General features: G+C 34.7%; 3 protein-coding genes, 5 long non-coding RNA genes and 2 other non-coding genes across 10 annotated transcripts; 5 read left to right on the forward strand and 5 right to left on the reverse strand.

Moving 5' to 3' along the window:
• Nucleotides 1-3,788: 3,788 nt before the first annotated feature.
• On the reverse strand, nucleotides 3,789-9,044 carry LOC149415878 (serine protease snk-like). Its single transcript, XM_089641760.1, has 6 exons — nucleotides 9,037-9,044; nucleotides 7,033-7,218; nucleotides 6,171-6,265; nucleotides 5,498-5,655; nucleotides 4,933-5,106; nucleotides 3,789-4,066 (listed from the first exon to the last, which is right to left on the reverse strand). Exons 1-5 carry the CDS (start codon nucleotides 9,042-9,044, stop codon nucleotides 4,933-4,935), a joined length of 621 nt encoding a protein of 206 aa, XP_089497886.1. The 3' UTR covers nucleotides 3,789-4,066.
• Nucleotides 9,045-13,117: 4,073 nt separating this feature from the next.
• LOC149415879 (uncharacterized) lies at nucleotides 13,118-14,787 on the reverse strand. The gene is made up of 3 exons (XR_016303596.1): nucleotides 14,697-14,787; nucleotides 14,197-14,307; nucleotides 13,118-13,162 (listed from the first exon to the last, which is right to left on the reverse strand). It is a non-coding gene; the product is annotated as an uncharacterized LOC149415879 (long non-coding RNA).
• Nucleotides 14,788-81,377: 66,590 nt separating this feature from the next.
• On the reverse strand, nucleotides 81,378-215,477 carry LOC149415880 (uncharacterized). Its single transcript, XM_089641811.1, has 4 exons — nucleotides 215,415-215,477; nucleotides 214,349-214,450; nucleotides 213,739-213,921; nucleotides 81,378-81,788 (listed from the first exon to the last, which is right to left on the reverse strand). Exons 3-4 carry the CDS (start codon nucleotides 213,854-213,856, stop codon nucleotides 81,586-81,588), a joined length of 321 nt encoding a protein of 106 aa, XP_089497937.1. The 5' UTR covers nucleotides 213,857-213,921; nucleotides 214,349-214,450; nucleotides 215,415-215,477; the 3' UTR covers nucleotides 81,378-81,585.
• On the forward strand, nucleotides 114,229-116,690 carry LOC149415881 (uncharacterized). Its single transcript, XR_016303591.1, has 3 exons — nucleotides 114,229-114,586; nucleotides 114,683-114,896; nucleotides 116,320-116,690. It is a non-coding gene; the product is annotated as an uncharacterized LOC149415881 (long non-coding RNA).
• LOC149415882 (uncharacterized) lies at nucleotides 115,122-116,903 on the reverse strand. Its single transcript, XR_016303590.1, has 2 exons — nucleotides 116,687-116,903; nucleotides 115,122-116,262 (listed from the first exon to the last, which is right to left on the reverse strand). It is a non-coding gene; the product is annotated as an uncharacterized LOC149415882 (long non-coding RNA).
• LOC149415883 (5S ribosomal RNA) lies at nucleotides 149,146-149,264 on the forward strand. The gene has a single exon (XR_016303750.1). It is a non-coding gene; the product is annotated as a 5S ribosomal RNA (ribosomal RNA).
• On the forward strand, nucleotides 149,587-149,705 carry LOC149415884 (5S ribosomal RNA). Its single transcript, XR_016303737.1, has one exon. It is a non-coding gene; the product is annotated as a 5S ribosomal RNA (ribosomal RNA).
• Nucleotides 215,478-227,687: 12,210 nt separating the features above from the next.
• On the forward strand, nucleotides 227,688-228,566 carry LOC149415885 (uncharacterized). The gene has a single exon (XM_089641761.1). It carries the CDS (start codon nucleotides 227,688-227,690, stop codon nucleotides 228,564-228,566), a length of 879 nt encoding a protein of 292 aa, XP_089497887.1.
• A 41,880-nt stretch (nucleotides 228,567-270,446) lies between these two features.
• Nucleotides 270,447-273,847, forward strand: LOC149415886 (uncharacterized). The gene is made up of 4 exons (XR_016303592.1): nucleotides 270,447-270,544; nucleotides 270,920-271,124; nucleotides 271,595-271,747; nucleotides 271,902-273,847. It is a non-coding gene; the product is annotated as an uncharacterized LOC149415886 (long non-coding RNA).
• An 8,592-nt stretch (nucleotides 273,848-282,439) lies between these two features.
• On the reverse strand, nucleotides 282,440-284,190 carry LOC149415887 (uncharacterized). The gene is made up of 3 exons (XR_016303515.1): nucleotides 284,056-284,190; nucleotides 283,082-283,286; nucleotides 282,440-282,558 (listed from the first exon to the last, which is right to left on the reverse strand). It is a non-coding gene; the product is annotated as an uncharacterized LOC149415887 (long non-coding RNA).
• Between the last annotated feature and the right edge of the window lie 4,168 nt (nucleotides 284,191-288,358).

A 288,358-nucleotide genomic window follows, 5' to 3' on the forward strand; every position in this document is an offset into this window, starting at 1 on the left:
CAGAGATACAAGAAAAGGACGGAGGAGGATTATCGCATGCAGATATAGGAATGAATCACACAGATGTTAAAAAGGAATTCTCGGAGCATTCTGAAAGAATTCACCAAGCGACGGCGGGTAAAACCTATTTTCCTAGATGTGTTTTTTTAATTATGAACTCACGTAACCCGTTTTTTATCGAAAACGTTATTGTAGCTTTAAAATATTAGCGTATTTGGTGTACACAGTCCTAACATGTATCCATTTATTTTAGTAGATATAATATTTTACAAAGCTCTTTCTAACAATACAGTAGCATACCGGCTACAAATTCTCTTCGTATTAAATTAATATTATCTATGTCTGCATTCATTTAAAAAAATGTTGTTTCTCTTCTAGGAGCAGCAAAGCCAATTTATAATATAAATTCAGTTCAACAAAAAAGCAAAGCACAAGGGACAAAAAATTCAAAATCTTTCCCATGCACTGAATGTGACCGAAAACTTACTTCCAAGTCAAACTTAATAACGCACATGCGTACACATACTAAAGAAAAACCATTTTCATGTCCTTACTGTAATTATGCGTGTTCACAGAAGACAAGCTTAATAACACACATGCGTACTCATACTAAAGAAAAACCATTTTCATGTTCCTTCTGTGATTATTCATGTCCAGGGAAGTCAAACTTAATAACACACATTCGAACTCATACAAAAGAAAAACCATTTTCATGTTCTTATTGTAGCTATGTATGTTCACAGAAGTCAAGCTTAATAACACACAATATGTCTACTCATACTAAAGAAAAACCATTTTCATGTTCGTACTGCCCTTATGCTTTTTCACAGAAGTCAAACTTAATAAAACACATGCGTACTCATACAAAGAAAAAATCATTAGTGACTGACTGAAAGTAAATTTAAAGCCGATACTGAATTTTATCTTCTATTCTAGTGTCGACGCAAACTTAAATCAAAACTTGAACCTATAACACTCAATCATTATGTACTCATATTAAAGAAAAAACATTTTCATGTACTTACTGTTTTCTTATTATTATTTTACGTGTTTCCATTTAAGTTAAGTTTGTACAAGATTACGACTTAAATGGTAATTACAGTTATTTAAATATTGTAAAAATATATTATTAAAGAATGCGTAAAAAAATAACGGCACAGTTTTAAATAATAAAACTAAGTTTAACAATAATATTAATGACGAGTTTTGATTTCTTCGTATGCGGCCCTCCTTTTTAAAAGCCTGTGCACTCCTGCTGTACTGCGTTTCTTTGGCAACGGTTGTCGCGCTGCATTCGTTCGTCAAATTACGGAAACTGCCGAAATTGCTCCCCGCGCATCCCTCTGTGTTTAAGTGAAACGTGAATCTAACACAATCACCACGAACAAGATACATGGAGATGAATGATGGACTTGCCGAACGTCTCAGCGGTGCTGCAAAGGTGCCAAGGTCTGTTATCTATGTGAGGATACTGTGTCAACGCGGTGCACTCTCTCGCTGCAGCAGTTAGCTGGAAGCAGGAAGCTGCTGGTCCAGTTTCCTCACCACCTAGGATTCTTGCTGCAGAGTCTTCATCTTCGTGTCACCTGTTTCTGTAATTCATCATCTGTTCCTGTACTTCATTTTATTTAACTTAATTTCACTTTATTTTTGTATCCTGTTTTTTATTCCTGTTCTGAGGCGGCCTGTAGTTTTAAACTTTTTCATTTAGTTTCAAATTGTTCTTAGATCGTCTTCATAATGTTTGTAAGTTGAATATCACTTTGTTCTATCAGCCATGTTTTTACTTTTGTTTTAAGTATGATCATTTCCGTTATTTTTTTGTTAGATTTAGTAGAGTATTATATAATTTCATATCAAATAATTTAATATTTCTCTGTCCAAAAGATGTATTCAAACTGGGAGAAACCAGTATATTTTGGCTTGTTGCTCTGGTTGAGTATTTATGTTGGGCATAGGAGTTTTTAGATATCATTTTTTTTTTCATTTCAAACGAAATATTTTTTGAATAAAGTTCTTGTTCATTGTAGACTTTAAATATTTCTTCTATCGGAGTTCCAACTAGAACTTTTAGAATTATCTTTAGTACTGCTTTTGGGGCTATGTTGAGCCGCTCTTTGTGAGTGCTCAAGGCAGAACCCAACTAGTTATCATTTATTAGGTTTACACATCATTAACGAAGGAGATAAACAGTGTAGGGCCAAGGACAGTTCCTTGGGGAATTCCGAAAATGGTTTGGAGATTAGCGATTAATTTATTCACAGCGTTTCAGGATAATTCATCTATTAAAGGATGGCACAAAGCGTAGTACACTTTTTTTGTCATTTGTGTTGAGGATATTACGGATCATATGTACCTGGCGATTTTATTTGTAATTTCAATGTTTATCTTTACTACCAGTATTTATTCACTTGCTTACTGACAGGGAAAAATCAATTAGATTTGTTCCAAAAATCAAAGTAATGGTTTGAGTTGACCAGTCTGGGTACGTATTCTGGAAAAATATGAATTTATTTTATTTATTTATTATTGTACATTTATGTTATTGGACAAATAATGTGAACACGGGTATTGTATAGATTATGCACATTGATATGTAATAATACAAGTACAAACTACAAGTACAGGTCAAAGTACGTCGAGGATAAGCTGTAATGCAGGCCTGAATACATTATGTCCCAGTCCACAATACTTTCTAACTAGGCAGTGCCTTTTCTAAGAAACTAATCATGACATCAATTTCTTTGGTTATTTAAGTTGTTTCGTAAGTATTAATTATTTCGTATGTAATATTAATTGTACGTAATATCAAATTGTAAAGATTTATAAAAGTAGGTATATTACATAAATTTATTTGGATAAGTAATATTCTAAAGGCCAATTGAAGAAAAACCACGTAAAAAAATATTTTTTGAGTGAGAAGAATTAAAAACAAACATACAACTAAGTACTCGCATTAACTTATTATTTCCAAATCTGTCCTGCTGAAATCTGATAACTATTTTGCTATTTTTGGTAAGGATTACTATTCCCACAGTTTCAGTTGTGAAGGGGTTTTATTATATACTAGCTGTACCCCGCCACGCGTTGCTGTGGCTCAGGCTGTGTGTGCAGATAGAGAAACAATAGCGCGTTTTGGTTTTACGTTCAACAGAAGTCACTGTTTTTTAAAAAAAAGTTTTTTTATACGTTTTACTGGTAACATCTATATAATATAGGTATATATAAAAACGCATGCGTATTCGAATGCAAAGTTGTGACAAAATTTCAAAGCAATCGGTGAAGAACTGTCGGGGATTTAAGATTTTGAACAAACGAACATTTTTATTTATATATATAATTTATATAGATAATAGATCCATAATTATTTTATTATAATATATGTATCCATAATTAGTAGAGTGTTGACTAAGGAAGAGGGAAGAGCAGGTTATTATTTCCTAGTCTACGAGAGGGGATATTCATTGAAAGGCAATCGTAGTAAAGTAGACAAATCAATAATACAATTAATTATTTTGATGAAACATATGAGATTAAATTAGTTCCTACGGTTCTTCCAAAGGAGAAAGAGAAAGTCTCTTCCTTATTCTAGCCTCCCAATAATTATTAGACAAATAATTCAAATGAATACTTACATCGTTTTTAACTGCAAAAGACATATTTTTCTATATTCCGTCTCGATTACCTAACCCAAGTTACAATAAGAAAATAGCAGAGAAAGCAGTCATTTTTTCTAAGATAATATTGAGATTAACAAAGGCTTTTTATTTATTTATCCCTTAGGCACAAATGTTGTTCATTACATATGTCGATAGAAAGGACTATGTTCTGCCAGATATTTAATGTAATTATATAACGATAATAAACAAACTTGGTTTAGCTGCTAGTTTGAACAGAGATTCAACGCCTTTGAAGTCAATTTTAAAGTTTCTCTTGAGATAAATGTGCATGTCCAGAGTCATGTGGCCTATGCTAGTCAGGTGACAGCATTCTGATTACTGGATCGAAGTTTGTGTCCAATTTTGAGTTCCATTATTATCCAAATTTTTCCAAATTGATGATATTTCTGAAATAGAGAGATTGAACTAATTTTAAGTACAGGTCGCTAACGTCAGGTTCTCTGCTATGAGGGGCAATTGGCGCTATGAGATAAGTAATTAAGCATACTATATTCACTAACTCTATTTTATGACTAGATTTTTCTGTTTCAAATTTTCATTTAGGAATCGCTAATATTGTCTTCTTTAATTAAATATTACGGTTTGAGGTTTTAATCTTTAATTTATTAAAAAATAAATAAAACTATTAATATTGTTGAAATTTCTAGTAAACCCAGCTATTAATCCCAACATGATTAACAAATGAAATATTTGATTGAAAAGTGATGCCCAAGTCTTAAAGTTGTAAGTCTCAAGAGCATTGTTATCAATATTGTCAGTAAAGATCATTGGATTTTTATTCGAGAAATCTGACAATTTAAAATTTTGATATATTTAAGTGAAGTCTGTTTAACAGTATCAAATCAACAATTTGTTGGGAGAATATTACAATGATAAATATTTGAAATAATTCTAAAAAGTTGGATGCATTAAAAGAAGTAAGATAAATCCATCATGAAATAATAAGATTTATAATATAATGTATAAACAAGATTGAACCAAGGTATGAACCCTGTGGTACTCCACTAGTTGAATTTTTTTTTTCTGACAGTAAACATTATGCTGTGTAGTAATCAACCTGTCTTTTTCTTTAACAGCATTTATTTTTGTTATAATTTTAAGAACACCTATTGTTTTAAAAATTTCATTTCATAATACAATTCCTCTTGTAATGCCATGCTATGCCAGAACATTTGTTTTGCCATGTGGTATCTTGAACAAGTCGTAGCAACGTTATGTTTGGTTATGTTAGGTTAGTTTGGGTCGAACTTACTTATGGCCACACGATCTTCTCAATCCAGTCTAGATATTGACTGACTCTAGTGTACACGGCGGGAATGGTGGAACCACATCCAATCCCAAAGGAGGTGATTCCAACCTGGTGATGGATACAGTCCTTCAGCCTATTGGTTGGCAGGTTAATAGTGAGAGGTCCACCACTCTCTCCCTGAAAGATAAACAAATTACTTTACGGTAAAACGCTACTATATTAAGGACCTCTTGCACCACAAATACTGAACTCACACCGGCCACAGTAGGTACACCTCTAATGCCATTAGACGAAAAAATCACACTTTGATTAAATATAACACCAATAAATTTGTGTGTTTTCATTTATAAAGTATTCAAAAAGTTAAATCCTTTTCTATCGTAAAAAAACAAAAATAAAAATAAAATTGTAAAAAAAATTTCAATTTTTAAAAATATTAAAAATTTATAAAATTTCAATTTTTATAAAAATATTTTTTTTTGCAATTTTCAAATAGGTAGATAGGTCCCTTAAATAGTCCACAAAATAAATAGTAAGTATGTAAAAATGAAAACAAAATTAGACTAACGCTGCACGTGTCTTTCCCGCCATCAGAATTGCCGGCGCAGAGCTGCTGCGGGATGACACCCTGCTTCATGGTCCTCGTCACTCCGAAGCTCTGACGGCACTGCTGGTTGCTGAAGAAAGACAACTCCACCTCCTGCAAGGTGACCGAGCCACTGCCAGCTGAAATAAGGAAAATCGTTTTCTCCTTTCTACCGACAGTGGCGAAAGCAGCGCTACTGCACTATTTTTATATATTTTTAAATTTTGGGATGCTGAGCGGGAGGAGAGGAAGTTCTGGGAAATAAAACAGTTGGACGTTTTGAAAAGGGGAGCCAAAATATGACTCGCGCCAGTTGCCATTTGGTTCAGGGCCGGATCTGATGTGGACACCCACACTTACATCCTTACCTTCTTTTCCCCAAGCCATCTCCTTTATCCTCACTACGTACACCTATTGGGGTTGCCATAAACCTGGCTACAGACGGTTGGGAGCAGTTGGTACTATTGTGCTTTATTCACATTAAAAAACGTAAACTTAAGGAGTTTTAAATTAAAGAATTTTAGTAAAGTCTATTATTAATACGTGAAGGTTAACTATTCAAAAAACGTGTGTAAATTGTTGTAAAGATTTTAATAAATGTTTCTTTAGTGCACTTCTGTTTAGAGTTGTAAAACATTAACAATATATAATATACCTAGGCTAGTTCTACCCCATCCAATGGCCTTAGCAATTGTCTGCTCCATTGTCTCGTTTTGCCACAAACAGACGGGCCGAACGAAATCTGTCAACCTGTTGAAAAACATACCAAATCAATGTGTGTTGAAAATACTAATCACCAAGGAAGATTGGTGAAAGAAGTTGCATGTTCCATTAAATCAGATGAAAGATAATGAAAAATGCTGACAAAAATCAATATTTATAATGCAATATCAAAATATATAAATAAATTAAAGTCAGTTGTTTCACAGAATTTGAAGATTTCATCAAATTTCAAAGTAAAAATGAAAGTTCTGTGAAAATTCCATCCAAATTCTTATTTTGCCCTAGCCCGGCTGTTTTATACTACATTGATAATAACAACTAGAATTAATGGGACATTCACAGAGCTTGAATATTACATTTGTCATTTAATATATATTGTTAAAATTCTGCGAAACAATCCGTTCGGTCCTAAGAAAGAATAACGTAAATTTAATAATATGAACTACTAACGGTAACATAAGTTATAATCAACGAATATTTAAAAATTGATAATAAACTTCCTTTCGACATAATAAAAACATTAAGCGTCCCAATGAAAATTGGTATGGATTTAATTATTTAAAATCTAATGGAAAATTTCAACAATTCTTCAAATTATAAGTAAATTGTCATGTTCTGTGAAAGATATTTTCAAGTTCTGTTATTATTTCAGTTATGTCAAGCAGCTAGTCTATAATGATATAATAACAGAACTGGAATGGGACTTTCATAGAACCTTAAAATGAACGTTGAAATTTGAAGAATAGTTCAATTTGTCCGAAACAACCCGTATGAAAATGGTAATGAACCCTTACTTGGCTGGTGTGGCTAATCTCAGCAGTGCTATGTCGTGATACTTGCTAGGCGACTTGTACTCAGGGTGAACAATAATGGACTGGATCTGGATATCCTGTAGTTCCGTGTCGTCCTTGGTAAAGTCCAACTCACCGAGGCGGACTATTTCTGGTCTACCGCTGGAAAATATTATAGCAAACAAACTTCTGCAAAGTTATTTTACAATTTATTTAAGAAATAATAAATACTTAAAAAAATGAAACGATCTCGCCTCTTTATGGTGAGAAGAGGCTACTTTAATTTCTATTGTTTTATATCTTGTAAATCCTGTATTTATCTATGTAAAAAAATATTTTTTTTTCAAATATTAAATTTAAAAAAAAAATTTAAAAAAATGAAATAAAAAATATTAAGCCTACTGTGTGGAAAACCAATATAACTGATCACTACGCGTGTCTTATATTACATGATACAAATAGAAAACTAAACACAAAACCCAAATTAAATCTTCCATATTTCCAAATAGACTACAAATTATTAGAAAAATCATTAAAAACTGAAAAATGGGAAGAAATTTAAAAAAATAAATGTCCAACCAAAGTGCCTTACTGTTTGAAAACACTTTAAATAAACACGTTTTAAAAGCAATAAAAATAAGACAGATCGTCCGCAACTCAAAAACAAGGAAAATTAAACCTTGGATTACTCTAGGATTAATAAAAGCCATAAGGCAAAAAAATAAAGTTTATAAAATAACACAAAGGCCACTAGTTAACAGTAAAATTGTATTATACTATAAAAAAGTATAAAAAGTTATTAACTACACTAATAAGAAAAACGAAAAACGACTATTACTCAAAAATTATGACAGAAGCTAAAGACAATAATAAAAAATATGGTCAACAATAAATGAAATAATAAATAAAAAGAAAAAATATAAGCACATACCAGAAATCTCAGATGGGGAAATAATATATAACGTACAAAATGACACAAAAAAATGTTGTAATATTTTAAATAACTATTTTAATAACGTGGGAAAAAATCTAGCAAAATCCATAAATAAGACTAATATATCTAATCCACAACAAATAACACAATGTCAAATTAATAAATTTCACCTAGTCACAGAAATCGATATTGACAGAACTATTTCGGAACTAAAAGGAGATTCTGCCCCCGGCTTTGATAACATAGATACTAAAACAATAAAATCGATGAAAGAATACTTAACTCTTCCCATAACAAATATAATAAACCCAAGTCATACGACCACAAAATTAACGCCTGATTTCACTTCTATCGAATATATCAAAAATACATGAAAAAATTGTAAAAAAACAAATTTGGACATTCTTAGAAGAAAATAAAATAATTAATTAAAACCAATTCGGATTAAAAAAATACAAGTACTCACGACGCGATAGCAAAAATAACCAACTATTTTTATACGGCCCTAGATTCCGATAAAAAATGTCTCGGCATATTTATAGACCTTAAAAAAGCTTTCGACAGCATATCACATAAAAATATAATAAGTAAATTAAAATCAGTAGGGATTAGTGGAAAAGTCTGAGCATGGATAACTAGTTATTTACATAAAAGACCTCAATAAGTAAAATTACTCAATCAAGTCAGCAATTCAAAATATAGCGACTTTTCAATACCCCAAGGCACGGTTTTGGGACCATTGTTATTTATTATATATGTCAATGATATATTCAATATTTCCAAATATGGAGACATTGTCTCTTACGCTGACGATACAGTCCTACTACTAAAAGCAAACACCTGGTCTGAATTAAATAACATGGCAAATACAGATATCAATGAACTAAAATTATGGTTTGATGAAAAACTGTTGAATTTAAATGCTAAAAAAACTTATTATTTACCATTTTTTCATTGAAAAACAAGAAACACCTAAAGAAATAAACATCATTATCCACTCTGTGAAAAATACAGGAAACCACAAATGCAATATGTTATGTACAAACATAGAAAGCAAGACCGATATTACGTACCTTGGCATAACAATAGACCAGCGTTTAAAATGGTCCCCACATATAAATATTCTGAACGACAGAATAAGGAAACTAACTTATATATTTAGATGTTTAAGAGATATTTTATACGAAAAATTACTTAGAACCACATACTACGCTTTCTGTCGATCAATTATACAATACGGCATTATAGGCTGGGGCGGTACATATAAAAATCAAACACAAACAATGTACATATCACAAAAACTAATAATAAAAACCATATTAAAAAAACCCTATTCATATTCGTCTGAACTTTTATTCAAACAATTTAAGGTCAAAAATTAAGTGCATTATACTTCTACCGTGCAACATTACAAATTTATTAAAACAATTTTTTGATGTGTGATTGTTATAGTGTTAGTAGCCTATTCCAAGTACTCAGATAGAGGTGTATATATTGTTTATATGCGTGAGGATGCGTCATATGGGTGTATGTATACATTTGCTGTTATATGTATATAGGTATGTCTGCTGCTATATACACATGTGTGCTTGCATGCACACATATTAAAAATTATATATATAATTATGTACATTTTTACAATCTAATGCTAATTTACTTCTTTCTCCTTTCTAATTTCTATCTTCTACTTTTTATTACAATTTTTCCAAAATTTTAGCTTCATCTATAGTTACTAATTTCATATGTTTACACTAGATTTCATATTTCATACAAATTAATTACACACAATTGGTCACCATGAAACAGGCAGCCGCCTAGTATGGTGATTCATTATATCTACTATATGTAAATTTCATAATAATGTAACATGTATTAAATAAATAATATAAAAAAAAAAAAAAATATCTAAAATAAAATTGCAACCTTTAAAAATAACAGAAATCTTAGACAAACGTCAATACTTCCTACATCTAAATGTAAAAAAACAATAGGACAGTTCAACCATGAATATCTCGGAGTTAAAGTTATTAACTCATTACCAGAAAAAATTAGAAACATGAATGCAAATATAAACGAATTCAAAAGCCACCTTAAAAATATTCCAAACAGTTGAACTGAATCATATCAAATATAAACCAATATAACAACACAAGCCCTGCTTATTTATGGGGGTACATCAAATACTTATATTATATAATATTATGTAATTAATAACTTAATTTATCTAATTGTGTAATATAATTCGTGTATCTTTTTTTACTAATAAATTTTTTTTTAGTCTATTCACCATCTTTCTTCATTGTGGAGAGTTTGCATATTTCGCCGTTCTATCCTAGTCCTAAAGACCATTTTTTGATAAACGGAGAGTTTTATATTTGATAATTGCAGTGTTTAGCGTATAAAACCGTTGTGAAGGATTGAAACACTTTTTACACTATTATTTTTACCAATTGCCATATCTAATCTACGAAAGCAATGTTGGCATACTGAGTGTGTTGCAAGCAGCACTGATTCTCTCCGCACCTGTGAAAGTATGCAAAACTCTATACAAAACTGTTCACAGATGATATTGGCTTCATCAGAACGTTTCTTTCTATGAATCATTTTTGTGTAAGTCGGCTCGCATGGGGAGAAAGCTACCGATATCTTTTTTAATGCCTTCAAATGTGTTTTTACTGCGGTAAAAAAATTGTGTAATAAAATATGTATAGTATCAATTTATAGTGCGTAAAAACAGACATCTCCGCATCTCAGAATCTTTTTATTTCTTTTATTTTATTTTTTTTTATAGTAATAATAAGTAAAATTAATATTCTTAAAAGTGTAAAAGATAGATAAACTCTTAGCAAAATAATTACTATTCACTATGAATTCACATGTATTTCTATAAATCTCTCCCTTTTATGATCATGAATAGTTGCACACGGAATAATTAAACGTTATTCTCCACTGTAAGTTAGCATATACTGCTTCAGCCGCTTTTTTGAGAAAAATAATAGATGTAGAGGGAACATGAAAAAATTATTCTCCTTTGTGAATCAGAATGTGTCTCTTCAAATTTCCTTTTTGGGAAGATGAATAGTGGCACTCAGTACAAGAAAAATATTGTTCTCCAGTGTGAGTCAGAATGTGTCTAATTAAATTGAACTTTTGAGAAAAAGAATGATTGCACTCAGAACATAAAAACAGTTTTTGTCCACTGTGAATCAGCATGTGTCGGTTAAGGTGGCTTATTTTATAACATGCATAGTTGCACAAGGCACATGAAAAAAATTTTCTCCACTGTGAGTCAGAATGTGCATTTTAAGGTGGCTTTTTTGTTACATGCGTGGTTGCACACGGAACATGAAAAAGGTTTTTCTCCACTGTGAATCAGCATGTTTCCGTTTAGGTTGCTTTTTTGATAACATGCATAGTTGCACAAGGAATATGAAAAGGGTTTTTTCCCACTGTGAGTCAGCATGTGGCTCTTTAAAGTGCCCCTTCGAGAAAATGAATAACCGCACTAAGAACATGAAAAACGATTAACTCCAATGTGAGTCAGTATGTGTTTCTTTAAAATGCTCTTTTGAGAAAATGAATGGTTGCACTCAGAACAAGAAAAAGGTTTTTCTCCACTGTGAGTCAGCAGGTGTCTCTTCAGGTCATCCTGATGAAAACTTGCATAGTAGCACTCCAAACATGAAAAAGGTTTTTCTCGACTGTGAGTCTGCATGTGCCTCTTCAGTTGATCCTTTCGACAACACACATAGTTGCACACGGAACATAAAAAAGGTTTTTCTCCACTGTGAGTCAGCATGTGTCGGTTTAGGTTGCTTTTTTTATAACATGCATAGTTGCACAAGGCACATGAAAAAAAAAATTCTCCACTGTGAGTCAGCATGTGGCTCTTTAATTAAAGTGCCTCTTCGAGAAAATGAATAATCGCACTCAGAACATGGAAAACGATTTACTCCAATGTGAGTCAATATGTGTCTCTTTAAAATGCTCTTTTGAGAAAATGAATGGTTGCACTCAGAACAAGAAAAAGGTTTTTCTCCACTGTGAGTCAGCAGGTGTCTCTTCAGGTCATCCTGATGAAAACTTGCATAGTTGCACTCCAAACATGAAATAGGTTTTTCTCGACTGTGAGTCTGCATGTGCCTCTTCAGTTGATCCTTTCGACAACACACATAGTTGCACACGGAACATAAAAAAGGTTTTTCTCCACTGTGAGTCAGCATGTGGTTCGTTAGGGCGCTCTTTTGATAACATGCATAGTTGCACAAGGAACATGAAAAAGGTTTTTCTCCACTGTGAATCCGCATGTGCCTTTTAAGGTGGCTTTTTTTGTTACACGCATGGTTGCATACAGAACATGAAAAAGGTTTTTCTCCACTGTGAATCAGCATGTGTCCGTTTAGGTTGCTTTTTTGATAACATGCATAGTTGCACAAGGAACATGAAAAAGGTTTTTTTCCACTGTGAGTCAGCATGTGGCTCTTAAATTGACCCTTCTGATAAGACGCATAGTTGCAAGCGGAACATGAAAAAGGTTTTTCTCCACTGTGAGTCAGCATGTGGTTCTTCAGTTGACCCTTCTGATTACACGCATAGTTGCAAGCGGAACATGGAAAAAGTTTTTCTCCACTGTGAGTCAGCATGTGTCTCTTTAAATTTCGCTTTTGAGCATTTGAATAGTTGCACTTAGAACAAAAAAAAGGTTTTTCTCCACTGTGAGTCAGCATGTGTCTCTTTAAATTTCGCTTTTGACCATTTGAATAGTTGCACTTAGAACAAGAAAAAGGTTTTTCTTTTTCATGGGGGCTAACGTTCATTTCAAAATTTGACTTAGGAGAGAAGGAGTAGATACGATGTGGAGGAGTGTATCCCTTTTCCACAAAATGCGTCTGAAGATCTGTCGACAAATGTGAAAAATAACATGGATGAAAATGACTCGGTTAAACTTATTTCCTAAACTTAGAGAAAATATGCGAAGTTAGTTCTTAGAAACGTTAAGAAAATAAGAGTGGCCGAATTGTTCAAGTTTACAATCAAAATTGGTTTTACCTGCTGCCTTGGTAATTCTCCCAAAGCGTTCCAAGCATTCCTCTTTAATATCCGGCAGGTCTATGTCAATTTTCATATAAGTAAGCCCCGTTTCAACTTGTCGGGGTCCGAGATCCGCGTTTATGGTAACTGTCTTCACATTAATGCTTCCTGGAATAAAAACGGACAATAAATAGTATGTATCTTTGCATGGCCAGCCCTGAACAAAACGGCGCCTGGCGCGAGTTTAATTTTAACTACCAGGACGCTAACCTAACCTAACAGTTTAAATTAGTACACGCCAAGGCAGGATATCACTGTCATCATTAAAATGATGATTTATTTTTTTTGTAGCGCGGTATTTATCAAAAATAATATAAAGGGCCATGTGTAAGGTGAAATATTCGACGCCCGGAGCAAACAGCTCTAATTGCAGCCACATAGGGCCAGCCCTGGATCTTCGTACCATTGATATAAAACGAAAAAAAAATTAAATTGAAAAAAATTAACATTTTTTTATCAATAAAACCATTGATCAACAATGTAGATGCGGAAATTTGGATGGAAGTTTTAAATGTCAATACAAGAAAAAAATGACCTCAGACGTCCGCTTGAGGGAACTTTTCAAGAAATAAAAACCCTGCTATAGATCACCGTAAGTAGAGAGTTTTAAATCAATGGGATAGTGTTTTCTCAATCAATATTTATAAATTTGTAGCGATCGATACTGCCAGAGTTTTCAAGAAAGCCGAACGGTTTAAAACGAAGGGGCTGAGAATGTACGAGACATTTTACACAACAAATTTCATCGCGTAATGTAAATAGGTACCAGGTACCTGTCTAAGAGCTACCTACGAAAATACTTTGCGAGTTGGACTATGCACATTACGCGCATCCGTTAGAAGGTTCTAACGGCATAATTCCAGCTGCATCGAAACTACCAGAAGAATCTCGCTGAAGCGAGTGACCCGTAGTTTACCAGCGGACTCGCGTACTTAGTACCGCCGCCGGCTGGGCTATATAAGTAGGTCCAACGCAGCGAGTAGTTAGTCACTTTTACCCAGTTTCCGAATTTAAGGTTCTATATTTTACACGTATGCAATGCAACTAACTGACTGTTTGAGTACTCTCCGCATATTGCAAGCATTCCTTCTTTACAGCTGGGAGGACGAAATCTAAATCCGAAAATGCAATTTCATCTCCACCTTCTTCCTGGAGCCCTGGTTCCGTCTTGATGGATATAGTATCTGGATTCAGTAGATCCATGGTCTGCTTTGGTAGAGTTTGGTATTTTGTTTAACCCCATACATATATATCTGAAACAGAACCAAGTTGTAACGGAATTCTAATATAAATCAGTTTATATAATTTGGCTTCTCAAGTCTTAGCAAAAATACACATTAGAAAACCTTGAAGTTTTGACAAAGGCTGAGAGAGACCTCGTTTATCTTGGGTAAATTCTTTATTTATTAACTGTTATGTCTACCGCCATTCCGTTGTAATCCAACTGTAATAAAACATCTGTAATACGTATATATGTTGTAATTTTTAAAAATGCATTTGAAATTGTTATCTAATAATAGGTAGATGTCAAATTGACAGTTTAAACATTCTGCTGTGACAAAACGCCCAATGATTCCCTAACTAAACTGGAAGAACGGCCGCTACCAAAATGAATACGATGAATTAAAGTATTATTACTTACCAATAACCATCACATGCATGGGATAATAAGTTTAACAGGGCGGGATAAACAAAGTTTAGAAACAGGAAGAAAGACTGTCCGAGAAGAAAGCACATGTCAAAAAATATATAGGTTATGCATAGACAAGAATGAAGTCATAGACAATTAATATAATTTCACGAACCTGGCCTTTTAAGAACATTACAATTTCTTTCGACTTGGGTCTTGTAAATATTATAGCGCTAGCAGATCTTTAATCTATTAACTGTGAGAAATCCGCGACCATTAAAAAAAAACAGAACAAGAAAAACGAAATAAAATCGTTTTTAATCGTTTTTAATTTAGGTCAACCGATTCTGATTTTGTCCATTTTACACATGTTATTTTTTTTACACATGTGGGTCAAAATTCCTTAAAAATTCATCATATTACTCACTTCAGGCGAGTTAGAAAAGGGGTTTCCATAAAAGTTTTCTGTGAAAGGTAATTCCCCACAAGAATTTCCGATATTTGCTTTCCAACAGAAATTTGTCAAATCCTTGTAGGGGCAGTTATTAGGAAATTTCTGAAGGAAGTAATTCCCCACAATATTTATTCAACTCCATGGGAAGGGAGATTGTAAAATAACTCATAAGTATTTAATTTTTGGTCCCAGTATAAACTACTTATGAGTTTTGTTTAACAAGGTATTTTGTGGATTTGTCCAAAGTACAAAGTACCACATGAAAATACTCGGTTCTTTTACTGGCTACGATAAAAACGCCTCTCCTAGTAGTAGTTCAATATATATTTATCATTTTCCAAGAAAAAAAGAAGATTAATAAATTTATATTTTATGCAAAACATAAAAGAATCAAGACTCCCTTTTTATCAGGACAAAGAAATTCTCTTATCCGATAATGAATTCATGACCAATTATGATCTTGAATTTAATTTCTTAATATAAAATGTAACTCTAAGTAAAGGAAATAAAAAATTCTGTGTTCTTCAATTTTCTGTTAAAAGCAGAGAAATTACAAAATTCGATTATGTCTTAAAAAGCACGTCTTCATATTTCATATTTCATAATCTAAAATTTAGATTTAATTTAATGACGAGTTGTTTAGAAGAATTCTAATAATTCTACAAATTCAAAATTAATATTCATGTTCAGTAAAAGATTTTTTTCAAGTTCTGTTATTATTTCAGTTCTGTAAAGCTACTAGCCTAATAATACATTCTAACAGAATTTGAATAGGACTTTCACAAAACCCGCAAAATGAACGTTCAAATTCTCCGTAACAACCCTTTCCGATAAATGATTTTAAATCAAATCCTTTATTTAAAGAGTTTCAAATTTCAAGTCATTGTAGATTATTTTTTTAACAGATTAATTGTTTATCTTGGAGCAAGATTTTATATTACTTGCGCTGTCCTGAAAAAATGAGCAGTAAAGAAAGATACTTTAAGCTCGTTTTTGGAGGACAGCACTGTGTCTTAAAAATCTTTCTTGTTGTGATGGAATATTTCGATATTTTAAACTTTATTATTTTTTAAATAATATTTTAGTCCGATGAATGGAGTAGGCTTCGAATAAATATTTTATTGTCTACGGTCGCGCCGTTTTTAGTTTCCTCTATCCTCGTCGATGGTGTATGACGTACTTAAGAGTCGCAATTTTTCGATAGTGTAAATGTGTCCTGCCCATCACCAAAAGGGTAGACACAATCTTCCTTCAAATTTACTTCAGTCCTGCTTTTCTTTATCCTATACCTATACCCCTCATCCCTCCCACACTCCTCAACATATCTTGTAATAAAATGACAACACTAATATTGTCGCACTGGAATAACTAAGAATGTTAACATTTGGCAAAGATTATATTCTTAGTATGGCCCGTACATCAGTCAATCCCTATCATCGCTATGAGAGAATATTCTGTACTCTAATATTCTATATTTCTCCATGGCGGAAGCACTTCTTGCAAGTAGTGATGGGAATGATCGAAATATTTATATATTCGAATGAATCGCTCGGAGTGCGGGAGCAATAGCTACGGACAGGGGCAACAAATTTTCCGTTGGGGGGGGGGGGGGGGGTAGGATTCGAAAATAGAAACTCGAATATCGAGACTATTCCTATAGTAAAAAAATTGTTTGCATATTCCGGTTGTAATTTATTTTCATTAGTATGGCAATATTTTTGGTAAGCAGGTACTAGCGAAATTTCAATCACTAATTTTCATTCCTGGCAAAGATTCCCTTGTTGTCTGCTAGCAACATTAGTATTATTCCTGTTAGCCACGAATTTCAAATATGTATGCATTTAACATTTTTATAAATAATTAATAAGATTCGAATATCTACATAGTACAATTAAAATAAATTATTAAACAAGTTTTTTAAGTACAAAGTTTACTTATAGTATTAGTTACTACAGAAAGCGTTTCATTTTAATTACTAACTAAGAGACACCGATGTTAATTTCATTCATGTTAATTTCAAATAAATTAAATATATTTGTTCGTAGCATAGGTAGCAGATAAATTATGTTTATATGAACGAACACATGTCACTCGATGAATTTAATATATACTGTGTTGCGGCGTGAATGGACTGTAATTTGCAATTTTTGTGATATTGTTTGATTGACTTACCAATATCTCCAACTGTCGGCACCTTCCACTTTGCTCTGCTTTAATCACAGGTGGGGGGTAATTGTTAGTATTGGAGGAGGTCAAGGAAAAGGAATAGTGATATTAGAATTGCGAAATGGTTCAATGCGTTATATATTGCTATTTTTATGCACTCTTCACGGCGTTCTTTGCGGTTTAACATTTGCCGTATACAGCGCGGCGCGGTGGGTTTAATAACTCAATATAGGTTATGCGGAAAGCGGTTGCACTTGCAGCGCGGTTACTTAAACAACTGACTTGATGTAGGTAAACGCGCGGAACGCGGGCGGGAAACAACTCGAACCAAATACTATGCAACAATAACTGGCCCGAGCATGCCCCCCGCCTTGACCAATGGTCAAAGTAACTAATACAACAAAGAAAAAAAAATGAAAAACAAAAACACGTTATGAAAGGATTCAATAAACAATACTGAACCCGCGGTAGAACTAAATTCTAAATTAACTAAATCTAAGATAACGTTAAAGTTATTGTGTAGGCAGGGGACAGAGTTTAACGACTGCCCTGCGATATGTTCCGGAGTTAGTCTTAACGTCCGCAACGCGGATCACCCCATCTACGCCGGGGTGGACGTTTACCACTACGCCAATAGGCCATTGTAGTGGTGCGATATTGTCACTCTTAATTATTACCACGGTGCCTTTCGTTATTGGATTCGAATTTGTATTCCATTTCTGACGCGATTGCAGCGTGTTCAGATACTCCATTCGCCATCGATTCCAGAAAGTCTGGACGAGACGATCGACAAGATGTTTTCGTTGCAGCAAATTTACTGGCGCATCTGACAAATCAGCAGCGGGTAAAGATTGTAATGGAGTGAGCATTAAAAAATGCGCGGGTGTCAAAGGCAATGGAGCCGAAACATCGGTAACGCTGAGCACTGATAATGGGCGTGAATTTAGAATAGCTTCAATCTGATGAAGAACCGTTTGCATCTCTTCGTATGTGAGAAGAGATATTCCCACAACTTTATTTAAGTAACATTTAATGCACTTAATCTTACTCTCCCAGATCCCACCGAAGTGGGGTGCTTGTGGAGGATTCATCTTCCACTCGATACGGTTTTCCAACAAATTTTCTGAGAATTCTTTCTTGTAGTCCGGTGACTAAGGGCGAGTTGTTTCGGAAAAGCTGAACAATTATTCAGATTCCCGAGTTCTATTCAAATGTAAAAAAATCTTCACGTCGATTTTATTCAAATACAAATTGGGTTGTTTCAACTCCGAAAAAGCTTCCGTTATATTTGAATAATCCGTTCCAGTGTTCCCCGCCGAATCGGGCAATTATTGCAGAGAATAATTTTTTTGCGAGACAGGAATTATTTTTACGCTGGCAACACCTCGTATTTTTATCAATCTGTCAAAACTTTTTCCCGCCGCGCCGTCACTTCGTTGGATTGCTTGTTTTGTGTGATTTTTTGTTGTTCATTTAGGCATCTCAATTTTTGACAACTTATAATGGATCCCAACTTACTGTAAGTATTGTAAATTATACCTTATTGCCATAATAAATATGAACCTTATTAATAAATAATACACGTTTGGAACCGTATAGATACGTAAGTGAGCATTTTATTTTCGTAAAACCATTATGTAAAGCTTGATAATATTTTGTGGAATTTCGTCTTCTAAACGAGATAAACGATCATTATGAAAACATTTGCGATACGTGTATATACTTATCGTTAGTAAAATTACTTGAACTTTGTGAGAATGAACTTTCTAAAAGCATTGCGTTTTATTTTTTGAATGTTCTGCCATGGAATGGTGGCAAATCTTTTTGTTTATTTTTATATATTATTTTGAATTCTGCCACACTTTAATAATGCTTTACCGAGGAATATTATAGTGCTTTCATGTGTAATAAAATATCTATAAGAAACTATAAAATATCTATATATATTTTGAACCTAATAAATATAATATTTGCCGTGCATATTTAATTTTATATCAGCAATTCCTTGTACGATCTTGTTACTTATAAATATGAAATGTGTTTTCAGGAAACGATGCCATGTTGGTGAGGAAGTATAGCCATATTCTCACCAATAAAAAGACCGACGCAGTCATCTTCAAACAACGAGAGGCGACATGGCTTACTCTTATATCCGATTTCAATGGCGATGGATTCTGTCAAACAGCTCCGAGCTCGGTTTGAAAATATGAAGCGTCGGGCAAGGCAGGTTGGAATATATTTCTTAATTGGTATTAATCTTAACGCCATAATGCTGTTAAATGAACTGTTATATTTAGTAATTGGTTGCCCTGATGCTTTGTTTAATTCATGCAGGTATATATGTTTATTAATTGACTTTTAATAATGCTTCAAGGACGGTAGCAGAGAAATTCAGGAGAGGACTGGCGGTGGACACAAATTTTATGCGGAACATAGTGGCTACTTCGATTGACGGACTCCCTAGCGTGTTTGACGATGACATCAGCACTTTGGTGCTGCAGGAGCTATCTGGTGGTGGAAGAAGGTGGGAGTTTGGTTAGCGCCACAGCTGAGGTTTATTATGGTGTTGACGGCAGTTTACTAACTACTTGTAAGAACTTGTGTTTCAAACAATGTTTCCTAGTTTTATATCAGTTCTTCATTTAAGATAATCTGGTTAATGTATTCTAATGTTGTTAATGCATCCAAATCCAACCGTTTAGATAGCAGCGCCCCAGAAACCTCAATCCTAAAAGCAATTTCATCTCATTTATTTATTTATTTATTTATTTATTTATTTATTTATATATAATTTGTACATTTATTTATAACAATTACAGGTAATAAAGCCTAAGACGTTATAATTGTACCATTTATGCAGTGTATATGCAATGCCAAAAATCTCGCAAATGCGCTATAGGACACAAAAAAAAAATCTAATTTTTTATCTACCGCATTCAAAAAGTACGTAGCTCTCCCTACAGGTGAGTTCATTAATAAATTAGTGCGGCTTGCTCTACTATATAGAATATTGTGATGACGTCCTCGAGAGTGAGACTCTGGTACAAAAAAATTTAATTGGGCCAGTATCTCATTATTAGATAAGTGACCGTTTATTAGTTGGAAAAAATATTTAAGCAAAGCAATACCTCTACGTGTCTCTAGGGAGTGGTAATTGGTCATGCCTAATATATAAATCGATGGGTAAAGCCAAGGGTAACGTCCATAGAGCCGCGAGAATAAAAACCTTAAAAATTTTTTATGGACTCTTTCAATGCGTAAAGTGTATGTTAATTCATGTGGAGCCCAGATGATCGAGTTTGATTCAAGTACACTTAGGACTAGTGTGTTATATAATAACGTCAGTGTTTTTGTGTTACGAAACGGATATGAGTTTCTAATTACGAAGCCGAGAAGCCTGTATGCTCTGCTTATTAAATCATCGATGTGTTGGTGAAAAGTTAGTTTGCTGTCGTAAATAACTCCTAGGTCTTTGATTTGGTTTAGGTGTTGGAGAATAATTTCATTGATTGTATATTCAAATACATGCGGTTTCTTTGATCTTGTATACGAGACGATATTGCACTTGGGTGTAAACGAATTTGTTGACTGACTTAATACAAGTTTTCAAACAAACTGTTAGTAGATTTGAGTACAAAATATTTGTATTTCACTATCGTTGCTTTACTTAAGATAATAATCTTATTAGTTAATGTATTCTCATGTTGTTGAAGCATCCAAATCCAACCCTTTTGACAGGAGTGCCCCCTATTATACATACCGATTTCCGGTTTAAAAAAAATTGGATTATTGAGACAAGAACGAGTAATATCGGAGTCATGCTAAAACTAAACTGAGATGAAAGCAGTTTATTCCCCTCTGTTCACTATCTACTGGGTGAATTCTTTAATATACTAATATTAATTTTAATAATTTTTCTCTTTTTTATGTACACAATTCTTAAGAAGTATTTTCTGGCTTCACAATTACCTACATTATATTACATGATAATACTAACAAATGTACATTGTGTACTTACGACGGGGTACTCCAGTAAGACCGCATTTTTCTTTTCTTTCCTTTTAAAACTGTAAATTAAAAAAAATGCATTTTATGCAATACTATGCATGGCATGTCCAGGTTTTTATATTATGCATATTTTTAATGCTGTGTGACCTTTACTTTATGGGCCGTATAATCTTTTGTGTTCTTTTTAATGTTTGTCAATTATTGTTAGAACAAGATGAATGAATGCATTCGCACACAATTAACTAGTCCATTATATTATGTTCTTAAATGTTTCTTTCCCATTGTATAAGTATGTATTTTTGCTGTAAATTATTCTTTCTTCCGAGAGAGTATTCTGGTATAATTTTACTTTTTTCAGGGCATTAATAAAAAATAAATAATCACAATCGCTAATCAATCGCTAATCAAGTCGCTACAGCGACCTTGATGTGATTTACTATGTAATACATTTCTAGAATGATCTATGTTATTACTAACTATATATGGAGATAATATACAGTACCATAGTTACCTGGTAGATAAGTATGGTACTGTAGACGGTATGGTACGGTACACTTAAGATTAATACTTAATTAACATTAACTAATTGTTAATACAGGATTTAGGACATAATTGGAAAATACCATAAACATTATTTTAAACCTTTATTTTATTATTTTTAACTGAATTTATATAAACAAATTATTATAATCAATAAATATAAGTCTGAAACACCCATACATATTTAAAAATAAATAAACTCTGAGAAAAAATAAATGCCGCTGATGGAAATTGAACCCGCAACCTTCCGATTTATTCATTTTTTTTCTATTTGTCCATTTATCTTTTTTTTTTCAATTTCTACAGTGTAGGTACCTAGGTGCCTTACTTATTTTCTCTTTTATTTTAATTTGTTATATTATTTTGATATATTTTGTTCCTCACTTATGTAAAATACAAATAAAAGAATATACTACATCTTGGTACTCTATTTATTTTATGAAATTAGGTAGGAGTATGCAGTTACACTTAAGTTATTCACATTCAATAATGATCCAATGCATATTACATAATATATGTATATGTGAGATAGTTGTTCAAAACATTTCTAATAGTATGTATTCTCTATTATTAAACAAAGTAATTTACTAAGTTTATAAACATTAAAGTATAAAATAAATAGAAGATTTATCGTTACATTAATTATTTTGTACATGTTAACTATCTATCTCTGAATATATGTAAATGGTCGTTTGTTGAAAAGTTCTTCACTGATTGCTTTGAAATTTAGACACAATGTTGCATTCAAATATGCGTGTGTTTTTATATACATACCTACATTATTTAGATGACACCTGTGACAGGTAAAACAGACTGAGCCACAGCAACACGTGGCGGGGTACAGCTATTTTTGAATAAAGACATTATTGTTTTGAAATTCAAAAGACTTTTATTATCTTCGCTCATGTACCAAGAGATTGTACACATGTGTTCGAGTCTCCAGGCGGAAGATGTTACAGAAAGTGTTGCCCCATGGGTTGGTAAAGAATCAATATAAACCGAGTTCTGCACAGAGAAGTAAAGTAAGAAAACAGTTTATAAGGCGGTCTACTGTGGAACCTCTCTTGCATTGCAGGGTTTTACAGCACTCGGCTTATGTGGATTCCTTACCGACACGTGGGACGATAGGCCTAATGGTACAGAAGGAGGTAAGATAGGGCTTTTTGTGCTGGGTAGTATTTTACTATCTATTAGTCCATCAATCTGGCAAAATATGAGTTAATGAGGGTTTGACGAACGTGGTCATCTCCCCTGTTAAAGATTGGTGCTTGCACCAGTACATCGTTAACCTCGTCCAAGGGGTCTATGAATACAGGTGGTTGATCTTGTTACAATGATCCCTTGTACCTACCTGCATTTTAATTTATGAAGAAAGGACTGGAAGCCATCTTTTAACAACTCCAAAAGTTCTTTCAACAACATTTCTGGTCCTGATCTGACTTTCTTTATATAAATGTTGTTCTCGAGAAACGAAATTCCTTAAGGGTGTTAGTAAATATGGCTTTATTCCATAACCACCATCTCCAACAATCACTTCATCTCCAAACTCACCGCATTCCAACCTTACTTTGATGCTGCTACTATTAAAAAGATGGGTATCTCCAGGCCACCTGGCTACTATGTTGGTCGACAAAAGAAACAAACTTGTAGTTTTTCAATAGTTTTACCAGTTTTTTCGTCATTTTAAATCACGGAAACCAACGATATAAAAACGAATTTCGACAATGTTTTATGTAGAAAAGGTATCTAAACTTCTTCCCACAAAACCTTCAACTTCATAAATTTTAATCGTTGGGTTTTCTTTGCGTTATTTGCCAAAATAGTGAGGGTCGTTATCACCAGTAATTGGCACATACGATATGTCAGACCGCAATTGTGACGTTCGCGCATGCGTCAATCTTTTTCAAAATGGCGGATCGCGTTAACCGGCCGATTTCGGCTGATCACATTTTCATGAATATTTCGTTGAATTTTCTCTTGACGGACGATGAAACAACCCAATTTATGGAAAATTGAGTGGATTGACGTTGTGATGACTTTCTCACACGTGATTTTTTCCGAAACAACTCGCCCTAAAAGTTCGAATAAAGCCTTCAAATGCGATTTAGCTCCTACGAAATTTGTCCCATTATCAGAATACATTACATTTACAGGCCCTCGACGGGATAGAAAACGTTTGAACGCGTTGAGAAAGACTTCGGTCGAGAGGTCTGAAGCGAGTTCAATGTGAACCGCGCGGGTCACCAGACAGATAAATAAGCAAATGTATGCCTTTTGGCTTCTAACACCCCGACGTCTATGCGGGATTATTTTAAGCGGCCCAGCGTAGTCGACCCCCGTGTGCAGAAAGGCCTTAGCTTCGCGGACGCGGCAAGCGGGTAAATCTCCCATTATTGGGAATTGCGGTTTGGGATTGACTCTAAAGCATGTATTGCACTGATGCACGCGTTTCCGAATCAAATTGCGCGAAGAAAGTATCCAAAACCTTTGCCTCAACAGAGACATAAGTAAGGTGGGTCCCGTATGCAAGTTCTTAGTGTGGTAATAATCTACTATTAAATCAACTATATGATCATGAGCGGGTAATAAAATAGGATGACGACTATCAAATTCGAGTTCGGCGTTTCTCAATCTGCCTCCTACTCTTAGGAGACCGTCCTGAATAAATGGATTTAATTTAGCAAGAACTTGCCGTACTTTCTTGCCATCGTTCACTGACTTCATATCATCGGAAAAATGTACTTGCTGAACTGCCTTTATAATAGCGGTTTCTGCAATGTCAATATGGCTTAACTCAAATTTACGCGGCAATTTCCTAATGAAGCGAAACACGTAAATGACAATTCGAATCAATTTCGACCACGAATGAATGCGAGAAGCCAATGTGCATAATAAAGGTGACACGATTGTCTTGAGGCGATTATCGGTTTTAGGTTTCATTTCGGGTGGATCAGCTACACGAGAGCACAAGCCAAAAGTGGTTGGCTGTTCATACTGATTGGGTTTCAATTCCGGTAACTGTTCTGAATTTGCGTGCTTAAATGGTGAAATAGGCCACTCGAAATGCGGCTGGCAAAGCCATTTTGGACCATTCCACCAAATGTCATTTGCTATCAATTGCGATGGTAGCATACCTCTTGACAGGCAGTCGCTAGGGTTATCAGCACCTGCGACATGATAAAAATGACTACTGTTTAAATTTTCGTGTATTTTTGCTACGCGATTGGCAACAAAGGTTTGCCAGCGGTGAGGTGATGAATGAATCCAACTTAAAGTTACAGTCGAATCAGAAAAGGCAAATGTTGAATGAATAGTAAACCTCGCGGAGTAATTATCAATTACCTTTTTTAACAGGTGCGATAACAATAATGCAGCGCATAATTCTAGGCGTGCTAAGGAGACGATTTTTAGCGGTGCTACCTTTGATTTTGCGCAAACTAATTGAACCTTAATTCGGTTATCAGGAGTGGTCACATGAGCGTATACCACTCCTCCATATGCCTTTTCGCTTGCATCCGCAAATCCAACAAGTATTAACGTGCATCCTTCCGTGACTCCTATATGACGTGGAATACGAATCGACGATATTGACGGCAATTCCGCGTTGAACTGCTGCCACTGTTGTGATATCCTTGCGGGTGGGATTTCGTCCCAATCGATTTTCAAATTCCACAGCTCCTTTATTAGAAGCTTGGCTTGTACAATTATAGGTGCTACCAGACCCATCACGTCAAAGAGTCTAGCGACAGATGATAAAATATTGCGTTTCGTACAAGTTCGATTGTCTGGAGTAACTTCAAATGCGAAAATGTCATCCGAAGGATGCCATCGTAGCCCAAGGATTTTTAGCGATGCATCATTATCGAAAGTTACACTTTGCGACAGGCGAAGTTCCAATGGAACGTTTTCTAAAACTGTGCTGGAATTGGATGCCCACTTAGCGAGTTGAAAACCTCCTGACTGGAAGAGCTCAATCAACTCTTCAGCCGCGCGGATAGCTTCTTGCTCATTTAAAGCAGAGCTAGCGATGTCGTCTACATAAACATCTCTATTAATAATATCCCTTGCAAGAGGGAAGCGAGCGCCTTCATCTAACATTAATTGTTTGATTGCTCGAAGGGCTAAGAACGGACTACATTTAAGACCGAATGTTACGCGATTGTATTGGTAAGCCTGAAGCGGCTTTTGCGGATCGAATCTATATAAAATTCGTTGATAACGACGATCTTCTTTGCGAACATTTATACATAAATACATTTGACGAACGTCTGCGGATATTGCGATAGGAAAAAGGCGTAAATTCAGAAGAATGCAAAATAAATCATTCTGTAGGCTTGGTCCCGTGTGTAAAATATCGTTCAAAGATAAACCAGTTTTTGTCTTTGCGCTTGCGTCCAGAACCACTCTCACCTTTGTTGTCAATTTATCTTCACGCCTAACTGCGTGATGCGGGATGTAGTATGCGTTTTCTGACGGTAAGGCTTCCACCTGGGACAGATAACCTTTATGAATATGTTCTCTTATTACTTCATCATAAAGCGGTTTTAGTTCTGGCAGATGATTAAATTTTCTTTCTAGTGCGTAAAACCGATTTTGCGCAGCTTGCAATGAATCACCTAAGTCACAAGGGTTGCTTTTGAATGGCAAAGCCACTTCATAAGAACCGTCCTCGAGGCGAGTTGTGGTGCCTTTAAAAATGTCTTCAGCTTCTTTTTCTTCGAGGCTGTGAACTGGTTCCGAACCAATATCTTCGATTTCCCAGAATTTTTGCATTAAGTTCTCAATTTCGTGCGTAGCGCAGAAAGTGAATGCGGTGTTTGGTTGAGAATTGACTGGAGCGTCACCTATAAAAACATAACCTAATGTGGTTTGAATCGCGACTGAAAAACCGGGGGTGATTATCTTATTTGGTAGCAACAGTTGAGAGAACAGACTGACGCCAATTAGCAAATCGATTGGGCCTGGCATTGCCAAGGTATCGTCTGCCAGCGGAATATTTATTAATTTATATGACGTCAAGTCCACCTTGCAAGTAGGTAAATGAGCGGTAATTTTTTCTAAAACTATAGCGGTCATGGAGTATTTGAAGTAGGGATCAATCCTAGATTGAATTGTCAATGTGACACTTCCTCTTATTGATTGCGTTTTGCCACCTTAACCCTGGACTGCGAAGCGCGTTCCTGAGCTGACTGCCAGGCCAAATTTTTCACAACATTGTGAAGTTATATAATGCTTTTGTGAGCCTGGGTCTAGAAGACAGCGGACGGTATTGTCTTCACCGTTTCGATCAACAGTGTGAACTTTGGCGGTAGCAAGAACTTCAGTGGTTGCCCATTGTCGTGTGGTTGCTGACAGTACATATCGGCGGTTCTGCATCGTTAGGTTGAGTTTCTCCATTGAATGTGGAGGCGTTTGCTTGACTGGGTTTATCAAAATGAAGGAAAGTATGGTGCTTGCCATGACACTTATGACAAGTGCCTTTTGATTTACATTTTGTAGATGTATGTTGCGGGCTCAAGCAATTAAAACACAAAGATTTTTCCTTTGCGAAGGAAAACCTTTCCTTTGGTGATAATTTTAAAAATTGTGTACAATTGTACAGTTGCGTGTGGCTCTCATTTTGACAATAAAGGCATTTTGATTGCGTACTCGTGTAAGTATGATGTGTGCGGGGTTGAGCTGTGCGTCCAGTTCCACCGGAACTGGTTGAATGTGTGTTGGCGGTGTTAGGTCCACGAGTTGTTGAAGTTCGTTGCAGAATGTTGACCTGATCTTGCACAAACGTCACCAATTGCTTGCAGGTGGGAATCTCAATTTCTCGAACTGAGAGCTCAAATGCTTGTGCAGTTTGCGATTTGCGACTCTAACTTCTGCAAAGCGCATTGTAGTAATATAAAATCTGAAAGGTCTTCTATTCCCAATTCTTTTAGTGCGGCGATAGATGCTGAATATTTTTCTATAAAAACTGTCAGATTGTTTGCGTTGTGAGCTACGGTTTTTGAATGAAATATGTTGTTCAGGTAATAAGTGGCAAGGGATCGCTTATCTTGATATTTATTGACTAGCGTATCCCAGATTATTTTGTATGTGTCTCCAGTTGGCACTTAACCTGACGTAACAATCAAATATTGTACGCGTTGCGAATCAGATAGATGTGAATTTAAATGAACATTTGTTTTGAATGTTTCATAAAATAGGTGCCAATTTTCCATCCGTCCATCAAACGTAGGTAATTATATAGCGGGTAACTTAATAAAATTATTATTATTACTCGTAGCAGCACACGCAGATGTAGATGTTTACGGTTCCGTAGCTAAATTTGGTTTTAAATTATTTCGTGCGCGAATAATACGTGTGTATAATTCTTCAAACTGTTCCCAGCTTGAATAATCTGGTTCAGAATTCGGGTCTGACGTAAGAATATTCTCGTTAATTTGATCAATAATTAATTCAAATTTATTTTTAATTTCTAAAATACTTTCAGATTCGGACATAAACGCTTCACCTGAGCGTGACGCTTCGAAATTGATTGGCAAATTATTTGCAAGCGAAACTAAATTTTGGACCCTTTTTAGAATAATATCTCTTTTACCTTTTAGTAAAACTAATTGTCTTTTTTGTTTGTCTTCCATTTTTAGAATTATTTGCAAACTAAAAGTTTAATTATTTATAAAATAATGCACAAGAACCACAAGTGTACTGGGCGACAATTTGTAGCGACGAATTATAGTGGAGAAGTAATTTATCAAATAATTAAATATATTGGCCGATACCTCAAAGCGATGTTTACGTACGTACTTAGGTTGGCATTAATACACATAGACGAATATATATTACGCTGTAATATCTTTGCGATTTGCACTGAATAAATTTGCTACAACAACATCGATAAATAATTTAATTACCCAAAATATCAAAGAGTACCTATACCTAGGCATGTAATTTCAAATAGCGGACGAGTGTTGCTAACTGAATCCTTGCATAAATGAATGCGATTGAATAGGAACAAAACTACATTTAAATAATGCGGCTCGAAGTGACCAAATGTTGCGGCGTGAATGGACTGTAATTTGCAATTTTTGTGATATTGTTTGATTGACTTACCAATATCTCCAACTGTCGGCACCTTCCACTTTGCTCTGCTTTAATCACAGGTGGGGGGTAATTGTTAGTATTGGAGGAGGTCAAGGAAAAGGAATAGTGATATTAGAATTGCGAAATGGTTCAATGCGTTATATATTGCTATTTTTATGCACTCTTCACGGCGTTCTTTGCGGTTTAACATTTGCCGTATACAGCGCGGCGCGGTGGGTTTAATAACTCAATATAGGTTATGCGGAAAGCGGTTGCACTTGCGGCGCGGTTACTTAAACAACTGACTTGATGTAGGTAAACGCGCGGAACGCGGGCGGGAAACAACTCGAACCAAATACTATGCAACAATAACTGGCCCGAGCATACTGAATATTCTATACTGCCCGAAGAAGCTACGGTTGTAGTGAAACCCGATCAGCATTAAATATAAAAATGGTGTTTGCTAAGTTATTGGTTTATTTTATTTTAAATATACACTACCCGAATGCCCCGAATAGATGATACATAACCTAAAAATAACATAGGTAGGTATTAAACCTTCAATTGTGAAAAACTGTCACCATGAAAATCTTTTACACATAAACTATACCTACTGGAAACGTAAATCGTTACCTAAAAGTATTAATTCATAATTTACAATTCACACACGAGGTTGTTTATAACATCAACATGCTTCAGTAGGCAGCCAACAATGTACTTATAAAATATTTCGTTTGTCAAGCAATCCGAGATATTTTGACATCTCGAAATATAACCTCTTGAATGTGAGAATTGATTTGCGTTTTCGAACGAATTCTGACAGTTTGAAAACGATTGTCTCGGACTGACAATTCGAATGATTTCTGACATTTCAGAGCGATTGTCTCGATTCCACTTTCGATGACATTTGAAAACGATTATTTAGGACCTTGCATTCGAACTAATTCTGACCAATCACAACGCTTGGCTGGCATCGATTATTTCTAACCAATTACAGCGACGACTTTCGATGACGTTTCAAAACGATTGTCTCGGAGTTGCATTCGAATTAATTCTGACAATGAATCGAGATATTTCGAATGGTAAAAAAGATCGAGTAAACCATCGATGATTCATCGATTCCGCCCAGGGGGGGTCGACTCCGACCTAAATTTTGGTCCTAGAATGGTGGTGCTTTTGTGACGTCATAGCAATATTTAAAATGCCAATATCCAATAGGAACACTTTGAACGCCATAGAAGAACTGAGTTGTGTAAAATGGGATATCTGTGGTAACAAAAGTCAAAACACCACATGTTTATGGTTGTTTATTTATGTTCATGGTTCTTCGCCGACGTAAATATTTGTGAAAAGTGAAAGTAGATTTGTTAAAATGCCTCGCTAATTTAAAAACGACTTGTGGCTCGTTGAAAAAAGATGCTTTGCCGACCCTTAATCTTCCAGATATCGGAATAAATCGGGATTTACCTGGTGCACAAGGGACCCGGGATGTTAACCAAAATGCAGGTGCGAATCTCCCTCTGTTTGTTCAATGTTTCTAATGTAACTTATCATTAACTTGAATCACCTTAGAATTGAATCTATTTTCTTTTTTAGACCGTATTCGTGTTCCACGTGTACCCCCAGTGTACTACTGCACAAATTGTGGTGCCCTCCGAGATCACAATGACAGTTTTAAAGGTATAAATCTCTATCGACTTATCTTAATATTATTCATATGATTGTGAGTGTTGGTAGAGAGATAGAATGAAAGAATAGACGTTGATTTGAGTCGTTATTATGATAAAGATATTCATTCAATAGAATTATTATTTCTTCAAACCCAGCAACTGAATTACAGATATAATATTCTATGTTTTGTTTGAGTAATGTGATGATGTGATGTTTATTTATTTCAGATGCTAATGTCTTCCCTGAACCCAGCAGCGGGCCCATTGCTGCCAAAATGGACGTAGAAGCGTATACCTTCATACGCTTCTATGTACAACTGTTTTATTTTTCTCTAAAGGAAATAATATTCTAATATTCTGTTTTGGTGTGTTAACATTTTATTGTCATTTAAAATGTGTTTTGTGTTTGCACAAGCTTGTATGTCCCTTTTTGTGTTATCTGTGTTTGAGTAATAAAATAATTCATGCAATTACGAGTTTTTCATTTTCAAATAATATTTTAGGCTAATAAATTGGGACCGTATTTATATTGTCTATGGTAGTACCGTTTTTTTTTTTTACTTTCCTCTATCTTTGGTCGATGGTTTGTGACGTCGTGACAACATATTCCCTTCTCTTTCTTTTTCTCTTAGTTCCAAAAAAATCCGTCGGACGAAATATGTTCAGTACTAAAAGCACGAAGATGACGATCTAGGTGTAGGTTCATTTATGATTCCGCCCATCGCTACTTGCAAGTGATATTACTACAAAAAAATTCAAAGATACTGGGCTTATATGTTAATTAATTTGAAAGATTTATTGTCAACTTTACGAATAAAAATTGTCTATGACTTCATTACTGTTCATTATTGTTGACACATGCTTTCTCAGCATTTTTCACCTTCAGGCATTTCTTCCTGTTTCCAAACTCCGTTTTACCCACGTTGTTTAATTTGTTATCTCATTCTTGTGATAGTTATTGGTGAGTTCTAATGCTTTAGAAAAGGAATCCATTTGGGGTTTTTAAGAAACATTTAGACAATCAAGACGTCATATTTCCTATTTGTATTATATAATTTTAAAGACATTGATAAAAATTATACCGGATTATAAAATTATGGACTTCTCGACTTATTATTTGGATAAAAACGGAACGATAATACCGATGGATCTTTATATATGGAGTCATCTGATCATTGACAACGATTTTGACAGAATATTCCAAGTGAAACAAAATATTCAAAGCTCATACAAATAAGAATTCCGTAACAACATTGTTCTGTTTCAGGTATATTTGTTTGGGCTTAACTAATAACCAAACGCTACCACAGCAGTGACATGGAATTATTAAAGTCAGATACTGTTTCCATCAATACGGAACCAGGGCCCAAGGAAGAAGGTGGATGTGAAATGCCGCATACTGATATAATTTTTGACCTCCCAGATGTAAAGGAAGAATGTTTGCACAATTTAGAGAGTACTCGGACAGCCAGTTAGTTGCATTGCATATTTTATGAAAAATATTTAGATATTCGGAATACGAATCGGATTTGAATTGTCAGGCAGACGAGACATGTGCTTGTTCACAACGTCCTCTCTTTCCATAAATACGCCTATTTGGTATTTACTGTAAATGAATCTTTGCCGGAAACAGCCAAACTACAACACTCTTTGAACATATTTTTTTCTTCTTAATACCGCGCAAGAGTCCCAACTGCTCCCAGCCTCGTGGAGCAATTGGGTATTTTGTAAGGCTGAAGGTAGTAGGAAGGAGATAGGCAAGTGGAAGGTGGGAAGATCCTGGCTATTCAGATCTTGTCACCAAACCCGGCCCAAACCATTTCAATCGATGTTTTAGGTGTTAATGTAAATATTCTAATAATAAGTTAACTTTTTTTTGTAAATCTTATTTGAAAATCGATGATCTATGTACGTACTGATTTCTAGGTAGCATTAATGTGGAGACAGTTCCCATAAATACGGAACTTGGACCCCGAGAAGTAGATAAAGGGGGATTTCCTCATATAGAAATTGATATAGACCTTCCCGATGTTAATAAGGAATGCTTACAACGCTTTGAAAGAATTACACAGACAGCAGGTAAAATCAGTTTTTTTCTTAAATTAACTAATTTGTGCCATCCTATTTTGTATGCATTTTCGGTACTGTTTAATAAATGTATAATTTTTTAAATTTACCAACAGATCTGAAGACACATCCTGTGGAAAAACGATTCTCTTGTCCCCATTGTAACAATTCTTATTCTCACAAGTCAAATTTCAAAAGGCACTTACGCACTCATACTGGGGAAAAACCCTTTTCATGTTCTGAATGCAACTATTCCTATTCTCGAAAGGAACATCTGATGAACCACATGCTAACTCATAGCGGAGATAAACCTTTTTCATGTTCCGACTGCAATTACTCATGTTCTCGAAAGGAAAATTTGACGAGACACATGCTAACTCACAGTGGAGAAAAACCCTATTCGTGTTCCCATTGCAGCAATTTATATTCTCAAAAGTCTCATCTGACCAGCCATATGCTGACTCACAGTGGAGGAAAACCTTTTTCATGTTCCAACTGTAATTATACATGTTCTCAAAAGGGAAATTTGACGAGACATATTCAGACTCACAGTGCACAAAAACCTTATTCATGTTGATTACAACTACCCATATTCTCAAATGGACATTTTAGGAAACAATTGCCTACCCACAGAGGAGAAAAACCTTCTTCTTGTGCCTGTATGGACCATCTAACGAGCCATATATTGGAGAAAAACCTTTTTCATGTTCTGACTGCAATTATTCGTATTCTCAAATGGAGATTTGAGGAACCACGTTTGGACATAATCTTTTTCATGTGCCGAATGCAATTGTTCACTTCTCATAGAGTAAGGTATCTGGAGGTCAGTTTGTCTACGAGTGACGGATGTTCAATTCAATTCAATTTATTTATTAATTTCAAAAACATTACAAAATTGTTAATTAATTAATTTCAATGCGTTTTTAAAATATTTTTATAATAAGAATTCTTAGATTAATATAAACAGTGTGTATATCAACTATACCAGCGATAATAGAGCTTGCCTTTAAAATGAAGCTTCATTGATGCAAAAAATGACGATATCCGAATTGATTCTGTTCAACAGCAAGATTGTTCTCCCCACAGGCATGACCATTGGCAAGTTAGTTCTGCAGGCCGGGAGATAAAATAGTCTATGTTGTCGGTGACGTAGATAACCATCGGGCACATAGAAATGAATGCTCTCCATGATGACCGAGTTTGCAAACCATCCACGAATCAGTCTAAAGAAATGTGTAGCAATGAGCACATCTCTCCTGACCCGTAGACAGTTCATTCCGAGCATACCCAAAAGAAAGTCAGTGGGATAGAGCCACAGGTAGTAGGCATACTCCCTCGTGTAGAGAAATCTCAAGAATTTCTTCTGAACTCTCTCCAACACGAGAGAATACTTTACCTGGTGTGGACTCCAAATCACCGACCCACTTTTCAGTCTACTCCTTACTAAGGAATTAAATAAAACTATAAGCACCCGGTTATCTCTAAAATTCCTTGCAGTGCGTAAAACAAAGTCCAGAATTCTAAGTGAAGTGCTACATGCCACCTCAATATGAGCATGAAATGTCAGCCTACTATCAAACATGATTCCAAGATCCTTCATTGTCGAGACACGTTTTAAACTTCGGGCGTCCATTTTATACCGGTAATACCAGATATTACTCGCCCTATTGAATAACAAAATTAAACATTTAGAAACATTAAACTCAATCCGATTTATTTTACTCCATTCAACAATTCTATCAATGTCTGACTGGAGTTGATTGCAGTCTTCTAAAGTTAGTATTTCTAAGAAAAGTTTTAATTCATCAGCAAAGAGAAGAAACCTAGAATGCAGAATTACTTCTGAAATATCGTTTATAAATATGGAAAAGAGGAGTGGGCCTAAATTACTGCCTTGGGGTACCCCCGATCGTACAAAGAAATGATTAGATTGGAATAGTCCGTGAGACACAAACTGTTTCCTGTCAAAATGTAAGTAGTCTTATGGAGAATCCTATTGTAGCCAGTTTACTGAGTAAAACGTCGTGATTTACAGTATCGAAGGCCTTTGAAAAATCATTGTATGAACAATCTACTTGATGGCCTTTGTCTAATGATTTAGATACGAAATCCGTAAACACCAATAGGTTGGCTTCTGTTGATCGACCTTTTCTAAACCCATGCTGTTCAGAAATTAGAAACGGTTCAACTTGTGGTAGTGTAAATTTATGAAGAATCGATTCTAAAAATTTAGAGGGTGCAGATAGTATTGCCACCGGTCTGAAATTTTCCCCAGAAATCTTTATGCCACTTTTATAAATCGGACAAATTTTTGATATTTTCCACAAAGCAGGAAATACACCAGTTTTTAGGGAAAGGATAAATAAGAAGCTAAGTGGCAGTTTTAAAAACTCGGCACAACCTTTTAAGAAGAATACCGTAAGAAAATCTGGACCAAGTGAACGTGTATTTTTCAGTTTCCGAATGGAAGATTCTATATCCGATTCATCAATTTGACCAATATCGATATTTTGGGCTCCCTTTACATTCGACTTTGCAGCAGTATTAATATTTAGAATTGGAGACTCATTACTATACACGGATCGGAAGTGTGTTGCAAATGCGTTAGCTACATCCACTCCTCGAACTTCCCGATCACGATGCATCATGGTGTCTTGAATACCACCATCTTTACTTGGCGATTTGACGTAGTCCCAGAACATCTTAGGATCATGTTTGATATCGTGTTCAATGGAATTTATATATGATTAGAAAGCAGTGCGAATGTTGCGTCTGACCACGGCTCTATGCGCACTGAACAGATCATAGTCACCTCGACAGCCAGAAGCCTTCCATTTCTTATGGAGAGCATGTTTCACCCTAATGCTCGCGATGGTATCTCGACAGAACCATTTCAGACCACTTCTACTGGGAGCTTTTCTGGGAAAACAGGCATCAAAAATACTACAAATACTAGCATAAAATGGTGCACCGCCTCATTTATAGTGCAATAATTATAAAGTTCTTGCCAATCTAATTAGCTAATCATATTATATAACTTATCAACATCACCCTGCTCAAAATTCAGAATTCTTGTAGCCTTGATGTTTTTTTTGCATGAAAAAATAAATTCTAATCGGGATGATGTTGATCTTCGGTTAAAAGAGAAGTGCTATGAATAACATGCATGGCTGTATTGCAATAAATTTCATCTTACACTCTTGAATTTATATTAAGAATGTTATTGAATTGGGAGAGACCGAAAACGGCGCATAAAAAAATCAGGTCGTTTTCAATATCCCCGCTACCTCTTGATGAGTGTAGGTTGAAATCTCCGAGCACAATTACATTTTTTCCACCAATAACATCTACATTTTGATGTATTTTGTTGAAAAACAACTGATATGTGTCAAAGTTTGACGCAGGTGGAAAGTACACAATACATACATAAGTTACACACGAATTAAATGTAATATTAACCCATAATTCCTCGTTGACAGTTTCTAGAGCAGGTAAGTGCTCTGCCTTAATAAGGCCATTCACGGCTAATAGACAGCCTCCTCCCTGCCTATGGCCACTACCAGAGTCTCTATCTTTTCTAAATACTACGAAACTGTCATCGAAGAGCTCTGGGTTGAACACACTTGAGTTTAGCCACGTCTCAGTGAGTCCAATTACGTCAGAATTGTTTGCCAAAACAAGAGAAAAAAAGCCCATTTACTCTTCATACCTCGAACGTTTCGGTAAAAGTAATGTAAATTATTTGTATGTCAACTGGGTTTGAAACCAGGAAGCCGCGGGGTATTCACATTATTTTCCCATTCTTTCAAATAGGAATATTTGGGCCAATTTTCCGGTTTGAGTACCTCACTTTTAATGGAAATAGGAATGCCTATCTTAAATGAGGCGTATTCTCCTTTAGATTTTTATTTTATTCACTTTAACCCATATTTCGCTGACGTTGCAAAAACGCAACAGTTTGGTTGCTGGGTCATATTTTGCGAACTTGATAAGGATTCACCATTATTCTTTCAGTTACTTATAGAAAAAGTTTGACTTTACCATTTTAAATTAAACAAATTAAAACTGAATGTCAACAAAACAAAATATATGGAAATAGGCAACAAAACGCATAACACAGAGTTAAAATTGACAATTAATGACGAAAAAATTGAAAAAGTAAATGAAATTAAGTACCTGGGTGTGATACTAGATTCAAAACTAACTTTCGCAGCAAATTTTGAATATGTGCTAAAGAAGGTATCTAAAAAAGTCAATTTTCTTAGAAGATTAAGTAATAAACTAAGTGGAAACACTACAGAGCTGATTTATAAAACTATAGTTGCTCCACATTTAGATTATTGCTCTACTATGTTGAAGGAAACTTGAACAAGCTAGATGTTATACAGAATAGAGCTATGAGATGTATACTAGGAAAAGGAAAATACGCAAGCATAGATCAAATGAGAGAACAGCTAAATTGGATTTCTATAAAAAAGAGACTATTATTTAATGTGTTAATTTTTGTACATAAAGTCATGAACAACCAAATGCCAAAATATTTTAAGGATGAAATTGTTTTTAATAGAGATGTTCATAATTACGAAACCCGAAATGTTAATAGGATTAGATTGCCACATATGAAAAAAACAAAATCACAGAACTGCCTAATGTACAAAGGACTAAAAATGTATGATGAAATGTCTGAAAGTCTGAAGAATGAAGGAAGAATGAATGTATTTAAAAAGAAATGTTATATTTATTGTAAAAATATGTAAAATTACAAAATGAAATATGATCTTGTTTATATTAGTTTATATTCAAATGTATAAACTAACTCAATAAATAAAAAATTAGAATTCAATAGATAGAAACATATTTGCTTCAGTGACTAAGTAGACGCCCCCAAAGTCGGACGAAATACGACACTCAGATAAGCAATTTTTAAATAATTATTACCGTTGACATATGATCAAAATTCTTAATATATTTTAGCCTTTTTTAATACAGAATCGATTCCTATTTAATAATATGTACACTTAAAAAAAAAAATTCCATAGGTACTCATTTTACACAGTTTATTTAAGTGATGCGTTAACGCAACGTCAGCGAAATACGGGGGTAAAAACTTGAGAATTATTTTTTTCATAATAACCAGCAAAAATCGCTATTATTGTATTTTTTTTAATAAGATGAATCCAAAGGACTTTTTTACCACACAATAGGCTGCCGACTTTATCGCAAAGAATTGGAATATCGATGATGAAGATGACGAAGAAGATATTCCAGATGTGGTGGTTTTACCCCCTAAAGTCGCCGAAGTTACTGATAAAGAGGATTTTGATGACAATGACTTACACGAAGACGCTGCATTTAGCCATACGCTCGGGGATACGGCAGGAACTTTGGAAGTCCACTCCAAGAGGCTAATGAGTGAACCTTCAACAACACCATCCCAACCCCAACCATCAACAACTTCGTCGTCAGTGCCAAGGGAAATGCGTTGGAAGTAATCGAAACCTAGTTATTCGCGAGTGCCAAATAACGTTGAGAACAGAAGAGTTGAATATGTGAGAAAAAAAAATTGTGGGTTAATCTTATACCGAGTTCTTTGAAATATTTTTAATGGTGATCTCATTAACTTAATTGTACAACAATCAGCCTTCGTTCTCTCCCTACTCGGATGATTGGCATCCTGGTGATGATGGCTCACCAGGAGTCGTGTATAGGTGTGATCACCGTCCACTATAATGGGTGTCCACACTTCTTGGGGCACTTTACTGAGGGCTCGTAAACGTGAGTCCATCCTCAGTAGGCCGTCGGGTCCAAGGAAGGGGTTCAATGCTTTGAGCCGACTGTCACTTGGTAATTTAGCTCCTTTCTGGAGCTTATTTATCTCGATGGCTAATATTATACATCGGTCCTCTTCTTCTTATCTCATCGTTTCTTATATGCTTATCAGGTTGTTCATGGGTTTGGCCACGACACCTTTTGATAAAACGATGAACCCAGCTGCTGGTAGTCCGGGTTGGGCGGCGCCATGACGAAAATCGTTTGATTTCGGGCAGTGTCTCTGCCATAGTTGTAGTGAGACCAACGTGTTGGGGCCTTATTTCTGATGTGCTGTCATCAGGCTTTATTCATTAAAAAACAATATGAACACACCATTGACTATCAATAATATAAATAAAATTTACAGGATTTTTATTGTATACTGGATATCTAAGGTTACCTCGTAAGGAAATGTAATGGTCTCTAGATGAGGACATTACAAATCTTTTTGTAAGGTCATGCATGACCGGACAAACTATCGTGATGTCAAGAGCAATTTACATTTGGATGACAATTAAAATATTGATTCTACCGACAAACTTTATAAAGTTAGACCATGACCACATTGTTATAACATTTTTAAACAGCTCTGAATTATACGGCATGCGCTGTCAATAGACGAACCAATGATCCCTTATAGAGGAAAGCATTCGTGTAAAATGTATATTCATGGCAAGCCTATCAAATTTGGATATAAGTCTTGGATTAGTCGTAGATTTGCGACAGCATCGACGTCAAGTAAAACAGGGAGTAGTTATTTTTAAAATAAAGGAGAAAATAGAAATAGATGTCGTATATATCATTCACAAACATATTATATGTGTTCAGAGTGTAATGTGGCATTGCGCCATAAATGTAACGAAATTTACCATACCGGAAAATAATGTTTATTGTAATTTTTATGTATGCTAATTTCTTATTATGTCTTTTGGAAAGGTGCACTTTCCTACTTATTCCTACAATATTTTAAATTTTTGTTACTGTTAGTAATATGATTTATAAATTAATACAATTAAATCCACTTTAAAAAAAACTTATTTTGTTACATATATTTACTTTTTACCCCCCTATTTCGCTGACGTTGCGAAAACGCAACATCTCATATTTTTGTTAGTATAAGTATTTATATTTTTTTAATTTTCTTAATTGGGTGTTTATATGCAACATATCCAAATTTAATCAAAATCTGACTACTAAGTGATAGCGGCGAAATATGGGTTAAACCGCAGTAAGCAGTATTATATGTTAAAATATTAGTTTTTCTTATACATTATTAATTATTTTTTAAATAATATGGTAAATGTACCTATATATTTCACAAATCACTCGAATATTAATTTAATGCAACGGTAAAAAACTGTTTTTACGCATTCAACCAGAAATATGTAAAAAATAATCATTCATTCGACATTAAAATATTATGTTTAACTAGCTGTACCCCGCCACGCGTAGCTGTGGCTCAATCTGTCTGTGCAGATAGAGAAACAATAGCGTGTGTTGCTTTTACGTCCAACAGATGGCATACATGTTTTTGTGGAATGCTAATGCTTTTAATTTTGCAATCAGATTTCATTGTTATAACAAGAGAAGCATTGAAAATTGAAAAGATACAAAAATACGTAATACTTTCAATACTGTAATTAAAACTCAAACCACGATAAAAATTATCGGAATAATAAATATATTATACTTTTTAATTAAAGCAAATTATACCCCATGAACCCGGGCATCCCTGCTAAGTCTCCAAACGTAGCGATCCACGTAAGGTGGTAAGGGTTATCCCATAAATTAATCCCGGGGCGGCGATAACAGTACCCGCCTCCGAAATTAAATAATTACAGTACACAATGCCTATCAGAAAATCAAAAATGTTGCTTTGAAATTCACTCCAATCAACAATAAAGAGAAAAAAATAAAATCAACTTGCCTGGATTAGCAATATAACCACGAATTATTCAGGCTTTTAAATAAAAATCATTTCTCCCTAATCCTTTTATAATAAGTATTGCAATAAAAACGTTTTCACAGATAACCATATAGCACTAACATGTGAGCAAACCCGGGCTGATGAATCCAAAAAATGGCACTAATAAATATAATATATTACACAAGAAAGTGTACAATGTGCGTGGGGCCAAAAGTCAGAACGAGTCCCGGTACGATCAAGGTAGTTATATGATGTGGTAACTCTCTATCCCCCATCCATGAAGAAAGTTCCCGTATTACCTGAAGGGCGGGCTTTTAAATATATAAGGGCTGGAAGTTTCGCCCTGTAGATATATCTATAACAGTCCAGAACAGTATTCGAGAGCATTCCACAACATTTCAAAACATTCCAGAATGTTCTGGAATGATATGTCCCAGATCATAAAGAACTGAAAACGGGATTACAGGCCGTTTCCTGATAAAGATTTAGTAAATTTATAATCGTGACAACACATTGGTATCTCTGGTTCCATGATAAATAGTCAAATGACAATTCAACATAATAAGTGATGAAACAAAAACTAGATTAAAAAGTTAATAGAAATATTCAGTGTGTGATGAATATTTCTATAGCGGAATAACTTAATTAGGAAACTGTATACAGGGTGCGTGACGCTGAAGACGAAAGACGTTCTCGAACGGTCGGAGCGCGTCGCGACGGGTGAGCTAGTTCTTCTTAACAGACTGAGTTTGCTAGACTGACTGTATTTAAGAACTAGATTGCGTGGTGCGGCAAGTGCATTTTTTATGTTTGAGAATGTTTTTTCGGACGAGCGTTCTCGTACCACGATAGCAGAAACAGTAGCAGTTGGAACAATAAACAGATTTTTCATCAAATGTACCCTTTGAGAACACGAATTGTAATATTCGCATAATGAAAAAGCTTTTTATCCACTATGGATCAGCTTGCGTATCGTCTACTGTCATTTTCGAGAAAATAAATATTTGAAGTGGGAACATTGAAAAGGTTTCCACAATAATTCAACGTCTCTTGTCGTATGTCGAACAAAAGAAGGTTTTTCTCCACTGGGAGTCAACGTGGTTCTTTAAATATCTTTTTGGAAAAAATGAATAGGTGCAGTCGGAAAATGAAAAAGGTTTTTCGTCAAATTGCCCTTATGAAAACTTAAAAACTACAATCGGTAAATGAAAAAGGTTTTTCTCTACAGTAAATAATCATATATCGGTTCAAATGAATCTTTTGAGAACATGAATAGTTGCAGTAGGGACATGAAAAAAGGTTTTTCCACAAAAAGTCGTCAGCAAACGTCTTCTCATACGTCCCCTTTGAGAACTTGAATAGTTGCAGTACGAACATAAAAAGGTTTTCGTCTATGTGTGTTTCTTCAAATCTCCGTTTCCATAGCATAAATAGTTGCGTGCGGACAATGAACAAGTCCTTACTCCACTGTGAGTCAACATATGTGTCGTCAAAGATCTTTTTCGAGAACATGAATAGTTACAATCGGAGCATACTACAGGTTTTCTCCACAATGCGTTAGCATGTGTGAGGTTAAAGCTCTTTGGTGAGAAAATGAAAATTTACAGACCGAACATGATAAAGGTTTTGCTCCACTGTGAGTCATCGTGTGTTTCGTCAAATTGCTCTTAAGAGAACATGAATAACTGCAGTCAGTACATGAAAAAGGTTTTTCTCCACTGTGAGTCATCATGTGTTCCTTCAAATGACCCTTTTGAAAACATGAATAGTTGCAGTCGGGACATGAAAAAGGTTTTTTTCCACCATGCCTCAGCATGTGTATAGTCAAGTGTCCTTTTCGAGTACATGAATAATTACAGTTGGAACATGAAAAAGGTTTTATTCCACTATGAGTCAACATGTGTGTCGTCAACTGTCCTTTTCGAGAGCATGAATAGTGGCAGTCGGAACATGAAAAAGGTTTTTCTCCACAATGAGTCAGCATGTGGGACGTCAAAGAACTCTTTTGAGAACATGAATAGTCACAGTCAGAACATGAAAAAGGTTTTTCACCACTGTGAGTCATCATGTGTTTCGACAAATTGCCCTTATGAGAACATGAATAACTGCAGTCGGTACATGAAAAAGGTTTTTCTCCCCTGTGAGTCATCATGTGTGTCTTCAAATCTACCTTTCGATAACATGAATAGTTACAGTCGGTACATGAAAAAGTTTTAGTTCCACTATGTTTCAGCATGTGTATCGTCAACTGTCTTTTTCGTGAACATGAATAGTTACAGACGGAACACGAAAAAGGTTTTACTCCACTGTGAGTCACCATATGTTTCGTGAAATCACCCTTATGAGAACATGAATAACTGCAGTCGGTGCATGAAAACGGTTTTGTTCGCTTGTGAGTCATCACGTGTGTCTTCAAATATACCTGCCGAGAACACGAATAGTTGCAATCTGGACATGAAAAAAGTTTTTCTCCACTGTGCTTCAGCATGTGCATCGTCAACTGTCCTTTTCGAGAACATGAATAATTACAGTCAGAAAATGAAAAATGTTTTTCTTCAGCGTGGGTGCGCAAGTGAAGTTCTAGCCGTGACTTACAAGAGCACGGGTAATTGCAAGGTGGACAAGAAGGTTTTTCCAAAGTGCGCTTCTTCAGATCTGTCAATACTGAAAATGAAAACGGAAAAAGCTGAGCACAGTTATTTTAAGAAAAAATAAAGAAAGATTAGGTTTTTATGAATCGTTAAATAAAATAAAGTAAATCAGTTTAACCTGCTGTCCGGGTAATTCTTTCCAGGCGTTCAAAGCACTCCCTTTTAACAGCCGGCACTTCTACGTCAATTTCCATACCAGGAATTCCCCTTTCATACATTTCTCGGGTTCCTGGTTTCTCCTTGATGGTATCAGTCTCCACATTAGTACTACCTGGAAAAACAAAACAACAAAAGGAACATTGATCAATCATATGCCAACACGAAAAGCAAAATTCATTTCAAATTACGATCACCCCTTTCTAAGAGTTCTCAGTTTCAGTACCGGCAACCCGGAAGTTTATTTTATTTAGATTTTTTATTATAAGGTTTACTATCCGCCTGACTAGACAAGTCCGTTCGAAGGCATAAATCCTGCTAAGATCGTATTAACGTCAAACAAATTCATTTCATAGACTCATGTCATACATACATCATGTCGAATCACAATAATACCACTGGACTCAGCCTAAAAAAGCCCCCAACCTCCACAAAATAAATTCGTTTTTAAAATAAACTACTGTGGCTTAAATATGATTTAAGATTTTCACGGCCAAAAGTATTTTTGTTATTTGTTTTTGGGGTGTTATGCCGTGTTGCGCTAACTCCTTCTTTAGCCAACGTTTCGAACAGGATTGCAGTGTCCATCATCAGGGCAGATGGGTTATTGTGTGTTACTGTGGCTTACTCGAAGACTTGCGTTCAGAAAATTGGCAAAATGTACTATATCAGATTGACATTGACCAAGCAATGAACGAATATGTATTGGAAGTACAAAACTACATTTCTAATCACACTTTTAACAAGTGTGTACTAAACAAACAATCCAAACTCATGCCATGGATCTCTCCTGGCTTTGTCAAATCAATTCATAAGAGAAATCAGTACCATATAAAGGATGAAATGCACCCAGAAAATATATTACTACAAAATAATTACAAAGACTATATCTGGTGGTAGTAGAAGATTTTAAAATATTGTCAGGATATTCGTTAAACGGGAAGTCGTCTTTCTTTAATTAATATTGAGACAAACCACTGCTGCCTCTTCGAAATCCATTGCCGGAATGAAGGGGACAGGAGACAGTTGCTCACCGTCTGCGTGCTAATACGAAGACAGCGAGGCAACTGTTGCCCGTAACTAAAGTAGCTCGTGTGCGCCTTGAGATACAAGAATGTAGTTCCAGCGCCTTTAACCCTGTCACACAAATTTGTAATTGAAACGGGACGATTTTAACAGTCAATTGGTTATCTTTTTTAGCAAGCCTAAACCTAAGACTGGATATGCAAGTATATAAAAATATAATCAGGGAAATTTGGTTTACCCGTTGGTTGGTGAATTTTTTTAGAAGGTTCAAAGTTTTCTTTTTTAATACCAGGAACCTCGAGATCAGTATATGAAATTCCACTTGCTTTGCTGGTGACCCCCTCTAGATTTGAAGGTTCCGTTAAAGTCATTTCACCTGTTAATTAAAAAATACTAATAAAATGGAACAGATGATAGATACAGGTCAGTATACCGGTCAGTTTTAACAGTCCGGTTGATTATCCTTTCAATTAAGCCGTTACCTTGTACTGGATATGGAAGTATATAAAAATTTTATCAAGGAAAGTTGGCTTACCCGTCGGTTGGTGAATTCTTTCAGAAGGTTCAAAATTTTCCTTTTTAATACCAGGAACCTCGACATCAATTTCATTATATGAAATTCCACTTGCTTCGCTGGTGACTCCCTCTAAATTGGAAGGTTCCGTAAAACCATACGTCAAACTCATTTCACCTGTAAAGAGATAATTCTAACATTATAAAATGGAACAGATTATAAATACAGTCGCAAAATATTATCTTAACTAAACGTTTTTTGCCTTGTCACTATTGCATTGTGTATGTCAATTTTATGCCCTGTGGGCTATAAGGCGCGGGGTTTAAGCGCGTGGTTGTTGTTCTTCAGTTTTTATTTTTACTATTTATACCGGCCATAAATTCAAAATTCAATTTTGAAAATATCGACGAATAATTTACCAACATCCATAGAACAGGACGTTTCACCGAATCGCATTTAAAAAAAACGGCTCGGATGTGTAACACCTACCGACATTTACCTTTTCTACAACATTTAATACAGACCTTTTCAAGGACCGAATTACAGATGTCCCTGTCAATGCCCTCGTCCCAGATTACCCTTACAACGTTGCCCAACCCAGAGGTGATATTATAGTTCCCACATCTTCAGGTGTAACCCTCTCCTGAGGTGTCAGGTATCTCATAAGAATATCCAAGTAGAATAGCGTAAGTAGGATCGATATATTTAGGTATGTATGAGCATGTTGATATAGCCTAGCAAAAAACCTGCAGTTTTGTTTTCGATTGTATTTTGCGTCTATATAACAGTTATGCACCAATAACAGGCAACAAAATACCTGAATTAATTTCAGAAATGGATTCCGAACTTTCTTTTTTGACAAAAGGATATTCCATATCGATTTCCGTAAAAATCACCGCAACACTCTCTTCCGCACTTGTGCCTGGTTCTAACTTGATAGCGGCGGAATCTATGCTTTTACGTAAGGATCTGATAGTTCTGACTGACTACAACTTTATAACAAGGATTTCCTGAGAGAAGTTTTCGTCCAATGTGTGCAATTAAAAGAATTAGTATAACCAAATAATATAACAAACAAAAAAGTGACAGCAAGCATTTGTGTGAAGTATATACGTAGATACCATAGTAGATACTACAGAAAAGAAAATTATTTACGAGTTTATGATGAAATCTAAGTGTTGCCATTTTAAATCTAACGTTTGTATAAAGTACCTAATTATGTTCATTTCTTATTTGTCCTGAAAATTTATTACTTAGAAGTATCTACATTACAAAAGAAGCATGATAATTAATTTTATTGTTACAAATGATTTTTTTAAACTGATCTATTTTATTTTGTAACCATCAGAATAATAAGTATTTTAAAATTATTGACGATTTCAATAGACGTTTCCCGCAACGTGGTAAAAATATTTTTTTTTTACCAAGATATAGATAATGATGTGGACTCAGCAGCTCGCTATCAAGAAAAGTCAACACTTAGGAACCGTAAGTTAAAAAACTAAATAACTAACCACCAAATCCACCATACCATTTCCCCGCAGGGGTAGGCAGAAATTATGGACCCCTACACAACTCCGTTTTGGCAGACATACTCTTGGCTTTATTCACATGCATACATCGTCTCATACATACACTAATGTTATTCTAAACCTTGACATTGCCCGCCTTAAGTATTTGATTCGTTTGATCGTGCTATTAGTTTATTTTTTAAACGTCGTACCAGAGGCGGTCCGTAATTGAAATACAGACCCATTAAATTAATTTGTGATTTCTGTTGTTTCAGAAACGGACATGGTGAATAGCCGCACAAGCGACGTGGACGATGAAGCGAGCGACGTCGACCACGGAGTGAGCAACGAGGATACTTTATGCATGTTACCAGAACCATCTCAACTTTTTAGCAATACACTTCACCCCGCTTTGGCCATAGAACTTAAGAGACAAGACCAGGATGATAGGCAGGCAATGCGATCGATTCTGCCGCCTGAGGTTTTTTTTGTGTGATAGCATCCCCAATTGGGGTAATGTTGTGAGACTGAAGTTATGGAAGGAGATGGGGAAGAGGAAGGTGGTGAAGTACTTGGCTATTCACTTGTGTTTGGTGACCAGAACATTCCGCATTCTTTCCAGGTTCTTTCCGCGTATTTACATCTCATTAAAATGTTGTTACGACAAAGCTCTCAAAGGTTCGATTTTGGGGTCCTTTTGGAGAAGGTTTGGTGGACGTTTAATATGTATATTTCAATTCTGATCATTGAAATATGCATATTTCAATGATGGTATTTTCAGGTATAATTTCAGGTATTTTCGTTTTTCCCTGTATATCGTACACATTACTTGTTTTGTTTTTGTCTTTTTATATATGTTTTTTCAATTTATCTATATCTACTAAAGTGGCTATTTTAGATCTAGTCACTATACATAATGAAACCATTTCAAGCAATGTTCAATTTTGAATGGCAGTCTGTCACCAGGGCGATACTAAGAGTATAACTCTGGAACGAGGCATAATGATACCATATATTGATTTGTTTAAATTATATGACACCAATAAAAAATTTAATTATTTTTATTGTAAGTAATAAATAAATAAATTGTTTGTTCTATAATTTATTTCCCTCCCAACTATTTTTTTTTCAAAACCCAACTTTAAAGTATAAAAATCATAAAGATTTTAATAAAATAAAATACTTTTTTGTTTTAAATAATTTTTACAAACGACCGGTTTCGCTTTACTCAAGCATCTTCAGGGTATAAATTATTACTACTTGTTGATTTAAAACTAAAAGTATTTTATTAAATATGTCAAACCAAATAGTGATTACTTTCTACAATAATATAAAGATTTTAATTACCGTTCTAAGCTCCTACAAGTTTGACATGAAAGGTTTCATCACCACCATCAACTTTGCAAGGTGGTGTGTATTGAGCTTAAACGCTGTCAGATCACGTATTCTTGAGGAAAAAATGTCAAAATAACACGGAATTTAAGCAATTCACAAAGTATTTTCTGAAAGATTAGTAATATGTATTGCTTTGATATATATCTTTTTAAAAACCTTGTTTCTTGTTTTACTATCCAAATTAAAAACATGGTCATAAATATCCAGTATTAGATCTCAATTATATAAAAAAACGGCGCTTCGATTTTGACATTGTAAAATAGACTGTCTGTATTATACTTTCCAATTAGTTAAAAAAGGCAAAAATTATAATAATTGTTATTGGTAATTGTAGACAATGAAATTATCTTTCTAATTTAATACAATTTCAGTGTGTTAAATGTACTAAACATAGTAATTTAGTTCTTGACATTTGGACAGTCCGTGATCAAATTCTTTAAAATATTTTTTCACCCACGATCTCTGAAAGGTTGTTTACGGTTAAAATCAAGTCTTTTTTCCATAGACATGTATCATTTTTTATCAAGTAATCCACACTGTGGATATTGTACATTAAATATAATCTTAAATACTCAGATGTTGTAACGTTAAAAACTTACAATTTGGCGTGAAATAAAGTGATTGGTGATGTTATGGTTGTTAATTTTTTAAATATAATTTGATCTTTTTTTAAATGATACCAAATCTGTTATTTTTTTTTATTTTTTCGGTAAGACTATATAATCATTTTATGCCTTTGTAAAAATAATTATTGTGCATTTGTTGTATTGAAAATAGAGGAATTTGGATGAAATGCTTATGCCTTAATGATGAGTTAAGTTTAATGTTTTTTATTACATTTTCATTGAAAATTTGTAATATTGAATCTTTTTTATAAAGGTTTTCAATTTTTATAAATATTGAACAATGTTGGTTGTTTTTTCAAAATTACTTTAATAACACAGGCCTGCGACCAAATTGCTTTCTTTAAAATAATGGGTGATTCTTATGTATTTTAGTGCGCTGAGTTCAGAAATGCCCCCAGTTTTTTTCCAGCACGTAAGCATTTTCCGCAAAATGCATTTTTCTGCGGGATTGCCTACCTTAAGGCGTATATTTATGAATATGCCGAAAAAAGTTATTTTTCCTATTTGGCTTTATAGTTTTATATCAGAAACTATGAAATATGATAAAAAATTAGTATATTTAACAGTATTAGTTGAGATTTGGAACTTCATTCTCTTGGTATAGAAGCAGAGAAAAACAATTTGAGCCAAATTTTTCTCAAAATGAGGAACTTGTATATTGTTCTGATGTTCCCAAGTTGATGTCAATGTTTAACATTCAACATGTATCAGATGATTGGAGGCTTTTTATTGACTCATCAAAAAGAAGTTTAAAAGCAGTTTTGCTACACAACGGCAATAAATACTCTTCTGTACCCGTGGGGCACTCTGTGCATCTAAAAGAAAAGTATGACAACATGGCTTTTATACTTGATAGATTGAAATATAAGGAGTTTGGATGGCCTATCTGTGGTGATCTCAAAGTCATCTCTATGGTGCTTGGACAACAAGGTGGCTATACGAAATTCCCCTGTTTCCTATGTGAGTGGAATAGCCGGGCAAAAGCACAGCACTGGAGCCAAAAAGTGTGGCCAACGAGAACTTTGAAGGTTGGAGAAAAAAATGTTCACATTGAGTCTTTGGTTGATTCCAAAAAAGTGCTTTTACCCCCACTTCACATCAAGCTTGGACTGATGAAGCAGTTTGTCAAGGCATTGCCAAAAGATGGCCAAACGTTCAAGTATCTTGAAAAGAAATTCCCGGGACTGTCTGAGGCAAAGTTAAAGGAGGGTGTTTTTGTTGGTCCGGACATTCGGAAACTAATGAAAGACAATCAGTTTGAAAAGGTTATGAAAAAATCTGAGAAAGAGGCGTGGATATCATTTAAAGAAGTTGTGACTAAGTTTTTGGGGAACAATAAGGACCCGGATTATGAATAAATTGTAAATAAAATGTTGAAATGTTTTAAAACCTTGGAGTGCTCCATGAGCTTGAAACTTCACTTTTTGAACTCCCATATGAATTATTTCCCAGAAAACCTTGGTGCCGTAAGTGAAGAACAGGGCGAGAGGTTCCACCAAGACATCAAGGAAATGGAACGGAGGTACCAAGGACGATGGGATGTAAATATGATGGGAAACTACTGTTGGATGCTCCATAGAGAACTTCCAGACATCCCACACAAACGGAAAAGCTCAAAACCGAGTTTTGAGGGAAAAAGATGTAGGTATTATAAAGAATTATAAAACCTTATTGTATATACATATTATTTTTATCAAATTGTATTTTAAAATGTTAATAAACTACTAGTAATATATATTTATTTTTCATTTCAAAATGCATTTTTACTTATATGTACTGCGGGTTTTGCATAACTTTCATATTCATTTTGCGGAAAATCTCTACGTGCTGGAGAAAAACTGAGGTCGTATTTGGACTCAGCGCACCAAAATACATACGATTCACCCATTACGGTGAAAAAAACTTTCAAAAAGTGTCAATTTGCAGGCCTGTGTAATTAGTTTTTGTACCACCTTTACAGGACATACAATTTTTTCATATGCACCTCCCCATCCAATGATTCCATACTGAATTAATGATTGGACTAGTGCATAATAGACTTTTTTTAGATTATTTAACTTGAGGATATTTCTTAATCTAATAAATATATAGATACATATCCTTATGAGCTTAAAAATTTCACAAATGTGTATGTTCCATTTCATATAGTCCAAGCGATGACCGTAAAAATCCCATCCCATTGGCCACATGAACCAAATTAGTACTGGGCTTTAACCCCATATAAGATTAGTTAAAAAAGCGTATTCATCCAGATTTCGGCCCGGGAGGAGTCCTGGAAAGCGACGACTTCCGGTGACATTTTTGGGATGAAAATATCCGACGTGCCACACGAATGAAATTGATGTCAGAATTTAGATAAAAATTCCCTGTTTACGAATATGTCGTTCGGCCGAATGTCGGCCGATTAGAACCTTGTGGTCTACGCGATTATTCAATCGAAAAATACCTTTCTTCTAGCGACATTTTTAAATTACCCGCGTAAGGATCACCAGCAGATGGCCGCGACCGTCCCTTGTCAGCACCAGCACTCACCGCTTACCAAGCTGATTTTGTTGGGAAGTTGAACAATGATAACCAAAAAATTTTCGACTTGAATCATGAATGTAAATTGATGGAATATTGATTCTGCTACTCACTCAGAATTTTTAGGCGTTTGCAGGACATGAGGTATGAGGGGACTGAGGGCGGGTGTTTCAAACTAGTTCGAAAAACTTTTCAAAATATGGGAGTGCACAAATCATTATTTTAAAACCACTTGCTTGTAGATCTCTCAGTTTCGCCCCGTTGAAAGACTACCACCCATAATCGAAATATTGTTTAAAAGTGCTCTAGCTATGTTTAGTGACCAGGTTTGAATAGAGAACCACCTCCCAATCGTAGTTTTTTCCCATTTCCTTCGCTACCTTAATTTTTTTAACCTTTCAATAACAGTAAAACATAATACAAAAAATATGTTTTATTTTATTCCAGCTGGTTGGGACTCTTGGGCAGTAATCTCATAAAAAAATTTTCAGTGCAATTTATTTTATAATGCTATTTTTACGAAAAATATTAAAAGCCGAATAATGGGTGCAGTAGATTCTAATTTACGATTTTGCTTATCCATCACTATTGAAACATTTTTGTATGTATTGCAATGATATATAACACCCATAGTGGACTAGATCGCCAACCTGGCGGCCATTGCCGTAGGAATTTGAAGCCATCTTGAAAGAGTCAGATTACGGCGGGAATCCAAATTCATGCATTCTATCGTACATTAAGAACATATTTTTATGTAGTATATTATCAGTTATAATATACTACATTATATTATTATTACTATATTATTATATTAATGTAGTATATTATCAGTTATAATATACTACATGAATAATATTAAATAATATTAAATTAATACCAGTATCACATATTCGTGACTTGGGTGTAATATTCGATGAAAACTTGTCATTCATTGAACACATCAACTATACCTATATCTAATAAGACTTTAAAGATGCTTGGCTTCCTTTGCAGAACTTTAACTAATATTAACTTAATTTTAAGTCCATAGAATGTATGAGAACCCTCTATATTTCATTAGTCAGAAGTCAATTGGAGTATAATTCACCTATTTGGTCCCCTTTATATAAAGTTCACTCCAATAATGTAGAAAGAGTTCAGCACAAATTTCTTAAGTACGTAAATTTTAAGCTCGGAATTCCTATTGATTACATTAATTATGTCAGTTTGATGAATCAATTGAATCTAATAACACTGTCTGACAGGAGAATTATTTCAGACCTGGTTGTGTTACACAGAGTCATTAACAGCTTAATTGATAGTCCTGCCATCCTTGCCACTATTAAACTACATGTGCCGACTAGGAATACAAGACAAAATATAACATTTTTCTGTAATACATACTCGACCAACTATCAGACACACTCACTGACCAATAGGATGCATGATCTGGGCAACAAGTATGGGGGCGCTATTGATTTATTTATTGACTCCATATATAGAACTAAGCATAATCTACAGTATCTACACCAACACTTTGTTGAATCCTACAAATTAGAGTAGCGTTGGTAAATTAGTTTTAATGTTTTGTCTTATATGTAGTGTTGTTGTAATTTCTTTTTTTTACTTTATGTTACTCTTACGTTTTACTAATATTGCTTTATATTTTCTTATTATACTTGTAATCACAATTTTACAAGTGTGTATTTTGTACCTTCTTTAAAATGGATTATATCTATTTACTGTCAATATCTCCGGTATAATACATATTCTCCTATGTACACTGCATCATGTATCACTATCTATGTAAAAGCCTTTTTAGGCGTATATATATATAAATAAATAATTATTTTTATAAGCAATAATTTTTCGCCTGAAACACTCATCCACATTGAAAAAATTTCCTGATAAAAAATACATGACGCCAACGGGACTCGAACCCGTGTTTTTTTTTGTGTTTTTGTGTTTTTTTTTTTTTTTAATTTTTTCAATGTGGATGAGTGTTTCAGGCGAACAATTATTGCTTATAAAAATAATTGTTATCCTTTGTGCTATGCATAAATAAAATCTTGTCTTAAAAACATTAATTTATCAATAAATAATAATAAATAAATAAATAAATATTTGTTTAAACATCTTTTTATGAAATGTATACTATATTTCTAATTAAATTCTAATTTTCTCTTCTTGTCGCGTCTGTTGGTGCAACCCCATGCTGCACACGCCACAACCATGGTTCAAACAATCTAAAATATTTAATTAAACTTGATAAACTTGCAATCAATTCTCCACTGTACACAAGCAGGCAAATCACGGCTGACCTTTTCAAGATGGCGGATCGGCTCTTCAAATCACTACGGGCACTGCTATACGAGAGGAAGGGTGATTGGCGATCTAGTCTACTATGGGTGTTATATATCTATGATGTATTGCAACTTTCTATGGTTATGTTATTGACAGTAGTGATGGGAATGATCGAAATATTTATATAATCGATTTTTTTTAACCGAAACATCATAGATGGATTGATAATGGGAGACCGCACAATGGTCCCATCGCGGACGATAGAAGGACAAAGCGTGCCGCCTTCAAAACAGCTCTAAAACAATGCCAAAAGAATTCGACACAACTCCAGATGGATAAAATAGCAGCGGACTTAGATAATCGGGACTTCAAATCATTTTGGAATAAGTCTAATAAAATGTTGAACATGCGTTCCAAAGTCTCGTGTAACATAAACGGAGAAACAAATCCTGAAGTAATTGCCACTATTTTCAAAAAACATTTCGCGACTACCACGCCGACCATCTCCTCAAACGTAACGCATTTGAACGCCTATGATGACATTGACCCCATAGTTACTGCAAACATGGTGAAAATCGCCATCAAAAACATGAAATCCGGAACATCAGCAGGACATGACGGCTTAAGCACCGAACACGTCAAACATGCAGGGGTAGCGATTCTAAAACTACTGGCAACATTATTCACCGACATCATAAAGAGTGGTTATCTACCCAAAGACATGACAAAGACAATCATAATACCGATAGTAAAATCTAAACTGACAGACATAACTTTACAGGAAAATTACAGACCGATATCCATCGCCACCGTCACCGCCAGAATATTTGAACGAGTTCTCTTAGATCAAGTCGGACCCCAATTGAAAACGAAAGATAATCAGATGGGTTTCAAAACTGAATGCTCCACAGACTCAGCCATATTCTGCGTAAAACGGACGCTGGAATACTACAGGAAGAGAAAAACTACAACTTACGCATGCTTTCTGGACCTTAGTAAGGCCTTCGACAGAGTCTACCATCCATTATTATGGACCAAACTAAAAGAAAGAGGCCTACCATGGAAAGTAGTACGAATTCTCGACACATGGCACCGTCAACAAGAAAACCTAGTTAAATGGAAAGATGGTTTCTCAGAACCCTTTTTCTTAAAGAGTGGGGTCAGACAAGGAGGTTGTTTGTCCCCAGTACTGTTCAACATATATATGGATGAATTAACTCACAGGTTAAATAACGCTGGAGTAGGCTGCCATATTGGAGGACAATTCATCAACAACGTGAGCTACGCAGACGATATGGTGCTGATGGCACCGTCAATAAGGGGACTCAGAATTCTCTTGAAGATCTGCGAAGAATATGCACTCGAAACAAACATGTTATATAACGCGAAAAAAACAGCACTGCTGGTCGTCAAATACAGAGAAGGACCAAAAAATATTCCCACAGCATTTTTGAATGGAGAACCTCTCATAATAGTAGAAACAACGAAATATTTAGGGCATATCATCACCAACAACTTAACGGATGACGACGACATCGACAGGCAGAGGCGAGCACTGAGCATAAAAAGTAACATGCTTAGTAGAAGATTGAGACTCTGCAGCCCGAAGGTGAAAAGGACGCTATTATTAGCTTTCTGCACTACCTTGTATACGTGCGAGCTGTGGGCCAATTTCACAAATCGTACCATGGAAAGGCTTCGGATTCAATATAATAATGCTTACCGCATAATGTTCGGACTTCCAAGGTACTTCAGTGCCTCCTCGATGTTCATGGAGGGGAGAGTTCCCGGCTTTGCAGCCCTAATGAGAACCAGGATAGCAGGAACGAGAGGAAGGATCAACAACTCCAGAAACGTCCTCATCATCGAAACCCGCCAGACCTCAGGATCGAGCATCGAAAAACATTGGAGAAAAATATTGGCCCCCATAATTATCGCTCCGATATACCAATAAGCTTCCAAGAAATATAAATGTTTTATGTTACCACTCTCCACTCTATATATTTCCTTTTACTTTTTATTATGTTTTATTTGTTTTATCATACTTACATTTCATATTTTATTTTATTTGTACCTACTTATCTCTGTATATAACATTGTAGTTATATTTTATGGAATGTGTGGGATTGCACTCACCTCCCCACATTCTGGAATAAACAATTATTATTTTTTTTTATGCTTCCGATTTTGTTGTCCGGGTTAAATCTTCCCCACAGGAAAAACTAAACCCTTCCACTCACTTTTCCACAAATGATCAGCTAGTCAATCAACACTATGCAAGTGCATTATATAAGTAAAATAAATACAAAACAATACAAGAACAACAACACGTCAACTCACCAGAGATCAAATGGGAAAAAAAAATTCACCGACTCCAGATATTTTCATATCAGAGGGTTCGGCTCGGTAGTACTTCTAACAGGGCCTATAAATCCTACTGATCCCTCAACATAAATATTTAAAAAATCTTTCGTTATCCTACATGTATTCAAAATGACCGACTTTTGCATCTTTATATATAAATTTTTTGATAGATCTAATACGCCTAAATTTTTAATGAGAGAGCTAGGTATAATGCCAGTAGCCGAAATAACGAATGGTAATATTTTTATTATTATTATAACTCTTTTTCTGATTTTCTCTACTAACTAATATTTTACTCTTTACTTTATCCGACAAATACCTCTCCCCCCTCCTTTCCGCAATCGCTGGAGAAATGAAATCAAACACGGACCTTAATCGTCGTCCTAACATAGCCACCGCTGGCTCTACACCAGTCGTGATATTTGGGGTATTCCTATAATCCATTAGGAATTTGGCTAACCTATCATCGACGTCTCTCGGTAACGCCCCATTATGTAAAATCTTTTTAAAAACATTTTTACACGTTTTAACTCCGTTTTCAGCTAACCCATTACTTTGCGGATGATTCACAGGAGAAGAGATGTGCTGGATTTTTCTATCTTTACAAAAACGCTTAAATTCTTCTGAACAGAAAACAGACCCGTTATCCGATACAATAGTTTCTACAGTACCAAATTGAGCAAATATCCTTTTTAATTCCCTTAAAGTATTATCCGTTTTAGCTTGTTTTAAATTATTGCATTCTATCCACTTGGTACTTGCATCTAATATAATTTTAAAAAATGGTATTAGCCATGGGACCAAAAAAATCAATATGTATTCTTGTCCACGGCTTTTCCTCAATCGGCCAATGTTGTAAAGGTGTTTTTGGTGGATTCGCCTGATTTTCCAGACACTCTTTACACGATCTAACTAAATTTTCTATATCTTTGCTCATTTTTGGCCACCAGAAATACCCTCTTGCTAACCCTTTAGTTTTAGCTATACCTAAATGTGAACGATGTAACAAATTTAACAAATCCCCTCTCATAGCATTTGGAATGATTGCTTTATGTCCCCAAAAATCACAATCTTCTACTAAAGACAACGAAGCTCTAATTTTCCAAAAAGCCCATAACTCTTTTGGAATTTTCCTTGGCCAACCCTGCCGTAAATATTGTTTTACCAATAATAATACGTCATCTTTAATAGTGGTTTCCTTTAAATTATCAACATTTAATGGAACCTGAGAGTTATCACCAACATGAAATAACAACTCTTTTTCAACATCCTGAAAATTAATAGAACTCAGCTTCTCAATATATAAATCCTCCGATTTATTTGTCTCTTCTATTGGTAATCTTGATAAAAAAATCTGAACAATTTTTTTCTGATGTTACGTATTCAATTTCATAGTTAAACCCCGCCAAAATTCAACTGTAACGTTGCAATCTATTAGCACTCAACACAGGAATGCCCATCTTTTCTGACAAAATTCGTACTAAAGCTTGATTGTCGCATTCTAATTTGAGTTTCCTACCGTATACAAAGAATTTTTTAATGCAAACACTATCGCTGTTGCTTCTAAATCTAAAATGCTATATTTACTCTCTGTGTCTGTCGATTTCCTTGATGCAAACGCTATAGGTCTACTACTACCATTTGAATAAGTATGTAAAATTGTCGCACCCAATCCCTCTAAGGATGCATCCGTTACTAATTTTACTGGTATAGGTGGATCAAAATGTACTAACACGCAATCAGAAGAAATTTCTTTAAGTTCTAAAACTGCATTTTCACAGTCCTTTGACCAAATCCACTCCGAATCGTTTTTTAATAATTTATATAGAGGTCCTAACAAACTAGATATATTTGGAATAAAATTTCTATAATAGTTAACTAAACCTAAGAAACTTCTCAACTGTTTAACTCTTAAACCCTACCACTCTGGGAATGTAATTATTCCTATCACGGGGTACTGAAGTACCCCGCGCAAAAAAATTGAATAAAATAAACCTTTGATATTTTTAAAAAATATTATTTTATTATGGCAAAGTAATAAGTAAAGACAATAAAATTTATTAATAAAAAGTAATACAAATTTTTGTCGTTACATTGAGGACAAATTTTGAATTGATGGTCAACACAAATATGGTGGCGACAATTGTTACAGACAGATCGAGATTTTCTGTCCTTTGTGCGCGGACAAAGGCAGCAGCGACCAGGTTTGGGATTATCAGGAACCGGCCTATGATCTTCACTATGAATATTCAAGACTGCACGTATAGTTTCTCTGATATCCCGGGGTAAACTTGGTTATTGTAATTTTGCTCTCATATGAGGCTTTATGAGTGCCATTGACAAACTCTTAAGAAATTCACGCCGCTTGGTTATTTTCTCTTTATCAATGTTAGTTGGCAACTTGAATAAGACCCAAGAGTTGACACCAACGGCATTTAGCAACCCGTAGAAGAGACACATGGGCCACCTTTTGATCTTCCTGGACGTCGAGTACTTCTTACAAAGTTGGTCGAACACATCCACCCCACATTTGGTTTTATTATAGAAATGTATTATTTCTGGAAGGTACACTTCATTATCCTTATCAGGGCTGTCATGCATGGTGGACAGCATGGCAACAACTTTATTCTTAGCTGACTTAGAGGACAATACGACAAAAGTGTGATGTGCATCTCTCTCGATTTTTAGTGTCCATGAAAACATGAGGAATTTGTCGTTTATTCTTCTTTACAGTTCCAACTAATGTTATACACTTTTCCAGTAACTTCTTGGCTGTGGGTATAGACGTGAACCAATTGTCACATTTCAGGTTTCTGTTAAAACGTTACCAGTTGGGTGCAACAAAATATTGCGGCGAGGCATTCTTGAGCGAGAAGGCTTAACACCAGTCCACTTATGTCGATTATTATGACCTTTTCCGTACAGAACTAATGGAGAATCTAGCACACGAACCAAGCACCTACCTAAATACTCTTCATCTCCTTTCACACTATCTTGATCGCCGTCTTCGTGAGATGCGACTTCAGAATGGTCCCGGAAATCCTCGATTTCACACTAACACTATTCCTACCACGGGGTACTGGGGTACCCCGGAACACCTGTGGACGCGACTGCACTTGCCGGGCGGTCACGGCCATAAATATACCACTCTCTAGATCGATACCTTCGGGCTTTTTGTATGTAACGGAATTATACAGTACTTAACCACAGATATACAAGCAGCATACAAGCAGTACCTACCGTGCGGAGCAGAGCAGTAGACAAGGTAGAGGAAACTCAAGGCCATTTAAAAAAAGATGCGACCATAGACAACATAATTGCTCTCAGCCTACTCTGTTCATTCAATAACCCAAAAAAACTATTATAAAAATAAAAATGTCCTTGAAGCAGAAAAATGTCGAAATGTTTTCCAAGGGCAAGGTTCATCTGACTAAGAAAATAAACTTTTACAGTGCATTTCCTTAAGATGAAACTTGTTAATCTGAGAAGAAGAAACCCAAAATGACAAGAAATTTGCAAAAACACTGAAGAAAATTTCCAAAACATGATTGTCCGACAGTAGGACGAAGAATTCCGACATTTTTCAGCCTCATGAACTCATGGTTACATATGTTTAAAAATCTTTAATTTCACCAAAACAATAAGATAATACAGGATAACACTAATCAATAACATGAATAAGTTTATCGATATAATAAATAACATTTATACGTTGTGGAGGAAGACATATGCCAAGTATGAAGCATTGTTCAAAAAACCGAACGAATAACCTAAAAATTGTCAATTCACTTTAACTTACGTAAGTAGGTTGAATATATGTTTGTAACTCGCTAACACTATACTGGTTTATATTGTATTTTTATCACGAACAACTTTAACACGCAATATTTTCGACGGAAATGATAGTATTTCGGCAGCAAATGACAACCCGCGTATATAAATAAACCACACTAATTTTGTTTGAATGATTTGAAACTGTCAAACGGCAAAATTCCGTCATCTCTTTCTGTTACACGAGTCATTATGGTAGAGAGCGAGAGATCAAACCAATCCTTCTTTTCCTCACCAATGAGATCTGAGCTTTTAGCCATATTATTCGTTTTCTATAAGAATTTTGAGGTGGGCGTGGCGGTTTGAAATGAGTTTCAAGGCCAAAGCTTAGTTAAATGCCCCTGGTCACGGCTTACTGATGTACTTACGCGCCAAATATCGAGAGTAGATTAGCTAGAGCAATTTTTGCAACAGTGCAATATTGTTAAACTTGTTGATATTTTAAACACCAGGGGGGTACTCCAGTACCCCAGGTAGGGTTTAAGAGTTTATATCACAAGGACTACTAGACTCCATTATTGCTTTAACTTTACTTTCTAATGGTCTAAGGCTCAGTTGCATCGAAAATAGTTAAAGTTACTTTTTAGTTAAGGTTAAATAAAAGTAACTTTTTTATCATTTCTTGCTTAAATGGGTTGTTTCAACTTCGTTTAAATAAAAGTTAACTAAATTGTTACAAAATAGTTACTTTTGTTTAACCCAGCGATGTTGAGAGTTTAAAGTTAGATTTTGGTCAATTTTAGTTCAGCTGTCATCCGTCACCATCTTTCAAGGAACGAAATATTGTTTGAAGAGAAAATAGTTGAAAAAATGTCCGACAATCCGGGTTTTGATAATCGATTGATTTTAGAATATGTGGGAAAGAGAAAAAAGAAACAATTTAAACCACGAACCGATCATTTTCTGTGGGAAGAGTTGGATTTTATCGCCAGATTTCGGATGTCGAAAAGTATGGTTAGGCAATTAACATCACTCATTGCTAATGACATCACAACGTCTACAAACAAGTAGGTTTATTTAAACTAATGTATCTAATAAGTTCTATTGATAATATACTAGCATAGTTATATTGTTTGTAACTGACAAAATACATTTTTTTGTCATTTCAGAAATCATGCTGTTTGTGCTGTGGACCAGGTTCTAATAACATTGCATTTTTATGCAACAGGAACGATGCAAAGATGCACAGGAGACATCTCTGGGGTGCATAAAAGTACTGTCTCGCGTGTAGTAGACAGGGTTAGCAGAGCAATAGCCCGCCTTCGGTCACAATATATTGTATTTCCTCAAACAGAGAATGAAATTCAGCAGTGTGCCAATGAGTTCTACAGCATTGCTCGATTTCCCAACACAATTGGTGCCATCGACTGCACCCATATAGGAATTCTCTCTCCTGGAGGGAACAATGCTGAGTATTACCGTAATCGAAAAGATTACTTTTCATACAACGTGCAAGCAATAGTGGATGCCAACTGCAAAATAACCAACATTGTGGCAAGATGGCCAGGTTCTACACATGACAGCACCATTTTTAACAATTCCAGAATTAAAGGAAAACTGGAAGATGGGCTCTATGGAGCCAGACACCTAGTTGGCGATCGTGGTTATGCGGTAAAACCGTATTTATTAACCCCACTGGCAAATCCTGTTTCTGACGCTGAACTTTTGTACAATGAAAGCCAAATCAGGACAAGAAATGTTGTAGAAAGGACTTTCGGGATATGGAAAAGGCGTTTTCCTGCAGTAGGAATGAAATTGAGAATCGATGCCACAAGAGTGGAAGCCGTGATTGTAGCCACAGCGGTGTTGCACAACATATGCACTAACAACAATGTCACAGAGCCACCAGACTTTGTCACCATTCTCCAAGAAATTGACGGAGGACATTTTCCTGAAAATGTTGGACAGGGTAATAATGACATACGACAAAATCTTGTCAACAGTTATTTTGCTCATTTATTGTAATTTTTTGTATAAATGTATTAATTAACTTAAAAATAAAAAAGATTTACAAATAATAATAGAAAGAAAGAAAATAAATGTTTTAAATTATAACGAGGAAATCATTCTCCTTTCGGTTTTCCTCTTTGAATTTTTTTACTTCTAACTCGTGTATATGTTTCATGTGTTTAATTTTTAATTCAAAAATAGCTTCACGATGCCTGTATTCCTGTTCGTGAAGAATTTTTTTGTGCTCGAGGTCTAAATCTGTAGACAAATCTACAGATTTTTTTTGTGCATCCGCCAACTCCATGAAATTTCTGCGGACATCGTTTGGCGTGGATAATTTTCTTTTTCTTGATAGGCCTAAAAAAATATTACATTACATTAAAAACGTTAGATAGTAAGTACCTACTACCTTTCTAAATTATGGTAGACTAGGTAGTTTAGACAAATTTACTGAAACATTTAGTGAGATGCTGTTAAGATAATAAGATTCTATAATACTTAAGGCACAACTAAACTCACTTTTCAGGGATGGTGTTATTGGTAAGCGTTTAGTCGCTACACCTTGATACTCCGATGCACAAGGGAGTGGGGGATCTTCCACTGCCACCTATAAAGACATCATTATTCCATGTTATTGTGGGAAGAATAATTGGCTAACAGTTGGGGGACAAGTTCCATACTCATAGCGGGTAAATGAGTTCTCCCTTTTCAACACGTATTGTGCTTATGGAAAAGTTTTACCAGACGAGAGATCTGGGTTCGAGTCCCAGTTGCAACCGCTATCTTTTATTTTTTCTGTGTCATGTACATTTTCATATTTTAATTTAGATTATTATTATTATCTTCTTCAATGATATATTACATTGATGAGAATAACCTTCAAAAATTAAAAAGAGAGTTTTCTTATAAAAAAAGTAGAATCAATTTTATTTGTACTTTTGTATGTAATTGTGGTGTCATTTCTCAATCAAATGCCACAATTAACTGTTATACTCTATTTTTTTTTATTATTTCTTAATTAACAATGATTTTATGATATTTAATCAGTGTTTAGGGTATATTTATACCGTTGATATTAAATAAATAAATAAATTGTAAAAAATATTAACGTCTTTCTTACAAATTCCATCAAAAATGGTGTCTGAACATCCGCTTCTTCCACAGTTGGGTCTTCCGGTGTCTTGGGTCTTATGTGCAGGATCGGGGCGCACGGCAGAATTTCAGCAGCTTAAAACAGAATGTTGGATTTGGTTTTATAACATATTTTGTCATAAATAAATGATTATTCGCAATCCATAACTGTGAATGAAAGTAAAGATGTTTGGAATGCTAATCATACAGTGGATAGTATATAGAACTTACTTATAGAAGCATCGTCATCAAATTCAGAGTTGATCCCTTCCATGGATATTTGCATGGCACCTTGCATCCACGTTGCATTATCGCTGAGCTTGGATGGTGGTGGACCACCCCCAGTCTTTCGGCGTTCTTTTGTGAATTGTGAAGATTCCTGGAAAAAACATTAACTCATCATTTCAATTTTGAAACAATCCATGACTTCAGAAAACAATGTGTGACAATCTACAAACCTTTCTGGCAGACTTTTTCAAGTTTTCAAACTTGTTTCTAAGCTGTTTAGTGGATCTATAACGGTTTGCGGGACAGGAGGCATTATATTTGGTTGTCAATAGTTCCCATGTCTGGTCCTTCTCTTTGACATGCACAGCATCGCTTTTTTTATTCAAAAGAATATTCTTGTGGGCCTCCACGAGCTCTCTCAGCAAAATGACATCTTCGGCGCTAAAGTTTGAAGATCTCTCTCTGAAAGTAAAGTTCGTCGTATTGAGAAGAAAATAATATAACAAGTCAAATAAAATACACATACGACAATAATAAAACCTACTTACTTTGTGATTGTTTCCATTTTTATTATGTTTAACTGAGCTGCGAAATAACCTCAAAACTTCGTAAACGTCAAAGATGCGTCAAAGACAATGATAAAGCGCGTTGAACTGCAGTGTTGACATGCATAAAAATAATTATGTGTTTATTTTTATTAACAAACATCAAATACAAGGAAAATTCGAAGCCATTTCGATGGCAACACTGGTAACTTTAAACTAACTATTTTAATGTTGGTGCAACTCAATTTTGTTGAATTTTAGCTTAACTTTAGTTAGGGCTTAAACTCAGTTTAAATATTTAACTTTAAACCTTACTTTAATTATTTTCGATGCAATTGGCCCTAAAACAGTCATACTCAACCTGCGGCCCGCCAAGTTATTTTGTGCGGCCCTCAATACATTTATTATCAGGAACATGGTTTACAAAATCTGGCATTCTATATCACGTTAATTTGAGATTAATTGCGATTTTGACGTACAGACATTGAAACCGAAGAGGATAGTCGTTGTCGTGTCAACATCAGATCTGGTATAAGAGTGTTGCTATTGCATACGCTAGATCTATCTCCAAAATCAAAGATATGACAGACAAACATGCGCGCAAATAATTTTGCTCGTGGCAACACATACATTTTTGACAGCTTCAAAGTTAAATGCGTCACATTCACAGTGTTTCCAAAAAAACGGGGGTGGTGGGTTTCATGATATTTGTTGTCACCATTATTAGTGTTGCCAATGAAAAAATCTAAAATCGAAATGTAATTCCGTAACTACCCCCCCCCCATGGATTTCGAAAAATTGGGAAATCACATATGATGTTTTTGACTGTGCGGATTTTTTTTCAGCGAAGTTCTGTAACAACCCCCCCCCCTTTAGGCCGTTGGTAACAATGACCAGTATAGTGTTGCGGCCCGCGTAGCTTTACAAACATATGAATGTGGCCCGCAGAAGAAAAAGGTTGAGTATCATTGGTCTAAAACCTTCCTTCGAAATAAAGTACCCCAAGTATTCAATACTTGTTTTGAAAAATTCACATTTTTCTTCATTTACCGTGAGACCATCTATATAAACCTATGTTTGTAGCTATGGTAGTTATATCTCTACTACCCTCACTTAACTGTTATTGTGAATATGCCATTTTTAAATCTTATATAAAACCTTACCGCTCCACTGATTTGTGTCAATAAATCCGTAATTACGGGTACTGGAAATTTATTTACAACCAAACCTGGATTAACTGTTAATTTATAATCTCCACAGATCCGAACTGATCCATCTTTCTTAATTATTGGAACAATGGGAGATGCATATCTACTCGTTTCTGCTGCTTGTAATATTCCCTCTGAAACAAGTCTATTAATTTCATGTTCGACTTTATCTTTAACAGCTAAAGGTATTTGCCTTGCATTTAGGGTTGCCAGACGTCCTTTATTTTAAAGGAGTCCTCTATTTCAGACCAAAAAATTGATCTTGTCCTCTAATTTAAAATCTCCAATAGACGACAATACTTTGTCGTTTAATTTGGAAAAAATAAATGAATCAGCGAGATTTCGCGCGATGTGCTGCGAGGCGGCGGGCGGCGGCGCGGCGCGGTCATCAAAAAACATCCTTTCCTTTAAGACATATTTTGGTATTTTATCACCTCAAAAAAGGAAAGTTATTTATTTAACATTAACTTTTCATTGCAATGGCGATGCCATCAGTGAACGGCAAACAACGCCAAATGCGGTTGGTAAAGTTAGACGAAAAGTAACGAAGTGTATGATTGCATGAAGGCATTTCGACAACAAGTTTCAATAAGTAAAAAAATATAAAACGTAAATTTTGTCGGTTCTGTTGTGTACGGAGAAAATAGTTAAATTTTAAAATATCTGAGAGACAAATCGTCATCAGTCAAATCAATGGAAGTTTTTCCTGTCTACCCAGGTAGTACGTTCTCGAGCGGTTGAAGTACCTAGCGGCTGTGTTTACCAAATAATTCTCTTAGGTACAAGGTGCGATCTCCGCAAGGTAAACAAAAGAGAAAATTTTCTAGAACGCACTAGTAGCTGCTGCTACAATTCTATAGTTTTGACAGTCAATTTAGAAGTGTAATTATATTATTTGAATAAATAATTAAATTCATTACTGTACACATATTCACACATATTTTGATATTCGTGTTAGTAGTATGACATAATTATCTTTTTTACATTTAAGTTTAAAAGAAATCAAATCTTTTACGATGCGATTCAGAACAAATTTAAAGAAATCGAAAGGTAATAAATATTTTGACCATAACAAATGATACATCTTTTATTTACTGGAAACTCTCTGGTGAAACATCATGTCTATAACTAAAATTTATTTTGTAAATAGTTTTAGTGAAGAATGTTAACACAAGGAACAAAGAAAGTATCCAGTCTAAGAGTAAGTGTTTTTTCAAATCTCTCTTTTGAGAACATGAATAATTGCAGCCAGAAAACGAAAAAGTTTTTTCTTAGCTGTAAGTAAGCAAGTATCTCTTCAAGGTACACTGTTGATAACTTGCATAGTTGCACTCGGAACAATAAAAAATATTTTTCTCCCCTGTGGGTCAGCATGTGATCCATCAAATGTCCAATATTTCCAATAAGAGGTGTTATTTTTAATAGCCCGCTATTTCGGTAGATCTTACTTTTGAAGCTGTCATTTTTTGACATTTGACAGGTAGAAACTAAGCCATTAATAAAAATGGAATGACACACGCTTCAACAACGGGTCCTTGAAATGCGTGAAAATGATCCGGAATTCCATCGAAAAATCATCTTGAGTGATGAGGCCCGATTCCACCTCGGTGGCTTCGTCAACAAGCAAAATTGTCGCATCTGGGGCTCGGAAAATCCAAGAGTATTTTTTGAAAAGGCTTTCTATCTCTATCCTCAACGTGTGACTGTTTGATGCGGTTAATGGTCCGGAGGAGTCAGTGGACCTTACTTTTTGAAAATGAGGCTGGAGCAACAGTTACGGTGAATGGATGCGCTATCGAAAGATGATTAATGTTTTTTTATGGCCGGAATCGGATGGTATTGAACTGGACAACGTTTACTTTCAACAAGACGGCGCTACGTGCCACACAAGCAACGAAACCATTGATCTTTTACGATTAAATATCAAAATAACAACTTTTATTGGAAAACCCGTTATATCTTACACAGGGGTAAGATTTCCTTTCCTAGAAACTGAATATGTGCACTTGGAACATTAAAAAGGTGTGTCGCCACAGTGAGTCAGCAAGTGGGCCTTAAGATGGGCGTTTTGAGCATGAAAAATGTTTTCCTCCACTGTGAGTCAGCATGTGGCTCGTTAGGTCGCACTTTCGATAACATGCATAGTTGCACACGGAACACGAAAAAGGTTTTTCTCCACTGTGAGTCAGCATGTGTGTCTTCAGGTTACCATGATGATAACTTGTAAAGTCGCACTCCAAACATGAAAGAGGTTTTGTTCCACTGTGAGTCAGCATGTGCCTCTTTAGCTGACCCTTACGACAGCACGCATATTTGCACACGGAACATGAAAAAGGTTTTTCTTCACTGTGAGTCAGCATGTGGCTCAATAGGTTGCACTTTTGATAACATGCATAGTTGCACACGGAACATGAAAAAGGTTTTTCTTCACTGTGAGTCAGCATGTGCCTCTTTAGCTGACCCTTACGACAGCACGCATATTTGCACACGGAACATGAAAAAGGTTTTTCTTCACTGTGAGTCAGCATGTGGCTCAATAGGTTGCACTTTTGATAACATGCATAGTTGCACACGGAACATGAAAAAGGTTTTTCTTCACTGTGAGTCAGCATGTGGCGCGTTAGGTTGCACTTTTGATAACATGCATAGTTGCACACGGAACATGAAAAAGGTTTTTCTCCACTGTGAGTCAGCATGTGGCTCGTTAGGTCGCTCTTTCGATAACATGCATATTTACACACGGGACATGAAAAAAGTTTTTCTCCACTGTGAATCAGCATGTGGCTCGTTAGGTCGCTCTTTCGATAACATGCATAGTTGCACACGGAACATGAAAAAGGTTTTTCTCCACTGTGAGTGAGCATGTGAATCTTTAGTTGATCCTTTCGACAGCACGCATATTTGCACCAGGAACATGAAAAAGGTTTTTCTTCACTGTGAGTCAGCATGTGTCCCGTTAATTTGCTTTTTTGATAACATGCATAGTTGCACACGGAACATGAAAAAGGTTTTTCTCCACTGTGTGTCAGCATGTGGCTCGTTAGGTTGCTCTTTCGATAACATGCATATTTACACACGGGACATGAAAAAGGTTTTTCTCCACTGTGAATCAGCATGTGGCTCGTTAGGTCACTCTTTCGATAACATGCATAGTTGCACACGGAACATGAAAAAGGTTTTTCTCCACTGTGAGTGAGCATGTGAATCTTTAGTTGATCCTTTCGACAGCACGCATATTTGCACACGGAACATGAAAAAGGTTTTTCTTCACTGTGAGTCAGCATGTGGCTCAATAGGTTGCACTTTTGATAACATGCATAGTTGCACAAGGAACATAAAAAAGGTTTTACTCCACTGTGAGTCAGCATGTGGCTCGTTAGGTTGCACTTTTGATAACATGCATAGTTGCACACGGAACATGAAAAAGGTTTTTCTCCACTGTGAGTCAGCATGTGGCTCGTTAGGTCGCTCTTTCGATAACATGCATAGTTACACACGGGACATGAAAAAGGTTTTTCTCCACTGTGAATCAGCATGTGGCTCGTTAGGTCGCTCTTTCGATAACATGCATAGTTGCACACGGAACATGAAAAAGGTTTTTCTCCACTGTGAGTGAGCATGTGAATCTTTAGTTGATCCTTTCGACAGCACGCATATTTGCACAAGGAACATGAAAAAGGTTTTACTCCACTGTGAGTCAGCATGTGGTTCTTCAGATGACCCTTTCGACGACACGCATAGTTGCACACGGAACAAGAAAAAGGTTTTTCTCCACTGTGAATCAGCATGTGTCTCTTTAGTTTATCCTGTTGATTACATGCATAGTCACACTCCAAACATGAAAGTGCTTTTTCTCCACTGTGAGTCAGCGTATGCCTCTTCAGCTGACCCTTTTGACGACACGCATAGTTGCACACGGAACATGAAAAAGGTTTTTCTCAACTGTGAATCTGCATGTGTACGTTTGAATTTCGCTTTTGAAAATTCATGGCAAAATTTGACTTAGGAGAGAAGGAGTAGTTGCGGTTGAGAGGAGTGAATCCTTTTTCCACAAAATGCGTCCGAAGATCTGTCAACAAATTTGAAAAATAACATGGATGAAAATGATTCAGTTAAACTTAGAGTAAATAAGCGAAGTAAGTTCGTAGAAACGTTAAAAAATAGGAAATGCCCAATTTTTCAAGTTTACGATGAATATTGGTTTTACCTGCTTCCTTGGTAATTCTTCCAAAGCGTTCCAAGCATTCCTCTTTAACATCCGGCAGGTCTATGTCAATTTTCATATAAGTAAGCCCCGCTTCATCTTGTGGCGATCCAAGATCCGCGTTTATGGTAACTGATTCCACATTAGTGCTTCCTGGAATAAAAAAGGAGAATAAATAGAATGTATCTTTGAATGGCCAGCCCTGAACCAAACGGCGCCAGGCGCGAGTTTAATTTTGGCTGCCCTTAAAGTCTTAATTAGTATACACGGGTCATTCCGCCGTTTCGTTCAAATCGCATGTTCTTGCAAAAAAGTCATATGAAAAATAATGTTTTTCAAGAAAGTTATATTGGAAAATGTAGTTATTTAAAAAAGGAAAAAGTAGTATTTACCGGATTAGGCATTTGTTACTTAATAACTTTATGGTATACAAAAAACATGCTAAAATCTCATTACCTTCCCCGTGTAAATGAGGGACCGGTAAATTGATCAATAAATAAGAACATTTTACACTAGTAAAATCACTACATTCATTAATCGACCTGAATGTACAACTAATTTTGCATATTTATTGGTGTTTAATTTATTTTTAAAGTTACTGTATCATAGAAAGAATTGAGATTTTGTTTTTGTCCAGAAACAATCGCTGTCGTCTTCCGCCAAAGCGGTAATTAAAATTGTGACCGTGTTTGTCACTGTTCGTCAGCTGTACCCCACCCCGCGCCTCCGTTACTAATCAGTGTACCGCTATATCTGGACGGGGGAGGATGTGCGTCGCTGAATAAAGAAATATCTGCGATCTCCGTGCTCGAAAACGACTTTGTCACCGACCAGGCATCATTACCTTCCAGCAGTTTTTAAAGTAAGTACATGTTTTAAAAATTCGAATCATGAACCTATAAACTATAATAAAGATTTGTAATATCATTATTAAGCGAGTTATTAAGGAAAGATTGTCAAAACCTCATTACCCTCCGTCTCATTACCTTCCGTATCGTAAAATTTTTTGCCGGATGGTAATTTAGAGGTGTGGAGGGTAATGATAAATTTGTAAGGGTTATTTTTACGTGCATCTGGGACCATGTTTGGGGGTTCATAAAAGTTAATATTATCAATAAAAGCAGTTTCTTGCGTTCTAGCGTCGGACAATTTCAGTTTTGGTGAAATACATATAAATATGAAATACGGATTTGGTTCCATCGCTTGCAACGATTCACTTCTTATCTGATTCGCCATCTAGTCAATATAGGAACCGCTACATTTTCTATATGATAACGAAGTTAATAGATCAAGTTCCTAATATCGAGAGGGTCACATGGAACTACCAAGAGGCGGGACATGGTAAGAGGGCCCCAGATGGCATCGGAGCGGTTGTGAAGAGATCTGCAGACAACTACGTGAAATTTGGCGGAGACATCGGTTCCTTTGAAGAGTTTGCTGAAGTTGTCCGTCAAAATGTTCAAAACGTCGAATTGACTGTCATTGCAGAAGACGAAATATATCGGAATAAATTTCCAGAAAAACTTCCCGGATTTAAAGGAACAATCAAAGTACATCAGGTGATTTGGTCTTCGTCGTTGCCATACAGTGTTGTTTTAAGAAGCCTCAGCTGTTTCAGTTGCCAACACAGCAATCTGTTATGTAAGCACAGCAAACATCTGGGAGTACTGAATGTAGAAAATGACGAAGCCTGTATAGATGTCACAGTTGACATGAATATTGAAAACTTAAGCCTACAAATTGACTCGCCTACTATTTTCAATAATATTGATGACAATATGCTATTGAGCGAATTCGACGGCTCCATGTTTTTGGACGATACTATTGCTTCAACGCCAGAGCCTGCTAAAACTATAGAAAAGAAATTTAAAGTGAAAATACTCTCAAACGTCCCGTTCGACTATCAGCATTATTCCCTTTATAGAAATAGTACGCAAGAATTCAATCCTTTCGATCAATGTGAGTTCGAGAAGTTCATCTGATCCCTAAGAGTAGAATATCCTGATTTCGATGAATCAAAACAGCAGTCCCCCAAAACTGTGGAACTCCCACACATGGACATTGACGAGGAAACCAACAAAGAGGATAAGGAGGCGCCATTCAAATACTACTTAGATGACTGGATAATGGTTCAATATAAAATAACTAACACGACACATCATTTCATTGGGAAAATTATTGGAAAACATGAGTACACACTAGAGTACAAAGTAATTTTTTTGAAAAAAGCTCAAGGGAATTCCAAAAAATTTGTCTCGCCAACAATTAGTGACGACGATTTCATTTTGGAATCACAAATTCTTCAGCGCTTGCAAGATCCCGATGAGAATGAAAGAGGACAATTCACTTTCAAAAATTTGCCGAACTTTGATTTGAAATAGTTTTCCAGCAAAAACTTTCACAAGAATGATCTCAAGTTCCTTAAATATTATGTTCCTATTTAGATGTAAGACCTTTATCTTGTACTTATTAGTTACATATGTTGTGTTTGTTTTAAGTATCTCTGATTTTATTTTAAACTGCATTTCAATTGACTTCTGATTTTTTCTTATTTTTAATTATTATTTTTATTATTTCTATTTTTCAAATATTACAATGTTTGCTTAGGAATGTGAAAATTTTGTATTTCTTGTGTACAAACCTACTTATAAAACGTAATTATAAAGAATTTGACTATTCCTTATAATTTCTGGGTAAGTAGTATAATAGGAAAATTTTAGTTGTGTTGGGTTTGATGTTCCAGCTGCCTTTTCTTAATTTGTATTTTGATATTTTTTTCCATTATTTTTTAACAATTCATACAGATATTGCAAAAGCATAAGTAAGCAGAACTGATTACGTATGAAAAAATGTATTTCTTGTCTCCAATGTTCAAAAGTCTGAATAAAGCATTTAGTTTTTCACTATAACAGGTTTTTCTTCTTTTTCCTAATCCGCTCACCACGTCAAATGATACTTAGCATGATTTGAAATCTATTTTATTATTCAATTTCTATTCAAATTTCATTATTCACAGACATTTTAAGAACCTTAAACATGTTCACTACCATCTATTAATATTTCATTACCAAACTTCATTACCATCCAAATGTTTAAATGACCATCCAACAGTTTTTCATTACCATCCACACCTTCATTACCTTCCATCAATTTTCTTCGAATCCAAGTGTCGCACAAAGGTGCCCTTTTCACTTTTATACATCTGATAGGTACGGGAACCCATTTCTATAAAAATATATAGTAAAAAGGCAAAAAAAAAAAAAATCCGCGGAAACAGGCAAATTTGAACGAAACGGCGGAATGACCCTTATATGTACACGATTTTTATTTCTTATATTATGGCTTACGTATTATGATTTAAATTACACCATGTAAAAGTCAAAAGGCGTTACTGTTACTTGACATAATGAATATCTTTCAACACGTTGAATATGTATTTTGTGTATATATTCTTGTATTTTTGTGCAAGGTCAAATTAAATCCTATTAAGTTGTTGCAGTAAAACTGGGTTCGATTCCTAGTTGAGACCGTTACTTTTTATTTTTCTGTGTCTTGTTCTGTTTCATTTTTTGTATAGATATATTAGTATTATCTTCTACTTCAATAATAAATCAATGCTCAATACATCGGTTGTACTGACCCTGTTTTGTATTACTGTCCATTGTCTTTTTGAAAATAAAAAAAAATATTTTGATGTGTGCATAGCTGTGGGTTTTTTTTTATTTTCCGTTTCCTGCATTCCAATATTTTTATTTTTGAAATATTTTTTTTTTGGGCTAGTGAATGAATGATGTTAGATGGGTGCAGTTATATTGTCTATGTTTGCACTTTTTTCAAATGGCCTTGAGATTTCCTCATGGTCCACGATATTTTTACCTGTCTGGACCAAACGACCGTTTTATCTGTGGTCGTCTGTGGTTAAGGGGTGACAAAATGGGACCATACAAAAAGTCCGAAGATATCGATCTAGAGAGTGGTTTATTTATGAATGACACTCCCGTTCTATGCTCGTTCTCTTGTGGTCCTGTCGGCATGAGTGAGTTATTGCGTCGTGAGTGGTACCTATATCTATCCGTGCGTCACCTGCCAATCGTTTCATCCTCTTCACAAACTCTAATTCTACATAACATCCCTTACATTGTTAAAACACGCAGTTAAATATATTATCCGATGCTTTGATAGTTATTGGTAAGTTCTAATACTGATATTTTCTACACGCGTATTTTGTAGACTCAAATACAGAACTGCGCTGCTTAACTTTTTCAAGTTAGTGAATACTTATCAATTTTAATTGATCAACTCAACGCTTGAAAGCATATTGACAATTGTCGCAATAGGAATTTATTTATCAATTCCAACCTGTATATTTTCTGGCCCACCAAACGGTTTAGGTAGGATACCTCTGATATAGAGTCAGATAACTGTAGTCTAACTATTGATGACGATTCTGTCAACCGTTTTTAATTGTCTCTTAAAGGCCTATTAAATCAACATTATATTCCTGTTCTCAAATATTTGTTTTGCATACACTTCATTGTTTTACAGACTATTCCAACCCATTTAAAAAATTCTAAGCTCATCGAAATTAGAGTTGCCTTGTTGATACACTATGCAGTTTCAGGTATATTTAATTGGATTGAACCTATTCTAAAACCCTACTACAATCTTGCCATGGATCCTTTAAATCCAGAGAATGTTTCCATCAAGATGGAACCAGGGCCACAGGAAGAATGTGGAGGTAAAACGCAATATGTGGATATGGACTTTGATCTCCCAGATGTAAAGAAGGAATGTTTGCAGTATGCGGAGAATACCAGAAAAGCCAGTAAGTGACATTGCAAATGTAAAAAATTTAGAATGTAAACTTTGAATGTTTCTGACTCCATGTCCGTTTTGAATTGTTACTGAATCATGAAGTGTTCCCAACGTCCGTACTTTTGTATTGACCTTATTATGGCATTTACAGGAGACGATCAAACCACAGCAACACCTTTTTTCAGTCTTATTTTGGGATATAATATAAGTTGCACTAAAAATAATATTGATTATTTGACAAAAACTTTACTTAAAAAACTCTGTACGGAATATGCTCAAGAGTAAATAGTATTTCCTCCTTGAAGCATCGTTCATGTGGCGGACATTTGGTGATTTCCAAAATAAACCTTAAATCCAGTTATTTAAATACCCGTGTCTACGTGGTTAATAAGCGATATCTTCATTCGTACATTTTTTAATTAAACATTTTTGTAGGTACATAAAAAAAAGTATTTTGAAGCATTCTCTCGGAGAAAGACAACTGTAATTTTAAATGTAAAATTCTCTACATCTGGGCATATCAATGTGTTGTTTGGTTTTTGTAGGTAGCATTGAAGTGGAGACTGTTAGCTTCAAGATAGAACCAGGACCCCGAGAAGAAGACGGAGGGGGAATTCCTTATACGGAAATTGACGTAGAGCTGTCGGATGTTAAAAAGGAATGCCTAAAACGTTTTCATTTGACGAGACACATGCGTATACACAGTGAAGAAAAAACTTTTTCATGTTCCTACTGCAACTATTCATTTTCTCGAAGTGGAGATTTGAAGAAACACATGCTGAACCACAGTGGAGAAAAACCTTTTTCCTGCTCCGAGTGCAACTATTCATGTTTTCAAAAGGGTAATCTGTCGAGCCACATGCGAACCCACAGTGGAGAAAAACCTTTTTCATGTCCCAAGTGTAAATATTCATGTTCTCACAAGGGTAATCTGTCGAGCCACATGCTAACCCACAGTGGAGAAAAACCTTTTTCCTGTTCCGACTGCAACTATTCATTTTCTCGAAGTGGAGATTTGAAGAAACACATGCTGACCCACAGTGGAGAAAAACCTTTTTCCTGCTCCGAGTGCAAATATTCATGTTCTCGCAAGGGTAATCTGTCGAGCCACATGCTAACCCACAGTGGAGAAAAACCTTTTTCATGTTCCGAGTGTAAATATTCATGTTCTCAAAAGGGAGCTTTAAAGAGACACACGATGACCCACAGTGGAGAAAAACCTTTTTCATGTTCACACTGCAACTATTCATGTTCACGAAAGGCATATTTGACGACTCACATGGTGTCTCACGGTGCAGAAAAACTTTTTTCGTGTTCTGAGTGCAACTATTCATGTTATCGAAAGAGAGCTTTGACAAGTCACATGCTGACCCACAGTGGAGAAAAACCTTTATCATGTTCCCAGTGTAACTATTCATGTTCTTTTGAGAGTAATTTTATAACACACATGCTTATCCACAGTGGAGAAAAACCTTTTTCATGTTCCGTCTGCAATTATTCATGTACTGAAAGGGGACATTTGACGGTACACATGCTGATTCACAGTGGAGAAAAACGTTTTTCCTGTTCCAAGTGCAACTATTCATGTTCTAACAAGGGTAATCTGTCGAGCCACATGCTAACCCACAGTGGGGAAAAATCTTTTTCATGTTCCGAGTGTAAATATTCATGTTCTCAAAAGGGAGCTTTAAAGAGTCACATGATGACCCACAGTGGAGAAAAACCTTTTTCCTGCTCCGAGTGCAACTATTCATGTTCTCGCAAGAGTAATCTGTCGAGCCACATGCTTACCCACAGTGGAGAAAAATCTTTTTCATGTTCCGAGTGTAAATATTCATGCTCTCGAAAGGCAGCTTTAAAGAGTCACATGATGACCCACAGTGGAGAAAAACCTTTTTCCTGCTCCGAGTGCAACTATTCATGTTCTCGCAAGGGTAATCTGTCGAGCCACATGCTAACCCACACTGGAGAAAAACCTTTTTCATGTTCCGAGTGTAAATATTCATGTTCTCAAAAGGAAGCTTTAAAGAGTCACATGATGACCCACAGTGGAGAAAAACCTTTTTCATGTTCACACTGCAACTATTCATGTTCACGAAAGGCATATTTGACGACTCACATGGTGTCTCACGGTGCAGAAAAACTTTTTTCATGTACTGAGTGCAACTATTCATTTTCTCAAAGGGGCACTTTAAAGAGCCACTTGCTGACTCACACGGGAGTAAAACCTATTTCATGTTCTGAGTGCAACTATTCATGTTATCGAAAGAGAGCTTTGACATGTCACATGCTGACCCACAGTGGAGAAAAACCTTTTTCATGTTCCCAGTGCAACTATTCATGTTCTCTAAAGAGTAATTTGATAAGACACATGCTTATCCACAGTGGAGAAAAACCTTTTTCATGTTCCGTCTGCAATTATTCATGTTCTCAAAAGGGATCCTTAAGTAGACACATGCTTATACACAGTAGAGAAAAACCTTTTTCATGTTCCGTCTGCAATTATTCATGTTCTCAAAAGGGACTTTTAAGGAGTCACATGATGACCCACAGTAAAGAAAAACCTTTCTCATGTTCCGAGTGCAACTATTCATGTTATCGAAAGAGAGCTTTGACAAGTCACATGCTAACCCACAGTGAAGAAAAACCTTTTTAAAATGAATTAAAATACTTTTTGTTTGTAAACCACGAGTTTTTAATAATTTTTTGAGCCGACCGGTTTCGCTTTACTCAAGCATCTTTAGGGTACTTATTACTACAGTAGGTAATAATTTGTACCCTGAAGATGCTCGAGTAAATCGAAACCGGTCGGCTCAAAAAATTATTAAAAACTCGTGGTTTTAAAACAAGAAGTATTTTATTTTATTTTAAATATGTCAAACCACAAATTGATTGCTTTCTACAATCATAAAAACCTTTTTCATGTTCCTAGTGCAACTATTCATGTTTTATAAGAATAATTTGACCAGACACATGCTTATCCACAGTGGAGAAAAACCTTTTCCATGTTCCGAGTGCAACTATTCTAGTTCTCGAAAGCAAAATTTGACAAGACACATGCGGACTCACAGTGGAGAAAAATCTTTTTCATGTTCCTGCTGCAGTTTTTCAAGTTTTAAAAGGGGACATTTAACGGTACACATGCCGACTCACAGTGGAGAAAAACCTTTTTCTTGTTCCAATTGCAACTAATCTAGTTCTCTAAAGCAACATTTGACAAAACATATGCGGCATCACAGTGCAGAAAAACCCTTTTCATGTTCCGACTGCAACTTTTCTTGTTCTCAAAAGCAACATTTGACGAGACACATGCGGACTCACAGTGGAGAAAACCTTTTTTATGTTCCTGTTGCAGTTATTCATGTACTAAAAGGGGACATTGGACAAGGAAAAATATTTGATTTGTTTTCCTTGAAAACTAAAGAAAAGATTTTAATAAATTATTTTTAACAACAGAATTGTTTGAGTCCAGGGGCTAAAATAATCATATGTGAAAAACTGTGAAAGAAACCGTTCTCGCATTTTGTGCAGAAAGTTCTCGCGGGCTGCAGGATCACCACCCCTAATCTAAGGACGGGATATTTCATAGAATTCGAACAATTCATCAAATTTCAACGTTAATTTAGTTGTACTTAAGCATACACCTGTATTAATTTCAACCAAAGATACTCTTGGAAAATTGGAAAATTCTTTTCTTAAACTTGCTGACCAATATGAGCATTTTTTCCTCTCAATAACCTTTTCCTTGCCGCGATAAAAATTCTTCATCATGTCGTCTTGTAACGCTGCAATACTGTATGAGTTTTGAATGTTATTATGCATTTTTTGTTGAAAAATAGTTGTGAAATTTTTCACGGGTAATTCTATAAATATGGGACATTTGAAGATTGCATAATTATTTGAGGATTGAATACTTGTCTTATACTTTTCTGAAAGTACCTGTATGAACTAGCACTGACGAAATCCTTAACATACTTAATATCATGTCACTTAAACAACTCTTTTCTAAAACAATACTTCCTTACATTCATAAATACAAAACACAATAAATAGCAACTAACACATGTTTATAAACCACTAGATCTCAAGGTCCAAATATATCCAACAAGCAACTAACAACATACAACATTTGGGCAAAAAACCTTCCTATATTATGTTACTAAACCTTACAGTAAAATCGCACTCGCATTTAAAACTCACAACAATATTTTAACATTTAAATATCAAATAAAAAGCTGAATAAAAAACATAGGGAGATCAGAAATAGATAAATACAGACTGAAACTGAAACCACTCAACTGAACATAAAAAACCATAATAATAATAATTAGATGATTTGTATAACACTGTTTTTATGCAAAAACACCTCAATCACCAAGTAATATATCTGTAATATATCTGTAATATATCTATAATATATCTGTAATATTGCTATGGTGGAATTTTGCTACACAATCTTTACTATTGTGGGGTAGGTAATATACCCGTTGTAGGTAATATAGATGGAATCAATTTGCACAGTGAACAGCTTCATTTCCTTTGACGGAAACTTGGACGCCAAACTATGCCAGTAAGGACAAAGTATGCTGAACAGTGTGGTAGAGTCTGAGAATCATCATCAGGGATGGGCACTGTTTTTTTTTAATTAATTAGAGCTTTGGAATCATACTAAATAAAATAGATGTGGATTGATATTAAAGATTTATTAATTAATATACCTGGGTTTAAACACATACCTGTGGACCAATTGTACACCTGAGCTATCTATCTAGAACCTAAGATCACTCGATGCGACGATTCGGGTTCCTAGAACGGGATGGAGACTCCACGGGCCTGAGGAGCCCTCCAACTCCCTCCTCATGGCATCAGCGTCTGGTCTTTCCTCCCTTTGGCTGGTGTGCACGTGGACCCTCGACATGAGGTCGGTGGAATCCCCAAATTCCACAAATAAGCGGACACGAAGATACGGTAGTGCGATATGTCGTCTATTCAGCCGCTGTGCAGCTCGAACGTAGTCGGATGATTTAAATATCCAGCGGATATGAATGTTACATGGACGGTATCACCGCCCGTCATTATAACCGGAGTTCCTAACTTGAGTTTCCCGATAAGACAATTCAATCAGCGCGGTCGCTCTTCGACCGGCTGTAAACTTAACGATCACATGATACTGTTAAATAGCACACCGATCCGTTACAATTTATTAATGAATAATCCACATTTTGGTGACCAGTCGGTAACGTGCCGTGGCCTGTCGGCGCGTTCCAAAAAAGTGACCCGAACGACCAATAACCCTCTGTAGTTCAAATCTTAAAGTATTCCCGGAGAAAAGATGAAACTGTAGATAGCCAATCGATTATAATGAACTGACTGCAATTTACCCGGGGTAATATGAAACATTAATAATTTTAGTTAGGAAAATAATTATTTTTAAACAAAAGTTATAATTATTATTTTCATAACAATATATCTGTAATATATATGTAATACATCTTTAATTATTTCGAAAAAAACGTATTCATAATAAGATTAATTTATAATGTCCATACAACTAAATTTTAATCATATTTAAATGAAATCCTCAGCACGGGAGATCCCAGTGAGAATAGCATTAAATATTTGTCACAAAAAAGTAGATAATAAAAACATATATTACCTATTTATGATTTTCACGACCAAAAAAGTATTATTATTGCGTTTTTAGGGTGTTATGGCGTGTTGCGCTTACCTTTTATTTAGCCAACGTTTCGGACAACGTTACAGTGTCCATCATCAGGGCAGAATATGTCACTCATCTGCGAGTGCCCTTGTATAGAGCGCACTCCACAGATGAAGTACCTCGGCCACACCATTGACCCGTACCTCAAATGGAATATACATACTCAGATCATTGCAAATAAAATTAGGAAAACAAAACATTTCTTCAGATCCGTAAGGAACTTCCTTAACTTACAAATTCTTAAAACGATTTATTTTGCAATAACCCAATCGTATTGAGTATGGTATCATTGCGTGGGGAGGAGGTACTTCATCTGCTCTAGATCCTGTTGAAAAGGCGCAGAAAACAATTATGAAAATTATCCTCAAACTGCAAACAGTATCTTAATTTTCAACATAATGAGGGTATTTGATGTTCGACAGATCTATGTAAAAACTATCCTCGTGCATCTCTTTAAAAACAAACACGTGCTTTACGAAAAAAAAACTAACTTAAGATTTACTCGTAATTCGAACAAAGACATATTGCAAGTTCCAGCACTTTCTTACACCTTCGGTCAACGTAGCTTTAGATACTTTGCCACAAAAATATTCAACATGCTCCCAGAAAATATTAAACTGAGTCAAACACAGAAAGAGTTTAAAAAAAATGTAAAAATTTGGATTTATTCAAATGATCGAGCATATACTGGTGCCCTCACCCAAACGCCTTTTCACTGACAGTTATTGTAGTACCTATGTATGGTGATAAAACTTGATGTATTTGTATTGTGTAAATGCAAACAATAATGAAAACTAACCAAATGCTTTGTCACTTTAAGTTATTATAGTATGTATTGTGCTTAAACTTGATGTATTTGTATTTTCTATATGTAAACAATAATGTAACCCAAAATAATGGATTGCTCTATTGGAACCCATATTAAACATTTATAAGCAAACCATAGACAAAATTCGAGAAAAAATTAACTAAAAATTCTGCAACAATACAGGTTCGCCTAGTGAGGCAGGTTATGCACAACCTAAAATATAGTATATTATGCTATTTCTATATAACACTCTTACATTAATATTTACTTTTTTCTTATATTAGAAACTGCTGTATTAATGTAACATTATTCTTTCAACAATTTCATTGTTTCTAACTGAAATATAATTATACAACTTACTAATGACAAATTATATATTCTGTAATTTTTTGATGAAATAAATAAATAAAAAAAATAAAACAAAAAATAAATAGAAAGATTTGTGTAAAAATTTTCGATCATTTTAGCAAAAAAAAAATTGTTTTCGCAGGCGTACCACAAGGGTCCATACTAGGCCCTACCTTCTAAATAATATATTTTAGGGAAATGAAATTTATTTTTTCTCATGTAAAACATTACGTTTATGCTGACGACACTACATTAGTTATTTCACATGAGGATTTATTAATGGCGAGTACTTTACTGCAAATTGACTTTGTCACTCTTCAAAAATGGTCACATGATGTAGGTTTAATAATCAATGCTAAAAAAACGATGCTTATGCACATCAGATCTCCTCATAATAACATCACCATAACTCCTAAAATTATTTCTCGTTATTTTATCTGCATGTAAAACTTTGTAATACAACCATGCTTATGTAAAAATATTGAACTCGTTTAAAAATACGTAGAAATAGTGAGTGGATATTGGCACTCGAAAAATGCTGTAAATGTGACTTAAAAACAAAAAAAAAACATGTTTTTTAGCTTCATTAATGCGCAATAGGCTAATTAACATATTGGCATTCATATCTCAGTTTTGCAAATAAAGGTCTATTGAACATACAAGAACTAGGACAGCGTAAGGTATTATAAAATATAGATTAAAGGCTTACAGTAGACAGTGCAGTAGTCTATGGTAGACAGTAGGTATGATAAAATATAGAGGCTTTCAGTAGACAGTGTAGTAGTTTATAGTGGACTGGCGTCCTTCATTTGAGAAATATTTTAAGATTTGGAAATGGGAAGTGAAAGAGATCGTACAGAAGCGACATAGTTTGAGTTTGAAGAACTTCCTAACGTAATTGTTTTACAGATCAGGTTGGAACTTTACTCTAGCTCTTTGCTGAGTCACTCCTGCTCTGATGACGGATGATGTAGAACTCAGGTTTGTCGTCCCAGGTGGAACTGTGTTACCAAATTATTATTAGGAATTTCAGGATGAGAATTTGGAACAATACAACAAAATCAGCACAAACATAAATAAAACTAAACCCGAAAAAACACAGCAATAATGTTATAATTTTTATTTACTAAATCTTGCCATTTCAATAACAGAAATATGTACTGAAATATAGGTTTCAACAAATAATGAGTATGTTTACTCTATCAATTTTTTTGACGATAATGGGGAAAATATCGTTTTTAAATTTCCAAAAGGTAGTTTCAAACATGCTGTACCTATGCAATCAGCGCATCTGTTTGAGTGGCTACTATATTATACAAGTAATATTCAAGGTTATTTAACATATTATTTAGTAGCTGGTGGCCTTTTTAGGACAATTCTTGCGGGCCACACAGCTGGCATCCGCAGCACTCTTCTTCAGGAAGCCGGCCTTGCAGCGGCACCCCTTTGCTGGCACCTTGTCCTTGCATTGGGCCACCGTGGGGCACTCACACGTGCCACTGTCGCAGGGACTCGGAGAGGCCACCAGTTCGGAGTTGGGGTCAGTGCAGCCTGGAATCAGAGTGTTTATTTGTTACAATGTTGAACATGTGGGCTTGGGTGCGAAAATGAACAATCTGAATTGATATTGTTTATTCAATATGCGGTGCTAACAGTATGGAAGATTGACACCATCTACAGTTTCTTGTGTTTAGAATGAACAAATGCTTGTGTAGTTAGATACAATGCAGAATGAGTTAATGATACGTATCAATAATTCCACAGTTATGTTTTTACAAAAGAGAGTATGAAAGCAGTACGAATTCTTGTCGTGAATAATGAACACTTGTAACTGGTGGACGAGTTTGTGTATTGAGAGATGGAAATGTTGAAAGAAGGATAAATGTAGTACTGACAGCGGTAGTGGCTAATGAAAAGTTGTCAAGAGAAGCAAGGCTAACAGTCCACAATGGAGTGTTGGTACGCACCCTGGTGTATGGCAGTGAGGCATGAGACTGGTACAGGAATGATGTAATCGGAATGCTTATTGGAAAGATTGTATCAGTTGATGCCGCTATGCCATCAAATCGATTCCTTTTAGTCACAATCAGACACTAAAAATGAGGTTCGTACCAAAAGAAAACCCTTTTGATATAACTGTGCATTCTCTGGGTCAACGCCCTCTGAACCTTTGAAGTTTCTGTGCCTTTTGGTGGTGCAACAAATAAAAAACTATTATTTAAATATTGAAGACAATATTAGTGATTTCTAAACGAAAATCTGAAACAGAAAAATCAGAAAAGGAAACGGTCACATCTGGGACTCGAACCCAGGACCCTTGTCTTTCCGGGACAGTGCTCTACCGACTGAGCTAATGGGACCCTATTCCCCTCGGTCACTTTTTAACTGTATCATACTTCGAATAAGAACTACTAACATTGTCTTCATTTTTTCACCGCACATTTTTATTGGCAACTATCTTTATGTATGATCGCAAGATTCAACCCGAACTAAATGCAATCCAGACAGCGTCTTTTTAGATAAACCTATCTTATTTTTTTTTATTTTTAATGTGCGACATCTGTTGACTTTTCTACAAGTCTAGAATGAATATTAATTTTTCGGAATAACTTAATTGAGTAAAACCTCAAATTGTAATATTTAAATATTGAAGACAATATTAGTGATTTCTAAACGAAAATCTGAAACAGAAAAATCAGAAAAGGAAACGGTCACATCTGGGACTCGAACCCAGGACCCTTGTCTTTCCGGGACAGTGCTCTACCGACTGAGCTAATGGGACCCTATTCCCCTCGGTCACTTTTTAACTGTATCATACTTCGAATAAGAAGTTAAAAAGTGACCGAGGGGAATAGGGTCCCATTAGCTCAGTCGGTAGAGCACTGTCCCGGAAAGACAAGGGTCCTGGGTTCGAGTCCCAGATGTGACCGTTTCCTTTTCTGATTTTTCTGTTTCAGATTTTCGTTTAGAAATCACTAATATTGTCTTCAATATTTAAATATTACAATTTGAGGTTTTACTCAATTAAGTTATTCCGAAAAATTAAAAAACTATTACTTCTATAGGAAACACACAAGAGGTACTGCAAGGATTAGTATTGGGTCCAACATTGTTTGTAATTTTCATAAAAGTTACCGGCCGTAGCTTGCCACTGGGTTGACCTATAGCACAGGTTATTCGTTGAATTGTTCTCGGGGCGGTGGTATCCAAAATGAGAATATTTGTAATTCATCAATCAATGTGTTCTTACATTTTTCTGGTTTGACGCACTGATTGGCCAGGCCTCTCACGAATCCAGGTAGACAGCGACACGCGACAGGGCAACCGGGCGGCTTGGTATATTTGGCTGCTTCACCTGAAAACACCATTGCGGAAGTCCGGTCCGCGCACAGCGCGCAGGTGTCCACTATTTCATTCGCACCACATTGGGGGGCTGGAAATATTAATAAATTCGTAATAATATGCAAATTCAAATCAGAAGGGGCTGCAATGCATGAGATATGTGTCCACGTTCAATAGTAAAACACCATAAAAATAGCATTTGAAAAAAAAGTAATTTTTCAATTCTTAAGTGAATAATGGGAATTTCTCGCTTTTCAATGAAATAAGACGACATTGTGATATTTTAAAATAATATATTTGGTAATAATATTGATATTTGAATTGTGAGTATTAGTTTGATGAAAATAATAGTAATTACTTATTGGTGTAAATTGTGTAATTATGTATGTATCAAAGGACCATTGATTGTATATAATGTTAAATATGTTGAGTGATCTCATTTGATTCAGAGTTATTGAAAATATAGTAAACATTATCTCACTCGACCTTGGAGGATATTATTCCTCCAAGCCCTTGATCTAGTTTATAAACATTTATTTAAGAAGAAAGTCATCTAAAAGAACTAACTTGGCCGCGCAATACACTTCCCGCCCTTGTCCTTGACAAATCCACTCTTGCATTTGCAGCCATCGGATGGGTTTGCGTTCAAGTCTCCCTGGCATGGTTTAGCTGCAAAAAGAGCAAAGGCATCGATAAGAAATTTTTACATACCTATGTAAAAATGTATGACGCTTAAAATACAATGTAATCGAATGGCGTTTTTTGTTGGGTAAAAGAGAAATATTTGACGGCCTCTGTTGTCGAGGGGTAAGACTGTCAATTAAGAATCTGTAGTTCGCTGGTTCGCATTTTATCCTATTCCGCAAAAGTAAAGATAATTTGAAATTTTTACAATTATTTCATCAAATAAAATGTATATTTGCGGTACGTACCAGAGTGTAAGATACTCTCAATATCGCCCTGGTGTAGGACCAACATTCAGAATGGAAATGTTGCTTGAAATGAATTTATATGGTGTGCGGTGACAAGATCTGAATACTCAAGTATTCCTCCACCTTCCTCTTACCTATCTCCTTAACGACCCCACTATATCCAGCTTCACAACACATCTCACTGGCTCTAGGCTGTTGAAATTCTTGTGTGGTAATCCAATTATGCGACTGTCATGATACCGGGAGGAACCTAATATGGTGGTAGCTAGTCGCTAGTACCCAAAAAGCTATGTAACAAGTGCAAAAAATTAAATGAGCAATGAAAACTTTTTAAAAATCACAAAAAGTGCAGAAAATCTGATGATGGTTGGTGGTTTTTAGGAATGAACTGTATACTGCTGGCCCTAACGCCTTGCAGAAGCATTTATTGTTGCAGATCTTGTTGATGATGGTGAGACACTAGCAAGTGATCACACAGTAAGACACTTAGGTTTGGTAGTTGTTTGGATGTTGTTTGGACTGGTCTAAACACTGCTCGACTGAAATGCAGACATTGTTGCCGTCCCTGGAGAAGCCCACCTTGCAGTAACACGTCTTGTCGAAAGTCTTGTTGATGATAGTGGAACCCTTGTAAGGATATTACAGTAAGGCACACAGATCTGATAGTTGATGGTTGTTGTTTAGACTAACCTGGACACTGCTTGACTGGAATGCAGACGTTCTTGGCGTTTCTGGCGAAGCCTGCTTTGCAGTAGCAATTTTTGCTGCAGTTCTTGTTGATAGTAGTACAAGGATCCCCAGGGGTGGCGCAAGTTGTGTCGCAAGCGGAGCAGCAGGCGAAGAACTCGTTTTCACTCCGAATTTCTCTGGAGGCAAATACAAAATGGGCGGTGAATTTCCAAGAGTGATAATTCCTAAACTAACACACCACCCGTAAGATTATCTTTCATAAAAACCACGCTACTCATACATACAAATCATCAAAATATAATTGATTACCTACAGTGATCGCCTATCTTTTTCCTAGGGCCTAGGCATCTATTGGTTTTGACAAGGAGCGCTAAAATTTTACTTGCGCCATGCGCCATTTGGCTCAGGACCAGCCCTGACTAGACAAACAACAATAGTAACGCCTTTTGACTTTTACATGGTATAATTTAAATCATAATACATAAACCATAATATAAGAAATAAAAATCGTGTACATAATAAAAGCTTGTAAAGAAATATAGCTTGTAAAACAACAAAATATATTATGAAATAGAAGTTAAGAACATGTAATTAAATGCAATCTTCAAATAGATGCCAAAATTGTAAGTTTCGCTGATGATACGATTCTCTTCAAATCAAGAAATTGGAATGATGTATACATAAAAGCTAACAGGGGCATAACTGTGGTTAAAGATGGTTAAACAATAATACACTAACAATGAATGTGACCAAAACTAAATACATTGAATTTAGTATTAATCCTTCCTTGAAACCCAGAAAATCAAATTAAAATATGTGCTTGCAACCTGACAAATACGATAATATGTGATTGCCCTTATTTAGAACAGGTAACTAAAATTAAATATAGGTATTAGGTATTATTTTTGACAGCAATTTAAAGTGGAAACAACATATAACCTCTACAGCAAACAAACTTAGAAAATTCATTTACTTTTTTAGACAAACTCGCAACTTTCTCAACCTAAGCCAGCTCAAAACAATCTACTCTGCACTTTGTCAATGTTTAATAGAGTATGGTATCATAGCATGGGGAGGAGCAAAAGCTGCCTCCATTGATCCAATATCTAAAGCTCAGAAACTTATAATAAAGATTATCCTCAAACTACCAATCACAAGCAGTTCGGATGAAATCTTTAGGAAAATCTGTGTTATGGACATAAGGCAACTTTATGCCAAAAACATACTAACATACCTCTTCAAACACAAAAATATTTTGACAATATCTAAACTGTTCGTGATACTAGAACCAAAGGACATAATTTCTTACAAATCCCTTTTGCTAAAACAACTTTTGGCCAGAGAAATTTTAGATATTTTGCAACAAGGCTATATAATGCTCTCCCACTAGCCATTAGACTGAACGAATTTTTTCTGAAATATAAAACAGACATCAAGTCTTGGATCATCAGCCAAGACAGATCCATGATCAAAAATTTTATAAAAATCCCTACATAAGTATGTACTCCAACTAGATGCTGATTAACAAATTTATCATTTATTATTATTATTATTTATTATTTTTTATATTTTTCACAATGTTTAATGTAATGAAATATTTTATGTATCAAAAAAAAATATGTAAAAATTAATTCATGTATCAAATACGTCTGTCTCGACACAGGGTTATCCTAGTGAGGCAGACATCGAAAAAAAACCTGAAAAAAAACATTATATTGATAATAAAAAATTTAAAAAAGTAAAATAATAATTTTTCTGTTTTGGATACTGACAATTCGTGGTGGAATCCATTATCTATAAATAGTATAAAATAAAGTGACATTCGCGTCTGTCTGTTTGTGCGCTTAGTTTTTCTTAACTATGCGAATGATTTCGATAAGTTTTTCAGCATCATTTAGAGAATTTCTTCCGGAAGGTTTAGATAAAATAAATAACACATGCATTGACACATATTGATAAAAAGCAGAGAAAAGTCGATAAAAATATTATTTTTGGCCGCTTACATTGCTAACGCTGGCGAGACCTTATGAGAATATCTAAATAATGTACTACGGAATTGTATACCTTAAAAAGGCCTACAGAAAAGTCTGTTATATATATATATATATATATACAAATGTTACACATATCGTAGTTGCCGTCTGGTACCCAAAACCTCCAAGTGCGTCTTCTGTTTCCTGGGAGAAAGGGCTGCCGGCGCAGCGGACCAATGCAGCTCAAAATGCCCTTCGTCTCTTATCTAGAAAAAGACAAAATTTGAGACCAATGACTACACTGTTCTAGTATTGTAAACATATTTAATAAATTTCATGGATAAAATTAATAAAAAATATTTTAAGAAAAAGGGGACATTAATGGTGATGGATTAATTCACTGTTGAACTTTTTGTATGGGAAAAAATCGCGTTTTATGCAGTTTCTGCAGAATTTGTAGGGAGCGAAAACAAAACTACTTGAGCGAGTTTCACTGCAATATAAATTAGGTGTATACCTTCAGAATATTCCTTCAAATGAGGATTCCACATATTTATTGTAGGTGACTTACATTTTATAAATATTAGTTAAAGAGTATTATTATTTTTTATTATTCTTTATTTTGGCTTTCACCCATTAGGGGTGATCTTGGCCTTACAATTAACATTTTTCTTATTAACAATATCATCATAAACATAACATAATGTAACATAAATAAACCAACTACAACATAAACATAACATACTTAACAGAGAGTAACAAATCGGCCCCTTAGGGTAAAAAAAACGTATCTCATTTTTCTCTACTTTACAGGAGAGCAAGAAAACATAGTTCTCAATTAATCAATGTTGTACACTTTTAAACAAACGAAACATACTAATAATTTCTTCTCATTTAGTTAAAGGATGGTATTTTGTGCTTCTGAACCATCTTTTAAATATAAAATAGTAATTTATTTTCATGTGTTTTTTTTTACTTTTAGTTCAGCTATATCTCAGTTACGTAAAAATTGCAAACACTGAACTCAAGTTACGAAAAACTTGCATCGGTATTTGACATTCTTTTACGTCCGAACGTTAGTATAGATGATGAATAGGAGTTATGATAGTGGTGGAACAGTAATACAAATAATTCATTTCTAGAAATATTTATTTAAAACAGAAAAAACATAGAAAATATTTAGGTAACTATTACCAACTGATACTATCGTCAAAATAAAACTTAATATGCTAAAAAATATTTGTTACTTGCTTAAAAACTGGAATCTTGTACCTAAATTATGAATATCGAATACCTGCCTCGTTATAAATACTTAACTCGTACCAAAACACTTCGGTTATTTAGGCAAATCTTATAAATGAATCATATAATATAATAATCACATTTGAAAGTGAATTTTTATACAAAATGAATATAAAAGGATTAAGTACCTTTTTTAAAATCATTGGAGATTACAATGATAATATTATAATTTAAAAACAGATGCGGCAAAAAATTACAACATTGTGTGAGTTAGAAGCCTCGATAATATACATGATATTAAATCATATATTCATTTTATAATCATTCATCAACAAACTGTTCAATGATGTCTTCCTCAACTCGATTATCAGTAATGATAATTCCTTCTTTTAAAGAGTTGTAAAATGTGTGATATTGAGAGGGTATAATACCTTTATTACACAAATCTTGTAAGTCTTGCAACTTTTCAGTAGCAATTTTCATTGGGGCGTTGTAAGCTCTTTGTAATTTTGGAAGTCCAGCTGATAGCCTTGTTTTAGGAACTTGTCGAATTACTTTGAGTTTACGATATTCTTGTTCATCTTTGTTATATTTGAAATAAATATGGTCAGGATCTTCTTTTTGATATTGCATCAATGTGATTTTTAACCAGTTTACATCCCCGCCATTTGTATCTGTCTTTTTGTTTTTTATTAATTGTTTCCTCAAATTGATGAAACTGAAGAAATACTCTTGTCCCATCTCAATGACATCATATTTGGATTTTCTGGAAGCTAATCTAACTGCCGTGTACCACGATGAACGGTCAAATACATTTCTTTTCTTCGTAGACGTTTCAATATGGGCGTGAACCGAGTTGCATTTTATCATAGAATGCCCAGGTTCAAAAAAAGCATGCTCTATGTACGGAATATCCAAAGACTGAACGGCATACAGAAGCATGGCAGAGAAATTTACATATCTATTTTGACCACCACAAGTATCATTCATCAAAATGAACTTCTTTCCGTTAGCATTAGCTGCCAAATACTTGTACATACATGAAGCGATTTTGTCTGAGCCACGACCAGCTACTCCTTCATGCCACATGTAATTTCCAGCTTCATTGTTTCGAACATTAAAAATAGTTAAATTGTAAACTGCCAGGCGTCGTTTATAAAAAATTACTTTTCGAGTGGACTTTTGGACAATATCGAACGGCTTCTAAATCAAACTCGATGAAGTTTACAGTGGATTCTGAAGAAAGGGTTTTCGATTGGATTTTATAATTCTGTGCAGCAATTTTGCGTTTTATATGGAGATCATACTATTCCGAAAGAGATATTTTGTCTTGCGTATTAGCATTATCGTATTTAACACACGAGTCGCACATATTTTTGCGTGGTTGATGGAACTTAAGGTTACATGTGTTAAATATGTTTCCATACAACCACATTTTTTCAGGTGATTATTTTTTTTCCTTACACAAGTCAACATACAAAGTGTACATTAGGTGTAATGTTAAATCGGCTGCTAAATATTTAAATGAAGTCTTCGCCCTACAGTAGTGTGACGGTACTGTGGGAAAAGACATAATATGATCCCTGATTATTTTTTTGGACTCTTCTGGTCTTTTGACTCCAGGTGGGTGTTTTCCCATTTTGCTTTGGACAACGATTCGATTTTCCAATCTATTATTAATTATATTTCTAACAAAAGTTTCAGTAACATCCAATGTAGCCAAGAAAAATCCTTGGCATACTTAGATTTTCGAATCGCCCTTGTAGAAGAAGAACTGTCTTGATTTTGGCGTCGTGACTCTTGATTTTCTTGATGGAAACTAAAGATGCGTTTCTTTGACTCACAAGCAAATATCTTTTTATTAAAGTATAAAAAACGCAAGTAAAGATACATCCTACTGATATTAACAACAAATGATTTTCTGCAGATACGTATCGATGTATATTTTTATCCGTTCAACCTATTGATACGTGTCTTTGTCAATTAACGTAATGTGTTATTTTGTGACTAGTACCATCCATAACTCAAAATCGATAAAAATTAAGTTACGTTTTTTTGACTCTAAGAGGCCGAAATTTAAGTGTTAATTATTATTGCCACAGCACTAGAAGTTATTCAAATTCTCCTGCAAGGGTTTCATATAATTTCCACAGCTTTGTCGTCAGCAAACATTATGGAAAATTCTGGTTAAATCTGAATAAGGTACTTACATGATGCAATTCTGGAGAGGTTTAAATGACCTTGTTTGATGTAATCGTGGCTTTGTTTAGCAGTTTTAGCATCCTAATACGTGGTATAGTATCACGTCGGAATACGGATAGGTCTGAAAAGGAAAATTATATTAAATTATTAGCCGATGAAGTACATTCAGGAATCAGGAACATTGTATCAAAGAACGAGAGGTTAGTACCTGTATTTAACGGGTTCGGGTCCTTCTTTCAAATGGTGGAGATAGACAGGATTACATACTTTAACACAACACGACATTAATTTATCACCTTGAAGAATTCTAGCACGCAACATTATTTTTAGATGGGTGAAAGAAAATTCAAAATATTTACGCAAAAAACTTCAACTGACTTCAACTTCCGAAATGGCGTCTTGGAAATTACCGTTAATTTTTATCGCAGCATAACCCATGCTTAGCTTCTCTTTCTGTTACACAAGTCGCTATGGTAGAGAGCGAGAGATCAAACTACAATTTTTGCTCTGAGCCAATGAGATCTGAGCTTTCAGCCACAACAGCTTTGTCTATAAGAATTTGGGTTGGGAATAACTCCTCCCATCAGGATTACAAGGTCAGACGGGAGTTGTACGCCCCTGCTTCTGACTAATGAAATATAGAGGGTTCTCATACAATCTATGGACTTAAAATCAGTTAAAGTTCTGCAAAGGAAGCCAAGCATCTTTAAAGCCTTATTAGTTATATAGTTGATGTGTTCAATGAATGACAAGTTTTCATAGAATATTACACCCAAGTCACGAATATGTGATACTGGTATTAATTTAATATTATTTAATGTATATTCATGAAATATTATAACGAGTTTTGGAAAATCGTATTACTTGACATTTCTGAATGTTCAAAACTAAAGCATTTTGTTCACATCATTGATGATGTGATGATGAACATAATCGATTAGCCATGAATATTCATATTTTTCCGATATGAAATCGCTAATTTTGAGATGTGTATTGACTACACATCACAGTTTACACAGCAGGGTTAAAAAAAACAGTGTGGAAAACCGACCCATATCTTTTTTATGACACTAGCGACTCGTTCACTATAAAATTGATCCATGGTACAAAACATAATAAATCTTATTTATTTTCATTTAAGTTCAAGATCCTTGAAAATATATTTAGATATACTAAATTTTATTACTTTAATTCCTTGAAGCACTTCGAAACTCCAACTTTAGTACTATGCGATACATCTATTCATTTATTATTTGGAGATATAATTCTAAATGGGCTTATTCATCAAAATAATATCAAAATATCATATGAAAAGCTGGTAAGTATAGGGTTTTCCAATAAGAGTTGTTATTTTGAATAGCCCGCTATTTCGGTAGATGTTACTTTTGAAGCTGTCCTTTTTTAACATTTGACAAGTAGAAACTACGGCGTTGATAAAAAATTATCGCATCTGGGGATCGGAAAACCCAAGAGTTAGTGTTGAAAAGCTTCTCTATCCTCAACGTGTGACTGTATGGTGCGGTTTATGGTCCGGCGGAGTCATTGGACCTTACTTTTTCGAAAATGAGGCTTATCGCTAGAGATGATTAATATTTTTTATGGCCGGAATTGGATGGTATTGATCTGCACAACGTTTACTTTCAACAAGCCGGTGCTACGTGCCACACAAGCAACGAAACCATTGATCTTTGATTGAATATCAAAATAACACCTCTTATTGGATAATCCTGTAGTAGACAGTAATGAAGTCATAGGCAATATTTTTTTTCGTAAAGTTGACAGTAACTCTTTCAAATTAATTTACAAATAGTATGTTAGTATTTTTTTGTAATCATATCACTTGCAAGGGCTCCCGCCATGGAGTAACTTGATGGAAGTATAAAGTATCTCTCATAGCGATGATAGGGACTGACTGATTTACGGGTCATATCAAGAAGAATATAATCATTAGAAAATATTAACATTCTGCTAATATTAATTATGCAAATGCGACAATATAAGTGATGTCAGTTTATTACAAGATACCTATGTTGAGGGGTGTGGGAGGGATGGGAGATATAGGTATAGGATAAAGAGGCGTAGGACGGGAGTAGATGGGAAGTAAGATTGTGTGGTCCCTTTTGATGATGGGCAGGACACATTTACACTATCGAAAAATTGCTACTTATTCGTTAAAACGAATAATAAATTATTATTTTTTTTTATTTAAAATGAACAGTTACTGATTTGAGTCGCCTGAACTAGTATCGCTGATAAATTATCATGTTCCTAGTCGACCAACTAGAATCATATTATACTCATATTATTGTATTAATACTGCCACTAATCCAAATCAAAATTTTCTAATATATCGCCTGCGTAGATAAAAAATAGTTATTTTGAAATCAATGATGAATTTAGTCTGTTATCATATAAAAGATGCATAAAAAATATGTTTTACGTAGGCAAGAATCAAAAAATAATGATTAAGCATACTTTATTCTTTATATGAATTTTATAATATTGTTGATAAAATCACCGTTACCTTTTTAATTTGAAAAACAACAGCTTATAATATTAATTTATATGTGTAATTTACTTGAGAAATTGATGATTTCTTACATTACTACACTAACACATTACATATTTAATAATTATGCAGAACAGCTACTACATTTTATTTAAAATTACAACAAGAATTACCCCATTATGCATGTACACTGGTTTATTTAGAAAAATAATAAATTTGAACACATTTTTAATTTATTTAAAGGTGAACTTACGTAGGTAGTACATCAAGTTGATTATATGTTTGTAACTCACTAACACTACACTGGCTATATATTTTTATCACAAAGAAGTTTGACAAGCAATATTTTAGACACGAAATTATATGATTTCTAATTTTGGCGACCGTGACATTTTCCGTGGCCTCGAGCGAAATGTCAAACTCTAAGCCAATGAGATTTGTTATTTTTTCTAAAAGAAAACGGAGTTTAGCGCATCGGTTTCAGATGGGTTTCAAAGCGAGACCCATAAATAAACCACTCACTAGATCGAAATCTTCGGGCTTTTTGTAAGTAGCAAATTGGTCCTCTATTTAATCATAAATATGTGAAGAAAAAAATTTGAGTGAAAAAAATAAAAAAGGGCCACTATAGACAATATAATTCTCATTCGTAGCCTACCCCATTCATTAGCCTTAAACATTATAAAAAAAAAAAAAAAAATTAAAATATTCTATCACAACAAGAAAGATCCATAGGACAAAATGTTGTCCTGCAAAAATGAGCTAAAGTGTCTTTTAATTTGAATAATTTGAAATCCTTTAAATAAAGGATTAGAATTGAAATAAAATTATAAGGAAGGATTATTATGGAGAATTCGAATAATTGATCAAATGTCAACGTTCATTTTAAGGTTCTGTGAAAGTCCTATTCAAATTCTGTTATTATATCTTTATAGGCTAGTAGCTTGATAGAACTGAAAAATAACAGAAATTGAAAATATCTTTCTCAGAACAAGAAATTTAACTTTCACTTTTTAAGAATTATTAAAATTCTTTGAAACAACCCATTCTTAGATTATGAAGATGGGCTTTTTACGACAATATCGAATTTTGAAATTTCTTTGCTTTTAACAAGAAAATGGAACACTCAGTATTTTTATTTTGTTTAATAAGAGTTAAATGTATACATATATGTTAATATATTAAATTTAAGATCATTATTGGTGATGTATTCTTTATCACGAAAAAAGTTTTTTTGGTCCAGATAAGAAGGGAGCCACGATTCTTCTATGTTTTGCACAAAATATAATTTTATTAACGCATTTTTTGTTAGAAAATGATTAATATATACTGTACTTCTACTAGGAGAGGCATATTTATCGTACCCAGAAAAATTAAAGTAGAAATTATCATGTTCAAAATGCCAGGTTCAAGAAAATTATATTAATTGTCTATGACTTCATTCTTGTCTATGCATAACCTATATATTTTTTGACAAGTGCTTTCTTCTCCGACAATCTTTCTTCCTGTTTCCACACTCTGTTTATCCCGCCCTGTTAAACTTATTATACAATGCATGTGATGGTTATTGGTAAGAAATAATACTTAAATTCTTTGCTATTAATTTTCGTAGAAGCTGTTCTTCCAGTTTAGTTAGTGTATCATCGGGTGTTTTGTCACATCAGAATGTTTTAAACTGTCAATATGACATTAACCTATTAAAATATTAGTATTTCAAATTCATTTATTAAAATTATAACAAATATACGGATAACAGTTGTTTAATCACAGGTGGATTAAAACGGAATGGCGGAAGGCGGAAGACATAGACAGTAAATAAATAAATAGTTTTCCCAAGATAAACGACGTTTCTCTCAACCTTTCTCAAGGTTTTATATTGTCTATTTTTGCTACGACTTGAGAAGCCAAATTTTAAAAACTGAGTTCCGTTACAACTTTGTTCTGTTTCAGGATTAAACTAATTACCAAACCCTACCAAAGCAGACCATGGATCTACTGAAGCCAAATACTATATCCATCAAGACGGAACCAGGGCTCCAGGAAGAACGTGGAGGTGAAATTGCATTTTCCGATTTAGATTTCGACCTCCCAGCTGTAACGAAGGAATTCTTGCAATACGCGGAGAGTACTCATACAGCCAGTTGCATTGCATACGTGTAAAATATAGAAATTTAAAAACGGATGTCCGGAATCATATCTGTTTTCAAATGTCGTGCAAACAGGACATAAACTTGTTTCATCCTCTCTTATAATGAGATTTTTTGGGTATTTACCCTCAAATGCGTCCTTGCCGGAAACTTCCAAAATACAGCACTATTTTAACATAATTATACTGTTCACAATAAGTTGTCGGTTCATCTATTTTCCACTAATTTTATTGGAACATGATGTAAATTACACGTATTTTTAATACGTTAAAAAATCATAAATATTGATTGCGAAAAAACTATCCCATTGACTTACAACTTCATACTTAAGGTGTTTGTTGGTACCTATTATTGTTGCCCATCGACCCAACTCCTACTTCTCCTATGCCGACTTAGTGAACTTTAGTTGAGTTGAAAAAATCGTCCTGTCAACAACGTTTGATTACGGAGCCCCCTTTATCGACCGTGTCGAAACTTAAACCCTATCGTGAGCTCGCGCATTTTTGGGAAATTTAGTGATTTGTGTATGAACCAGCGCAAAAGATAGAAAACGTGGAAGAATAGAAAAGATTAGTCGGCATATCCGAACGTTCCATTCCTATTCTAATCCGTACCCAACATTGGTCATTCGAGCCTGAATAATTTTTATTAATTGAAAAAATTGTTGTTAATTTAATTATTTCAATTTTAAATTTTTCATTAAAGTTGATCTATGTGTGAAATTCGCGTCAGCCGTGCTGTTAGCAAAAATTGCCTGTAGGTAGTAAAAAATAGTTAACTGGTTACAAATTTGTTAATGTTTAAAATAAATTGTTGTATTCACTCGGCATTGTTTGTGCAAATTAATTTCTCAATACAATGGCTGAGAAAAAAGTACTTTTGTTGCAAGCCCGACGTGAGCGAATAGTATCACGTACTCGTATCACGCAAGAGCTTATAGCGAGCATTTATGATGATAGTAAGAAAAAATATACGTTTCTTGCTAGACGTGAAAAGATAAAAGATTGGGTACAATAATTTTTAACAGTTCATAACGAGATTGAGGAACAATTAATGTCGTAAGACAAGATTACAGAAATGTCAGAACTAGGAATCATTGCGAATAATGTTGATTCAATGTATTTCGAGATCATTCAAATGAAAAGCGTTATCACTAATAATAATGAAAATTCAATTCCTAAAACGACAAGTAATTCGGTGATTCGTGCACCAGTGATAAAGCCACCCACTTTTGATAGTGACATTAAAAGTTGATGCTCATTTCATTCCTTATTTAAAAGTCTTATACATGACAGCAATGCATATATACTAATGTAGAAAAATACCACTATCTTTTATCATTTATTACAGGGTCGGCACTGGCACTTATAAAATCATTGCCTCTTATTGAAGAAAATTATGACATTGCATGGAATATTCTGGTAAATCAATACCAAAATTCTAGAATTCTTTTCACGCATTATGTTGATGAAATTCTTAATTTAAAAATTTTACAAAACGAGTCAGCGTCAGGTATAGCGCGGTTACTCAGTACGTTTCAAGAGAATTGCGCCGCTATAAAGGCGATGAAGATAGAAAATATCTTTGATAAATTTGTTGGTCATATTATGATACGATCGATGGATCTGACAATTTGAATCCAAATTGCCCGGTGAAGAGATTCCAGGGTTGGATTCAATTTTCGAGTTTTCTAAGAAATCAAACGCGTATTTTAGAAATGTTATCTCCACATACTACAAAAGAGAAAAAATGTTCGATAATAACCTTCATTGTCCATTATGTAAAGGTGCACATTTTCTTTCCAAATCTCCATCTTTTACATCTTTAAGTTCCCATCAAAGGAGGGACGAAATTAAAACTTTAAACCGTTGTTTCAATTGTTTGAAACAGCACCATGTAAAAGATTGTGTATCAAAATTAACATTTCCAGGCTTGTAATAAAAAACACCATTCAATGTTGCACATTACCGCCGAACCATCGGGCGAAAATGAACCTTGTAATTCAAGTGCAACCAACCCTGGCCGCAACAACGATTCCGAGCGTTTCTACCGTTTTGTTAGGAACTGTACAACTTGAGGTCCGAAATCCATATAATGATTTTATTCCTATTCGCGCCGTCATGGATTGTGGGAGTCAAGTCTCTTTGATTACGGAAAGATGTGCTAAGCTCTTGGGTTTGTCTAAAGGCACATCGTATTTCACTGAATGGCTTAGGCAATTCTAGTATAAATTCTTGTCATGGAAAAACAAAATGTTTTATAAAACCTCGAATTAAAAAAGGGCTTATTCTTCAATATTAAACTATCGTGATTACGGAAATCACTTCTACTCATCCGTCATATGATTTACCATTGAGTGTGACGTCACAATTAAAAAATTTAAAATTAGCTGATTAATCATATTACATGTCGGGCAAAATAGACCTTTTGTTAGGAGCTGACGTGTACTTGGATATATTTAATAGTGGCCATGAAATAATTCACGGCTATCCATGTGCTGTAAATAGTGTATTCGGTTACATTATAATGGGGAAGATGGAAAATTTGTCATTGCAAACGCCTTCGTCTTTGTTGAAACAAATTCGTTAAGAAATACTCTTAGAAAATTTTGGGAAATTGAAGAAACACCTTCAATTATGACGAGTAATCCGGACGACGAATTAGCCGAAAGAATCTACGCTTTGAATCACTATCGAGAATGTGATGGTAGATATAATGTGCCATTATTAACAAAATCTGAAATTATGCCTTCTCAAAATTCGTTCAAACTTGCGGAATCGCGATTGATCAAACTAGAAATTCGTTTTAAAAGGGATCCCATGTTAGCAATTAATTACGGAAATTTTATTTAAGAATATGAGTGTCTGGGACACATGACACGGGTACTTCGGAATTAAAATGCATTTTTCATGTATTTACCTCATCATTGTGTTTTGAATTCTGACAGTAAAACTACAAAACTACGTGTGGTCTTTGATGGGACGGCAAAAACCCAACCAAATTACTTATCTCTAAATTACCTAGTAATGAACGGTCCAAAATTGCAAACTGAAATTCCACGTATGATTTTAAATTTTCATAAATATGTATTTACAGCTGATATTCGTAAGATGTATAGGCAACTATTAATTATTCCATCTCAGCGTAAATTCCAAAATATTTTGTGGAGAGAATCTCAGAGTGAACCGTTAATTGATTTCGAGTTACAAACTGTAATGTACGGGTTGTCTAGTTCACCATTCTTGGCCATTCGTACCCTTCGCCAGATAGCACAAGATGAAGGATCAAAGTATCCTGACGTTGCCAAGGTTCTATGCGATGATTTTTGTGTAGATGATATGGTAACGAGGACAGAAACGATTAGCACAGCCCTAGAAATCAAACAATATATCATTGGATTGATAAATCTTGGGAAATTAAAACTTAGTAAATGACAATCTAATACACCTTCACTTTTGGATCATGTTTCACAAGAGCACCAGCAGGATGGTCATTCTTTTGATAACTGATCAAATTCTTAAAATATTAGGCATTCAGTGGAATCCAACGACTGATAATTTTACCTACAAGGTCGATCTACCTTCAAATGAGATATACACAAAAAGAACAATTTTACCAACGGTAGCTCGTTTATTCGACCCACTTGGGATCATCACCCCAGTGACATTTTTTGCAAAATGTCTATTACAGGAACAATGGAAATTAAGTGTCGATTGAGACGATCGTGATGTTCCACCACATATTCATAATACGTGGAGTAAATTTGTGAGTCAGCTTTCATTACTTCGAACATTGAATATCCCTAGATATTATTACACGGTGATCACAAGTCTTCTTTTCCTCGTAGGATTCTGTGACGTTTCACAATTAGGTTATGCTGAAGAAGTATATTTATTAGAGCGTAATAGCAATACCACTCACATTTTAATGGGGAAATCGAAGGTCGCTCCTTTGAAAACCCTGTCAATTCCACGACTAGAATTATGTGGGGCCGTTCTCCTCAAGAAACTTGTAAAGTATATTATGTCATCTGTAAAATTTTCCGAACAAATAGAAAACGTTTTTTATTTACAGATTCGACTATTGTACTAGCGTGGTTAAAAAAACGCCGCCATATTTATTGAAAACATTTGTCGCTAATAGGGTTGTACAAATACTGGAAAATACACCAAATGCTGTTTGGAAGCAAGTTGTCTCGGAGGAAAATTGTGCCGATTCCGGTTCAAAAGGGCTTTTCCTAGCTCACATTATATCACACCCTTTGTGGTTTACGGGACCAAAATGGCTTCATCAACCAATAGCACTCTGGCCTTGTTCAGCTGTGTACAACAATCTGACGGAGAAATACCAGAAATCAAAACATGCAACCTTAAAACGTTTTTATCATCTCAAATAGTACCTAATTCGACTATTAGTAAATATTCTTCATTTTATAAACTACAACGCGTTGTCGCTTGGATAATGCGTTTCGTAAATAATTGTCAGAAACGTCCTGGTAGTGGAAATTCAAACTCGACTTATCTTAGTTCTCGTGAATTAGATCACGATTCGCTTATGAAAATCGTACGCATCGAACAGGAAACTTATTTTTCTGTTGAAATACGTAATATGCGAAATGGCAGTCCATGTTCAACGCAAATTCAAAACCTGAAACCGTTTCTTGATAATCACGGTATTATCAGGGTGTGAGGTCGACTCAAGTATTCAAATTTTTAATACGAAAATAAATTTCCGATCTTACTTCCGAAAATCGGTCATTTAGCTTATTTAATTATAGATTATTATCATAAAACATATCTTCATGTTAAGCCACGAAGCCTTGAATTCACTATTCAGCGTAAATTTTGGAAAGTGGCTGCACGGAATAAAATTCGCTCACAACTGTCGAAATGCATTGTCTGCCATAAAATGAAATCTTCGGCGCTTCCTCCCCTAATGGGTGATTTACCTCCCTCTCGAGTGCAGGAAAGCCGTGCTATCGTGCTATCTCGAGTCGGTGTTGATTTCGGAGGTCCTTACACTTTAAAAGATCACAAACGTAGGGGAGCAAAAACGTCAAAGGGTTATTTATGTCTATTTGTATGTATGGCGACGAAAGCAGTTCATTTAGAGATCGTGTCCGATTTATCTTCTGAAGCATTTATTGCAGCCCTAAGCCGGTTTACAGATCGTCGAGGGTTATGTTCTGAAATCATAAGCGGAACCAATTTCGTCGGTGCAAATTGGTACCTACTCGGTATAAATAAATTCTTGGCATCACAGCGTGATGTTATATCTAATCATCTAACCCTCCAGCAAGTCCTTATTTCGGAGGGTTATTTGAGGCAGGGATAAAATCTGTAAAATACCATTTAAAACGGGTGATATGTGAGACCATTCTAACTCATGAAGAATTTGCGACAGTTCTCACTAGAATTGAGGCCATCCTCAACTCCCGCCCTTTGTTTTCAATGAGCTCAGACCCCGAGGATGTGAATGGACTCACCCCAGGCCACTTAAACAAAATGTTTGTTATGGTCCAGGAACCATTCTTCGAAATGTTATACTTAATTTAGTAAAAAGTTTTTTTCAAATGGTTTTCTGCCAAGCCTCAGGGATTCAACTTGAATGAACAATTTACCTATGTATTTTGAAATTTAGCTATTATTAAATTTTGTATCATAATTTTTAATTGGGCGGAAATCTTGGTACCTAGCATCGTGTTACCTACACCTTTCCTTTTTATCTCCTTTATGAATATTGTTGTTGCCCATCGACCCAACTCCTACCTCTCCTATGCCGACTAAGTGAATTTGGTTCAAGGCTGGCCATGCAAAGATCCATTCTATTTTTACCCCTTTTTATTTCAGGAAGCACTAATGTGGAAACAGTTACCATAAACGCTGATCTTGGACTCCGACAAGATGAAGCGGGGCTTACTTATATGAAAATTGACATAGACCTGCCGGATGTTAAAGAGGAATGCTTGGAACGCTTTGGAAGAATTACTAAGGCAGCAGGTAAAACCAATTTTCATTGTAAACTTGAAAACTTCGGCCCCTCCTATATTTTATAACGTTTCTACGAACTTACTTCGATTATTTTCTCAAAGTTTAACTGAATAATTTTCATCCATGTTATTTTTCAAATTTGTTGACAGATCTTCGGACGCATTTTGTGGAAAAGGGGTTCACTCCTCCCCATCGCAACTACTCCTTCTCTCCTAAGTCAAATTTCGCAACGAACTTTCTCACCCATGTAAGAGAAAAACCTTTTTCTTGTTCCAAGTGCAACTATTCAAATGCTCAAAAGCGAAATTTAAAGAGACACATGCTGACTCACAGTGGAAAAAAACCTTTTTCATGTTCCGTATGCATCTATGCGTGTTGTCGAAAGGGTCAGCTAAAAAGGCACATGCTGACTCACAGTGGAGAAAAAGCTTTTTCATGTTCCGTGTGCAAATATGCGTGTTGTAAAAAGGGTCAGCTGGAGAGACACATGCTGATTCACAGTGGAGAAAAACCTCTTTCATGTTTGGAGTGCGATTATACAAGTTATAACCAGGGTAACCTGAAGAGACACTTGCTGACTCACAGTGGAGAAAAACCTTTTTCATGTTCCCTGTGCAACTATGCGTGCTATCAAAAGGGTCAACTTATGATCCACATGCTGACTCACAGTGGAGAAAAACCTTTTTCATGTTCCGTATGCAACTATGCATGTTATCGAAAGAACAACCTAACGAACCACATGCTGACTCACAATGCAGAAAAACCTTTTTCATGTTCCGTGTGCAAATATGCGTGTTGTCAAAAGGGTCAACTGAAGAGCCACATACTGACTCACAGTGGAGAAAAACCCTTTTCATGTTCCGTGTGCAGCTATGCATGTTATCGAACGAGCGACCTAACGAGCCACATGCTGACTCACAGTGGAGAAAAACCTTTTTCATGTTCCGTGTGCAAATATACGTGTTGTAAAAAGGGTCAGCTGAAGAGACACATGCTGATTCACAGTGGAGAAAAATCTCTTTCATGTTCGGAGTGCGATTATACAAGTTATAACCAGGGTAACCTGAAGGCACACATGCTGAATCACAGTGGAGAAAAACCTTTTTCATGTTCCCTGTGCAACTATGCGTGCTATCGAAAGGGTCAACTAAAGATCCACATGTTGACTCACAGTGGAGAAAAACCTTTTTCATGTTCCGTATGCAACTATGCATGTTATCGAAAGAGCAACCTAACGAACCACATGCTGACTCAAAATGCAGAAAAACCTTTTTCATGTTCCGTGTGCAAATATGCGTGTTGTCAAAAGGGTCAACTGAAAAGCCACATGCTGACTCACAGTGGAGAAAAACCTTTTTCATGTTCCGTGTGCAGCTATGCATGTTATCGAAAGAGCGACCTAACGAGCCACATGCTGACTCACAGTGGAGAAAAACCTTTTTCATGTTCCGTATGCAACTATGCATGTTATCGAAAGAACAACCTAACGAACCACATGCTGACTCACAATGCAGAAAAACCTTTTTCATGTTCCGTGTGCAAATATGCGTGTTGTCAAAAGGGTCAACTGAAGAGCCACATGCTGACTCACAGTGGAGAAAAACCTTTTTCATGTTCCGTGTGCAGCTATGCATGTTATCGAAAGAGCGACCTAACGAGCCACATGCTGACTCACAGTGGAGAAAAACCTTTTTCATGTTCCGTGTGCAAATATACGTGTTGTAAAAAGGGTCAGCTGAAGAGACACATGCTGATTCACAGTGGAGAAAAATCTCTTTCATGTTTGGAGTGCGATTATACAAGTTATAACCAGGGTAACCTGAAGGCACACATGCTGAATCACAGTGGAGAAAAACCTTTTTCATGTTCCTTGTGAAACTATGCATTTTATGAAAAAACCGACCTTCACGGAGACATGCGGATTCACAGTGGAGAAATACCTTCTTCATGTTCCAAAAGTCACATATTAATGTTTTTTATTTATGTATTCATTTTTGGGAAATCGACAGTTTACATTTAATCAGTTTGTACATAAGTGTAATTTAGTAAAATAAAATCAATTATGGATTTCCTCCTCGTGACTTTAACTGAGACAACATAATTTAAATTTGTGAGAAAGGAACCTGAATTTAAAAATTATACAAATTTAATATTTAAATTTGTATAATTTTAATTACAAATTTAATATTTACCAAAAGATTACATAAAGCGAGGACTTCTGCCTGTCAGAACGCTCCAATAAAGAGAGCGACTCAACTGCTTAACGATTCTGCATTAGCCATCGCCATTTTCAATGTCACTTACAGACAATTCAGTAACTATCTTATAACATATGTCACAAAATAGTAAAACTGCCTGTGTAAACCTTTAATTTGTATTCTTCTCCTTAATATATTGGTGTATAACCGTTTTAAGGAGAACATGAAAAAATAAATAAATAAAAAAAACGAAAAATTTACGAAACAATACATTTATAGCCATGGAGATTGTAGATATAAATCAAATCAAAATAGAGATATAAACAATAAAGACATAAACACTATGCACAAACCATCAGAGAAATATTTTTTTATGGACCTCTTGTATTTGGTTAGTTCGCAACTGAATATATCAACCTTGGTTAATACGCTATTATAATTATTGCATAGTCTGTTCAGGCAAGAATTCTGCTTAGAGTTGGTTTTGCTATGATCAACCTGAATAGGATACAAGAGCGTGTTGAACGCGCAGGTTCATTGAATGGAATCTTGTTTAGCACCTCTGGGCATTAAATATTATTGTTAACTACTTTATACAGGAATAGTGCCTAACAATTATGATGCCTCCGTACACACAGTGAATCAATTTAAAGTATGAAGCTGCTTCTGCATAATTATTAAATCTTACAAATGACTTGTAACAAATATATTTAAGGAATTTGTTTTGGATTGCTTCGATGTTGTTTATTTGGTTTTTGTAAATTGGAGACCAAACAACTGAGGCACACTTAGGGCTGCCACCTTTCAAAAACAGGTTTCTTCAAAAACTTCAAAAAATTTTGGCAATTCATATTGTAATTAATCTTCAAAATTATCTCTGCCTTCACCATGTCCACTGACAAGTAATTTTGCTCGTCTGTCTACAAATTTCCCATCAAAGAAATCACGCGTTCAACAAAAGCATTGTTTATAGGGATTGAATAAAATATCCAATTATTTTTTGCAGTTCGGTGAAGGTTCAGGTGACTTTGAATAACTGAACCCATCGTTAATCAACAGGCAATAAATATTGAATCACTAGATTGTACGAACTGAGGAAATACTTGATTTAATTTTCGGGTCTCGTCATAAAGTTTATCTTCGTCGACATTTTTCAAACCAAGTGATTCGACAGCTTCCACAGTATCTTTGTAACTTACTGCACTTGTTAGATCGAATTTGGAAAAGATTTTGAATACAGAATCCTCAAAATTACAATATTTCTGTAAACCTCATTGGCTTCTTTTTTTTAATTGATCCTGATCAGAAGGCCTTAAAAACTCTCATTATTTTGGCACCGTAAAATTCATCATGCAGTCGGCTTTCAACCTTGTCTTTTATGTTTCTCATAATTGGGTGCAACTCAGCAGCTGTCACGGAGCAATAGTATAGCTTCTGTCAGCATATTCATGTAATGATGAATGAAATATAAATAACATTCCTGTAGTGTGATCCTTATAGATAAACTTCCAGCGTCATTGGATTCGCCTTCGCCACACTCTTTTGCAAATTCCCGTATTATTTTATGGCATGCTGCTTCACCACGTCTTTTAAAATACGCTGATACAGCAGGCCACGACAATATCAATCGGTCAACAGCTCTCCCCAAACTTAACCCTTAGAAGACTAGCAGATTTTGCATGAATTGCCCGCCTGAAACGGCTAGATTTTCGTAAATTACATTTTATACTCACTCCAGGTTTGAAATATTATTTAGCTGTGCCTAAAGATTTTACAATGTTTTTATTTATTTTACGGTATTCTTTAATATTGTAAAATTAGTTTGGTTCACTTAATATTATATTTTTACTGGGTTATTTTGTGTTAGATGGAATGTAAATAAAAAATATTACCTTCAAATGACAAAATCCCGGAATGGAACACTCACAGATTGTTTATTTATTGTCAAGTCGTAAAAATTCATTTTTTCACACAAAAAATGAACCTTTGGCAATCAAGTTATTAAATTTTATGATGAGTTTTATATACACAGTAATTATAATAAATGTTTTCGTACAATGCAGAAAAATATTTGGCCAACACACATACACTTGCGCAAGGCCACTTGTCGGCATTAGAAAGGGTGGCCACAAGATTGTACAGTGCGACGGGCTCTTTTAATTATTAAAACTTTTCTACAGTGTGATATATACGAAAACATGTAGTGGGGCACAAGGCAACTTGACAACAGTAACACCAATAACGTGTCTGAACACGACGTTTAGGATTTAGCGACGAATTTTTGCATACGTGACACTCCCGATAAACTGATTTTCTCTTAGAATTTGAAGATGGTGGAACGTCCGAAGGAAAATGTCTGGCAGTTAGCCTCAGCGGATAATCGCCTACTCGATTTACCTTTTTTACTGACCCAGGAGCATGGTGTTTAGTAATAAGTTGCCTAATTACTTCCAAATGAAAATCAGTTAAGCTTACTTCTTTTTTTGTCTGTAACTTGTACATTGCGTGAGCATTTATTAAAATTACGTCAATTGCCCGAAAAGCAATTTTTTTGTACCACTTGATAGTTTTTCGAACACTTTGCACAAAAGTAATTAACATGTCCGACCTGTCAACACCTCCCATATTCTTATTATAATTTATTATACAATTGGGTTTCATTATCGGAACTTTGGTTTTCCAGCTGTTTTTGCCTGTTTCTTTCATTGACGCATTGTGCGATGTAGTCAGCATATGCACTTCCCTCTTGTCGTGCCATTTGATTGCCAGTAAGCACCCAGTTGTTTTGCATTCTACGTCGCCTTTTTTTACATTTCCAAATGTCGGCATATTTTTTCGGGTCTTTTTAACAGTACCACAGGCATTAGTTTTTTTGCTGTGCAAATAGCTGAATAGATAGGGGCTTGAATACCAGTTGTCTGTGTAAACTGTATGACCTTTCTGTAAGTAATCCGCTAGTAAAGAAACAACCACTTTCCCAGAAGTCAGTAGTTGCCGGGATATTTGTTCGTCTATATTCGGTATTTCAATGTAAGTTTTAGCACCACAATAAATAACAAATTGTAAAACAAACCCAGTTTTACAATCACAAATAACAAAAAGTTTTATGCCGAATTTGTGCCTTTTCGCCGGAAGGTACTGCTTAATGCACAATCTGCCTTTGAATAAAACCAAGGACACATCAATGCACAAATTCTCATACGGATAAAAATATTTTTTGAATTGAATGCATATCAAATCCACAAAATCTCTAACTTTATGGGTAGTATCACCTTTCTGTTGCTTTTTATTGTCTGAAAAATGGAGCATGCTTAGGATAGATAAATATCCATCTCTTGGCATTGTTTCTCCAAATATCGGTGATGAAATTAACCTGTCTACCGACCAATATTGATGGATTTTGCCTTTTTTACTTCTCGCCATAAGCATGGTCAAGGCAATGAAAACGTACATTTCATCAACATCAACATTTTTCCATCTGTGCAACTTAGAATTTGGAGCAAATGTTTTTTGAGATTTCACAGTATCAAAATATCGGTTTGTTTCGATTACAACACTGCTCACGACATCTGAATTAAAAAAATAGCTCAAAATAATCAGCCTCACAACTCTCTTGGTTAAGTTCACAATCTCTTAATCCTGATTGTTGATTAAAACTATGCACATCTGTCTGAAAGTTAATGTCACATCCCCACGTTGGAGAGAAATTTGTAAAATTTATATTATTGGAGGGATCTTCATCTAAGCGTTCAAAATCTCCAACTTCACTATCTCCATTTTGTTCTGAAGCTTCCTCTAAGCTCTCCAAATGTTCAGGAATATAATCTTCATCATCACTCATCGAAAAATCAGAATCGCAATCTATCACAAAGTTTTCAATGACGTCTGTCGTAGTTACAACAAACACTCAAATATACAAAACAATAAAATGATCTTATATTCACAAATAATACGCACAATATAATAATAAATACGAACGAAACACTTCATAAAAGTAAATATTAACACAGAAACACTCCAAGAGTTATAAAAAACGGTCACCCTAATATAACAATAAACAGTGTCCAGCAGAACGGCCAGAAACGCGACACTCACACGGCGAAAGGACAATTAAGACTGTATGCGTGCGCTGAAGATAAGAATCAAGTGAAGAGGGATACAACGTACTTAAAAGTTCTGTTAAAAAAAAACTATACGTAAAAAGGAGAATCTGTTAAAAGGATGTGGTAGAAAATAAACAACTCAATGCAAAACATTTTTTACCTCAAAGTTTTACTGTTAAATTTACTAAATATTTAGCGATGAACATGACAAATGCTCAAAACTACACTTGTAGTGAGCCGTTCTCTAGGAGAACTTTTCTTCCACTACGATTGTAGTTGGCCGTCTCCTTGGGGTTAACCATCTAGTTGGCCCATGTCGTAAAACTTTTCTGTATTTAATTTCAAAAAATTATTGTAATTCTCTCGTCCGTTTTGCACTGTTCGAAAATTCCGCATACACTTTGATAAAGCTTTGATGGCGTTTCTTCCAGCTTTGTGAAGATGGTGACAATTACAATTTGCTTTAACGACTTTGGTGTCAGAATATTTGTCATTCATTTTTTGGTACACCGAATTGTTAGCACCATAATTCACAGATGAATTGTCTGCAGCGAATGCAGACAACAAAGTTGTGTCTAAGCCGTGTTGAAGCATGACATTTTCAATGTTCTCAAAAATCTTTTGAAATGTTTCGTTGATAAAAATAATTTTAATTAATTATTTTTAATTAATTTTAATAATTTTAATTTAATTAATTTTCCTGATAAAAATCCATTATTTATTTTGAATACCTTTTTCTTGGTCAAAGTAAATTTCACGTTCCAAAATACACATTTCGCGTTTTTTTCATCTAATTTTCTCACCCATTTTCTTTACGTCTCATTTTCTGGCCACGATTGTTGTAAATTAGATTCGTACTTTTTTTCTTCGATTTTGATTCTCCGTCTTCTATTATGCTAATTATAAATCAAAACACTTCAAAACTAGGGACTTTTAATAGAAAAACGATCGAAAATAATCTATGATTGAAATTTAAAAAAAGAAAGCATAAAACACTGCTGTTTGTGCTGACTGAGCTGTGCTATTGTTTCCATTCTAATGTTTGTCCCGCAGATGTTCCCCGCCCCGCCCCTGCCCCTGCCGACCGGGGCGCGATGCACTCAGTCAGACAGTCACGGGTATAACTCCGCTTAAAAACGTCAACACAAACTGAAGCCATTTTGAAAATCTATGTTTGTTACGTCAACGATGTTTTTTTTGTTTCTCGCTCACTTTACCATAAGACTCGTGTGCCAGAAAGAGAGTTCGCAAACCGTGTAATGCGTGTTCTCGCCGCTAGGTGGCCGACTCATGCTTCCCGCCATTTCACTTCCTCGAAAAAACTGTAAACAAAGTTTGACGGACGCCATTGTTTGTCATCATAACATTGCTAAACATTTTTTAATATCTGGTTGTGTGAAACAGTAAAGTTGATTTATGTGTGAAAATGCCTACCGATAAAGTCCTTAAAACGTGTTGTGTGAAAGGATGTACGGACAGAGACTATTCGACACAAGTTTCCAACCATAACCTCTGAGAGTCCATTTCGAGAATGGTGTTCAGCACGTATCATGACTACATCCTAAAAGGTATTCTATACTGCATCAGCCTATAATAATAATAATATGTTTTGTTAATTCGGTTTATGTAATAATTATATTTATTTCAGAGCGTAAAATCTCAACCAGCAGCGTACCCGTTGCTGCACAGGGGATGCTAGTAAAAAATGAAGGTACATATCTGTTTTATATTACTTAAAAGGGAATAGTTTTGTTCCTATAATATTTCAATCTTTTCTTCAATAACTATGATATATTTTTTTCCAGAAATAAGTGCAGGACCCAGTCATGTCTTCTCTGCAACCAGCAGCGTTGCTCTTGCTGCACAGGGGATGGCAGAACATAGATGTAAAATATCTTGTATAGGTGACCCATATGATCCCATAAATTCATCAATCCTAGCAAGCGAGTACCGTCCCACAGAGAGGTTTTGCTTAAATTATCCCACTAAGAAATTTGCTATCAACGCTCTTGAAATTCATTATGTCGTCGAGTATGTACTAAATCATAATTGCGAAAATTTATATATTGTGCCCATTATTAAAGAAACCATTGCCAAATATATATGTTTTGATTGGCTTAATTGTAACGAACATAAAAAAATTTGATTTAATTCATTATCTTAATGACTGTACCATTTATAATCAATGCATGCTGTACCGATGTCAATAGAAAATGAATTGGCAAAGATACACGACCATACAATGGACCTGACTCCATAAAGAAAATGGCGGTACTGCGACATTTAAAATATGCTAAATATAGGAAGAAATGGTTGTCATAACTAATTTCTTTATAAGTTAAAACCAATTAGGACCACAATTTTTTCCTATAAGCGTCTTTTAAATATCGTAGTACTGCCATGCTCCTCATTAAATTAGGTCCATTGTATGGTTGTGGTGTATCCTTGCCAATTCATTTTCTATTGACATCGGTACAGCATGCATTGATTATAAATGGTACAGTCATTAAGATAATGAATTAAATCAAATTTTTTTATGTTCGTTACAATTAAGCCAATCAAAACATATATATTTGGCAATGGTTTCTTTAATTATGGGTAGTATCACCTTTCTGTTGCTTTTTATTGTCTGAAAAATGGAGCATGCTTAGGATAGATAAATATCCATCTCTTGGCATTGTTTCTCCAAATATCGGTGATGAAATTAACCTGTCTACCGACCAATATTGATGGATTTTGCCTTTTTTACTTCTCGCCATAAGCATGGTCAAGGCAATGAAAACGTACATTTCATCAACATCAACATTTTTCCATCTGTGCAACTTAGAATTTGGAGCAAATGTTTTTTGAGATTTCACAGTATCAAAATATCGGTTTGTTTCGATTACAACACTGCTCACGACATCTGAATTAAAAAAATAGCTCAAAATAATCAGCCTCACAACTCTCTTGGTTAAGTTCACAATCTCTTAATCCTGATTGTTGATTAAAACTATGCACATCTGTCTGAAAGTTAATGTCACATCCCCACGTTGGAGAGAAATTTGTAAAATTTATATTATTGGAGGGATCTTCATCTAAGCGTTCAAAATCTCCAACTTCACTATCTCCATTTTGTTCTGAAGCTTCCTCTAAGCTCTCCAAATGTTCAGGAATATAATCTTCATCATCACTCATCGAAAAATCAGAATCGCAATCTATCACAAAGTTTTCAATGACGTCTGTCGTAGTTACAACAAACACTCAAATATACAAAACAATAAAATGATCTTATATTCACAAATAATACGCACAATATAATAATAAATACGAACGAAACACTTCATAAAAGTAAATATTAACACAGAAACACTCCAAGAGTTATAAAAAACGGTCACCCTAATATAACAATAAACAGTGTCCAGCAGAACGGCCAGAAACGCGACACTCACACGGCGAAAGGACAATTAAGACTGTATGCGTGCGCTGAAGATAAGAATCAAGTGAAGAGGGATACAACGTACTTAAAAGTTCTGTTAAAAAAAAACTATACGTAAAAAGGAGAATCTGTTAAAAGGATGTGGTAGAAAATAAACAACTCAATGCAAAACATTTTTTACCTCAAAGTTTTACTGTTAAATTTACTAAATATTTAGCGATGAACATGACAAATGCTCAAAACTACACTTGTAGTGAGCCGTTCTCTAGGAGAACTTTTCTTCCACTACGATTGTAGTTGGCCGTCTCCTTGGGGTTAACCATCTAGTTGGCCCATGTCGTAAAACTTTTCTGTATTTAATTTCAAAAAATTATTGTAATTCTCTCGTCCGTTTTGCACTGTTCGAAAATTCCGCATACACTTTGATAAAGCTTTGATGGCGTTTCTTCCAGCTTTGTGAAGATGGTGACAATTACAATTTGCTTTAACGACTTTGGTGTCAGAATATTTGTCATTCATTTTTTGGTACACCGAATTGTTAGCACCATAATTCACAGATGAATTGTCTGCAGCGAATGCAGACAACAAAGTTGTGTCTAAGCCGTGTTGAAGCATGACATTTTCAATGTTCTCAAAAATCTTTTGAAATGTTTCGTTGATAAAAATAATTTTAATTAATTATTTTTAATTAATTTTAATAATTTTAATTTAATTAATTTTCCTGATAAAAATCCATTATTTATTTTGAATACCTTTTTCTTGGTCAAAGTAAATTTCACGTTCCAAAATACACATTTCGCGTTTTTTTCATCTAATTTTCTCACCCATTTTCTTTACGTCTCATTTTCTGGCCACGATTGTTGTAAATTAGATTCGTACTTTTTTTCTTCGATTTTGATTCTCCGTCTTCTATTATGCTAATTATAAATCAAAACACTTCAAAACTAGGGACTTTTAATAGAAAAACGATCGAAAATAATCTATGATTGAAATTTAAAAAAAGAAAGCATAAAACACTGCTGTTTGTGCTGACTGAGCTGTGCTATTGTTTCCATTCTAATGTTTGTCCCGCAGATGTTCCCCGCCCCGCCCCTGCCCCTGCCGACCGGGGCGCGATGCACTCAGTCAGACAGTCACGGGTATAACTCCGCTTAAAAACGTCAACACAAACTGAAGCCATTTTGAAAATCTATGTTTGTTACGTCAACGATGTTTTTTTTGTTTCTCGCTCACTTTACCATAAGACTCGTGTGCCAGAAAGAGAGTTCGCAAACCGTGTAATGCGTGTTCTCGCCGCTAGGTGGCCGACTCATGCTTCCCGCCATTTCACTTCCTCGAAAAAACTGTAAACAAAGTTTGACGGACGCCATTGTTTGTCATCATAACATTGCTAAACATTTTTTAATATCTGGTTGTGTGAAACAGTAAAGTTGATTTATGTGTGAAAATGCCTACCGATAAAGTCCTTAAAACGTGTTGTGTGAAAGGATGTACGGACAGAGACTATTCGACACAAGTTTCCAACCATAACCTCTGAGAGTCCATTTCGAGAATGGTGTTCAGCACGTATCATGACTACATCCTAAAAGGTATTCTATACTGCATCAGCCTATAATAATAATAATATGTTTTGTTAATTCGGTTTATGTAATAATTATATTTATTTCAGAGCGTAAAATCTCAACCAGCAGCGTACCCGTTGCTGCACAGGGGATGCTAGTAAAAAATGAAGGTACATATCTGTTTTATATTACTTAAAAGGGAATAGTTTTGTTCCTATAATATTTCAATCTTTTCTTCAATAACTATGATATATTTTTTTCCAGAAATAAGTGCAGGACCCAGTCATGTCTTCTCTGCAACCAGCAGCGTTGCTCTTGCTGCACAGGGGATGGCAGAACATAGATGTAAAATATCTTGTATAGGTGACCCATATGATCCCATAAATTCATCAATCCTAGCAAGCGAGTACCGTCCCACAGAGAGGTTTTGCTTAAATTATCCCACTAAGAAATTTGCTATCAACGCTCTTGAAATTCATTATGTCGTCGAGTATGTACTAAATCATAATTGCGAAAATTTATATCTTGTGCCCATTATTAAAGAAACCATTGCCAAATATATATGTTTTGATTGGCTTAATTGTAACGAACATAAAAAAATTTGATTTAATTCATTATCTTAATGACTGTACCATTTATAATCAATGCATGCTGTACCGATGTCAATAGAAAATGAATTGGCAAAGATACACGACCATACAATGGACCTGACTCCATAAAGAAAATGGCGGTACTGCGACATTTAAAATATGCTAAATATAGGAAGAAATGGTTGTCATAACTAATTTCTTTATAAGTTAAAACCAATTAGGACCACAATTTTTTCCTATAAGCGTCTTTTAAATATCGTAGTACTGCCATGCTCCTCATTAAATTAGGTCCATTGTATGGTTGTGGTGTATCCTTGCCAATTCATTTTCTATTGACATCTCTATAGGTATGAGTAGTAGAATAATAACGAAAAAATAAATATATAAGTCAAATATTGTTATCGTTTGTAATGTTAAGCCAAATATTCTCTGATGCGGCGTTTACATTTTTCAGTTTGGCCGTATTAGTCTGCAGCCCAATTTCAGTCTACGACTAGTGTTAATATAAAAATAGTCAAATTAGTGCAGTGCAGCACTGCAATGCTGTCCACCACAACAACAAAACATAAAAAAACTTTTGTTCTGCATAAATATTTGAATTCATATTCCTTTCTTACAAAATTTAATTTACTTACGGCCGTTGTGGCCAATCTAATCTGAGCCGAATACTCGACTCAACCCTGCTGAAATGCCCAAATCCGTTTTGCCCAAAGCATTTGATCGCCACACCACTCAAATTTAAGGAAGCTAACCTCGTGGATTAAAGACGCTTAAGGAAGACCTACTTACAAAAACCGACAACAGAGCGAAATACGCGAAAGCAATCGATCTGTCATCGCTGTCATCTGTCATCAGTTCACGCTCTTGTCGGTTTTTTAATTCGAATTATGAACATTTTGAATATAGTAGATGCGGTGGAATGGGCCGATATGCTTGATAATAATATTGGATTATATAGGCGGCGACAAGACGGCGATATAAATTTTATACATATATTAAAAACGTGTTTTTTATACATTTTGAGCCAAATAGAGGATAACTTGACTTACGCAAGCGAAAGGGAAAATTTTGACTTAGGTATTCGAGTGTCATTGAATATATTTAGCACTTATCAGGTCTGAAAACCTTTTATCTAATGTTATCATGCTTTGTTTATTTCTTTTTTAGAAACTGCCCAGTTTTACCATGCAATCAATTGCTTGTTGCTTTGCGTTTCTACGCAACTGGAAGTTTCCACATAACAAATGGAGACTTTTTTAAAATTTCCCCATCTACGACCAGCAAAATCGTAAAAAATGTTTCTCGTGCCTTGGCAAGTTTAAGGCCTGTCCACATTAAATTACCAATAGGGGAAGAGGTGGAAGTAGTAAAAAGGGAGTTCCACGAAATAGCCGGATTCCCCAACGTAATAGGTGCAATTGATTGCACTCATGTCAAAATTCAATCCGTGGGTAAGTGCCAGACAAGCATGTGTTTTAGTTTTGTCTGCATGTTTTTCTGTACGGTACCAATTAAGTATTGTGTTGACCATCTGATTTCTCCGAAAGGTGGACCAGAAGCTGAAACGTTCAGAAATAGGAAGGGCTACTTTTCCATTAACGTGCAGACCATTTCAGATGCCAGAATGAGAATAAGAGACATTGTAGCAAGATGGCCAGGATCTACACATGACTCTTTCAAGGCTGCCGAGCCAGAGCAATGTTCGAGACAGGGCAGTACCCAAATGGAGCACTCGTAGGAGATAGTGGATATCCATTCAAAGTATATTTATTGTTTAAATATTCAAATACCTTTTTTATAACTTAACTTTAAAATGAATGTGTATGATTAATGGGTACTTTATATTTAATAGGTAAATGAGAGTGTATTTGGGAAGCATGTTTATGAGAATTGACAAGGTTGTAGAGATATTGAAAGAAGGGATAAATGCAGATAACTCGATTAATGGTGGACTGACATGCTTCGCTCTAAGTCTCTTAACGTTCCAAACTCTTCTCCCATTAGCTTATTCGGAGAGTCATTTGTCATGTTTTCAGTTGGTTGTTGGTCATTCACTGACCCATAAGGGTTGGGAAATGGAAGGTTAGGTACATTTATAAATTAAACAATCTCTTCTTGCTATACAAATGTCTCATATATTGCAATAAATGAATCCACGCTACTAGAAAAAGCTTTATTCTCTTTGTGGATGGATTTGGCAGTTAATTTACTGATTTTAAATCTATTTTTGCTGTCATGTCTCTCTAAACTGTCGGCCAATGAAAATACATGCAGTTTTGTTAGGTTTTGATGAGCAAATATTAAATATTCAGCACTCGACGTAAAATGTGTTACGAGGTTGAACTTTCAGGAAATTAAAAAAAAAAAACAAAGAAAAAACTGTTTTGTTAATGAAGGTTTTTTTAATCTAAACTCTTAACTGTAACCTTTGATAAAACTACAGAAAAAACATCATCCACATAAAGATTCAGCATTAAAAAACTAGGCAGAAAGTTACAAGTTTTACATAAATAATAGAATAGTTTACAGTTTATAGGAACATAGTATGTATAATTGATCATAACAGTAAGTAGCAACACCAATAAACCGGAGTGACCAATCACAGGCATCCGGAACGTTGGTGTTGGCAGCTCTCTATGCCGTGAAGGAGCGCATTTAGTGGAGTATCCTTGTTCATCAGAGCGTTTGGAGTGGGAGTCGTAACCCTCGGCAACAGAGACTCGAAGATGTGGGCAACATGAAAGCAAACCAAAGAAAGATTAAAAAGTACACATAAAAGGCATTATTATTGATATTGGTCTGCGAAGCTAATGAACGATGACCAATAAACAAGAATCATAAATCATAAAGAAAATAGTTCCCACAGAGCAAAACTAGCAATTAACAGAATATAGGGAGAATTTAATATTGTTTACTGTGACATACATATATATGCACATTATGAGAATATTGGAAACAACTGAAAATAACTTAAGAAAATTGTGACATACATATATACGCACATTATGAAAATATAGGAAATAATAAAAAAAACAAGAAAAAAATCCTTTAGTGCGGGAATACTTAGCGCGTGCACCATTCTCGAGTGCTCCAGCCGAACGTGGATTTACTTGATTTTAAGGACATTCTGCAAAAGAAAACAGTATAACATTATTACAAATGTATGTTTTATTTCATATTTTAGACATATCTGCTGACACCATATCGAAATCCGGAAACACCCAACCAGAACAACTACAACACAAAACATATAAAAACAAGGAACGTGGTAGAAAGACAATATGGATTGTGGAAAAGACGATTTCCGGTCTTATCCAATGGCCTACGACTAAACATCGACACCACGATGGCAGTTATAGTTGCATGTGGAGTTCTTCACAACATATGCATCAATCGTGGGGAGGAATATCCACAAGATTGGATCCACGGTGTTGGTGATGAACCCAACAATGTGGCATTCAGGAACAATGCAGGGAACAACATCGCCCATTTAAATAGAGACGTTATTGCAAATAATATGTATGTACAAGCATTATAATATTAACAATTACCACTTTCTAATTTCTTTGTAATTGCCTCCTGAGCTCTCCTCTCCAACTTCAATATATCCAGTTGGATTTCCCATCGGATTTCTGCTCGGGCTGCCTCTGCGACCTTCTGCTTCCTGGCATCACTAAGGATTTGCAGTTGTATATCCGATTGGGCTTCTTTTGAGACCCTCGCCGCATCGAGCATTTCCAGTTGGACTTTCAAGTGGGCAGTCTGCATACTCAGGAGGTCGCATTGCAAAAGAGACTGGACCTGTTTATTGTTATTAGTTAATTTTGTAGAACTCCATTTCAATTTTTATTTATTTTATATATTCAATAATTTGTTATCTAATGTATAAAAACAGTTTGATAATGCCTTCAGAGGGCGAAACAGCTGTAACGCATAATAATAATTACAAAGCAGAACTTGTTTATAATAAACTGTTTTTATACATTAGACTGGACCTTTTGCATTTGAAAGTTTTCAGTCTGGGTCTCAAAATAGAATACAAATATGTATGTCACGTTAAATTATATTAAATTCTCTCTATATTCTGTTAATTGCTAGTTTTGCACTGTGGGAACTATTTTCTTTATGATTTATGATTCTTGTTTATTGGTCATCGTTCATTAGCTTCGCAGACCAATATAAATAATAATGCCTTTTATGTGTACTTTTTAATCTTTCTTTGGTTTGCTTTCATGTTGCCCACATCTTCGAGTCTCTGTTGCCGAGGGTTACGACTCCCACTCCAAACGCTCTGATGAACAAGGATACTCCACTAGATGCGCTCCTTCACGGCATAGAGAGCTGCCAACACCAACGTTCCGGATGCCTGTGATTGGTCACTCCGGTTTATTGGTGTTGCTACTTACTGTTATGATCAATTATACATACTATGTTCCTATAAACTGTAAACTATTCTATTATTTATGTAAAACTTGTAACTTTCTGCCTAGTTTTTTAATGCTGAATCTTTATGTGGATGATGTTTTTTTCTGTAGTTTTATCAAAGGTTACAGTTAAGAGTTTAGATTCAAAAAAACCTTCATTAACAAAACAGTTTTTTCTTTGTATTTTTTTTTTAATTTCCTGAAAATTCAACCTCGTAAGACATTTTACGTCGAGTACTGAATATTTAATATTTGCTCATCAAAACCTAACAAAACTGCATGTATTTTCATTGGTCGATAGTTTAGAGAGACATGACAGCAAAAATAGATTTAAAATCAGTAAATTAACTGCCAAATCCATCCACAAAGAGAATAAAGCTTTTTCTAGTAGCGTGGATTCATTTATTGCAATATATGAGACATTTGTATAGCAAGAAGAGATTGTTTAATTTATAAATGTACCTAACCTTCCATTTCCCAACCCTTATGGGTCAGTGAATGACCAACAACCAACTGAAAACATGAACAAGTCATAAGTAATGTGCGCTTTCCAGCTATTGTTGAACTACAATGACAATGCATTGACAAGCTTTTGGATTCCACTACGTAATGGTAGTACTAAAAGTGAGGGTTTATTTGAGTGCGCCAATTCTGGGTCTACTGCCATATACCGTAAACATAATGTATTCCTAATTGCTCCGGGTACTAATGCTGACTCAGTGGACATGTTCAGTCATCACCAAATACCAATTTAATTAAAAACAAGATATTTTAACTTACGAATTTACCATCCCGGAGGAACTTAATCCAATTGCTGCCTCAACCTTCAGCAGCACTGGATCTTCTATGTCTTGACTGGGCCCTCCACCAATTCCAAATATTTGGCAACGAACACTTGCCCTCTGTGTTCGGGCATCTCGTTTCAAGTTGTCCCACGCCTTTTTTAGAGCTGCTAGGGGTCTGCAATCATATATAAAATATTACGAGAAATCAATTGGGATGTATACAAATTCTAATTAACCAAACATTGCACCCTTCCTAGAAAGGTTACGCAGAGAGGACAGTCTGTCAAACCACTTGCCTCGCCCACAATCACACCATATATCATACATACTCTTCTGTTATTCGGACTATTAACATAGCCCTACTCAAATATCAGTTTTTTTTTTATCTTGCCGTGTCTTCCTCGGGCGTCCCCGACTTCTTCCACCATCCAAATTCGCGTAATAATATACTCTCCTTACACTCCTTAGTTCGTTCATTCTACGTGCCCAAACCATATTTCTTAATCGAGCTTTTAATCTTTCTTTGGTTTGCTTTCATGTTGCCCACATCTTCGAGTCTCTGTTGCCGAGGGTTACGACTCCCACTCCAAACGCTCTGATGAACAAGGATACTCCACTAAATGCGCTCCTTCACGGCATAGAGAGCTGCCAACACCAACGTTCCGGATGCCTGTGATTGGTCACTCCGGTTTATTGGTGTTGCTTCCATACTATGTTCCTATAACATTCCATACTAACACATTCCATACTATGTTCCTATAAACTGTAAACTATTCTATTATTTATGTAAAACTTGTAACTTTCTGCCTAGTTTTTTAATGCTGAATCTTTATGTGGATGATGTTTTTTTCTGTAGTTTTATCAAAGGTTACAGTTAAGAGTTTAGATTCAAAAAAACCTTCATTAACAAAACAGTTTTTTCTTTGTTTTTTTTTTTTAATTTCCTGAAAATTCAACCTCGTAAGACATTTTACGTCGAGTACTGAATATTTAATATTTGCTCATCAAAACCTAACAAAACTGCATGTATTTTCATTGGTCGATAGTTTAGAGAGACATGACAGCAAAAATAGATTTAAAATCAGTAAATTAACTGCCAAATCCATCCACAAAGAGAATAAAGCTTTTTCTAGTAGCGTGGATTCATTTATTGCAATATATGAGACATTTGTATAGCAAGAAGAGATTGTTTAATTTATAAATGTACCTAACCTTCCATTTCCCAACCCTTATGGGTCAGTGAATGACCAACAACCAACTGAAAACATGAACAAGTCATAAGTAATGTGCGCTTTCCAGCTATTGTTGAACTACAATGACAATGCATTGACAAGCTTTTGGATTCCACTACGTAATGGTAGTACTAAAAGTGAGGGTTTATTTGAGTGCGCCAATTCTGGGTCTACTGCCATATACCGTAAACATAATGTATTCCTAATTGCTCCGGGTACTAATGCTGACTCAGTGGACATGTTCAGTCATCACCAAATACCAATTTAATTAAAAACAAGATATTTTAACTTACGAATTTACCATCCCGGAGGAACTTAATCCAATTGCTGCCTCAACCTTCAGCAGCACTGGATCTTCTATGTCTTGACTGGGCCCTCCACCAATTCCAAATATTTGGCAACGAACACTTGCCCTCTGTGTTCGGGCATCTCGTTTCAAGTTGTCCCACGCCTTTTTTAGAGCTGCTAGGGGTCTGCAATCATATATAAAATATTACGAGAAATCAATTGGGATGTATACAAATTCTAATTAACCAAACATTGCACCCTTCCTAGAAAGGTTACGCAGAGAGGACAGTCTGTCAAACCACTTGCCTCGCCCACAATCACACCATATATCATACATACTCTTCTGTTATTCGGACTATTAACATAGCCCTACTCAAATATCAGTTTTTTTTTATCTTGCCGTGTCTTCCTCGGGCGTCCCCGACTTCTTCCACCATCCAAATTCGCGTAATAATATACTCTCCTTACACTCCTTAGTTCGTTCATTCTACGTGCCCAAACCATATTTCTTAATCGAGCTTCAATGGCATTTGAAGAACACATTATTATATGAGATAATCAGTATGTAACTTACCGGTTAATTGAGTTGCTGCTATTAAAACCGAGAACCACTTCGTTCCAAGCAGTTTCTTTAGATTTCAAAAGTGTGGCGTAATTTGGGCCGCCTGTAGACCTAGACAAAATGACCCGCGACGAGGTAACTAAATCGACAAGTCGCATTTTCTCATTTGGGGTGAAATTTTTTGAGCGTTTTGCTTTGTCCATTTTGTATATTTATGATTTTGAATCTAAAGTTTCAACTGCATAAAACGTCAAACTTGACGTAAACAAAAAAGTTAAGTCAATTAACACCTTATTTTTTACATATTAAATACGTTTGTTTTAAAAATATGAAATGTCGGTTTATGTATTACACTATTTAAAGTAAATTATCTGTATAAATAATAAATACAATTAATTAATGCTTCGGTATTAATTTGAAATGTAAAGTTTCTAATTTGACGTCATTTTTTTGTCTATGTAAATAAACAGTGCTACACACGAGGTGTTATGATCAAAATGTTAGCCTCAGGCGAAATGGAGCAAATCACTACGATCACTTAACTGAGCAGCGCCTGGCTCAGGCTCAGAATTCCTTTGATAATCCATCGAAATTGTAGGCCACAACGGCCGTAAGTGTCGATAAGGTAAGTGTCACCTGTTTTGAAATATAACGAACGCGTGAGTCAAAATTACGCATGATTATCTATTACGTTACTTTGATGATATGTGCCAAAGCTGTTTGTAACTGATTTTTATATAACCATATACATAATATGTTTCTAATATAAATAAGATATCATGCTAATTGTTGCTTTTGTACTAAAAAGGCTGATTATTGTAGTAAAAAATAAGTTTCGTATGAATGAGTAAGTGTTCAAAAATTTCGTTGATTTATAGAAGTATAAAGTTTTTTTTTTCTTTTTTAATAAATAAAGGAGTATAAGTAAACTATATTTAATATAAATATTCTTAAATATGTGTTAATAAATAATCACATAAAATTTATTGAAATAAATAAATAAACCTCGACCTGCAGCTGCATAAAACATATGCGTCAATTTTACGCATGAGTTTCTTTTCCGTACTACACAATATGATTATCTTTTTAGGGTTAAAACAAAGTGCTGTCCTGCAAAAACGAGCTTAAAGTATCTTTCTTTAGTGCTTATTTTTTCAGGACAGCGCAAGTAATGTAAAATCTTGCTCCAAGATGAACAATCAATCTGTCTAAAAAAATAATTTTTTTTTTTTTTTTTTTAAATAATCTACGATGACTTGAAATTTGAAACTCTTTAAATAAAGGATTTGATTTATCATTCATCGGAAAGGGTTGTTATTGAGAAATCATTTTCAGCGTTCATGTTCGGGTTCTGTGAAAGTCCTATTCAAATTCTGTAAGTATATATTAATAGTTTAGTATCTTGACAGAACTGAAATAATAACAGAACTTGAAAAAAATCTTTCATAGAACATGAAAATTAATTTTGAAATTTGTAGAATACTAAAAATTCTTCTAAGCAACCCGTCATTTAGATTATCAAATATGAAATATGAAGACGTGCTTTTTACGACGTAATCGAATTATGTAATTTCTTTACTTTTAACAGAAAATTGAAGAACACAAAATTTTTTATTTCGTTTACTTAGAATTACATTTATACATTTATATTAAGAAATTAAATTCAAGATAAGTCATGAATTCTTTATCGGAAAATAGAATTTCTTTGTCCTGCTAAAAAGGAAGTCACGATTCTTTTATGTTTTGATTAAAATATAATTTTATTCATTCATTTTTTTTCTTGGAAAATGATTAACATATATTGAACTACTACTAGGAGAGGAGTTTTTATCGTAGCCAGTAAAAGAACCGGGCATTTTCATGTGGTACTTTGTACTTTGGACAAATCAACATAATACCTTGTTCCAAAAAACTCAAAAGTTGTTTATACTGGGACCAAGAATTAAATACTTATGAGCTATTTACAACCCCCCCATGGAGTCGAATAAATATTGGCGTAAATTACTTCCTTCAGAATTTTTTTTTTCTAAATAACTGCCCCTACATGGATTTGAAAAATTACTGTGGGGAAGCAAATATCGGAAATTTTTGTGGGGAATTACTTTTCACAGAAAACTTCTATGGAAACCCCTTATCTAACTTGACTCAATTGAGTGTTTTGATGAATTTTAAAGGAATTTTGACCCATATGTGTAAAAGAAATGTACAATGGACAAAATCAGAATTGCTTGACCTAAATACCTATTCGATTAGAAACGATTTGATTTCGTTTTTCTTGTTGTGTTTTGTTTTAGGGTCACGGATTTCTCACTGTTAATAGATTGAAGATATGCTAGCGCTATAATATTTACAAGACGCAAGTCGAAAGAAGTTGTAATGTTCTTAAAAGGCCAGGTTCATGAAAATTATATTAATTGTCTATGACTTCATTCTTGTCTATGCATAACCTATATATTTTTTGACATGTGGTTTCTTCTCCGACAGTCTTTCTTCCTGTTTCTAAACTTTGTTTATCCCGCCCTGTTAAACTTATTATCCCATGCATGTGATTGTTATTGGTAAGTAATAATACTTTAATTCATTGTATTAATTTTGGTAGCGGCTGTTCTTCCAGTTTAGTTAGGGAATCATTGGGCGTTTTGTCACAGCAGAATGTTTAAACTGTCAATTTGACATCTACATATTATTAGATTAGGGTTGCCATCTCTAAAATTTGGCAACCAGGACAAGAGGCGTGAAAACCCCGGATTTTAGAGCCCATAACCCGGACATGTCAACAGATTTTTTTAAACACAATCAGTGTAATAAAAACAGTTTAAAATGTCATAAATCACCTTTTTATTTATTTTCAGACCTTAAAATTGAATTTTGTCATCTTTTATCATCATTTTAAATGTACCTAACAAAACAGAATCTTATTACAGTTTGTTACACATTGTTTTCATAATCAGTTAGATTTTTTTCATTCTTAAAATAAAACAAAAATTATTAATATACTGTTATGAAAACTAAGCCTTATTAAAATATTAAACTTAACAAAATTCAATTAAATTTTTAAACAAAAATCATAAAAATACTGAAACCATTTTAGTATTCAGTCTTACAATTTTTGAGGTAACTCTTTTAAATGAATAATAATTATCTTCTTTAAATTTGTATCAGCAGCCATTTACACAACAAAATACCTCTTAACATAATATGAACTAAATTCAGTCTTCTTAAATCTTAAAGTAAAAAACTGACCCTTTTTAAAGTTTAGACTTACTGGAATGTAAGTTACATTATTAATTTTTAAAACATATAATATCCAAAACTATTCTCATTTATATCACCTTAAATTTTAATCAACAGCCATATTACCTTAACACGGGCATTAGCCTAGTATGGTTGTAAAAAAACATAACAATTGTAATTTCAAGAAATCTATGAAATAATAAAAAAATAAAATTAAAATTCTACATTTCTTTTACGGAATAAAAACAATCATTACTTTAACTACAAAAATGAATAGAAATTATAGCACTTGTAAGTACATTATTTGATTATCTAGCTATTAAAGATTTTTCCTCAGCCTCTTGTCTTTTTGTATTTATCTTTCCGAGAGCTTTTAGAATATCTTCCTTTTTTAAAAGGAATTTGTAAAAATCAATGCAGCTGTATTCTTGGAAATTGAATTTAATTTTAATTACTGACGAGATTGTTTCTAAGTTTAGTAAATTTCTTTCTTTTGTCCATTGTTGTGAAATCAATGAGAATATTCTCTCCACGTTGGCGAACCATTGACAAACCCGGACTACAAATGAAACCCCGCCCGGACGCTCCCCGGACGCCTTCTAAACTAGGACAAATCCGGGGAAACCCGGACGGATGGCAACCCTATATTAGATTATAATAACAAATGCATTTTTTTAAAATTACAACAAATATACGTATTACAGATGTTTTATTACAGATGGATTACAACGGAATGGCGGTAGACATAACAGTTAATAAATAAAAGATTTACCAAAATAAAACGACGTCTTTCTCAACCATTGTCAAAACTTCAAGGTTTTTTAATGTGTACTTTTGCTAAGACTTAAGAAGCCAAATTTTAAAAACTGATTTATATTAGAATTCCGTTACAACTTTTATCTGTTTCAGATATATTTGTTTGGGGTTAAACAAAATACCAAACTCTACCAAAGCAGACCATGGATCTACTGAAGCCAGATACTATATCCATCAAGACGGAACCAGGGCTCCAGGAAGAAGGTGGAGGTGAAATTCCATTTTCGAATTTAGATTTCGACCTCCCAGCTGTAAAGAAGGAATGCTTGCAATATGCTGATAGTTCTCAAACAGCCAGTTAGTTGTATTGCATAGTGTAAAATATAGAACCTTAATTTCGGGAACTAGGTAAAAATGACTAACTACTCGCTGCGTTGGGCCTACTTATATAGCCCAGCCGGCGGCGGTACTAAATACACGAGACCGCTGGTAAACTACGGGTCACTCGCTTCAGCGAGATTCTTCTGGTAGTTTCGATGGCGCTGGAATTATGCCTAGGCAATAGGCTAGAACCTTCTAGAGAATGCGCGAAATATACATAGTCCAACTCGCAAATTATTGTCGTAGGTAGCTCGCTTGGACGTCGCGAATAGGTAGCTCTTAGACAGGTAGTTGGAACCTATTACGCGATGAAATTTGTTGCATAAAAAGTCTCGTACATTCTCATCCCATGCGTTTTAAGCCGGTCGGCTTTCTCGAATACTCTAGCAGTATCGATCGCTACAAATTCATAAATATTGATTGAGAAAACACTATCTCATTGACTTAAAACTCTCTACTTACGGTGCTCTAGAGCAAGGTTTTTATTTCTTGAAGAAGTTCCCTCAAGCGGACGTCTGAGGTCATTTTTATCTGATATTGGCCTTTAAAACTTCCATCCAAATTCCCATTTCTACATTGTTGATCAATGGTATCTTTATTCGTGAAAAATTAGTTTATTTTTTTTCAATTAAAAAAAATGTTTCGTTTAATATCAATGGTACGAAGATACATGGCTGCCCCCATGTGGGTACAATTGGAGCAGTTTGATCCAGGCGTCTAATATTTTACCTAACACATGGCCCTTTATATTATTTTTTTAGCGTTACAAAAAAACACAAATCATCATTTTACCGATTACAGTGATATCCTGCCTTCGCGTGTGCTAATTTAGACTGTTAGGGCAGCCAAAATAAACTCGCGCCAAGCGCCGTTTGGATCGGGGCTGGCCATGCAAAGATATATTCTATTAATTGTCCTTTTTTATTCCAGGAAGCATAAATGTGGAGACAGTTACCATAAACGCGGATCTCGGACCCCGACAAGTTGAAACGGGGCTTACTTATATGAAAATTGACATAGATCTGCCGGATGTTAAAGAGGAATGCTTAGAACGCTTTGGGAGAATTACCAAGGCAGCAGGTAAAACCAATTTTCATTGTAAACTTGAACGATTCGGCCACTCCTATTTTTTTTAACGTTTCTAGGAACTTACTTCGCTTATTTACTCTAAGTTTAGGTAATAAGTTTAACCGAGTCATTTTCATCCATGTTATTTATCAAATTTGTCGACAGATCTTCAGACGCATTTTGTGGAAAAAGGATACATTCCTCCCGTTCGCAACGACTCCTTCTCTCCTAAGTCAAATTTTGCTATGAACGTACGCACCCATGTAACAGAAAATCCTTTTTCTTGTTCCAAGTGCAACTATTCATATGCTCAAAAGCGAAATTTAAAGAGACACATACTGACTCACAGTGGAGAAAAACCTTTTTCATGTTCCATTTGCAATTATGCATGTTATCAAAAGGATCAACTGAAGAGCCACATGCTGACTCACAGTGGAGAAAAACTTTTTTCATGTTCCGCTTGCAACTATGCGTGTTATCAGAAGGGTCAACTGAAGAGCCACAAGCTGACTCACAGTGGAAAAAAACATTTTTCATGTTCCCTGTGCAACTATGCAGGTTATCGAAAGCATCATCTGAAGAGCCACATGCTGACTCACAGTGGAGAAAAACCTTTTTCATGTTCCGTGTGCAGCTATGCGTGTTGTCATAAGGGTCAGCTGAATAGGCACATGCAGACTCACAGTGGAGAAAAACCTCTTTCATGTTCGGAGTGCAACTTTGCGTGTTATCAGAGGGGTCAACTGAAGAGCCACATGCTGACTCACAGCGGAGAAAAACCTTTTTCATGTTCCTTGTGCATTTATGCATGTTATAGAAAGTATTGTCTAAAGAACCACATGCTGACTCACAGTGGCAAAAAACCTTTTTCATGTTCCGCTTGAAACTATACGTGTAATCAGAAGGGTCAACTGAAGAGCCACATGCTGACTCACAGTGGAGAAAAACCTTTTTCATGTTCCTTGTGCAACTATGCATTTTATTCAAAAAGCAACCTAAACGGACACATGTTGATTCACAGTGGAGAAAAACCTTTTTCATGTTCCGTGTGCAACTATGCATCGAACCAAAAAAGCCACCTTAACAGACACATTCGGATTCACAGTGGAGAAAAACCTTTTTCATGTTCTGTGTGCAACTATGCATGTTATCATAAGAGTAATTTAAAGAGCCACATGCTGACTCACAGTGGAGAAAAACCTTTTTCATGTTCCGTGTGCAAATATGCGTGTTGTCGAAAGTGTCAGCTGAAGAGGCACACGTTGACTCACAGTGGAGAAAAACCTCTGTGATGGTCGGAATGCAACTATGCAAGTTATCAACAGGGTATCCTGAAGAGACACTTGCTGACTCGCTGTGGAGAAAAACCTTTTTCATGTTTTTTGTGCAACTATGCTTGTTATCAAAAGGGCCAACTGAAGAGCCATATGCTCTCTCACTTCGTAGGAAAACCTCTTTAATGTTCCTTGTGCAACTATACATGTTATCTGAAGTGTAACATGCTTACTCACGGTGGGGAAAACCATTTTTCATGTTCCGTTTAAACATTTCATTTTATCAAAACGCCCATCTAAAGACCCACGTGCTGACTTATAGTGGCGGAAAACCTGTCTTATGTTCCAAGTGCACATATTAATATTATTTTAAAGGCAATCTGAAGCGCATGTTGACTCACTACGAAAAAAACTTTTCTTGTTCCTTGTTCATCTATGGATATTCTCAAAACGCATATCTAAAAAACCACATGTTGACCCACAGTGGCGAAAAACCTTTTTCATTTTCCAAGTGCACATATTCAGTTTCTAGGAGAGGCCACCTTACCCCCCATATAGGACATTTGTTCGAACGTATGCCGAATCAGAGCGGAGAAAAACCCCCTTTTCTTGTTCCGAGTGCAACTATGCAAGTTATCAACAGTGTACCTTGAAGAAAAAAAACTAACTGACAGCTGAGAAAAAACTTCTTCGTTTTCTGGCTGAAGAGAGATTTTAAAAAACGCGTGCGCACTCGCAGTTTTTTTCATATGCGTTTTCTCGAAAAGACTCTTTGCCTGGACACTTTTCCTGTTCCTTGCGTTAACATTCACTTTCACGAAAACTATTTACAGAATAAATTTTAGTAAAAGATATTATATGTTTCACCAGAGAGTTTCCATTAAATAAAATTAGTATAATTTTATTATGGTCAAAATATATATAACCTTGCAATTTCTTTGAAATTGTTCTGAATCGCTTTGTGTTATGTCTGTATGAATGTGTGTAAGTGCGAGCGAGATAGCATGCTTGCGAGAGCTATATAAAGCGATGCATACAAGGATTGTCCTGTTTTGTTGCAAGCAGCTCCCTAATAAATATCAGTACATAGATCAAGTATCATTATTGAGTACGACCTTCACCTGCTTCAATACACCATACATTACACATTGTAAAAGATTTGATTTTTTTTAAACTTAAATTTATGGATAAAAAAATTATTATGTCATACTACTAACACGAATATCAAAATATATATATGATTATGTGTACAGTAATGTATTTAATTATTTCTTCAAATAATATTTTTACACTTCTAAATTCACTCTCAAAACAGTAGAACTGTAGCAGCAGCTACTAGTGCGTTCTAGAATATTTTCTTTTCTGTTTACCCTGTGGAGATCGCACCTTGTACCTACTAGAATTATTTAGTTAACACATGTGCTAGGTACTTCAACCGCTCGAGAACGTACTACCTAGGCAGACAGAAAAAAGTTTTATTGATTTGACTGATTTGACGATTTTCCTATCAGATATATCAAAATGTAATTATTTTTCTCTGTACAAAACAGAACCGACAAATTTTAACCTTAATTTTTTTTTTTTTTTAAGTGGGGTTTGTAAAGGCTCCAATGCCAATATAATATATTTTTTATTCGAAAAATACGGAAACTCTTTCATTAAAAAAAAAGTTGAAATGTTCTTGTTTTTGAAATTATTAGTAGTAAATTCAGATAACTACTTATTGGCTACAATTTTTCATTAAAATCTGACTTTACCAAACGCATTTAGCGTTGTTTACCGTAGTTAACATTTCAATTCTGATATTACTGAATATTTAAAAACATATCTTAATGCTATTTTTTTCAAGACCTCTTTTAGACCCACAATCCTTATAACACGGTCTAACTATTAAATTATTTTTTATTGAATATACAAACACATTACAATAATTTACAAATGTAGATATTTTGAGGCTGATTGCGAAAAAATTAGAAATTTTTAACAAAAAATTGCCCAACTCAATTGAGAAATTATTTCTCGTGTTTGAGTTGAGGAGTGTTGTGAGTCATTATGGTTTATAGGTTGTAAAATTTCACTAGTTGATGTAGCTGAAAATTAAAAAAATAGCTATAAAACTAGATGATAAATTTGATAACACTATATAATTAAGAAAATAAGAAATTTAATTACAAACTAAAAAATAAAAAATATAATAGTTATTAAACTTAGAAAAAATAAGATATAAAAATAATAATGTACTTATTAGGTACGAAATAATAGTAGGTAGGTACAGCACTGGTAGTAAATTGTTCAAAGACCGAGCTGGCAATCTTGTATGAAATGGGTACTTAATAAAATGCAACAACATTTGTGTATACATGTATGCATGTAGGTGCATACATGTACATTATTCTTTACTTATAGTTTTGTGTTCATCAATGTTGTGTTTGTCTGTAATTAGTGATAGTATCAACCAAGTTTAATTAGTGTAATTGAATTTCGAGAGCTTTGATATGAATCAAAAAAAAAAAAACAACAACAATAAACGCATATTAGCACATACCTATTAGGAAGCGGATAATATAACTTTAGAGGATATGTATTTTTTTTAAATATAAAATTTTGTTTATATATATTTTTTTTTATTAATCATTAATCAATTTTCCTAAATTCATAACGTGAATTTTGGAAAATTTAATCAATAAAAATTACAAATGAGTTCATATAAACAATTATTTGAAAAATGTATCCAATGAAATTAAAACTTGTGATTACCGTTGGGTTTATCTAAAAGTTGTTTGATTTGTGATTTGAAAGTTTTGTAATTTTTTTCAGTTTTAATTTTATCCGGAAGGGCATTAAACAATTTTATACCTTGATAAGTATAATGGTGTTGACCAGCACTAGTTTTACATTTATGAATTTCTAAGTTACCACGTGATCTAGATCGGTTACTTATTTTTGTAGAAATTGTTGAATTGAAATGGTCTTTATGAATTTGTAACAGTGCATTCTTTTTAAAATTTTTGTTTAAGCTAAGAACCCTAAACGAGTCAAACAGTTCCGTGGTTGGAAATATCGATGGTTTTCTTAGGATGACTTTTAAAATTAACCTCTGAACCTTTTCTACCGGTGAAAGGTTAGTTTTGAAAGTCCCTCCCCAACCGATTATACCATATTGTAATATGGATTGGGCAAGAGAAAAATATATAATTTTAATCATATTATATGAAAGGATGTTTCTCAATCTAATGAATAAGTAAATAAGTTTTCTTAATCTGGTTGCCGTATTTTGGACTTGTTCGTTCCATTTTAAGTGTCCATCTACTATGATACCCAGATACTTTATACTATTTTTGCATGTTATTGGTAAACAATTTACATAACCGCATTCTTTTTTATTTTCACATTGTGATGAATGGATTTTAATGGTTATATTGTTTTCAAAAAATTTATCCTGCAAAGAGAATGGGATGAAATATGTTTTCTCGGTATTTAGTGAGAGACAATTTAGGTCGAACCATGTTTTGAATGTGTATTTATTGATATTGGCTATACTCATTGTTTCCTCCCATGATTTTCCTTTTGTGATAACTACAGTGTCGTCTGCGTAAGATATGATATCTCCAACAATGGGAAGAGTGAACAATTCATTTACATATATAATAAAAAGGATTGGACCGATGACAGTTCCTTGCGGTATGCCAAAAGATGAGGTTTTGGGTTCACTAAGGGTATTATTGATTTTGACATATTGGAATCTCTCTTTTAGGTAACTTTGGAACCATGATAGTACTATTCCGTCCAATCTAATTTGTTTTAGTTTCTCAGTGAGTTTTGAGTGTGATATGCTATCAAATGCTTTGCGGAGATCAATGAAGATTCCAAGACACTTTTCTCCATTATCTAATTTTTTCATTATTGTTGATGTCAATTTAGCAATCGCATCCTGTGTACTGAGATTGTCCCTAAATCAGAACTGGTTGGGGCTCATTATCTTCTTATCTTTTATGTAGTTGTTGAGTTGTTTTTTAACAATTTTTTCATAGATTTTATCTATATTTGATGTGAGTGCTATGGGACGGTAGTTAGAAGTGTTTTTTTCGTCACCAGTTTTAAAAACAGGGGTCACAATAGTCTTCTTATAGTTGTTCGGGAATATGCCCTTCTTCAGACTAACATTTATTATATGAGCAATTGGTTTGCTGATTATCTCACGTACAGTTTTTAATGTTTTTACAGTTTATTTTTATTTTTTTATTATCAATATAAAGTTTTTTTTTACAGGTTTTTTTTCGATGTCTGTCTCACTAGGATAAACCTGAGTCGAGACAGACTTATTTGTTACATGAATTATTTTTTACTTTTTTTTGATACATAAAATATTTCAATACATTGAATGACATTGTGAAAAAGATAAAAAAAAAAAGTTATGTTGTCGTAGCCAGGGCTCGCTGATCCTCGTAGACTTATTATAGCGTTTTCAACTTCTTTATCAGTTACTGAAGCCTATGTGTGGAAACCTTCTTCAAAAGTTGGGTTTAGCTCTGGTTGTTGAGTTTGTTTTTTGTCTAGGATAATATTACTAGCAAGATTAGCGCCGACATTAACAAAATAATCGTTAAAGATATCACCACAAAGTTTTGGGTTTTTTTCTGTGTCAGTATTGATTCCTTGATGAGTAACTTCTTTTGGAAATTTTTGTTTTGTGCTTTTGTTGGTTATTGTTTTGATAATTTTCCAGAATTTTTCATTTTTGATATCCTTGCCTCGTTTAGGGTTAGCAAATAATAGGATAGTTATGTGTTTGCCCTTAGTTTTGAAAGAGATTTTAAGCCTTATGTATACAGAAACTGTATAAAGGTCAGTTTCCAAATAGCTTGCAATAAATTTTATTTTAGAAACAATGTTTTTTAATTTTGTAAACATATTTTATTGTGATTTGTGTTCAAGGTTCCGGATTTCCCACAGCCAACAGGTTGAAGATCTGTTGGCCCGAATATTTATAAATAAAGAACGTTAAATTATATGATTCCCAGTTGTTATTTCCTGCTGAAATTAAAAACTGTGCCCAAAACAAACAATTGGTGAACTTATTGAAGACTTTGCTTACTGAAAATATTCGCATACAATGATATATTATTCTAAAGACTTTTAAAATTTCATATTTATGTTTTTCATAATTTTACTTTTGCTATATTTCTGTATTTTTTTGTTTTATACATATAATGTTAAAAATGTAACTGTAAATTCAATATAAAAAGATTTTATTTTTATTAATGTATATTTTATTTAGTTATAAAATTTTACATCTTTTACCTAATATATTATTTACTATGACTACTAAAATATTATTTACTACTTACATACTAAAATTTGGACTTCACAACATTGATACATAATCCACAAAAAACTACAAGACTTTTAGCTTCCTTAACAATTACCGGGAGTTCATTAAACATTTTAAAACCTTTATAATAAATATTGTTTCGTGTTCCGGATAAATGTGTTTTACGAAGCCTAAAATCGTTGCAGTTTCTCTTAGGATATAAATGAACTGTACTATTAATTCTAACATTCTTTTACATATAGTCAGGTAACATTTTATTTTGTTAACTTATAAATAAACACTAAGGTATTATAAACTAATCGTTCCCACACACAAGAATGAGTTGAAGTTGCATGGTTTTTATTCTGGTGTACCTGCTACAACACAGTATTGACCTCATGCCTCTGTTCTGGATTACTTCCATTCTCTTAATTTGGGTTTTGTTACTTAGAAATATTACACTTGTAAAATAATTCAGATGGGATGCTACAGTGGTATTGTTCGAAAAACGAACAAGGGTTGGGATAGCCGTACTTTAAAGGGCTATTCCATACAGGACATGTGTTTTGTATTTATGTTACAGGTGTTTGGAGGGAAATCTATCATGCCGCGAAGCAAAGAAGGAAAGAAAAGAGCTCCGGTAGATGAAGTTTATTTAAAAAAGGCTATTCAGGCTGTAATCTCAAATGACCCAGAAAAGAAAATGTCCTACAGGTAGGCTACAAAAGTGTTTGGAATAAGTAAAACTACCCTACTGAGATATGTAACTAAATTTAAAAGTGCGGATAATCCCAATGAATCAGCGTACTGTTCACCTAAGTACGCGGTAAAGCAGGTATTTACAGAAGAAGAAGAAAATGGCCTAGTGACCTATATTAAAAATGTCGCCCGCATGCAGTAAGGAATGACGATAAAGGGTGTGAGACTCTTAGCTTTTGAATATGCTAGGGCTAATAAGAAAAAAATGCCTGACAATTGGAGTGAGGAAGAAATTGCCGGTGAAAAATGGATGAGGGGGTTTTTAAAGAGGCACACAGACTTGTCAGTTCGAAAACCAGAGGCGACAAGCTTGAGTCGCATGACAAGCTTCAACAGAACCAATGTCGAGCTTTTTTTAAACAATATAAAATACGTCCATAGAAAGTATGGACCTATTACACATGACAAAATTTGGAATTTGGACGAAACGGGCCTCAGCACAGTCCAACAGCAATCTAAAATAATTGCCCCAAAGGGGGTAAAACAGATAGGCAGTGCTACGTCGGCAGAACGAGGGTCCAGTTGTATTTAAAGATACACTGTGATTTTTTTATGCATATAACATATTAAATAACAGAACAAAACGTGTTTTTTAATAATTTCGGAGCTCTCTTTGCGAATTTTTTATATCGAGCGAATTTCATATAGTTAACGTTTCGGCATAACTAAGGTAAATATATTATCTTGAAAACTTAAAAGAGTTAAAGAGAAACTTGTTATAAATGAATTTACTATGGGCACCATCGAAGCCGGAGTCAAATAATTAGCAGAAGCTGGGCGTATTATACAGGGCCCGCTTATACTGCAGATAGTAGACAATTGTTCATCCTGAACAGATCGCAAGCTCTCACCACTGGTCTGGTGCCTCAGAAACTGGCGGTCTGTCTTACTTACTATGGGCACCATCGAAGCCGGAGACAAATAATTAGCAGAAGCTGGGCGTATTATACAGGGCCCGCTTATACTGCAGATAGTAGACAATTGTTCATCCTGAACAGATCGCAAGCTCTCACCACTGGTCTGGAGCCTCAGAAACAGGCGGTCTGTCTTATTTACTATTGGCACCATCGAAGCCGGAGTCAAATTAGCAGAAGCTGGGCGTATTATACAGGGCCCGCTTATACTGCAGATAGTAGACAATTGTTCATCCTGAACAGATCGCAAGCTCTCACCACTGGTCTGGAGCCTGAGAAACAGGCGGTCTGTCTTATTTACTATTGGCACCATCGAAGCCGGAGTCAAATTAGCAGAAGCTGGGCGTATTATACAGGGCCCGCTTATACTGCAGATAGTAGACAATTGTTCATCCTGAACAGATCGCAAGCTCTCACCACTGGTCTGGAGCCTCAGAAACAGGCGGTCTGTCTTATTTACTATTGGCACCATCGAAGCCGGAGTCAAATTAGCAGAAGCTGGGCGTATTATACAGGGCCCGCTTATACTGCAGATAGTAGACAATTGTTCATCTTGAACAGATCGCAAGCTCTCACCACTGGTCTGGAGCCTCACAAACAGGCGGTCTGTCGATAAGATGTACCTTGACAAACAGATTGCATTATTTGGATCACAGACGTCACTCCTTCCTTTCCTCAAAGCCAGACCCTCCACACAGCATAGCCAAAGTTGACTCAGGAAAATGGAGTTATTTATTTTAAACGATTGGTAAGTATACAATATTTCAGACTAGAAACAAAGGACAAATGATAAAAATACATGAAAATGTAGCATGTTCAAAATGGAGAACTGCAGCTAACAGAGCACTGAACGCGCTACACCACGCTGGGAACCAGTAGATATGGACAATTCGGCCACCAACCCATGAATGGTAAACATCATAAAATGACTGTGAAATAAAATCCCAGTACACTTTTATAATAATAGTTGTATAACATAGTTCATAAACATAAATCAATATTGACATATATCTCATTTGGGCCTCTGAAGGTAACTAAACGTGAATTTTTAAGCCTTCGGGCCTTGGACAGATCTGACCGGGGCGTCAATACATTATTAAAGTATTTTTACTTTTTTTTCTATAATGCGTAGATATGTGATATGTTCGTCATTAGGAAGATAAATAATTATTCTTCACAGTTTGGAATTCCAAAAATTTCTTGACTTGTTGGTAAAAATATTTAAAAACTTGAAGGGAAAATAGATTTAATTTTCACAAATACCTTTTTACTTATACCATGTAGAATCAACTCTCGAAGTTAGTGCACTTTACCCCCGGACACATATAGGCTATTAAAAAGGGTATTTTAAGTAAGAAATCTTTCGTTTAGTAAAAATATGGGCTATAATATTTTTATATAATTTGGGATTTCATAATGTTTTGCTCTTACCTATCTAGTATACAATTTCTCCTTGTTGGACTTAATTATTTATGTATTCATGCCTTGAAAGCTTTTACATGTGTACATTGTTGTTTAAATGTATACATTGTACATGGTAAGTTGTTCAGGAGGACATAACTAACTAACTAACCATCACGCCGTTTTCCCGCAGGGGTAGGCAGAGAGGACGGACCGCCAAACAACTCGGTCTTGGCACACACTTCTTGCCTCATTCACATTCATACATCGTCTCATATATACTCTTCTATTGTTCTGACTTCTGACATGGCCCGACTCAAGTATCTGATTCACTTGGTTGTGTAATAATAATATTTAGGTTTTTTTCATGAAAATGTATATGTTTTTTTAATTATTGTAATAACTGCTATAGAAGGATTAGGGAGATATAATTTTACTTAAGGCGACATTAGGCTCTAATAACAGAGGTTTGCTCGAAGATAACATTTTAATTATTTTTGATGAACGTATTACTAAAATCTCAAATGCTTCTAGAGGGATCCTTATGTTATATTAGTTATTTATATTTAAGATTAATAAAACAGTACCATGCCACTAAATAATTTGATATATACCGCTTTAAACATTTTATAAAACCCTTTTCAGCTGTAAAATTAGCGGTGAGCACCAGATTTTATTTTTCTAGACGATGAATTAGTAACTTCCCGAGGGATCCCTCTAGAAAAAATGAGATTTTAGTAATACGTTCATCAGAAATAATTGAAATAAACCCTGACGGAACGATCGATTTTCCAGCACTGCTAGGGCAAAGTCGACCGTAGGTCCGTCAATAACGCCGGGCCGAGCGCCGGATATTGTTTTTACACGACTTCATCACTTATGAGAATCATACTTAATTTTAGAGATTTGATAGGGCAAATTCGCCCTATCAATTCGAATTTTGTTTCATCACTTTCCATGACTTTATATCACTTTTAAAATGTTTGTTGAATAGTCAAAGTGTTGATTTATCCGGTCACCTCTGCTGCCATAGGTAGGAGAGGGGGTCACATAATTTTCAAATACAGACCACAGCGTATTTTTAAGTGTCACGGGTTTGTATGGCGAGCAATATAGAGTTACACAAAACTTATAGCATAATCTGTCACCCCCTTAAAAATAATATGATGTTATTCTTTGTAATTTACATAAAAAAATCTTGTCTTTTAAACACCATTAATCATTAAAAATAACTTAGCATAAGATTATTTTATCTTTTAAATCTGGTATTGCATAAGATTAGCATTCGGTAATTTTGTAATGTTTATGCTGCTCTTGATGTAATAATGAAATCTGCACATTAGTGCATCAATAATAATTATAAAAATGTAAGTTTTGTCTACTAAAAAGAAATGTTTTTATAATTTTTTCAAAATTTTCAATAATTTTCAAGATTACAAAATAATAAAGATAATTTTTTTTTTTACAATTAAGACTTTTGTTAAAAACATGCATTTAAAAAATTGGGTTCCATGATAACTCAACACAGTGACAATTCAACACACCTTTAAAAAGTGATATTAAGTCATTAGAAACGATGAAATTTTTTTTAACATAACCTAACCTAACCTACTTAACCCAGTTAATAAAGATTTTGTTTCATCACTTTCCATGACTTTATATAACTTTTTAAGATGTGATGAATTATCCGGTCACCAAAAAATTGTGTTACCGAAGTTGAAGATTTAAAATGGCAATACTTGGATTTCATCATAAACTTTCTAAAATTATCTTCTTTTCTGAAGTCTCTATGGATAAACTGTTAGCTGTCACTTTTGTTGGTTATGTTATTTTGCTTTACCCTTTTTGTCAATTTCTACACCTTGGACGAAAGAAATCCTTCAACCTCATTATAAAGTTGTAGTTTAACAGAACTACCAAATCCTTACGTAAAAGCATGGATTCCGCCGCTATCAAGTTAGAACCAGGCACAAGTGCGGAAGAGAGTGTTGCGGTGATATTTACGGAAATCCATATGGAATATCCTTTTGTCAAAAAAGAAAGTCCGGAATCCATTTCCGAAGATAATTCAGGTATTTTGTTGTCTGTTATTGGTGCATATCTGTTATACAGATGCAAAATACAATCGAAAATGTAACTGCAGATTTCTTGCTTGGCTATATCAACATGCTCATTCATACCTATATATCGATCTTACATACGCTATTCTGCTTGGTTATTCTTATGAGGTACCTAACACCTCAGGAGAGGGTTACACATGAAGATGTAGGTACTATAATATCACCTCTAGGTCGGGCAACGTTGTAAGAGTGATCTGGGACAAGAGCATTGGCAGGGACATCTGTAATTGGTTCCTAGAAGAGGCCTTTATTAAATGTTTTAATTTTTTTATTGGTAGGGCATTCCACATCCGTGCCATTTTTACAAACACCATCCGGTGAAACGATCAAATCGACAAACAGTAACTAAAAAAATAATAACAAAGAACAATGACCTCGAGCTATAAAACCTTTAGTTATATTTTCGATTATATTTTTCGACTGTATCTATCATCTGTTCCATTTTATTAGTATTTTTTAATTAACAGGTGAAATGACTTTAACGGAACCTTCATATCTATAGGGGGTCAACAGCAAAGCAAGTGGAATTTCATATACTGAAATTGATCTCGAGGTTCCTGATATTAAAAAAGAAAACTTTGAACCTTTTGAAAAAATTCACCAACCAACGGGTAAACCAAATTTCCCTCATTATATTTTTATATACTCGCATATCCAGTATTAGGTTTAGGCTTGCTAAAAAAGATAACCAATTGACTGTTAAAATCGTCCCGTAAAGGCGCTGGAACTACATTCTTGTATCTCACGGTTCGGTAATATTTCTGATTTGAAACTTAAATTACAAATGAACCCAATCGGATTTTCTACAACTAAATTCAGTAATTTCAGCAGATTAGCCGAAACAGTATCTGGCCCACAAGTATTTGATGTCTTGAGGTCATCCATCATTTTTGTGGCTTCTTTAGGCATTGTATCTTGTCAATTTGATGTTTTTCCAGGTAGCATTAATGTGGAGACTGTTACCGTCAAGTCAGAAGCAGGACCCCGAGATGAAGATGAAGGTGGCATTCCTTATATGGAAATTAATATAGACCTGCCGAATGTTAAAGAGAAACGCTTAGAAAGCTTTGAAATAATTACTCAGAAAACAGGTAAAACCGATATCTTTTCTTCGTGCCATCCTAATTTTTACCTCTTAGAATTAGCTGTACTTGCTTATAAACTTTCGTTATCCGTAATTATTTCAGAATTGTTTACAGATCTGAAGAACTATCCTCCGGAAAAACGATTCTCGTGCCCCCATTGCAATTTCTCTTTCTCTAATACGACATTGTTAAACATACACTTGCGCACTCATACTGGAGAAAATCCTTTTTCATGTTCCAACTGCAACTATTCATGTTCTCGAAAGGAACAATTTACGATACATATGCTTACTCACAAGGAAGAAAAACCTTTCTCATGTTCCGACTGCATCTATTCGTGTTATCATAAGGGAGATTTAAATAAACACATGCGGACCCATAGTGGAGAAAAACCTTTTTCATGTCCCGACTGCAACTATTCGTGTTCTCAAAATGGACATTTGAAGAAACACATGCGGATTCATGGTGGAGATAAACTGTTTTCATGTTCTGACTGTAAGTTTTCTTGTCGCCAAAGGGGAGATTTGAAGACGCACATGTGGACTCACATTGGAGAAAAACCTTTTTCATGTTCCGAATGCAGCTATTCTTGTTCTCGAAAGGGAAAATTAACGAGACACATGACGACCCATGGTGGAGAAAAACCCTTCTCATGTTCCGACTGTCAGTTTTCATGTTATCAAAAGGAATATTTGACGAAACACATGCTTACTCACAGTGGAGAAAAACCTTTTTCGTGTTCCGACTGCAACTATGTGTGTTACAGAAAGGGAAATTTGACGAGACACGTGCTGACTCACAGTGGAAAAAAACCCTTTACATGTTCCTACTGTAACTATTCATGTTCTCGAAAGGGAAATTTGACGAGACACATGCTGATTCACAGTCGATAAAAACCTTTTTTTTTTAATTTGTGTTTAGATAATTATTTTTAACAATGTCTTCCACACTGGGATTTCCCGTGCTAGGAAATACATTTTGTTGTATTTTATTCAATTAACCTTTTTATATAATACAATTCCTACTACACTGGTTAAAATGTGTGCTTCCTTTTTTGAAATATTTTAATTTCTTAAAACTTAGAGTTTACAATGTAGATCTTTAATATTAGTCCAGTCAGTGGGGGATAAAAAAGGGCTCCACCTTGCAAAAGGTTAGGTAGTAGCGATTTTCACATATGTTGTTATGATTGGGACTCTAAAGAAAAAAAAGTTTTCGACCTTGGGGGGGTCGAGCTCGACCCGCCATCTTGGATTGAAGGTGCCAAAATTTGGTTTTTTCAAAATAATTATGAAGTGGTCATTTTTACAACCAAATTGTTGGAAGCAAACTTAAAGACAACTAAATTACCTACATTTTTTGTAGAAAGTTTTTTTTTGTACGTCTAATAGGTAACGAGTTACAGCGGTTAAAAGAAGAAAATTTTGACAAAAAATTGTAAAACTCCAATTTTCTTGATAAATTTTGTTGATAAAAAGCTGTTGGATTGGTTTTCTCAGCATTGTCCCTTCCCCAAAACCAATTCACTTCTTTCTATCAGTACTGGAATTGTCGGGGATGAAAAGATTAATTGTCATTTATCCAGAGAAATAGGTACCGAGAGGATGTCGAACATGGTTACCACGTCTGAAAATTTTGAATCTATAAAATTTAAACGTAAGGACAAAGTTATTCTTTTAGTAGCAGTCAACAGCAGCAAAGGTCGGCGAAACAACTATTCCCATCAACCCGCAAATGTTGTTACAGAGAATGCGTATTGTGAAGAAATCCGACGAAGAATTGAAGGATTTCCTTAAATTCGAACTCGCCCCATTTCCTTTGTCGCTGAAAAAGGAATGCACAAAGGTACGAAATCATCATTTTATGGTGTTTTCGAACAACTTCCAGAAGGCGTGCAACTTGAAGGTAGCAAAAATAATGTTGTGGATGGAGGATATCTTTTACATAAAGTTGTATGGAATCGGAATGATTATTTTGGGTCAATTTGCGACAAGTACGTTCACTATGTAAGAAATCACTATGGATCACATACAGTCATTGTTTTCGATGGATATCCGCTTGATGATGGTGAAAAAAATACGAAAACCGCAAAAAGACTTCGCCGATTGAAGAAGCACGTGCCTGCAGATGTTTTTTTCGATGAAACAATGCCAGTTAAAGTTTCAAAAGAACGATTTTTAGCCAATGAAAATAACAAAGTCCGTCTGATTTCGATGCTTACAAAGCAATTTATACAGGATGATTTTACAGCTAAGCAGGCTGAAGAAGACGCTGATGAGTTGATTGTCAATACTGGGATTTCCTTGTGTTCATCATATGACGCTGTTTTCATTATTGGCGAAGATGTTGATCTCCTAGTTCTGCTGACAGCATTATCACCACCCAAAAGTAGTATATATCTTCGCAAACCCGGGAGAGGCAAAACTTTTGAAATACTGTATTCCGCGAATAGTGTGAAATACAAAGAGGCGGCTGAGAATATTCTGTTTCTTCATGCCTTTAGCGGCTGCGATACAACATCGTCCTTCTTCAACCAAGGAAATACAAAATTTTGTTCAAATATTGAAGACAATATTAGTGATTTCTGAACGAAAATCTGAAACAGAAAAATCAGAATCAGTCCCAGATGTGACCGTTTTCTTTTCTGATTTTTCTGTTTCAGATTTTCGTTTAGAAATCACTAATATTTTCTTCAATATTTAAATATTACAATTTGAGGTTTTACTCAATAAAGTTATTCCGAAAAATAAAAATTTTGTTCGCTTGTGCAAAACGACACAAGACTCAATGCCATGATAGGAATCTTCAAACAACATGATGCAACACCAGAAGACATAGCAGTTGCAGGAACACGCTTTCTTGTTGCTTTGTACGGGGGTGTCATGGATAAGGAAACCTTGGAAGAAGTCCGCTACAAACGTTTCGCAAAGTCGACACCAAAAAGCAAATTCAATCTTGCCTCTTTGCCACCAACGAACGACGCTGCATGGTACCATGCATTTAGAACGTACTATCAAGTCCAAAAATGGTATGGAATCCAAAAAAATCCAGAAAACTGGGGCTGGAAACGTGACACCAACGGGCTTGTTTCAGTAAGAATGACAAATAAACCAGCACCCGAGACTTATTTTTTTCATGCAATTGTAAAAAAGGATGCGGCGTTGCATGTAGCTGCAGGAAAGCTGGATTGAAGTGTTCTATTGTATGTGGGTGCTGTAATGGTCAAACATGCCGAAATTCGCCAGAGGTTCACATCGATGTCGAGGACGAAGAAGAAGAGATTTTGTCAATGGAAGCCCAGAATCTCAGTATCACAGGCAATGAGTTAGATCAGTGTTCCGCAAAGTGTGCTCCGCGGCACACTAGTGTGCCGTGGCCATTTGTAAGTGTGCCGCGAGTCCCGCGTCACTTCTCACAAAGTGCTCTGTAAATCGGTCTTTACTTTTCTGTGCGGCGCGGCGGCCGGAGGTGGCGTGGGTGGGACTCGATCGCTGCGAAGTGGCCGTGTGCTACGCCGCTACGCTACATTATCACGTGTGCTACACTACATAAGTGGGGTGCTATTGCTACATTATCACGTGATTGCGCACGAGCTATCGGGGTGCATGCGCGTGACAACATAACATTACGAATTACGACGGCAACGTTGCGCCCGCTTGTTTAGTTTAGTTAAGTTGACTTTTTTAATTGCAAAAAAATACCCCATATTACGTGTATATAATGGATAAATTCGTTAAACGTACCGCAAGTTTGTCAAGTGAAACTAATGATTCCCAAGAAGAAGCAGAGTCAACAAAGAAAAAAACCTAAGCTTTTTGATCGGAAATATGATGAGAGCTATGTGCGTTATGGCTTTATATATTGCGGTGACGAATCGTGCCCAATCCCAAAATGTCTTGTTTGTGGAGAAACTTTGGCTAATAATTCGATGGTGCCCAGTAAACTTTCACGACATTTAACAACTAAACACCCATCGGTGTCTCAAAAAGATAAAGCCTTCCTTCAACGTATGAAAGACCAGTCTAAGAAACAGGTAACTCTCATGAGTTCGTCTTTCAATACATCAAGCAAAGCGCAAAAAGCAAGCTACGTGATCGTTAATATGCTGGTTAAATCGAAGAAACCTCATTCTCTGATGATGTTGGGGATTCTCTTGGATGTTTTTTTAAATTATGATGACATGCAGCTTTTGTAGTTTAACCTCAAAGTTCGCAGTTATTCGTAATAAGCCTAGTCAATCCTATCCAAAATTTACCTTGTTTTTTTTTCTTTGGTGTACCGTTAAAATTTCTTGATTAGTTAGGTGTACCGTGAACATAAAAAGTTTGCGGAACACTGAGTTAGATGATGACATTGATGACGAAGACTGTTAGTAACATAATTTATAGTAACATAATTCATAGTAATGTAACATAATTTCGAAATCTACCATCGCTGGTATATCTGTGGAGTAGATCTACTGGGGATACCACAATAAAAAATGCGCCATGTTCTCTACCTCATGGTGGTGTGGAAATGAGTTCAAAATTATTATAATTATGCAATGAATAACCCGAAAAAATTACAAAGTTGGGAATTTCATCATTTTTTAGAAAAATATTCACATTTTTGCCACTGTAACTCGTTACCTATTAGACTTACAAAAAAAAACTTTTTCCGAAAAATGTAGGTAATATAGTTGTCGTTAAGTTTGTTTTGAACAATTTGGTTGTAAAAACGACCACTTCACAATTATTTTGAAAAAAACAAATTTTGGCACCTTCAATCCAAGATGGCGGGTCGAGCTCGACCCTCCCAAGGTCGAAAGATTTTTTTTTCCTTAGAGACCCAATCTTAATAACATATATCAAAATCGCTACTACCTAACCTTTTGTAAGGTAAAACTCCCCACTGACTGGACTATATAGCTAATATAGATATTTTAAATTAAACTTTTATCACTTGGATATTACACAGGTTGTTTCACTTCAATCAGTCTGTGTTTAGATTAAATGTTCTATAAATTTCGTGTCTACCTGTTTCCCTGATCCATTGTTTTATGAATATTTGAATATTTATTGACATTTGTAAATTGTGTAGGAGATTAGTAATCTGTTGTAAAGTTTTATGCTGTAGGTTAAAGAATTTCCTGTCTTCGTTTTTGCTTGTTGGATGTATTTTTGATTGAAATATCTTGTGATTTTGAAAGGTACCTATGTTCGTTAGTAGGTCAAGTGTGTCATTTTGTGAATACAAATAAATATGCTTTTGGCATAGAGTTGTATAAGTGACGTGATGTTTAGATTATTAAAAGTCACAAGTTCCGATAATTACTTTGAGAAGTATTGTCAAGATGGCTTTTTGCATTACAATTAAGGGATTTAATGTGGCATTATTTGAACTTCCCCATCCAATTATTCCTTATTCTAATTAAGTTTGACAATTGGCCATGTAAATTCTATTTAGTTCTCTTTTGTCAAGAATGTTTTTGATTTTTTTGTAAAGTATATAAGTATTTTAATTTTATAGTTGTTTTCTATTCATTTCAGATTTTTATCGATTTCTATGCCCAGATACCTTATGTAGTTGACCTTTTGTAATGACGGACAGTCGCATAGACGTTTTATATCTTGGCAATTATGGATTTTTATATTTCAGTTCGATAATTCATCTTCCGTGTTGCTTATTTTGAAAGCAATTTATTTGTGTGTGTTTAAGTTTATCCATTCCTTGATATTGTATAAATCAGCTACAGCTTTGTTAAATGTTTTCTTCATTTGTGAGGATAACGGTGTCACCGGCAAAACTTATAATTTCACCATCTGTTTCTATATTGCAAAGTAATCAATGTAAATTAAAAACAAGATCGGACCCAAAACACTACCCTGAGGCAAACAAAATTTATTTTCAAGTGGTTGGCTAGTGATATTACCAATTGTTATAATTTGTTTTCTATTTGTCATATAACTCTGGAATAATCGTAATTTTTTATATGTGATTCTTACGATGTCAAGTTTTTTTAAAAGGGTACTTGTAGTTTGGTGTCAGAGGCTTTTGAAAGGTCGATGAATGTTCCAATGAATTTTCTACCTGTATCTAGATTTTTTTTAATGTTATGATAACTAGTACAATGGTGTTAGATGTACCTCGAGTTTTCCTAAAACCAAATTGATTTAGTGATAGTAAGTAATTTTTTTCAGGGTAAATTCATTAGTTTACAATGATTGTTTCTAAAACTTTTGATAGGGTATTCAGAAGTGTGATTGGTCTGTTGTTACTAATATTCCTTTGATTACCTGATTTATACACTGGTATTTCTCTGCCTTGTTTAAGTAATGATGGGAATAAACTTTCAATAATGGATCTATTTATTAGGAATTGAATGGGAACTATGTTAGCTCTGTAGTAATTTTGTTTAGCCGATTTAATAAGATAATAGCAAATGTTTCTATAGTTTTTGTAGAATAGTTTTAGGGAAAGGTAATAAGGCATTTTTTTACTTGTTGATGGAGTTTGTCCCTTTTTCTTATACACTTAACCGAATAAAACTTATTATTATATTACCTATTTAACTTAGTTTTTATTTCATCACTTTTCATGACTTAATATCACTTTTTAGGCGTATTGAAAAGTCATTGTGTCGAGTCATTCCATTGAAATTGTTTTAAAGTATTTTATACTAAGAAGTTGAACATTGGTCAGTCTTATGGGTGTGATTTTTTTTTTCAATATAATACACTTATGACGAAAATTTTCCTTTGTTATGATAGTTCTCAAAGAACCCACAACGCATTAAACTTTTCGGGTCCAACACCACTCGCGATTTAGAAATATCACAACGCCGATTGCTAACAATAATTCATTCGTAAATATTGGGAAAAACGTTTTATTGCCAACACTTCGAAATGGATTCTTCATAATCTATAGAACCATTGGCATTTAAAATTTCAAACGCATTTGTCACTTGCGTCCGTTTCTCGTTTTTAAGAAAAAATATTTGAATATAAGGTAAACCTTAATATATGACTTAATGCCCATTTTGATAAAACAAATTGTAGATTAATGTATTGGGTCACATACCTTGATAACGGGGATTTGCCCCGCAGCTCACATGGGACCCTTCGGTCATATTTAAATGTATCATACTTCGAATAAGAACTACCGAAATTGCATTCATTTTTATCACCGCACATTTTTATTGGCTGCTATCTTTATGTATGATCGCAAGATTCAACCCGAACTAAATGCAATCTAGACAGTTAGATAGAAGCTACATAAAAATACATAGTTGTTTTTAATGTGCGACATGTATTGACATTATCTGCAAATCTGTAATGATTTTTTTTAAACTTTATTTGTTCTCATTTCTTTACACATATAATACATAAAAACAAATAGTATAAACGAGAAATGAAAACCCACTAAGGCACTGCCTGAGTGTGGGTTATATAAAAACGATTACTATATTCCCAAGTACCTACCTAAAGTATTAATTAAATAAGTACGAAAAGGTTTTTTTTTAGTTATTATAAAAAGTAAATAGAAAGCAATATGTACTACAGTTTAGAAAGTTACAGAAAGTTAAACTCCAATTTGTAATATTTAATTATTGAAGACAGTATTAGCAATTTCCAAACGAATATTTGAAATAGAAAAATCAGAAAAATGTGCGGTGATTAAATAATAATAAGAATTTATTCCAGAATGAAGGCAATGTTTGTAGTTTTTTTTTCGATATTAGTTTTTTATTTAGATAGGGTCCCATTAGCTCAGTTAATAGAGCAGTGCTCCTGCAAGTGAAGGGTCCTGTGTTTGAATCATAGATGTGACTTATCTTTTTCTGATTATTCTTTTTCAAATATTCGTTTAGAAATTGCTATTGCAATATTGTCTTCAATAATTAAATATTATATGTAATCAAATGAACCAATGTAGCAATATGTATAAATATATATATATAGTTTTTTTACTTGCTGTAACCCTGTCTGTATCATTCTGTCTGTGATAGAGAAACAATGGTGCGTTATACTTTTACGTCCCACATATGGCACTGTTTTAAACAATGATATTTAACACCCATAGTGGACTAGATAGCCGACCTAGCGGCCATTGCCGTAGGAATTTGAAGCCATCTTGAAAGAGTCAGATCACGGCGGGAATTCAAAATACATGCATTCTATCGTACATTAAGAACATATTTGTTTAAACACCTCTTTATGAAATGTATACTTTATTTCTAATTAAATATTGAGTAAATGATTAGTAAATAAATAAACGGATTATTAACCGACTCACGGAATGTGTGACAAAAGGCTTTTCTAATTATGGTTTTAATACATACCGCACCATCATTTTAGGACTCAAACTTTGCCAAATATATTCAAATAAGTTATTGTGAAAGAAAAAGGACTGGATTTGACAAAAGTTTGATTGGGAATTGGGAAAAGAGAAAAAATGACGTATTATATACTAACAGGATAAGCTCCTGGGTTTTTATTAGAAACTAGAATATGTACACTCATTTTTAAAAGCAACACAACTAAGCATAGCAAACACTGTTTTGAATGGTAACAATTATTTTATAAGCAATAATAATTAGCCTGAAACACTCATCCACATTGAAAAATCTCCTGATAAAAGATACATGACGCCAACGGGACTTGAACCCGTGTCCTTTCGATTTCCGGTCGATAGCTCTGACCACTGAGCTATGGCGGCTTATTTTTTATCCGCGAAATAATTCAACATATTATACTAGTGCTTCATTCAACAATTACTGCTTGTTATATTTTTTCACCTGAAAACAGCCAACTTTATTTTATTTGTTGCGTTGGCGTCATGTATCTTTTATCAGGAGATTTTTCAATGTGGATGAGTGTTTCAGGCTAATAATTATTGCTTATTAAATAATTGTTACCCTTTATGCAATCCATAAAAAATCTTGTGTTAAACATTAGTTTACCAAAAAAAAATACTGTTTTTAATGATTTCTGCTTTTACGTTGTACTTAGAAAGTTTACAGTGGGATAAGACAATATGCTGCAATAACGTATATAGTCACATAAGACATAGGCCTAGCCATAGTCATATAGTTACAGGTTTAAGACTGGTAACGTAAATAAATCAGGATTTACAGATGTATTGTAATAATTGATAGGGAGTGACTTTCTTAGGCAAACATAAGTTACCGCTCAGATTAAATATTGGAATACCGGTAGGCCTATATCAGTCTTTGCCTAAAATTAATGTAAATAAAACATTATACAGTACATATATATCTTATAAATATAAACAAATCAATGTAGATAAAAAAAATTGAAGGCAATATTACCTAAGCAATTGGAACCTGATTATATTAAAAAAGTGAATTTGCACATAGACCTACATTTGCTTCATAAAGACTTGTTCAGAGCAGACAATTTTCAAAATGAAATCCTTTGAATAAAATCAAAGGCGGCTTTGCGGCCAGCACCTAGGCACTGGGCGCTTCTTTACCGACACCGATGTTTGCGGCTACATCTGGTCCAGCTTTGCCGGCAACATGGTGGTCCGCTTGACAACAGGTCTCCAATCCTAAATATTTCATTTAACCTGATAAACCAATTCTCCACTGTACACAAGCAGGCAAATCACGGCTGACCTTTACAAGATGGCGGATCGGCTCTTCAAATCACTACGGGCGCTGCTATACGGGAGGTAGGGTGATTGGCGATCTAGTCCACTATGGGTGTTATATATCATTGGTTTTAAAAAAACATGTTTTTTCCTGTCACAGGTGACATCTTTATAATATAAGTATATAAAACACAAGAGTATTCAATAAAACATTAAATAACGAATTAAATTCGGCTATTTTGTTAAAAATAGATAAATGTTATTTTAGCTAAGTTCCAAATAATTGCATGACATTAAAAAATTGGTGTAAATTGGGCAAACTTAGTGTCGTACAACCTTCAGTATCACAGCAACCATGCAACCATCTACGTTTAAAGTTTTTCTGCAATGAATAATGTTTTGTATACATATGGCGATGTACGAAATAAGGAAAAGACTGTCACGAAAGAAAAAAAAATGGGTGTGTCAAGCCTACGCAAGACAGAAGTGAAACTTCTAGTATTCTTCTCTCTCTCTCTTTTCATTTCATTCTCTCTTTTTTTCTGTCTATTGACATATTTATAAGTAGCATGTGATAAAAAAAATTAAAAGTTATAAAAAAAGAAAAAAAAAATTAGTTAAAGCGGGGATCGAACCTCGGTTCTTCACGACCACAGTCGTGCGCTCTGCCTGTAGACAGCGAAGATGAGTTAGGAGAGTGAGTTAAACTAGGTATATAATATTTACACCTTGCTAATGTTTTCAGTATTATTAGGGCTTTTTTATACTAATTTTCATATATTTATTGGCAGGTAGAGTAGAAATTAATATTGTTTAGCGTTTGCCAACGACCATACCATGTTGAACACACCGGTTCTCGTCCGATCACCGAAGTTAAGCAACATTGGGCGCGGTCAGTACTTGGATGGGTGACCGCTTGGGAACACCGCGTGCCGTTGGCCTATTTTTTATTTTAATTTCATGTTTTTTTTATTTTTTTATCATTACTATAATTAATAATATCATAAAATTCTTTAACTTTTCAAGTATGCTACAGGCCTAAAATATTACTTAGTGGATTGATATTATGGTCAACCATTGAAAAAAAAAATTCCTACAAACTTATTAATGTAATTACGATCTTTTTCAAGCGCGTATGTAATGATTATTTTTATCAACCTCGCACACACCTTGCTAATTTTTTCAATATTATTAGGGCTTTTTTATACTAATTTTCATATATTTATTGGCAGGTAGAATAGAAATTAATATTGTTTAACTTTTGCCAACGACCATACCATTTTGAACACACCGGTTCTCGTCCGATCACCGAAGTTAAGCAACATTGGGCGCGGTCAGTACTTGGATGGGTGACCGCTTGGGAACACCGCGTGCCGTTGGCCCATTTTTTATTTTAATTTTATGTTTTTTTTCATTTTTTTATCGTTAACATCATAAAAAATTTTATATCATTCTTTAACTTTTCAATTATGCTACAGGCCTAAAATATTACTTAGTGGATTGATATTATGGTCAACCATTAAAAAAAAAAAATTCCTTAAAAACAAAAAAATAATATTCCATGGCCGAGAATCGAACTCGGATCAACTGCTTCGAAAGCAACTATGCTGACCATTACACCACCAACGCCAGTTGTCGAGATGAGCTAAGAAGCATTTATATTTTACTTCAAAACTTTTACTACATCAAATGAACTTTAATCGGTCCCGCATTTTCGTTTCGGTCATGAGTTGGTTTTACTCCTCGAAATTGCATGACGCGCGTAAAGAAGTTTCACTTCAATACGGTGTTGGATTCTCGGATGGTAATGAAAAAAGCGTCTGGATTAAGCTTTGAATAAGCATATGAAGATCCTGAAAGCTATAAAATCTAAGTTCGTGTTAACTTCTTTTTATAATTTAACTGAACAAATTTTCCGACAACATATTGGACAGGATAAAAAATGTCGGGAAGCATTGCTACAAAAATTGAAACTCTAAATTACGCTAAGATATTTAACAACTGGAAATAGTTAGTGTTGACGTAATATGTAGTGATTCAATATTTTTGCATGAGGTGCTCTGGAATATTATTTCACTAAATAAATGTTATTTTTCAAATAACATCTTTTACAGTTTCCATTTCCACGGCTCTAATAATTTCCTTGAAGGGCGCTTCAAGGGAATCTCTGTTTTTGTTCTGAGGCTGCTTTAAATCCCAGAGACACTCGTTTTGCTGGTATTCATTGATAAACTATAAATTTTAAACAGCACCACAGCGTTGATTTGTTATTTTCGATGGTAAAATGGTGGTAAAGCTCTAAGGTAATTACAAGGAACCCATACGTCCGCTTAGCTGAAATGCTTTCACGGCACTAGTTGTCATAAATAAACCACTTTCCTAGTTGCATCACATTTTTACACTACATAATTAGTTGCATTAGTGTGTGATGCCATAATTTCGCGGTGGCGCGATTCTTATTTTGTTGCTTTTAACTATGTTAATACGTGATACCAGAAGTGCAACTAATGTCATGAAATAACTTGAGCGCAACTAGTTACGTAGCGCGGTTCTGCATTTCAGCATGCAAAATACTTGACTAAAAAATATCTGTATCAAAACTTATCAACAAAAATTTCACAAGCATTGTAGGTATTTGCTTTTGAAATGACAATATGCATAGTTCTAACCAGATTGTCATTTATCCAATTCGCAGCTCCGTCTCCAAACTCCACCTTGCTGAATAAGGATTTGCAATGAAGAACAAGGACAAGAACACTTTGAAAATTTCGAGTGCATTTGTTTGGGCTAGACCAGAAGAAGAATTGTAAGCAAGTCGTTGATGTTTATCGTGTGTATAATATTTACCTATATTGAAAGTACTTGTACATTCGTTGTGGCCACAATTATTACCCCGAGCTATTGCGGTGGAACTCATGTGATTGTGTTGTGCTTGCACTAACTTTATTATGATGTGTGCTTCTTTGCGGTCAGTGATTGGCCTCCCTTTTTTTCTGCTTTCATAACTTATTTCGGATGCGACATATGGAATGATTAATTTAACTGCTGACTAACTAACTGGGTTAAACAATGTAAGGAATATTATGTAAAATAAGCCCTTAGAAACAGGATGAAACGATTGAAAGATGACGAAAGCATGCTTGTCCACAATGTTAGGTTGTGTAAATAACATAGACATAATAAGTCATAGTATATAATTATTTTTTAATTAATTCATTCGAGTAGGTACTGAACATAAAGATCTGAAAATACTTCTTCACTTTACTAAGAGGCCGCGCTTAAGAACAGATTTTTGAAAATTTTTAGAAAATAAGGACTCACTTAATACGCATATTTATTTAAAAAATACTTTTTATCAGGTAGACAATAAAGAGCAGTAAGTATTTCTGTTTCTGGAAAAGGAAAATAATGTATTTTATAGCTATTTAGCTAAACATACGATAATTTTACTTTTTTCTCCACGTCTGGTTTTGACATTAAAATATAACAATATTCAATTTTTTAAAACACACTTTGTGACGAATCAGTTGTATTAATTGAATACATTATTTTTTATTGTACAAAGTTAAACAAATAAAAAAAATCACTTTGTAAATGAATAAATATAACTATGAAATGCACTGGGAATCTTTTTCTCAGCTGTGAGTCAGCTTGTGTCTCGTCAAATTATTCTTTCTAAAACACGAGTAGTTGCACTTGGAACATGAAAAAGGTTTTTCTCTACTGTGAGTCAGCATGTGTCTTGTCAATGTTTCCTCTTGACAACATGAATAATTGCAGTCAGAACACGAAAAAGGTTTTTCTCCACCGTGAGTCAGCATGTGTCTTTTCAAATTTTTATTTCGTGAACATGAAAAGTTGCACTCGGAACATGAAAAAAGTTTTTGTGCACCGTGAGACACCATGTGACTCGTCAAATATGTCTTTCGTGAACATGAATAGTTGCAGTGTGAACATGAAAAAGGTTTTTCTCCACTGTGAGTCAGCATGTGTATCTTCAAATGACCCCTACGAGAACATGAGAACTTGCACTCGGAACATGAAAAAGGTTTTTCTCTACTGTGTGTCAGCATGTGGCTCGACAGATAAGCCTTTTGAGAACATGAATAGTTGCACTTGGAACATGAAAAAGGTTTTTCTTCACTGTGCTTCAGCATGTGTCTTTTCAAACCTCCTTTTTGACTACATGAATAGTTGCAGTCAGAACACGAAAATGGCTTTTCTTTACTGTGAGTAGGCATGTGTCTTGACAAATTTGATTTATGAGAGCATGAGTAGTTACAATGAGGACATGATAATCGCTTTTCAACAGCATGCGTCTTCAGATCTGTCGATAAATTTGAAAAAAAAATTCGAATTAAGGCTCAATCGAACACAAAGCTTAGATAAGCGCAGTTAATTCGTCAAAACGTAAACGTAAGTTAAATAGGAGAGCACGAATTGATAAATCATACAATGAAAATCGGTGTTACCTGCTGTCTTGTCAATTCTTTCAAAACGTTCTAAGCATTCCTTCTTAACATCCGGCAGGTTTATGTCAATTTCCATATTAGGACATCCCCTTTCATCTTCTTCTCGGGTTCCTGGTTCCGCCTTGATGGTAACAGTCCCCGCATTAAAGCTACCTGGAAAAACAAAATAATAATTTGTACATTGATAATTTATACGAAACGAAACATAGTTTTTAATTAAAAAGGCAATAACCGTAAAAATAACGAATAAAGATACCATTGATTAACCACGTAGATGCAGATTTTGTATAAAAGTCTTTAAGGTCAATTGACGATAACATAAGAACACAGACACACTCACTGACAAATAGGGTGCATCATCTGGGTAACAAGTAAGGGGGTACTATTGAAATATTTATTGATTCCATTAATTAAATAAACCATAATGTATATTAGCACTTTTATTATTATTTTTAAATATACTATAATAATAATAATAATATTGGACAATTTTTATAGCGCCGCTTTTGTGAGTTATCACTTCAGGGGCGCTTATTATACTTGTCATCACAATTTTACTAATATAATTTTATTAAAAAAAAAAATTTTGTACCTACTTTATAATCCATTACATCTATATCCTGTTAGTTTTTCCTATATAATACAGATATTCCACAAGGTACACTGCATCTTATTTTATTTTGTTTATTAATCTTAAGTTAGCTCACATCTTCGTGTGTGCTAATAGTTTTATAAACATATAAACATGTACATTGTTTGGCAAACATAATCTTTCTTTAAATATTTCAATAAAGTCACAAAAAAGAAACATTAATAATTGAGATAGACATATTTTCTTAATTCATTTTTTAACTTATTAATATTTTCTATCACAGCAATTTCCTTCGGGATTTTGTTATAGAGTTGAACGGCCTTGAATCAATTTTATGTAAAAACCTTTTTAGGCGTATAAATAAGTTAATAAGAAAGCCCCCAGATCTCCCCAGGGAACGATGTTTCAAGACGGTTTTTTTAAGTCGATGGAATCTAGCATCAATAAACGTAATTTAAAGTACAAATACAAGTGCGTTTAAAGTATTCTACTTCCTTATTTCATACTTATTTTCGTATGAAAGAAGAAAGTTCCCGCACCTAACCCAGTAAAATAACACTTGAAACTTACATCATGTCCCAAATAAAACGAGAAGACATTTCAAAATGGACTTGGATTCCGAACATCGAAATTAAACATCCTACATTTTTAATATATTCAATGAAACTAACTGGCTGACCGAGTACCATATGCATATTGCAAACATTCCTTCTTTACATCTGGGAGGTCGAAATCCATATCCGTATGCGACATTTCACCTCCGCCTTCTTCTTGGGGACCTGGTTCCGTCTTGATAGATATAGTCTCTGGATTTAGTAGATCCATTGCACTGCTGTGGTAACGTTTGGTAATTGGTTTAACTTCAAACAAATATACCTGAAACAGAACATAGTTGTAACGGAACTGTAATTTGAATGAGTTTTTAATATTTTTTACGGTTGGAATATTCTGTCAAAACAATGAAGTCGTAGCTAAGACACTTATTTGGAAAAAAAAATGATACAAATTGTGACATTGAAGTAAAGACAACGGTTTAGAGAATCGTTGACAATATTCTGGTAACTCAGTATTTATATAATATATCTACTCGTATATCTAAAGATAATTGGTTATTCCGCTTTTAACAAAATATCGGTAATCCGTATATTTGTGATTATTTTGATAAATGCCTTGGAAATACTTATCTTAAAATAGGTCGACGTAAAATCGTTAGTTTAAACGTTCGGCTGTTAAATGATTGCTTAACTAAATTGGAATAACGACCGCTACAGAATTTAAAAGGAATGAATATAAACAATCGTACTTACCAATAACTATCACTAGTTGAGATTATAAGTTTAACGCGTCGGTTGAACCGGTACCCCCGAGACAGTAGGAGGATCCAGGGTGTATTGGTTAAACAGAGTTTAGATACAGGAAGTAACGACACTGTCGGTGTAGAAAGCATGGCTCAACAAATTTTCAAGCTATGCATAGACAATAATGGAATCAGAGACAATGATTATAATTTTCATTAATCTGGCATTTCAGATTCATAATAATATTATATAAATTGCGTCTTATTTAAAAATGGATCGTAGATCGTCCACCTGTTGAATTTAAACTAAGGCAATCTTGAAGTTAAATTCGTTGTCCATAACTAGATACCACTAACTAGACACTAGACTAGTGTTTCCTTTTGTCTTCCATTACCTGGTAAATTTATATTTTTTCTTCAAGTGATATCAAAAAGAGTTTGTATGAGATAATGAATTTCTGTAATGAGGTGCGGTGTCACAATATTTTTGTATCCGTGAACAAGGGCTGAAGAATTTCAGAGAAAAAAGCTACTATGACTGCACTTATTACCGTTATTTGAGTAGTGCTGAGTCAACCGCTTTGCACTGCCACCATCCCGCGACCCACAGTGGTGTGTATCCCCCCACGTGGTTCATTTATCTCCGCACAATGTGAATATGTACCTATATCATGTATATTCAGGTTAAGTACTCGAATGAGATGTCACGAATTGCCGCCCTTTAGTCTTACTTTCGGTATCTTCAGTATTTTTATCTTATATTTCGGTCTAGTAGGTACCTAAGTATAATTCTTTTAACGGTAAACTTTCTACTCTTTCTCACGTCTAAAAAAAATGAGAAAATTTAGCTTTTTGTTATATTTTTCTCGTAGGAATATTAAGAAAATTTTACTGGTTTATTTTTGCCGGGCACGTTTTATAAGCAAGTTTTTTTTATCAGCTATCTGAATGTATTAAGCACGTTTGCAAAAATCATTATGTTGGGTTGCCAAATCTACATTGCCACAGCGAAATGTACAACTTACTTCATTTTTACACAAAATTTGTTTCAATAATTCTGTGAATGTATCCGATGTATTTTTAATTTCAGTTGTTTTTTCATTATGGAAATTGCATTCATTTCGTGGTTTTATGACAGAACTTTGAATTTTATGATTACCAATATAAATTTGAATTAAACAGAACAACTTTATTCGTCTTAAGCATTAGTTTTCCACATAAATATGATGATTTTTTTATGAAAAAAATGGATTTTAGAAACATCACACAAAGTGCGGCACGCGCCCCGTCGTGTGATTCGCCAAGGAGCGCCCGCCGGTAGTACATCAGTAATGCATATGAATGAGGTGGTTGAGGTTGAGGTCCCTCATTCATACTCTCAAATGTACACTCAAAGTTATTGTTGAATTTGTAGGTAAAATTGTAATTTTATATTTCGCATTAGTCCCAGCGCCCTTGAGGTGATTTCTCACGAAAACGGCGCTATATAAATTAGCCAAATATTATTAATATTATTAGTCAGAAGTACACTGGAATATGCATCGCCTATTTGGAATCCACAAAACAAACTTTACATAGATAATATAGAACGCGAAATATAAAATTACAATTTTACGTGGATTACTGAATATTTTACTTACACGTAGCACGAATTTATAGTAATAGTACATTTGAATGACAACGAATTTGTAAGCGTTTCATATGACGTTAAATTTATAAAATCTACATTTAAACTGAGTAAAAAATACAAATAAGTTTCGTACCTTCTTCAAATTATAAAGAAATACTCAATAGTTGAATATTCCTAATGGAGATTTGAAATCTCATAATATTTTCCCTTATTCCGTGAAGTCATTCTTCAATAGAATGAAAAATTAAAATAATCCATCCCCGCGGATATCAAAACCTGGACACTAAACCAATAAACCAAAATAATAAATTTTAATCACATTTTTAATTCACTTTAAAGGTGAACTTACGTAGGTAGTACATCAAGTTGAATATATGTTTGTAACTCACTTACACTACACAGGCTTTATATTGTTATCACAAAGAACTTTAACAAGCAATATTTTAGACGCGAAATGATATAATTTAACAAATTTGGGGTGTCGCGGTGGACAAAAAACAAAATATTTATGTAGGGTGAAACAATACGTTCTAAAAATTATTAATAATAACAATAGTAATGAAAATAATAATAAATCTCCGTCAGTACAGGGTGTTCAAGTAGTCGAACCGATCGACAAACAGAATTACCTACCATCTATAGCCCTCCGCGATTCCGATGAATTCCACAATAACTTAAATGAAATGAGATTAGAACGACATGCCAACTATAGGAGCAGAAGCTTGCGATTGGTTCCTGGAATGCGCGATCCCTTAACAACAAACTAAAGGTGGTGGACGATATTTTCATATGAGACCAAAAACTCCATATCCCTACTGTCACAGAAACTTGGCACAAGAACAGTGATTCGTACTCAACTAAGAGACTCCGAGCTTTAGGGTATGTGGTTCTTGAAGAAGCCCGACCTAGTGGGGACCTACCATCAAACAATATCTCACATGTGAATCACGGGGGTGTCGCGATAATAGCCCACCAGGATTACGACTAAACAAAGTAGCTATCGGTACATTTAACACGTTTGAGTATATTGGATGCAGGGTTTCTTCTTCAGGAAGGTCGTTCATGTTGTGCACCCTTTATAGGCCCGGATCGAAACCAATGTCTGTCAAATTTTATAACGAGTTTTCACAGTTTTTGGAACTTTCAGTCGGACTCTCCGACGCACTCATTATTACAGGCGACATCAATATTCGTCTTGAGCGCGTGACATCACCAAACACTGTTAAATTCTTAGAACTATTAGCCAGCTTTGGATGCCACCAATAGGTCGACGTCCCAACTCATGATGCTGGTGGTACATTAGATGTACTAATTTAAAAAAACAGTGATCCACCGCTTTCAGCAGATATTCGTGATATAGGACTGTCAGACCATCGGCTTGTTTGCACTGATATTTATTTTAACCCGCCTATAGTACCATACACAACAATTGTATCAAAGGAATGGCGTAAATTTAGCCTTAGTGATTTTCTGGAAGAGTTACAGACCTCTCTCTTATGTACACCCAATGTTTGGAAGAGTTACAGACCTCTCTCTTATGTACACCCAATGTTTGGAAGAGTTACAGACCTCTCTCTTATGTACACCCAATGTTTGGGAAACAAAGAATGTTTGGGAGACAAAGGAAAGATAATGTTAAATAAGTGTTAATCTCGAGTGACCTACCAGGTAAGTATTGTACTGTTTATTTTTTCCATAAATAGTTAAATAATAACATAAATCACTGTAGAAATGTATTATAAGTTTGTACAGCGCCCTTAAGGTGATTTTGCACAAAAACGACGCTATACAAGTCGTCCAATTTATTATTTTTTTTTTTACTCTTTTCCGATTTTATGTCCGGGTTAAATCTTCCTCACGGGAAAAACTAAACCCTTCCACACACTTTTCCACAAATGATCATCTAGTCAATCAACATTATGCAAGTGCATTATATAAGCAAAATAAATACAAGAACAACACGTCAACTCATGAGAGATCAAATGGAAAAATAATTCACCGAATCCAGATATTTTCATATCAGAGGGTTCGGCTCGGTAGAACTCCTAACAGGGCCTATAAATCCTACTGATCCCTCAGCATAAATATTTAAAAAAATCTTTCGTTATCCTACATGTATTCAAAATGACCGACTTTTGCATCTTTATATATAAATTTTTTGATAGATCTAATACCTACGCCTAAATTTGTAATGAGAGAGCTAGGTATATTGCCAGTAGTACATTATTATTATTAATTTCGGCGACCATGACGTTTCCCGCGTGGCCGTGAGCGAAATGTCAAACTCTAAGCCAATGAGATCTGTTATTTTTTTCTAAAAGAAAACGGAGTTGGGCGTGTCGGTTTCAAATGGGTTTCAAGGCCAGACCCATAAATAAACCACTCACTATCATCGACATCTTCGGGCTTTTTGTACGTAGCATATTGGTCTTCAATTTAACCATAAATATGTGAAGAAAAAAAATTGCGCGCAACAAAAATACGTCACACACCATCGACGAGAATAAAGGAAACTAAAAAAAGGCGCGACGATAGACAATATAATTTTTATTCGTAGCCTACCCCATTCATTATCCTAAAATATTATTTAAAAAATGTTTAAAATGATGAAATATTCCATCACAACATAAAAAATCTATATGAAAAAGTGCTGTCCTGCAAAAATGAGCTTAAAGTATCATTCTTTGCTGCTCATTTTCACAGAACAGCGCAAGTCAGGTAAAATCTTGTTCCAAGATGAACAATCAATCTGTCTTAAAAATAATTTAGGATGATTTGAAATTTGAAATCTTCTAAATAAAGGATTTGATTTAATATCATTTATAAGAAAGGGTTGTTACAAAGAATTCGAACAATCGATCAAATTTCAACGTTCATTTGAAGGTTCTGTGAAAGTCCTATTCAAATTATGTTATTTTATTATTATAGGCTAGTAGCTTGACAGACAACATGAAAATTAACTTTCAAATTTGAAGAATTATTAAAATTCTCTGAAACAACCCGTCATTTAGATATTTAGATTATCAAATATGAAATATGAAGTTGTGCTTTTTACGACTATATCGAATTTTGACATTTCTCTGATTTTAACATAAAAATGAAACACACCGTATTTTTTATTTCGTTTAATAAGAGTTAAATTTATAGGTACCTACATTAAAAATTATTTTATTAATATATTTTTTTGTTGGTAAATGATTAATATATACTGTACTACTACTAGGAGAGGCATACTTATCGTACCCAGAAAAATTAAAGTAGAAATTATAATGTTCTTAAAAGACAAGGTTCATGAAAATTATAATAATTGTCTATGACATCATTATTGTCTATGCATAACCTATATATTTTCTGACAAGTGCTTTCTTCTCCGACAGTCTTTCTTTCTGTTTCCAAACTCTGTTTATCCCGCCCTGTTAAACTTATTATACCATGCATGTGAGGGTTATTGGTAAGAAATAATACTTTTAAATCCATTGCTATTCATTTTGGTAGCGGCCGTTCCCTCCAGTTTAGTTAGTGAATCATCGGGCGTTTTGTCACAGCAGAATGTTTTAAACTGTCAATATGACATCAACCTATTAAATGATAAGTATTTCAAATGCATTTTATTAAAATGATAACAAATATACGGATAACAGTTGTTTAATCACAGGTGGATTACAACGGAATGGCGCTAGAAATAGACAGTAAATAAATAAAGAGTTTTCCCACGATAAACCACGTTTCGCTCAACCTTTGTCATAACTTCAAGGTTTTCTATTGTGAATTTTTGTTACGACTTGAGAAGCCAAATTTTAAAAACTGAATTCCGTTACAAATTTGTTCTGTTTCAGGGTTAAAGTAATTACCAAAGCAGACCATGGATCTACTGAAGCCAGATACTATATCCATCAAGACGGAACCAGGGCTCCAGGAAGAAGGTGGAGGTGAAATTGCATTTTCGGATTTAGATTTCGACCTCCCAGCTGTAACGATGGAATTCTTGCAATATGCGGAGAGTAGTTGCATTGCATACATGTAAAATATAGAACTTTAAATACGGATGTCCGAAATCCATGTCTGTTTTGAAATGTCGTGCAAACAGGACATATACTTGTTTCATTCTCTCTTTTAATGAGGTTTTTTGGGTATTTACCCTCAAAGGCGTCTTTGCCGAAAACTTCCAAAATACAGCACTATTTTAAAATAACTATACAGTTCACAATAAGTTGTCGGTTGCTCTATTTTCCACTAATTTTATTGGAACATGATGTAAATAACACGTATTTTTTAAACGTTAAAAATTCATAAATATTGATTTAGAAAACACTATCCCATTGACTTACAACTCCCTACTTAAGGTTCTCTAGAGCAGGGTTTTTCTTTCTTGTTGAATCTGTCCCTCAAGTGGACGTCAGTGGTCGTTTTTATCTGATATTGACCTATAAAACTTTCATCCGAATTCCAGCTTTTAGGTATCTTTATTTGTTATAAAATAGTTTATAGTTTTTTAATTTAAAAAAAAATTTTCGTTTTACATCAATGGTACGAAGATACATGGCTGTCCTTATGTGGACGCAATTGGACCTGTTCTCTTTGGGCGTCGAATACTCAACTTAACACATCGCCCTTGATATTATTTTTGATAAATACCGTGCTACAAAAAACCAAAAATCATAATTTTATTGATTACATTGATATCCACCCTTGGTGTATACTAATTAAGACTGTAAGGGCAGCCAAAATTAAACTCTCACCTGGCGCCGTTTGGTTCAGGGCTGGCCATTCAAAGATACATTCTATTATTCTCCTTTTTTATTCCAGGAAGCATTAATGTGGAAACAGTTACCATAAACGCGGATCTTGGATCTCCACAAGATGAAGCCGGCCTTACTTATATGAAAATTGACATAGACCTGCCGGATGTTAAAGAGGAATGCTTGGAACGCTTTGGAAGAATTACCAAGGAAGCAGGTAAAACCAATATTCATCGTAAACTTGAAAAATTGGGCATTTCCTATTTTTTTAACGTTTCTACGAACTTACTTCGCTTATTTACTCTATGTTTAACTGAATCATTTTCATCCATGTTATTTTTCAAATTTGTTGACAGATCTTCGGACGAATTTTGTGGAAAAAGGATTCACTCCTCTCAACCGCAACTACTCCATCTCTCCTAAGTCAAATTTTGCCATGAATTTTCAAAAGCGAAATTCAAACGTACACATGCAGATTCACAGTGGAGATAAACCTTTTTCATGTTCCGTGTGCAACTATGCGTGTCGTCAAAAGGGTCAGCTGAAGAGGCATAAGCTGACTCACAGTGGAGAAAAAGCACTTTCATGTTCGGAGTGTGACTATGCATGTAATCAACAGGATAAACTAAAGAGACACATGCTGATTCACAGTGGAGAAAAACCTTTTTCTTGTTCCGTGTGCAACTATGCGTGTCGTCGAAAGGGTCAGCTGAAGAACCACATGCTGACTCACAGTGGAGTTAAACCTTTTTCATGTTCCTTGTGCAACTATGCATGTTATCAAAAAAGCAAATTAACGGGACACATGCTGACTCACAGTGAAGAAAAACCTTTTTCATGTTCCGTGTGCAAATATGCGTGCTGTCGAAAGGATCAACTAAAGATTCACATGCACACTCACAGTGGAGAAAAACCTTTTTCATGTTCCGTGTGCAACTATGCATGTTATCGAAAGAGCGACCTAACGAGCCACATGCTGACTCACAGTGGAGAAAAACCTTTTTCATGTCCCGTGTGTAACTATGCATGCTATCGAAAGAGTGACCTAACGAGCCACATGCTGACTCACAGTGGAGAAAAACCTTTTTCATGTTCCGTGTGCAACTATGCATGTTATCAAAAGTGCAACCTAACGAGCCACATGCTGACTCACAGTGAAGAAAAACCTTTTTCATGTTGCGCGTGCAACTATGCATGTTATCAAAAGTGCAACCTAACGAGCCACATGCTGACTCACAATGAAGAAAAACCTTTTTCATGTTCCGTGTGCAAATATGCGAGCTGTCGAAAGGGTCAGCTGATGAGGCACATGCTGACTCACAGTGGAGAAAAAGTACTTTCATGTTTGGAGTGTGACTATGCATGTATTCGACAGGATAAACTAAAGATACACATGCTGATTCACAGTGGAAAAAAACCTTTTTCATGTTCCGTGTGCAACTATGCTTGTTATCAAAAGTGCCACCTAACGAGCCACATGCTGACTCACAGTGTAGAAAAACCTTTTTCATGTTCCGTGTGCAAATATGCGTGCTGTCGAAAGGGTCAGCTGAAGAGGCACATGCTGACTCACAGTCGAGAAAAAGTACTTTCACGTTCGGAGTGTGATTGTGCATGTAATCAAGAGGATTAACTAAAGAGACACATTCTGATTCACAGTGGAGAAAAACCTTTTTCATGTTCCGTATGCAACTATGCATGTTATCAAAAGTGCCACCTAACGAGCCACATGCTGACTCACAGTGAAGAAAAACCTTTTTCATGTCCCGTGTGTAACTATGCGTTTCGTCAAAAGGGTCAGCTGAAGAAGCACATGCTGACTCACAGTGGAGAAAAAGCACTTTCGTGTTCGGAGTTTAACTATGCAAGTAATCGACACGGTAACCTGAAGACACACATGCAGAATCACAGTAGAGAAAAAGTACTTTCATGTTCGGAGTGTGACTATTCATGTAATCAACAGGATAAACTAAAGAGACATATGCTGATTCACAGTGGAGAAAAACCTTTTTCATGTTCCGAGTGCAACTATGCATGTTATCGAAAGTGCGACCTAACGAGCCACATGCTGACTCACAGTGTAGAAAAACCTTTTTCATGTTCCGTGTGCAAATATGCGTGCTGTCGTAAGGGTCATCTGAGGAGGCACATGCTGACTCACAGTGGAAAAAACATCTGCGACTTTACAAGTTATCATCATGGTAACCTGAAGACACACATGCTGACTCACAGTGGAGAAAAACCTTTTTCACGTTCCGTGTGCAACTATGCATGTTATCGAAAGTGCGACCTTACGAGCCACATGCTGACTCACAGTGGAGGAAAACATTTTTCATGTTCAAAACGCCCATCTTTAAGGCCCACTTGCTGACTCACTGTGGCGAAAAACCTGTTTTATGTTCCATAAGTCCACATATTAATGTTTTAAAAGGCAATCTGAAGCGCAAGCTGATTCAGTGCGGAGAAAAACCTTTTCTTTTTCCTTGTTCATCTATGGATGTTCTCAAAAAGCCACATGCTGACTCACAGTAGCGACATACCTTTTTAATGTTCCAAGTGCACATATTCAGTTTCTAGGAAAGGCTATCTTACCCCTGTGTAAGATATAACGGGTTTTCCAATAAAAGTTGTTATTTTGACATTTAATCGTAAAAGATCAATGGTTTCGTTGCTTGTGTGGCACGTAGCGCCGTCTTGTTGAAAGTAAACGTTGTCCAGTTCAATACCATCCCATTCCGGCCATTAAAAAACATTAATCATCTCTCGATAGCGCAATCCATTCACCGAAACTGTTGCTCCAGCCTCATTTTCGAAAAGGTCCACTGACTCCTCTGGACCATAAACCGCACCAAACAGTCACACGTTGAGGATAGAGATAGAAAGCCTTTTCAAAAATTACTCTTGGATTTTACGAGCCCCAGATGCGACAATTTTGCTTGTTGACGAAGCCACCGAAGTGGAATCGGGCCTCATCACTCAAGATGATTTTTCGATGGAATTCCGGATCATTTTCACGCATTTCAAGGACCCGTTGTTGAAGCGTGTATCATTCCATTTTTATTAATGGCTTAGTTTCTACCTGTCAAATGTCTAAAAAAGACAGCTTCAAAAGTAATATCTACCGAAATAGCGGGTTATTAAAAATAACACCTCTTATTGGAAATATTGGACATTTGATGGATCACATGCTGACCCACAGAGGAGAAAAACATTTTTTCTTGTTCCGAGTGCAACTATGCAAGTTATCAATAGTGTACCTTGAAGAGAAACTTGCTTACTTACAGCTAAGAAAAAACTTTTTCGTTTTCTGGCTGCAATTATTCATGTTCTCAAAAGAGAGATTTGAACAAACACCTGCACACCATCAGTGAAGACTCGTTTGTTTCATATGCATTTATGCATTTTCTCGAAGAGACTCTTAGACTGGATACTTTCTTTGTTCCTTGTGTTAACATTCTTCACGAAAACTATTTACAAAATAAATTTTAGTTATAGACATGATGTTTCACCAGAGAGTTTCCAGTAAATAAAAGATGTATCATTTGTTATGGTCAAAATATTTATTACCTTTCGATTTCTGTAAATTTGTTCTGAATCGCATTGTAAAAGATTTGATTTATTTTAAACTTAAATGTACGAATTATGTGAAAAAAAAGATAATTATGTCATACTACTTACACGAATTTCAAAATATATGTGAATATGTGTAAAATAATGAATTTTATTATTTATTCAAATCATATAATTACACTTCTAAATTGACTGCCAAACTATAGAATTGTAGCAGCAGCTACTAGTGCGTTCTAGAAAATTGTCTCTTTTGTTTACCTTGCGGATATCGCACCTTGTACCTAAGAGAATTATTTGGTAAACACAGCCGCTAGGTACTTCAACCGCTCGAGAACGTACTACCTGGGTAGACAGGAAAAAGTTCCATTGATTTGACTGATTACGATTTGTCTCTCAGATATTTTAAAATGTAACTATTTTCTCCTTACACAACAGAACCGACAAAATTTACCTTTTATAATTTTTTTCAATTTTTTACTTATTGAAAATTGTTGTCGAAATGCCTTCATGCAATCATAAATTTCGTTACTTTTCGTCTAACTTTACCAACCGCATTTGGCGTTGTTCGCCGTTCACTGATGGCATCGCCATTGCAATGAAAAGTTAATGTTAAATAAATTACTTTCCTTTGTTTGAGGTGATAAAATACCATAATATGTCTTAAAGGAAAGGGTGTTTTCTGCTTCAACGATGAACGGATAACTCATAAAAATGACAACTCAACAAACATATAAAAATGGTTAGTTATGAAAAGTGATGAAACAAAAACTAGGTTAAATAAGTTACATAATATGTACCTAACTATATATAGGTTGCACGTGTAACTATTAAACCGTGTTATTATTTAAAGTTTATTATAGTTATTAAAGTGTGTTGAATAGTTATTTAAGGAGTATTTACTAAAAATTTCTTACCAATCATTATATTGTAAGAAATAATCAATTTATAAAGACTTGACCTTTTCAATTTACCTTCATTTCCATGATTGATTTATTGCATGATCACTAATTTTTATATTATAAAATTCAATTAATATGTTATTTTGAAATAATAATACCTAGTTGTTTAAAATATGTTATAATAATGCCATTAATCATTAATCAAAGGATCTCTATCTTTAAACAAAACAACGAAATAATATGTTCCTATATGATTTAAGATTTTCACGGCCACTAGTATTTTATTTTACTTTAGGCTAAAGAAGGAGTTATGCGCGACACGGCATAACACCCCGAAAACAAATAACAAAAATAATATGTTCCTCTACATCATTGAATGGATTTAAACTTATGACACAAATAGTTCAATTTTAAGAAATCTTTTTGAAAATAATGTATATTGCTTACCTACTTACATTACAGAAAATAGGAATAAATGTAACACCCGTTTGTACATGGGATTTTATCAACATATTTAAAATTTTAAATATTACAGTTTTAACTACAAATCAAATATCTAATAAATCATCTTATTCTTAATTCATCTTTATGCTGTATACTTACATTGTTCTTTTAACTATATTTTTATTTCATGTTAATGGCACATGTCGTGCCGTTAGGATTTAAACAAAATAATTTTAACCTTTCCTTATCTGTGGTGTGTATTTACTACACATTGCTTCGAATAACTTTAATAACTCTATAAATAAAATAAACTCTGGGTTCAGATCTTAGGTATTCCTCCGTTATACATTTATGCACGTTACATAGTTTTCAAATTCAATTGAAAATCAGAGAATTTTGTTAAAAACTGGGAACAAATACACCAATGCAATCAACCGTGTGACACTGCTACGCGAAGAGTGTGCGAGGAAATGACACGCTATCGATGTCCCGCTTTAATTCGCTATGCGGATATATATGACATCCACACGTCTGCAGTTTTTTTTTGATTTAGACAAATCGATACCTACGACCGCACAGCTGTGTTTGTGCCAGCCGCCAGCCGCTAGCCAGTTGGCCGCGAACCGAATATTTGATATAAAATATAATGAGAAAATTCTATGAAAACCGTTGAAAGATTTATAAAACAACTTGACATTCCGATTGAACCAGGTAGAATCAATAAAGTTACTCAATATCCTGATAAATCTATCAATAAACCTGGAGCTCAGAGGATGATAATTCATTTCAAAGATGACTAGTCCCAATCTGAATTTCTTAACGCACGCAAAAAAATAAAGCAATTGAAGGACTGTAAAGTATTCATTGGTGAAGTTTTATCCTCTTATTTAAAAAAAACTTCTCTGGAAAACCAAACAAAAAGCTAAAGAAGCTAAGTTTCAATTTGTACGGTTTCATAACAATAAAATTTGTATGAAAAAGAACCCGGAACAATCCTCAAGAGTTCTAATCATTAAACACGCGGATGACTTGAATCAATTGTCTTAATCATCACTCAGAGACTGTCACTTTTATCTAAAAAAATAAATTAAATGGATGATATTTACAACATAATTGATTTGGCTGACAATAATGAACCTGATATAACATTAGAAGATTTACATTCTTACAAAAAAATTTTGAGGGATTCAAAATTCAATTTTTTTACTGTGCATGAATATTAGAAGTTTAAGCAAAACTTTTGATGAAACTGTTACTATGCTTGATTGCAAATCATCGTCTAGAAGTACTAGTCTTCACAGAAGCTTGGCTGGGCAGTTTGATGAATATGCCTATCATTCCTGAGTATGTATTCTACAAAACAAAGATGAAGTATTTGCAAAATGATGGAGTAGCTATCTATATAAAGCAAAACATTCAGGTAACTGTTGAGGAAATTTCTCTCCCCAATGCAAACTCGCTGCCTTAGTTCTTGTATGTTCAATAGACAATTTAGCAAATTTTACAGGAGACGTTTTTTTGTTTGTTTTTACGGGCAAATTCTAAAAAATTCTCGATTTTGGTCATTTCGTTTAGTACATATGTGTAACAGGAAATTATTAAAGATCATTTTTCGAAGATTGAAGCTATAATAAGCCCATATAATGACTTTGAACGTTGGACGTTGAACATGGCTTGAAAATGATTATTTTGGATATTGAACATATCGTCTGGAGAGTGAACAATTCGGCTCCCATAAGTTTGAGGTATTTTTTGTTCAATTAGCCAATTAGTGGTAAATTGTATATACAGGTTGATTTACAGATTTTAAATACTTTACTTTTATCTAAGTTAGTAGTTAACTTAAAAGTATTACTTTAAAATATACAAACAGAGACCTTGAGTTGATTTTTTACAAAAACTCTTCTATATAAATCATCCAATATTTTGGATGTTTGAAAACAATGCACAAGTACAAAGGTACCTACCGCTAATATACTACTATCGGCTGTCGGTGCATGCGTGATGTGAAATATTCTTACATCGTACGTATTACGGCCTCCGTGGTCTAGGGGTACTCTTGACTAGAAATCCGGAGGTCGCGGATTCAAATCCCGGCGTGCGCAAGTAAATTTTATTTGACCCATTTATGTTATTTCACAATTTTTTTATTTTATTTTTTTTATTTTAGCGACTATATAAAATAATTGTTACATACAAAATATAATGGTGAAATTAAGTATAAAATATTGTATTTCTTAGTCCTCCTCACTAAGGGGACCTGTGCCGAGGCGGACTAAAGTTATTTAAATATGGTTTATTTGTCTTCTATGTCGTTTTTAGTGTCTTCTATGTCGTTTTTAGTGTCTTCTATATCGTTTTTAGTGTTTTCATTAGGGTTTTTTTATTGACCTCTTTCAGCCATATTTTTATTAATGATTTGTATTCATTAGGATTTTTTATTAGTTTTATGTCTTGGGGAAGGATGTTATGGAGTTTTGTTGCAAAGTATGTATAGTTTCTTTGCCCGAATGTGGTTTTATAACTTGGAATATTTTTTATCATTTTTGTTCGATCTAGTGTTATGCATACACAGTCTAGTAGAGGATTTGTTATTTTTGAAGAGTTTCAATAATATATTTTTGGCATATATTTGCTGTACATTTGGTACGTCAAAGGAATTGAATATTTCAATTGAAGGCGTTCTAATTGGTACTTTCAATATGGTCTTTATGATTCCTTTTTGAATCGTATTCAGGTTGTGTAGGTACGTATGTGTAGCAGATCCCCATCCTATGATTCCATAATCAATTCGAGAATGACATAATGCGTAGTAGACCTTTTTCATATCCTTTTTATTTAATACGTTTCTTAGATTTTTAAAGAAATATATAAGGCTTGTGAGTTTTTCCGTAATACCTTTGATGTGTAGGTCCCATCTAAGATTTTCGTCGATTATTACTCCGAGATATTTTATGTTTTGTGTTTTTTCGATGACGGGGCAGTAACATTGTATATTATTTCCATGGCATTCGTGTAGTTTTAGTTCTAGTGATTTTATTGGTTGGCTCCTTGCGTTTATTGAAAATGTTATATATTTTGTTTTGCTTATATTAAGGGTAAGCGAGTTGATTTTAAGCCAATTTTGAAGTGCACTAAGCCCCTTTTCAGCCTCATTAAATGTATCCGTCCAATTTTCTTCTTGAAATAATAAAACAGTATCATCAGCAAAACTGATTATGTTTCCTTTAATGGTAAGGTTAGTTAAATCGTTGATATAGATAATGAATAGGATCGGTCCCAGTACACTTCCTTGAGGGACGCCATAGTTTAAAGATAGTAGTTTGCTCTTTTGTTTGCCAATTTGTACTTGTTGTTCTCGCCCTGTTATATATGACTCCAATAAGTTCATTGTTGTTTCGGCCATTCCTATTTTTTTTAGCTTAGTTAGTAATATTTTATGGCCTATTGTGTCAAAAGCTTTTTGAAGATCTATGAATAAAGCCAAACACTTTTTCCCTTCATCTATGTTTTTTATGGCTATGCTTGTTAGATTTTCTATGGCATCATTGGTGCTTAGATTTTCCCTAAAGCCATATTGGGATGGTGATAATAATTTGTTTTGTTCAAGAAAATGAACAATTTGCTTCTTCATTACAGTTTCCAAGATTTTTGAAAAGGAGCTTAAGAGACTTATGGGTCGGTAGTTATATATATCCTTTTTGTTACCACTTTTATGTATAGGTATAACTGTTTCTTTTTTAAGGCATGAGGGGAATACATTTGTAGATATAGACAGATTGACCAAGTATGTCAAAGGGAAGGTCAGTTCATTTTGGAGTTGTTTTATTGTTTCATTTGAGATTATATCATTTCCCGATGATTTATTAACATTGAGGGATACAATTGCGTTTCTGATTTCAGTATTGGTTACATTAGTTAACTTTAATTTATCTATCTGGTTCATACTTTCCTTTTCTTCTGGTAAAATGCTAGTTTTTGGATGTCTGATTTGCTTTGCCAATTTTGACCCTATATTTGTAAAAAATTCGTTTACGTATTCGAGAATTTTGTCCGGATGTTTTTCGAAAGAGATTTGGGTATTTTCAATTGTTAGTTCATCTATGCTTTTGTTATGGGATGATTTTGCACTTGTAATTTCATTAATGATCTTCCATAATTTGCGTGGGTCATTGTTACATTCGTCTATTTTTTTCTTATAATAATTTTCTTTGACATTGCGTACAACATTTTTGCAAATATTTCTGTATCTTTTATAATATCGTTGTATAAAAATATCACAAGGATTTAAACTAACTTTCCTGTGTAGTTCATCTCTTTTTCTAATGCAATTTATAACGCTTTGGGTTATCCATGGTTTAAGATGTTGATTTTTATGTGAAATCTTTTTTTCTATTGATTTGGTATTTGACATGATGGTATGAGTTATATATTCAATGAATTTACTCCAGGCACTATTTGTATCAAGGTTCTCCAGTAGGTTTATCCAGTTTGTAATTAGTAATTGTTGTTTTACTTCATTCCATATGGTTTCTGTCTTCTGCACGATAATTGGGTAGGGCTGCGATCTTTGTATTTTCTTTTTTGTAATAGATAAAATTGTTGTATAGTGGTCGGTTATAGTAGAGGTGAATATGATAGAGTTGGTTGGTTTAACAGTCTTACTGAATATGTGGTCGATGCAAGATTTGCTGTCATTTGTAACACGCGTAGGTTTATTTATCAAACTTTCAAGTCCGTGGGCGGCCAGTGTGTGCAGATTATCAGTTCTATTTGGATGACCGTTTTCTAGTATGTCAATATTTATATCTCCGATGAGGAAGACATTTTTTTTGTTTTTTAGAAGATTGAGTTCATTAGAAAGCGTTTCAAGAAACTGATTAATATTAGTTGTAGCTGGTGATCGATACAGAGCTAATATAGTGGTTTCATCACCCACTTTGATTTTCAAACAGTTTGCATTTGGGAATTTTATTTCATCGACTTCAGTTTTAGTGTCATCTTTAATGTACACTATCACACCATCATTTTTTGTGTAATTCAAATTGGTTGCATATGAGGTGTAATTATTAATATGTAAGGGTGAATATTTATCCTTTATCCAGCACTTAGTGAGGATAATTATATCAAGATTAATTTTTAAATTATTAATTAGTATTTGAAGTTCATCGAAGTTTTTGTTGATATTTCGTATATTTTTATTTAATATATTAAAATTGTTTTTAAGAGTTAGCAGTTCATCTGGTTTGTTTGTAGTTATTGTTTCCTTATCCATGTTCTCAGTAGGTATTTCAGTTTGGTGTGTTCAAGTAAGTGATTTGTTATATTAATTTATCGAGGTCGTCCAGATGATTTACGTACAAAATTTTTTGATCATGACCTTTACGAACCATTATTTTCCCATTTTTGATCCAAACAAATTCATAATTTTTTTCTTTGGGTAGTTGCTTTGCTTTCCAAAGCAACTCTTTTTTGTAGGGACTTATTACTTCACCTATGTACACTTTTTCGTTTGTCAAATCCTTTAGTAAATTAAGGTCCATTTCTCTTTTTTTAGATAGAAGGATTTCTTTTAGTTTAATTTCTGTAAATTTTACTAGGATTTTTGGCGGAGCATTAAGTCTTCGGTCTGTAGTTCTGGTCACATTGTTTATATCAGCGTGTTTGATTTGAACTCCAGCTGCAGATGCGACTTTTTTTATAATTTCCTCCAGTTGTTCACCATTTTTTTGTGGAATTCCTGCAATTTCTAGGTAGTGCAGATTTGATGTATATTCAATTTCATCTAGTCTTAGTTCCATTTTTTTTATTGTAGCGTTTTTTCCCACTTGCTCTTTTTTTATATTTTCAAGTTCGTTTTGGATTGATTTATTTTGGTTATTATTTGTATCCAATTTTTTAATAATTTCATCATATTGAGCACTTATGTACTCAATACTTTTTATAGATTCCGTATTCTGACATTCAATTTTTTGAATTATATCCTTTTTTAAAGAATCAAACTTTTTGTCGATATAATGTATGTATGTATGTAACGTGTTTGGGTATTAGACATTTTGTTCACAGTTTACAAGAAAGTTGGGTTCAAAAATGCCCCCACTTCAATTCAAATTCAAAATATTGTCTCTGGTTTCAGTGACAGCCAGAACAATATTTCATTAGGTTTAAGTCTATGGCTTTAAATGTCACTTGTCACGCAAATAAGATTTTGTTTTTAGAATCACTGTTATAGTAGATGTGTTCACACTTTGATTATTTAATAATCGGAAAACGATCCACTTTTTGAATGTGATACAATTAGTTTTTGTATGAAAATCACAATGTAGATAACGATTTTTAAAACTTTTTGTAGGACGAAAAATTTGCTTGCTTAATTGAAAACTTCATAGAAGAATTATGATTTATTATAAATTATTCATTTAAAATAACAAATAGTCTATTTGCGGCATGTTCCAGAGAGGAAGATATGGTGTAAAGACCACCATAAGAATTGAAATGGCTTTAGCCGAGTTTGGTGATCAAATCTGAATAGATAATACCAGACATCATTTTTTTGTTTACCTAATTTGTAGAGAAATATTCTCGGGTCAAACTGGGCAGCTAGTCTATGTGCTTATATACTATATATAGATAATAATATGTATAGTTACAAAAATGGAAAAGAATATTTATAAAAATACTGTAAAATACTACAAAATATTGTACAATAAGAAAATTACATTTAATTATAGAAACAGAATATCAACAAAAATCAACGAAAAATCAACAAAAATAAAAGCAACAGGAATAAGCCACAGAATAAGCAACAGAATATATCTGAAAACTTACTTTATGAAGATTTTTTTTTCTTTCGGAAGGTCTTATTTGCCGTGAGCTTATTATTTATGTTGATTATCGTGACTAAAATATTATTTTTTTAAATACTTTCAGTTCTTAAAATCCTAAAATTATAATATCCCGCGATTTTTGTTATGGGTGTGCTCTATTTAACATAACATTTATTGTTGTTAGTCGTTTGCCTAGTTGGTTTTATTGTAGTTCCTTCATAAGAATATGTTTATTGTTTTTTATTTGACTAAAAAAAACAAAAAAAATCAGAAACTTTTAATTGAATGAATTCAAAAATGAAATATTTGGACTTCGTTTTCATCAGCGATCTCAGCAGTGATAACGGACTTAATATGTGTCGTAGACGTCTTTCAATCAGACTATGAGGACAGTCGACTTTTTGCACATTTCCATGTCCTAGCTGTTTGTTATATTTCTTGAATAAAAATAAGTTTTAATGCACTAATATAATTTATTAATACACATTTCAGGTAAAAGTCCTAAGTTTTTAAATAAATAATTGAAAAAAAAAAAAAAAATGAAGCACCCTGTATATTTGCTTGGAAATTCAAGAAGTACATGTAAAATATGGTGAAAAAGCCTATAAATGACTTAATTTTAAGACTTACCTTTCTATTTGAGCTACTGTTCTAAGGTTTATTGATTCTGGAGTCGGTGAAGTCATTTTTTAGTTCAATAACAGTATATATTCGCAATTAAACGTATTTTGAGTGGAACAATTTAGTTGTTAGAATACAACTAAAAATCAACATGGCCGCACATTGTAACTAGCCGGCTCCTGATTGGTTGACAGTGGAGATTGAACATTCAAGACCTCAACGTTCGGCGGGATGTTGAACAAATATCTATGAACTTTAAAAAAATATTATATTCATAACTTTGAGTGTTTGATTGTTCAATATCCAGGAGATTGAACAAATACGAACTGAAACATTATTCCGTGAGTGGATATTGGCACTTGAAAAATGCTTAAAATGTCACTTAACACGTAATACCCGGAGGTTCAAAATAAAACACATGGTGCGATGGTGGGTCCAGATTGACCCGGCTGAAATGATGAAATAAAAAGACTTTTTATGCATTTTTCGTTCATATCCTTACTTTTATATGATATTATGTAATTCCTCATTAACTCATAACATATCCCTTGTGTTTCTTGTATGAAGATGCAAGTTTTAGAAATTAGAATTCCGTAAATTTTGCGGTTCGTCGATATACAGCAGCGCGGACATCCCGCGCAACAGCTAATCAACGACTGAATCGAAGACGGCCGCGAGCCCCGATGCTGGTGCCGGGTGATTGTCAGGGGAATGAGGAGGGCAGTGCGGGAGGGGGGGGGGGGGACAGGAAGCGTTCGTCAGCGGAAACAAACATTTTTATTTCTATAATTATTAAAATTTTCGATGGTGTGCATTTACAAGAATATCGTGTATTATTTAAAATACCAGAAATAAAATCACTTATTTGATAACTTCCTTGTGGCTGTACCTCTAATAGAAAGATGTGTAAAGAGAAAATAATTCAATTTATAGCCATATTAAACGATGATTGCTTATGCAAATATTAGAAAATATTATATAATGGCATTCTTATTCAAGTTGAGTATTTACTTTCCTCACATATTTATTTGTCACAGTTAAAACCATTGAATGACACACATTAAAAATACTCAAACTTTTATTTTTCAACAAAACATATTTAAATTAACAATTTTCATTTAAAAAAACGGAATAAAAGCAATATTCTAAATACGAAAATACAAAAATGATTCGACGATTAATAAAATTTATATACATACACAAAACACCAAATGGATTTTTTATTACAAATTCTGGATCTAATGTTTCGAATTCCATGTCGCCATCATCACTGATCTCACTGTTTGAACTGTTAAGTAACTTTTCGATCTCATTATCAGATAAATAATTCATTGCCTTCGTACGGTACGAAAAAAAAATATCAAAACAAAGTCACAAACAAAAATCACAATACTAAAAATGTGCCCGAATGGTTGACAACATCTGCGCGGGACTGTGAGAGACAAAGACGGAAGGACAGAGCAAGAGATATGCTGTTTCGTCGGCTGCTCGAATTCAACTGAGAAGAAATGGAGTTTTTGCGTGTTTTTATTCACAATTATTCTAATAACTTTTTTAAAACGTGTCCGATTTTAATCATTTTTGAGTCGAAATGTGGGTAAATATTTGATGAAAGAATAGACAAAAGGAAATTAGCCTAAACGAGATATTTGCGGCAAAATCTTTTATTTAAAAAACACTGGGTCAAACCAGACCCATCACCGGAGTCGAGGTGTTAAAAATCAAAAAATATGTTTTTTTTAGCTTCATTAATGCGCAATAGGCTAATGAACATATTGGCATTCATAACTCAGTTTTGCAAAAAAAGGTCTATTGAACATACAAGAACTAGGACAGCGTACTGTTTAAGAATGCAATTTTCCAATACAATATGTTTAATAGCTATATATCGGTCTCCATCTCAGACTAATATAAATAACTTTCTCGATTCATTGGATGAATTACTTGACTCTGTATCATTGCAATATAAGGAGATTATATTATGTGGGGACTTATGAATATGGATACCCTAGATTTAAAGAACATAAAAACAAAAAAATATTTATCACTTCTAGCATTTCATGGTATTAAGCCCATAATAAACTTACCAACAAGAGTAACTCCTAACAAATCAAGCTGGATTGATCATATTATAGCGAAATCAAAATTAAAAGCACATGTAGCAGCTTTTACTACAGGCATAACGGACCATTTTTCAACTAAGTTTGATGAAGTTTATGAGCTTAACTCTTAAAAATATTTCAAATAGTAATGGGAAACCAAAACTTATTGTTGACAACAACCTTTTGAATACCAAATTAAAGGAGAAATCCTGGGATACAGTACTATCAACAGATAATTTCATTAAATGTTTGAAAACTCTTTTGCAAAGTTGTACGTAAGTACAAATTGAGAAACATTACAGAAAATATCTAAAACCATGGATAAATGTTGGAATAATCAAATGCCTCAGAACACTTGATAAATCGCACAATAAATGTAGAAGAGAAATCTATAACAAAGAACTGTTGGAATACTACAAAAGATATCGGAATTGGTGTACAAAGATAATACGAACAACAAAACAAGCATACTACAGAAGAAAATTGGATGAAGTCAATGATAACATTAAACAACAGTGGAAGATTATAAAGGAAGCTATCAACCTACAAAAGGAACAAACTACCATAAAAAAATTGAAAATTAATAATATTATTACTTTAATGGAAGAGAGTCCAAATACAATTACTAATCATATAAATAACTTCTTCGGTGACATTGACGAAATCTAAACATCACATTACAGGGCACGAGGGACAATTTTTATTTTAAACCACCTAGCATTTCTGTATACACAAATGTGATAAATGATTTAAAAATGTCTTCCTCGTGCGGTATTGATTTTTTAAGTGTTATGGTGTATAAAATGCATGTATCCGAATTAGCTAGTCCCATATCTCACTTTGTAAATATTAGCTTCGAGAGCGGGATGTTCCCTTCTTATTGTAAGAAAGCTAAAGTGATTCCTACACATGTTAATTTAATTTTTAGATTTTTAGTATTATACTGCCCTGATGAGGCTACGGTTGTAGCGAAACCCGGTCGGCATTAAGTATTTACCCATAAGTGATGTTTACAAAGTTACTGTTTAATTTTAAATTAAAGTGATTCCCCTTTTTAAAGGTGGAGATCGTTTAGATGTCAATAATTGCAGACCTATATTCTTACTCAATACTCTTTCAAAACTAATAGAGAGATTGGCTAAGTCGAGATTGGTATCATTCTTAGATACAAATAATATTATCTCTAGCAATCAGTTTGGTTTCAGAGAGAATATAGGAACAAGTGATGCAGTGTTGAGGGTATTGTCCAAAGTCACTATTGCGTTAGACTATGGAAACAAAGCTTTGGCTGTGTTCTTAGATCTATCAAAGGCATTTGATACGGTGTCCCATAGATTACTCCTTAAATCTTCTCTTGGCATTCATAGTACAGCATTAGGCTGGTTCACATCCTATCTAAGTGACAGAACGCAACAAGTAGAGATAAATAATCGTTTAAGCAATAGCAAACCAATCTCTTTTGGGGTTCCGCAAGGTAGCATGCTTGGACCAACATTGTTTTTAATCTATATTAATGATTTGTATAATTTAGATATTCCAGGTAACATTGTTTGTTTTACAGACGATACTGCTTTAATATTTGAGGGTTAAACTTGGAGAGGTGCTTTTAACAAATGTGACTTAGGATTAAAAGCAGTAAAGAGTTGGCTGAATAATAACATCTTAACTTTGAATACAATAAAAACTAAATTTGTGACATTTAGTATTTCATCAAAAAGTCAGCCTTCTGACACTCATAATCTAATTATACATAATTGTCTGCTAAATTGTAATTGCCACCCCTTAGAAAGTGTAGATTGTATCATGTATCTAGGTGTAAGGATTGATAAATTTTTAAGATGGAATGACCATATCGATATGTTAACAAAAAATATCAGGAGACTTACATTTATTTTTAAAGAACTGCGACACATATTGGACAAAGAGAAATTAAAAACTGTCTTTTTTGCCTTATTCCAATCTCGACTTTCTTATAACATAGTATGCTGGGGATCATGTCTAAAGTCCAATGTTGAACCACTTAATATTACTCAAAAATTGATCCTTAACCCTAGATTCATAACCTTATTTAAGAGGAACATTATTCATAAACATTCGTCTCACAGGCGACTAAATTTAAGTGACGAGTTTTGGGGTACTTGTAAATAAAATAAATAAATTAAGTATGGCACTCTTTAATATGTTTAATTAGGTAACAAAAAATAATAATAAACGAGTTAAAATTAAATTTCCTTGCTACATTCCACACACATGAGGCCGCGATGGTCCATGCACATATACTTTTTGCATTGCTTGCACTCGAACCTTGTCATATGCCGTTTTTTATAATCACAATAACCACAAACCTTTTTTTAAGTACCACTTGAACCAGGTGTGGCAATGGTAGGCATTTCATCTAAAACTTCGGCGATTTTCCTTTTTAGGCATCTCTTCAAAGTTGGCATTTCGTGTCTTTTACGTAACCATGTCGTTATAGGCCAATCAATAAAGAGTTTGAGGTATGCAAAAATTCCCCCGTCGATGAAATTTTTGCAGTCACGTGGAGTATCATTTAGGGATGACGAATGACAAGAGATCCAACAAAATATTTAACGGGAAGTTAGTTATTTTTAGCAAAAACTGAAAAAAAATTATAACTCTCGCTGGAAAAGTACTTCTTTCGAGAACTCTTCACATATTGTTAGTATTAATTAATATCCACCTGATTAAATAGAAATCCATCAATATTTTTGTAGGGAAAGTGTTTTTTTAAAGAGATTTGTTTTTTGATTCTATTGTTGCCGGGAAAATTCCTCCCTCCAATTTTTGATCACGGAGTGTCTTTATATTGGTGTTTGCTTTATTTAATCAAAAGATCCAACATTTTTTTCTTTTGGAACATGCTTTTTTGATATCAGTCAAAAATATCGCTCCGGAAAAATACTCCGTCCAATTTTTTTACGCCAAGTTGATGGGATAGCTATGTAAAAACGATTTCTGCAAAGATCCAACAAAATTTTGAACGGCAACCTATTTTTTTTAATTAAATTCGAACGCACGCTCATTTCGCGTGATTTTTGGATGAACGGGAGCCCGCGGGGTAAGGGGAGGGGTGGGGCTAGTCGCACGGGGGGCAAGCGAGCCGTTCGGCGTGGAATATAGCTGACCGCTGCCCGCGGAGTAAGCCGCGGTGGGGACTTGGGGAGGGGTGGGAAGCCGACTTGATGTTTTTTGTGTTTTATGGTTGTCCGAAAATGTGAAAAATGCATTGAATATTATACCTCAATGGAAGAATGAATGTTTTAAACAAAAATTACAAAAACTGTTTCTATTACTGTAAAAGTGTTTTATAGTAACCAGAGAATTATATTAAATTTTACTAATGGTTTATATGCGAAGTGCAATATAAACAAACTCAATATATATCTTTAAATTATTGTGGCATTGTAAATGAGGTTGTTTCATAATTCTCAAATTCTCAATAAAAAGCAACACAAACAGGCATTTCCGAAAGCGTTGTTAAAATCAATGAAAGAGACGTAAAGCTTCAATAATATCAATTTTAATTTTAAAATACTTGCATAATATAATGTTATTTTAACCTATTCATTATTTTGACAACTGCCTATTTATGTGACCGAAAATTAAATGGGTGTAGTTAGAGTGGAATAATAATATTAATTATAAGACATTATAGGTAACTACAATACAATGACAACAATTGGGATCAGTTCTTATTTTTAACGTTTTATTGTTGAATCAAAATCTATTATAATATGAAAAAAAGTTTTACACTTTAAAAACATTACTCTGCGAAACTAAAATTAGAGATCATTTACTAACCGACCAAAAAAATAAAACAAAAATACAATAAAATAAGGTACAAAGATTGATATTATTTTTGTTATTATAGAAACAGAAGATAGAAAAAATATAGAAATAGGACTACATTTTAAAATACACATTTTGTTCACAATAAGATCATAAGAAATATTTTTATACTATCTAGAATCTAAATAAAACAAATAACATGCCCCACATAAAATGTGTTAATTGCGAGGAAAAAAAATTAAATTAGCTGTTAATATAAAAAAAATCTGTGTTTCAAAAAAGGTTTGTTGAATTAATTCGGATGAAATAATTACGCTGCAAACTTGGATTTTTTTGAAGAAGATGGTTGTTCACTTTGAAAATCATTTTCACTACTATTGTCATAATTTAAAATATTGATGCCAATGTATTTAAGAAAACATATGGGAGGAGATCGAATAATAGGCTTGACTATGGGAAACGGCGGACTAATGACCGAGCCTTTCCACGCGGTGGCTTCGGTTAGTACTAGACATGGGCAGATTCATTCACAATAATGAATCAATCTAGTCTTATTCACCTGGTCAAGTGAACAAATTCATTGAATTCATTCATTTAATTCCTTGATTCGACACTTCATTTTGGTTTTGTACCTAGATTTCTCACATTTAGGAAACTTAAAGAAAGCAATAATGTACCATTTTTTCGCATTCACATAAATTTGTTCGTTTTGAAAAAAACATTTTAAATAAACACACAAAAAAATATCAAATATAGGGATTTATTTTGTACATTGCAGAAGTACATTTATAACTTTACTTAGCACATAGCTCTTTAGGGTAAATTGCCTAATACAAAAAAAAAACTATACTCAGAAAACCTGTATTTGTAAGCTTTACACTTTATAGCACAGAGTTCTTAAAGCGAGGAGAGCTTTGGAGTAACTTTAGTAAAAAACAATATGTCGTTCCACAAAATAAACATGTTTCAAACTTTTTAATAAATATGTTATTTTACGAACAAAAATAAAAAGTAATTTTACAAGTCACTAATAAAATCGTTGAAAAGGGTGCCGCAAAGGACACGGAAGGCGCAGGGCGCTGGACCTGGAGAGGAATAGTCGGATGTTTATTTTTTAACTCCCATTTCTAAATTGAGGAGCAATGCATCCCTCCATCTAATTCAGAAAAGTAACACCAAAGTTCGATCCTTTTTCTGGAAGACATCTTGGCTAATCAATATGTTGCTTTTTCCTATAAAAAACGACAAACATCACTAAACAATACCAAAAATAAAAAGTCCCACTCGATTTTTCTTTTTTTTGCATAGAAATTTTTTGCTGGCAAACTGAATCCCAGAATAAAAATTATTATTATCTTTCTTCGTAAAACTATCTATATACTTACTACAAAAAGTAGGTAAAATATATTATTTTAGGGGCAATGAGATACGTTCTTAAAGCAATTATAAGAACTACATTATTATTATCCCACTTTTGTATATCCGACCCGTTCACCTGGAATAAGCTTGAAATAAATATATATTATATTTATTTAATAAAATAAATATAATATATATTTATATTATATTTATTTTAATAAATATAATATAAATATATATTATAATATATATTTATATTATAATAACATTTTATATTATAATATATATTTATTTCAATGTTTGCAGGTACTTACCTCAATGGTAATTTTAAATCCATGCGCCAAATAAAAACTGATTGAAAGTCTGAAATTGAGTGGCATACAATTCAGTACAAAAATACAGAAATCAAAACATATTACTTGTTATCATCACACACAATTCGACAGTCAACTGATCTCGTTTTACGTCTACAAGTAGGCAGGTACATAAAAAACATACTTATAGGAACAATAACGTTTTGTTTCTAGGCGTATTGCAATAATTGGAAGGGAGAAGAATATAGGAGATACTTTCGCTTTTTTACTAGGATTCAGATTTATTTTGTTTGGTTGGTATTTCCAGCAAATGACATATTACTTTGTAGTTGCTTTGAAATCTCGCGAACAAATGTAATATGGCGTTATGATTTTGGTTGACGACCGGTGTATTATCGTATATGTGAAATAATTAAAACGAAATAAAAATTTGAAGTGTATATTTTTTTAGGTTTTCCTTAACATTAAGAGTCACTTTTAGTAATAATATAACTAAATTCAAGTATCAATTCAAATAAACATTCCATATTTACCGTGAAGCGGAATTCCAAATTTACCAAATTTTACCAAATCAAATCAAATTTACCAAAGTGTGTTATGTTTTGTTATGAATTAAATTATTAATAAAAATGTATTTTAATTATCGTTGAATGTGCCAACCCTTATCATAAAGCAACATTTTTTTTATGGTTTTTACCCGGTTTCAGAGCAAATATCAATTCGTTTCAGAATTGTGTTATTAATTATTAACTTATTAACTGCCAACTTTATTTTCGATTTTAATAGAAGTATTGTCATGTTTTTTTTCTTTTCAATGTAACTATGTAAAAAAAGTTTTTTGAAAAGTGTAATCAATTTATTGATAAAATTGATGAGTTCAAATTTTTTTTCGAATAAAAATGGAATTTACAAAAAGCCCATATTGGATTTATTAATCCATAAGGAATTGTGGTTTTAAAAGCTCGAATCGAAAGCAGATATACGAAGCGTTGTCAATAAACCATGCAATTTGCCCTTTGTTAATTTTACACAGACTCAAGAAGCGGCCGTCAAACGCGTAGCGTAGTCCCGAATGGAACTAGCCCTACCCCTCCCCTTACCCCGCGGGCAGCGGTCAGCTATATCCCGCGCCGAACGGCTCGCTATCCCCCCGTGCGACTAGCCCCACCCCTCCCCTTACCCCGCGGGCTCCCGTTCATCCAAAAATCACGCGAAATGAGCGTGCGTTCGAAATTAATTTAAAAAAATAGGTTGCCGTTCAAAATTTTGTTGGATCTTTGCAGAAATCGTTTTTACATAGCTATCCCATCAACTTGGCGTAAAAAAATTGGACGGATGATTTTTCCGGAGCGATATTTTTGACTGATATCAAAAAAGCATGTTCCAAAAGAAAAAAATGTTGGATCTCTTGATTAAATAAAGCAAACACCAATATAAAGACACTCCGTGATCAAAAATTGGAGGGAGTAATTTTCCCGGTAACAATAGAATTAAAAAACAAATCTCTTAAAAAACACTTTCCCTACAAAAATATTGTTGGATTTCTATTTAATCAGGTGGATATTAATTAATACTAACAATATGTGAAGAGTTCTCGAAAGAAATACTTTTCCAGCGAGAGTAATAATTTTTTTTCAGTTTTTGCTAAAAATAACTAACTTCCCGTTAAATATTTTGTTGGATCTTTTGTCATTCGTCATCTCTAAATGATACTCCACGTGACTGCAAAAATTTCATCGACGGGGGAATTAATGCTTGGGTTAGCCTCATTTTGAACCTTTATTGACTGGCCTAATAGACCTAAATCTGCGGACTAATAGATATATTCCTTGGTTGGCTTTCTAATTTTTATGACGGTTGCTGGCCAATCTATACAACTATTTTCGTCTAGCATTAGTCTAACAATACGAACTGCCGCCTCCATCTGCGTGTAAAATTACGAAGAACATAAGCGAGCTTATGTGTTCAATTTGGTCGTTCTGTGAATTCAAGTCACGTTCCTACATACTTAGGGACATATCAAGTGTGTGTACAAAATGGCATTTTGTCTAATAATAAGAATGGAAGGTTATTGATAAACTAAAATTCATCATTTTTATAGTAGGTACTGAAAAAGCACCCCGAGGGCGCTTTATAAAGAATCTTAAGGTTATGTATGTATTTTATTTATAGTATTTCCTTATAATTTGAAGAAGGTACGAAACTTATTGGTATTATTTATTTAGTATAAATGTAGATATTGTAATTTAACGTCATATGAAATTCTAATAATTTGTTGTCATTCACATCATTATTATAATATTAGATCATTGCTATCTGCAAGTAACCAATAAGCATTATCATAAATAAACCACTCACAGCATCATTGTCAGAATGAATACCCCATAAATAAACCACTCTCTAGATCGATATCTTCGGGCTTTTTGTATGGCGCCATTTTGTCACCCCCTTAACCACAGACGACCACAGATAAAACGGTCGTTTGGTCCGGACAGGTAAATATATGGTGGACCATACAGAAATCTCAAGGTCATTTAAAAAAAGAGCAAACATAGACAATATACCTGCACCCAGCTAACATCGCTCATTCACTAGCTCAAAAAAATTATATAATAAAAAATACTGGAATGCAGGAAAAGGAAAATAAAAAAACCCACAGCTATGCACACATCAAAATATTTTTTATTTTCAAAAAGACAATGGACAGTAATACAAAACAGGGTCAGTACAACCGATGTATTGAGCATTGATTTATCATTGAAGTAGAAGATAATACTAATATATATAAACAAAACATGAAACAGAACAAGACACAAAAAAATAAAAAGTAACAGTCTCAACTAGGAATCGAACCCAGGATTTTTGTCTTACTGCAACAACTTGAAAGGATTTAATTTGACCTTGCACAAAACTACAAGAATATATACACAAAATAGCACTAGAAGTTATTCAAGTTCTCCTGCAAGGGTTTCATATAATTTTCACAGCTTTGTCGTCAGCAAACATCATTGAAAATACTGGTACTTACATGATGTAATTCTGGAGAGGTTAAAATGAACTTGTTTGATGTAATCGTGGCTTTGTTTAGCAATTTTAGTCTCCTAATACGTGGTATAAGATCGCGTCGGAATACGGATAGGTCTGAAAAGGAAAATTAATCAAATTATTAGCCAATGAAGTACATTCAGGAATCATGAACATTGTATCAAAGAACGAGAGGTAAGTACCTGTATTTAACAACGGGATCGGGTCCTTCTTTCAATTGGTGGAGATAGACCGGATATTTTATGATGATTGGAAGATTAAGCGTTGGCAACGCATTATTTTTTAATCTCAAAAGTACCGTATTTTTGATTTCAATCGCGAAATGGCACACACAAACAAACGTATTTCTTGCTGCTTCTTCCTAGCACCGGATTATCGAATCCGTTTGAGCAACCTTTAACACAACACGGCATTAATTTATCACTTTGAAGAATTCTAGCACGCAACATTATTTTTAGATGGGTGAAAGAAAATTCAAAATATTTACGCTAAAACCTTCAACTGACTTCAATCTGCGAAATGGCACCTTGGAAATTACCGTTATTTTTTTATCGGAGCATAACACATGCTTAGCTTCTCTTTCTGTTACACGAGTCGCTACGGTAGAGAGCGAGAGATCAAGATACAATTTTTGCTCTGAGCCAATGAGATCTGAGCTTTCAGCCACAACAGCTTTGTCTACAAGAATTTGGGTTGAGGATAACTCCTCCCATCAGGGTTACAAGGTTATGCGAGAGTTATACGCCCCTGGAATACCCAACTACCAAAATGTTGCCATACCTATGTACCATGCTTTGCCTATGTGCCCCCCCCCTCACTCCGCCCCATCTAAATCTGGCTCTGTCCACAGCTAGTACTCCCGATGAAGTCAGAGCAATTAAATCGATTAATCACTCGATTCTTTTGATCTTGCGATCATGTAAATGTTTCGATCCATTCCATAACTACGAACGATGAACTACTAAATCTACTGATATCCAGTGCAGATGCATTTATGACAACATAATGCATTTAGTTCATTGAAATCGTTTTTTTTCATGGTTAGTAATTCTGATATTTTATTTTATTTATTTTTATAGTGGGAACCAGACGACCCAATTTTTTTTCTCTGAAATTCAATGAATCCCTCCTGACGTATAGGAAAAATATTGTGACACCTCACCTCATTTGAGGTTGGATACTTCAACACCTCATTTTGGAAATTGATAACCTTATTCAAACTCATTTTGATATTGTGTTTTACTCAACACTAGAAGTAAAGAATTCTCGGATTATCGATTTTTTTTTGAAACACTAGTATAGTTACGGAAATTATTTATCTATGGACGATTGAACGGATTGAATGTCATTTTTCATAAATCGCCTTAAATTGAAGATCTGCAGTCCCTGCATTAAATAAAACGCAAATTGAATGAAATTACTATGAACCTTATACCAGATTCATGGAATTATAATCATTGTCTTTGACTTCATTATTGTCTATGCATAACCTGCAAATTTTGTTTACGCATGTTTTCTAAACCGACAGTGGTTACTTCCTGTAACTAAACTCTGTTTAACTTAATCCCAAATTGTGATAGTTATTAGTAAGAAGGATTGTTTATATTCCAAACCATTCTCTCAACCTTTGTAATAACTTAAAAGTCACAATTTGCATCATTTTTTTCTAAATAAGTGTCTTGGCTACGACTTCATTTTTTTGACAGAATATTCCAATCGAAACCAAATTTTAAAAACTCTTTTAATTAGTGTGCCGTTAACACTGTGTTCTGTTTCAGGTATGTTTGTTTGAGGTCAAACCGATTACCAAACGCTACCACAGCAGTGCAATGGATCTACTAAATCCAGAGACTATATCTATCAAGACGGAACCAGGTCCCCAAGAAGAAGGCGGAGGTGAAATATCGTATACGGATATGGATTTCGACCTCCCAGATCTAAAAAAGGAATGTTCGCAATATGCGGATTGTAGTCGGTCAGCCAGTTAGTTTCATTGAATATATTGAAAATGTAGGATGTTTAATTTGGATATTCGGAAACCTAGTTCATTTTGAAATGTCGTGAGAACAGGACAGACTATGCTTGTGCACAATACCCTCTCTTGTCATACATGAGTATATTTGGTTTTTATCTTAAAATTCGTCCTTGCTGGAATTTGCCAAATTAGAGTACTCTTTTAACTTAATTATATTGCCTCAAATAAGTTGTTGACTCCTCAAGTCTTCACCTCGTTTTATTTGGGGTATGATGTAAGTTTCAAGTGTTATTTTACGTGGTGCAGTTTGGGAACTTCCTTATTTCATACGAAAATTAGTGTGAAATAAGGAAGTAGAATACTTTAAACACACGTGTGTTTGTACTTTACATTTATTGATGCTAGATTTCATCGACTTTTTAAGTCGATGAAATCTAGCATCCGTATTGAAAGCGCTCAAGAGCATCGCTTTTCTTTCTTGACACATCGTTCTCTGTGGACATCTGGAGTCATACGCCTAAAAAGGCTTTTACATAAATTGATTCAAGAAGCAATGTGCATTTGAGAATATATATATTATATTGGAAATCCTAAGAGTATATAGATGTAATCCATCATTAAGCACGTACAACGTATATTTATGAATTCACAAATATAAATTTGTGATTAAAAGAATAATAGAATATTTTGAAAAATAATCTTTAAAAAAAATAATATTTAACAATTTAAGAAAAATGTAAGAGCAAAAAAAAAATAAAATTAAAAGCACACTACATATAAGACAATACACTAAAACTACACTAACAACGCCACTCTAATTTGTAGTATTCAGTAGTCAATAAATATTTCAGTAGTACCTCCATACTTGTTGCCCAGATCATTCACCTTATTGGTCAGTGAGTGTGTTTGTGTTCTTATTTTACCGTCAATTGACCTTAAATACTTTTTTACAAAATTCCGCTTCTTCGCGTTTGATCGATGGTATCTTTAGTCGTTGTATTTAAAAATACGTTTCTCTTCGTATCAATGATCAATGTACGAATTGTAATTTTGTTTTTCTAGGTAGCTTTAATGCGGGAACTGTTCCCATCAAGCTGGAACCAGGACCCCGAGAAGAAGATGAAAGAGGTCCAAATGTGGAAATTGATATAGACCTGCCTGATATTAATGAAATGCATAGAACGGAATGCATAGAACGTTTTGAAAGAATTTCCCAGACAGCAAGTAAAACTGATTTTCATTGTATGATTTATCAATTCGTGCTATCCTATTTTATTAACGTTTTTAGGAATTTACTGTGCTTATCTACACTTTTTATAGGTAATAAAACTTATAGAGTATTTAACCTTTTTTTCTTTTTTTATTGCCAGTTTCGAAGACACATCCTGTGGAAAAACGATCATCTCGTCCTCATTGTAACTACTCCTGCTCTCATAAGTCACATTTGACAAGACACGTGCTGACCCTCAGTGGAGAAAAACCTTTTTCATGTCACTAGTGCAACTATTCATGTTCTCTTAAGGTAAATTTAAAGAGACAAATGCTGACTCACAGTGGAGAAAAACTGTTTTCATGTTCCGAGTGCATTTATTCATTTTCTCAAAGGAGTCGTTTGACGACACACATGCTGACCCACAGTGGAGAAAAACCTTTTTCATGTCATGAGTGCAACTATGCATGTTCACGAAAGGCAAATTTGACGAGCCACATGGTGACACACAGTGGCGAATAACCTTTTTCTTGTTCCGTGTGCAACTATTCATGTTCTCGAAGTAAGTATTTGACTAGACACATAGTAACTCACAGTTTAGAAAAACTTTTTTCATGACACGAGTGCAACTATTCATGTTCTCGAAAGAGTAATTTGACAAGACACATGCTGTCCCACAGTGTAGAAAAACTGTTTTCTTGTTCAGAGTGCAACTTTTCATTTTCTCAAAGGGGTCAATCGATGAGACATATGCTTACTCACAGTGGAAAAAAAATCTTTTTCATGTTCCGAGTGCAACTATTCATGTTCTCGAAAGAATCATTTGATGAGACACTTGCTGAATCACAGTTAAGAAAAACCTTCTTCATATTCCGATTGCGGTTAATCATTTTCACGAAAGTCAATTTTGACGTGCCACAGTGTAGAAAAACTTTTCTCACGTATCGAGTGTAATTATTCATGTTCTCAAAGGGGTCTTCTTGCGAGCCCCATGCTAACATACATAGAAGAAAAACCCCTTTCGTGTTCCAAGTGCAACTATTCGTGTTCTCGAAAGGAAGATTGGAAGAAACACGTGATTACTCACTGATGAGAAAAAGTGCTTCATTTTCCCAGAGCAAAATATAGTATTTAGCTAAGCAGCTATGAAATAAATTATTTTATATTTCCAGAAACTGAAATCCTTACTTCTTATTACTGTCCATCTGACAAAAAGTATTTGTTTAAATCGTAGATACGTAAAAATACGAGCGTTGAAATAAAATGTCCGTATTAAGTGAGTCCTTATTTTCTATATATTTACAAAAATCAAGTGAAGAAGTGACATTTTTCAGATCTTTGTTTTTTTTACCCACTCGAATGAATTTACTAAAATATATTCATAAACTCTGACTTATTATTATCTTTGTTATTTACACAACCTTACATTGTGGACAAACTTTCTTTCGTCATCTGCCAATCGTTTCATCCTGTTTCTAAGCGCAAATTTTACACAATATCCCTTACACGGTTTAACCCACACAGTTAAATTTATCATCCCATATGTTGCATCCAAACGCGTTTCCGAATTACAGCTTCAGGTAAACATGTATAATGAACTAAAAATGAATTGAAATGAACTGAATGATGTCTGTTTGAATTGAGTGATCATAAGTGTAAGAAGAAAACAAGGTAGGCCAATCACTGACCACGAAGAAGCACACATTATAATGTAGTTAGTTCAAGCACAACACAATCACGCGAGTTCCACCGCGACACCTCGGGGTAATAATTGTAGCCACAACACAACGAATGTATAAGCGCTTTCAATCTAGGTAAATGTTTTTGAGCATTGGTATAATCGAAAAACTACTTTATCCTTTACATATTATTACATTCAATGTAACAATTAGCTCCGTAATAACTTACGTACTTAGCTCCGAAAAAAAATTAATAAATCGTAGTCAAAAGTAAACAAACTACAGTATAAAAATGATCAAACGGTACAGACTTTAAATATCAACAACCTGCTAGATTAATAATAGCCAAATTCTGCATTACATTCCATTAAAAGTGTATATAATAAAAATAATCAGAAGCTGTGAAAGCTAACTGTGCCAAGTGCCTAAACTATATCAAAAGTTATTAGTGACTTTATGTTTAATGTAACAGATCGCCAAATTACTTAACAATCATACTCGTTATTTAATAATTATAAAAGTTAAAACAATCAGTAACTTGACAGTGAGTTAAGTGCAGTAAAAACAAAGTTATTTTCAAAATAGCCTTACCACTGTCACAAACTGAAATACATACATTATAAAGATCTAAATTGACACTATCACTGTATTTCAGTTTGTGACATTGATAAGGCTACGGCCTGGTTGAGAGATATCACTGTCACAAACTGAAATACATACATTTTAAAGATCTAAATTGACACTATCTCTCAACCAGGCCGTAGCCTTATCACTGTCACAAACTGAAATACATAGGTACATTATAAAGATCTAAATTGACACTATCTCCCAACCAGGCCGTAGCCTTATCACTGTCACAAACTGAAATACATACATTATAAAGATCTAAATTGACACTAGCTCTCAACCAGGCCGTAGCCTTATCACTGTCACAAACTGAAATACATTTTTTTTTTTTTTTAAAAGAAAGACAAACATTCCCTTTAAAAAAAAAAAAAAATATATGTACATACATTATAAAGACCTAAATTGACACTATCTCTCAACCAGGCCGTAGCTCAGTTTGTTAAGCGGTCGATTTTCTATTCAGTTCGTTATATTGACGGCGGCAGTTCGATTCTCAAACCAACCAACAGATTTTTGTTGTATTTATTCTCCCTCTGTGCATCAGTCGCGATACTGTGAGATTACAGCTACATTCAAATTCAAAATAAATATTTAAATTCCTCTAAACATGAGTCGACAGAGGAATGCACAAAAGAAATCAACGTCATCTAGTGACGCCGAGGAAAATGACAGTAAAATCATTACTTATATCGACAAAAACTTTCGAGAAATGTACGAAACAATTAATACCAAACTAAATATTCTGCCAGATATAAAAGACTCCATCGGCTTCATTTCCACCGAGTACGAAAACCTAAAAAAAATGTTATCTGATTCATTGGGCACAATAAAAAGTCTACGAGCTGAGAATGTTAAGTTGACCACAGAAGTGCGCGATCTTAACGCGCGCATGTCCCACATGGAACAGACAGCCAGGGAAACCAACGTCGAGATCCAGTGCGTACCTGAGCAGAAATCTGAGAACCTGATATCGATAGTAAAACAACTTGGAACCGTGATTTCCCGCCCCATTGATCCATCATCGAGTCTCCAAGATCAAACCAGATTCCAGAAGGCCCAAGTCAATCGTCGTGAAGCTCCCGAGCGTGAGGGCAACGGATGAAGTCCTGGCTGCAGTCGTCAGCTACAACAAGAAAAACATGTACTCCAAGCTAAACTCAACGCATCTAGGCATCGACGGCATCAAATCACCGGTATACGTCAGCGAACACCTCACACCAGCAAACAAGGTCCTGCATGCAGCCACGAGGATTAAAGCGAAAAAAGCTAATTATAAATTCGTGTGGTTCCGTAATGGTAAAATTCTTGTTCGTAAAGATGAACACTCTGCGCATGTAGTGGTGATCCGCAACCCGAACTCGTTAGCTTCGCTTGCCTGATTCCTACCGTATTGTCTAAATTTCAATTGGTATATTATCTGTGAATTATGTAGACTGAATTACTGTTATGAAATGTATATGTAAGTTTATTGTTTATTGTGGTATTTTAAGTAGGTACATAGTTATAGGTACATATAATTATAGTAACACATTTAAAATGAATCAATCACATATTTTCTTATTTTAATTTTAAATGTTTTTATGTTTTCTTCTGGTAGCTCTCCAAATATCTTCAACGCCCCAGGCATCAATAACTTTTGACTCTGTGTTTTTTTCCTGAAGGAGAGTCTCAATTCATTTCTTTTCCTCGTCTCATGTGTGTGTTTGTTCTGTAGTTTATCAATTTTTCTTAGGAATTCACTAGACGTATGGCCATTGATTATCTTGTAGATTAAAAATATGGTATCAAAGTAAATAATTTGTTTAAATGACAAGATATTTAACTCCTTCAACATGTTCTTAATTTTTGTGTATCTATTTTTCTTCAATATGGTTCTCATTGCTCTATTTTGTAGAATTGTCATTTGTTTCATTAAACCGTCGTTGGATAAGAATAGGATGTTGCTACAGTAATTTATGTGTGGTACAATAATAGCGTTGTACACATTTTTACTGGAAACTGTGTTAAGGAATCTTCTTATTCTTCCCAACAGTGAGATTTTTTTGGCGATCTTTTTAATAATTTGTTTTTTTATTTTGAGCAAAAGTTAATTTGGAGTCAATTATTACCCCCAAATATTTCATTTCAAATACTTCTTTCGATACTTAACCGTCTATCAATATGTCTTTTTTTTGCGTTACTCGTTTTCCAATGTTCATGTATTTAGTTTTGTTTTCATTCAATTTAAGTTTATTTTTCTTCAGCCATATTGATATATTATGTAGGTCTTCATTTATATGGTTCATTATGAGTTCATAATCTTCTCCTGTTATATATATCAGTGCGTCGTCTGCAAATAATCTTATTTTACAATGTTTCAATACTTTTACCATATCATTAATGTACATTATAAAAAAATAATAGGTCCGAGAACCGACCCTTGTGGTACTCCCAATGTAATCTTTACAGGTTCGGATATTGTCTCACCCACTTTTGTGGTTTGATATCTATTACTTAAATAATCCTTGAACCATTTCAATGCCTTTCCTTTTATTCCATTTTAGATAGTTTTTTAATAATTATGTCTCTATCTATCGTTTCAAAAGCTCTCTGAAAGTCCAGGAAAACCGCGATCACATATTTATTTTTATCTGAGTCTTGTTTCCAGTCCTCCAGAACTAGATTGAGAGCCATTTCACAAAATTGGTTATTTCTAAATCCACACTGTTCTTCACATAATATATTCCATTTTTCTATAAAATCAACAAGTTGTTTTTTTATTATATGTTCAAGTATTTGTTCATACTTAGGGAGCGTGTTCACTGGTCTATATTCTTCAAATTTTTTTGTATTTTTTATTTTCGTTATTGGGATGACTCTTGATATTTTCCATGATTGAGGGAACTTTCCTAAGGTGATAGATTGATTTATAAAATTAAGTAAGTAATTCTAAAAGATAGGTAATGATTGAATTATTAATTGTATTGTTATTTCATCAGGACTGGGTTTTGATTTCATTTGTTTCAGAATAACTTTTAATTCCTCCTTTGTTATTTTTTTTAAATTCCAATTCTATATATTTCTTTCTTCATTTTCATCATGAACATTATAGACAATTTTTGGAATTCTCTCGTTAATATTTTCAATATACTCTCGTTAATATTTTCAATACTTTTTATAAAATAATTGTTAAATTTATTGGCTATATTTAACCCATCTGTTCCAGGGGGGAATATTATGTCTTCATATGCAATACTGTTATTTTCATTTTTCAGTAACGATTTTATTGTTTTCCACATTTTCTTCTGATCTCCCCTTTCTTCCTCTATTTTAGTTCTGTAGTATTCATTTTTTATGCTTTTTAATTGAGTGGTATACCTGTTTCTATAGATTTTGAAGTTTTCCCAGCTGTCCCAGCTCCTCGTTATTTTTGCTATTTTATAGAATCTGTCTCTTTCCTTTTGCATGCTTCTAAGTTTATTGTTGTACCATTTATTTTTTGATTGGTTCTTAGTTTGTTTTTCTGGTACAATTTTATCAATTGAATATTTTATATTTATATGCAAATATTCCTGGGATTAGACCATTTAATTCCGAGCATTAGTTTTAACATAATAGTTAGTATAATATTACCAACGCATTATAAATAAATCATTGCAAATGGATTCTGTCACTTTTATTACAGTAAATTCAATTCACCCAGTGGAAAATGGGCTTCCATCTAGGTCACCATTACCCCCACGATGAGCTTACCTTGTTAATTACATTTTCTACGAACCTTGGATTTTAGCCAAAAAAATATACCTGAAACAGAACGTAGTTGTAACAGAACTCTAATTTGAACGGGATGTATTTGATTTCGCTTCGAAAATCAAGCAAAAGTAACGTAGCCAAAACACATATTTTATTTTTATTTTTATTTTATTTTATTTTTATTTTAAATACATAAACGGCTATACTGCCTTTTATAAGTAAACATATAATAGAGTACAAAGTAAGAAAAATAATATTATTACATTATGGTAGTTTTAAACTTAAAAATAACATACAATTATTTTGTGTATCACAACAAAAATAACAAAAAAAGAACAATGAGAAATATCATCATTTCATTTCAACATGTCCATATTGCGTATATAAAATTACATTTTGGAAAAATAATTTTTGAGTGCATGTTTATATTGCGCTAATTTTAAAAAATAAATGTCGCCGATGTTGGCATGTGCATTTCCCAAAATGTGTAATCGACTGATTGGTGAGTAATAATGTGATAATGTGTGTGTGTTATTATAGTAGAACGGTAGAGTCAGTCTATTGTTAGCGCAACCAGGGCAATGAAATCGTATTAGTTCTATTAAATCAGGGGTATCCAGGACCGAGTGAATTATTTTATATAATATTAATAGATCACAGATTTTTCTGCGATCTGATAAATTTACGAGATTAGTCCAGTTTAATAACAAATTATAGTCCACGGATTCTCTTGGAATACCTAATTTAAAATTAATATACCTAAGGAATCTATGCTGGACCTTTTCAATCGCTTGAATATGGATATTGTAATGTGGAGCCCAAATCGTAGAGTTATATTCCAAAATGCTTCTCACTAACGTTATGTATAAAATGCGAATAGTATCAATGTTACAAAATTGTTTGGTTATTCTAATAATAAATCCTAAAAACTTCATTGATCTATTAATAATATTAGTTATATGGCTAATAAATGTAAGTTTTGAGTTAAAAATAATACCTAGATCATTTATTGTTTCTACTGAGTTTAATATATTATTTTGTCAAGATTGTATTCATAAATTGTCGGTTTCTTTATTTTATAAAATCTTATTATTTGACAATTACTAATGTTAAGTGCCAGTTTATTGCATATACACCAATTAAACAAGTTGTTTAAATTTTTTTTGTAAAATTATGTCATCAGAAATATTTTTAATTTTTTTATATAATTTTAAATCATCAGCAAATAACAGGATATCAACATCAGAAAAAACGTCTACTATGTCATTAATAAATAAAATAAACAGTATTGGTCCTAAATGGGAGCCCTAGTGGCAGAAAAGGCATCCGATATTACGTCATTTAACTTTACAAACAGTTAAACTAACTATTTGTTAAATAACTCTCTACCCATTTAAGAAAGTTCCCGGTTATACCCATACTCCTTAATTTATTTATTAATATTTTATGACAAACTTTATCGAACGCCTTGCTGAAGTCAGTATATATCGAATCTACTTGACATTTATCTGCAAAGGCGTTCGCTATAAAGTTTTCATATATTAGTAGATTTGTCAGAGTTGATCTATTCTTAATTTTATGGAATAATGTGATTAACTTTATGTATTTGTATGAGGGTTATTATATTTTTGATTGTTTTATAGGTTATATTCGCGATCCCTTAAGGTTTAGGTAGTTTAGTTATTATGAGCTAATTTAATATTTGTTGAAAGTTTTTTGTACTGATATCAAAAAAACCACTAGTTTTTTTCTCATCTCGGCGGTGGCAATATGTTAAAAATGTACGAGCTATTAGCTAAGTTCACCACCAGTTATTTTACAGGGTCCTGCCCAGCACCTAGCGGTCATGAGTAAAACTAGGGCCTATAGATAAAAAAGATGTTTTGATTACCAATTGGCTTCTTTGACAGTATTTGTTTTGATAATTAGCTTGTCAGTGTGTGTTATTTGATTAGGTTATAAAAAGCCTCGCCGAGTGGATTTTTGACTTCTTCTCTCTTAAAAGTAGTAACAAACAGTCATTATGGTCAACTGACCGTTATTAAAAGTGTTTTGCCCGGGTCGGGAATATTTTTAAACTCGTAACATTAAATAAAGTACAAATGCAGTTTTGTGCAACAAAAACGAAAACTATGCGTCTGTTATTTTGAAGACTTCATCAAGCCCCAAACAATTCTCATCACAGATACTAACGACATATTGTTAATGGAATAATGAAAAAATATTGGATTAAAACATCATAATATGACATTTGCTTATGTTAAGTTGCAAGCGGTTATCACGACACCATATAATTAATCTCGACAAGTTATTTGACAATATATGGCAATCGTTAATGTTTCTTTAATATCAGGTCGTCTGCAAACATTAATAATTGAACATCATTGAAAATATATAACACATCATTAACAAATAATAAAAACAGGATTGGACATAAGAGTGACACCTGGGGAATACCACTCGTAGCAGTGAATTTGTATGAAAATGTACCATCGATTTTAACATCCAGTAACCTGTTGATCAAGTAACTATTAAACCACTTATATAGTGAACTACCTAATACACTGGGAACATAAAAACTTTTTTCTCAGCTGTGAGTAATCATGTGTTTCTTCCAATCTTCATTTCAAGAACAAGGATAGGTGCACTTTATAGGAGCATAAGAGCATTAAAAAGGTTTTCTCCACTGTGGGTCAGCATGGGGCTCGACAGAAGACGCAACAAAAGAACAAGAACAAAAAAAGTTTTACACAGAACACGAAAAAAGGTTTTTACACTGTAAGACACCGTGTGGCTCATGAAATTTAACTTTCGTGTACATGAATAGTTGCAGTCGGAAAATATTTTTTTCTAATGTGAGTCAGGATGTGTCTTCTCAAAAATCCACTTTGAGAACATGAACAACGGAAATCAAAAAATGAAAAAGGCTTTTTTCAACTGTGAGTCAGGGTGTGTCTTGTGAAAGATCCCTTTTGAGAACATGAATAACCGCAATCGGAACATGAAAAAAGCTTTTCTCTACTGTGAGTCAGCATGTGTCTCGTCAAATGTACCCTTTGAGAAAATGAATAGTTGGACTCGGAACATGAAAAAGATTTTTCTCCAGCGTGAGTCAGCATGTGACTTGTCAATGCTCCCCTTCGTGAACATGAATAATTGCAGTCGGTACATACAAAAGGTTTTTCTCCACTGTGGGTAAGCATGTGTCTTGTCAAATTACTCTTTTGAGAACAGGAAAAGTTGCACTGGGTACATGAAAAAGGTTTTTCTCCACTGTGGGTCAGTATGTGGCTCGAAAGACTAGCCTTATGAGAACATGAATAGTTGCACTCGGAACAGGAAAAAGGTTTTTCTCCACTGTGGGTCAGCATGTGACTTTTCAAAGCTGCCTTCTGAGAAGATGAATAGTTGCACTCGAAACAGGAAAGTGGTTTTTCTCCACTGTGGGTCAGCATGTGTCTCGTCAAAGATCCCTTTCGAGAACATGAATAATTGCAGTCAGAACATATTAAAGGTTTTTCTCCACTGTGGGTCAGTATGTGGCTCGACAGACTACCCTTTTGTCTGCATGAATAGTTGCACTCGGAACATGAAAAAGGTTTTTCTCCACTGTGGGTCAGCATGTGACTTGTCAAAGTTCCCTTTCGAGAACATGAATAATTGCAGTCGGTACATACAAAAGGTTTTTCTCCACTGTGGGTAAGCATGTGTCTTGTCAAATTACTCTTTTGAGAACAGGAAAAGTTGCACTGGGAACATGAAAAAGGTTTTTCTCCACTGTGGGTAAGCACGTGACTTGTCAAAGTTCCCTTTCGAGAACATGAATAATTGCAGTCGGAACATTTAAAAGGTTTTTTTCCACTGTGGATAAGCATGTGTCTTGTCAAACTACTTTTTCGAGAACATGAATAGTTGCACTGGGTACATAAAAAAGGTTTTTCTCCACTGTGGGTCAGTATGTGGCTCGCCAGACTACCCTTTTGAGTACATGAATAGTTGCATTCGGAACATGTAAAAGGTTTTTCTCCACTGTGGGTAAGCATGTGAATTATCAAAGCTCCCTTTAGAGAACATGAATAATTGCAGTCGGTACATACAAAAGGTTTTTCTCCACTGTGGGTAAGCATGTGTCTTGTCAAATTACTCTTTTGAGAACAGGAAAAGTTGCACTGGGAACATGAAAAAGGTTTTTCTCCACTGTGGGTAAGCACGTGACTTGTCAAAGTTCCCTTTCGAGAACATGAATAATTGCAGTCGGAACATTTAAAAGGTTTTTTTCCACTGTGGATAAGCATGTGTCTTGTCAAACTACTTTTTCGAGAACATGAATAGTTGCACTGGGTACATAAAAAAGGTTTTTCTCCACTGTGGGTCAGTATGTGGCTCGCCAGACTACCCTTTTGAGTACATGAATAGTTGCATTCGGAACATGTAAAAGGTTTTTCTCCACTGTGGGTAAGCATGTGAATTATCAAAGCTCCCTTTAGAGAACATGAATAATTGCAGTCGGAACATATAAAAGGTTTTTCTCCAATGTGGGTAAGCATGTGTCTTGTCAAATTACTCTTAAAAGAACATGAATAGTTGCACTGGTAACATGAAAAAGGTTTTTCTCCACTGTGGGTCAGTTTGTGTTTTGTCAAAGCTCCCTTTAGAGAACATGAATAGTTGCACTCAGAACATGAAAAAGGTTTTTCTCCACTGTGGGTCAGCATGTGACTTGTCAAAGCTCCCTTTTGAGAACATGAATGATTGCAGTAGGAACATATAAAAGGTTTTTCTCCACTGTGCGTAAGCATGTGTCTTGTCAAATTACTCTTTTGAGAACATGAATGGTTGCACAGGGAACATGAAAAAGGTTTTTCTCCATTGTGGGTCAGCATGTGTTTTGTCAAAGTTTCCTTTTGAGAACATGAATAGTTGCAGTCGGAACATAAAAATCGTTTTTCTACGCTGTGAGTAAGCATGTGTCTTGTCAAAGCTCCCTTTTGTGAATATGGATAACTGCACTCAGAACACGAAAAAGGTTTATTTCTACTGTGAGTCAGCATGTGTCTTGTGAAATTTGACTTATGAGAGCAGGAGTAGTAACACCGAGGACAAGATAATCGTTTTTCCACAGTATTTGTCTTCAGATCTGTCAAGAATTTGAAAAAAAAACGGATAAAGGCTCAACAAGTCTTATATTATTTGCTATTACGAAGAAAATTCGTAAAAACGTTATTAAAATGGGATAAGCACGAATTGATAAATCTTACAATGAAAATCGGTATTACCTTCTGTCTGGGCAATTCTTTCAAAACGTTCTAAGCATTCCTTTTTAACATTAGGCAGGTCTATGTCAATTTCCATATTTGGACATCCCCTTTCATCTTCTTCTCGGAGTCCAGGTTCCGCCTTGATGGTAACAGGCTCCAAATTAAATCTACCTGTAAAAAATACAACAATTCGTGAAATGATCATTGATACAAAACAAAATACATATTCTTAAAATAATAAAAAGTAACGAATAAAGATACCATTAGAAGCAGGATTTCGTTTAAAGTGTTTAAGGTCAATGAAGATAATATAAGAATGACCCCCGATGTCTCTTAGGGACCGATGCTTTAGGAATAAAAAGCGCTGCTCTTGAGCTCTTTCAATACGGTTGTTTTAAGTTGATGGAATCTAGCATCAATTATTGTAAATCAAAGTACAAATACACGTGTTTAAGGGTGCAAGTTGCGGAGCGGGAACTTCCTTATTCCGCACTACACCCTGTAAAATATCACTTGATACTTACATCATGTCCCAAATAAAACGGGGTGAAAACTTGAGGAATCGACAGCTTATTTGGAGAAATATAATTAAGTTAAAAGAGTACCGTAATTTGGTAGTTTCCGGTAAGGACTAATTTTAAGGTAAATGAGTTTCGCCAAGAGAGGGTGTTGTGAATAAGCATAATCTGTTCTGTTCGCACGACATTTCAAAACGGACATGGATTCCGAGCATCCAAATTAAACATCCTACAATTTTAATAAATTCAATGGAACTAACTGGCTGTCAGAGTACTCTTTGCATATTGTAAACATTCCATCTTTACATCTGGGTGGTCGAAATCTATATCCGCATACGACAATTCACCTTCGCCTTCTTCTTGGAGCCCTGGTTCCGTCTTGGTAGATATAGTATCTGGATTTGGTAGATCCATGGCACTGCTGTGGTAGTTAGGCAATTGGTTTAACTTCGAACAAACATACCTGAAACAGAACATAGTTGTAACGGAACTCTAATTTGAATAAGTTTTTAATATTTGGTTACGGTTGGAATATTCTTTCAAAACAATAAAGTCATAGCCAAAACACAAATTTGGAAAAAATGATACAAATTGTGACCTTGAAATTAGGACAACGGTTGAGATAATCGTTCTCAATCATCGGATAACTCTGCATTTGGTATTTATATAATAAATCTTCTCGTATATCTAAAAAATAAATCGCTATTCTGCTTTTCACAAAATACCGGTAATCCATATATTTGAGATTATTTTAATAAATGCCTTCAAAATACTAATCTAAACATAGGTAGACGTAATATCAACAGTTTAAACGTTCGACTATTTACCAACAAAACGCCAAATGATTCCGTAACTGAACTGGAATAACGGCCGCTACAGAAATGAATAGCGATGAATATAAGCAATCTTACTTGCAAATACCTGCCTCAGGTTCGATGAAAAAATGACGTTAATTTCGCGAAATTATCCATAGATAAAAACCACTCACTAGACACAAGACCAGTGTTTCCTACTCCCGCGAATCTAACCATCCCCATGTCCCACCTCAAATGCGTCACAATATTTTCGTATGCGGCAGGAGGGTGTGTCGCTATCGAATTTCAGAGAAAAAAATGTTAAGCGTCATCTGCGTCATACGACTGCACGCATAAATAAACCACTCTCTAGATCGATATCTTCGGGCTTTTTGTATGGCGCCATTTTGTCACCCCCTTAACCACAGACGACCACAGATAAAACGGTCGTATGGTCCAGACAGGTAAATATATTGTGGACCATAAATAAATCTCAAGGCCATTTAAAAAAGTGCAAACATAGATAATATGACTGCACCCAGCTCACATCGTTCATTCACTAGCCCAAAAAATTATATTTTAAAAATAAAAATGTTGGAATGCAGTTAAAGGAAAATAAAAAAACCCACAGCTATGCACACATAAAAATACTTTTTATTTTCAAAAAGACAATGGACAGTAATACAAAACAGGGTCAGTACAACCGATGTATTGAGCATTGATTTATCATTGAATTAGAAGATAATACTAATATATCTAAACAAAACATGAAACAGAAAAAAAAAGACACAGAAAAATAAAAAGTAACGGTCTCAACTAGGAATCGAACCCAGTCTTACTGCAACAACTTAATAGGATTTAATTTGACCTTGCACAAAAATACAAGAATATATACACAAAATACATATTCAACAAATTTAAGTGTTCATTATTATTGCCACAGCACTAGAAGTTATTCAAATTCTCCTGCAAGGGTTTCATATAATTTCCACAGCTTTGTCGTCAGCAAACATCATGGAAAATGCTGGTTAAATCTGAATACTTACATGATGCAATTCTGGAGAGGTTTAAATGACCTTGTTTGATGTAATCGTGGCTTTTTTTAGCAGTTTTAGCATCCTAATACGTGGTATAGTATCGCGTCGGAATACGGATAGGTCTGAAAAGAAAAATTAATTAAATTATTAGCCAATGAAGTACATTCAGGAATTAGGAACATTGTATCAAAGAACGAGAGGTTAGTACCTGTATTTGACAACGGGTTCGGGTCCTTCTTTCAGTTAGTGGAGATAGACAGGATATTATATGATGACTGGAAGATTAAGCGTTGCCAAGCATTCTTTTTTAATCCCAAAAGTACCGTATTTTTGCTTTCAATTGTGAAATGACACACACAAACAAACGTATTTCTTGTTGCTTCTTGCTAGCACCGGATTATCGAATCCGTCTGAGCAACCTTTAACACAACACGGCATTAATTAATCACCTTGAAGAATTCTAGCAGACAACATTATTTTTAGATGGGTTAGACGATTTTCAAAATTCAAAATATTTACGCTAAACACTTCAACTGACTTCAACTTCCAAAATGGCATCTAAGAAATTACCGTTGATTTTTATCGCAGCATAACACATACTTAGCTTCTCTTTCTGTTACACAAGTCGCTATGGTAGAGAGCGAGAGATCAAACTACAATTTTTGCTCTGAGCCAATGAGATCTGAGCTTTCAGCCACAACAGCGTTGTCTATAAGAATTTGGGTATTGAATAACTCCTCCCATCAGGGTTACAAGGTCATGCGAGAGTTATACGCCCCTGACTGCACGTATTACTGTAGTATTTTAAAAAACATGCAAACCTACCGCCCCCTCCCGATTTTACCTCCCGTCCCCCCCTCCCATACTCACAATCCCTCAACCCCCCGGGGAGAGTACCCCCCACCAACTTGAATGAGAGGTCGCGAATCGTCACACTGAAAATCCCGATGAATTCATTCTCATTATTTTCTTCTTGCATGATAATTTTTTCGGTTCATAGAGGATTTCTAAGGAACAGATTTTCAAAAATTTTCATCACAAAAAGAACCTTTTTAAATTGAGCTTATAGTCAGTAAAATGTAAAACTATTAAAATAAAAACGAGATTTATTACAAATTACTATGCGAATTGGTTAAAAAATGCGCCAATCAAAAATATTCGCAAAAAAAATTAATTTACAATAGTAGAATATGAATCTAAAAAAATGTCAATTTGTCCTGCGAAGCTGTAAGTCTTATGCGCGCTCTACACTCGCGGCGCGAACGGCCGCGAAGGCCGCGAAACGCGAGTGTGGATCTTGTTCACGCCTTCGCAATCTTCGCATTCGCGCTTCGCGCCATTCCCCGATTTTTGTCGGTTTTTTGGCCCGCGACAAAGGGTTTGCGGCGAACAAGACTGAAACTTTGCGAGTGTGGATGGACACAGTTCACGCGCGGATCGCGGCGTATATTCACGGCGTGAATTCACGGCGCGACTTCGCGCGCGAGTGTAGAGCCAGCTTTAAGCGCCCAAGTTACCGATCGCATAAAAACGCTACCACAATATAATTGATTTCAGCAGTCTTTGGTAAAAAGTAGCTTTAAACCTCATAAAGGTTGAGAACCCTTAACTTTGATTTTCGATTGAATACAAGATTGCGCAGTACATTCTGTCACATTTTGACTGGAAATTTCTTAAAAGTTGATTTTGCGGTAGAGTATTTTTATGATGTTTTAACAAGTGTTTTTGATTTATGTGTACCAATTAAGAAGTCAATAAATGTAAGTGCAACCAACCCGGTATGGTTCACAAAATCAATAATTGACAGAATAAAAATCAAGGAAGTCATCGCAGAAAGTATAGAATGCACAAAAAGCAATCAGACTACCTACCTATTGTTTTTTGCGATGCGATCCGAGCTCAAATGCTTCTTGGATTTTATAAAATCACAGAAAGCTAACTCCAGGTTATACAACGGCCTGAGATGAACGAGCAGTTCCTTATAAAATTGAAATTGACGTAGACCTGCCGGGTGTGAATAATGAATGCTTAAAACGCTCTGAAAGAATTACACAGTCAGCAGGTAAAAGTGACTTACTTTGTTTCATTTCATTCATGCCATTTTTTCCTTTTTTTAACTAATTCTTCTTACACTTGTTAAGCTTTATTTGTAATAATTTTCTGACTAATTGAAAGTTCTGAAGAAGCATTCTGCTGGAAAACGATTATCTTATCCCCATCGTAACCACTCGTGCAAAAGTCAGATTTAGAACGTCGCACCCATACTGGAGAAAAACATTTTTCGTTTTCTTACTGCAATTATTGATGTTCCGATTGCAAATATTCATGTTTTTAAATGAGACATTTGACGATACACATGCTGACTCAAAGTGGAGAAAAACCTTTTCCATGTTGCGATTGTAATTAGTCATGTTCTCGAAAGGGAGATTTGATGAAACACATGCTGACTCACAGTGGAGAAAAACCTTTTTCATGTTCCGATTACTAACTATTCAACTCTCAAAAGGGACATAGGTATGTCAAGACAGTCATAGAACAGACATGTACACAGTTACATCAGAGAGTGTCCAGTATACAATATCAATGTCAATAATAAGTGGTAGAAATAGCGAAATCCAAATTCTCTAAAAATTATGTTGAATCGCGTTGTATATTAATTTGTTTTATCTTTAAACTATGTGTAACTTTATTTGTTAATCTTAAGTTATCATTACAATTATCATAGTAAAATCGTTATACATATTCATGATGCGGATTTGAATGGTAGAAAAAGTTGATGACTCCCAAGGAAGACATACCAAAATCAAGTAAACCAAATACTTAAATCGGGTCATGTCATATCAAAAGTCACAATAATAGAAGATTATGTATGAGGTGATATTTGAATGTGACAAGACATAGTGTGTTCTGTTGAGGTCCATTTTCACTGCCTATCTCTGTGGAAATACGGTGTCATGGTTAATTAGTTAAACTCTGTGGTCAACTTTTAGGATCGCTGGCCATGCTTAACCTTTAACTATGGACGTCGGGTCTCAGAGGCCCAACCCCTTCTTCAATTTCTCGGAATAAACACCTTCCCCGCGCGTGCCATCCCCGCGCGTCTCAGTAGCTTCAGTTTTAGTTGTGTTATGACCAAGGAGGCAGAAGGTCGCGTCATCCGGCACTTATTACGTGAGTAATAATCATTTAAAATTTGATCAGGGCCTGGGAGACCCGTTGACTATAATTTCCATACAAATATACTCGGGCCTATGTGACCCGTCTACTATAATTTTCTTACATTTTAGTATTATAATCTTTTTTAATTTGTTCTAGATTTAAAAACAAAATGGCGGACAGTAGTGAGCCAACTACATCAGCTGTGAAACGTGGTGCCCACCCAACAAATGAACATTGCAGGCATAAAGTAATGTTTGTAAATGATCCTTTTGTTTGCCAGTTTGTCTTCAGTGTTCCAAGCCTCTATGTTCTGAGTGCCAGTAATTTTACATAAGTTTGATCCTTGTGAGAATTTTTATTTTATTTCTTTCAGAAGTTTTTTTTATGACTTTTTGTTACTGTTTCTTTTATTAGCTAGGAAAAATTATTGGTTTTGATTTTTGTAATACCTACTGTAATTAAGGAGCCTTAATATGATCTCAAGTCAATTAAGACTGAAAACTGACTAGGTTTGTTAAATTTGGAGATAATTATTAAAATATGAATAAAAATTGATTATTTTTATTACTCGATCTTTTATTTATAAATACTTTATACATATAAACTCCTTCCTAAAGTCAGATTGGTCCAGGTTTGAAAATTAGAAGAATTTTATGAAGGGGTCTGTGTGACCCGACGTCCATGGGAGTGTGATTTTTTTTTCAAATAGTTACATTTCACGTCCATAGTTAAGGGTTAATGCAAATATTTTCTTTGGTAAAAAACCCTTTGACTCAACTTAATAACTATAAAAAACAACTATTTGCACAATCTTCTTGAAAAATTGGTCCCTGAAGCGGAAATCTGGGCCCATTTTATTTATTTTAGTCTCTTATCCAATTTTACTCGTCTACGTAGTTATTCAGTTGTATCTTTAGGCGTAATTATTATAACAAAAAATATGTATAGGTATTTCAGATCTCTCGGAGAGGGGCGATCGTATTCTTAAATGCATTATGTGTAGTTATTGATGTTCGTCTTGGCATGATTAATATGATCATTTGATCAATGTAGGTATTGTTGTTTTGTTTTTCCAGGTAGCTTTAATATGGAGTCTGTAACCATCAAGCCGGAACCAGAAGCCCGAGAAGAAGATGAAGCGAGAGTTCCTTATAAAGTTGAAATTGACATAGACCTGCCGCGTTTCAATTATAAATGCTTAAAACGCTATAAAAAAATTACACAGTCAGCAGGTAAAACCAACTAGCTTTGTTTTATTCAACAATTCTTGGTATTTGTTTGTTTTTTTTACACTTGTTATATTTTATCCGTAATCATTTTTTGACTTTTTGACAGATCTGAAGAAGCATACTGCAGGAAAACGACTATCGTGTCCCCATTGTAACTACTCGTGCACTTATAAGTCAGAGTTATTATTTTTTTATTTTTTTTATGTGACACCTCACAAGAGTGTCCCTGCCTGTGCAGTGCACAGACAGGGGAACTATGTCACCACCCGGTTGGGCGGCATTGTGAGGCGGAGTAAGGTAGGGGCTGTAGGAAGGGATTTGTTAATGCGGGCCTTGAAGAGGCTCGGATTATAGGACGGAGGAAAAACAGATGCCGGTAGCTCGTTCCACATACGAGCCGACTTACACAAAAACGAGTCGTAAAAACGGCCCGTTCTCATGAAGCCAACGTCAACCGTGAACGGGTGTTCAGTTCGGGTCCGTCGAGTTTCGCGCACGTGCACCGGTGCATCAGGAATCAATGCTGCTAGCTCCTTGGAGCAGGCTCCATTGAAATACCTGTAGAACAGACACAGCATGCCTACATTGCGTCTATGCATCAGAGAAGGCAATCGGTCTGTTAACAACGGATTGTCAATCAGACGGATCGCTCTCCTTTGCACAGTCTCAAGCAGGTTTATCAAGTATTTTGGGGCACCAGCCCAAAGGTGGCTCCCAAATTCAATAGTTGGGCGGACTTGAGACTTGTACAGGGTCAGCAGCTGGTCACTGTTGAAGAATCTCCTAGCCCTGTACAAGACGCCCAACTTTTTGGAGGCCTGATTTACTCGGGCTTCTATGGATCCCCGATACTTGAGCTGGTCTGATATAGTAACTCCAAGCATTTCAATGGAGTTTTTATTGGGGAGAGTGCTCCCATCAAATTGCACCAGACAGTCATTGATCTCCTTCTTTGCCGAAATCAGACACGCTTGGGTTTTTGAGACGTTGAAACTGACCAAGTTGGCCTTACCCCAGGCACGAACCATCTCTAGGTGGTGGTCAATTTTTCGCTTCAAAACTTCCCGAGCTGTTCGGACATCATAGGTGGAAGGGGGCCTGTCAAAAAGATAACCCTCGTGAACGGTGCTGTCATCAGCGTAGCAGTGAATTGGTGCACATTCAACGAGATCGTTGATGTGCAATAAAAACAGCGTCGGAGACAGCACAGATCCTTGTGGCACCCCCGCATTGATTTGGTGCGGTGAGGGAGAAGAGCCGTCAACCACGGTTTGAATTGTTCTTCCCCTCAGAAAGTCCGCAATCCAACTATGCAGGGTTGGGTGGATCCCATACGATGGTAATTTCCCGATAAGCGCCCGGTGCCAGACTCTGTCAAAGGCTTTGGAGATATCCAACCCAACGGTTTGGGTTTCACCAAAACGTTCCATGTACCGCCCCCAAATATGCGTTACATATCCGAGTAGATCGCCACACGATCGGTTTCGACGAAATCCATATTGCCGATCGCTTAGGATATTGTTATTCTCGAGATATGTGAGCAATTTGTTGTTAACCACCCTTTCTAATACCTTCGAGAGTATGGAAGTGATGGCTATGGGGCGGTAGTTAGAAGGGTCGGAACGGTCCCCCTTTTTTGGGATTGGGTGAACGATTGCCTTTTTCCAAAGATCTGGCACCTTTCCACCTTTGAGAGAGAGCCTAAATAATTTCGCGAGCACTGGAGTCATTTCTGCAGAACACCTCTTGAGGACCAAGGCAGGTATTCCGTCCGGCCCACTGGCTTTGTCGACTTTCAGCTCGTTCAAGACTCGGAGAACCTCTCTGTTCTGGATCTTCGGTTCCTCCATTTGAAAACCGCAGTGCGGAATGGAAGGGGGAGTCTCTCCGTTATCTTGAAGAGTTGAGTTTTCCGCGAAAATTTTGCCTAATAATTCAGCTTTCTCGCGGGCCGAGTTAGCCAGCCGACCATCAGGCTTGGTCAGAGGTGGGAAAGTGGTTCTGCAGAAATTTCTTCCGATCGAGCTAGCGAGTGACCAGAAAGCACGGCTACCAGTGGGGCAGTCAGCCAGCTTTTTCGCAATTCTCTGGTCGTGATCGCTCTTAGCTCTATTTAGAACTCTCTTACAATCCCTTGCCCGTTTTCGGTATTCCGAAAGGTTATTCATGGAGCTAATCTTCCGGAGTTACAAACTCGGATTACAAACTCGGCCGATGGGTAACGGGGCAAGAGAATATCTACAGTGTCACTCAAGTATTTAAACAACTCAACAGTGTCTGATTCGGCAAGGTTTGGTGAGCGATATAGGCACGCATAAATTCTCATTATACCGGTGAGATCCACACGTACCCATAACACTTCGTGTTTTGCGCTCTCGATATTTGCGAGACGAGCGCAGCTGATGTCAGCACGGCTGTAAAGGCAGACACCTCCTTTGGGCCTGAAAAGGCTTTCCAGATGATATCCTGGGCAGTTCAGATAGGAGGTATCTGGGGGCTCGGCAATCTGTGTTTCCGTAAGGAAGAGGAGATGGGGATTTTGTGAGAGAAGGTGGTGGTGGATGGGAGTTAGGTTGGTGTGCAGACCGCGAATGTTAGCGAAATTCACCTTCATCCTCGGTCCACACTGAGGACTCCTACTGTTCGCTGTCGCTGAGTTTATATTAATTTGTTGTGAGTTCATAGGTTTTAAGTTTGTTTTATTTGTTTGTGGGATTTAGGATGGGTTGGGAAGGATTAGGTTAAAAAGGTTGGGTGGGGAGTTGGAGAGTGGAGCAACTGGATACACCAAATGTAAGGTATGTTCTTCTGACTGCGGTTCTAGGCAATGGGCAGGAGAGTCCGGCTGTGGAGGTCGCCCAGTGCGCCCCAAACGCTAGATGCTGGGTCCTCACCGGTCACGAACCGGCACAACATCAGCGGCAGGGTTTTTTCGCTGGCTGATGGAGCAGCCCACCCTTGGTCGTGAGCCCAAGGGTCGGGCCCCTGTACTATCCAGCGGCCCGGACAGCGATAACCGGTTTACTGGATCTCCCTCAACCGGCCTCTCCCAGCCCGGCCCGCCCCGCAGTGAGTAGGCCGACCCATTCATCAGTGTGATCCAGAACGCACAACCCTCCATGAGCCCGGGCACCCCTGCTAAGTCACCAAACGTAGCGAACCACTTCAGGTGACCTGTGGCAGAGGTGTTGGTAACCCAGAGTATGGTTCCCGGGGCGGCGGTACCCATTGACCACCTCCCAAATTAAAAGCAGAGAACAGAAGAACAGCACTTGCGCACACATACTGGAGAAAAACCTTTTTCGTGTTCTAATTGCAACTATTCATGTTCTCGAAAAGTTTATTTGTCCACACACATGCTGACTCACAGTAGAGATAAACCTTTTCGTGTTCCGATTGTAACTATTCATGTTCTCGAAAGGGACAATTGAAGACACATATGAAAACTCACAGTAGAGGAAAAGCTTTTCTATGTTCCGATTGTAACTTTACATGTTCACGAAAGGGTGATTTGTCGAAACACATCCTGGAGCACAATGGAGAAAAGCCATTTTCATGTGGTGAATGTAACCATTCTTGTTCTCAAAAGGGAGATTTGAAGAGACACATGGTAACTCTCAGGGGAGAAAAACCTTTTTCGTGTTCCGGTTGTAACTACACATGTTCTCGAAAGGAACAATTGACGAGACACATGCTGACTCACAGTGGAGAAAAACCATTTTCATGTTCCGATTGTAAATATTTATGTTCTCGAAAGGGAGATTTGAAGAGACACATGCTGACTCACAGTCAAGAAAAGCCCTTTTCGTGTTCAGATTGTAACTATTCATGTTCTCAATTGGGACAATTGACGAGACACATGCTGACCCACGGTGGAGAAAAACCTTTTCCATGTTGCAATTGTAACTATTCATGTTCTCGAAGGGCAGATTTAAAGAGACACATGCTGACTCACAGTCGAAACAAGCCTTCGTAATGTTCCGATTGTAACTATTCATGTTCTCAAAGGGGACAATTGATATAACACCTGCTGACTCAGAGCCGAGAAAAACCTTTTTTGTATTCCAACTGCAGTTATCCATGTTATTTAATGGGCAAATTGACGAAACACACGATGATTCACGGTGGAGAAAAACCTTTTACTTCTTCCAACTGTAACTATTAATAATATTGGAAGAGAGATTTGACAAGACGTATTCTGACACAGCGATACAACCCTTTTCATGATTCGAATGTATCTATGTATGATCTCAAAAGGGACAATTGACGAGACACATTCTGAAATATGTGGAATACTGACATACAAATATGTCAATATGGCCGTTGTCCCTTACAAAAGAAAATTTTCGTAGGCAAAATGTCGTCAAAATACTGGCGACTATTTTTTATTTTACATCAATAATTTATATAATACTCATTATAAATACATACATATATATTTGTAGTTACCCTACAAACATATTTTATATTTGTTTTAAAGAGAGACAAACATTACTGTGTTACGAATAACTTGACAATATTTAAAAATCTCTTACTGCCTTCACCTTGAGCGGAAAATATTGTCTACAAAGCCTGGGTGGGACCCAAACATGATGCCAACTCAGCCGCTGACCGGGTATATGTGTGTATGTATGTATGTATGTATATATGTGTCTTCTATTTTCAGCTATCTATTACAAGCAATAAAATATATAAATTTGTTTTAGACCACTTTAATTTTAACTGTACTCTACCGGTTTCGGAAGCACTCTTCCTTCGTCAGGAGAATATTAAATAGAATATTAAATAGAATTAGAATATTATTGTAAATTATGACGAGCCACAAAGTAAATGCTTATTACAAATATATATTACAAGTTTAACAATTCTCAGCAACATGTTTATGCAAACATATTTAATTCACATTTTTTACACTGGACTTCATACTAGTTGTAGTGTGGTGATTTAATAATTTAGTGAAACAGAAATCAAAAGTAAAATGATATAAAAGGAGTGCAGAAGAGATGTATTATGCTAACCTTAATTTTTATTATTACCGAGGTGTGTTATTATTTCTTTGTGTATATTTTAATATTCATAAATGTTTTATTTTCATTTATATCAGTCTATTTATTATTCTCATATGTCTAAATGCTATTTATGTTATCCCTATTTTTCCTTTCCTTTGTATAGTTTATCTATTATGTTCTTTTCATCTTTAAATTACATCTATCTTTAAACTGAGTTGTTATTTAATTGTTTTCGCTCACGTGTGAAATATCCGAATAAACCCAGTACGCTGCCTTAGTGCTTGTATGTTCAATAGACCATTTAGCAACTTTTACAGGATACTTTTTTTTGTTTTTACAGGCAAATTCTGAAATATTCTCGATTTTGGTAATTTCGTTTTATGCATATGAGTAGCAGGAAATGTTTAAAGATCATTTTTCGAAGATTGAAGCTATAATATGGCCATATTATGACTTTAAAGGTGGACGTTGAACATGGCTTGAAAATTATGAATGATTATTTTGGATATTGAACACATCGTCTGGAGATTGAACAATTCGGCTCCCATAAGTTTTAGGTATTTTTTTGTTAAATTAGCCAATTAGTGATAAATTGTATATGGGTACAGGGTGATTTTCAGATTTCAACACTTTACTTTTATCTTGGGTAGTAGTTGACTTAAAGTATTACTTTAAAATATACAATCAGCGTCCTTGAATCATCCAAATATTATGTAAGTTTGAAAACAACGTACAAGTACAAAAGTACCTACCGCTAATATACTACTATCGGTTGTCGGTGCATGCGTGATGTGAAATATTCTAACATAGTACGTATTACGGCCTCCGTGTCCATGGGGTAAAGCTTTTGACTAGAGATCCGGTAAATAAATGTTGGTTATAAATGACATAATTTTAAGACTTACCTTTCTATTTGAGCTACTGGTCTAAGGTTTATTGATTCTTGAGTAGTGAAATTGAAGTTTCAGTTCAATAACAGTATATATTCGCAATTAAATGTATTTTTAGTGAAACAATTTAGTTGTTAGAAAACAGCTAAAAATCAACATGGCCGCTCATTTGAACTAACCGACTCCTGATTGGTTGAAAGTGGAGATTGAACATTCAAGCCCTCAACGTTTGGCGGGATGTTGAACAAATAACTATTAACTTTTAAAAATATTTTATATTCATAACGTTGAGTATTTGAATGTTCAATATCCGGGAGTTTGAACAAATAAGTGCTAAAACATTGTTCCGTGAGTGGATATTGGCACACGAAAAATTCTGAAAATGTCACTTAAAAACCAAAAAAATATGTTATTTTTAGCTTCATTAATGCGCAATAGGCTAATGAACATATTGGCTTTCATAACTCAGTTTTGCAAAAAAAGGTCTATTGAACATACAAGAACTGGGACAGTGAGTAGGTACGATAAAAAATAGATTACAGGCTTTCAGTAGACAGTGCAGTAGTCTATAGTAGACATTAGGTATGAGAAAATATAGATTAAAGGCTTGCAGTAGACAGTGCTTAGTCTATAGGAGAAAGTAGGTATGATAAAATATAGATTACAGGCTTACAGTAGACAGTGCAGTAGTCTATAGTAGACATTAGGTATGAGAAAATATAGATTAAAGGCTTGCAGTAGACAGTGCTTAGTCTATAGGAGAAAGTAGGTATGATAAAATATAGATTACAGGCTTTCAGTAGACAGTGCAGTAGTCTATAGTAGACATTAGGTATGAGAAAATATAGATTAAAGGCTTGCAGTAGACAGTGCTGTAGTCTATAGTAGAAAGTAGGTATGATAAAATATAGATTACAGGCTTACGGTAGGCAGTGTAGTAGTTTATAGTAGACTGGCGTCCTTCATTTGAGAAATATTTTAAGATTTGGAAATGGGAAGTGAAAAAGATCGTACAGAAGCGACATAGTTTGAGTTAGAAGAACTTCCTTACGTTATTGTTTTACAGATCAGGTTGGAACTTTACTCTAGCTCTTTGCTGAGTTACTCCTGCTCTGATGACGGATGATGTAGAACTCAGGTTTGTGGTCCCAGGTGGAACTGTGTTGGCAAATTATTAGTAGGAATTTCAGGATGAGAATTTGGAACAATACAACAGAATCAGCCCAAACTGAATCCGAAAAAACACAGCAATAATGTATTAATTTTTATTTGCTAAATCTCGCAATTTTAATAACAGAAATATGTACTTAAATACAGGTTTGCGCAAAGAATTTATGTTTACTCATTAATATTTTTTTTTACAATAGGGGAAAAAATATTATTTTTAATATTTCCAAAAGGTAGTTTGAAACATGCTGTATAGAATCAGCGCATCTGTTTGAGTGGTTAATATGTTCATTGTTATTCAAGATTATGTTATTCAACATTTTATGTTATTCAAGATTATTTAAAATATTATTTAGTAGTTGGTGGCCTTTTTAGGACAATTCTTGAGGGCCACACAGGTGGCATCCGCAGCACTCTTCTTCAGGAAGAAGATCTTGCAGCGGCACCCCTTTGCTGGTACCTTGTCCTTGCATTGGGCCACCGTGGGGCACTCACACGTGCCACTGGCGCAGGGACTCGGAGAGGCCACCAGTTCGGAGTTAGGGTCAGTGCAGCCTGGAATCAGAGTGTTTATTTGCTACAATGTTGAACATGTGGGCTTGGGTGCGAAAATGAACAATCTGAATTGATATTGCTTATTCAATATGCGGTGCTAACAGTATGGAAGATTGACACCATCTACAGTTTCTTGTGTTTAGAATGAACCAAATGCTTATGTAGTTAGATACAATGCAGAATGAGTTAATGATGAATATCAATAACTCCACAGTTATATTTTTACAAAAGAGAGTACGAAAGCAGTACGAATTCTCGTCGTGAATAATGAACACTTGTAGCTAGTGGACGAGTTTGTGTATTGAGAGATGGAAATGTTGAAAGAAGGATAAATGTAGGACTGACAGCGATTGTGGCTAGTGAAAAGTTGTCAAGAGAAGCAAGGCTAACAGTCCACAATGGAGTGTTGGTACACACCCTGGTGTATGGCAGTGAGGCATGACACTGGTACAGGAATGATGTAATCGGAATGCTTATTGCAAAGATTGTATCAGTTGATGCCGCTATACCATCAAATCGATTCCTTTTAGTCATAATCAGACACTAAAAATGAGGTTCGTACCCAAAGAAAAACCTTTGATGTAACTGTGCATTCTCTGGGTCAACGCCATCTGAGCCTTTGAAGTTTCTGTGCCTTTTGGTGGCCTAACAAATAAAATGTATAGCTTCTATAGGAAACACACAAGAGGTACTGCAAGGATTAGTATTGGGTCCAACATTGTTTGTAACTTTCTTAAAAGTTACCAGCCGTAGGTCGCCACTGGGGTGACTTATGGCACAATAGTTCCAGGGGCGGTGGTATCCATAACCGCCTCACATAATGAGAGTATTTGTAATTTATCAATTTGTTCTTACATTGTTCTGGTTTGACGCACTGATTGGACAGGCCTCTCACGAATCCAGGCAGACAGCGACACGCGATAGGGCAACCGGGCGGCTTGGTACATTTGGCTTCTTCACCTGAAAACACCATTGCGCAAGTCCGGTCGGCGCACAGCGCGCAGGTGTCAACTATTTCATTCGCACCACATTGAGGGGCTGGAAATATTAGGAAATTTGTAATAATATGCAAATTCAAATGAAAATGGGCATTGAATTTGCGTCCCCCTCAATAGTAATAGACCACAAAAATTGCATTTGAAAAAAAAGTGAACAAGAAGACATTGGGGTGTTTTAAAATAAGATAGTTGATAATAATATTATTATTTAATTAGTTTGATGAAATTAATAATAATGACTAATTGGTGTGTAAATTGTGTGATTATGTATGTAATCAAAGGACCATTGATTTTATACAAGTGACCACTGCACAGAGTGGAAAATATGTTGTGTTCTCATTTGATTCTGCGCTATTAAAAACAAAGTAAACATTATCTCACTCGACCTTGGAGGATATTATTCCTCCAAGCCCTTGATCTAGTTTATAAACATTTATTTAAGAAGAAAGTCATCTAAAAGAACTAACTTGGCCGCGCAATACACTTCCCGCCCTTGTCCTTGACAAATCCACTCTTGCATTTGCAACCATCGGCTCGGTTTGCGTTCAAGTCTCCCTGGCATGGTTTAGCTGCAAAAAGAGTTATGCAAAGGCATCGATAAGAAATTTTTACATACTTATGTAAAAATGTATGACACTTATAATACAATGTACTCGTTTGGCGTTTTTGGTTGGGTAAAAGAGAAATATTTGACGGCCTCTGTTGTCGAGGGGTAAGACTAAGAATCTGTAGTTCGCTGGTTCGAATTTGATCCCATCCCGCACAAGTAAAGATAATTTGAAATTTTGACAATTATTTCATCAAATGTATATTTGCGGTACGTTACAGAGTGTAAGATACTCTCAATATCACCCTGGTGTAGGACCAACATTCAGAATGGAAATGTTGCTTGAAATGAATTTATATGGTATGCGGTGACAAGATCTGAATACTCAAGTATTCCTCCACCTTCCTCTTACCTATCTCCTTAACGTTCCCACTATATCCAGCTTCACAACACATCTGCTCGAGTGGAACGCATTGCAGAAGCACTTATTGTTGCAGGTCTTGTTGATGATGGTGCAATACTAGCAAATGATATCACAGTAAGGCACGGGTATCGTAGTTGTTTGGACTGAGCTGGACATTGCTTGACTGTAATGCAGATGTTCTTGGCATCCCTGGCGAAGCCCATCTCACAATAGCATTTATTGTTGCTTGATTTTGATGGTGCAACACTAGCAAGTAATAACGCAGTTACTTAGGTTGATGGTGCAACACTAGCAAGTAATAACGCAGTTACATAGGTTACTTAAGTAATAACGCAGTTACTTAGTTACTTAGGATACTTAGGTTTGGTAGTTGTTTTGATGTTGATTGGACTGGTCTAAACACTGCTCGACTGAAATGCAGACATTGTTCGCGTCCCTGGAGAAGCCCACCTTGCAGTAACAAGTCTTTTCGAAAGCCTTGTTGATGATAGTGCAACACTAGTTAGTGATATCACAGAAAGGCACACAGATCTGATAGTTGATGATTGTTGTTGAGACTAACCTGGACACTGCTTGACTGGAATGCAGACGTTCTTGGCGTTTCTGGCGAAGCCTGCTTTGAAGTAGCAATTTTTGCTGCAGTTCTTGTTGATACTAGTACAAGGATCCCCAAGGGTGGCGCAAGTTGTGTCGCAAGCGGAGAAGCAGGCGAAGAACTCGTTTTCACTCCGAATTTCTCTGGAGGCAAATACAAAATGGGCGGTGAATTTCCAAGAGTGATAATTCCTAAACTAACACACCACCAGTAAGATTATCTTTCATAAAAACCACGCTACTCATACATACAAATCATCAAAATATAATTGATTACCTACAGTGATCGCCTATCTTTTTCCTAGGGCCTAGGCATCTATTGGTTTTGACAAGAGCGCTAAAATTTTACTTGCGCCATGCGCCATTTGGCTCAGGACCAGCCCTGACTAGACGAACAACAATAGTAACGCCTTTTGACTTTTACATGGTATAATTTAAATCATAATACATAAACCATAATATAATAAATAAAAATCGTGTACATAATAAAAGCTTGTAAAGAAATATAGCTTGTAAAACAACAAAAGATATTATGAAATAGAAGTTAAGAACATGTAATTAAATGCAATCTTCAAATAGATGCCAAAATTGTAAGTTTCGCTGATAATACGATTCTCCTCTTCAAATCAAGAAATTGGAATGATGTATACATAAAAGCTAACAGGGGCATAACTGTGGTTAAAAGATGGTTAAACAATAATACACTAACAATGAATGTGACCAAAACTAAATACATTGATTTTAGTATTAATCCTTCCTTAAGAAACCCAGAAAATCAAATTAAAATATGTGCTTGCAACCTGACAAATACGATAATATGTGATTGCCCTTATTTAGAACAGGTAACTAAAATTAAATACTTAGGTATTATTTTTGACAGCAATTTAAAGTGGAAACAACATATAACCTCTACAGCAAACAAACTTAGAAAATTCATTTACTTTTTTAGACAAACTCGCAACTTTCTCAACCTAAGCCAGCTCAAAACAATCTACTCTGCACCGTGTCAATGTTTAATAGAGTATGGTATCATAGCATGGGGAGGAGCAAAAGCTGCCTCCATTGATCCAATATCTAAAGCTCAGAAACTTATAATAATGATTATCCTCAAACTACCAATCACAAGCAGTTCGGAAGAAATCTTTGGGAAAATCTGTGTTATGGACATAAGGCAACTTTATGCCAAAAACATACTAACATATCTCTTCAAACACAAAACTATTTTGACAATATCTAAACTGCTCGTGATACTAGAACCAAAGGACATAATTTCTTAGAAATCCCTTTCGCTAAAACAACTTTTGGCCAGAGAAATTTTAGATATTTTGCAACAAGGCTATATAATGCTCTCCCACTAGCCATTAGACTGAACGATTTTTTTTCTGAAATATAAAACAGACATCAAGTCTTGGATCATCAGCCAAGACAGATCCATGATCAAAAATTTTATAAAAATCCCTACATAAGTATGTACTCCAACTAGATGCTGTTTAACAAATTTATCATTTATTATTATTATTATTTATTATTTTTTATCTTTTTCACAATGTTTAACTCTTAAACCCTACCACTCTGGGAATGTAATTATTCCTACCACGGGGTACTGAAGTACCCCGGGCAGAAAAAAATTAATAAAATAAAAGTATTTGATATTTTTTAAAATATTATTTGTATTATGGCAAAGTAATAAAAAAAGACAATAAAATTTATTAATAAAAACTAAAAGACATTTTTGTCGTCACATGAAGGACAGATTTTGTATTGATGGTCAGCACAAATATGGCGGCGACAAGTGTTACAGACAGATCGAGATTTTCTGTCCTTTGTGCGCGGACAAAAACAGCAGCGACCAGGTTTGAGATTATCAGGGACCGGTCTATGATCTTCACTATGAATATTCAAGACTGCACTTATAGTTTCTCTGATATCCCGGAGTAAACTTGGCCATTGAAATTTTGCTCTCATATGAGAATATATGAGTGCCATTGACAAACTCTAAAGAAATTCACGCCGTTTGGTTATTTTCTCTTTATCAATGTTAGTTGACAGTTTGAATAAGACCCAAGAGTTGACACCAACGGCATTTAGCAACCCGTAGAAGAGACACATGGGACACCTTTTGGTCTTCCTGGACGTCGAGTACTTCTTACAAAGTTGGTCGAACACATCCACCCCGCATTTGGTTTTACTATAGAAATGTATTATTTCTGGGAGGTACACTTCATTATCCTTGTCAGGGCTGTCATGCATGGTGGACAGCATGATTACAGCTTTTTTCTTAGCTGACTTCAGAGGACAATACGACAAAAGTGTGAGAGGTCCGTCGTAGGCAAACATTGAGGTGCATCTTTCTCAATTTTTAGTGTCCAAGTATACACGAGGAATTTCTCGTTTATTCTTCTTTACTGTTCCAACTAATGTTATCCCTTTTTCCAGTAACTTCTTGGCCGTGGGTATAGACGTGAACCAATTGTTACATGTCAGGTTTCTGTTAAGACCTTGTACGGGAGCAGTCAGTTCCATAACATTATTATGACATTTTCTGTACAGAACTGATGGAGAATCTAGCACACGAACCAAGCGCCTATCTTCTTCATTTATACCAGCCCCATCATTGTCAGGCACTAAATACTCTTCATCTCCTTCCACTTGATCACCGTCTTCATGAGATGGGACTTCAGAATGGTCCCAGAAATCCTCGATAACACTGTCGGGCTCATCTTCTAAATCTTCTCCTAGGTTTAGCTCTTCGTCGTCAGAAACCAACAAAGCAGCTGCAATTTTACCCCCCCCAAGATTTCGAGTCTGGGATTCCATATCTGAAAACAATACAACACCTCATTACACTGCACACACTGTCATTACATTCATAACACATTATTAGTCCATGAATGTCTCGTTACTGGGCGCAGGCCCTCTCTATCAACACTGTACTGTAGTCATTATCACAAAGTAAAGTAAATCATAAATAATCTGTAAACTTACCAGAGAGGTGTCAAAAAACAACTTCAGTAATTCAAGTATAACTGGAAGGAAGAACTAACACTATTCTTACCACGGGGTACTGGGGTACCCCGGAACACCTGTGGACGCGACTGCACTTGCCGGTTGCACTTGGAGGTCACGGCTTACCGACGTACTTACACGCCATTTATCGAGAGTAGATTAGCTAGAGCGATTTTTGCAACAGTGCAATATTGTCAAAATTGTTGATATTTTAAACACCAGGGGGGTACTCCAGTACCCCAGGTAGGGTTTAAGAGTTAATGTAATGAAATATTTTATGTATCAAAAAAAATATGTAAAAATTAATTCATGTATCAAATACGTCTGTCTCGACACAGGGTTATCCTAGTGAGGCAGACATCGAAAAAAAAACCTGAAAAAAAACATTAGATTGATAATAAAAAATAAAAAAAAAGTAAAATAATAATTTTTCTATTTTGGATACTGACAATTCGCGGTGGAATCAATTATCTATAAATAGTATAAAATAAAGTGACATTCGCGTCTGTCTGTGCGCTTAGTTCGTCTTAACTATGCGACTGATTTCGATAAGGTTTTCAGCATCATTTAGAGAATTTCTTCCGGAAGTTTTAGATAAATAACACATGCATTGACACATATTGATAAAAAGCAGAGAAAAGTCGATATAAAGATTATTTTTGGCCGCTTACATTGTTAACGCTGGCGAGACCTTATGAGAATATCAAAATAATGTACTACGGAATTGTATACCTTAAAAATGCCCACAGAAAAGTCTGTTATATATATACAATCGTTATACATATCGCAGTTGCCGTCTGGTCCCCAAAATCTCCAAGTGCGTCTTCTGTTTCCTGAGAGAAAGGGCTGCCGTCGGACCAATGAAGCTCAAAATGCCCTTCGTCTTACCTAGAAAAAGACAAAATTTGAGACCAATGATTTCACTATTCTAGTATTGTACACATATTTAATAAATTTCATAGATAAAATTAATTAAACATATTTTAACCTTTCCCTTACTGTCCTAAAAAAATACACCCGTTACGGTGCTGTGTAGTCAATACACATCTTAAAATAAGCGATTTTAAATCGGAAAAATATGAATATTCATAGCCAATCGCTTATGTTTATTATATTTTATGTCAAAAGTAATAATAATTGTAATTTAATAGCTGAAAACATGAAAAAACCATCGGCAGATGCTAAAAAAACGTGCGAGAAGTCCTTATCTAACGACGGTCCGTGACCGAATGGCGGCTGATGGGCGCTGGACTCACGCACACAGCTTTGCGTGTTTACGCTGCCAGTCTTGCAGGGGTTTCAAACTTTTTTTTTTTAAATGAAATAAACAAATTTGTAAAAAGAAATATTATATTGAGAAACTAAACATTAAAAATTCTATATTCATTATATTTAAATATAACAGCAAAATTATGTAAGAACAAAACAATACAGCGAAATTAAAAATAATAAAAATTTTAAACCAAATATATTAAATTGTTAATCTAAATTGCATTGCAATTGTGGGAGGAAATATTTTTTTTTCTTTTCTGTGGCTTGTGCATACAGATTTTTGACAAATATGACAAACTATGGTGCTTCTTTTTTTTGTGTTGTATGGACAAAATCTGCAAGTTTTCGACGGTGCTCGGGACACTAGTACATTTCTTGAATCACTCGTAATATCATTCGTAACAGCAGTTGCGGGTGGTGTTTCTTGATAATATGACAAAACTGTCTCGAAAGCATCTTGTTGTTGTTTGTGAAATTTGACCGTGCTGTTTTTTCTTTTCATTACATTGGGCTTAGCCAACTCTAAACCTAGCTGTCTTATGAATAATTTCCTTTTACTTCTATTATTTTTTTTCCACTCCGGATACTTTTGAATCCATAATAAATATGTGTTCAGTGCAGCAATGTCTAACATTTCCATGAACAAGCGAAACGGCCATCTTCTTGTCGACCTTACACACGAATACTCGGAGGTCATTTTGTCCCCTGTGTCAACAGCACCTTTGGTTTTATTGTAATGTAAAATAATATCTGGTTTTTTTGTATCGGTTTGGCTTATTTCATTTCCAAGGAATTGAGTTGATAAGAGCAAAACTGCTTTATTTTGCTGAGGCACATATGATACAAGTGTTTTATTTGATATAAACCAAACTGGCTACTATGCAATGGCCTTTCTTTTGATGGCAAAAACTCTTTAGGGATTTCTCTCTTATTTTTGCGAAGAGTGCCAGTTATAGTCAGATTTTTAGACAAAAGATTGTCCGCCAGTGGTACTGACGTAAAAAAATTATCCGTGGTTATGCCTCTATTGGTGCCATATTGAGGTTCCACCAATTCCATAACGACACGATTGCCTTGATTTATTTCTCTTTTATTATTTATCATACCGGTGTATATTTGCATGTTACATATATATGCGGTTTTAGCATCTGCAGCGATCCATATTTTGATGCCATACCTGGCTGGCTTTGACTTAATATATACCCGAAATGGACATTTACCTCTAAACGCCGCCAAACGCTCATCCACGGTTATATCAAGCGATGGAGAGTAATTTGATTTACACGCATCTACCAATTTACTGAAAATCGACTTAATTGGCTCTAGCTTGTCTGAAGAAGCTTCAAATCTCTCTCGTCTTGTATCTCTATTATCAAAACGGATCTGACTATAAATTTTTATGAACCTGTCTCGAGACATAGCTGCCGTGAAAAACGGCTGACAAAATGGACTTTCACTTGTCCACAACTCATTCAAACTTAGTTTTCGGGTGCGATTTCTGCCGGAAGCAAGCATTATACCGATGAAAGCATATAGTTCATCTTCGGATAATTGCTCAATCATATTCCCGGGTAAACGCCTCAATTGACGATTCGTTTCTTGGCATATTTCTGTCACCATATCTGCGCTTATAAATAAAGCAAACATTTCTCTTATTGTGTTAGATAATAAACTACCATTTTTCAGGCCGGAAGTTTCATTGACAATATTGCATTGCCGACGTCTCGATGATGATGGTGGTAATACACTCCATTCGAATCCGTGTTTTGAAACTAGTATTTCTCCCTCGTCTTCATTTTCACTAGTCGATTCCGAGTCCGATTCTTCTAAATGTTCAACCAAATCTTCAGTATCAATATCACTATCATAATCAAGTTCTTGCGCTATCTCTTCTTCTGTTAAATTTCTGTCAGTCATTATTCTTCCTGAAAATGGAAGGGTTTTTGTAAATAATGTAAAACGCAGTATTGCTTAACTGAATATTATAACGAATAAGAAAAAAAATGTGAAATAAATATTCAAAAATAAATCTTAGATCAATGATTAAATGACGAAAGCGCACGAATAAATAGTTACGTAATACACACTTTTCAATACTATAATATAAGGTATAACACAGTATTCGGAAATAAATGAAAAAGTACTTACAAAAAATTATTAATTTAATTATCGAACGGAAATAATGATTCACTTTAGTACCCCTGCACAAGTTGGTCACGAGACGAAGCTACACAATGCGGTCGTAGGTATCGATGGTCTAAATAGAAAAATAGAACTGGGGACAAGTGGATTTCTCATGTGCACGCATAGCGAAGTAAAGCGGGATATCAATAGCGTGTCATTTCCTCGCACACTCTTCGCGTAGCAATGGCACACGGTTGAGTGTATTGGTATATTTGCTCCCGATTTCTTAAAAAAACTCTGATTTTTAATTGAATTTGAAAACTATGATAAATATTATTTTTTAATTAAGAGGATTGTCTATGGACACACATCGAAAAGTACAGTTGAAGTTCTATCCTCAATTTTTTTATTGATAACAGTGCCAAAACCTAAACCGAACTAAAAAAATACCTTACAAGTGATCCGTTATTCAAATGGTAGCACGAAACCAGAGTGATCTGTGAGTTTATAGTGTCCTAACAGTTCATGCTGACATTCCAAAACAAACGTCACTCAGCCACAATAACAACACAGATAACGCAGCGAATCCACATAGAGTAGTAAAGCCAGTTTCCAACCTTTCCTACTACAAAGAGCACAACAACAAGAAATGTCTGCCGACAAAAACCTTCGAAGCAAAGGACAAATGCCCGCGACAACGAGCTTGGCTACAGATGTATCTTCACAAATTGACATACTTATGGAGAAAATGGAAAAAAAAATGGTAACAAAATTGGAAGCTTTTAAATCGGCAATTATAAAAAAAATTGACGATGAAAACTTAGAGAGTAAACACTCGAGAGATTTCATCAGCCGTCAATATGACGATCTAATTGCTAAAATGGAAACCATCACTAAATTGGTTTCCGAAGTAGAGTCACTAAGGAATACACTCATCGAAAAGGACAAACAAATAAAGTGTCTGGAAGTCAGATTGGCGGAAGTTGATCAAAGATCACTAGAAGATTCACTGGAGTTTGCCGGCCTCATTCCAAAAAATGACGAGCAGCCCTCTGATGCTATAAAACGGGTGGCTTCAATTGCAGGAGTGGATATAAAAGGAGAAGATATAGTGGAAGTGAGGAGGATACCTGATAAACGACCAGGAGTCCCCCCAAAAATACATATTAAACTAAACAATAGACAAAAGAGATACCAACTTCTTACAAACAGGAAACTTTTAAGCTCAGCCACCGCGCAAGATCCAGAAAGTCAACGAATCTACATCAGCGAAATTCTCAGTCCTCATTACAAAGACCTTCTATGGAGAACAAAATCAAAGGCGAAAGAAAGGGGATATAATTATGTGTGGTACAAAGATTCAAAAATTATGATTAGAAAAAAAGAAGGAGAAAAAATCATCTATATTAAACACGCTGATGATCTGTTAAAAATGGTTTAGATGCTTCTGGAGAGCTCCAACGTCGGTTAGTTATTGGCCCGATCACCCTTCATAATCAAACGGTAAGGAGAAACTTCACATTTATTGTTTCGAACTACAACAATAATTATCCACTTCGGTAATTCTCTATCTGCAACTAGGGTGAAACTCCCGGTAACTGCCACGGACAGTGGAGCTCCCATAAACATATAAACTATTTTTTTTAATTTTCGTATAATTATTATATCAACATGCCTATCTCAATGGAATTTTTTGATGAGGAATTACACAACCAAAACCTTTCTTACGCAACTTCAGATACTAATATGTGTAAACGCCTGATTGGAAACTCTGCCAATACAAAAATTATGCACCAAAACATAAGATCTATAAATAAAAACTTTGACGAACTCTTAATTCAACTTCACCACATAGATATTGTTTTCGACATAATCATTCTGACCGAGTGCTGGTTGTCAAACACATATACACCTAAAATCATAAAAAATTACACATCACACAATTCAACTACGTTTGATAATCAGAACGATGGGATTGTTGTTTACACAAAAAATAATCAAAACTTCACAGTAACCGAACTAAAAATTCAGGATGCAAGTTGCACACAAATAGAATACAACAATGATACAGTTATCCTCGCTATATACCGCTCGCCATCGACTTGTAACATCACGCCATTTCTAAACAGTCTTAGTTGCACACTTTCAAATCTTTCCAATACCAAAAATATCATAATAATGGGCGATCTAAATATTAACATACTACCGAGCAACCAACACCACCAAAGCCAAGACTATATCAACATGCTAGAATTTCATGGATTAGTGAGTACCGTTAACTCACCAACAAGAACGACAAATGGATCTATATCATGCATTGACCACATTATGGTAAAGTCAAAAAAACCATCTAAAAGTATCATCTACAAATCAACTATCACGGACCATTATTCAACTATCTTTGCACTACAAACAGCTATCCAAATAAATAAATGTAGCCTGCCTTTAGCATACAATAAAATCAACTTTCAAAATATAATAAACAATTTAAAGAACAAATCATGGCAAGAACTCTTCCAAAATAAACAATCGGAGGACGCATGGATATACTTTATTAACTATTTGAAAAACGAATTACACCACAATACCCTGACGATGACCAAAAATATAAGTAACAAATTGAAACCCTTGAAACCATGGATTAACCACTCCATTATAAATTGCATTCACAAAAGAAACACGCTACACAAAAAAACCAAAGAAAATCCGTATGACCAACTAAAATTCAACTATTATAAAAAATATAGAAACATGTGCTGTAACGTCATCAGAAAAGCAAAAGAAATTTACTACTCAGAAAGAATTAAAGAAAGTAACTATAATCCCAAAAAAATATGGGAAATACTTAGAGAAGCCACAAACTCGCAAACTACAAAAGAGAAACAGAGCATAAATAAACTTTCTATTGATGGACATATTGTTGAAACCACAAAAAATCCTAAGCTCGTTGCTGATCATGTAAACAATTTTTTTATTAATATCGGTCCAAATCTTGCTTCTCAAATTGCCCAGAGCGGAATCACCCAATCTACCGATACAGTGGTTCAAACAAATAACATAAATACAAAATTTCTATTCCAAACTGTGTCACAGGAAGAAATTCTCAAAACAATTAATTCTCTAAAAAACACTTCTTCTTCTGGACCAGACGAAATTTCAACCAAAATCCTTAAAACGCTGTCTTCGGAGATAACATTGCCACTAGAATACCTTATAAACCTAAGTATTACACAGGGCTACTTCCCCTCTAACCTAAAACAAAGTATCGTAATTCCCATCTACAAATCTGGAAACAAGTCAGATATCAATAACTATAGACCAATTACTTTACTGAATAGCTTGTCTAAAGTTTTTGAAAACCTTATTAATACACAACTTTTAAAATTCATCGAGAGCCATAAAATACTTTCAAAAAATCAATATGGTTTTCAAAAAAACAAAAGTACCTCAGATGCCATTGCCAGGGTGACAGACTTCATTGTAAAAAGCCTTGATAAAGGAAATAAATGTATTTCAATCTTTTTAGACCTCTCAAAGGCTTTTGATACAATATCACACTTTAAACTAATTAAAAAACTTGAAAAAATCGGCATCACGGACAAAGAGCTAAACTTCTTTAAAAGCTACCTAAATGGACGCAAACAACAGGTTAAAATACATAATACCCTCAGTAACCAGCGCTCAACTGACTATGGAATTCCACAAGGAAGCGTATTGGGACCAACTCTGTTCTTACTGTATATAAACAACTTTTGCAACCTTGAAATTGAGGGAAGCATTGTTAGCTTTGCCGACGATACTGTCTTACTGTTTGAAGACAACAATTGGTCAGCTGTATTTAAAAAAGCTGAAAAAAATATTAACTTAGTTAAAAAATGGTTAGATATAAACACGCTTACCCTTAACACGAAAAAAACAAAATATATCACTTCAAGCATCAATACTGCAGGCCAACCTAATGATGATTACTCCATAAAAATACATAACTGTACGAATTCCAATGTATGCAATGAGTGCCCCTGTATAGAGCGAACTCCAGAGATGAAGTACCTCGGCCTCACCATTGACCCATACCTCAAATGGAATATACATACTCAGATCATTGCGAATAAAATTAGGAAAACAATACATTTCTTCAGATCCGTAAGGAACTTCCTTAACTTACAAATTCTAAAAACAATATATTTTGCATTAACCCAATCTATCATTGAGTATGGTATCATTGCATGGGGAGGGGGTACTTCATCAGCTCTAGATCCTGTTGTAAAGGCGCAGAAAACAATTATGAAAATTATTCTCAAACTTCCTCAAACTGCAAACAGTAACTTAATTTTCAACATAATGAGAGTATTTGATGTTCGACAGATCTATGTAAAAACTATCCTCATGCATCTCTTTAAAAACAAACACGTGCTTTACGAAAAAAAAACTAACTTTAGATTTACGCGTAATTCGAACAAAGACATGTTGCAAGTTCCAGCACTTTCTTCCACCTTTGGTCAACGTAGCTTTGGCTACTTTGCCACAAAGATCTTCAACATGCTCCCGGAAAATATTAAAGAGAGTCAAACACGGAAAGAGTTTAAAAAAAATGTTAAAATTTGGATTTATTCAAATGATCGAGCCTACACCGGTGCCCTCACCCAAACGCCTTGTCATTGACAGTTATTGCAGTATGTACGGTGCTAAAACTTACTATATACGTATTGTGTAAATGCAAACAATAATGAAAAGTAACCAAATGCCTTGTCACAGTGAGTTATTATAGTATGTATTGTGTTTAAACTTATTCTATCTGTATCTTCAATATGTAAACAATAATGTAACCTAGAATAATGGATTGCTGTATGGGAACCCATACATTTACATATTAGCAAACCATAGACAAAATGGAGAAATAATTAACTAAAAATTCTGCCTCAATACAGGTTCGCCTAGTGAGGCAGGTTATGCACAACCTAAAATATAGTATATTATGCCATTCCTATATAACACTCTTACATTGATAAATATTTTTTCTTATATTAGAAACTGCCGTATTATTGTAACACTATTATTTCAACAATTTCATTGTTTCTAACTGACATATAATTATACAACTTACTAATGATATATTATATATATTCTGTAATTTTTTGATGAAATAAATAAATTAAAAAAAAAAAAAAAAAAAAAAATTCAGTGCATAAATGTATAACGGAGGAATACCTAAAAACTGAACTCAGAATTTATTATATTTATAGAGTTATTAAAGATATTAGAAGCAATGTGTAGTTATTATCATTATTCGCTCCAAATAAAAGTAAAAAAAATCATAGCTAAAAACCTGTGGAAGCAACAAAAAGTTATATCGGTGTTTTACCGTTGATCTATATAGTGAAACATCCTATTTACTAATCAAATTTATCAATTAAACAAGTGATAAAAAGAACAATATAAAATCAAGTGACAGTTCAATGCCATTGTCTCAATGGTAACAAGTGAATTTAAATAACTTTCTTTAATTTCCCTGTTTATAAATTCCCTGGCGAGAGATAATTAAATAATCACAAAGTGTTTCACAATTGGGATCTGTGTGATAGTTTAAAATAAACATTATTAAAAGTGATCTCATAATAACTGGAAACAATAATATAATATTTATCTAAATCACTCGAAGACTTGTTTCCTAATATATTAAGCTAACTCCACGGGTACATGCAAGCCTGTCGTAGTGTTGTGGTCACCGTGCTTGACTTGTTTGCTAACTGCAGCTGTAGACGACCTGAGATCGAATCCTACATAATCCAAACATTTTTATTTTTATAAAATTAATACCCAATATTCGAACCATTTAAAAATGAACAGACAGAAGAAAACACAAAAGAAAGTGACATCTGGCGACTCTGAGGAAGATGAGATGATGTCTCATTTAGACCGTAAGTGGCTAGACGAAATGTTGAAGAATCTTAAAAGTGAGCTATTTGTGTACCTCAACTCACAAATAGTAGAACAATTGGGGGACATCAAGACCAAGCTGGGGGATTTTGATGAACTCAAAACTTCACTCCAATTCTTTTCTGCGGAGTATGATAGACTAAATAAAATATGCAACATAAATGAGGCAGAAATCAAAAAACTTAATGCTGCGAATGCTCATCTTCAGCAGAGCCAACAGGAACTTCTCACTAAACTGAATGATATAGAGCAGTCAAACAGGAATTGCAATGTTGAGATTCAGATGGTTCCTGAAAAGAGGGATGAAGTAATCAAGGCTACAGTGTTAAAACTGTGTACCGCTGTCAATTACACACTAAAGGAAGATGACATTAGGTCCTGCCATCGAACACCTCATCATCCAAACGCCGTTTCAGGTTCACGACCAAAGAATATTATTCTGGCTCTTCCCAGCCCTCGTATGCGTGACGAACTTCTATCAGCAGTGAAGGCGTTCAATCGCAGGAATGCTGATAACAAATTGAATCGTCAGCATCTTGGATTCCCGGACTCCTCTCCAATTTATGTGTGTGAGCACTTATCTCCACACAACAAGGATGTACACGCGGCTGCCAGGCGCGCCGCTAAAGACCTTCGCTTCAAGTACGTGTGGGTCAAGAGTGGGCGCATATTCTTGAGAAAGGATGATACGTCTGCTTCTGTGCTTGTAAAAACCAAAGATTCTCTCCTCAAACTATCATCCAAAATGCAATCGGCAAACAACTCATCCTCAACGCATTAGTTAATGATGCAATAATATAATTCTCTTCTTTGCTTTCTACACTTAATAATGTTAAACGTTTATTATCAAAATGTAACAGGACTGCGCTCTAAAACGAATACATTTTACATAAATATTACCAATAATGATTATGATATTATTATGATAACTGAATCTTGGCTTGTGAAAAGCATCGCCAGTGAGGAACTATTTGATAATCGTTACATAGTATTTAGACGCGATCGTAGTGAGAATAAAAGAGGAGGGGGAGTGATTCTTGCGTTAAAGAAACACCTTACAGTTGTAGAGCGGAAGGATTGGGAATCGAATGCTGAAGACTTATGGGTGACAGTTATTACTAAAAATCTCAAAAGGATCAATTTGTGTTGCGTTTATATTCCACCTGGAGCCAATCACTCCCGTAACACTTATGACTTTATGGATAAATTATGTGAACTGCGAGCGCTTCATCGTGATGATAATTTTCTTATAGCGGGTGACTTCAATTTACCTTTAATAAACTGGTCAATAAGTAATGATAATAATATGAAAATTACAAATAGTCATCAATCTGAAATTATTTCTAAAATCTCTGACACTCTTAGTTTTAATGAGCTTTCACAATATTGTACTTTTCCGAACAACAATCACAAATTCTTAGACCTAGTTTTTAGCTCTTTCCCTGTAATCGTGTCACATACCTCCCAACATCTTATACCTGAATGTAAATATCATAAATCAATCATTATTGATATCAGTACAGAGATAGAAATCCCCATGGTAAGTAAGAAAAGAACAATAAATCTCTTTAAACAGGCGAATTATGAAAATATAAACAATGTCCTCAACAATGTTGATTGGGATGCTGAATTTTCTAATCTAACAACCGATATAGCTATTAACCGTTTTTACGATATATTGGATGAAATCATTCACTGTAACGTTCCATCAAAAAAAGTTCAGGATAACAGCACATATCCATATTGGTATAACCCGGCTTTAATAAAATTAACAAAAGAAAAATACAGAATATTTAAAAAGTGGAAAAAATGGTCAAATCCTTTAGATTATCATGAATTCTGTGTTCTGCGAACGAGACAAAAAAAAGTTTCGAACGAATGTCATAGACAATTCATAATAAATGCAGAAGTCAAAATATCGCATGACCCAAAGAATTTCTGGTCCTATGTTAAAAGTAAAAGAAATAGTACGGGGTTACCCAACACTATGAAACTAATGAATGTAACTGCTAACGATCCTTTAGCTATATGTAATATGTTTTCAAATCATTTTGCATCCACTTATAATCATAATGTTACTCCAAAGGCTTTCGCTAATAATCCCCAAACTGATAATCCTATAAATATTTCTACTATTTCAATTTCCAAGGAACAGATAGAAAAAATAATTAATGATATCTCATGGTCGTTGGGAGAAGGATATGACAAAATACCATCTTACTTTATAAAAATGTGCAGCAAGCAATTATCTAAGCCTCTCCTACTGCTTTTTCAATCATCACTGAAAGAAGGCATCTTCCCAGACCGATGGAAATGTGCTCTCATTACACCAGTATTCAAATCCGGCTCTAAAAACGACGTCCAGAACTATCGGCCAATTTCAAAACTACCTATCTTCAGTAAGATTCTTGAAAAGATTGTTCATGAGCAACTCTATGACTGTGTTAAGTCTGTTATAACTGATAATCAACACGCCTTTATGAAAAAAAGATCAACTGTATCCAATCTTGCAGTATTCACCGAATATATTTCAAAATCAATGGATAAACGAATCCAAGTGGATGCTATATATACAGATTTCTCAAAAGCATTCGATAAAATCAACCACAGCCTATTATTGTCTAAACTTTTAGCTTTAGGAATACACGGTAATTTGTACCGATGGCTAGTTTCATACCTAAATGGACGCTCCCAGATAATAGCAGTAAACGGTTTCAATTCTGAGATTGTCAATGTACCTTCAGGTGTCCCTCAAGGATCTCACCTGGGACCGTTGCTTTTTACTATATTTATCAATGACATTGTAAAATGCTTTAAGCATGCTAAAGTTTTACTTTTTGCTGATGACATGAAAATATTTCTTTCTATTAACTCTATTATTGAATGTTATAAACTGCAACAAGATCTTAATAGGCTTAATGATTATTGTACTGTCAACTATCTCCACATTAATACTGCCAAATGTTATGTAATAACCTTTACAAAAAATAAAAATAAAATTGAATATAATTACCATATTACAAACAGTCAACCACTCAAAAAAGTCAATCAAATTCGAGATCTCGGTGTACTGATTGACGACAAACTTTCATTCAAGGCACATGTGGATAAGATTGTCAAGAAATCATTGAGCATGTTAGGATTTTTATTCCGTATTGGAAAGGAATTCAACAATATCCATACACTCAAAATTTTGTATTACTCCTACGTCCGTAGTCATCTTGAGTACGCTTCTGCCATATGGAATCCTTTTTATAACATTCATACAAAACGCATTGAAGCTGTTCAAAGAAAGTTTGTACATCACTTGAACTTCAGGAGACAATTACGTTATTACGATATGGAAAGCTCTATCAAGCACTACGGACTTAAAACATTAAAAAGCAGGAGAGACACTGCGGACATGATTTACTTACACAAAGTCTTGAGTGGTCATATTGACCGTCCAGCCCTTTTGTCATCAATCAATATTAGAGTCCCAAGTAAGAAAACTAGAGACAAATCATTGTTTCATATCGAAATTGCTTCAACGAGTCTCAGGCAAAATTCTTTCTTACTAAGAACTTGCAATCATTATAATAAAACTTATTTTGATGCTGATATCCTGTCGTGTACCTTAGGAGCTTTCAAAAAAATTGTTAACAGAGTATTGTAATAATTAACCCTTTTCTAAATTTAATACATTACATTAATCATTTATTCATTATCACTCTTGCATATTATTTGTATTTAATATCAAATGTACGTGTGTATATGTATGTATGTATGCATGTATGTATGCGTATGTATGTATGCAACTATGTATATGTTTGTGTGTACGTATGTATTTATATGTGTATATGCATTTGTATGTATATATATGTATGTATGTGTTTATACGTGTATATATATATATACATTTTCTCTTATTATTTCCTTGTTTTTAACATTTCTTTGTTTTTAACCTTTCTTTGTTTTCTTTGTTTGTTTATTGCTTTTTAAACTTCTTTATCTTTTTTGCATGATGTGAACATTGGTTATTGGGTTGTAACCTAATTCTTTTACTTATTTTTTCTCTCTCTCTATGCATGTTATGTTATAAACCTGTTAATGTTCCTAATAAAATAAAATAAAATAAAATAAAAAATAAATACACACCACAGATGAGGAAAGGTTAAGAATCATTATTCTTAGTTACGATCATTCTTAATAAAAACCGTTCTTATTAATTACCGTGATTAATTATCATATGATTAATATGTATGTTATCAATATGTATGTGTTCAAAAGTCACATGATGAAAATGTTTTTTTCTTGAGTTATCTGGTCGCCATGAAAATTATAATAATTGTCTTTGACTTCATTCTTGTCTATGCATAACCTATAAATATTTTTGACAAGTGCTAACTAGTGCTTTCTTCTCCGACAGCCGTTTCTTCGTGTTTCCCAACTCTGTTTATCCCGCGTTGTTAAACATACTATCCCACGCCTGTGATGGTTATTGGTAAAGTAAGAACTAATACTTATATTCATCGCTATTTATTTGGTAGCTGCCGTTATTCCAGTTTAGTTAGGGAATCATTGGGCGTTTTGTCACAGTAGAATATTTAAACTGTCAATTTGACGTCTACCGATTATTAGATTAGTATTTAGAAGGCATTTATTACAATTACACAACAAAAAACATATGATTAACAGATATTTTGTTAAAAGCGTAATGGCGGTAAACATTGTAAATATATAAATACAGATATTATATATATAAGATAATTTACACGATAAACAACGTTTCTCTTAACCGTCGTCATATCGTCAAGGTTTTCAAATATGTGTTTTGGCTACGACTTCGTTTTTTTGACAGGATATTCCAAGCGAAACCACATTTTATTTTTTTAATGTTTTTTTTTTATTCTAGAAAAAAGAAAATTACATTTTCACGTATTTAACTAGAAAAAACTAATACATTATATATTAATATATTACATTACGATTTTATTCACTATCATTGTTTTGTTGACTGAGCATAAAATTGAACAACTTTTTTTTAAATTTACCTACACTTTTTTTCATTTTTAATTTCGTCTGGGAGGCAATTATATATGTTGCTCCCCTCGTAACTTATGGATTGCTTGCCGTAATGAGTATGGATGGTGTTTAAATGTATTTTATAAAAAATATGCAGATTTCAATCAAGTAGTTTAAATGTGAATGTATGAGGCTATAATTTAGACCTTTTTAAATTTTATTTGGTAACAGATCTGATATCCGGCTAAATAGGCTAATTAAAGGGTTGATTTTATCTTTAATATCTTGAATATGCTGTTTAAAAGTTAGGTGTTTATCAATGTATCAGGATTTGCAGGTTGTTATATTCAATTTTTAATGGTACAAATTATTATTATTTAACGAGTTTAGCTTAAAATCATGTATCCTGTTTTAATTTTACTTTTGGAATTTTATCATTTTATTTTAACAACGTTCTGTTTCAGATATATTTTTGTTGTTAAACCAATTACCAAACTCTACCAAAGCAGACCATGGATCTCCTGAAGTCAGATACTTTATCTATCAAGACGGAACCAGGTCTCCGGGAAGAAGATGGAGGTGAAATTGCATTTTCAGATTTAGATTTCGACCACCCAGCTGTAACGAAGGAATGCTCGCAATGTGCGGAGAGTACTCAGACAGCCAGTTTGTTGCATTGCATACGTGTAAAATATAGAACTTCAAATTCGGATGTCCGGAATCAATGTCTCTTTTGAAATGTCGTGCAAACAGGACACATACTTGTTCACAACATCCTTTCTCATAATACATGAGGTTGATTGGGTATTTACCTTAATATGCGTCCTTGCCGGAAAATACCAAAATACAGCACTCATTAAACTTTATTATATTATTGACAAAAAGTTCTCGGTTCCTCGATTCTCACCTAATTTCATTTGGGACATGATTTTAACAACACGTTTTTATTATACGTTAAAAATACATAAATATCGATTGGAAAAACAATATCCCATTGACTGAAAACAATAAAACTCTCTACTACGGGTGCTCTAGAGGAAGTTTTTGTTTTTTTGAAGAATCGGTCACTGAAGCTGACATCTGAGGTCATTTTTTTTATCTCTCATTGACCTCGTTGATCAATGGTATCTGTATTCGTAAAAAAATAGTTTATTATTTTCCAATTTAAAAAAATTCTCGTTTACATCAATTTTACGAAGATAGGCTGGCCCTATCCTGGCGCAATTGGAGCAGTTCGCTCCGGGGGTCGAATACTTAACCTAACACATCGCCCTTGATATTATTTTTGATAAATACCGCGCTACAAAAAAACACAAATCATCATTTTATTGATTACAGTAATATCCTGCCTTGTCGTGTACTAATTGAGACTGTTAGGGCAGTCAAAATTTAACTCGCGCCTGGCGACGTTTGGTTCAGGGCTGGCCATGCAAAGATACATTCTATTTATTGTCCTTTTTATTACAGGAAGCATTTATGTGGAGACAGTTACCGTAAACGCGGATCTTGTACCCCGACAAGATGAAGCGGGGCTTACTTATATGAAAATTGACATAGATCTGCCTGATGTAAAAGAGGAATGCTTAGAACGCTTTGGAAGAATTACCAAGGCAGCAGGTAAAACCAATTTTTCACTGTAAACTTGAACGATTCGGACTCTCCTATTTTTTTTAACCTTTCTACGAACTTACTTCGCTTATTTACTCTAAGTTTTAAAGTTTTAAAAATGTGGTTAACTGAGTCATTTTCACCCATGTTATTTCTCAAATTTGTCCACAGATCTTCAGATGCATTTTGTCGAAAAAGGATTCACTCCTCCACATCGCAACTACTCCTCCTCTCCTAAGTCAAATTTTGCAATAAACGTACGCACCCATGAAAGAAAAAAATATTTGTATTGTACCGATTGCCACTATTCATCTTCTCGAAAGGGAGATTTAAAGAGCCACATGCTTACTCACACGGGAGAAAAACCTTTTTCATGTTCCGTGTGCAACTATGCATGTAATCATAGGGGTAATTTAAAGAGCCACATGCTGACTCACAGTAGAGAAAAACTTTTTTCATGTTCCGCTTGCAACTATGCATGTAATCAAAAGGGTCAACTGAAGCGTCATATGCTGACTCACAGTGAAGAAATACCTTTTTCATGTTCCTTGTGCAACTATGCATGTTATCAAAAGGTTCAACTGAAGCGTCATATCCTGACTCACAGTGGAGAAAAACCTTTTTTATGTTCCGTTTGCAACTATGCATGTAATCATAAGAGTAATTTAAAGAGGCACATGCTGACTCACAGTGGAGAAAAACCTTTTTCATGTTCCTTGTGCAACTATGCATGTTATCAAAATGTTCAACTGAAGAATCATATCCTGACTCACAGTGGAGAAAAACCTTTTTCATGTTCCGTGTGCAACTATGCATGTAATAATAAGGGTAATTTAAAGAGCCACATGCTGACTCACAGTGGAGAAAAACTTTTTTCATGTTCCGCTTGCAACTATGCATGTTATCAAAAGGGTCAACTGAAGCGTCATATGCTGACTCACAGTGAAGAAATACCTTTTTCATGTTCCTTGTGCAACTATGCATGTTATCAAAAGGTTCAACTGAAGCGTCATATCCTGACTCACAGTGGAGAAAAACCTTTTTTATGTTCCGTTTGCAACTATGCGTGTAATCATAAGAGTAATTTAAAGAGGCACATGCTGACTCAAAGTGGAGAAAAACCTTTTTTATGTTCCGTTTGCAACTATGCGTGTAATCATAAGAGTAATTTAAAGAGGCACATGCTGACTCACAGTGGAGAAAAACCTTTTTCATGTTCCTTGTGCAACTATGCATGTTATCAAAATGTTCAACTGAAGAATCATATCCTGACTCACAGTGGAGAAAAACCATTTTCATGTTCCGTGTGCATCTATGAATGTTATGGAAAGGGTCAACTGAAGATCCATATGCTGACTCACGGTGGAGAAAAACCTTTTTCATGTCCCGTGTGCAACTATGCATGCTGTCGAAAATGTCAGCTGAATAAGCACATGCTAATTCACAGTGGAGAAAAAGTTTTTTCATGTTTAGAGTGCAACTATGCAAGTTATCAACAGGGTAACCTGAAGAGCCACATGCTGATTCACAGTTGAGAAAAACCTTTTTCATGTTCCGCTTGCAATTATGCATGTTATCGAAAGGGTCAACTGAAGAGCCATATGCTGACTCACAGTGGAGAAAAACCTTTTTCATGTTCCTTGTGCAACTATGCATGTTATCAAAAAAGCGAACTAAACAGACACATGCGGATTCACAGTGGATAAAAACATATAAAACATTTGTTAGAACACATGCTGACTCAGAGCGGATAAAAACCCCCTTTTCTTGTTCCGAGTGCAACAATGCAAATTATCAACAGTGTACCTTGAAGAGAAAAAACTGACTGACAGCTAAGAAATTTTTTTTTTCATTTTATGGCTGAAGGGAGATTCGAAAAAACGCGTGCGCACTCACATTTTTTTTTTTCATATGCAATTATGCGTTTTCTCGGAAAGACTGACTGGACACTTTTTTTCTTCCTTGCGTTAACATTCACCTTCACGAAAACTATTTACAAAATAAATTCTAGTAATTGATATGATATGTTTCACCAGAGAGTTTCCAGTGTATTATTTATTTTTTAAATTTAATAGCTTTTCACCCCAAAGGAGTGTTCTAGCCAGTGTCAAGTAATGTTCAATGTGAATTTGTAAGTAGTGTCTTATATTGTTTTTGTCTTTGTTTAGTTTTTTTTTCCATGTAAGTAAGTGAAATATTTACAGATTTAGAAATAAGAACTAGAACACTACATTGCATAATTATTTAATACAAAAAATACCTTAGGCATTAACTATACAAGACGTCCATTTTTGGGGAAGCAAAATAATTAATTAATAACTTGCAAATTTGTATCCAATCACGAACGCGATTAGATACACATTTACAAGTTGAAAAAATTGATAATAAATGAATAAACTAGTATAATTTATAGTATTTAAAAATAAACAAAGCAAACTACATAAATATATGAAATTAAACATACCAGCAAGAGGAAAAATGAGTATGTACAATTTAGATTACAAATTGATAAAATTAGTATAATTTTATAGTGGTCAAAATATTAATAATCTTGAGATTTCTTTGAATTTGTTGTAAATCGCTTTGTAAATGATTTGATATTTTTTAACTTAAATGTACGTGTAACTTGAATGTCAATGTATGTGTAAAAAAGATAATTATGTCATACTACTAACACGAATATCAAAATATATATGAATATGTGTACAGTAATGTATTTAATTATTTCTTCAAATAATATTTGTACACTTCTAAATTCACTCTCAAAACTGTAGAACTGTAGCAGCAGCTACTAGTGCGTTCTAGAATATATTTTTTTTTCTATTTTCCTGCGGAGATCGCACCTTGTACCTACGAGAATTATTTGGTAAACAAAACTGCTAGGTACTTTAACCGCTCGAGAACGTACTACCTGGGCAGACAGAAAAAAGTTCCGTTGATTTGACTGATGACCATTTTCCTTTTAGATATTTTAAAATGTAAGTATTTTTCTCCGTACATAATAGAACAAATTTTAACCCTAGATTTTTTTTAAAATTTTTAAGTGAGGTTTGTAAAGGCTGCAATGTCACAATATAATCTAAGATTTTATTCGAAAAAAACGAAAACTCTTTCATTTAAAAAAAAGTTGAAATATTCTTGTTTTTGTAATTATTAGTAGTAAATACAGATAACTACTTATTGGCTACAATTTTTCATTTAAATCTAACTTTACCAACCGCATTTAGCGTTGTTCACCGTAGTTAAAATTTGAACTCAGATATTACTAGTCTTACGTTCATTCAAAACAAGGCAGACACTCTGGATGAGATTGCAATTGCACAATTATGCATCTCTACTTACTCCGAAGAGGAAATAAAGGAGGCGAAAACTATCCTGTTTGAAAAGCTTCCGGATAAACGTACTTTGCGGAAAGGAGATGGCAGAATCAGCCGAGACCTCCAGGACATCCTGAGAGCATTGAAGGAGACCGATCCTGATAAGCTACCAGTGTTCGCTGCTAAATAATTACATAAATTGCCTCCCATCAACTTCGACAGCATAGATGTGTCCAAACTCCTTAAGGAACTCAATGCACTGAAAACGGAAATAACGCATATAAAAACCGAACTAAAAGATTCATCGACCACAAAAAATGAAGACATAAAACAAGAACTGGCACTAATAAGAGAGCAAATTGCAAATATTCAGGTCCCAAACAAACAAACTGACTTAACTGGGAATTCGGAAGTAATTATTAACCACTTGACTGTGGGTAAGCCACGATTTCCAGATAGTAAACAAATACCGACGGGCGGCGCATCCTGCTTATCGACTGGTTCTAGCAATGCACTTTCAACCACACACACAAAGACAATGAACGAACACACTCCATATAGTCCAGTGCAGCCGGGAATGAACTTCGCACATGCTTTAAAACAAAATAATAAACAGGTATCGCGTGACCACTGCCCGCGGCCCCGGCCTCCTGCGGAAGATGAGAGAGGATTTACATTAGTAACTAGAAAACCCAAATGTAACTTGAGAGGAAAAGCAACCTCAACGACACTGAAGTCGGCAGATTTAATTACGTCAATTTATATTTCAAGGTTTACCTTGGAAACTACCGAGGACGACGTAAAGACTTACCTTGTAGATAATGGTCTCGAAAATACTAAGATCGAAAAAATTAAGCCTTACCGTCCCACGCCATTTAACACCTTCAAATTTTCTGTAAAAGCAACTGAAGGGCCGAAATACCTGGTGGAAGAACTATGGCCGGAAGGAATTGTATTCCGTAAATATATAGAATCGCGTGCATCAACCAAATATCAAAATGACAACCGATAAATTAAGAATTATTTCGATTAATTGCAGATCGGTCCGTAGCTCCGAAAAATTTATTCACGATCTCTGCGAATCATATGACATTATACTAGTCCAAGAAACGTGGCTACTGCCAACCGAGATTGAATTTTTGTCCAATATTCACCCGCATTTCAATAGCTTTGGCACCTCTGCCGTCAATATAGCTAACGGTCCCCTACTAGGTAGGCCGCACGGCGGAGTAGAGATAATTTAAAAGCAAAATTAAAGGGTTACCACAATCCCGATGGACAATTGTCGTATGGCCGGAATCAAGGTGAGTCTGAGTACTAAAAACTTAACCATCTTCACGATCTATATGCCGACTTGCTTAACTGACAACTTTGTGGAGTTTACCAACTGCCTGGCCTCCTTTCAAACGATCATTGACGAAAAAGATAATATCAATTAAATTATTATCGGACACTTCAACGCTAATCCCGACTCACTCTTTGGAATAGAGCTAAATTCTTTTTGTCGAGAATTCGAATACATTTGTGCCGACGCCGAAATTTTACCTGAGAATCCTTACACATACGTCAGTGACGCGCATAGTACTACCAGGTGGTTAGACCACTGACTAGTTACGAAAAATATTTACAAACAAATTATCGAGATGAAAATACATTACGATGTTCATTGGACTGACCACCGACCCCTCGAACTAACTTTAAATACGAATGGAATAGTAACATCGGAAGTATTTTCATCTATATTAAGGGATCCAGCATTATGGAATCCGAAAAATATACGTGATATCGGAATTTATAACTCATGTTCGCAAACTTATCTAGCTAAAATCAAGCCAAAAAAATCATCTCGTGAGGACAGTGGCAACCCTGAACGTGCCAAAATAAAACACCTCTACGGATGTATACTACAAGCATTACGATACAGTGCCGCTTGTATATTTAGAAATACTACTTCACCAAAATATAAGCAAGTTTGTGGATGGAATGAATTTGTCGCAGATAAATACGAAAAATCAAGACAAGCGATGCTCACCTGGATTGATAATGGGAGACCGCACAATGGTCCCATCGCGGAGGATAGAAGGACAAAGCGTGCCGCCTTCAAAACAGCTCTAAAACAATGCCAAAAGAATTCGACACAACTCCAGATGGATAAAATAACAGCGGACTTAGATAATCGGGAATGCAAATCATTTTGGAATAAGTCTAACAAAATATTGAACATGCGTTTCAAAGTCTCGTGCAACATAAACGGAGAAACAAATCCTGAAGTAATTGCCAATATTTTCAAAAAATATTTCGCTAATTCCACGCCGACCATCTCCTCAAACGAAACGCATTTGAACGCCTATGATGACATTGACCCCATAGTCACTGCAAACATGGTGAAAACCGCCATTAAAAACATGAAATCCGGAAAATCAGCAGGATATGACGGCTTAAGTACCGAACACTTCAAACATGCAGGAGGGGTAGCGATTCTGAAACTACTGGCAACATTGTTCACCGATATCATAAAGAGTGGTTATCTACCCAAAGACATGACAAAGACAATCATAATACCGATAGTAAAATCTAAACTGACAGACATAACTTTACAGGAAAATTACAGACCGATATCCATCGCCACCGCCACCGCCAGAATATTTGAACGAGTTCTCTAAGATCAAGTCGGACCCCAATCGAAAACGAAAGACAGTCAGATGGGTTTTCCAAAGGACGCTCTTCTTAGCCTTTTGCGCCACACATGCGAGCTCTGGGCTAATTTCAAGAAAAGAACAATTGAAAGGCTTCGGGTGCAATATAACAATGCTTACCGATTGATGTTTGGACTCCCCAGGCACTGCAGTGCCTCCTCAATGTTTACAGAAGGGCGAGTTCCAGGATTTACAGCTCTGTTAAGAACCAGGATTGCAGGACTGAGGGAAATGATAAACCATTCCAGAAACATTCTTATCATAGAATCCCGTCTGACTTCAGGATCGAGCATTGAAGACCATTGGAAAAAGATACTTGCTCCCATAATCTTAGATCCGATGGATTCCCGTGCTTCTCTGCTTTAATTTAATTTAATTTTCAAATTAATTTATAATTTTTTAATCTCTTTTTATTTATTTTACTAAATGTAAATACTATCTGTATCCTCTATGGGATGTGTGGTATTGAACTAACCTCCCCACATCCTGGAATAAAGAATTTGTTTATTATTTATTATTTAAACAGCTTTATTTCAAAAATACAATACATGCAAATCTGACATTGTTTTTCGGGACTGTCTATTTGTTAGGTTTGTTATTGAATATACTCTCATTTAAACAAAAGGTTTGAAAAACAATGTCAATGGACGAAAAAGTAATGGGACAGTAAGTTGTAGACAAGTGCGCAGTACTGTAACTTGGATTGGTCTCATCGAAAGAGAATCACAAAAAAATGGCTCTCTGCAAGTGTCGATACCTGCAAATAAATGCACAAAAAAAATATTTACATAAAAGCGTCAAAAAGAAATCTACTTGCAAATATCACAAACACATTAAAGCTCAAAAATTATTTAGTTGCAAACAACATTATTTATTGTTTTTGTGTTTAATTGGTAGAACTCCATTTAATTTTTTAAAAATTTAATTAAAATCAAATTTAATAATATAATTATTAAGTTCTGCAAGTATTTATTGGTTTTTGTTATTGTTACAGCTGTTTCGGCTTTCAAGGCCATTTTCAAACTGTGGTTAAGCCACGTTTTGACGACTTATTAATATGATTCTATTTTACCCCCTCCCAAGTTCAAATGATTTATTAGCGGTTAAACCAATTTACTGATAAAAATAATTGTGACAATAGATTTCATATTCAACATATAAGATGTTATAATAATAAAAGCACATTTTCAAAATTCGCAGAACATCTCTTAGTAAATAATCACGTCCCGCTTGACAACAACGAACTTAAACCCTTGCACATCGAAAGAAAGGGCCTTAGATTAAATTTACTTTAAATTTAAATTCGTTGTTGTCAAGCGGGACGTGATTATTTACTAAGAGATGTTCTGCGAATTTTGAAAATGTGCTTTTATTATTATAACATCTTATATGTTGAATATGAAATCTATTGTCACAATTATTTTTATCAGTAAATTGGTTTAACCGCTAATAAATCATTTGAACTTGGGAGGGGGTAAAATAGAATCATATTAATAAGTCGTCAAAACGTGGCTTAACCACAGTTTGAAAATGGCCTTGAAAGCCGAAACAGCTGTAACAATAACAAAAACCAATAAATACTTGCAGAACTTAATAATTATATTATTAAATTTGATTTTAAGCAAACAACATTGTTAATTTTTTCTATTGAAACTAGGAAAACAAATAAAAATATAATTAAAATTAATTATAACCCTTATCGAATCAATAATTAACCAGGTAAAATAATGGAACTGTTTTGTTGAGACTTTGAGGCAGAACTTACCCACAACACGGGGGTGATTTGACAAGGTTTATAATTGACAACGATTATATTTTGATAATCAATTATTAAGAAATCGAAAAATTATCAGTTAGGTTTTGTAACGATATTTTGAATGAATTAATGAAAATATGTCAAAGTTGTGGAGTTTATTTAGGTACTTTATGCATCAATCTTAGTGTTATTGGTATGAAATTATGATATACCGTGTTATTTAAGTGGATATCTAATCTGTCCACAACAGATCTAAATGTCTTGTACATTTCGGTACGTCATTAGGGTAAATGACAATATTTACAGGTTACTGACTTGATTTATGTGAATTCCTTAATAACACAGGTACCTCACCTGTGCTATTAACGAATTCACAATATATGGAACGATATTCAAATTGTTTTTCTCACTGGAAATGTTCACTACCTTTGTTTTATTCATTTTTAAATACAGCTGTAATAACATCTTGAATTTGAAGTGAAAAATGTTGACATAGCCCTTCGAATCGTCCCAATTAAGCATTTTATTAAACAAATTAGAAAATTGAAGAACACATTTTATGGAAAAAGCTTTAATCGGACGTAGTCGGAGGCATGACGGTGACCATAAACAAGGTGACAGTTGATTTAGTGTTGTTTGGAATATTTTTTATATATATTTTTTTTATTGTGCAACAGAATATTTTTTCCAATTACAGTACAATTTTACATATGTCAGCATTTAGCTAGGTGACTATTCAATAATTGTTTTAAGTCATTTAGAGAACAGTCACTTACATCCAAATTCTTTGCAAGTTTGTTTAACAGCACACCTCCCCACGTCGTGCTATGCTTTGCCAGGACGTCGGTTTTGCCTTTTGGTACTCTGAATAGGTCATGGTATCGACTTCGGCTCTAGTGGTCTGGTACATATAAATCATAGCATCCCAAGAGGAATGGGATATCGATAAAATTGTTCCTGATTTTGAAAGACATAATAGCTAAACTTGCTTTCCGCCTTTATATTGGTAGTTGGTACCACTAGCGTGGAATGACTCGCGAATTGTGCTGAATATGAAATGTTCTTAAAAATCATTATTCTTAGTTACGATCATTCTTAATAATAACCGTTCTTATTAATTATCATATGATGAATATGCATGTTAACAATATGTATGTGTTCTAAAGTCACATGTTGAAAATGATTTTTTCTTTGAGTTATTTGGTCGCCATGAAAATTATAATAATTGTCTATGACTTCATTCTTGTCTATGCATAACCTATAAATATTTTTGACAAGTGCTAACTAGTGCTTTCTTCTCCGAGAGCCGTTTCTTCCTGTTTCCCAACTCTGTTTATCCCGCGTTGTTAAACTTACTATCCCACGCCTGTGATGGTTATTGTTAAAGTAAGTACTCATTCTTATATTCATCGCTATTTATTTGGTAGCTGCCGTTATTCCAGTTTAGTTAGGGAATCATTGGGCGTTTTGTCACAGTAGAATGTTTAAACTGTCAATTTGACGTCTACCTATTATTAGATTAGTATTTAGAAGGCATTTATTACAATTACACAACAAAAAACATATGGTTAACAGATATTTTGTTAAAAGCGGAATGGCGGTAAACATTGTAAATATATAAATACAGTTTTTCCACGATAAACAACGTTTCTCTTAACCGTCGTCATATCTTCAAGGTTTTCTAATATGTGTTTTGGCTACGACTTCGTTTTTTTGACAGGATATTCCAAGCGAAACCACATTTTATTTTTTTAATGTTTTTTTTTATTCTAGAAAAAAGAAAATTACATTTTCACGTATTTAACTAGAAAAAACTAATACATTATATATATATATATATATATATATATATATATATATATATATTTTTTTTTTTTTTTTTTAAATGCCGGAAACCCGGGCGTTTATTGCAATAATATGATCAATATAACAAATATGAAAGTAACCCGCCTCACTAGAAGATTTCTGTTCTGAGGCGGGTACATATATTTGCTTACACATACATTTATACAAATTCCATCTATAGTTATATACATATATAGTTACATAAAAACAAGAATTTCATAGGAACTTTAAATTTACAAAATGGTAGTGTCTAAATCACATAATAATAACATTTCAAAAAATAGTTTAAACAAGAGCATTAGGTATTGATAAACTAGGCATGCGTAAAACATAAGCAGTTTTAATAAGAAAGAGTAAATAAATGTAAATAACACATGTTTGTAGATAAGGAATGAGTATATTACATATTAATATATTACATTACGATTTTATTCACTATCATTGTTTTGTTGACAGAGCATAAAATTGAACAACTTTTTTTTAAAATTTACCTACACTTTTTTTTCATTTTTAATTTCGTCTGGGAGGCAATTATATATATTGCTCCCCTCGTAACTAATGGATTGCTTGCCGTAATGAGTATGTATGGTGTTTAAATGTATTTTATCGTTTTGCCGTGTAAAGTGTGTCTGTAATTGGTACGTTTTTATGATTTCTGTATTTAGATGTATGAGTTTATTATTTATTTTGCATTTAAGGAGACATGTATAATATTCATAAAAAGTTTCTTAATGTTAATAGTTTTGTTTCCATGCATAATTTTTCTGTTAAAGTTTCTAGGTTTAAAGTGAAATAGCTTTATGATTACTTTGTTTTGTTTTACGTGAAGTTCATTTATATATTTTTCATATGCATTTCCCCAGATTTCAATCAAGTAGTTTAAATGTGAATGTATGAGGCTATAATATAGACCTTTTTAAATTTTATTTGGTAACAGATCTGATATCCGGCTAAATAGGTTAATTAACGGGTTGATTTTATCTTTAATATCTTGAATATGCTGTTTAAAAGTTAGGTGTTTATCAATGTATCAGGATTTGCAGGTTGTTATATTCAATTTTTAATGGTACAAATTATTATTATTTAACGAGCTTAGCTTAAAATCATGTATCCTGTTTTAATTTTACTTTTGGATTTTTATCATTTTATTTTAACAACGTTCTGTTTCAGATATATTTTTGGTGTTGAACCAATAACCAAACTCTACCAAAGCAGACCATGGATCTCCTGAAGTCAGATACTATATCCATCAAGACGGAACCAGGTCTCCGGGAAGAAGATGGAGGTGAAATTGCATTTTCAGATTTAGATTTCGATCACCCAGCTGTAACGAAGGAATTCTCGCAATGTGCGGAGAGTACTCAGACAGCCAGTTTGTTGCATTGCATACGTGGAAAATATAGAACTTTAAATTCGGATGTCCGGAATCAATATCTCTTTTGAAATGTCGTCCAAACAGGACACATACTTGTTCACAACATCCTTTCTCATAATACATGAGGTTGATTGGGTATTTACCTTAATATGCGTCCTTGCCGGAAAATACCAAAATACAGCACTCATTAAACTTTATTATATTATTGACAAAAATTTCTCGGTTCCTCGATTCTCACCTAATTTCATTTGGGACATGATTTTAACAACACGTTTTTATTATACGTTAAAAATACATAAATATCGTAGGAAAAACAATATCCCATTGACTGAAAACAATCAAACTCTCTACTACGGGTGCTCTAGAGAAAGTTTTTGTTTTTTTGAAGAATCAGTCACTGAAGCGGAAATCTGAGGTCATTTTCTTTATCTGACAATGACCTCGTCGATTAATGGTATCTGTATTCGTAAAAAAATAGTTTATTATTTACCAATTTAAATAATTCTCGTTTTCATCAATTTTACGAAGATAGGCTGGCCCTATCCTGGCGCAATTGGAGCAGTTCGCTCCGGGCGTCGAGTGCTCAACCTAACACATCCTCGATATTATTTTTGATAAATACCGCGCTACAAAAAAACACAAATCATCCTTTTATTGATTACAGTGATATCCTGCCTTGGCGTGTACTAATTAAGACTGTTAGGGCAGTCAAAATTTAACTCGTGGCTGGCGCCGTCTGGTTCAGGGCTGGCCATGCAAAGATACATTCTATTTATTGTCCTTTTTATTACAGGAAGCATTTATGTGGAGACAGTTACCGTAAACGCGGATCTTGTACCCCGACAAGATGAAGCGGGGCTTACTTCTATGAAAATTGACATAGATCTGCCGGATGTAAAAGAGGAATGCTTAGAACGCTTTGGAAGAATTACCAAGGAAGCAGGTAAAACCGATTTTCACTTTAAACTTGAACGATTCGGACACTCCTATTTTTTTAACCATTCTACGAACTTATTTCACTTATTTACTCTAAGTTTAGGAAATAAGTTTATCTGAATCATTTTCACCCATGTTATTTTTCCAATTTGTCGACAGATCTTCAGACGCATTTTGTGGAAAAAGGATTCGCTCTTCCCCATCACAACTACTCCTCCTATCCTAATTCAAATTTTGCAATAAATGTGCGCACCCATGTAACAGAAAAAACTTTTTCTTGTTCCAAGTGCAACTATTCAAATGCTCAAAATAAAAATGTAAAGAGTCATATGCTGACTCACAGTGGAGAAAAACCTTTTTTATGTTCCGTGTGCAACTATGCGTGTTATCAAAAGAGTAATTTAAAGTTGCACATGCTGACTCACAATGGAGAAAAACCTTTTTCATGTTCCTTGTGCAACTACGCATGTTATAAAAAGAGCCGCCTAACGGGCCACATGCGGATTCACAGTGGAGAAAAACCTTTTTCATGTTCCGTGTGCCACTATGCATGTAAATCTAAGGGTAATTTAAAGAACCACATGCTGACTCACAGTGAAGAAAAACCATTTTCATGTTCCGTGTGCATCTATGCATGTTATGGAAAGGGTCAACTGAAGAGCCATATGCTGACTCACAGTGGAGAAAAACCTTTTTCATGTTCCGTGTGCAACTATGCGTGTTGTCGAAAGGGTCAGCTGAAGCAGCACATGCTGACTCACAGTGGAGAAAAACCTTTTCCATGTTCCGTGTGCAACTATGCGTGTTGTCGAAAGGGTCAGCTGAAGCAGCACATGCTGACTCACAGTGGAGAAAAACCTTTTTCATGTTCGGAGTGCAACTATGCAAGTTATCAACCGAGTAAACTGAAGATACACATGCTGACTCACAGTGGAGAAAAAATATTTTCATGTTTGGAGTGCAACTATTCAAGTTTTCAACAGAGTACCCTGAAGAGACACTTGCTGACTCATAGTGGAGAAAAACCTTTTTCATGTTCCGACTGCAGTTATTCATGTAATCGTAAGGCTCATTTGACTAATCACATGCTGATTCACAGTGGAGAAAAACCTTTTATATGTTCCGATTGCAATTTTTCTTGTTCTCAAAAACAATATTTGACAAAACACATGCGGATTCACAGTGGAGAAAAACCTTTTTCATGTTCCGTGTGCAACTATGCATGTAAACATAACAGTAATTTAAGGAGCCACATGCTGAATCACAGTGGAGAAAAACCTTTTTCATGTTCCGCTTGCAACTATGAATGTTATCGGAAGAGTCAACTAAAGAGCCATATGCTGACTCACAGTGGAGAAAAACAATTTTCATGTTCTTTGTGCAAGTATGCATGTTATCAAAAAAGCGAACTAAACAGACACATGCGGATTCACAGTGGAGAAAAACCTTTTCCATGTTCCGTGTGCAACTATGCGTGTTGTCGAAAGGGTCAGCTGAAGCACCACATGCTGACTCACAGTGGAGAAAAACCTTTTTCATGTTCGGAGTGCAACTATGCAAGTTATCAAAAAGGTAAACTGAAGATACACATGCTGACTCACAGTGGAGAAAAACCATTTTCATGTTTGGAGTGCAACTATGCAAGTTTTCAACAGAGTACCCTGAAGAGACACTTGCTGACTCATGGTGGAGAAAAACCTTTTTCATGTTCTGACTGCAGTTATTCGTGTATTCGTAAGGCTCATTTGACGAATCACATGCTGATTCACAGTGGAGAAAAACCTTTTATATGTTCCGTTTGCAATTTTCTTGTTCTCAAAAACAATATTTGACAAAACACATGCGGATTCACAGTGGAGAAAAGCCCTTTTCATGTTCCGTGTGCAACTATGCATGTAAACATAAGAGTAATTTAAGGAGCCATATGCAGATTCACAGTGGAGAAAAACGATTTTCATGTTCATTGTGCAAGTATGCATGTCATAAAAAAAGCGAACTAAACAGACACATGTGGATTCACAGTGGAGAAAAACCTTTTTCATGTTCCGTGTGCAAGTATGCGTGTTGTCAAAAGGGTCAGCTGAAGAGGCACATGCTGATTCACAGTGGAGAAAAACCTTTTTCATGTTCCTTGTGCAACTATGCATGTTATCAAAAAAGGGAACTAAACGGACACATGCGGATTCACAGTGGAGAAAAACATATAGGACATTTGTTGGAACATATGCTGACTCAGAGCGGAGAAAAACCCCGTTGTCTTTTTCCGAGTGCAACTATGCAAGTTATCACTACTGTACCTTGAAGAGAAAAAAACTGACTGACAGCTGAGAAAAAACTTTTTCGTTTTCTGGCTGAAGAGAGATTTGAAAAAACGCGTGTGCACTCACAATTTTTTTTTCATATGCAATTATGCATTTTCTCGAAAGACTCTTTGACTGGACACTTTTCTTGTTCCTTGCGTTAACATTCACCTTCACGAAAACTATTTACAGAATAAATTCTAGTAATAGATATGATATGTTTCACCGGAGAGTTTCCAGTATGTAAAATTAGTATAAATTTATAGTGGTCAAAATATTTATAACCATGAGATTTCTTTGAATTTGTTCTGAAACGCATTGTAAAAGATTTGTTTTTTTTAAACTTAAATGTACGTGTAACTTGTCAATGTATGTGTAAAAATGAAACTTATGTCATACTACTAACACGAATATCAAAATATATATATGAATATGTGTACAGTAATGTATCTAATTATTTCTTCAAATAATATTTTTACACTTCTAAATTCACTGTCAAAACTGTAGAACTGTAGCAGCAGCTACTAGTGCGTTCTAGAACATTTTCTTTTCTATTTCCCGGCGGAGATCGCACCTTGTACCTACTAGAATTATTTGGTAAACACAACTGCTAGGTACTTTAACCGCTCGAGAACTTCCTACCTGGGCAGACAGGAAAAGTTCCATTGATTTCACTGATGACCATTTTCCTCTCAGATATTTGAAAATGTTAGTATTTTTCTCCGTACATAACAGAACAAATTTTAACCATGGATTTTTTTTTAAATTTTAAAAGTCGGGTTTGTAAAGGCTGCAATGCCAATATAATTTTAGAATTACTTATTTTGTAGGTGAAAACGGGTTCTAACATGACTCTAAATATCAGAAGGTTGTTTGAATAAAAATAAGATTGAAGTTCACTGAGTTTATTTATAACACATCGTTACCAGTTATACGCGACAATAAATTTAAATGGAAGTTTCTAGAATGTAGACGGTCTGAACCAAAAGACACCACCAGGCGAGGCAAATGGGAGATCAAGAATCTTTGGGCCAGCGGACTTACGTCCGCTGCCCGCTGTGGGTACCATTTACACGGTACCTGTCCAGAATGTTGCCATAATAGGGAAATAATCTTTTATGTTATTCGCTGGTAGGTACCGTCTACATACTTCGCCCGCAGTTGTTAAACGATATGAAGGAGAAAAAAAGAAATATATAGTAGTATACATAGAAAAAATTAGTTTAAAAAAAATCACTTATGTTATGTAGGGCACACACCACATAAACATAAACGCTCACTGAGTTGCAGTCTACTTATATTTACAGAAAGCAGTAAAATTTCAAATTAAATAGTTTATTAATACAATATCGCTGTATGTCGCAAGAATAAAAAATAAAAAAAACATTTTTTTATAAAGTTTAGAATTTGTAAGTGATTGAACAATGTATATAAAGTTATGAAAATAGATTTCAATGTGGCAAACGAGAAGACTTTTTACTATAAATATTAAGATTAAGTTATAAAAATAAAGTTATATCTAGGAGTATGCTTTGACTAGATGTTTAACCCTCCGTCAGGCGCACCTATAGGCGAACCGAAATTGGGCGCACCCGGCCTGAGAGGCCACCCATATATTTTTAGCCCCCATCTTTCACTATATTAATTCTAATACAAAATACTTGTCGGGTAGTCTTTACTAGGGTCTATTGAAAGGAATTAAAACAAATATAAAACAGAATAACCAGTTTATTAAAGATAAACCATAAACTAAAATAATCAAACTAAACAATTTTTCGAAAACAGTGTTCAAAATAATTTGTCAAACCGAGCTCCATAAAAGTAATAAAAATTTTAAAGTAATAAAAATTTAAAGGTAAGGTAGTTGGTAGTCTCTACTGACTGCAGCCGTAGCCAAATACGGACGATGAGGTTCCCAAATCAGCAGCCGAAAAACAAGTTTGGCCAATCGCGTTTACGTAGAGTAAACAAATCGGTTGATGACAACCTAAACATTCGTAATTCGTCATCCTCCTAAATCCTAATTCAAACACGCATATTACACACTTTCGCCTAAGGAAAAAAGTAAAAAACCTTTTCAAGCGAATTTTCAACTGAATCGGCATTCCACTTGTATTCAGACTTCGCCGAGCTAGTTGTACGATATCGCTCTCATCACCTAAATCTTCAACCAAAGCTGGATCTTCATAAGCATCATCATCGAGAAGAAACTTCACCATATCATCAACCTCATTGCGTTGAGAGAGATCATATTTTCTAGCCATTTCGGCAGAAACATATGTAGGTATATAAAATGCCAGAAAACAGAAAAACTGAAATTATAATTCAATCGAGCGCACCCTGCCTGAAAGGCCAGGGTCCAATACAGCACTTATTTCTCGAGATACTGATAAATTTCATACAGAACAGGCATAATTGAGTATAATGAACAACTGCACATAAAAATATCCTTAAAAAACTCAAAATTCAAATCCTTCAAAATTGTGACGGAATCGGGCGCAGGCGGCCTGTGAAGCCAGGGAAGGTGTAAGTGAGTTGCGTAAAGACCGACGACTGACTAAAGACAGGCGCCGTGTGAGGTTCCTAAAGTTAGGCGAGTAAAATGAGGGAAGAGGCGGGGGGCCGCCTTTGAGAATTGGGGAGGGAAAAAATGTCTTCCGGTGGCCTCTGAGGCCGGCTGCGCCCGACGGAGGGTTAAGCTACCTATACTTAAAATTTTTGCATTCAGAAACATTTTGGTTTGGTGCAAGTGCTGAAAACAGTTGTGACTATAACACAAAATTGTATATTTCATAATATCAGAGTTCGATATAAACTTATTGTACATTAAGATTACTTAAGACTAAGATACATGTTTGCATAATGTTATAAAATTAACAATGTTATTAAATACAGTTTTGAAACATGTTAAGAAATATTACATGAATGTGATTTAAAAATGACGTTATTTGTACTACTATGTTAGCATATCATGTTTCAACACTATATTAAATATCTTATATTACAGAATGACGGAAAATACTTCACATCATTCAGAATGTGGAAAAGTTACATTATGAAGCTGAATATTATTTTGTAGTAAATGTTAGATAATTGTAAAAACTACTCTTTATGGAGTGTGTTAAATATTTTTAAATTTGATATAACAAGACAATAAGGAAGTTGAGTGAAAAATATTCCTTAGGAGCTTTTAAAAAATTGTTAACAGAGTATTGTAATAATTAACCCTTTTCTAAATTGAATACATTACATTCATCATTTATTCATTATCACTCTTACATATTATTTGTATTTAATATCAAATGTACGTGTGTGTATGTATGTATGTATGCATGTATGTATGCGTACGTATGTATGCAACTATGTATATGTATGTGTGTACGTATGTATTTATATGTGTATATGCATGTGTATGTATATATATGTATGTATGTGTTTATACGTGTATATATATATATATATATATATACATTTTCTCTTATTATTTCCTTGTTTTTATATATATATATACATTTTCTCTTATTATTTCCTTGTTTTTAACATTTCTTTGTTTTTAACCTTTCTTTGTTTTCTTTGTTTGTTTATTGCTTTTTAACCTTCTTTATCTTTATTGCATGATGTGAACATTGGTTATTGGGTTGTAACCTAATTCTTTTACTTATTTTTTCTTTCTCTCTATGCATGTTATGTTATAAACCTGTTAATGTTCCTAATATAATCTGACGGCCGGCATAGTCCAGTGGTAACGCATTGGACTGCCATTCTGAAGGTCGCGGGTTCGAACCCGGCGTGCGCAAATAAATTTTATTTGATTAATTTGTGTTATTTCACAATTAATTAATTAAAATAATAGATAGTATATTTGCGGCACGTTCCAGAGTGGAAGATACTACCAGTATCGCCCTGGTGTAAGACCACCATTCAGAATTGAAACGCTGCTCCAAATGGCTTTAGCCGTGTTTAGTGACTAGATCTGAATAGCCAGGTACTTCCCCACCTTCCTCTTTCTCTTCCCCACTTACCTTCAGCCTCACAACATCCCCCAATTGGGGATGCCATAGTCTCACTGGCTTCAGACGGGAGCAGTTGGGACTCTTGTGAGGTATTCACTATAAAAAAAAATAAAAAATAAAAATAAATAAAAATAAAAAATAAAAAAATCATTCTGCAGATTGCGATGAAATTTTAACATGCATATTGAATAACTCCGCTTTACGCGTTGAACCCTTTGTATAATTTTAAGCATTTTTAGGTTTTTTTAATATCAAACTCCCATGTATCTTTCAAATTCACATATGATAAAAATGTTTAATGTTAGTAAAGTTTAACCATGATCACTCAGACGTTCAACGACATACACATCTGACTGAACATGACGTTGAAACTTCATACCTTTATGTGATAATTCTATCCAAATGTTTATAGAAACTGTTATTTGGCATTTTATAAGTAATAACAATAGTTTACAACGAAAATAAAAATGGAATATGCCAGACTGGATGAGAAAACTGCCCAGTCTCATTTTCGTTTAATATCACTATCTCCATTAGTATGTAGAGATAATAAATAAGACGTTTCGATAAACAGTTGAAGATAATTTAAAATACTTTTAAAAAACAATTCTTGTTTGTGTATGGAAGTTTATTGTATCTTAACATAAAACATACAATCAATACAAATCGATCAGCTCCTATACACATATGACAATAAGGAAGTTGAGTCCATTTTTGTTATTTTTTTATCAATGTTCGCATTCAAACTTAAATACGAGTATTTTTTTTTTAAAGTTTGTTTTCATAGTTAAATTAATTCTCAAAGTTTGAATTTTATTAAGCCCGCCAAAACGAGCGGTAAGAGGCGGGGTGTGGGTGTGACGTCATTCAAACTGTAAGAACCACGTCACTTTAACATTTTGTATGGAAAAAAAATAATTCTTCAATAAGGAATTCCAGTAATTTTTTTACCAAAGTTAACCGTCTATTAGAATTGATGTTATTAAAAAAAAAGAAAATTGATTAAGATTTCATAGTTAAATTAATATTTTAAGTTAGAATATTTGCTTTTCCCGCCCGGTACAGTATTCCGTCGCTATTTGTTGACGTGCCCCGTGCGAATTCAGGACCACCGCGCAGAAAAGTAAAGACCAAAAGTAAAATAACGGTTTACAGCCCAGTTCACTGTGAGACTTTTCTGGGCGGCCGGCGGCCTGAAGTGTATCACATGTTATGTGAATCCTATAATTTCTATACCCGCTATATCCGATTTTTTGACAAAATGATCTGAGTATGACATCTTGTTCACATTTTTGCGAGCAACAAGAGGAGCCTAAAATTGAGTTTCAAAACCCTCCTTATCACGACCAAAAACCATGTTAAAACTGCGAGTGAGAAACCAAATCCGCTATATCATACAGAAAGTTACTATCAAAACGCGCTATATCGGATTCAACCAATCACAAGCAGTTATTTTGCCAAAATACAATATGGCTGCCGCTCTGACGCCACGCTCGTATGTCAAAATGATCTACTAATATTATATTATATTATATTGTATACTTTTATAATAGTTTCTAAACCCGCCATGTCGCCTCAGTTGACTTTCAAAATCACGAAGTGAGTATCAAAATCCGCTATATCCATTTTATTTATCGAAATTACTTAATTATTGCTAGACATATATAGAAAAATAAATGCTTTTCGAAATTTTATTACTCCAATTCATTATATAAAAAATTTTAATGCATTTACTTATGTACGCTAGAGATGTGACAGTTTTTTGCGGTTTTCTCCAAATCAATGAAAGTTGATATAGCGGGTATAGAAATTACACGACTCATGTGACATGTATAATAGTAAAAACCTCTAAGTTATGCAATAAACAACATATTATTATAAAGCCATATACGAATATGTATCTTTAGAAATCCATTTCATATGATAATAACAACAAATACGTACATATATTTGACAAACCCAAATAAACGTTTGGCCTATACACCTCTCTCATCTAAACCGACCATCTCTCATGTAATAGAAAGAGATGCACCATAGGTGATCCGTTGTACGTACAAGTCACGACACATGTGACGTCAGAATTCTTTCGAACAATCGTGGAGCGTATACAGTCTATTGCTATTGAATGCTTTTTCAAGAACGTTTAACTAATTCTAAGAATAATAATATAGAAATATATTTATATATTTAGAATCGATATTTTTTGATCTACATGAACATATTTTTTATAAGTCAAAATATTTTTCACTCAACTTCCTTATTCAGTAAAAATGTGCGGTGAAAAAAATGAAGACAATGTTAGTAGTTCTTATTCGAAGTATGATACAGTTAAAAATGACCGAGGGGAATAGGGTCCCATTAGCTCAGTTGGTAGAGCACTGTCGCGGAAAGACAAGGGTCCTGGGTTCGAGTCCCAGATGTGACCGTTTCCTTTTCTGATTTTTCTGTTTCAGATTTTCGTTTAGAAATCACTAATATTGTCTTCAATATTTAAATATTACAATTTGAGGTTTTACTCAATAAAGTCATTCCGAAAAATAAATATTCATTCTAGACTTGCAGAAAAGTCAACAAATGTCGCACATTAAAAATAAAAAAATAAGATAGGTTTATCTAAATGACGCTGTCTGGATTGCATTTAGTTCGGGTTGAATCTTGCGATCATACATAAAGATAGTTGCCAATAAAAATGTGCGGTGAAAAAAAAAATGAAGACAATGTTAGTAGTTCTTATTCGAAGTATGATACAGTTAAAAATGACCGAGGGGAATAGGGTCCCTGGAATAAACAATTATTTATTTATTTATTTATTATTTATTAGCTCAGTTAGTAGAGCACTGTCACGGAAAGACAAGGGTTCTGGGTTCGAGTCCCAGATGTGACCGTTTCCTTTTCTGATTTTTCTGTTTCAGATTTTCGTTTAGAAATCACTTATATTGTCTTCAATATTTAAATATTACAATTTGAGGTTTTACTCAATAAAGTCATTCCGAAAAAAAAAAAAATAATATTCAGCTTCATAATGTAACTTTTCCACATTCCGAATGATGTGAAGTATTTCTGTAATATAAGATATTTGATATAGTGTTGAAACATGATATGCTAACATAGTAGTACAAATAACGTCATTTTTAGATCACATTCATGTAATATTTCTTAATAGCTCCTAATGCATGTTAAATTTTTTTTCTAAAAATACCTAAAATTATATAAAGAATTCAAAGCGTAAAGCGTACTTACTTTAAATGCAAGTTGCAATTTCATCGCTATTTGCGGAATGGTTAAAAGTATAAAAAAACGTAAAAACTATTATCGCTTAAGAGCGTTGTTTTCGCGGACGAAATTTCGACTCCCGCAAAAATAATTATTGTCCTGTGTCCCTCTCTAACGGAGCGTGCAGCGGGGAACGGAGAGGAAGTACCTGGCTTTTAGTACGGCTGACGTTGCAAGCGATCAAAAAAAGTTAGATAATATGAGATTAAATAAAAAAGAAATTAAGTTCAATGCTTGAATATTTGCACGAAGTCGGTGAAATGTCCCTTTCGTTTAGTTCATTCCTTTAGCAGACACAGACATACAAGGGCTTCCGACCTATTCTTTAATAGTATTGGTATTTGCGTATGTAGACGTTAGGCACTGACAATATCACGCACTGAAGGCCAGTAAAAGAGAAATGCTTTTTTTCTTTTGTGCGTGAATATATTTGCATCAAAACGGGGAATCACCCTTTTGTTTAGTTCATTTAAATTAGCAGATACGTGTATTACTGTAGGAGATACGGAAATTGTACACGTGCATTGTACATGTGGCAGCTGGCCACAGACAAAATTATAATAATAGTAATAATAGGTGTATAAATTTATAAATTAGATAAGTACATACAATTAACTGCAGTAAATAATATATGAACAGTAAGTAATATAATTGTAGAGAATAGAAATATACACTTTCTTAAAATTTGTGTGAGTGCATCGGTAAAGGCCTTACCGTTACTTTTGACATAATCTTTTATTTTTTTAATTTTTACATTACCTTTGAAATTTTTTTGTGAATCACATTTTTTTTATTTTATCTGGAAGAATGTTATAAAGTCGTGTCGCTGTGTATATTATTCCGAACACGCCCTGACTTTATCACTGGGATTTTGGTTGAGATTATTTTTAAGTGTTGTGTAAGAAGAATATTATGTGAACAACAAAATTAAGTAATACAACTATAAATAAAAATAACCATAAAAATAGTAAAAGCACAATAATAAAACAATAACAGCAAGAATAATAGCATCAAGCATATTTTATTAAAAATGTTCAATGAATCGATATAATTATTTCCGTCCATTCTAGGCAGTGAGGAATACATTTATGGTAGTTAGTCCCAGATTTTTTATACTGAAAAAAATCCTATTTTATAATCTACACAATACATGTGCACAGGGAGAAAAATAAAAAAAAGTCGGACAGGTAGTAGTTGCATAGTAAGAACAGACTCCAATATAAATAAGCAAATAAATAATTACATAAAAATCAGAAAATTATCACACAATCAAAGAGGACCATCGTATGTGTTTAAAAGAAATTGCATTTTCGAAGACACAAACTGTTGAAGCAAAATAATACAAGTTTCTTTAAAATATCTTTAAAACATCACGGAATTAAAGTGGATATTAATCACAGGTAGATAATAATACAATTATAATTAGGACGTATTTCACTACCAATCTCTCAATAAGTTGTCAACAAGCTGTATAGTAGTGAAGTACCCTAATACCCCGTCAGATAGACTAATTATTACAAAATGTATACTGTGTAGAATCTAACAAAACTAACACTAATATCTAAACAAAACTATGACTTTAGCTGTTTCTCGAAATATGAACATCTTTCGCGAAGTGGCATCTTCCGATGATATCTTGGATCGACCTATTCTGGCAAAATACATTCCATATAAAATTTCTCCAGTGGCTTATCCATTTTATTACAGACACCACAGAAAAGGACCTTTCTGGTTCGGAAGCCAATAATGCATGCTGCACCAGAATGCGAATTATAGTTGGTTTTGTACGATCGCTTTGCCCATGAACCATCTGCAACCACGGTGATTTGTGGCACACCGTCATCATCGACTTCATTGCTCTCCACAGCTAATCGGTTTTCTTCCTTTCCTGCTTCAATCATTTTTTCGAGTGCCAAATTTTCCAAGTGTCCCCCCAACTGAATCAGATGTTTATAGAATAAGGAGGACGACATACAAGGCATATTTATAGTGCTGCATATTTCCCGTAATTGGGAATAACCGTTGCCAGTACATACGATACCTTCAACCATCGCATTATTGATAGGCATACCACCAACTTGCTTAGGCATGTCAGATTTTATAATTTCTATTTTTCCACAAAGCTTACATAAAAAAATGAAATTCGCTGTATAATCCATTCCTGATTTCCCTTTGAAAACAAAAATGTGAAAAATTGCAATCAAATGGAGAATGATCAATTTTGGACAAAGAGTCAAATAAAAATTCTATGTTGACAATTCTTCTGCCAACTAAATTCGATGTAACGATGTGGTTCGGATCATCTTCTTCCTCAACCTCTAACTCAAAAGAGTCACTGGAATCGGATGAACAGTTGAATTCAATGTCGGGTGATACGTCGGACATTTTCTGCGACGATATTTCGGGTTCAATCACATCGGTACTAAAAGATTAAAAAAAAAAATCAGGCATCAAACCGTGAAAACAAAAGACCGCATATTATACTGTCAAGGTATGATCAATATGTGTAGTGATTATACTTACAAATTCGACAAAATAGTACAAGCAATTATAGGCAAAAATGGAGGACGGTTTTTATTCTTAAATTTAATCACTTTTAATTAAAGATCGTCGGTGTAATATTGAATTGTACCAATGTGTAAAAATACTGTCATCAAAACTAAAAGCTGAACGGCAATAAAATTAAACTCTCACTACTAACCAAAAGATGGTATCTTGATGTTATTGTGTACATTCTGGAGAGTTTGTTCTTGTGAAAATAAAATTATTTGCTTACCGTTTGCTCAAAATCCCACAATTCACATCGATGTTAGCATCGAAAAAATCCTTGTTGGCAAATTTAGCCTGACAATCTTCAACATCATTTACGGAACTGAAAACAACAAAAAAACATTACATTTTTACCGTAAAAAATAAATACTTATAATAAATATTGATTTAAATATTGCATTTAATTTTCACCTGTTCCGAGTTCTTTCTGTCTTTTTGACATTGCACTTCCCCTTTTTCCGGTGCATACTGGGTGGCTTACCATGTATCCACTTTCGACCTAAAACACAAATAACATTTTATAAAAATCAATAACGTAAGTACCCTAATTCATAACCTAATTATCATTGTTAAAAATGCTCAAATAATGATTACTTACCCATGTTGAATGAAATAAATTATTTGGGGATGCTTCGGTTAAAAACTGTGGAGTTTAAAAATAATATTATTCGTAAACAAAGTAACAAATTCGTCAATTATATGTCCGCGCGGGCTGACTGCGAGCGAATGTCCGACTAACACATATACATACACTAGCAATAATAATAAAAAATAAAGGACGATTGACGTATGCATGTATTTGTTAGGCGGGCGATCTCACTCGAGCCCCTGCCCCCCGGCCTCCCTACCTACTCTAGCCAGGCCGACTCAAGAAAGTGCGAATGAGACAATAACAAAAAGCTAGTTAAATATACGTTGAATTTGTGGCCACCAAATTCGGCTTTTGAAGCAAATAAAACTTTTTTCAGTGAGGATTCAAATTTTATTGTATAGTTCATTATATGCCTGAGACGGGATATGTGAGATTTTTTCAAAAAATATCTTTCATTTGGTCACAAAAAATTGCCAAAGATGCCTCGTAAAATCAAGTAAAATCGTCATCTTCTGGGGCCTATATTCTATAATTTAAGGCAAAAATCGAAAATCTGATCCATATGCGTACTTTATATATACCATGTCTTTTAACTAAAAAAAAAACCGTTTACTCTAGTATTTTAGCCGTAAATCCAAATTTAAATTTTGTACTAAACAGGCACCGCAGCCGTTCCTCTTAATGCGGAATATTTTAAAATTATTAAAAAACATGTTTTGTACATTACGGCAATATGTGATACATTGTTTGCATGAACAATATAAGACATATAGCTCGTATATATTTAAGACATTAGTAGTGTGAAATGTTTAAGTATAGGTATATAAGGTTGGCTTATATCTAAGTATATAGAGTAGATAATTTTTATATTTTAGGAAAAGAAATGCCTTTTTATGCTTTAAACTGTCCTAATCTGTCTGGGAAATAAACTTTTCGACCAGATTTTGTGGTTGTGATTATTTCTGGAGGTAATACTGGAACAGATGTAGGAACAGATACATTTTCTTCTACTGGAACAAAAGCAGGTTTTAGGCGGTCTATTGTGACACGCTTAGGTTTTCCTTTCACAATAATTACGAATGTTTTTTCATAACGTTCTTCCACTTTGTATGGGCAGTGGTCTTCTTCCACCATCAGTTCTGAGGAACACATGTGTCGCAATAGGTGGATATTTATGAACAAAAAACATTCCTGTACCATGAACACTGACATGAGTTGGTTTAATGGCTTCGAACGTACTTTGTAGACGTCCGATATACATGTCTGGTTCCTCGCGTGGTGTTGCAGTGAAGAAATCACAAGGTAATTTTAGGGTTCTACCGTAAGTTCATTCAGCTGGTGAACACTTCAGATCTTCACGTACCGTTGCTCTCAAACCAAGTTGAACTAGTGGGAGGCTTTCGACCAAACTTCGATTGCCACAAGCCATGAGAGAAGCTTTTAAAGTGCGGTGCCATCTCTCGATCATACCATTAGCTTGTGGGTGGTACGCGGTGGTCCTAGAATACTTTATTCCTTTTCGGTTAGTTTTTTGAAGAGGCAGGACTCGAATTGTCTGCCCTGATCCGAACTGATGGTATCCGGGGTCCCGTGACAGGCAATCCAATGTGTCGTCAGTGCAGTAGCGACGGTTTCTGCAGTCATATCTTTCAGAGGGATTGCTTCGGGCCATCGCGTGTACCTGTCAATCATTGTTAGTATATACTGGTACTCATTACACGCTGGGAGAGGTCCAACCAGGTCGATATGAATATTACGGAATCGATCCTCTGGTAGTAAATACGTTGCTAATGGTGCAGCCGTATGTCAAAAGGTGATTGGCTTTTGATCTGTGTAGATAGTAAAATTTCGACCTACAATATGACTTCTAAAATATTTCACCGCTTCGAAAACACCAGTAAGTTCTCGATCTAAGGTACTGTATTTTCGTTGCGCTGGTGAAAATTTCTTGGAAAAGAATCCTTAAGGTTCCCAGGAATCGCCATTCGACTGTTGTAATGATGCACCCATAGCTATGTCACTAGCATCAACCATTATAGCTATTTTTGCATTGGTATTTGGGTGTGCGAGTAATGCTGCGTCAGCTAGGTGTGGTTTGCATTCCTTGAATGCTTCCGTCAGTTCTTGATTCCAAGTTATTTCCCTCTTGTCATTTTTCTTATAACCGGCAATGCAATCAAATAATTTAGTTTGAGTGTTAATAGCCTTAGGGAGGAATCTTCTATAGTAATTCAACATGCCTAAAAAACGTCGCAAGTCTTTTACTGTTTTAGGTCATGGCAAATTTATGACGGCATTCACTTTTTCGTTGATAGGCGACATTCCTTTTTGAGTAATTGTGTGACCCAGGAAGTTGACTGTAGGTATGCCAAATTGGCATACGTTAATGTTGATTACAAGATCATATTCAGCAAGGCGTTTGAGTAGTATTTCCAAGTGTTTTCTATGTTTTTCTTCATTTTTAGAAGCAATCAATCAGGGTGTCGTCTAGGTACACAAAACAAAAATCCAAATCCCTTGTCACAGAATGCATGAAACGCTGAAAACTTTGTGCTGCGTTTGATAAACCAAATTGCATGGATGTGAATTCGAATAATCCAATTGGTGTGATGATGGCAGTCTTCGGAATGTCTTCAGGTTCCACTGGTATCTGATGATAAGCCCTGGTCATGTCAATAGTGCTGAATATGTTTGCATCGGCAAGTTTATGTGCAAAATCATGAAGTTGAGGTATTGGATATTTATCTGGGATCGTTTTAGCGTTAAGGCGACAATAATCACCACAAGGACACCACTCGCCGTTGGGTTTTTAACCATATGTAAAGGGCTGGCCCAATTGCTTTTAGAAGGCCTGCAGAATCCTTGTTTCATCAGATATTTTAACTTTTTCTTCGCCGCTTCCAGTAGGGCTGGTGCTAGCCTGCGGGCTTGTTCGGTAACGGGTGGTCCTCTGGTTTCAATGCAGTGGGTCACAGAGTGTTTTTTGGCATCTGATATCTTCATGATAGGTGTTGTTAAGTTTGGGAATTTGGTTAGTATATCACGGTATTTTTGTGATGAAGAAATTGTAGAAATACCGGATGTAGGTCCCTTATGAGTTATTCCTTTTATGACTAATCCTGTTGACTAGTCTGCGATTGTTGACTTTTTAAATTCACCGTCAGGTTGAAGTGATGAAGAAAGTCTGCAATTTGGATTGGTCTTGATACGTCAGCCACAATAAAACGCCATTTCAGTGCTCGACGTAGGCCAAAATCGCGTTCTACTGTTCTTGTGCCGTATGTCTTGATGGGATTTCCGTTTGCGCCATATAGTGTAACTGGACAATTGTCAGAAGTGATGTTATTTTTGTTGTATGACGGGTTTCTAGGAATGACAGAAACGTCCGCCCCAGTGTCCACTAGGAATTTTCTTCTAGTAAATCGTAAACAAAGAGACGACATGTGTTACTCGGAATCTCGCACGTCCCTACTGAGAGGTTCCGTTGTCGTTTCCCGAATTTTTGTTTTTGAACGTACATGGTTGGTAACATCTGAAGGAATTTTCACCATAACGTCTATGGAAATGACATAATCCATCAGGATTCCTCTTGGGCGATCTGCCGCGAGACCTGGACTTTGGCTTTCCAGCGGAATTCTGTTGTGGTGAATTGTTGTAAGAATAATTTCGACGTGGGCTCTGACTTCGTCGTTCACGGAAGTTTGTAAAGTTGTTATTTTGGGACATTTTTAAACGTGACACTTCAAGTGTAAGATCCGAAATTTGCTGTTGAAGTTGTAATAATATAGAATTTTCCGTATTTTCCTTTCTTGAGATACCCGGTTTATTTTTATGGTCTACAGCACTGCATTCGAATGACTGGTAGACGTCTATTATTTTATCAGCCGCCAACGCGTGTTTTGAAGCGGTGTTAAGTCTTATTTAAAAGTTATTATTTAAAACACCTCTTCAGAACAAGTGCCATTGTTAGTATTAATTTTGATTAAAATTATAGAGAGCACGGTCTGGCAACACATAGACCGCCGGGGAGTCTATGGTTTTTTTTCCGTTTCCTTTTTTTTACTCTGGAATTGTTACACGAGCGAGGGCGGCCGCGTAATGGCACAGTCAATTAGAATATAATTCATTTTACCCTGGATGGGCGATTGTAATAGAAATGTGTACATCAGTATTCCTGACGCGGGTCGTTATTCGTTTTTTTTTACAAAAACCAAGTCGGGTGTGCAAGTTCTTTTAAATAAACGACCGTATAAAGGTTCACCGTGTGTGTTCGTGAAAATCACAAATATTCTACCAAAGATTATAGACGCGATCCCTCGCAAATCGGTACTCCGCGGACTCCGCGAATTGAAGCATAAACCTCAGGTGGCGCTATAAAAGCCATATTTTTCTAAACGAGAAATAGATAGTAAAATTACACACCCGGACTGCGCCCGCTTAAGTAATCTGCCCGATCAGCTCCACAATTGATGGATTCTCTCCATAAACGCTAGACCCGTTACGCTTCATAATCGCTTATCAGTCACCTTGTCGGAGACGCTGGACCCGTCTCCTGGACACGTTACTCTTGGACCAAAGCCCTGATGGTGCTAGCTGGATCCGTCTGGGACAGATCACCGCCGGCCGGATAGTAGCTCCCCGCTCACTTCCCGTTATTCAGTGGTTAGTCAATTCAGATAGAATTAAAAACCAATTTTTGATCCCTGGGGTTAATTCCCTACTCATTATTATTATTATTATTATTATTATTGATACATTTTTTTTACAATATTTCATATTTCAATTTAGTAATGTTGGCCTCACTGGGTTGTTTACCCGTGCTGAGGCCCCCATTTTATAATTTAAGAATTTATACATTTAAAAAAATAAAAGAAAAACAACATTAAAATAAAGATAAATTTAAAATAAAAAATAAAGATTAAAATATAATTATAACACTAAAAGAAAAATATCAAAAGAGAATGTAAAACGGCATTTATAATGATATATGTGTTTGTGCGTGTTGCGTGTTTTATATATTTTTTTTTGTGTTGCGTGTATATGTTTTATTCTTTTATGTTATAGTATTTTGGTAATATTGTCTTTTTGTTCTTTAATCCATTTTTTTATTTTGTGTTTGAATTTATTTTTATTTTCCTCAATTTTTGTTTCAAGTGGAAGACTGTTGAATGCTTTAATAGCGTGGTATTTATGGTGTCTTTGTCCAAAGGTAGTGTTTACCGTCGGAGTTTTTATGTTTTCTTTGTACGCTTGTCTGACCGGTCTATTAGTGATATTTTGTGTTTGTTGGGGTTTGTTTTTTTGGTCGAAAATGTAGTTAAAATGTAACATGTTAACACAAATATATATTCCATGATTTATACTTTGCAAAAACTATCATCTTTCATTTCACAATTAGTAGAACCTGTAGTCTTTTGTGTGCCCATGCCTTGGTGACAGTTTTCATGCTCTGCCCATTGCGAACATTACTCGAGGACCGAGTATTGGCGCGCAGAATATTTGCAAAGTTCTGGATGGCATTAATTTAAAATTAAACCGGTAACAATTTGACGCCTCAACGTGTTTTGGCTCGTGGTGATTGCATGTTGTGCTGATTTTGGTGAAATTTTTAATGATTAATTGACATAATATTGTATCACATATGTCTAGTGATTTAAATATTGTTTCATAACCTCAAATATACTCAGTATTCTTGTAACGATAACTCATAATTTGCGTTATTCTATGGTAAAATCTTGCGTAAACTTTCATCTTTCATGAAATTTATGATTTATCTATGCTTTGGTAGCTGTCAAATTTTATGTCAACACTAATTGGCAGGGGCGTATTACTCCCGCATGACCTTGTAACCCTGATGGGAGGAGTTATTCCATACTCAAATTCTTATAGACAAAGCTGTTGTGGCTGAAAGCTCATATCTCATTGGCTCAGAGCAAAAATTGTAGTTTGATCTCTCGCTCTCTACAATAGCGACTTGTGTAACAAAAAGAGAAGCTAAGTATGTTTAATGCTGCGATAAAAATTAACGGTAATTTCCAAGACGCCATTTCGGAAGTCGAAGTCAGTTGAAGTTTTTAGCGTAAATATTTTGAATTTTGAAAATCGTCTAACCCATCTAAAAATAATGTTGCGTGCTAAGATTCTTCAAGGTGATGGCGTGTTGTGTTAAAGGTTGCTCAGACGGATTCAATAATCCGGTGCTAGCAAGAAGCAGCAAGAAATACGTTTGTTTGTGGGTGTCATTTCGCAATTCAAAGCAAAAATACGGTACTTTTGGGATTAAAAAAGAATGCTTGGCAACGCTTAATCTTCCAGTCATCATATAATATCCTGTCTATCTCCACCAACTGAAAGAAGGACCCGAACCCGTTGTTAAATACAGGTACTAACCTCTCGTTCTTTGATACAATGTTCCCGATTCCTGAATGTACTTCATTGGCTAATAATTTAATTAATTTTCCTTTTCAGATCTATCCGTATTCCGACGCGATACTATACCACGTATTAGGATGCTAAAACTGCTAAAAAAAGCCACGATTACATCAAACAAGGTCATTTAACCCATTACCTCCATGAATTTATTTTTATTTTTATAAACTTGAATCATCATTATAATCCGATAGTATAGGTTTAAAGAAGAGCCTAAATCAGTTTTAGAATTTTCCACCCGCCCACCCTCTCACCAGAGCGTCTAGAAAATTGATGCCTAAACGCAACACTTGGAGGTAACCCCCCCTAAGCAAAATTTATGTCAACTATGGAAAAAATGCATTCAACTGTGTGATTTATATTGATAATATAACATAGATAATAGCCTTTGTTTATAATTCAATGAAAAAAATATATTAATGGAAAATACGCAAAATAAAAAAAAATCAGTATCAAAAAAAACATTGTAGAATGATGAAAAATAACCAAATCTAATCAAATTATTCTAAGTGATACCGCTCGAAAAAGTCAAAATGAAGGGCGCGGTTTTAGGCCCGGCACCGATAGAAAGTTGGATTTTTTTGCAGAGAACACAACGAATACGAGATTCGCCACGATATGGCAAATTAAATTCTTTCATTCGAGGCACACGATTCCCATGTTCTGCGTCATGATCTTCTTCCTTCACCCGAGATTCTCCGAATTCGGCATTGACCTGATTTGGAAAAGACAATAAAAGAGTACGGGTAACCCCCACACGGAATGCTTTCTGGGAAGGTTTTCTCTGTGGCCTAGTCATCTGGTTTCCCATATCATGCTCGTACTTCCTCCAGAAGCATTGCAACTTCCATCCATTTATAAGAGCACTGCTGAGGCAAGATACAAATAAAGGCCAGTAACACTTCTTTGACCAAACGTTGACCCGATAATTTTGTATACCATTATCATGAAGGTCTACTCCACCCATTCCCAAATTATAATTTCTTATTGGCGCCTGGTTATCGATTTTTGTTGCATGCGTCCTTCAAAACTTTCCCTTTTTTGTCTTTTCGATTTCTGCCAACCCTGCACTTGACTTACAGGCTCCATTCGATCACAGTTCATGGCCACTGTTACTTCACAGTTGTCCTGCCAACGGCATACGAGGATTTGGTTTTCTACGTCTACCACCGCATCAAATTCACCTGTTATTATAAGACCGGTGAGAATTACACTTTGGCTAGGTAAATGAACGCTATGCACAAGGGAAATATAAAAGAAAATGTTGACTGAAAAACTTGCCTAAAGCTTCAAGGTTAGGGAAGCGAACTGGCTTACATGTGCCAGTAGCGCACATTCTCTTATCCTTCAGGATACACATCAAACGGTGAGATGTGAAGAAGGTGTCCATAAATAGCTCATGGTGTGCAGGGAACTCTATATATTCCATCATAGACAGTACGACGGATGATCCCTAACCTAAATAGGGGTCATATGTATCAGATGCTCCGGAATACGGCACTGCTTGGAACAGGTATCCTTCGGAAGAAGCAAAACACCAAATCTCGTAGCCAACTTTGATTGGCGTATTCTTAATGTACATCTTGCAATAATGTCGACCGAAATATGGCACCATTTGCTCGTCAATGGAAAGTTTGTGTGCAAAAACACCAAAGTGAAGATATTTCACGTTTAGCATGTTGAACAATGGACGAACCTACAAATAAAGATGGAACGTTAGTCGAAGAATACTAAATATAAAAATTTTATGTTATGGCCACTATACCTTAGCAATTCTGTCGGTTATATCTAGATTGTTGTTATCGCAAAAATGTATATAGCGCTTTATAAGCTCAAAATGTGGACGTTGGTTCCTTTTTTGATGACGCTTACACCCAAGGTCGAGTCAGACGAATAATAATCTGTGGTAGATGGCAATTTATTGTAGCCGGTCAACACAGAAACCAAGAAAACGCTTCAATTCGTATATATCTTACTGGAATTCGGTATTGGTTTTAAATCGAGCGTATTTTATCATACTCTCAAGAATAAACTGAATCATTTCGTCATCAAAGAATAATGAAAACACTTGGAAAGCATTATAAGACTTCAGCTTTTCGTACATATCTTTATGCACCACATTCAGCGGTTCAGAAACGCAACAGTTTACTGTAGTTTTAATTTTTTGGCTGGTGGTGCATTTGAAATAGATATTCGCAAGGTATTACGACTCGCACAAGAGGATGTCAAAGGCTGATTCCAGTCAAGTCGTGATATGCCATCAAATCATCGTCAATCAGCTCTTCGTCCGCCTGTTCATCGACATTCTCTGTTTAAAGATTTCCGAAAACTGCAGACTAACTTTTATTTTTAATAAAAATCATCCATAAAAACACAACAAAACCGTATTATTTGAAGGCAAGCTAACAAAAAACATATGAAAACACTGTCACAGCTAACCTCCAAACGTTGCGCGCAGGCATCACCTGATTTCAGTGACATCCAGCGGTCATCTTATGCATATAATACTATGTTGAAACAGTGTTGTCGACTATTTCATCTTTTGATAAAAATATGTGATTCACACACGTTTTATTTTTTTTTCCGTTTTAAATTTTTTTTTTCAAAATGTGTCTATTTTCGGGGCTTTAGTAAAAAAATTATGAAAAATAGAATAATTAATAAAATTTATTAAATTATGTTAATTATTGAAAGCTAACATACCAATCTGTAAATGCTGTAAAACAACTTGGTGGGATTTAGCTTTATTCAAAGTGAAAAAAATCATACTTTTCATCTATTTTTTGATGCCTATAGACATCGTCACGGAGGTAATGGGTTAAACCTTTCCAGAATTGCATCATGTAAGTATTCAGATTTAACCAGCATTTTCCATGATGTTTGCTGACGACAAAGCTGTGGAAATTATATGAAACCCTTGCAGGAGAATTTAAATAACTTCTAGTGCTGTGGCAATAATAATTAACACTTAAATTTGTTACTCTTCTAATATTTATAAGATGTAAGTCACCTACAGTACGGTGTGGAATCCTCATTTGAAGGAATATTCTGAAGGTATACACCTAATTTATATTGCAGTGAAACTCGCTCAAGAAGTTTTGTTTCGGCTCCCTTTTGTTATTACTTGACATAATGAATATCTTTCAACACGTTGAATATTATTTTGTGTATATATTCTTGTATTTTTGTGCAAGGTCAAATTAAATCCTATTAAGTTGTTGCAGTAAGACAGAAATCCTGGGTTCGATTCCTAGTTGAGACCGTTACTTTTTATTTTTCTGTGTCTTGTTCTGTTTCATGTTTTGTTTAGATATATTAGTATTATCTTCTACTTCAATGATAAATCAATGCTCACTATGTTATCACTATACTCAAGGGAAGTTAATAATTAATATTATTCATGTAAAAGAAAAGGAGGAACGAGTAAAAAAAGAATTTACTTAGTTACAAAACACTCTTAAAATTTATTTAATGAAATGTATAAAGAAGGGTTAGTCTTAATCTAGGCTTAATGATAGTTCTTAAATTGTAATTCTTAAAATTAATTGTCCTTTTTCTTAATCCTAAATTATTGTTTATTCAATGTCTTAAAAGTTGGGTCACGTTACGAGATAAATATGCAAAAATTGTTCAGGCACTTCCCTTTACGATGATTCTGGAACCGCGGATCTCCACGTTCGCACTTATCACTGATACACAAAAGCGGCAACTTGGGCTGGTTCCGAAGGGCGGAATCAGTTCAGCCTGGGCCAAGGCTCCGAAGGACGGAGTCGGCAGGCAGCGACTTCTAAGAGGGCAGCTTCCTGAGCGGAAGTCTGGCGACCACTCTGGCTTCCTGGGCGGAAGTTCGCGGGGTTACGGGGAGAGCCTCGGTGACCGTTCCAAGGGGGAGGGCAAGAGGTTTCTCGGCGGACGCGAGATGGTGACTCCTGAGAGGTGAGAGCGTGACTGTCGAGCTGAATCAGTTGTATTCACCCGCGCAATCCGGCGACCGTAGCGCACCTGTGGTGGTGTGCTGGAACTATAGTGGTTCCGCTTTACACCACTTCGGTGCGTTGTCCGAGTCCGTGGCGCTGGCATCGCTATTCTCACCGCTAGATTGCGCTGTCTGGCTAATTCGGATTAACTTACGGTTCAAAAATCTTAATATATATTTAAGTATCTTAACATTATGCATGCATACACTTAATTAATATCTGGTTGCAATTAAATTTCTAATCTAAGTTGACAATTACTCTTACATCTAGATTTATACTTAATGTTAAATATTTTAAAAATTACGTTTTTAAATATGACCTTCAAACAATTACAATTTAGCCTAGCCTTGGGTGAAGGTATTTTTTTATTGCCGGGTCGCTGGCTTAACGATACACCCATTTCAGAATTACTACTTGATGAGGGTCTAGAGCTATATCTGCCGACTAATGGGTGTATTTCTATGTTGGCTTTCTAAATTTTTATTGCGATTTTCGGCCAGGCTATTTACTAAATACTTAATGTCTAATAATTCGAACTGCCGCCTCCATCTGCGTGTAAAATCACAGAGACAGGGAGCACGTGTTCGCTTTGGTCTTTCTGTGAATTCAAGTCACGTAGATACCTAGGGACATATTAACTACATCGGTTGTACTGACCCTGTTTTGTATTACTGTCCATTGTCTTTTTGAAAATAAAAAGTATTTTTATGTGTGCATAGCTGTGGGTTTTTTTTATTTTCCTTTTCCTGCATTCCAATATTTTTTTATAATTTTTTGGGCTAGTGAATGAACGATGTTAGCTGGGTGCAGTTATATTGTCTATGTTTGCACTTTTTTAAATGGCCTTGAGATTTATTTATGGTCCACAATATATTTACCTGTCTGGACCAAACGACCGTTTTATCCGTGGTCGTCTGTGGTTAAGGGGGTGACAAAATGGGACCATACAAAAAGCCCGAAGATATCGATCTAGAGAGTGGTTTATTTATGATTTTGCGACACGTGCTTTCTTCACCGAAAGCCGTTTCTTCCTGTTTCCAAACTCTGTGTAACTTGCGTACCGCAATCATCACTTGTGATAGTTATTGGTAAGTATAATTGCTTATATTTAACGCTATTCATTTTGGTAGCGGCCAGTATTACAGTTTAGTTAGGAAATCACTGGGTTTATTTTTGTCAACTGCGTAACATTTGACCTGTCAATTTGACGTTTGTCTAGATTAGTTTGTCTATTAGATTAGTATTTTTAAGACATTACTTAAAATATCTGCAAAAACAAATATACGCATTACGCGGATGCAGAATGGCGGCAGACACAGTAAATAAATACCCGACGATAAACGACCATTCTCTCAACCGTTCTCATAACTCCAAGGGTTTTTTTTATTATATTTGATTTCACTTCTAACTATGTATGTGTATAATAACTTCTATATATGTTTAATAACTATGTTCTTTTTCAGGTAAATTCGTTCTCGTCTAAACCAATTTTGAAACGTTATAACAGCAGTGCCATGTATTTATAAAATTCACACATTGTTTCCATCAAGGCCGAACCAGGGCCCCAGGAAGAAGGCGGAGGTGAAATGTCGTATACGGATATTGATAACGACTTCCCAGATGCCCAGAAGGAATGCTTGCAATATGCGGAGAGTACTCGGACCGTTAGTAAGTTGCATGGCATACGTATAAAATCTTGAATTTTAAATTCGGATTTTCGGAATCCATGTCCGTTTCGAAATATCGTGTTTGACAGGACATAATCTTATGTGCGACCGTTCTGGTCGTACATAAGGTCGTATATTTGCTGAAAACTGTTAATTTACTACACTCTAATAACTTATATATCGCTTACGGCCATGATGAAGGTTACAAATGTTTCATTGGCTGAAAACAACCAAACTCAGTACTGAAGATGCCTAAGATTAAATGGTTTTTCCTTCTTGAAGCATGCATCTGACGATCTGAAGCGGACATCTGGAGTCATTATTTTTCTCAAATTAATCAGTCTCCTCCCCAAATTCAAGCTTTTCATTGTTTATAAAGACGTGCTCAATCGTTGAAGAGTAATTTTAAGCTTTTAAATAAAAATGCATTTAATCGTGTATCTTGTACGTATTTTTTATTTGGTTGTTCAGGTAGCGTTAATGTGGAGGCTGATACCATCAAGGCGGAATTTTCGCCACGAGAAGAAGATGAGGGGGGCTTTCCTTATATGGAAATTGACATAGACCTGCCTGATGTTAAAAACGAATGCTTAAAACGCATTGAAACTATTACCCAGACCGCAGGTAAAACTGATTTTCCATGAAATGTTTAAAAAATTAATGCTTTCCTATTTTTGGATGTCTTTTTATGAATTTACTGCGCTTATCTACACGTAGTGTAAGTAATTACTCTTATTAAGATTTATTTATCCGTATAATTTTTCAAATTTGTCTGCAGAGCTGAAGATGCATCCCGTGGAAAAGCTATTTGCATGTCCCTATTGTAACTACTCTTGCTTTCGGAAGTCGAAATTCGGAAGACACTTTTGCACCCATGCTGAAGAAAAAACTTTCTCATGTTCCGACTGCAACTATTCATGTTCTCGAAAAGGCCATCTTATTAGCCATATGCTGACTCACAGTAAAGAGAAACATTTTTCATGTACTGATTGCCACTATTCAACTTCTCGAAAAGGAGATTTGCAGAAACACATTCTGATTCACGCCGGAGAAAAACGTTTTTCATGTTCCGAGTGTAACTATTTCTGTTCTCAAAAACGCTATCTGACTGCCCACATGCTGACTCACCGTGGAGAAAAACATTTTTCATGTTCCCAGTGCAACTATTTATTTTCTCAAAAGGGCAGTTTAAAGAACCACATGCTGACTCACAGTAGGGAAAAACCTTTTTCATGTTCTGAGTGCAATTATTCATTTTCTCAAAAGGGCAATTTAAAGAGCCATATGCTGACTCACAATGGAAAAAAACCTTTCTCATGTTCCGAGTGCACACATTTATGTTCAAAACGGGAACATCTTACGCGCCACATGCTAACTCACAGTGGAGAAAAAGCCTTTTCATGTTATGAGTGCAATTATTCATGTACTCAAAGAAGCAATTTAAAGAACCACATGCTGACTCACAGTGGAAAGAAACCTTTCTCATGTTCCGAGTGCACATATTTATGTACACAAAAGGCACATCTTACGCGGCACATGTTGATTCACAGTGGAGAAAAACCTTTTTCATGTTCTGAATGCAACTATTCATGTACTCAAAAAAGGCAACTGTCGCCCCACATGCTGATTCATAGTATAGATAAACAGTTTTCTTGTACCGAGTGCAACTTTTCAACTTCTCTAAAACGAGATTTGAAGAAACACATGCTGATTCACGGTGGAGATAAACCTTTTTCATGTTCCGAGTGTAACTATTTATGTTCTCAAAAATGCCATCTGACTTCCCACATGCTGACTCACAATAGAGGAAAACATTTTGCATGTACCGAGTGCAATTATTGATCTTATCGAAAACGAGATTTTAATAAACACATGTTGATTCACCGTGGAGAAAAACCTTTTTCATGTTCCAAGTGTAACTATTTATGTTTTAAAAAAAGCCATTTGATTAACCACATGCTTACTCACAGTGGAGAAAAACAATTTTCTTGTTCTGAGTGCAACTATTCATTTTTTCAAAAGGGCAATTTAAGGACCCACATGCTGACTCACAGTGGAAAAAAAATTCTCGTGTTCCGAGTGCACATATTTATGTTCAATAAAGTGCAATCTGACGCGCCCCGTGCTAACTCACAGCGGAGAAAAAACACTTTAATGTTCTTAATGCAACTATTCATATTCTTAAAAAAGCCATATAATGACGAACATGCTGACCCACAGTGGAGAAAACCATTTCTTTTGTACCGAATGCAACCGGTTTGAAGAAACGCACACTAATTCTAGGTGGAGAAAAACAGATATTCAATAATTAAAATATTTTTTAAAGATTTTTTTTAAAATCATAAGTGTTGAAATTCACTCAAATAAACAATAAACAGAAAGCAAATACATTTGCCTAGGTCAGAAATATATGTAAAGAAAACCACTTAGGAGTGCTTTCTTTAAGTTTGAATTTGCCGCGTTACCGACAAGTTAGTTGGTGGCCCACTAGATGTCACTGCTGACAGCTTTGACATTTGAAAATTAAAGCGAGATATTAAAGTAAAAGGGTCATCATTATTTCATTAAATACACCGAATACACCTGAATATAATATCTCACATTATTAAGAAACCTGAAATAAGGGCTTTAAATGTTTTTTTACAGGTGATTGAATCTTTTGTTTACAGATAATGTGATGGTTAAGAGTTGTAAATACACATTGTTAATAAATCTTTTGTTTGTACAGAGAAACGCAATTACGCCTTTGATTTAAAATTATATTTTTAGATTTAAAAAAAAACTATTATATATATATATATATACAATTTAGTCAAGCTTTTAAGTAAAATTATGTCTCCCTTATCCTTTTATAGCAGTAATTACAATAAGTCTTATTCATAAATAAACGAAATAATTTTTATATTTCACTAACACAAGTAAATCATTTATTTACTGTAAGAAACAAACAGCAATTTTATAAAGGATGAGTTATACAAGAGGTTAAATATGAGGTAAGCCAAAATAGTTTCTTATGCTAATGTTGGTTAATATGATATAATACAAAATTTTAATTGGTTATTACCATTAACTGAAAATGAAATTAACAAAAAAGGAAAAAAAATCATATAAATATATAAGAAAGAAGAAGAAATAGGAAAGGGCAAGAGGCAGAGGAAGATGGGATGGGGACAGGAGATGCTCATGTTGTACCTTTTCTATAACTGTGCATTAACTTAATTAACATTTGTGGTCGTACGCTTGACTTCGTTTCGGTATTTCACAAGAGTATTATTAATAATATCGATATTGTTAAATTGCGTGTTATATTGCGCGCATATACGGGGGATTGGAGAATTTTTTCTTAGGTTGGTTCTGCACGCGGGCAAATGAAAAAAATGGTTTTGTCTGGTTGGCCTTGTAGGTATGTGAATTCTTAAATAATTTACGAATTCAGGAGAGTCCAGGCCGTTATTCAGAATTTTGTATAAAAATATTTGATCAGATATTAATCTACGTGTTTGAAGCGGAGTAAAGTTGTGAAATTTTAAGGATTCGGTTTTATTTGCAAAGAGTAATTTTAATTTATAATTTATGTGTTTAAAAAATTTGTTTTGCACACTTTCGATTCTGTCAATATGGCATTGGTAAAATGGTGCCCAAATTAGTGGGCAGTATTCTAAGTGGGAGCGGATATACGTCCTGTAAAGGGAATACATAGTTTTAATATTGCGAAAAGGTTTAGATATGCGAATTATAAATCCCAACTTTTTATTGGCTTTGTTGATTATTTCGTTAATGTGTTTGATAAAATTTAATTTTACATCCAGTACTACCCCAAGGTCACGGATTGATTCTATTTCATTGATATGTGTATCATGAAAGTTATAATTAAAATAAATTTTATTTTTGTTACGCGTAAAAGATAATTTGTTGCACTTGGAAATGTTTATGATTAATTTATTTAATTTACAGTATGCAAAAAGACGATTTAGGTCTTCTTGAAGTTTTACGCAGTCATTGATAGATTTGATTACTAAGTATATTTTTTTGTCATCTGCATATGCAAGGTAGTTAGCATGTAAAAAACATTTATAAATATCAAATATATATACATTAAACAATAATGGTCCCAGATTAGTACCTTGCGGTACGCCAGAGGGCACACTAAAAAAACTAGACTTAGTTCCCTCAACTGATACGCACTGTAGTCTTTTCTGCAGATATGAAGTTAGCCACCTAAGTAAGTCGCCATGGATTCCTAATTGGTGTAATTTTTTAATGAGGATAGAGTGGTTAACTTTATCGAAAGCTTTCGAGTAATCTGTGTAGATAACATCTACTTGGTGTCCATTATCCATATTGCTTGTTAAGTATTCAGTAAAGTCGACTAAGTTTGTTATTACTAACCTTTTTTGTAAAAAACCATGTTGTCGATTTTGTATGCTGCGGACAATAGTTTTATAAATTTGATCGTACGCAATACGCTCAAAGAGTTTACTAAATACTGTGAGTATTGAGATTGGGCGATAGTTTGATAGTTTTTTCATATACAATGATGACAGTATGATCTAAGTTCCAATTGTTAATTTTTTACTGATTTAAAAAAAATAAACTATGATAATAACTAGACATCGGATTATATGCATTTGCATATTTGCATATGCAAATGCATATAACTCTCTAATTACGACGTTAATGCATATTTCAGCCTTTTTTCCCAAATCGTGCATATTTCGTTTAATAGCGGGAGGTATCATCTACGTATAGGGAGCTAGGTGACTTGGTTGCCTGTAAAATAAAAAAAAAACAAATCATTCAACTGTTGCTCGTTTCATAAATGATTCCATAAGATCTTATTTTCCAGATTGTTCTGTGGATGAACAAATCTGCATGTTTTTTCTGATGCTGCGCCATACATGGTGAAAGCTGGCCAAGCCTTGCAAACTTTTTATCCAAATTTACTAAACATTACCTGCTTAGCTCACGGGTTTCATCGCCTTGCAGAAGAGATACGGCAAGAGTATGGGAATGTTAATAAATTGATTTCCTCTACAAAAAAAGTGTTTTTAAAAGCACCGTCGCGTGTGCAGTCTTATAAAGAGCAATTGCCAAATCTAGCGTTGCCGCCAGAACCCATAATTACTCGATGGGGTACTTGGCTAAAGGCAGTATTATTCTATGCTGAAAATTTTGAGGCCGTAAAACAAGTAGTTGGGCAATTTGACAGTTCTGAGGCCATTGCAATTCATTCAAGCAAGCTAGCATTTGAAGACGCATCCATTAAACAGAATACCGCCCTCATCTCAACACATTTCCACAAGTTACCAGATACCATAAAAAAATTTGAAACAAAAACCTTCCTCTAATTAAAGCAATAGGGAAACAATGATCGAACTCGCCAACGCCCTTCCTAATTCAATATCAGAAAAGATTCGTAAAAAGTTAGACTCTATTTTGCTTAAAAGCCCGAGTCTTGAAGATATATTAACGGCACAGGTCATACCCTGCCTAAACAGATATCTCCAGAAATGGCGCCAAATTTTAAATTTTGTCCAATGACGTCAGTTGACGTAGAGAGGTCGTTTTCGGCGTACAAATTAATACTGGGTGACAAACGTCACAAATTTGAGCTCGAAAATTTGGAAAAATACAGTTGTATATTGTCACAAAAACTATGCATAATTTTAAGAATATTTCGCTGTTTTTGTACGGTCTTTAATTAAAATATATAAAAATATAAATGGTTTTTTGATTTTGCATTGTGCATATTTTGGGCAAATCAAGAGTTTTTAGTGCATATTTCGGCCTTTTTCAGTGCATATTTGCATGCATATTTTGGCACTTTGTTAGTGCATATAATCCGATGTCTAATAATAACATAATACAAATATTTTTTAATTTCGAACTAATTTAAAGTCTGTATAGAAATATTTATATAATATGTGACTATTGTGTTTGGTCTTGGGTCGTAGGTACCCATTAAACAACCAACACGTGTTGGTAGATCACTGCATGTGTTCCAGTATGCACACAAAGAGACTTATTTTTTTTATATTTTCATCAAATTGAAGTAAAAATGCGGAAACGAATACAAAAAATGGCATTGGCATGGAAAGGACAATCGGACGATCCAGCTATTCGAAATGGTCCTTTCGGCTCGTGTAATAAAATTGGATATTTCCTTTTTTGCAGTAAGATAAAGATAGTTGACATCTTTATCTTTGGAAAGACAAACTTAATGAGCTCGCTTGAAAGAGAAGACTACACACATATTGTGTCAACTTAGTAAAGTAAGCTATGAAGACAAGGAATAAATTTCAAAGTTTGAAGTATTATCTCGATTTGTGACTAAAATGAGACGTCATGATGAATGTAAGTTAACCACTTTGAAATCATAATTATTGTGTTTTTTTCTCTCCATCCCAAAGAAATTTATTTATTCACGTCGAAATGGGTTGATATTTAAGAAAATATTTTTTATAATTTTACCTAGAATCGCCACATTTGTTGAAACGTTTTTAATGGTTGTAAAAACATATGTTTTGCGGAATACCTAAAGTACTGATTTATTGTAAAATTTACTTACGAAGATATGGAAGATTTAAGGAGCAATGTAGACCATCGTTACATTACGCTGTCTTAGTTCTTGTATGTTCAATTGACCTTTTTTTGCAAAACTGAGTTATGAATGCCAATATGTTCATTAGCCTATTGCGCATTAATAAAAAAAACATATTTTTTGGTTCATAAATTTGTCGAAATTGATCCTCTAAAAATAGGTTTAATTGCGAATATATACTGTTATTGAACTAAAAAATGACTTCACCGACTCCAGAATCAATAAACCTAAGAACAGTAGCCAAAATAGAAAGGTAAGTCTTAAAATTATGTCATTTATAGGCTTTTTCACCATATTTTACATGTAGTTCTTGAATTTGCTAAGCAAATATACATAATGCTTCATTTATTATTTATTTATTCAATTATTTATTTACAAACTTAGGACTTTTACTTAAAATGAGTATTAGTAAATTATATTAGTGCATTAAAACTTATTTTTATTCAAGAAATACAACAAAAGAGCCAGGACATGGAAATGTGCAAAAAGTCGACTGTCCTTATAGTCTGATTGAAAGACATCTACGACACATATTTTGTCCGTTATAACTGCTGAGGTCGCTGATGAAAACGAAGTCCAAATATTTCAATTTTCAATTCATTCAATTAAAAGTTTCTAATTTTTTGTTTTTTTTAGTCACATAAAAAACAATAAACATATTCTTATGTAGGAACTACAATAAAACCAACTGGGCAAACGACTAACAACAAGAAATGTAATGTTAAATAGCGCACACCCATAACCCAAATCGCGGGATATTATAATTTTAGGATTTTAAGAGCAGAAAGTATTTAAAAATAATAATATTTTACTCACGATAATCAACATAAATAATAAGCTCACGGCAAATAAGACCTTCCGAAAGAAAAAAAAATCTTTCTCAAGTAAGTAAGCTTTAAAAATTACATTTATCAAATGTAGGTAACGAAACAATAAAAAAAAAACAAATTTTCAACTGAAAATTGAACTTCAATAATTTTACTCATCACTCGGGATTTTTTTTATGGAATACCGCATACAGTCTCAACTGTTCCCAACCATCTGGAGCCAGTGAGACTATGGAATCCCCAATTGGGGTATATTAGTATATTGTGAGGCTGAAGGTAGTGTGGAGGGAAAGGAGATGGAGAGGAGAAAGAGAGGAAGGAGGATGAAGGAGAAGAGAGATGGTATGTGAGTATCTATTCAGATCTGATCACCAAACACGGCTAAAGCCATTTCAATTCTTATGATGATCTTTACACCATATCTTCCTCTCTGGAACATGCATGCACCGACAGCCGATAGTAGTAGGTATGTTAGCGGTAGATACCTTTGTACTTGTGCATTGTTTTCAAACTTCCAAAATAATGGATGATTTACATAGAGCAGTTTTTGTGAAAAATCAACTCAAGGACTCTGTATATTTTAAAGTAATACTTTAAGTCAACTACAAACTAAGATAAAAGTAAAGTATTTGAAATCCGAAAATCACCCTGTATATACAATTTACCACTAATTGGCTAATTGAACAAAAAATACCTCAAACTTATGGGAGCCGAATTGTTCAATCTCCAGACGATATGTTCAATATCCAAAATAATCATTCATAATTTTCAAGCCATGTTCAACGTCCACCTTTAAAGTCATAATATGGGCTTAATATAGCTTCAATCTTCGAAAAATTATCTTTAATAATTTACTGTTACACATGACCAAAACGAAAATGACCAAAATCGAGAATTTTTTAGAATTTGCCTGTAAAAACAAAAAAAACGTCTCCTGTAAAATTTGCTAAATGGTCTATTGAACATACAAGAACTAAGACAGCGTTATGGACAAGGGTGGGTTAAAATGGAAGATTTAAAGAGCAATGTAGACCATCGTTACATTATGGACAAGGGCGGGTTAATGTGGAAGATTTAAAGAGCAAGTAGACCATCGTTACATTATGGATACGGCTGAGTTAATTAATAAGCAGTATTTAATTTTGCTTTGTTATTTACACATGTTCTTTCATTCTGTTTACGATGCTTTGCTGTTATACATGCTCATAAGGGATCTTTATTACTTACGTAATTTTAATTGCATATTACAGTGTGTATCAGATAGGGTGAAATACACAAGACTGTAAAGGACCGGAGATACCGATCCACGGCGTGGCATGTGAAAGGAGAACGTGCATTCTTTGTAGCCGCTGTAAAGCTGGTCCGATTGCTTGCAAGGTTCTTTATGTTAACGTTTCCGGGTCTGATCTAAAGAAGTAGGGAAGTCCGTGGTCCAGGATAAGGCGAGATTCAGAAGTGAAAGAAGGCGAGGAGAGGCAGAAGTCTGACGAAGGTTGCTGGTGATCGACGAATGAAGACTGACTTAAAAAGGGTTTGTAACCCGTTTTTTTTTATTTGGCTTTGACAGTAGTTGAACGCTACCACTGCCACTGTCTCGGGCACAATTCGTGGAAGTGGATGCGCCCGAGCTGTACGACCAGTTCGCTTTCTATCTAAAACCTCTCTGTCTGATGACCTCGTGGTCGCGCTGAGCCCTGCTTTGGGTTCGCTTTCCTTTACGTGACCATGCCATTACATGCCGACATGGTCCTGTAGTCAGTACGTCCGTTACACAGTTCGTGACTTATAACCATCACATATTTCTACAAAGGGGTTAATCGTATTAATAAATATCGGTATGATTATTATTACATTGCACTCCTGAAATAACTCTTCAAACGCAATTTATATGACATAAGACCTGTTTTGATAGTTTCAAGTAAATTCGGAAGAGAGAAATGCTCCCACAATATTTATATTTATTTTAAATGGATCTATAAAACTCTAAAGGAATAATCATGAAATACATGTTAATGATTCAGAAGAAACATATTTACGACCGAAAGTACAAAACGTGGTAACAACAAATAAATAATTTGTGAATGTGATGACGTTTGTCTGTAGTGTGCACTAAATTTAAAAAAAAAACGCTTCGGTAATGAGTGAGAACGGATACAAAGAATAACAATAACAGTGCTTACCTGAATTATATATTCGAAAATGATTTTCAGATTAAATGTAAAAGGCAGTTTATCATTGTAAGTTTTAGATATTTATTTTTAAAATAAGTCTTAAATTATGATTGTATCCAAGATAAGGAAAGGAAAGTGTTGAATAATCAATATCTCTAAATAGTATAAAACAAAGCCGCTATCAGCGTCTGTCTGTTTGTGCGCTCAGTTCTTATAAACTACTCAACGGATTTTGGTAGGTTTTTTCATTACCATTTAGAGAATTTCTTCCGGAAGGTTTACATATATAATGCACGAATATTACTTTTACAGAAAGTAGAGAAAAGTCTATGTTTACATTGTTAACTCTGGCCAAACCTTATGAGATATATCGAAATAATGTACTCTGGAATTGTTCATCTTAAAAAGGCCTAAAACAGGCCGGGTACGCGTCAATTCACAAACGAGTCCCAGTACGATAAAGGGAGTTATATGGTGTGGTAGCCCTCTATCCCCCATCCATGAAGAAGGTTCCCGTTTTAAGAGGAAGCTACAAGCCAAAAATGTGTATATTCTCGGTATACATTATATAGTAGGTAATAGGTATTAAAATCGCTTGACAAACGGGGTCTAGAAACGTTTGATTTAATCAAAAATCAAAAGATTCCGGTATTTCAACAAATAATTAATTTTGAGAATTGGAGGCTCGCTGTAGCTACGAAATATCCAAGTTCGCTAGTTTCGAAGAAGTCTATTCTGTAAATGTATCTGCATATGTCTTATTAAGGCAGACTTTTGTGAAGATGAATAGTTACACACAGAACATGAAAATGGTTTTTCTCCACTGTGAGTCATCATGTGTGTCTTTAAATGTCCCTTTCGTGAACATGAATAGTTACACACGGAACAAGAAAAAGGTTTTTCTCCACTGTGAGTCATCATGTGTGTCGTCAATTGTCCCTTTTGAGAACATATATAGATGCAGTTAGAACAAGAAAAAGGTTTTTCTCCACTGTGAGTCATCATGTGATTTCTTAAATTTTCCTTTCGAGAGCAAGAAAAGTTGCAGTTGGGACATGAAAAAGGTTTTTCTCCACTGTGAGTCTTCATGTGTTTCATCAAATTGCCCTTATGAGAACATGAATAACTGCAATCGGAACATGAAAAGGGTTTTTCTCCACTGTGAGTCAACATGCGATTCTTCAAATTCGAATAGTTGGAGTCGGAGCATGAAAAAGGTTTTCCTCTACTGTGTGTCAACATGTGTTTTGTCAACTGTCCTTTTTGAGAACTTGAATAGTTACAGTCGGAACATGAAAATGGTTTTCCTCCACCGTGGGTCAGCATGTGCCTTGCATATTGTCCTTTTCGAGAGCATGAATAGTTGCAGTTTGAACATGAAAAGGGTTTTGCTTCACTGTGAGTCAATTTGTGTCTCTTCAAATCTGCTTTTCGAGAACAAGAATAGTTACAGTCGGAACATGAAAATGGTTTTTCTCCAGCATGGGTGCGCGAGTGCTGTTCTAACCGAGACTTATAAGTGCAGGAGTAGTTACAATGGGGACAAGATAATAGTTTTTTCATATCATATTTCTTCGGATCTGTCAATAAGTCTGAAAATGATTACAGATAAAAGATGAACACGTATAACACAGTTTAGTTATTTTTTAAAATATATTAAAAATTTGCATTAAACGAAATGTCAAATCTAATAAAGTAAATTGGTTTTACCTGTTTTCTGGATATCAAGGCTTTCTAAGCATTGTTTTTTAACATTTGGAACATCTATGTCAATTTCCATACAAGAGTTTCCCCTTTCATCCTCTTCTCGGTGTCCTGGTTTCGCTTTGATGGTACCTGGAAAAATAGAGCAACGATACGCATTGATGATTCATGTGTCAAGACGAACACCGTAGTACATTGGAAATTACAATCGCCTCTCTCCGAGAGACCCACAACAATATGTTTTAATGTTTTAAATTAAAACAACATTGTCGATGGGGAATTCGTTTAACAGACTTTTAAGAAATAAGAAGGACCCCCAGATGTCCTTCTAAGGGACCAATGTTTCAAGAAGGAAAAACTATTTGCTCTTGAGCACCTTCACTATGAGGAGTTGTTATTTATAGGCAATGAAATAAAGTTTTTTGCAGTGTGATTTTAATGTATAACATATGTAATTTATATCTTATCTCAAATAAGGTCAGGTATTTTTTGTGTAGCTTGTCAGTTTTCTGCAATGAAAAATGGTGAGGAAAACACCAAAATAACTTATTTTTGGCAAAATAGGACGTTTTGAATAAGCATACCTATGTCCTATCTGCGAGACGTTTCAAAACGGACATGGAATCAGAAAACATTAGTTTAACATTTAACTTACTGGCTGTGTGAGTACTCTCCGCGTACTGTGAAGATTCCATCTTTACATTTGGGAGTTCAAAATCTATATATGTGTACTGTATTTCATCTCCGACTGCTTCCTGGGGCCCTGGTTCTGTCTTGATAGAAACAGTATCTGAATGTAATAGATTCATGGCACTGCTGGGTTAACGTTTGGTAATTGGTTCAAGCCAAAAGAAATGCACCTGAAACATTACATTGTTATAGCGGGACTTTAATTTGTAAGTGATTAGAATATTTTGTTTCTGTTGGAATATTCTGTCAAACAATGAAGTGGTATGCATTACGCATATTCAACCTTGTAATTGTGACCTTGAATTTAAGTAACTTTAAAACAGTTGAGAGATTCGATGTCAATCGTAGAAATATCTCTGTGTGAACCGGTGTTACTGTATATTTAATCCGCCATACCACTTATAACAGACTATCGGTAATTCATGTTTTTTTAATCATTTGAATCAACGCCTTCGGAATACTAATGTTAAAATAGGTAGACGTTAAATTGATAGTTTAAATGTTCCCTAAACAAAATGAATTATAATATGTAATATTAAATAACAACTATTAACCAATTATGTATACAATACTGCCGCCATGAAACAAAGGTATATACGTGTGACGGCATAGTAAAATTTTCATAAAAAATGCGAACACCTCAGCAAAGATCACCAAAAACATTCCCACTCACCCTAATAGATGCTGACTTATAAAATCCTTATTGAACTGGTACTTAGTGTGTAAACTGAATGTTAACGATTCGAGATAAATAAATAAAATTCCCTTTCTTATCGATTGGTGCAACTTATGCTAGTTCGCGTTACACACAGCGCAGTTGTGCATTTCTGAATGCCGTCGACCAAATTAAAGAACAGTGGTCCCTCATTTTGATTTGGAATAACGGCCCCGATTAAAATGACTAGCGAAATTGATACTTCTGTAGAAAATATCAGTTACCGGTAATTATCACAAGCATGTGATGATAAACTGCCAGAGTTAAACAGTGTAAGTTGTATAATGTCGAAATAAATTTGGAAACAGGATGAAATTACTGGCGGTGAAGGTACCATTGGGTACCATGCTCCAACAATTTTACTATTATTAGTAAAGTTATTCATAGAGATGTCATAGACAAAGATGTTTAAAAGTTTTCCTTTTACATTTTCAATTTTTTTTAAATATATAAAAAAAGTTCTGTTGAGTAAATATTATTACTTGGGACAGCTTTTTCCCTTTCCGAAGGCAGTGTCAAACCGTTTCGGGCTTTTGAATTATAGCCTACATATATTAGTCAAATTGTAAATGGTATGTTACATTTTATTTTTTGAAATAATCAATGAGTAAAACCTCAAATTATAGTATTTTATTATTGAAGACAATATTAGTGATTCCTAAACGAACATTTGAAACAGAAAAGATACGGTCACAAATATGACTCGAACACAGTACCCTTGCCTTGCCGGGGAACCACAAGGGTGTATGAAAAAAATACCCATACCGATAGTATTTTTTTACATTAACCCCAAACGGGAAACCCTGAGAGAAATTATTTTCCTCAGGGGCTATGTCATCTTTTGGAATGCTGTGTAGGGGGTCTTTTTTAAGGAAATGATGGAGAGGAAGTTCTGGTAAGGTAAACATATGAGGGTTGGGTAGGAATCTAGCGATCAGTATATCCAGAAGTGCCAGACATATTAACGTTTCCTCATCTGTGGTGTGTATTTACTATACATTGCGTCTAATAACTTTAATACCTCTATAAATATGATAAATTCTGGGTTCAGATCTTAGGTATTCCTCCGTTATACATTTATACACTGAATTAAAAAATAATATTTTACATAGTTTTCAAATTCAATTAAAAATCAGAGATTTTTGTTAAAAATCGGGAACAAATAGGTACACCAATACAATCAACCGTGCGATACTGATTTTATTTAGTTTTTTTTCATGTCTTTAGTTCGCTACGCGGGAACATGATAAATCCACACTTCTGCAGTAGTAGTTTTTGATTTATACCATCGATACCTACGACCGCACAGCTGTGTGTGTGCCAGCCGCCAGCCCTTCCGGTAGCGGACCGTCGTTAGATGTGGACCCCTCGCACGTTTTTAAGCATCTGCCGATGTTTTTTCATGTTTTCAGCAATTAAATTACAATTATTATCACTTTTGATATAAAATATAATTAACATAAGCGATTAGCTATGAATATTCATATTTTTCCGATATTAAATCGCTTATTTTAAGATGTGTATTGACTACACAGCACCGGAACGCTCGGATTTTTTTAGCACAATAAGGGAAAGATAAATGTATCCCTCCCACTGTGGCGCAAGGCGATGGGTCGAGTGGGAGAGATCAAATGGTTTCCCCAAACCAGCCTCTCACGATCTGGTACCCCACGCAGCGGTTGGAAGGTTCATCCTGAAAACACTTCACTCGATGAACTCGGGCGCCCCTGCTATATCATCAAACGTAGCGAACCACTTGGATGACTAATGGAAGAGTTGTTGGTTATAGTATCCAAATAGAAAAATAAACGATAGCAGAGGAGGCGTTTTCGTATTTTTATCGAATACCATCACGGATTAGTGGTGGGAATGATCGAAATATTTATATAATCGATTTTTTTTAACCGAAACATCAAAAGAATCGAATGATCCATTCAAATGAATCGCTCGGAGTGCGGGAGCAATAGCTACGGACAAATTTTTCCGTCGGGGGGGGGTAGGATTCGAAAATAGAAACTCGAATATCAAGACTATTCCTATCGTAAAAAAAATTGTTTGCATATTCCGGTTGTAATTTATTTTCATTAGTATGGCAATATTTTTGGTAAGCAGGTACTAGCGAAATTTCAATCACTAATTTTCATTCCTGGCAATGATACCCTTGTTGTCTGCTAGCAACATTAGTATTATTCCTGTTAGCCACGAATTTCAAATATGTATGCATATGCAATTAACATTTTTATAAATAATTAATAAGATTCGAATATCTACATACGTACAATTAAAATAAATTATTATACAAGTTTTTTAAGTACAAAGAAAAATATTTTCTGAATTTCTTTACGCTAAGCAGATATATTATGTTTATATGAACGAACACATGTCACTTGATGAGTTTAATATATACTGAATATTGTATACTGCCCGAAGAAGCTACGGTTGTAGTGAAACCCGATCAGCATTAAATATAAAAATGGTGTTTGCTAAGTTATTGGTTTATTTTATTTTAAATATACACTACCCGAATGTCCCGAATAGATAATACATAACCTAAAAATAACATAGGTAGGTATTAAACCTTCAATGTGAAAAACTATCACCATGAAAATCTTTTACACATAAACTATACCTACTGGAAACGTAAATCGTCACCTAAAAGTATTAATTCATAATTTACAATTCACACACGAGGTTGATTATAACATCAACATGCTTTAGTAGGCAGCCAACAATGTACTTATAAAATATTTCGTTTGTCAAGCAATCTGAGATATTTTGACATCTCGAAATATAATCTCTCGAATGTGAGAATCGATTTGCGTTTTCGAACGAATTCTGACAGTTTGAAAACGATTGTCTCGGACTGAACATTCGAATGATTTCTGACATTTCAGAGCGATTGTCTCGATTCCACTTTCGATGACATTTGAAAACGATTATTTCGGACCGTGCATTCGAATTAATTCTGACCAATCACAACGCTTGGCTGGCATCGATTATTTCTGACCAATCACAGCGACGACTTTCGATGACGTTTCAAAACGATTGTCTCGGAGTTGCATTCGAATTAATTCTGACCAATCACAACGCTTGGCTGGCATCGATTATTTCTGACCAATCACAGCGACGACTTTCGATGACGTTTCAAAACGATTGTCTCGGAGTTGCATTCGAAATAATTCTGACAATGAATCGAGATATTTCGAATGGTAAAAAAGATCGAGTAAACCATCGATGATTCATCGATTCCGCCCATCGCTATCACGGATATGGCTGAGATTTGATTCTTCAAACATTTTCTATGGATTCTATCTGTCACTTTAGTAAGACTTTCCATGGAAAACGATCAATTAACTTTTTGCTTTATTTGACATTAGCCTGACAAATACTCTTCGTTAAAAAGTTTTATATCAATTGTTTCAATGAATTATTACTATATTTAGTGAACCGCCGAATAGATAAAATCGAAGTTAGCTCAGTTCTATCCCACTGCGGGTGAAATTTGCAATGAAATTCCTCAAAAATTTTAAAATAACGACTTCATTTTTTGAGCGGTATTCACTAATTTCATTAGCAATCAGAATTAAAAGGTCTTATGTTAATTGGAAATAGTTTTAATAGTGACGATAATGTCAACTAACAATATTGAATCTCATACTAAGAAATACGAAGATAAAGTAATAACTAACACAAAGTTACGCACCGTTTTTGCAGACACAAAGATCGATTATTTGGACAAATCTCAGAGTATTTATTTAGACAAAACTTCTTTGAACAAGATCACCTCGAGCATTTCTTCTGATATGTTGAAACCGGGTTACAGCAATGATGTTACTATCAATAATACTAATGCAGATGTAGAAAATTCTAATGTCATTAAGAATGAGAAGATAAGTTTGGATATTTGCAATGAATCAGGTAAAAATGTCTTTAAATGTTTACTTGTCTGTGTTGGTAGCTAACTTCTCATAGAAAGAGGCAATATAAGAAGCAAGTCATAAATAATACAACACGCAATTAGAGTTGATCCAAGCCGCTCACTTATGATATTTTATATTGGCGCATATGATGAAAAACAGCATTTCGTTTTGCTTACGCCTAAGTACTGTACTATTAAGGAACTACAAATAGTGTAGGTATCCAAAACAATAGAATTTTATTATTCCAGAAATTGTGCAGTGTTCTTTGTTAAGTACTTAAAAGTTATATATTTCCATTTTTACTGGAATTTTGTTATCCAAGAATAACAAGTTAAAAACATTTTGTATGCAAGCAATGCACCGGTGTACCTAATGTAGTGTTAGGTATTTGTTATGTTAATCGTGTTAGAAGTAGAGAGGCACAGAATCGAAGTTTTTACCAAGAGATTATCAAATAATAATTTCATTATCGTTTAATGTTCCAGATTCTCAAAACAATGACAATTCTGCAAAGATATCACCGCAAAAAGAAGACTCAATACAGCAACGAAAAGTGCAAAAACCGATTTCATGTTTTAAGTGCACCTTCAAATGTTCGAACGAAGGA

Source organism: Hesperophylax consimilis, chromosome 17, assembly GCF_061612785.1.
Source record: "Hesperophylax consimilis isolate HC1 chromosome 17, BYU_Hcon_1.0, whole genome shotgun sequence".
Lineage (NCBI taxonomy): Eukaryota > Metazoa > Arthropoda > Insecta > Trichoptera > Limnephilidae > Hesperophylax > Hesperophylax consimilis.

Excerpts from the sequence above, each read along its gene's own strand:
- LOC149415878 (XM_089641760.1), bottom strand. Across the intron at positions 6,266-7,032 it reads AGATTAGCCACACCAGCCAA|GTTGACAGATTTCGTTCGGC; the intron begins GTAAGGGTTCAT and ends GTTTTTCAACAG. Across the intron at positions 5,656-6,170 it reads ATGGGGTAGAACTAGCCTAG|CTGGCAGTGGCTCGGTCACC; the intron begins GTATATTATATA and ends TCCTTATTTCAG.
- LOC149415880 (XM_089641811.1), bottom strand. The coding sequence starts at position 213,856 with ATGGTGTTTTCAGGTGAAGAAGCCAAATGTACCAAGCCGCCCGGTTGC. Across the intron at positions 81,789-213,738 it reads GTGCGTCAAACCAGAACAAT|GCTGCACTGACCCCAACTCC; the intron begins GTAAGAACAAAT and ends CTCTGATTCCAG.
- LOC149415885 (XM_089641761.1), top strand. The coding sequence starts at position 227,688 with ATGAACAGACAGAAGAAAACACAAAAGAAAGTGACATCTGGCGACTCT.